We start from the raw sequence: 288,358 nt of genomic DNA on the forward strand, positions 1-288,358 counted from the left end.
TATGATCAATTTTGCAAGCTTTTGTTTACCTCTTACACAACATGCTAACCAATAATCGGATTTCTTATCATTCTCCTATGGTGCAACCAATGCAAAGACATGTCCTAGTTGAAGAAGATCTGATGGATGGTTATGCTCAAGTGAACTTTCCATATCATCATTTCTGATAGAGGGTATGATAGATAATGGAGTAAGATAATGTGGAGTCCATGTGTCCACCCACTCACTCGACTCACAGTGATCCCAATCACACTGAAAAAAACTAGGACAAAAGCAAGCTAGTTGTCGTGTCTAAATGGTCCATGTACTAGAATCAGAGCTTCACAATGAATGCATTTTTGATGAGTCTCTCATTGTAGCACAATCTGATTTGTCACCTATGGACCCTTCCTCAACCAACCAAAAGAACCTGTGTACCACTGAATCAAGAGTCCCCCCTATGATAATGCTAAACTACACCAATCAATAATGCTACTAGCATCAAGAAACTTTGCTACTGAAATCTTCAATTGCTCCTTAACTAGAACTCTCTTCACACATGCCCCTACTCCATCATGTTTCCCTTTCCCATGGCCAGACTAAAAAAAACTCCAAATATGAGGCACCCCCCCCTCTACATGCATCCTGCACAACCAATAAAATATGCAAGCATTCTTGAATTGACCTGTACAGTTATATGACCAAATGATATGTCTATCCATAGAAATTACATGCTCTTGTAAGAAATAAAAATAATTCTTGAAACAATGTTGCAAAAACTCATGAGAGTGAGATCTATCATCACTCATATAAAAATGATACTCTCTAATAATCTTCCAATTATCTTCTGCACTATCAGAGGCATGTCTATATGTTATGTGGACGAAAATAGCAATCTGAATGGAGTTGTAATAGTGAGATTGTGTCTCATTTTGAGGTTGCAATGTGGAGTTTTAGAAAAATCAACAACTAATATAATAGTGCCAATGGGAAAAGTCTCCTTACACATTCTAAATTTTTGATCCAACCATTGAGACCTGTGACTATGTCTTGCATACTTGTAGAAAAGATTTTCCTTGAAATTTGAAATAAAACTAGCCACACTAATTTATTTTGCAACCAATTCACATCTAGAGCCCTCAACCCCACTCTTCAATGTGTATTTCACCGTTTCATATACTTTTTTTTACTATTGTCTTTCTAAGATCTTGTTTGCACCCCTCATGGAAACATGTGTCAAAATTGGATAAGCCACCACATTCTGAACACTTCTCATTTAAGCAAGCATTTCTATAAAAGAAACAACCATCAACTCTATGACATAAAAATTGATCTAGCAAGTCTCTTGATGATTTTGAAAGCCCACTAGCATCATAATTCTCTAACATTTCTTTACTATGCAAAGTAGAATGGATGGAGTGTAATAGTTCATGGTGCATAGAAAACTCAACATCATATTTGCAACAACATGTATTTTGAATTTTAAGTGGCACACAATAAAATGGCTTCAAAGATTCAAAAGCCCTTTGTGATATATGAAGACTTGAATGACTCTCTCTAAATTGTTTGAACAACATAGTTTGACTTACCTCCAAATAGCGTTTAGGATGTGGCATGAGATCTCTGATGCCAATTCTCAACTTTAACATGTCTTTAGCATTGGGTGATACTCATGAGCTAGAGTGCCAAAATTGTGTAATTTCTTCCTTCACATCATCAGATAGTTTCTTATCAAAACGTGGAAGTCTCCCACCAAAAGCCCATGTTTCATTTTGAAGAGGATCATCAATTCTCTCTTGTCTACTATGTGCTCTTCTCAAAGTAGTACGATTTAGGTTCAAGTCAATACAAGTTTGTCTCATATATCTACCCTTTCTCAAATGATGACTTACCAAAGAAGTTGTAATAACCCTTCGAGTAGTTCTCTTATCCTTCTCCCTGCTATTTTTTCAAATGCTACTGAGAGCACTGAAAAGATTCTTCACAATAATGGCATTTCTTTCCAATTTTTTATTGACATGAATCTTCAATTTAGAAAGCATAGGTCTCATTTTTTGCATCTTTAATAAGTGCATAAAAAAAGCTAACATTGCTCCACCACTATCTTGTTGCTGAAAAACATCTTATATAGTCTTGAAGACCATAATTGAATGATTCTTTCTGATTTTTTCCCTTCCAAATTGGTAATAATCATTTCATCAATTTCAATTATCCATTTTGGCGTTCTAGAACCTTCGTGTCGATTATAATTAGGATATATGTAAGGTTCCTGTGCATTGTCATGTTCGGCATGATCAATCATGCAATTTACATTATGACTTGGTAGCATTTCATCCTCCAAATTTTTATTCTCTAAATTTTCAATCCCAACATTATCATTTTCAATTGGTACATTTTCATTCCCCAATTGCACATATTCATTATCTGACTCTATTATTTCACCTTCGACTAATTCATTGTCAACTTGACTCACATTTAACATACCTTGTCTTTCCTTTGGTGATTTATTTTGTCCCTTTCCCTATATGCTGTAATGTCATCATTGGATACCTTCTTTTTGCGTTTAGCCTTTCGACGACTGTTGCTCCCCATTCAGATGACAATATCAGACACCTAAGGATATATCATCAAACTTTTTTTGATCGTTTGGGCCCCAAAATGTGACTTTTCCCAAAACCCATATCAAAAAATATATAAATTGGGTATCCGATCTGAGATTGAATACCTGATAATAAATCGGATATCCAGTATCAAAATGGATATGCGATATTGAGGTCAAAATATTAGAGAGAAATAACAATTTTAGATTAAGATTATAATGTATATAATGAGTTAAATGTATAATACGTTATGAGTATATTATATTATGTATAATGAGTTATGAGTTATGTATTAGATTATAATGTATTATTATATTATATTATTATTAAATATAATAATATATGTTATTATTATTATAATCTATATAAATATATTATATATATTAATATATATATATATATATATATATATATATGAAATTATTATATTATATTATTATTATTAAATATAATAATGTAATATATGTTCTTATTATTATTATGATCTAGGTTAACTATTAATATATAATAATATATTATGTTATTATTATTATTATTATAATCTATAAATATAATATATATTAATATATATGACTATTATATTATATTATTATTATTTTTACTATATTATTATTAAATATAATAATGTAATATATTATATATATGTTATTAATATATAATGAGTTATGAGTTATGTATTAAATTATATTGTATTATTATATTATATTATTATTAAATTATTAAATATAATAACATAATATATGTTATTAGTATTATTATTATTATGAACTATGTTAATTATTAATATATAATAATATATTATGTTATTATTATTATAATCTATAAATATAATATATATTAATATATATATCTATGATTATTAAATTAAATTATTATTATTTTTACTATATTATTATTAAATATAATAACGTAATATATTATATATATGTTATTAATATATAATGAGTTATGCATATATTATATTATATTATGTATTTAATGAGTTATGAATTATGTATTAGATTATAATGTATTATTATATTATATTATTATTAAATATAATAATATATGATATTATTAAATATAATAATATATGTTATTATTATTATAATCTATAAATATAATATATATATATATATATGAAATTATTATATTATATTATTATAATCTATAAATATATAATATATATTAATATATATATGAAATTATTCTAGGTTATAGGTTAATATATATTTAAAATGCATTGAAAGGGGTCATAGGTTAACCTATGACCCCTCTTGACACATTTCATGACGACCTATGTCCCTAGGGGCCGCATTTGGTTGGTTCCAATGCATCGAGATGGGTCACAGGTTAACCTATGATCCCTTTCAACGCATTTCATGACAATATATGTCCCTAGGGGCCCTAGGACCCCTAGGGATGCATGTGGTTGGTTCTAATGTGTCGAGAGGCGTCATAGGTTAACCTATGACCCCTCTCGATGCATTTCATGACAACCTATGTCCCTAGGGGCCCTAGGACCCCTAGGGATGCATGTGGTTGTTTCTAATGCATTGAGAGGTATCATAGGTTAACGTATGACCCCTCTCGATGCATTTCATGACAACCTATGTCCCTAGGGGCCCTAGGACCCCTAGGGAGGCATTTGGTTGGCTCCAATGTGTGTAGAGGGGTCATATGTTAACCTATGACCCCTCTCAATGCATTTCATGATAACCTATGTCCCTAGAGGCCCTAGGACCCATAGAGATGCATCTGGTTTGTTCCAATTTAACCTATGACCCCTCTCGATGCATTTCATGACAATGTATGTCCCTAGGGGCCCTAGGACCCCTAGGGATGCATGTGGTTGGTTCTAATGTGTTGAGAGGTGTCATAGGTTGACCTATGACCCCTCTCGATGCACTTCATGAAATCCTATGTCCCTAGGGGCCCGAGGACCCCTAGGAACGCATGTGGTTGGTTCTAATGTTTTGAGAGGTGTCATAGGTTAACCTATGACCCCTCTTGACGCATTTCATGACAACCTATGTCCCTAGGGTCCCTAGGACACCTAAGGAGGCATTTGGTTGGTTCCAATGTATGTAAAGGGGTCATAGGTTAACCTATGATCCCTCTTGACATATTTTATGACAACCTATGTCCCTAGGGGCCCTAGGACCCCTAGGGACGCATGTGGTTGGTTCTAATGTGTCAAGAGGTGTCATAGGTTAATCTATGACCCCTCTCAATGCATTTCATGATAACATATCTCCCTAGGGGCCCTAGGACCCCTATAGACTCATGTGGTTGGTTTCAATGTGTCGAGAGGGGTCATAGGTTAACCTATGACCCCTCTCGATGCATTTCATGACAACATGTGTCCCTAGGGGCCCTAGGACCCCTAGGGATGCATGTGGTTGGTTCTAATGCGTTAAGAGGCATCATAGGTTAACCTATGACCTTTCTTGAGGCATTTCATGTTAACATATGTCCCTAGGAGCCCTAAGACCCCTAGGGACACATGTGGTTGGTTCTAATGTGTCAAGAGGTGTCATAAGTTAACCTATGACCCCTCTCGACACATTTCATGAAAACTTATGTCCCTAGGGGCCCTAGAACCCCTAGGGAGGCATTTGGGTTGTTCTAATGCATGTAGAGGGGTCATAGGTTAACATAGGACCCCTCTTGATGCATTTCATGACAACCTATGTCCCTAGGGGCCCTAGGATCCCTAGGGACTCATGTGGTTGGTTCCAATGTGTCGAGAGGTGTCATAGGTTAACCTATGACCCCTTTCAACGTATTTCATGACAACATATGTCTCTATGAGCCCTAGGACCCCTAGGGATGCATGTGGTTAGTTCTAATGCATTAAGAGGTGTCATAGGTTAACCTATGTCCCTAGGGGCCCTAGGACCCCTAGGGAGGAATTTGGTTGATTCCAATGCATGTAGAGGGGCCATAGGTTAACCTATGACCCCTCTCAATGCATTTCATGACAACTTATGTCCACAAGGGCCTCAAGACCCCTAGGGATGCATGTGATTGGTTCTAATGTATCAAGAGGCATCATAGGTTAACTTATGACCCCTCTCAAGGCATTTCATGTCAATGTATGTCCCTATGGGCCCTAAGATCCCTAGGGATGCATGTGGTTGGTTCTAATAGATTGAGAGGTGTCATAGGTTAACCAATGACCCCTCTCAATGCATTTCATGAAAAAATATGTCCCTAGGGGTCCTAGGACCCCTAGGGATGCATGTGGTTTGTTCCAATGCATTGAGAGGGGTCATAGGTTAAACTATGACCCCTCTCAATGCATTTCATGAAAATCTATGTCCCTAGACATCTTAGGGCCCCTAGGGACATATTTGGTTGGTTCCAATGCATCTAGAGGGGTCATAGGTTTCTTGATGCATTTCATGACAATGTATGTCCCTAGGAGCCCTAGGGACCCATTGGGAATGCATCGAAAGGGGTCACTAGGTGCCCTAGGGACATATGTTGTCATGAAATGCGTTGAAATGACCTATGACCCCTTTTGATGCATTTTATGACAATATTACATTTAATAATAATATAATATTGTATATTTTAATATAATAATAATATATAATTAGATTATATAACGATAATAATCATATATGTTACTAGATTATAGATTTAATAATAATAACCATATATATTATTATAATAATAATTATAATCATATATAATAATAATAGTTAATAATAATAATATCAATGTCCACACTTCCCCCAAATAAATTTTCCTTTAAAACACTCTAAAGTTTTCCTCTCCAATTTATTTCCTCTCAAATTTCCCTCTCTCCAAAATTGCAATTGGAAAATCTTTCCTCTCAAATCTCCCTCCAAAATTTCAATTGAAAAATCATGTACTTGATCAGATACCTGATTTGATTTTGGGTATCTAATTATGCTCGGTATTTACCAAGCCTATTTGGTCAACCCAAAAAACATGTTTGAGAAGGGTTTGACTTACACTTAGACTTCAAGTAGCCATCTGGCAATGTTATTTTCATCGAAATTGAATGGAATGAAAAGGGTTTTTTTATAACAGTCTCGAGATTCTATCAATATAATTGCTGTCAAATTATGAGTTCGATAAGTATTTATTAGTTAATTTTCAATGAAGATGATTGTAAAGTGCTGATTGACATACTAATTAAAAAATAACTATAACTTTCAAATGGTATAACATTTTTTAAATCCAAAAGTTCTGTCACATTCTATGCTTCGCCTAGTATAAGAAAATAAATAAATTAAATTTGAAGTGGTCAGACATAGGAGTTTTTTTTTCCAAAAAGGTTTTAGTAGAAAATTCATATTTAATTATTTATTTCAAATAAAAATACCCAAAAATATGCATCACATTTGGGCATGAGTCTACTTTTAATATCTATAATTATATTAAAAAATATTATCATTTGATTTTGATTAAGGTGGTCAAAAATACACCTACTTTTTATTTTCACCCTAAATTTTTTGTTGTATTGCATTAAAATCCAAACTTTTGACCAATCAATTATTTTTTTCTCCAGATAAGGCCTAGTAGTTTAGAAACTACATTCAATTTCCTATAGCTAATTTTCTTACAAATTTTTGATATAAAGTCTAGAACCACTTTAAAATTATGTGTCAAGTTGACACAACCCTGATTTGCTAATTTTTCACTACCACTTAAGGCCATAGTTTGGTTGACCATGATCCTGCACATACCTAGTATTTGAGTAAGGGTAGAATCTTGCCATACCCTTGTCAAATGTTGTACAGAAAATCTCTCTCCCCACTCTTTTATACTCTCAAAGAAGCTTTAGTCGATGAATTGTACATTCTTATACATAATCAAATGCATGAGCAGTGAGTAGTGATGAAATTTGAAATTTTCCAACCTCCCTTCCTATGCTATAAAATCTCATTATGAATCCTACTGATTATATATGTAACATAGTCATACCCAACATTAGTGTATGGATCTTGAATATTTAGTGCCATGACATAATGTGCACCAGTAGTATTCATGGTTCCATATGATTGTAAGATCTTGTTCAAACTAAGCATCATATTCTGGAGATATCTCTGGAAGTACTCAAGGGGCATAAAATATCCCACTTTCTTTGGTATTTATCCTTTCTCCTTTTGACATTGGGATATGTTTGGTCATAGTTCTACCCATGTAGAATTTCTTGACTACTAAAATTCTCATTGAATTTATCCATGTCAATTGGTAATGACATAGGTCCTCCTAAGTCAAAAGCTTCAATGAATGTTTCTTTGTCCAGTGCATAGAGTATACTTCTGTCCCTTCTGTGGTATGCTTTGTTGACTAGGTTGTATGATATTATCAATTCCTTGACTGGATAAACATCTACAAAAACCTTAGGCATGATCAAATTTCCCAAATTTCTAGTCCAAGGGTTGGATATAGGAACCTTTTCCACCCTATTCTTGTAGAAGTACCAAAATATCTCACTTCCATTCCTATCAGACACCTCCACATCTTTGCAAAAATAGTAAAGGTCTCTGAATGCATGGTCATTATCATATTGGAGATTTGAGGCACCTAGTAAGATTTGTAACCACTCATTTGTGAAAGGACTAGGGATTTTTCCCTTTGCTATAGTTTCCTCAATTTGAGCCTGTGCATTCAAGTATCCTTCCTTTTGTGCTATAACTTCAAGTACAACAATTCTAAAATCTATATGCTGTAATTTTCTCTACAACTTGAACTCTATTCTAAAACTTCAAACATTTTGCAATTGGTAATGAAAGCCCTTATTCTTTTTATTTTTATCCATTTCTAAAAATTGTAGCATAGCATTAATGTCATTAAAATTGGCATGCTCAAAATCCTTTCAATCCTTTAGAAGCTGTACTATTTTCAAATTGTACATTATTCATATCTCTAGCTCATCATCCCTTTTTCCAGCTTGGACATGTGCTTTTAGTTTTTTTTTATGCTTTTAAAATTGTGAGTAGCAAAGTGGCAATAAGCCCCCTATCTTTACTTCTTGGTGGTCTCCTGCTTTTCTTTGTTTCCAACTACGACCATGTGAAATGGGCTATTCTAAATCTTTCACAACATTTCCACTTAATTCTTCAACTACTAGGTTAACCATGCAATATCACACTTCAGTTTATTCTCCATTTCATAACTATATCTTCCTTTTTACCACATGGACTCACAACAATGAAGAATTCATTTAACTCTTTATCACCTCATCACAACTATTTACTATTCCATTTCACTAACCATGGAGATGTAATGATGACCACACCGCTAACCACATTCACATCCCTATAACATTAAAATAAACTATGATTGAGCACCCTGCGAAGTAGCAAATTCATAAAACTTGACCATCTCACATCTTCACAACCTTTTAACTTTTTATTTCTTTAACCACAATAATGTAGAAAAATGGCTACTTGACATCTTATTGCAACAACACTTCTTGAAAATTTAACCATGATTTGATAGTTGTGACGACATGAAACCACTCATCTCCACATCACTACTCACATTCTTAACTGTCACTTTAAGCCTACGAAGTAGCAAAATCCTTTGAATTGACCACCTCACAACTTCTTCATGGTTTATGAATTAACATCTTTATCACATGTGATGCTACAAAAACCACAACTTTTAACCTTTTCACCACTTCACAACTACTAGACATATAATACTTTTAAAGCATGTGATGTTGTGAAAATTGTCATGATTGACTATTACTTTTCTTTGTAGCTTCATGACCAAAGAATTCAATTTGTGATAAAACCTTGTAATGGTGCAATGACTATATATCTCTGCATCACTACCTTAACCTTAGATTATCTTTAACTATAAGTGATGAAGTGATAGCCTTAAACTTGACTACCTAGGTTATTTTTCATACCTTCACAACTCAAAAATTATTAAGTATAGCATAAACTATGATGCCGTGATTGCTATCTCATCTCCACTTTGCAGCTTAAAATTTAAACTCTACCTTGTTGATCATGATGTTACGATGACTTCTTTGGAGTTAACTGTTATTCCTTTTGTCCCTTTGTAACTAAAAATCTTAACTCACTTCTTAACCCAACAAAAATGCAATAAAAGACCATCTCCACTTCTCCACTATAACCCTAGGTTAACTTTAAGTGCCCACGATGCTATGATGACTTGCAATTCTGACTACCATGTTTACCTTTGTATCATCACAACTTAAAATTTCTTAAGCTAAACCTAAGTCACAACCTTGTGATTCTTAGCTAATCTCCTCTTTGTGGACCTAATTTGAAAGTTAGCCATGACACCTATGACATTGTGATGACCCTTATAATGACTACTTCTTTACGACTATCAAAATAGTTAAACATCATAATGGAGAGATGAAGTAATCAAGACAATTTTGTAACATCACAACTTAAAACATGTTAGAGGCTAGACTTATAATATGAAAAATAACCAAATAACTTAGGGATGTGAAAAATTGAACATATAACCAAAGTTTTAATATATCCCCATTTCATACTTGCATACCAACTTATGAATAATTCATCATAACATAGGATATGGTACTGGTTCTAGGGTTTTTTTCTTGAGGATGACAATATTTTTAGAAATGCTAAGCAATTGAAACACAATTTCTTCTTGATTTTCACAAGATATCAATTTTTTTAAAATTGAGTGAAAAATTAGGCCATTAGGGATATTGTTGAAGTAAGTTCCAAATTATTAATTAATAAACAAAACTTTCAAATTCAATAGTTAAATGATATTTTGTTCTAGATAGCACAATAGATAGCACAAGAGAGACAAATGATGATAAAATGAGAATGGATATTAGATGATTGGATATGAGATATGAGATTAATATAGACTAAAATCTTACATAGGTATATCTCATAAAGAGATGTTTTAGACACCATGTGCTCAATTGGAGTACAAACAACTATTTTTTCTACATGACAACTTAGATGAATATGCAAACTCCTATGTTGTCAACAAGATAACTCATATGACTATGCATACTCCTAGGTGTCTACATGAAAACTAATATAATAATGCACTAACCTAACTAAACTTAAGTAAAGTGTAAAAATTATATGCTTATTTACACCAACTTAGGGGAATGCACTTAAGCTTACAAAAACTAGATGAAAGTGCATGATGGGTCCTGGCTACTAGGCAATGTTAGGTACCCATGTAAAAATGCAATGATCTACATACAATGCTATGAAATGCAATCTCTTTGAAAATGGTTAAAGAGGGAAAAAATCACAGGAAAAACCTCCTCCAAAAAGAGAGATGAAGAAATACAAGATGCATGCAAGGGTGGAGTAATCAAGACCCCCCTAGTATGACATACATCATGCATGCACAAGCATATATCCCCCATAAGAAAAAATACATGATGGTATCCACCCATGTTGAATAATCTCCTCCAAGGATGTCATGAAGACAAAAAATATTCAATTCCTACAAATGACATTTCTTCCTTTGGGAAGAAGATACACCAAGTATAGGTGCAAGTGTACTTCTCATTGTGGATAGGGAGATGGATGAGGAATTTATATGTAGTATGCTATGGATTCTGCCTCTAAAGTCTACTCATATGTTGACAAGTCCTTGATGAATGTAGACGCCACAAGCCAATTTGGTGGATGGCCAAAATAAGCTGGAAAACAAGGTAACATTTCCATGTATGAAAGTGAATCAAACTCCAAAGACAAGGAATCATACTTATAGGAAGATATGGGAAGAGAAGCAATGTAGCCTCCCTTCAATGATGAATGCACACCCATGAAAGAAGCTGCTTGATGAATAAAGAAGTTGCACCATGGAAACTAAATGATGTTCCTCCTTGTAGGAAGAAGTGGTGCCATAGGTGTAGTAGAGAATGCTCCCCAAGTAGTAGGAAGAATCCTTAAAAGATATGATGTCTAAGGAAACTGGAATAAAATCTCCAAAGACTAATATGTCTCCTTGAAGTAAAAGAGTCCTCCTCCAACTACTGAAAATAAGTGTCCACTATCATGTTAGTCTCAAAAGAAAGATCAAGTGGTTGAGGGTTAGAGTGTTCCCTCACAACAAGTGCAGAAGAATTCTCCTCAAAAAAGAGAAGATGTATATCATCAATAATGTCTCCCACATCTTCAATGTAAGACTCCACAAACAACATTGCAATGTCTGGAAGGAAGTCATCCCATGAAGCTAAAATAGGAAGAAATGGTGTTTCCTACTGCATTGAATCAGGAGCATCTATGGCTGGAATTGGATTAGTAGAAGCAATAGGAGCATCAAGAGGTATGCTTAATTGGAGTTGTAGGTACCATAACTGGAGTGACTGGAGGTAGAATGTCCTCTGGGAATGAAGAGACTTGTGGATCTCCATATGCTTTCCAAAGGCACATCCAAAGGTCATAAAGATCACTTGACTTTCTAAGGACATCAAAATAATCCAGACTGATATTTATAAAAATAACTTGAAGAATTATGCTAATAGGCAACTGATCAATGTAAGAGGGTAGTTCTTTGGAACATAGATAAGGAAATACTTCCTTATATTCTCTTAGATGATCAATCATCAAAGCACTCCATTTTCTATAGTTCCATTTTGTCAACTTCAATTTTGAACTAAACTGACACTTTTGAAATGAATCCATGAGATCAATAAATATATGCACCCCCAAAATGTAAAAACAATCAAAGAAACCCCCCTCACTATGGCATGGTTTGGCAATTTATATTTAGTGTGATTATAATGGGCCACTTGCCAATTTAGGGCCTAAGTGGATTTTTGATTTTACTGACCTTACAACAAGAAATATGAAGCTATATCAGACTCAACAAGATAAGACACAATACCTCTCAAGGATCTAATTAATGAAAAGTTCCAATAGGCCAAAATGAGACCAAATTTTGAAAGTACCATGCTACTCAAAATTTCTCCAAACTGATACCAGATTTGGAAAGTAGACAAAAAATCATGCACTCTAAAAAAATTAGCACCTAAATATGTGTCTAGATGAGCCCAAACTAAGCCTTTGAAGTTGCAAAAATTGAGATTTGCAATTTGCAAAAAAATTTAGGAATAAAGATCTCAAACATCCTATAACAATGCGTAGATCACAAAATTTTACCCCAAAACACAAAAAAATTGCTCGAAAAAAGGAGTTTGTATGAGGGAGATATTGTGGTTTGAAAATCACTAGGTTGTAATTATTTTTCCTGAATTGCCACCATTGCACCTTCAAAAATCAATTGAATCTAGATTTCACCTTAGATGTTTGATTTTGATGAAACAAAAGTTTGATTTGGGGTTTTTTTGACCTTTTGAATATGATGCCAATATCTGATCTACACTAGCAAGCTCCAATCTTGACCTACAAAAAATGTCTCCAATGGCTATACAATGAAGTTCTCATGGCTTTAGTACCATGTAAGAATTTTCCTAAGGAAATAATTCAACACAAAGACCAAGAGGCTCAATAGATAGTACAAGAGAGATAAATAATGATCAAATGAGAATGGATATCAGATGATTGGATATGAGATATGAAATTAATACACACTAGAAGCTTACATAGGTGTATCTTGTAAAGAGATGTTGTAGACACCATGTGCTTAATTGGAGTACAAACAACTGTGTTGTCTACATGACAACTCAGATGAATATGCAAACTCTTGTGTTGTTAACAAGATAACTGGTATGACTACACATACTCCTAGGTGTCTACATGACAACTAATATAATAATACATTAACCTAAGTAAACTTAAGTAAAGTGTAAATAGTAAATACTTATTTACACCAATAATATAAAGTGTAACATTTTTTTTTTGCACAATGATTTCAATTGTTCATTCTGTCTGTAAGTTCTAATGATCAAATTAGATTTAGGATATTTTAATATTTGAGAGTATAAATAAGATTTGATGTATTTTAATTTTTTGACTAAAATGAATGATTTATTAAGAGATGCGCACACAAGTTTTAAAATTTATGCAAAAATTTGAAAGAATTTTTTTGTGGTGTGGGCAAAATTTCATAGAAAAGCAATGATAAAAAATGAAAATGTCGTCCACATGGTTTTGTATGTGTGTGTTTGGAAGTCACTACACTAACTGTAAGGAGAACTGGAACATCCACTTTCTGTCAAGGTGTTGAGTAATCAAACTCTTTCTTCACAACTTTCAATGCAATGCTATATTTTTGAACAAGTTTGCCAATCTCTTCATCTTGATCTGATTATCTACTACCTTAAAGACACAAATTACTACTTGATCTAAAGCATTGTGCCCTAAAATAGTTTACACATTTTGAAGCTTTTTGTTCAAATCCTTTACTTTTTCTTCAAAATCTTTGTAACTTCCATCTTGAATCTTTGTGATGTAATTTGCGAGAGAGAAATGAAGATCATCATCAAAATTAAAAATGGTAGAAGGCATTGAAAGCTTGAAGCTATGGCCTTTATGATCTTTGAATTTAAACATTGGTACTAGTTAAACATGTTAGACAAAATTTAAAAATATTTTGAATGTTCGCTTTTATCAAATTGGAACTAAAATGAGAATTAGAGAAATTGCACCTATTTGGATGGAATACCAAATCTAGATTTTGGGGGGTAAATGGGCATACTGAATTCTAGTTTTTCCAATTCCAATTTTGATTTGGCAAACCCAAACAACGGATTAGAAAATTTTAAGAATTCCAAATTCCAATTTCATTCTAATTACAACAAGAAAATGAGCCTCATTCTAATTACAACAAGAAAATGAGCCCTAAGGGATACAAATGATACATGTGAGCCAAAAAATACAAGGAAAAAACTAAAATCACAAGTCCAATGTGGCATACACGTGGGCAACATAAAAAGGAATGACATAGAAGATGATAAAGCAATGAAAAAGGGAAGAGATAAAAATATAGAATTCCATTACAAAATTTACTAAATATGAGGGAGTTAAGAGAAAAGTTATATAAGGTGGTGGACATTTTGTTTTTAGAGATAGCAACCACTAATGAGTGGGACATATCAAGAAGAGTATAATAGGGAGAGATAAGTAAATAAGAAATAAAGACAAAGAATGATAGGGAAACCAATAAAGTGAAGGGGTAATAAAATAAGTTATGGGAGTATGGGGATTAATAATGAGGGACACAAGATTTGTTAGAAATAGGAATTACTAGGGGGGGTGTGAATTATTTAAACCATACATAATAAAGTAAACAAGTAATGCTGAACAATAACAGTAACCATGCACAAAGATAACTCATAACACCATATTTTGTTAACTGGGGAAACCATGGCCAAGGGGAAACCCTAGTGGGGATGATACCCACTAGGTTATATATATATATATATATATATATATATGTTCCTTGTTAGAGGATGGACCCTATTAGGAGTCAATTAGAAAATTCAATATAGGGAGTCTCTATTAGGAGACTTTCAATCCCTATTAGGAGATTCCATCCTTGTTAGGAGTTGTAGTACAGTAAATGCAAGATCAACCCACTACCCAAAAATGCACTTCTAATTAAAAGAAGAACTCATTTCCCAAACAAATAATTAGTCTTCAATTATATAGGTGCTTGATTGAACTTTGATCTTTAGCCTGATCTCAGATCACAAAATAGCTTTACAAAACTTCACATATATCACTTTCACAAAAGTTCACATCATAATAATTACAAAAGTCCACACTTATCACAAGATGTTCTTTGCATTAATATTGTGACTTTTCACAAATTGCTACTAGGTTGGCTATGACCACTATACACTTTTCTAACTTAAAGTAAACATCTAGGATGTTGGCCCTAATTGGTCAAGTAATTATTTTGTAAACAAAATAATTTCTTTTTTTAATTCCATTTTTTTGTTTCACTGGTAAAATGCAAATATCTCTTTTTTGTACAATCCATATAGAATTTTGAAGTAATATACATCATCATCAACATGTATACTATCTCCATATAACTTTCACTAATCATAATATGACATCAATAAAAAGTTACATACAAAACAATACACTAGTGTAAACCAAATTTCATACTTAGACAATTTTTTGAATACCAAAAGCTAAGTATCCTTATTTTCAAGGTTTCTTGTAAGCATGTACTTCATGTGTTTCCATAAATGACAACAATTAAATATCTTCATTTGCCAATTATTAACAATCTCCCCCTTTGGCATTGATGGCAACAAAATAGGGAAAATTGGCGAAGTATCAAAAACTTGTCCAAAACATTATAGTAACAATATATTAATTAACTTCAGGGTATTTTTTAGTGTCTAATATTCGCTAATTGGCTAATTTTAGGAAATTGTGGCTAATAATTTAGTTCTTAAAAATATTAAAAATTGCCACATTTTAATTAAATTTAGTTATAAAAAATATTTAAATAGTTAAAGATTCGCCAATTAATAATAGAAATTATTTTTATTTTTCAAAATAATGCAAGATTCGCCAATATTTTTATATCTCTTTTTCGAGGGGGGTTTCTTAAAGTTTAGCATGATTGACTTTTTTAACTAATCCATCTTAGATATGCTCCCCCTTTCGATATGATTTCATACCTTACAATTTTATCTTCTCCCCTTTACCTTATTTACAATTTTCTTATGCATATTCTCCCACTTTGACATCAATAACAAAGATTAGAATGTCAAAAACTATCAAAATCCTATCCATCTGCTATCAAAAACTATAATAATCTACCTTAAGCTAATAATATCTTCATATAGTCATCAAAACTTGCCTTAAGATTGGTTAAACCTTTTATCCATGTATCCTTGGCTGATTTAGAAGAGGTGAGAATTACACATAAGACATATGATGCAATCTCAAAAGCATTAAGATCAAAGTATAAAAAGTTTGAGTAGGTGTCCTTGGCTTTGACATAGTCCTCTAATTGTTTCTCAACAATTGTTATTTTCATAGTAATAGACTCTCTGAAATCCAATAATCTCTTTAAAATTTGTTCTTTCTGAAGTTCTAGTTTCCTGATATCACAATGAATATTGGCCACTTGTCCTTCAAAGTTATCAATTTTACTAGAAGGTCAATGCATCTAGCTCGATAGAGCCTCTAGCTCACTCATCTTACCTTCAATATTACTATCAAGATCCTTGGTCAACTTATGAGATAGGGTACACTTGATCTATAATACCTTTCCATCCTATTGAAATTTTTGAAGTTCCTTGATACAAGTATCAAAACTTAGCAAATCGTTCTTGATCTTTTGACAGATGGTGCTAAATAAATTAGTATCATGTGAAATCTATGCCTTAGACTTTGTAACATTTAGAAAATTTGCAAATTCTTCATCAAAATATTTTAGCACTACCTATGCCCTCTATTTAGGAGCTACCTCTATATGCTAAACTACCAGACTACTGTGTAATTTGTCAGTAACCTCCATCAAGGTTCTTTGTAGGCTCTTCACTGTTCTATTCTTCTCAATAAGTGTTGACATAGATGAGATCAAGTGATTTTGATCATCATCATCAGTTTTTAGGATAGCAAGTGAAAGTGGAGAGATGAACTAGATGGTTTAGATTAATCTTCCCTTTGCTTCTTTTTAGCTACCTGTTTGACTCTTCTTTCTTCTTTCTCTTTCTCTTCTTTTTCTTTTCTTTCTTTTTATCTCTTTTCTTCCTCCTCTATTCTCTTCTTCTTATCTTCCTCTTATTTCCTCTTCTTTTCTTCCTCAACTCTTCTTTTCATCTCTTCTTCAAGCAATTTTTGCTTGGCTTCTTCTATTTTTCTCTTTTCTTCCTCTAATAGCCTCGTCTCCTCTTCAATTTGTTTCAGTTGAACTTCAATAACATTGGCATGCTATTCAAAACTCTCAAAAGGTTTATTATCATCAATGTTAATGGTAACATTGGTCTGATCAATTTACATTGTGTCACCACTTATTGACACTTCTAGGGTTCTAGGTGCTAGTGAAGGTGCTACCTTAGATTCTATCATCACTTGATAGATGACTGTAGTTGTTTCACTCCTTATTTTTTCCTTCTCACCTACCATAAATAGAAATGGTCTTACCTTGTTTCTTAAGTAAGGTGCCAAACTACTAAAAAAATTCCCAACTTCTTCATCATTTTTAGTCTTTTTATATTGTCCTTATCATAGATTTCCAAAGTTCTGTGTCTTCTTCTCAAGCTAGTGCCTTCTTCTCTATGAGTTTGTCATAGACCTTCTGATTTACCATGCATTCAATATCCTTAAGTTTTAGATTGTTGGCTATATTATATCTCATAGTAGAGATATCAATAAGATCTTTCTCTATATCATTATACAAAACATAAAATTTTTTCATCTAAACAAAGTTCCCTTAATTAGCAATGGCTGAATTAATCTTCTCTATCTTCTTATTTAGAAGTAGTTACTTTCTCTACCTATTTAGCTTCTTCTTCTTCTTCACTAGATACAACAATTTTCAACAATGTCTTTTGTCTCTTTCCTAGTCTAGTGGCTTGTTGCTTGACCCTTTTTGTCTTGGCAGTCACAACTTACACTAATCTCTCTAATTTCCTCTTTGGTTCACTTGGCTATACATCTAACACTATTGCATAAGGAATGCTCCTTGAGGATGTCTCTATAATAGACACTGATAAAGGTTGCACATATGTTATACCTTGTTTCATGGTTTGTCTAACTGCCTGTGACTCATTTTCTGTCATACCAGCCTCTGTTAAAGCTTTCTTCATTATTGTATCTATCTTCTTGTGAGATGCATTCTCTAAGGATTCCTGATGAGCTGAGTGGGCAATTTCTTCATAAGTCCCAAATCTATACTCAGCTTGGTCCTTCTAATATTTTAACAATACATCAATGTATCTAATTGCTACATCATCACTTAATTCATAACCTAAGGGATCAAGGAATTTTTCCTGAGGTTCTACTACTTGAATATAAGTAAAATCTATATCAATCATAATACATGTATCTTCTTTAAATATTTCTATAGTTGTAGGTGCAATTCTAAATCTTTGTCTCATCTCATTTTGAAATTTTTTCATTATCAAATTCTTGCTATCCAAGATTTTATTTTTTGGATGTCTTCTTCATACATCTATAATCTTCTCCATTGTACACTTATCACTTCTCATAATCTCCATGAATAACAAATATGGAATTCTCTTAAGTACATGAAAGAATATATGATTGATCAGTGATTGAAATTTGAACATGCCATTCTTAGTCCTCTTGATTTTCTCCAAGTTTTCAAGAAGTTGCATTCTTAAAATTTCATTAAGGTTAACTTGTTCCTTCTCAACAAAAATATTATAGGCTTCATAGATGAATACTACTAACAATTCATCAATCTTAGAACTTGCACATATAGAATAAGCAATGATTCTTCTTAGAAATCTTACACCATCTTGTTCAATGGTGCTAATCACCATGGCTTTTCCATTATACATTGCTTTTGTGTAGCTCTCAACCTTCTTCTTAACAAGTTTCTCACCTATAGGCACACTTCCTTTTTTGCTAAGACCAGTAACCTCATTAATAATGTTAGTTGAAATATCAACTACATTGTCTTCCATCCAAAATTTACCATAATGAATTCTACTTAGTATGATCTGAGTCCACTCATTGGTGTCCAATTATCGATAGAAATGATATTTGAAAAGGTCTAGTTCTTTAAAATGTTCAAATCTGGGCTTTATAGTCATATCATGGTTAAAGACTAATTCCATTTCTTTGTTCATATATTTGCTCCCAATTGATTCAAACTTACTATTAAGATAACTTTCTACATCTTCCAAATATACTACATTGTTCAGAGTAATGTATAATGTTAGGTTAGGGTTTCCTTATTGAAAATTGGCTAATGAGGATATGTAATTTTTGTCATTTATGGCAACACATGATGTAAATTCTTATAGTAAACCTTAGAAATAAAGATAATTAGCTTTTGATACTCAAAAAATTATCTAAGTATGGAATTGGGTATACAACACTATATTGTTTTGTTTATAACTTGTTGTTGAGGTCATATTATGACTAGAAAATTTAGATGGAGATAGTACACATGTTGATGATGATGTGTATAACCTTGAAAGTTACTAGAAAATATACAAAATAGAGATATGCATGTTTTAAGTGAAACATGATAATAAAATTAAAGGAAAGGAATTATTTTATTTACAAAATATTTACTTGTCCAATCAGGGCCAACATCCTAGATGTTTACTCTTAGTTGGAAAAGTGTATTGTGGTCTTAGCTGACCTAGAATTCTTTTTTGTAATGGCATGATATTTATGCAAATGACATCTTGGGAATTCAAGTGTGCTATCATGAAGTAATAGTTATGTTGAGCAATTGTATGTGAAATTTTGTGAAAGCAATACATGCAAAGTTTTGTGAATCTATTTCAAGATCAGAGATCAAACTGAGAAAGATTCAATACTCTAGAAGTTTGATTACTTGTTTGGGAAGTGAGGTCTTCTTGTAAGTGGAAGTACATGTTTGGGCAATGGGATTATCTTACATCTACTGTACCACAACTCCTAACAGGGTTGGAATCTCCTATCATGGATTCAAAGTCTCCTAATAGGGACTCCTTATACTAAATTTTCTCATTGACTCCTAATAGGGTCCATCCTCTAACAAGGAACTTATATATCAGTATATTATCTAGTGGGTATCATCCTCACTAAGGTTTTCCCTTATCTAGGGTTTTCCTAGTTAACAAAATATGGTGTTATGAGTTATCTTTGTGCATGGTTACAATTACTTTTCAACATTACTTTATTACTTTGTTATGTATGGCTTAAAGTAAGAAATAATATCTAGTTGGCAACTAAAGTTTATAGATTACTAATTTACACCCCCCACCCCCAATAATCCCTATTTCTAACAATTGGCATCAAAGTTCAATTACTCAGAAGAGGATTAATAGCTTGAGAAAGATCCCTATGGATATGGAATAGTTGATGAAGAACCTTGAAGAGGTACTTGAACAGATTGATCTCCTTACTAAAGAAAGAGATAAGATGAAGGATATATATGAAGACTCCAAAGTATACATTGGACAATTGAAGGAAAAGATTGAACATCTCAAATCTAAGCCTAAATCTATTGAATCAAAAACTAGTGATGATGATTATTCAAAGCTAAAGATAGAGTATGAGATCTTGAAGCATGAACTAAAGATTAAAAATTTGAAGTTGACTTTGAGAAATGATCCTAGAAAATTTGAACATGAGAATGCAGGTCTTAGAGAAAGTTTGACAAAGAAGACATCAAAGCTCAGAATTGTCATGCACTTGATGATCATCAGAATCCTAGAAGAAAAAAACTAGTATGTCAGTTATGTAACAACTTTAGACATACAAAAAAGTATTGCAGAATGGAGATAAACTTTAGAGATAGAAGAACAATGGAAGAAATTTTAGAAATAGAAGGAATGATGGAAGAAACATCAGAAATGACTGAAGGAACCATGAGAGGAACTCTAGAACTAACAAAGACAATGAGGAACAAAGGAATGTAGTTAGTGAACTTTGAGAAGAACTCAATGAGGAATTTGTAAAAGGATCAGACATCTCAAAAGAAAAGATAGAAGATGATGAGATAGGAAGAATGAAGTTAGTTGTATGGTTTGATTCAATTAAGTTGAATTAATCTTGTTCACAACACCCAAATTTGTAACTCATCTAGAGATCAAGCTAGAGGAAGAAAAGTTTGGAAAAGGTGTATCAAGTTAAGTTTATGCTATATCAAAGCTTGATTTGGATTTAGAGCTTATCTAAACAAGTTATGAAGGAATTAAGAGTTACTAGTATTACAAAGAAAGTCAATTCTATAACAGAAGATGAAAACTATATTTTTGCTAAAAATTTCAAAAAATGAAGTTTAGTAGAGCTTTGTCATGTCAAAAGAAAGTTATACAAAACCTCGAGTAGCATCTAAAGATAAAATAGAAGATCTTGAGCAATTATTTGATTACAGAAGGTAATTGACAACTTTTTTGTATTTGCAAAGTACACAATTAATGAAATTTCAAGTTGATGGAATAAATGGAGTACAAACTTGATTTCTTCTTCATTGTGATTATATCCAAAGTAGAGAGCACTTAGAAGTGACTTGTTAAGGAATTTTGAAGCAAACCCTATTTTTTGAAAGATGCATTTTATCATTTTTCTACAAATTTATTCAATAAAAGTTCATATTTGATAGAATCATGGATATTTCAATAGTTCAAAATGTTGAGAATGAGGATAGACCTAAGTTGAAGATTTTTTTTGTGAAACCATAGAAAAAAACCCTTGTTCAACATTATCCATTACTCCAAACAATGTAGTATATTTGGAAGATGTAGGAAGTTATCTTCGTAATTTTGAATCTATTGGGAGTGAATATATGAACAAGGATATGGAATTAGTTTTCAATCATGATATGACTATGAAGACTAAATTTGAACATTTAAAGAACCTAGACCTATTTAAATATCATTTCCATCATTAATTGGACACAAATGAGTGGACACATACCATATTAAGTAGAATACATGATGGGGAATTATGGATGCAAGCCAATATAATTGATATTTCAGCCGACCTTATTCATGAGGTAACTAGTCTTTGTAAACAAGGCAGTGTAACCATAGGTGAGAAAATGGTTAAGAAGAAAGTTGAGAGTTATACCAAAGCAATGTATAATGGAAAGGCCATGGTAATCAACACCATTAAGCAAGATAATGTAAGATTCTTGACTAGAATCATTTCTTACTCTATATGTGCAAATTCAAAGATTGATGAATTGTCAGCTAGATTCATCTACCTAGCCTACAAAATAAGTGTAGAGAAGGAACAAGTAAACCTTAGTGAAATTATAAGAATGCAACTACTTGAAAACCTAGAAAAGATAAAAAGGAATAAGAATGGTGTGTTTAGATTCCAGTCATTAATTAATCACATATTCTTTCATGTGCTTAAAAGATTTCCATATTTGTCAGTCATAGAGATTATAAGCAGTGATAGATGCACAATGGAAATGATTACTGATGTATGTAGAAGACATCCTATAGATAAGATATTGGATAGTAGAAATTTGATTATGAAGACATTTTAGAATGAAATGAGGCAGAGATTTAGAATTGCACCTACAATTGTAGATAGATTTAAAGATGCCATTTATGTTATGGTTGATACATATTTTACTTATATACAAGCAATAGATGTTGGAAATATAAGAGGAGTGACTGAGAGGGGAGGGGTAAATCAGTTACTACTAAAATAAATCCTAGATCCCTTAGATGTCAAATAAAATTTAGATTGATAAAACTGATTACTGCTAATACTTAGTAAGCATACATAAATTGCTATAACTCGGTAAATGCATAATGTATTTAACTTAGTAGATCTTAAGATATTGTCAATAATTTACTTAAAAGCATGAAAGAAATAAAATGAAAACACATGACACTAGGATTTAACATGAAAACCCAATTTGGGAAAAACCACCAATTGTAACTAGTTACTTTTTTTACTCTTTTGAAGTGAGCCCTATTAGGAGCCGACCCTGTTAAAGGTTAAAAAAACACTGTTAGGTGTGACTCCATTAAAGGATTTGATCACCCTATTAGGAGTGGCCTTGTAAGAGGTCTTCAAACAATTAAATGGAATTTCCACATTGTTAGAGGATTTACAAATGGTTTCTAAAGAAACTTTGTTAAGAGATTTTAGATCACTGCTACAATGGTTAGAGAGTACCAATGAAATGACCTGATTGTGATGCAATTGAATTACTGATTATAGATCTCTATTCTAGCTTATACTTGATCCTTCCTAATTTAATAACACTTTTCTTCTCCACAAGGATACCTATTTATCCTACAAGTTCACTCCTCTCTTCTTATTTCTTCCAATCCATTCAACTTTCATACTTTGAAATAACAAATTGACCTTTTAGTTATAACATCCAAATTATCAAGTCGACTCAAATACAAATTAGAGCAATCAATATTCATTACCTTAGTTGGCTAAAATCAATAGGTAAAATAATTAAGCTTTACATGCCAAAATAAGAAAATCCTTTGGTAGCCAACCTAGCTCAGTAGAAACTAATTCTGAAGTGATTTCCTGTGTTAACCAACAGGAGCTTGTTTAACACTTCAAACTTACAAAATTCCTTTGGTACCTGAGTGATCTTAGTTAATACTAGCTCTATTCAATTTTCCTTTGTTAACTAAGTGAGCTCGATTAACACTCTTTTTTGTATAAATTCCTTCAACGCCCGAGTGAGCTCGGTAGATACTACCTTCTATACATAGTAGACTCAAGAACGCTTGGTAGACATGGAAAACTATCTTCACTGACCAAGTGAGCTCAGTATGCATCGATTGTCAACTGATATAAGATTTGTGTAACATCAAAGACAACACACAATTAATCAATTGCATCCAAAAATCTCCCTCTTTGTCATTGATGGAAACACAATATGTCATAACACAATGAAATTTTGAGAACAAGACTCCCTCTATCAGAAAGTTTCTCCCTCTTTGATTTTACACAAAAAACTTCTCCTATAGTAGTCTCCCTATGTGAATTGGAATTTCTTAACTTCTCCTTCCTGGAATTACAAAATTTTAGAAAGATATGATAGTAAACTTCTCCCTCTTTGACAACACATGCCAAAGAAAATTATGATTAGTGTCAATGTACCTTGAGTATAGATTCATCTATGATATTTCCTTGTCAATGCTACATCAACTAATTGATCTTCAACTTAGTTCTTGTTGATGCATCACTAAACTTTATTTAGTGAGCTTTGGATAGGGGAATGACCCCTAGCTTACCTCTTAGATACAAAAGTGCATCCTTAGGTAATGGCTTGGTGAATATATCTACAATTTGTTCTTTTGTATGCACATATTTCAATTTGATTTCCTTGTCCTCTACTAATTCTCTTACAAAGTTATATTTTATAGAAATGTGCTTTGTTTTGGAATGCATCACTAGATTCTTTGATATGTTAATTGCACTGGTGTTATCACAATACATGACTATTGTCTCTTTGATTTCAACCTTCATTCCTTCCAACAATTGTTTGAACCAAACAATGTTAGAGCAATTTACTACTACAACCATATATTCTACTTCTATTGTGGATTGAGATGTGTAGTTTTTCTTCTTGATTGTCCAAGATACCAACCTTTTACCAAGAGAGAATGCTCCACCGCTAGTGCTTTTTTTGTCATCAAGATTTCCTACCCAATCAACATCAATTAATACTTTTAAGTCAAGATTGCCTCCAAGTTTGTACCATAAGCCATAATCTTAAGTACCTTTTAGATATCCCAAGATTCTTTTTATTGCCATCATGTGATTTTCTCTAGGTTTTATTGATAATCTTGCCATTATCCCGACTGCTAAGGCAATATCAAGCCTTGTATGTACTACATACTATAATTTCGCAATCATTGATCTATATAAGGTCTAATCTACTTCTTTGGAGTCATCATATTTGGTAAGCTTAAGTCCAGTACACATGGGGGTTCCAACTAGTTTTGAATCTTCCATTCCAAATTTCTTGAGTATTTCTTTGATGTACTTAGATTGTGTAATATAGATACCATTTTTGTTCTATTGTATCTACAATCTTTTTTTATTTCACCAAACATGGACATCTCAAATTCTTTATTCATTTGTTCTAAGAATGCTTTGAATAAGTCATCATTTCCTGTACAAAGAGTATCATCCACAAATATTTCTTCCAACACAATCTTCTTATCTGATTCTTCCTTGATATACATGCTACTATTATCATTTGTTCTTTGAAAATCAATCTATATCAAATAGTTATGTAATCTTTCATACCAGGTTCTAGGAGCTTGTTTTAGACCATATAGGGCTTCGTGTAATTTGAAAATCTTGTCTCTTTTGTCAGGATCAACAAAATCTTCTGGCTATTCAATGTAGACTTCCTCATCAAGATTTCTATTCAAGAATGCAAATCTAACATCCATCTGATATACTTTGAATCCTTTGTGAGTTGCATATGCCAGTAAAGTCCTAACACCTTCTAATCTTGCAATAGAGGAAAAAGTCCCACTGTAATCAATACCTTCTTGAGAATAGCTTTTACATACCAACTTTGCTTTGTTTCTTAACACTTTTCCATCTTCATTCAGCTTATTTCTGAATACCCATTTTGTACCAATCACATTTTTATCTTTGGGCCTAGGAACAAGAGTCCAAGTTTTATTATTTTCTATTTGTTTTACTTCTTCATTCATAGCCTCAATCCAAATTTTATTTTCTAGTGCATCTTTAACACTTCTAGGTTAAAATTTAGCAAGTAAACATGTACCTTTTAATTTTCTTCTTGTTATTGTTTTATCTAATTTGTCTCCAATGACCTGATTAGGTGCAAGATACCTTTTGACATATTTAGCTAATAAAGGTTCTTTGACTTTTGAATGAGTTGCACTATCTTCATTTTGAATCTCAACTTTAGGCTTGGGTCCTATTTGTGGCTTGGGTCCTTTAGACTTGGTATGCACTAACTTGGTAGCCTCTGAATGTGACTCGGGTCCCTATGACTCTCAAGTATTGGAGACTTGGAGAGCTTAGGATATGAAGTCTCCTTTTTTTCAAATATGTTTGGCAATGTATTAAGTTCATAGTAAACAAATATTTTCTAATATTCTGGCTCCTTTTTTCTTTCTTCTTCACTCTTTTATGCAAATTCATTAATTCTCACATGTGCACTTTCTATGATTTTGTGAGTGGACAAGTTTTGACATTTGTATGCTTTACTTCTATAGGAATATACCTTCATCACCTTTTATACCGAATTTTCCTTTTTTAGATTCTTTCAAGATATAACATTTGCTAGCAAATACTTTCAAATATCTTACATTGGGTTTGTAGCCATACCATAGTTCATAGGGAGTTTTGTTTGAGTCTTTCTTCAACTATACTCTACTCAAGGTATGCATTGTAGTACTGACTTCTTCCTTCCAATATTTGATAGCAACACTCTTCTCAATCATTAGTGTTCTTGCACAATCCATGATAGATCTATTTCTTCTTTTAGCTATTCCATTTTGCTTAAGAGTACCAGGGGCTGATACTTGTCTTTTGATCCCTCTTTCAATGCAAAAATTATTTAATTCATTTGAGATGAATTCACCACCTCTATCTGATCTTGAGAATTTTAATCTTTTTCTAGTTTCTTTTTCTACTCTTGCTAAATACCATTTGAATTTCTCAAAAGCTTTGATTTTTCTTTCAGATACATAACAATCATCATTCTAGAATAGTCATCAACAATTTTTTTCCTCCACTATAAATTTCCATTCCAGTGGATCCACATAAATCAGTATGCACAATTTCCAAGATATCTTCTAATTGATAGTTTTTTCTCTTAAATTTAGTCTTTCCTATTTTACCAATTTGGCAATTTTTGCATAATCTAACATCAGGTTTCTTCAAACTAGGGATACCGCTTACTCTTCTGAGTTTACTTATCTTGACCATATTATCAAAGTTTACATGACATAGTCTTTTGTGCCATAACCAACTTTCTTCTACTTGAGCAATAAAATATGAGCAATCACCAAGATCAAGATAAAGTAGGCTACCTTTTGTTTGCTTGCCTGATCTAATCAAATTTTCTTTGTTATCCAGTAGTCTTGCCTTGCCATTCATTAACTATACCTTGAATTCAATGTTGTTCAATTGTTCCAAACTTAGTAAATTATGTTTTACTCCTTCAACCCAATAGACATTATCACATACAAGTTCATTGGTTAATGAGATACAACCTTTTCCTTTTATGCAACAAGGTTCATTGTTTCCAAACCTTACACTACCTCCATCATAGAGTTCAAAATGTTCAAACTTAGTTTTATCTCTAGTCATATGGTGAGAACATCCACTATCTATGATCCATGTATCATTTTTACTAATATGAGAGACAAGTGCCATTTTATCTCCATCATCAGATTCATCTTTTATAGAAATATACACTATTTCATCTTCATTGTTATCAAAAATTTCTTTAGTTTCTTCCTCACTTCCTAATTGATTATATTTTATTTTCTTTCTCTTTTCTTTGAGTGAGAGTTTAGCTTCAAATATAGACTCAATATTCTTGGAAGCAAGAACATAGTTGTTAAAGTTGTCTAGTTCAAAAGCTGTCAATCTTCCTACTAGGGCATCCAAGCCTATCTTGTTATTTGGATCACATCTCTTTTGTTGAATACTAGACACTTTCATTGCATAGATGAGAAGCAAATTTCTGAGCATTTTGCTTACAATAGTTTCCTCTTTGATTTCTCCTCTAGATGATCTGATTTCACTGATACAGGCCTTAATTCTTTCCACATATTTTGCAACATTTTCATCTTCTTTCATTCTTATTTTATCAAGTTTTCCTCTAAGGCTTTTTGCTTTGTCTCTTCTTAGATTTTCATCTCCTCCATAGAATTCTTTTAGTTTTTTCCACATATAAAAATTACTTTTACAATCTTTGACCTCATCAAATTTAGCATAATTGAGAGCAGATGCAATATCAATCATCATGATGTTATGGTTCTTTTTCTCAGTAATATCTTCAACTGATAAATTTCTCGTGGGAGTTTTGTATTCTTCATCAAGATATTTGTAGCCTAAATCACTACTAGTAGCCAAATGAAGCCTCATAAGTCCTTGCCATACCACAAAGTTGTCTCTATTCAACTTTGGAATATCTCTTTTGTAAGACATCCTGATCTTTAGCTTAGGTCCTTAAAACCTTCTTTGCAAGCACCAAAAGCTCTGATACCAATTGTTGGAAATATAAGAGGAGTAACTAAGAGGGGAGGGGTGAATCAATTACTACTAAAATAAATCCTAGATCCCTTAGATGTCAAATAAAATTTAGACTAATAAAATTGATTACTATTGATACTCGGTAAGCATACAAAAATTGTTGTAACTCAGTAAATACATAATGTATTTAACTTAGTAGATGTTAAGATATTGTCAATAATTTACTTGCAAGCATGAAAGAAATAAAATGAACACATATGACACTAGGATTTAATGTGGAAACCCAATTTTTGAAAAACCACCAATTGTAACTAGTTACTTTTTTTACTCTTTTGAAGTGAGCCCTATTAGGAGCCAACCCTGTTAAAGGTTACAAAACGCACTATTAGGTGTGACCCTATTATAGGATTTGATCACCCAATTAGGAGTAGCCTTGTAAGGGGTCTTGAAAAAATTGAATGGAATTGCCACCTTATTAGAGGATTTACAAATGGCTCTTAAACCAATTTTGTTAAAAGACTTTAGATCACTGCTACAATGCTTAGAGAGTAACATTGACATGACCTAATTATGATGAAACTAAATTGCTAATTATAGAGATTTGTTCTTGCTTATACTTGATCCTTCCTGATCGAATAACACTTTTTTTCTCCACAAGGATACCTATTTATCCTACAAGTTTTCTTTCTCTCGTCTTATTTCTTCCAATTCATTCAGCTTGCATACTTTGAAATAAAAAATTGATCTTTTACTTATACCATCCAAATTGTCAAGTTGGCTCAAATAAAAAATAGAGCAATAAATATTCATTACCGTAGTTGGCTAGAATTAATAGGTAAAATAATTAATCTTTACATGCCAAAATAAGAAAATCTTTTAGTAGCTGACCCAACTTGGTAGAAACTAATTTGAAAGTGATTTCCCATGTTAACCAATAGGAGCTTGGTTAACACTCTGAACTTACAAAATTCCTTTGGTAGTTGAGTGAACTCAGTTAATACTAGCTCTGTTCAATTTTCCTTCATTAACTGAGTGAGCTTGGCTAACACTCTTTTTTGTATAAATTCCTTTGACACCTAAGTGAGCTTGCTAGATACTGCCTTCTATATAGAGTAGACTCAGGAATGCTCAATAGACAAGGAAAACTATCCTCATTGACCAAGTGAGCTTAGCATGTATTGACTATCAACTGATATGAGATTTGTGTAACATCAAAGGCAACACACAATTAATCAATTGCATCCAATAGTAGAACCTTGAGAAATATTTCTTGATCCCTTAGGTTATGAATTGAGTGATGATATTGTAGTTGGGTATATTGATTTATTGTTGAAATCAAAGAAGGATAAAGAAGAATAAAAATTTGGAACCTATGATGAGATTACCTAGTTAGGTCATCAGGCATCCTTGGAGAAGGCTTCTCACAATAAAATAGAAACTATAACAAAGAAAGCTTTATCAAAGGCCAGTATGACTAAGAGAGAGTCTCAAGCAGTCAAGAAAACCATGAACCAAGGTATACTAAATGTGCAACCTTTGTTAGTATCTATTGTAAAGACATTTTTGGAACAAAGCATCTCCTATGTAGTAGTGTCAGATGTGCAACCTGTATATACTAATATGTTAGCAAGAAACACTAATCTATTTAAAGAAACAAAGCATTAACTAAACAGATTAATATAACATATAAGATAGACAAAAGAGGAACCCCTAATTAAGAATGTGAGCCAAATGAATGGACTCTCTCAATAGGAATTAGCTCTTTGTTGGTTTGCTATGTCTAATTAAAGCTTGTGTTTTAGGGATGTATGCTCAAGATGGGTACTCAAACTTGCTTCAATGGAGATTCTTGGATTTTGGATGTGGGTAATGGATGGAGATGTAAAACTTTTTCTCAAACTAGCATTATAACTTTAGCTTAAAGGATTGTGTTGTAATGGCTTGGGAGGGGATCCAATTTATAGGCTAAGGGCTTGAGGGTTTGAGGGCTAAGATGCAAGGATGGAAAAATGGTTAAGGAGGGCTAGGATTGCATGAGAGGAGAGCACATAGATTGTGCTTTCTTACAGTCAATCAAGGAGTGACACATGTCACAGGGTGAGTGGATGGAGGAAAGGGCAAGGATGAGTCAACAAAGGAGGATCAAGGCCTTAAAGACCCTCATAAATGACTTGTAAGAGCAATGAATGGGCTTGTAAGAGTCTTTATGGCCTTTTAAGAGCATTCATGGTTGGGTGGTTAGGATATTTTGGAGGGAGTTGAGATTGTTGACTTTGCTTGGCTTAAGAAAGTCTTAAGCTTGCTTAAGGAATGTGACAAGGTTAGGGGTGGGATTAGAGGTGATTTAGGATTTAGATTAGGGATGTTAGAGATATGCAAGTGGATGGCATTCAATGAGGGTGGGTGAGTTAGTAGCTAAGCTTGGTTAGTATGGGTGGATGGGGTGGATTAAGCTAAAAAGGGGGTTTAGAGATAGGCTTAGGAAGAGGATAAAGTCCTTCTAGAAGAGTCTAGAACTTCATAAGGTTTTGAGGATAAATAAAGTTTATTTATCTCAAGGGTTTGGGTTGAGGAAATATTTATTAAATTTTTTTTAATAAACATGAGGATTGATATTTAACCTTAGTTAAATATTTTGAGTTGGGATTAAGGGTAGAAAATGATGGGATTAGCCTTTAATCAAAATTAAAGAAGGATTAGAAGATTTTGGAAGAGGTTAGTGGTCTTAAAGAAATTGGCCAAGTTTTGCGTAAAAATAAATTAAATATTTATTTTGGGATTTTTGGTCAATTTATTAATTAAATAATTAATAAATAAGGAAAATAATGTTTAAATAAGATTTAAACATTTTTGGGAGGGATTTCTTAATTAAATATTTTTAATTAAGACAAGGGGATTTAATGGCATAAAAATAAATAAATAAAATAATTAATTAATTAATTAATAAATGATGATGTCATCAGGGACTTTTTTCAGAAAATAAAGATACTTTATTTTCTAAATGATTTTTAGGTGTCTACATTTTGCCCCTCTTTGATGTGATGCCGCAAGTGGCATGGCATCAAAGATAAGAAAATAAGATGCCCAAGGCTAAAGCAGAAGAGGAGAGAATGGACTGGGAGATGCCCCCTCAAGAAGGCGATAGGGAGAGAAAGAAAGGCTCAACGACTTTTTGAAAAGCACAAGAATCTTGGCGGGATGAGCAAGGAGACTCAGATTGGCAAAGAGAAGGGGCTGAATTAGCTCAAACTCTCACTATGGGAGAATGATAAAGGAGAATCAGAGGCACAAGAGGAAGCAACCTTAAGACTTTAGGGAAGGTGGAGGGAGGATGAAGGAGCAGAGCACTGTAAAAAGGAAGCCAGGATAGGGAGATGGATGATGGGATTATAAAAGCTGATGCAATAGGATTTCAAAAAGTCAGATTGGTGGAAGATGGGTTTCAGAGATCCCTAGGACTAGGATTGTGGATCTCGAAAGATGAGGCTTGGTGGATTGATTGGATTGGTGGATCCCTAAGACTAGGATTGTGGATCCCTAAAGATAAGAATGATGATTGATTCAAAGAGATACTGATGCATAAGCTGGGTTAGGAGAGACAGATGCTGGATATGGCTGGGGGATAATAGAGATGAAGGGAATCCATTGAAGCTTCTTGAGCAAGGGGATACTTCAAAGAGAAGTATCACCATGTAGTTGAGTACTAGATTTTCTATAGGACTATTGGTTAATTGCCAAGGTTACCAAGAACATCAAGGCCTTTTCATCAACTGTCCAAAGGACTAATGAACTGACCCAAAACAAGCACGCAAGGATTATTCCAGCATCACACATAATTTCCAAAGGAAGTAGCGTGGAACTGACACTGGGTAACCCACAAGCAAAAAATAAAAATAAACAAAAGACCTAATCAAGACCTTATGCTCAGATTGCCCCATTTGCAGTATACCATGATATGGAAGATCGTGGCAACCTTGAGGAGGGAACAAAAAGATTGCTTGGAAAAGATATTTCAAGACCCAAAAGGGAAGATTTCAAATCAAAAGAAAGTGAAAATTCAAAAGAGAACCATTTGCCAACAAGATGGGTAGGACAAGGTACTAACGGACCAAGATCAGACATTAGGAAAGCTATATCCTACAAGGATCTATCAGAGAGCACCTAAGCTGATAGATTTGGATGAATGATGCGTCTAGCAAGTTGAACTAAGAAGGATAACACTTTGGTGATAGGATATCTAGCTAAAGGATGCATTGGAATAGCTAACCAAGGGTTGTGCGATGTGTGCAAGATGATGATCAAGGAGGAACTGACACAAAAGCTAGATAGATACAATGGTACTAAGCTAAAGAGGATGTACAAACTGACAGACTCAGATATGTTACAAATGTACAAGGTTGTTCATGTTTTGGTTTTTGTGAGATGGAAATGTTCGTGAAGGGTGGGATGTCTACAATAATTGATAGGTAGATAGATAGATGGTTTATGAAACACATAAGTGAAAATGGGGTTCTTTGTGTGCATGTGATAGGATACAAGCTAGGATACAAGATTATTTACAGCTGGAATATGGTACAAGCTTTGGACAAGATTCAAATATACAAGCTATGCTACAAGGGGGGATACAAGATTTACAAGCTTTGGTACAAAATTTACAAGCTGAGGTACAAGATTTATAAGTTGAGGTACAAGATTTACAAGTTGCACAGGAGGTATTTACAAGCTTCATCAGATTTTGGATATTTGGTTGGAACACTAAAGAAACAAGCAAGTGTGTTATGGGATGGTGGGTGAATGGATGAGGGATAGGATAGTGATAGATAATGGATTAGTCTTAGTACACAAGGTGCCTGAATTACCAAGTTTTCACCAAGGTACCTATCCAAGGCGCTTGAATTTCCAAGTTTTCACCATTGGACGCTTATTTCTCTTTACTATTTTTTTGTATTTTTCAAAAGCTAGGTATACCAAAGATCTTCAAGCATAGAACTTCTTGAGATGAATTATGTTAGTAGGATCATTCAAGAGTTCTCCTTCTAGTGTAAATAGCTGATAGGCTTTGGAGCCAAAGGAGGTAATGACAACATAAGGACCAAGCCAGGTAGGTTCAAACTTGCCTTTCTTTTCTTGATCGGCTTGGACTTTCATATTTTCCTTGAGGACCATATCGCCTGGCTGAAAGTGTCGTAGGAGTACTTTCTTGTTGAAATTCCTTTTGAGACAAGTTTGATAGACTATGAGATGATCATATGCTTGTTGTTGCTTCTCGTCTAAGAGATCTAGCTGGGTGAGCCGAGCTACTCTGTATTCTTCATCTGATATTTGCCCTTGCAAAGAAATGCGCAAGGAGGGAAGTTCAACCTCTATGGGTAGTACTACTTCAACACCATAGACTAAGGAGTATGGAGTTGTTCCTATGGATGTATAGAAGGAAGTTCGATAGGCCCATAGGGCTAGATTTATTTGTAGGTGCCAATCGCGGCTGAAATCATTGACAACTTTCTTTAGGATTTTGAGGAGGGTTTTGTTAGTTGCCTCTGCTTGGCCATTACCTTGTGGGAAATATGGGCTAGAAAAGTGGTGATGGATGTGGAGGGAAGTGCATAATTCTTCCATGTTGAGATTTTCAAAGTTACCTCTGTGGTCGATGAAGATGGTGGATGGGATACCAAAGCAGTAAACAATGTGGTACAAGATGAACTTGGAGACTTGAACTCCTATAGTTGAGACTAGGGGGACTGCTTCCACCCACTTAGTGAAATAGTCTGTAGCTATTATTATCCATTTATGTCCATCAGATGAGAGGGGTGTGATAGTTCCAACTAGATCAAGGCCCCAACAAGTGAAAGGCCAAGGTGGTGCAATAGGTTGTAGATCCTATGCTGGAGCATGCACAAGATTTGCATGCTGCTGACATGGGAGACATTTTCTGACAAAGTCACAGGAGTCTTCTTCGATGGTAGGCTAATAGTAGCCTGCTCTAAGGATTTTTTGTATTAGGACAATACCACTCGTGTGGGCACTGCAAAGTTCAGAGTGTACTTCTTTTAACACCATTGTGACCTTGTTTTGGTCTAAACATCAAGAGAGAGTATCATGATAACCCTGACGATATAGGGTATTGGCTATGATAACATAGCGGGATGATTTTTGGACGAGGTTTTGGCATTGGGTATATGCGAGGTGAGGGGATATGATACCATCATTAATGTAAGCATGAATCTCATGGTACCAAGGGGATTGGAGACCAACCAAGATACAGACACAGTTTGAATCCTCATTTGCATAGGCGGGTGTGAGGAGCTGCTCGACTAAAAACTCATATTGTGTAGCTACTTGGGGAATTTCCAAGAGCGAGCTGATAGTAGCCATAGCATCTGCTACTCTGTTCTGCATTCAAGGCACTTGTGTAAATTGAAGCTTTGTAAAATGCTGGGTTAGCTGATCAACTAGCTCTTTGTAGGGTAATAGCTTTTCATCTTTGGTTTGATATTCATTGAGGACTTGCTTGATGATGAGCTGAGAATTGCCAAATTTTTTTAACTCAGTAATGTTCCATTCTGCAGCTATCTTTAATCCTGCTATGAGAGCCTCATATTCAACTATATTTTTGGTGCTAGAGAATTGTAGCTTAAAAGCTTTTGGAATGTAATCTCCTTGAGGTGTGACCAGCAATATTCCTGCCCCTGATCCATGAGATGTGTATGAGCTATCAAAATAAAGTTTCCATGGGGGCTATTCTTCGATTAGACAGATATATTCATCTAGAAATTCTATGATCAAAGGATATACATCTATTAGAGGTGCATTAGCTAGGTGATCTGCTATAGCTTGCCCTTTGATTGCCTTTTTGTCCACATACTGGATGTCAATTTCACTAAGGAGCATAACCCATTTTGCCAAATGGCCCGTAAGTGCTGTTCTGGAGAGCATATACTTGAGAGGGTGACATCTTGGAGACTAGTTGGATGGTATGACTTACCATGTAGTGGTGAAGCTTTTGAGTTGAGAAAACAACTGCCAAACAAGCTTTTTCCATAGGAGTATAACTGAGTTCATAACCAACTAGGGTTCTACTGATGTAGTAGATGGCTCTTTCTCTGTCGTAGTCATCAAGCTGTGCTAGAAGTGCCCCTAGAGCAATAGGCATTGCTGATATGTTAAAAATTAGGGGACGACCAAGAACTGGTGGAACCAAGATAGTGGGATTGGTGAGATACTGCTTGAGCTGATTGAAGCTACACTGACATAAAGGATCCCACTTGAAGTTCTCATCCTTCTTTAGTAAATGTACAAATGCTGTACACTTATCTACAAGCTGGGAGATGAAGCGCTAGATGGATTGAAGCTTTCCCTGAAGAGAGCGAAGTTGTCATAGTGTTTGAGGAGGAGACATGTCTAAGATAGCCTTGACCTTCTTAGGGTTGATCTCTATACCTCGTTCAGAAACTATAAAGCCTAGAAGCTTGCTAGATGTGACCCCAAAGACACACTTCTTGGGATTCAGCATGAGATGATATTTGGCTAACCTATCAAAGACTTTCTCCAGGTTAGCAAGATGATCCATGAAGGTGTAAGATTTAACCAAGATGTCATCCACATAATCCTCCAAAATGCTATGGATGAGATCATGAAAAATGGCTGTCATGGCTCTTTGATAGGTAGCCCCAACATTCTTTAGGCCAAAAGGCATCATGTTGTAACAAAAGGTTCCCAAGGGGTAGTGAATGCTATCTTATGATGATCCTCTTCTACAATCTTGATTTGATTGTATCCAAAAAATCCATCCATGAGGGACAAAATTTCATGTCCAGCTGTAAGATCTACAATCATATCAATGTTGGGCAAGGGAAAATCATCTTTTGGACAAGCTTTATTAAGATCTCTAAAAATAGTGAAGATTCTGACATCACTAGAAGGTTTAGTGATGGGGACCATGTTGGAGATCCACTATGAGTAGTTGATAGGTTAGATAACCTTAGCAACTAACATTCTTTCTAATTCAACTTTTACCAGTAATGCCACCTTGGGGAGCATTTTTCTAAGCTTTTGTCTAACGGGCTTGATCTTTGGATCGACTACAAGATAATGAACTACAAGCTTTGGATCAAGTCTTGGCATGTCCTAATAGGACCATGCAAATCGGCCAATGTTCTCTATTAAGACCTCAAAGAGGAGGTCAACTTGTTCTTGTGATAGGGATGCAGCAATGTGAACAAGTCTGAGGATCTCTAAAGAACTAATGTTGACTTCTCTAGTATCCTCAATTAGAATAGAAGACACCTATGGTCAATTATCTTGAGGAGGCAATGCTAAATCCTCATGTTCTTCTTGTGGCTCTGGATCTTCTTGCTGAGGGGTTCTCTTCATTTCCTTAGCTAGTCTTAGATTCACCTTAGTTCCAGTTTTGGGTGTATCGGAACTAGGTTGGGGATTTTCTCCAAAATACCCCTTGGGATCTAGCTTGTAGATATAGGCAGAATCTGGCTTTGTTTTCTTGTGAGGTGTTTCAGCTCCCATGAATCTCAGAAGCACTTTCTCTGATGTGAACTCATCAATGTGTATGATGCTTGCTTGGTCCCAATCTATGAGTTGTAGATGGGCAAGTGGTAGGTCAATGAAATGGATGGATAGTTCTTGGAGAACAGAGTCTCCAAGGAAGATTTGGTTTGGGATATCATCGTAGGCTCTCTTTTCAACTTCCTCAGGAATGTCTTCAATTTTGACAAGGTCACGATGAATGTTCAAAAAAGTGTGACCATTCGTATTGGTGCCCCCAGTTGTGGGTATGCGAAAGCCAAGACTTGACTTTGATTCCCACTTGTGTGCATCGATGGGGCACTGCATGCCTCTTTCTTTTGGTCCTAGACCACCACCTTGATAGTTCCATTTGTCAGTGATAAGCTTATGTTCTTAGGGATACTTCTAGCTAAAGTGATCAAGGTGTGCTTTATTTCTTGGAGGTGCATCCTTATGTAACCAATTGTTGATATTTGGAGTGAGCTCCTCATGAAGAGGGATTTTCGAGGATACAAAGGTTGTTGGGCCAAACTATTTGTATCAAGGAGGTGGAATCTCCTTAGCTTTGTGATATGTCAGTCATCCATGGGCGTGTGGATCAAGTGGGAGTGACCCACCAACAAATGCATCTAACAGACTATACTCTCCATAGCCTTTTTTATTGATCTTCATGGTAGATAGGGTGGAGGCAACGATGGTTTTTGGGTCATTACAAATGTGGGATGAGCTGGCAATGGCTATGCCGATATCAATTCTAGGGCAATGGTTTGTATATGGGGCTTCAACCACATTGCAATAAGCAAAGGGTTCTGGATTGGCATGGATGGTTACCTTAGTGCCTTGATGCAAAAATCTGATGCACTGATGGTAAGTGGATGGAACAGCTTTCATGGCATGAATCCATGGGCGATTGAGGAGGATGCTGAATGGTAGGTTTAGTTTAATAACATGGTAGAGTGTTTCTTGGATGACTAGCCCAACCTTGATTGGCAGCAAAATAGTTCCTTCTATGGTTCTTTCCAAGTTGTCATAAGATTTGATGGTGATAACTTCACTGATGATATCTGCCTTGGTATCCCTGGCTTGTTTTATGAATTTTAGGGTGCAAATATTCAAGGCTGATCCATTATCTATCATTACTCTTTTTATGGAAAAATTGGATAACATGATGGCTATGCAAATCAGAAGGGTGTAATTTGGCTCGACCATGGGTATGTCGGTGGGTTTGAAAGAGAGGGCACATGAGGATGAAAGGTGTCCAACAAGATTACAAAAATTAGTAGTGTTGATATCTGAAGGGACACAAGATTATATGAGAGCATTGTCAAGGATGCTTTTATACACAGGATTGGTGCGGAGAAGGTCTAAAATGGAGATTTTGGCTGGCATATTCCCAAGGTGTTCCAAGATATTGTACTAGCTTTTTGATGGAGCTAATGGTGCTAGTGACACTGGTGGACCTGCGATGTTAAATCACACTCTTCTAGTGGTGACTGCACACTCATTGTTTGGGCCTTGGATATTGATAACATTGATAGAAGGCTCTTTTTTAGATATACAACTAATGAGGCTACCATAGTCTATGTAGGATGAAGTGTGGTCATTGTTCTTCCCATGTTGTTGGTTTGGCTGACAGTTGTTGGTGTTGTTGTTGTTGGTTTGGATAGGTGCTTTTTCAGGATTTTGGTTGTTGTGAGGAGGAAAAGAATTTTGATAGATCTGTAAGCTTGCATTGGGAGAGGTTTGGGCACCAATGGTGATTTATTTCCTATCAATGAGGTCCTGCACATAATCTTTTAGTTTCATGCATCTAAGGGTAGTGTGACCTTTTACCCTCTGAAATTTGCAGTACTCATTATCTTTGTACCATGCAGCTTTGGATTGGCCTGAGTCAATTAGCTGGGTAGAAGGAAATTTGATGAGGTTTTCCTTAGTCAATTTCTCAAAAATGACATCCAATGGCTCACCAAGGGGTGTATAATTTCTAGGTGTAGGTTGGAATTTGGGATTTTTCCCTGTAGCTACATTGATGGCATTAGCTTGATTACTAGACCCTTGGAAGTTGGGTCTTGGATTGTGGTTTTGATAGCTTTGGTTATTTTGCTGTTGGTAGTTGATAGCTTGTTGATTGTTTGGTTGATATGGTGGGTTGGACTGGTTTTGAGAAGGATCAACAATATTCACATGTCTGGTGTTAGTGACGCCATTTGTTGCAATGTGTTTGTTTTTGTTCCAATACCTAGACTTGTCATTTGAATGTGTTTGATTTTGGTTGACTTCCTTGTAAATCTTGACCACACCATCTTTAATGAGTCCTTGCTCAAGGATCATTCCTTTCTCTTTGATATCTTTGTAGGTCTACAAACAATTCATGGTCATGTGGTGAGCCAAGCTAGGATGAGCATTATCAATAAACATTTTCACCAGATGGTGCTCTGGCAAGGTGCAAGATATGCGGGTGGTAAGGGTTTGCCATCTTTGTAGATATTTGGGAAGGCTTTCTCCACCTTTTTACTTAGTGTGGACAAGATCAACTACTGATAGCTCTATTTCAACAAGATGGGCATATTGGGCTACAAATGCCTCAGATAATTCAACAAAATTTTTAATTGTGCCATAAGGGATTCTATAAAACCATTCAAGAGCTAGTCTGGCAAAGCTTTTGGGAAAGAGATGCAAGAGAAAGACGTCATCATATGCCACTTCTTGGCAGTGCATGTAAAATTATTTGATATGTGTGACATGGTCTCTTTTTCCTCTAAATTTGTCAAATTTGGGTGACTCAAAATGCTTGGGAAATGGTGTCATGGTAATGGCTCTGTCAAATGGGTAAGGAAACACATTCTCAAACTTGAAGGTTTTTGGATCATTTCCCTCTTGGATGTTTTTCAAAATTGTCTTCATGGCTTCCCATTCTAAATTAATGGGTGATGGCTGAGGTGCTCCGAATGTAGGAGTTCCCTGAGGTAGGTATGTGCTAGATGGGGCAATGGAATATGGATGGCTTTGAGGTATGGGCTGGTAGGGATTGTACATGGCTTTGGAAACTAAATGGTGGATGATGGGTTGCTAAGGTGGAGGTGGCACATATTAATGCATGTGTTGTGAGGCTTGCTATTGATATTGGATTTGAGGTTGGGATTGAGGAACATAAGCTGGTTGTGGGATAAATGGATTGCTTTGTGGAGGTAAGGTATAAGATGGTTGTGAAGCTTGGGGAAAGGATTGGGGATCTTGTGGAACTTGACTTTGGATTTGAGGAGTTTGACCAATATATGTGGGTTGTGGCCCCATTTGGGAAGGTATCTGCATGGAAAAAGAGGCCAAGTAATTGGTGGTTGGTGGTGGTGGATTTCCTCATAGAAGTGGCATAGAAAAGTAGTTGGTAATAGGAGGTAATGGATTAGTTGGTGGTGGAGGTGGTGGGAATTGAAAGCTTAGAAATGGAATTGATGGGGTCTGATAGCTTGGTGGCTAGATTTGAAAGCTTAGTAGAGTGGTGGCAGGAGCTTGGATCACTTGAGAGCTTGGCAGAACATTGGTAGTAGTTGGTGGGGTTTGATAGCTTTGTGGAGTGAGGGTAGTAGCTTGTGGATTTGTGGCTTATGGCACTGAGCTCTAAGGACCTACTGGAAATGATAGAATTTCATTCTGAGCTGAGGTAAACAAGTTGGGGGTGATGAAAGGTTGATTACTTGACCCCATGGGTGGCATCTTGGTTGTATATTGCTAAGGTTGGCCAAAGATACTAGCACTGATTTGGGAGATGGGTGGATTTGGAAGGCTAGGTTGGAGAGCAGTAGCAACAATAGTGAAGGGACTTAATGGTGAGGTGTTTTGGGCAAAGAGGGTTTGGAATGGAGTGGTATGGACCAATGGTGGAGTGGTGGTGGCTGGATTGGCTTGCGAAAGGGAGATTTCAACTTGAGTGGAGGTTGGTATTGTTGGGTCTGTTGGATCATAAGGACTGGTTTGAGGCTCTTCTTTTGGCTCATATTGAGGATAATTTGAATCATAAGAGCCTATCGAGAGTGGTAATTGCCCCAAAAATGGGTGAGATGGTTCTGATAAGGGAGGAGGTCTTCCAAAGTCGAAGACTCTGATGTTGTCCCTTCAAAAGTTAGCCATGATTGTTTCTTTGTTCTTGTCTATAATGACATTCACTAATACTGCATTTCCTAGTTAGTTCATGAAAGCTTCAATGTCAGTAGGTGATGGTATAGTGTTCTCTGGGCTGAAGGATAGTTGACTGCTCAAGGGGAGCGAAGCTATTTGATCCAAATTATAGGGCTCCATTGTTTCCTTCTTCTTCTTGCCTAAGTGAGTGACAGGTGGCATGAAAATGTAGAATGTTCCCTAGGGATGAGATGCAACAATGCTGATGGATGCAAAAGGGGAAGGCTTTTCTATACAAATGATTTCCTAGGTTTGAGGCAAAGATATATGACAAAACCTAAGGAGAATTAGGTTGGGGATTCTAACTTTAAAGATATGTTGCCAAACCATGAAAGGTCTGCTTTCCTATGTGCAATCTTGGTGGTGATTGTGTCAATTTAAGGATAGACTAATGATCCTTTAGGAAGAACATGAGATTGACCACTTGTGGATCCCAACCTTTAGCTCAAGGTGATGAGGGATAACAAGTGACAAAGCTAGATTACCCTAGACAAAGCTCTGTCAAAGGGATAACCTTGGTGAGTTTGGTGGATTTGGAAGATGTTAGGAATGGAAAACTTTTGGCAAGGTGACAACAATTTTGAAGGCTTGGATGTGAAGTTTTTGGATTGCTGGCTAGATGGTTTGGTTTTAAATGAGATGGATGAGCTAAAATTCTTAAGAGGAGGACTAAATATGGCTGGCTTACCTACAAGGATGACTCTAAAGTGGAGCTTCTGCAAGAAGATGTGGAGAAGCAAGGGGGTCTAATCATAGAAATCATGCCTAGTTGGTAATGTATAAGCACGGTTAACTCCTGGATGTTGGTTAAGTTGGATGGTGTGATCTAACTAGGCATCTTGAAGGGCTTCATTGGCATCTTTGTCCTCTACTTTGTAGTGTTTGGCAATTCGAGGGCTTGGTGTTATTTCCTTTCTCTTGGCTAAAATTTCTTGGTATGGTTGAGATGGCTTGAGTTTGGCTTTGTGAAACTTTTATTTGGGTTTGGGTTGTTCTGACATGAATTCCTGAATCTACTTGGCTTTGAGAGATCTCGGTTGTTTTGCTTCAACTCGTTCGACTTCTAGAATAGGTAGTGACTATGGTAAGTATGCCCTAAGCTAGGATTGACCAAATTTGGCAAACATTCATTCAACAAGTAAAAAAAATCAAGCAATAGATAGGAACAACTAGATAGAAGTTTTTGATTCTCAAAATGTGATACGTGTGCCGAGGAGTGTGTATGTTTTACAAATATTTCGATCAATCACTTCAAACACATTAACACCCTAGATGGTTTTCTACAAGGTTGATAGTTGGTTTAGCTAGGGAGTCCTCAATATACCCAAGGTTGATCCATAATAATCTAGTAATTTATTGAGTGTTGCAGAAACAAAGGCACAAATTTCACATGATGCTAACTTGTTTAGCACCATTTGTCAAAATATTAAGAATAATTTGATAAGTCTTGATACTTATATCAAGGAAATTTAGAAGTGTCAACAAGATGGTAAGATACTGTACATTAAGTATACCCTATCTTATAAGTTCACTAAGGACATTGACAGTTAGATTGGAGGAAAGATGAGTGAGTTAGAAGCTTTATCTAGCCAGATACAACATCCATCTTGTAAAATTGATGTTTTTGAAGGATAAGTGGACAATATTCACAGTGATATCAAAAAACTAGAACTTTAGAAGGAACAAATTTTGAAAAGAGTATCAATTTTTAGAGAGTCTATTGCTCGGAAGGTATCTAGTGTTGAGAAACAGTTGGAGGAATGTATCAAGGCCAAAACACTTATTCTAACTTTTTGTATTTAGACCTTAATGCAGTTGAGATTTCATCATATGCCTTATGTGCAATCCTCACCTCTATTGAATCTACCAAAAAGACATGGATTAGAGGTATGGATAATCTTAAGGAAAATTTTGATGATTGCATAAAGATACTAGATCAATGTAAGGTAGAAGTACAAAATTTTTTGACAATAGTTTTTGGACATTTTTACCTTTATCATTGATGTCAAAGGGGGAGAGATACTATAGAAAATTATAAATCAGGTAAAAGGGATTGTAAAGCATATTGTAAGGAGGAGCATATATAAAGATGGACAATTTGTAATAAATGTAATGTGAATGTATTATTTTTGTTAAGCTTTTGTTACTTAGCCAATTTTTCCTATTTTTTTTCCATCAATGCCAACGGGGGAGATTGTTAACAATTGGCTAATGAGGATATGTAATTATTGTCATTTATAGCAACACATGATATACATGCTTAAAAGAAAGCTAAAAAATAAAGATACTTAGCTTTTGGTACTCAAAAAATTGTCTAAGTATGGAATTGGGTATACAACAATGTATTGTTTTGTTTATAACTTTTTGTTGACATTATATTATGGCTAACAAAGTTAGATGGAGATAGTATAAATGTTGATGATGATGAGCATAACCTCAAAAGTTAGTACAAACTATACAAAATAGAAATATTTGTGTTTTAAGTGAAACAAGACAACAAAATTAAAGGAAAGGAATTATTTTGTTTACAAGATAATTACTTTTCCAATTAGGGCCGACATCCTAGATGTTTACTCTAAGTTGGAAAAGTGTATTGTGGTCTTAGCTAACCTAGTAGAAATTTGTGTCAAGGCATGGCATTTATGCAAAGGACATCTTGTGAATTCAAGTGTGCTATCATGAAGTAATAGTTGTGGACGAATTGTATGCAAACTTTTGTGAAAGCAATATATGCAATGTTTTGTGAAGTTATTTCAAGATCAAAGATCAAACTAAGAAATATTTAGTACTCAAGAATTCTGATTACTTATATTGGGCAGTGAGCTCTTCTTGTAGTTGGAAGTGTATGTTTGGGTAATGGGCTCATCTTGCATCCACCATACCACAACTCCTAATATGGGTGGAATCTCCCGACAGGGATTTAAAGTCTCCTAATAGGGACTTCTTATACTAAATTTTCTCTTTGAATCCTAATAGGGTCCATCCTTTAACAAGGAACTTATATATCAATATATCAATATATTATCTAGTGGGTATCGTCCTCACCAGGGTTTTCCCTTGGCTAGTGTTTCCCTAGTTAACAAAATATAGTGTTATGATTTATCTTTGTGCATGGTTATGGTTATTGCTCAACATTAATTTATTACTTTGTTATGTATGATTTAAAGTAAGAAATAATATCTAGTTGGTAACTAAAATTTGTAGATTACTGATTCACCCCCCATCTTAGTAATCTCTATTTCTAACATTCCTTCTATGGGTTTCATAGAAACAACCTTCAATTTTAGTCTCTTCTCATTCTCAACATTATGAACTACTAAAATATCTATTATTCTATCAAATATAAACTTTATCGAATAAATATTGTGGATAAATGATAAAATACCTTTTTCTAAAAATAGGGTTATCTTCAAAATCACCTTGTCAAGTCACTTCTAAGTGCTCTATGCTTCTCATGTAATTGAAATGAAGTGGTAATTAAGTTTGTACTCCATTTTATTCCTCCAATTTGAACTTGCATTAATTGTGTACTTTGCAAACACAAAAAATTGTTAATTACATTCTGAAATCAAATATTTGCTCAAGATCTTCTATCTGATCTTCAGATCCTATCCAAGATTTACCATAGCTTCTTTCCATCATGAAAATATTCCAAGAATCTTTTCTCCATGAAATTATCTCTAAAAACATATTTTTTCATTTTCTATTACAGAATTCACTTTCTCTGTAATAACAGTAACTCTTAATTCCTTCATAACAAGTTCTGATAAGCTCTGAATTTCAAGCGAGCTTAGGTACTATCTAAACTTATCTCAATACACCTTTTTCCAACTTTTCTACCTATAGTTCAATCTCTAGATGAAGTTTCAAATTTTGGTGCTATGAACAAGCTTAATTTAACTTAATTAAGTCAAACTCTATTACTGACTTTGATCTTCCTATCTCACCATCTTTTAACTTTTCTTCTCAGATTTGCAATCCTTTTACGCCCAACATCACCGATTTCTTCTCGAAGTTCATTGACTACATTTATTTGTTCCTCATTGTCTTTCTTAGTTCTAGAGTTCCTCTCATGGTTCCTTTTATCATTTCTAACATTTCTTCCATTGTTTCTTGTATTTTTTCTATTTCTTCTATTGTTCCTTTTATCTCTGAATTTTTTGTCCATTCTACAATATTTTGCTATATGTTTGAAGTTGTTGCATAACAAACATACTAGAGTCTTGCTTCTAGGATTTTACTAATCATTAGGTGGATGAAAATTCCAAGCTATGTGTCCAAAGTTGTTACACTTATAACACACAATTTTCCTTCTTTCTTCATAAGGTCTTCCTTCTCTCAATGTCCTTTCACTAGATCTTCTATCTATAGGGTCTGTATTTCTAGACATTCTACTATTCCTTCTATCATTATCATATTTAGGTTTCCTACAATCAATTGCTTTATGACCATACCATGAAAATTATGACAATAAAAATATGTAACATGTTTAAATGACTTATTTGTGCAATTTATTTTCATATGACCTATTTCATTACATGAAAAACACTTACCTATAAATTCATACCTAGTTTCCTTAGGAGATTCCACTTGCTTTGGTTCATCCAATATCTCAACTTTCTTGTCTTGTCCAACTTCTTTAGGTTTATTAGAAGATTGACTGGATTCAATCTTATCATCAAATTTATCTTTTTCTTTTGAATTTGATTTAATTTTAGGCTTCTTTATAAACATGTTAAATAGATAACCAAGACCAGTTTGATCATAAGTAGGTCTCATTATTGACATTGAATCATCAAGCTTTCATCTACTAGAATAAAGCTTCTCAAGTTGTTAATTGCATTGAGTTAGTTCACCTTCCACAATAGTGTTGTACTTATGAAGCTTTTCATGATCTTCTTTCATTGTTTCAAACTCAGATGTCTTCTTTGCTAGACATTCTCTAAGATCTACATTCTTAGTCTTCAAATTAGTTTCAACTTTGCTAGGATCACTCTTCAGAGTCAACTTTAGATTGGTAACCTTCAATTCATGCTTCAGGATCTTGTACTCTAGCTTTGAATAACCATCATCACTAATTTTAGATTTAGTAGATCTAGGCTTGGATTTGAGATGTTCAATCTTTTCCTTCAATTGTCCAATATATACTTTGGAGTCTTCATAACTATCCTTTAGCTTATTTCTTTCTTCAGTAAGGAGATCAATTTTTTCAAGTGCCTCTTCAAGGTTCTGCATCAACTATTCCATATCTATAGGAATCACACCTTAAGCTTATTTCTTTCTTCAGTAAGGAGATCAATTTGTTCAAGTGCCTCTTCAAGGTTCTTCATCAACTATTCCATATCCATAGGAATCATACTCAATCTATTAAGCCTCTTTTGAGTAACTATGCTCTAATACCAATTGTTAGAAATAGGAATTACTAGGGGGGTGAATTAGTAATTTACAAACTTTAACAACCATTTGGATATTGTTTATTACTTTAAACTATACATAAAAATGTAAACAAGTAATGCTGAATAGTAACAATAACCATGCACAAAGATAACTCATAACACCATATTTTGTTAACTAGGGAAACCCTATCCAAGGGAAAACCCTAGTGGGGATGATAGCCATTACATAATATACTGATATATATGTTCCTTGTTAGAGGATGGACACTATTGGGAGTCTGTTGGAGTTCATTCTAGTAAGGAACATATCAGGTGGGTTTAAACCTAATACTAGGAAGCATAAGATAGGGACAAGCCTAAGGATGAGGTAAATCCTATATTTAGCAAGGCTAAATCTTAGTCCTAGACCAACATTAACAGAGTCATCAGGACTCACTTCGCTTTAGGCTCTGCAAGGTCAAGGTGGGAAAACCTTAGGGATTGATCTTATTAACTTGATACTTTTTTCTTCAAAGATTGTTCCCTACAACAAAAATGGTCAATATTCTTCTATGATTTGTTGAATAAAATTTCTAGACATAGTAGCTAACTATAACCAAAAGATAGATGCAAATAAGTAGTGACCAACACTTTTAGCTCTTAGTACATGAAATGGTAAATTGGTTTGTTGTTATGAATTTCTTTCAATTAAATGAATTATCAACTTTTTCTTGAACTTTTAAATAGACTAGTGTCTTATCCAATGGGATATAGAGTCAAAGATTAGTAGATTTGGACCTTTTTAATCAACTTGTGATTAAAATTTTCAACATTAAACTCTATGTTTCATTCTTATCATATCCTTTTCAAAAACCCTAAAACTTATCAATTACAAAAAGAAATTACCCAATTCTTTAAATTAGAAGCAACCAACAAAAGACATATAATTTGTGTAAATTGCATTAAACTAAATGGAACTTGTTCATATCAGTCCCAAGATTATGAATATATGAGAAAGGGGACAAAAATCAAAGACAATGATAATTTAGTGAAATTCCTTCTTATTAAGATATTTATAATGCTATCAAAGACTCATAATATGACTCATAGACAAGCCATTGGTACCAAATGTTCCCTTTATATTCAAGTATGCAATAACTAAATTCATTCAAATAATCACAAAACAAATGGATGGACTTCATTAATAATACATGATAATGAGAAATTCTATAGTTAACTGACCTCTACTCTTCATCTTGGAAATCCATATATAGGATTACAACAAGCTACATATGAGAGGAGGACACATGTCAAAACAAGAATGGATACAAAAACTTGGAAGATGGGAACAAAAAGGTATGTAGAAAATTCTTCCAAAAGATTGATCAGAAAAAGAAAAGTAGTTGAGATAGTAAGTGAACATTTATATCATGCCTTTTTTTTTTCTATTCTTTGTCCTTCACTGTCCTTCATATGAAATATCTTAACTAATTCCTACTAGTAGAGCCTTAATCTCTCCTACTACCTCCCAAACATAAATTTCCCTTTTTGTGGGCCACTCTATAGTCTTGATCTCTTATAAATCCTAAGTAGCTTTGGTCCACCTAGCATCCATAATTTCTTTTGATTCAATAATAAATTTATTCAAATCTATTTCTACCTTAAAAAGGGAATGAATTAATTTATTGTATGGGACATTAGAATTATCTTCAAAAATTGATACCGTGGCCTCCTAAGTTAAAATGACACCAAAGGAATTGGACCATTCCTGCTAATCTATCATTGTCTCAACAACATCCAAAATTGATGGTATATAAGGTTGTACTCCCTGATGAGTCTAAAAAATGCCTTTATTTTATTATGTTTAAGATACTTTATGATACTCTGTTCATCCTTGTTTTAACACTTATAAGCTTATGTTTGATAAACCTTTGATGATTTATGGGGTAGAAAAACTATGTCATCCTTTGCCTAAATTATATCTAATATGCAGTATTTCATATAAATATCCAAATGTGCATTCTTATGCTTGAATTTAGTTTGATGGATTTTTATTTGCAAACATGTTTTATATCATAACTAACCTGACGATAAGGATTAAAGGATGAGTGGAAGAATCCAGAAGTTGGTTGTCGACAACATTCAAGGAGAAATGAGCATCAAGGAACAAACATGAAAAGGAAGTTATAACCATTCCAAGAAACATGGCAGAAAATAAGGAGGAGTTTTTATGAGCCATTACCTTCTCTGCATTTATGTTGTAACAAGTGGATGCCACGACTTCATTGCTCCCTCCTCAATTTCATTATCCTTCCTTTTCGCTTTCAGTTGTTCTCCTATATTCTCTCCTGCAGACTTAACTTAGGATAGTTACTTTTCTGTTAAGTAATAAAGAGTAGATTCCCTATATATGTCGGGATCGACTCCTGTGTGAAGAGTTCTTAGTTCTTAGTTTTTAGTTTTTTGATAAGTTTTATTGAGAGAACACTCATTCACAGTTTGTTGCAGTTGTGTTTTACAATTTTGAATTATGTAATAACAGATTAATAAAATGAATTAGTTCTCTTTATTTTCTATCCTGTATTGGTAGATTAGAGAAGCCAACCAAGGGGGCCCACTTGGAAGGTGGATTAGATTAGAATAGAATAGATTCATTTTACTAGCATTAGCAGTATTTTAAATAAGACATAGCTAGTTAATTCATTCCTGTAGCATCACACTTCATGAATGTTCCTGCAACATCTGCGAGAACAGTCTAATGGATGAGTCAAGATGGAATCTATGTTATCTTGTCATTGTGTTTTCAACATTCATAGATTCAGTAGTTTCCTTTCTACAAAAATAGTGTAGTTTCCTTCCTTTGCATTTTTACTTTCCTACAGCACAAGCATAATGACTCATCAAGGTACCTAGTGCACATACTGTGCCGACCATTTCAAGTATACATCCCTGGGTTGACAATCTAAATGCACCTCATGGTAGGGGAAAAGTAGTCCTTAGCTTGAATAGATTATTCCTAAGCTAGGACTAGCGCATGACTATGGAACACCTATTGTGAGGCAGTTCATTTTTGGAGCTGTTGCTGGGGATGGTGTCAAGCTAGGAGCATTTTTGAGTTATAGTTTTTAGATTAAGTTCTTTTTACCAGTGCGAAAATTTTAGTTGCATGCATCGAAGAGGAAGATGACGAGATGAATATGGAAAATTTCTTCCACAGGGATCTGTTAATTTGAATGAAGAAGTTGAAGAAGAAGTTGAGTTGCCCTTTGAAGACGCAAGTCCTATTTTCCCCACAGTATCATCATCAAGAGCTGAATCCCTAGATATATCTAGTCTCTAGCCCTTCACTGAAATATTGACCAGTTTTCTTGATAACACTACCTCGAATCCACCAATTTTTAATCACCCAGTGCCTAACCTTCCTTTTCAGTAGCAAACTCATAATCCAGTTCCACCAGTCATGGCACAACCCAGTTTTCCATTTCCACTTCCAAGTCTCATAACCAATGCCAATCTCAAGAATATACCTCCCACTGCTCTTTCAAAGTTCTATGGCCTTGTAACTGAAGACCTTGATACCTTCTTGTTTGAGTTCAACATCCTTTGTTGTAGTTTTGACTACAACACTGATGCCCATAAGCTTAAATTATTTCCAACCACATTGAAAGAATCAACTTTACAATGGTTCATGGGCTTACGAGCCAATGCAACTGTAAATTGGGATGAAATGCAAGCCTTGTTTTTGGAAAAATATAAAGAATATTGCAAAGCATCTGGCACAAGAGGAGATGATATCTTTAGGATATCACAGAGGGAGGGAGAGATATTAGAAGACTATGTTTCTCAATTTTTATATACACTACAAAAGAATCCTTAGCACACATTGTCTGAAGATTCCCAAAAACTAGTCTTTCTAAGAGGAGTGAATGAAGACTGTTTGGAAGCATTGGACCTGATGGCCGGTGGAGATGTATATCAATCTCAATGGGATGACCTCAAAAAGATATGTCAGAACTACTCAAGGTCAACCATGAAGAAAGGTCAAGGACCCCGTTCTATGGTTACAAAAGGAATTAGTCAAGGCATTTCAAAACTTGAATTATCCAATTTGTTGTCAGATTTCAAACAAGACATTAGTAATGATGTCACTACATAGTTGGATAAAATGAATGCAAAGAAGAAGCAAGCAGAGGCTGAGTTACAACTAGCTGAGTACTGTTCTCATTGTCAAAAGCAAAAGAAAGATTGCCACTGTAAATTGGTTGCAAGCACGGAGAACCAACATCTTCCAACTGAATATGTAAAGATAGATGGGGATGATGAGCAAGTATTCTTTGTTGCTCAATGCCGACCATGGGCTCAACATCAAGGTATGGCTCAAGACCCCTTGTAAAATTCAAATTTATATGGTAATCAATGGCAAAACCATAATACCCAAGGTCCTCCACAAGACCAACCCAATTGGAATAATGCTGGGCAAAATAACCCACAACAGTCTTAATGGTCTCAAAATTTCCAAAAACCTTGGCCTAACCAGTAGAATAACCAATGGCCCTAGAACCAGCAAAACCAATGGCAACCACCCCAAGGGAATTGGAAATCTCTAAACCAAGGGAATTGGCAATCTCCAAATCAATGGAAGGGATTTCAACAATGGCCTAACCAAAATACTGGTGTTCCACAATAACCCCCTCCAACTCAACAACCTTCTTTAATGCCACCACCTACAAATATTGGACCTCAAAAGCAAACATAGCTACCTGCACAACCTCAGCCAAATCCAAATAGCAAACCACAACAACTCATGCATAGTACTGATACCCAGCAGTACCCTGCTTATGCTCTAGATGTCGCAGATATACATTTGAGATCTGGAATGACCTTACCAACACCAAGGCCACCTCTTATAACTGAAGTATCAGACTCTCCTGCAACATCAAAACCTTTGGTTGATGAACCTCTTGACCCAACTAATGTTACCATACCAATATGAGACCAACCAGTAGTAGAGCCTCCTTTTCTAGACCAACTAATACAAAAGGAACAAAGCAAGGAACAATCCTTTGACATTGTTAACCAGTTGAATAATATGCATGTCCGAATATCTTTGTTTCAAGATATTAAGGACATTCCTACTTATGGAAAAGCTATAAGAGAAGCTTGTCTAAAGAAACCTGGAAGGAAGAACAAGGATCCTACCACAATTCATGTTGTTGGACATTTAGCTGATATCATGTTAGGCAGACTGATTACACCAAAATATTCTGACCTAGGGAGTCCAGTAGTAAGTGTCAGCATCAATGGTCAATCTGTTAAAAATGCCTTAATAGATTTGGGAGCTGCTATAAATGTGATGACTAAAGAAACCATGAAGAAGTTACAAATAGAAGGATTAAGGCCCACACCAACTATTTTGCAGCTTGCAGATAGTTCCACTGTCACTCCTAATGGAATGATAGAAAATATTGTTGTGACCTTAGATTCCCCAGAATATCCTACAAATTTCATGATTTTGTCCCCTAAAGTAAACCTATCTAGCTATCCTGTCATTCTAGGTAGACCATGGTTGGCCACAGCTGTTGCAAACATAAATTGCAGATTAGGGAATATGACCATATCAAATTGCCAAGCAACCAAGCAATTTGATCTATATCCTCCTACACAACCATTACCAGATTTGAGTATATCTTTTTGGCTAGATTTAGGAGATGAAGAAGAAGAGATAAATTCCATAGTACAACTTATGATGTTACATAGGCAATCTTTTCTAAAGTTGCAAGAAGAAGATTCAGTAATCCAGAGCATCCTTACCAACACTTGTGTGGTAGGAAAAGATGTGTCTGAAAGCTCTATATTAGAATTGATTACATATGAGGAGTGTGATACAAGTTGTACTTTACTTAAGGAACCTAAAAATCTTTGTTCATTACTTCCCTGTGAAGTAGAAGGAAGCCCAATCTCTGAAACTGCTATGGTAGAATTCACTATTCCTGTTGAACTAAGTAAAGGCCAGAAACTACATGCTAACCCCAAATTGACATCCGTACATATGGAACAATTAAAAGAATTGCTTCAAAAGAATGAGAAGAATTTTTCTTGGGATTATGATGATATGAAAGGATTAAGCCCTACACTGTGTACCCATAGGATATACATTAATGAAGGTTATCTACCACTTCGTCAACCTCAAAGGAGGATAAATTCAAGCCTCAGAGAAATAGTCAAAACAGAATTGTAGAAACTGATTGATGCTAGCTTTATCTATCCTATATCTGATAGTAAATGGGTATCACCACTGGTTATAGTACCTAAGAAAGGAGAAAAATGGAGAATTTTTGTAGATTATAGGGAGTTGAATAAGGCTACTAAAAAGGATCATTTTCCTTTACCCTTCATAGATCAAGTTTTGGATACACTAGCTGGAAAAAAGTACTTCTCCTTTTTAGATGGATACAATGGTTATAATCAAATTAGTATTGCTCCTGAAGACGAAGACAAAACTACATTTACCTATCCATGGGGTACTTTTGCATACTCTATTTTACCATTTGGTCTTTGTAATGCTCTTGCAACATTTCAATGGGCTGTAATTAGTATTTTTGCTGATATATCACATGATTGTATGGAAATCTATATGGATGACTTTACAACATTTGGAGTTACTTTTGAAGAAGCAATGATAAATCTTGAAAAAGTTTTGGTAAGATGTCAAGAACATAATTTGGCACTAAATAGTGAAAAGTGTTTCATGCTCATGCAAGAGGGTGTGGTACTCGGCCATTTCATATCTACTGCAGGTATACAAGTAGACCCAGCTAAAATTGAGGTAGTTCAAACATTACTCATACCCACTAAATTAAAAGATGTCGGATCTTTTCTGGGACATGCTGGATATTACAAGCATTTTATAAAAGATTTCAGTAAAATAGCCAGTCCCTTGTATAAGTTTCTTACAAAAGAAGTTGAATTCAAATGGACACCTTAGTGTGATAAAGCCTTCCTGTAGCTTAAGCAACTTTTGACCACAACCCCAATTTTACAAGGCCTTGATTGGAACCTACCTTTTCACATATATACAGATGCTTTTGATTATGCCATAGGAGCAGTTTTAGCACAGAAACACTTAAATCTTGAGAATGCCATTTATTATATTAGTAAGAGTCTTCATGGTCTAGAACTAAATTACATAGTGACTGAAAAAGAATGGTTAGTAGTAGTCTATGCTCTAAATAAATTTTGGCATTACATCACATGTTATCCTATCTATGTTCATACTGATCATGTAGCAATCAAGTATCTCATGAAAACACCTGCTATAACTGGTAGGTTAGCAAGATGGTTACTCTTGTTACAAGAATTTGACATAGCCATAGTAGATAAGGTTGGAAAAACAAATGTCATAGCTAATTATTTGTCAAGAATCAATCATCATGATATTGACACTACTCTGGTAGATGATGCATTTCCAGATGAACATTTGTTTCATATTGCTGTTAAAGTTCCATGGTATGTTGATATTGCTAACTACATTGTAACTAATAAGACACCAATGCATTTTTCTTATAAGGAAAGAAAGCTGCTCATACAGAAAAGCTTCCATTTCTCATGGATAGACAATTTTCTATTTTATATTGGACCTGATCAAGTTATGCGCAGATGTGTAAGAGAAGATGAGACATATGATATTTTGCATGCATGTCATAATGATCCCTACGAAGGACATTTTGCAGCCAAAAGAATAGCTTTCAAAATTTTAGCCACTGGTTACTATTGGCCTACCCTTCATAAAGATGCAATCAATTATACAAGGAAGTGTGACCAATGCCAAAGAATGGGTCGCCCAACCAAAATAGATGAAATGCCTTTGAACCCTCAAATGGTGTTAACACCATTTGTCAAATGGGGACTGGACTTCATCGGTCCTATTGATCCTCCATCCAATGGGAAGTCTTATATTCTAGTTTGTACTGACTACCTAAACAAATGGGTTGAGGTTAAGGCTATGAAACATGCCCGTGATGAAAAAGTTGCCGAATTCCTGTATGAAGAGATTTTTACACGTTATGGAGTTCCTAAAGAATTGGTTACTGATCAAGGCACACAATTTACTTCTAACCTAATTTTAGAATTGATGAAATAGTATAACATCAGGCATCGCAGATCTAGTCCTTATCATCCACAAGCCAATGGACAAGCAGAAGTTACCAACCATGAGCTAGAAAATATTCAAACTAAAATAGTCCATTTGCATCATCGGGATTGGACCAGCCAGTTACAAGAAGCTGTTTGGGCCTATAGAATAACTTTGAAAACCACTACTGGATTCACACCATTTGAGCTTTTGTATGGGAAAATGGCAATGCTTCCAATTGAATTTGAACACAAGACTTTAAGAACAACCTTGACCTTAGATATTGATCTTCCTACAGCACAAAGAGAACATCTCCTACATCTTAATTCTTTGGATGAAATGCACAAGACCACTTTAGAACATACTGAACTGGTGCAAAAATAGAGAAAACATTGGCATGATTCTCATATCCTCAACAAACAGTTCAAAGCTGGTGACTAGGCATTATTGTATGATTCCTGCTTCAAGGATATGCCAGGGAAGCTGCAGACGTGATGGTTAGGACAATATAAAATCATCCATGTCTTTGACAATGGAACAGTTCAACTAACCACAATTGATGATATGCCTTTCAAAATGCTGATCAATGGTCATCGACTTAAACTTTACAAATAGCCTCAAACAAAAGCCGAGTTCATGCAATAGTTTGAACAACCGGATCTAACAACAACTCAAGTATCTCTTCCTGTAACCGAAGGTGAAAACCTTCCACCTACTCTTCTTCAACATTAATTCTAATTTGCATGTCCATAATAATAAATTTATGTTCACATAAAGTCCCTTTTCTTTTCATGATATTTCTTGCCATTCATATCTTAATCTTCCATCCACTCACTTTCTACATACTTACGTTTTTGTGTTTTCAATCAAATCTGCACATGCTAATGGATGCTGCCATTTACATTATTTTTGCTACCTTTCTTTGGAGCATATGACAATCCACCTAGTAGGTATAAACATTTTCAAACTATTATTCATTTATAAGTTTGCAGATTTTGTTAATTATATCTAATATTGCATAGTCTTTATAATTACGGCATATTCCAGTCCCTAACCCATACTAGTCTGACACGTGAGGACACTTGTTGTAAAATTAGCAGGGGCAGGGGAGTGTTATACTATCCAATGACATGCCTGATTAACTATGATGATTTAAAAAAATCTTGGCATTACCCTTTATTAATGAGAACTTTTTTCCATAAGTATGCCATGTCAAGTGTTGTACTCCCACTTTCTGAATGAATTTTTCTTTGTTCATGCCAAATTTTTCTTTGTTCGTGCTAAGCTAAGCCATAATGTGACCTATTTAAAAAAGAATTTGGCATTTGAACCATGTTTTCGGATGATTTCCATGCAAATTCATGATTTAATTTTACCTAAAGTTTAATTATGGCACATAACAATTGGTTATGGCAATTAATGTTCCCAAAAAGAAGCGGTGAAGCGTCTGAGAAATAACGTAGAGTTGTGAAGTTTGCATTTAGAAAGGGAGAGGGAAATAGAGTAGCAGAAGTATCAAGAAATGGGAGGAGGTTTACAGAGAAAAGAGTTGGTCGAGCACATTTTGTTGCTCTCTAATGTAGAAGTAGTAAGAAGATTTAATGCATGCGGGTGGTTAGGTTATTGTTTGAATTTAACAGCATATGATGAAGAAGCAACTATAGAATTCACCAGGACATTTGATGAAGGTGAAGCTTCTGTGTGGGGTTTGATAGTAATTGCAACAGAAGAATGAATTGCAGAAGTAATAGGGTTACCTCCTGTTGGAGAGCATTATCCGAGCTCACATGATGCCAGGTCAGCAAGGGCCCAGTTTACTACCCCACATGACCCTCCATTGGATGTTACGAAGCAGGGGTGCAAGAGATTGTCTTTGCCGCCTCCATACCCTGACCTAGCAATGCACGTCATCAGGTATTTTACTTGTGAAGTCAGATTTTCTCACTTACATGCACACCATTTTAAGTTGCTTAGTTGTATAAGGCACAATATTTCCGTGAATCTTCCAAATTTTTTGTATAATATGCTTTGTATTAGTGTGAAAGAGACTCAAAAAGGGAAAGATAATTCTGTCACTCACCATGCTTTGATCAAGTTGTTAATAGAAAGGTCTCTTAGATATGTATCCCCTTTGACATGGGACGAATTTGTGAAATTTAAAACCCTACAACCCCAAGTTGACCCTAGTGAATAGCAGGGTGAGGAAAACGTAGTTCCCAACAGTGAGCCTGCAGAACAAAATATTGAGGGAGCTGAAACAGAAAATGCACTAGGGATTGAACCAAAAATTTCTTCCACTCAAGCGAATGTGCCTTCACTTGAACAGGACATCCCTAAACCCACTACTAGTCAAGCTAAAAGGAAACAGAAGTCACCAAAAGAAACCGTTGCTAAACAAAAACCTAGTCCTGCAATTCAGCAACAGAAGAAAACAAAGAAGGTTCTTGCAGCAAGTAATCCTGCAACAGTGATACCGAAACAAAAAAGTAGACAATAGAAAATAGTGCAAGAAGAGACTCCTTTGTGGAGAAGCCCTAGAATGAGAGGGCAGATTTTTAAAAATCCTATATTGTCTAAAGCATCTGCTCCAGAGTCTCCTATGCAAATAATTTTTGACCATTCTCCCCTTCACACTGGGATGACAGAAGCTTCTGGTAGTCCTCCTGTAGCATGTGAGCAAGAAATTAATGAAACCTTAATGGATTTACCAGGTGTTTCAAGCCATGAGAATGAAGTAGTTCCTGAAATTCATGATTCAAATATTGCCTTAGTCCCCTATAAGTCAACATGGATCAATAGTTTGGCAGAACATCTATGGAGGGAACAGAAAAAGAAAAAGGATTATGAAAAGGATAATAGTGCCGTCACCTTGCAAAAACTCCTTTTCCAATTATATGGACAACATTTATTTGCTGAGGCACTATGAAAAGAGGAGAAGAAAAGAATGAGCAAGATCATAACATCACAAAATGAGGAGATTGAAGAATTGAAAGAATAGCTAGAAAGACAGAAACAACGCATGGAACATGCACTTAAATTAGCTGATCAAGCTCTTGCTTGTAGACCACCTCCTTGAGTATATGTTTTTTGTTTGGAAGAACAATATATATTTTTTCAGTTGATGTTAACCCTCAAAAATGTAAATGCAGAATTCAAAACCGCACAAGAGTTTTATGGGCTATATCAAACCTTACCACCATGGCAGCAAAATCTATTATGTGATATGTATATTCATAATTTTGTCATTCCTGTAGAAACTGAGTGGAATCCTTTGCTCTATATAGGAGATGTGCATCTGAAAGCTTTAATGTCATGGATGCCTAATGAGGAAAATTATGATAGACAACTGGTTAATTACAGAGATGAGGAGAGAACAAAACCTTTACCCTTGAGGGCCGAAAGTAAACAGCTAGAAGAAATGCTTCGAGACTGGTTCACATTAACCTATGGGAAGAGTAATCTAGACATTAGAAAGAAGGTATTTGCTACTAGAGCCAAAGTATATGCCGAATATGAAAACTTGCCCTACTTTGCGTTCCAAAGAGCTATGAATGGAGTAAGAGGTAGATGGGCATGGTTACTTGATTCTCTCAAGAAATCAGAGCCACACAGTCCTATTAATTTGGAAGTAGCATTATATAGAGTTCCAAAATATTTAGAACTGGGAAAGCAACTAAGGCCAGAGCTATGGTGTCCTTTAACCATACAACCTCTAATGCTTTTATGGCCCCTGTATGATATTGATGTTGACAAACTTGATAAGTTGCAGGAAGACCAAAAATGAGAAGTATGGGAAAGGACCAGAGGATTCTATTACACCTTCAAGAGTAGCAGAAAGGGAAAGATAGAAGTTGGGGAGCTCAGATCTTTGACAAAGAAGTGTAATGCTTGAGGACAAGCATTAGTTTAGTAGGGGGTAGATGATGAGTCTAAAAATGCCATTATTTTATTATGTTTAAGATACTTTATGATACTCTGTTCATCCTTGTTTTAACACTTATAAGCTTATGTTTGATAAACCTTTGATGATTTATGGGGTAGAAAAACTATGTCATCCTTTGCCTAAATTATATCTAATATGCAGTATTTCATATAAATATCCAAATGTGCATTCTTATGCTTGAATTTAGTTTGATGGATGTTTATTTGCAAACATGTTTTATATCATAAATAACCTGATGATAAGGATTAAAGGATGAGCAGAAGAATCTAGAAGTTGGTTGCCGACAGCATTCAAGGAGAAATGAGCATCAAGGAACAACCACGAAAAGGAAGCTATAACCACTCTAGGAAACATGACAGTGAATAAGGAGGATTTTTTACAAGCCATTACCTTCTCTGCATTTATGTTATAACAAGTGGATGCCGCAACTTCATTGCTCCCTCCTCAATTCTGTTATCCTTCCTTTTTGCTTTCACTTGTTCTCCTATATTCTCTCTTGTGGACTTAACTTAGGATAGTTACTTTTTTGTTATGTAATAAAGAGTAGATTCCCTATATATGTTGGGATCAAATCCTGTGTGAAGAGTTATTAGTTCTTAGTTTTTAGTTTTCAATTTTTTGGTTTTTGATAAGTTTTATCGAGAGAACACTCATTCACAGTTTGTTGCAGTTGTGTTTCACAATTCTAAATTATGTAATGACAGATTAATAAAATGAATTAGTTCTCTTTAGTTTCTATCCTATGTTGGTAGATTAGAGAAGCCAACCAAGGGGGCCCACTTGGAAGGTGGATTAGATTAGAATAGAATATATTCGTTTTACTAGCATTAGCAGTATTTTAAATAAGACATAGCTAGTTTATTCCTTCCTGTAGCATCACACTTCATGAACGTTCCTGCAACATCTACAAGAACAGTCTAATGGATGAGTCAAGATGGAATCTATGTTATCTTGTCATTGTGTTTTCAACATTCATAGATTCAGTAGTTTCCTTTCTACAGCAGTAGTGTAGTTTCCTTCCTTTGCATTTTTACTTTCCTGTAGCACAAGCATAATGACTCATCAAGGTACCTAGTGCACATACTGTGCTGACCATTTCAAGTATATGTCCTTGGGTTGACAATCTAAATGCGCCTCATGGTAGGGGAAAAGTAGTCCTTATCTTGAAAAGATTATTCTTAAGCCAGGCCTAGCGCATGACTATGGAACACCTATTGTGAGGCAGTTCACTCCCTAAGATAAAACCTTTAATCTTCCTTGTATAATTTGTAACTTCCCAATGAAGAGATCAAACAATTACTTGACTATCTCCAAGCCTTCCTTCACTTTGATTATTTTATGAGGAAAATCTATCTTTTTAGCCATTAGCCTCTCCAAGAACTAGGTTTATGGCCCCCAAAGATTAAATTTGGTTGATAAACATGATGGTACTTCATTGCAAAATTGCTCAACACTTTGTAAAGCAATGTAAAAACTATAAGCTTGTTATGACATATTTTTGAAAATCTCAATCCTATGTCTCATCAAAATCTTAAGGGTAATTATCCTTATCTCATCTCCCTACTGAGTAGATTGAGCATCAATTCTCATCCTCCTAGGTTCTACTGCTTCTTCTTCCTCCAAATGTCCTATTTGTGTTGGGGCCTCAATTGTGTTCCTAGCTAGCTACTATTGATCTTCATGTTCTTGTCTCTATTATGTAGCGACTACTTTCTCTACATATACAAGTTGCTCCCTAAGTTATGCAACTTCATTTTCAAGTGCTTAGACCTTGGCCTCAAGCTCTACAACTCTTTCCTTGTACACATGGCTCTTTCTAAGCTCATCTTTATAGAGCTTTCTAACATCAATGTAATAATGTATGGATTTAGAAAGTCTAGTCTTCATCTCCTTTACCTTGGCTTCATTGATAAATGAAAAATGTTTTATGGCTTTAGAAATCTTTGTGCCAAAGGTGCCTTGTAGAGTCCATACAGTCATATTACCTTGTTTAGTGCTCTGTACATCCGTTAGTATTAGAGTTTTTGATGAAGGATCCATACTCCAAACCGCTAGAGATTTGGTATCAATGTTAAAACCAGTTCCCCTCTGCAATCCATCAACACAAAATGCCTCATATGAAATGGCATTTTCTTGCCTTCTTATTGGATCAAGCATAAGAGCTTGTTCCAAGTCCCATCTAGGCACCAATAACATACCACTCGTTTGTACAAGATCCCTTGCCTCCTCTAGATTCATGACTTCACTCTCAAGATCATAGATCTATAGCTTCTCCACAAATTATAGTTTTTCCTTATCTGATTCTCTTAGCTTCATTTTTAATACTAGCTCACTTTATTTTATCTTATATAGAAAGCTCTTGAATTCAATAGATTTTATGAATTCATCATCTTCCAAGAACTGTTGGGCTTGAATGATTCTATCATCAAGCCTTGTTGCTGCTAATTCCATGTCAACGAGTGTACTCATAGCCACATTTATCCTATCTTGGAGATAATTCTACTTGAAGTCAACAAACTACTGACTATTTTTGATAAGATTTGCAATATCCTCTATTTCACCTTTGTAGGGATATGGACAATCTTCTATCTCTTATTTCCCTTTGTGACCCATGATGCTTCAGGGACATCATCTTCTTCTATCTCTATGGTTACATCAAGTTTAGGGATGTTAGGGCATACCCTATCTTGCTTTCCCATTGGTCCTTCAGGCATATTAGCCATAATCTCAGCATGGTCAGTGACCATCTTCCTGATCCTCTGCGTATAGGGAATATCCATGTAAAATCCCATAAATTGGGGATCTTCTCTCTTTAGTTCTCAGTCCACTCTTAAGACATCATCTAGCTTTGCTAGCCTATCAACTGCCTCACTCTCTCCAACTATGTTTGGAATAACATCCTCATGGGGTAATTCCTTGGTGCTAGGCAATACATAATTTCTCATCTCCTTAAGGGTAATCTTCATCCAGTTGTCAGGGTCATATAGTCTATAGGGACTAGTTGAAAAATTGTAATGATGGAGGAAATAATGGATCTGATCTAGGGCCTCTTTTCCAATTGCAAAATCCTCAACCCTAAAACACCTACACAAGAAAATACCCTTATGCACTTTGGGTGCTAGATACTCGCTATTGACCATAAATAATTTCCATATGAATTTAATTATACCCAATCTAGGAGGGATAAACTTTGGTAATATATGGGATGGTTGTGGAAAACCATAGACTCTCATTAAGGAAAAAGTTGGAAACAATAAAATGTCCCCCCAGTTATGATCTAATATTTTTCCTTTAGGAAGCAAGGCTAGTCTCAAAAGGCCTTTTAAAATCTTAGGTTCCCTAAAGTAACCTGGGTTGAACATTCTCATTATTATAGCACTTAAATGATTAAAGAATGAAATAGAATAAAAAAAATGATAATTTCTATCCCATACCTGCGTCCACAATTGAACTAGCAGGTCTCCATTTGTATTAGAAGTATGGTCAATAAAATTAAAACTTACATACCCTACATTCTTTTAGAGGATCAGGTGCATCAGCAATGAGTAACGATGGAACTTGAAATCCTTTAGTTCTTCACTTTGAGCCCTAGTAATATTTTCTTTCATCACCTCCATAATATAATTAGCATAATCATACTCCCCTCCATGGTAAGATTTAGTTCCATATTTTCCAACCACCTTATGGATACCATATACTTTCTTTAAAAAATAATTTTAAAACATGTCCAGAGGCACCATTTTTTCTACTATTTTAGGGTTATCACCCACATTCTTTAAATCCATGGGAATATGTTACAACATAGATTTCCCAATGTAGGCCATGGTATTCACCTCAAAATTCTTCTATGAATCCTTTAAATCCATAAGCTGGTCGATAGCTCCATCTAGTCCAAAAGCCTCAATGAATGATTCATGGTCAAGTATACACAAATAAGTTCCATATTTCTTATGAAAGGATTTGGTGGTTAGATTGTAGCAATGAAATAGGGCCTTCATCAAGTTCACATCTACAAAAACTTCTAGAAAAATCAATGTGGCTAAGTTCTTCTTCCATTGATTACACACAGGAATCTTCTTCTCCCTATTATAGTAGAAATACTTAAAAAGTTTAGACCTAGTAACACCAAGGAATGTATAATCTCTACAAAGAGAATATGGGTTGATAAAGGCATGGTCATCTACAACATTGGCATTATAAGAACAAGGGAAAATTTTTATCGATTCTTCAACAAACCTATTTGGTTTCTTCTATCTTGTTTTCCCTCCTTTAGAAGTTGAAGTCTCTGCAACTCCTATATTTGATGCTTAAATCTATTCTACCTCTTTATCAAACATCTTTATAGTATGTTAGAAAATAGGGTATGGAATCTGCTCTCAAGGCTTTGAAACAACTATCTATATATAATGAAAGCTCTGCAACTACTCAAATTCACTTTCTTTACAAATGGTGAACTATAATTATCAAATAGGGAAGCCCTTATAGCTCAATGTATACAAATCAATGTTCATCTTTGCATTGAATTTCAGCATGCTTGAAAGATAATATCAACTTATTTTGTCAACTCAAGGGAGTGTTGTCATTACTATCCAACAATGCACTTTTTGTATCACATTCAAATCTCATTGGTCGAGAAGCTCATTGTCATTTCCAGCTCAAAAAAGTGACTAGCATGTTTCATGTCAAAGTAGGGTCTATGATCTTATGATCATTACTGATGAAAAGACTCCTTGTATTATCTTATAGCTAAAGAAATAGTTCCACAATGTTATGAAACCCTTTAAAAAACCCTTATCAAACAGTTGGAAACCATGGAAAAACCCTTTATGATCTTACGATTCCTTAGTTGTCATGGCATTGGTGCTGACTTTTTCTTCCTCTATAATCTTACAAAAAACAACTTATGTTGTAATGGTATAAAATCTTACTTTAACCCATTTTACCCTACGATCTTACGATCAAAATCATTTTTATTACTTCATAACATCTACGGTTACCTTTAAAAATTTATGATACTACAAGAAACTATTAATCTTCTCTATCGTAGCATCTTAGGCCTTGCCTTTTTCATTTGCAATCTTACAATCTCAACTTATTCATAACATTGGAACACATTATTCATTACCTTGAGATCTAACTATGAACTATATATCATAATATTAGAGATTGCCAAATGCTATTCAAAACTTAATATAAAAATATTTTCTAGTCCCATTGATCTAGCTAAGCATACATCTAGTATTCATTTCACAATCTAGTAAATTAGAATTAGACACCTATCACTTGTTTGACAACATACTATTAATTTTTCTTGTCTCCTATCACCTTACAATCCTATGATCATAGGTATCCTATAACATCACAACAACCAAATATTTCCTTTACAATCTTAAAATGCCCACAACTTTATAACATTGTAACACCTTCTTTCTTTGTCCTTGGTATCATGATTACCTTGTCATAATTTCATAGAAGATAAAATGAAAATCACTCAAAATTAAGATCAGGACATTAAGAACACTTCATCACAATCCTCCACTAACCCTTTTGCCATAACATCATAGGAAATGATTTTAAAAATAAATGAAATCTTGCTCAGCTATAAAACCTATGGTTAGGACCTAGAATATGATTTTATAAATACTTTTTGCAATGTAGGATGGAATCAAAACCCTAGGGCATCAAATTTCACTCTTGGGGAAAAAAATGATAAATAATTAGATTAGGGAAAAAACATGTTAAGGTTTTCTCTACATATGAAAACAAATAATATAAAACCCTAACAATAACAACACCTTTTTTAGTATTTTCACCATAAAGTTTGAAAATTAACCTTAATGAAAATAGGGGCTATTAGAGTCAATGAGAAAATTTAGTATAGAGAGTCCCTATTAGGAGACTTTGAATCCCTGTTAGGAGTTGTAGTATAGTAGATGCAAGATGAGCCCACTGCCCAAATATGCACTTCCAATTACAAGAAGAGCTCACTACCAAAACAAGTAATTAGTCTTCAGGTATATAGGTGCTTGACTAATCTCTGATCTTCAGCTCAATCTTGGATCACAAAATAGCTTTACAAAACTTCAAATATATCACTTTCAAAAAAGTTCACATCACAATATTTAGACAATCCACACTTCTTATTGCAAGATGTTCTTTGCATAAATACCATGCATTTTCAAAAAATGTTGCTGGGTCGGCTAAGACCAAAATACACTTTTCCAACTTAGAGTAAACATCTAGGATGTTGGCCCTAATTTGTCAAGTAATTATTTTGTAAACAAAATAATTCCTTCCTTTAGTTTCGCTATTTTGTTTCATTGGTAAAACATGAATATCTCTTTTCTGTATAGTCCGTACTGAGTTCTAAAGTCCTATACATCATTATCAACATGTATAATTTCTCCATCTAACCTCTCTAATCATAATATGAAATCAGTAACAAGTTACATACAAAATAATACACTGAGTTGTAAACCAAATTTCATACTTACACAATTTTCTGAGTACCAAAAGCTAAATATCTTTATTTTTGAGGTTTCCTATAAGCATGTACATCATGTGTTTCCATAAATGACAACAATTGCATATCTTCATTATCCAATTGTCAACAAGATTAATAAGATAAATGACATCAAAATGAAGATATTTTAAAAGATATAATGTGAGTAAAGTAAAATAAGAAAATTAATCCAAAAAATATTATCAAGGAAATAAAGAGATACACATATAATTATGAAGTATGATCATGGGAGAAGACTTTATTTTCACATATGATATAATCATCTTTATACATATTAATTGTTTAAGAAAAAATGTACATTCATGTCAATACATCTTATAAATTGTCAATAGGAAGAAGAACTAAATACATTTATAAGACTCCCATGATATTCTGAAGACTTCTTAGGGATTAGAATGGATCACCAGGGAAACTTTAATAAGTGCACACTACAAGTTAAGAAATAATCCTAATGTGAAAATAAAACCTTAGTCATAAAAAGGAGATATGCCAATTTATATGAGTATAATCTATTAAAGGGAAGAGAATAAACAAAGTAGATTGAATTAAGAAGAAACTAAGAGTTGTAGACTAGATAAAATATTTTATCAAGAAATTAAAGTTAAACTTATCATTTGGTGGTACTTTACCTTAAGTTTGACTTGTAATTTTCTCTATAAGAATTCCTTTGTGTTCATGATTGATAGGGAGTTTGTATAGGGAAAAGATTAATTTGATCATGCCAAGGCAATATAGTCCCAGTATGGGTGAGAACCATGAGGTAGCCTTGGGTAAATTGTTTGTTTTCTCAAGTAACAGTAGTTCTAACTATCCATTACAAGTTAATAAAGTATTTGGGATTATTTTAAGCATCTATATTTTCCCCATCTTTAATGTAGCACTGGAAGGTCATTGTGTCAAATAAAACTAAAATATAGGTTGCCACAAAGAGGAGAGAAGTCCTAGGAGTCATATCATAGCGACAATAAGGGAGGAGGGTGCTCCCTCAAGAAAATACTAAGGAAAAAAAGAACCATTTTGCACAATTTCTTGGAAAAAAGCATTGAGAGGAAAAATAAGAGAAAATGAGATTTGGAGCTTTTTGCATGGGTTTTTGGTTAGATAGGATCAAATAAGATGAAACTAATGACCAAGATAAAAGAACAAAGGGATGGGATAGACATGGCCTCAGGGGGCCTATATATGACCTTAAAGAGCCCATTGAAGGTTCTTTTGAACACATAAAGAGCAGAGAGCTAGAGTAGAGCATGGGTCCTATAGAGTGATTATAGCTAGGATAGAACATCTAGACACATCAGAGACCTACTAACATGGGACCATCAGTGAGTTCCACATCCAAATAAAATTATGTATGTGCTTTCAAATTTTGCCTATTTTTTGGAGTAGAATATGACTAAAAAGGGTTAGGGAAAAAATGATAATCGAGAGGTTGTCATTTGCATAGACAACAATATCTAGATTGTCATCTTCACATATGACAATCCTAGGATTATTTTTTGTGGGGGAGGAAAACTAAGGGCATAAAAAATTTCATCTACATGGATGCCAAAATAGTTGGAGATGATAGACTATCATCTTTGTCAGTTGGTGTCTCTAAGGATCGATATCTTTTTTGATCTACCAAAGATGAGAACCGATGACTAGCAAATAGATTGCTAATAGAGGGGCTATGATGCTCTCGACTAGGAGACGAGCGGCTATAATGACCAATACCAAGAGTTAAAACTAGAAGAAGGGATTGACACTTGTGTTGTTAATGTTTGTAGCAGGTGACTATGATTTTTAGATTGTGGGAACACTATTTGATAAATATGGTGCTAGAGGATAATTTGAAAAATAAGGAGTGGGGGTATGTTCAACATTGTAGGATTAGGCATATCCATGAGTAGCCACATATGTTGGTATATACAACACATCTAACAACATTAGTAGAGAGCTCACATAATCTTACCTTGTACTTCCACTTAATGACATGGGGGGCCACCATTACATTGTATGATGTCTGACACATTTTGCAATTGTTCATTAAAGGTTTATTTCTTGAGTAAATTTTAGAGGACATTGACCCATACTTGGAGGAGTAATTCTATATGTAGATTCATAGGATTCATATATAGTAATAGTGGCTTCCATGGTGCACTCTAATGGAGGAGAGGGAAATACTACCTTGATTAACACTATACTTGGCATGAATGATCTAGTAAATGGTGTTAGATCATGTAAGGAATGGGTTTTTGAACATCTAGACACAAGTATAAAGAACTCTACTGGAGGATGGTGAAGATATTTTATGCTAGGGCTACACCATTTTGGCCAATTTGTAAAATTATTTACATATGTGTACTTATCAAAGATAATATATTTTGTGGCCAAGGAGGACATTACTATTGGTTTGTTCTTGGGAGCATAAATCTATGATGAGGTCTATCATGCGATAGGAGACACGATGGCCTAACCAGTCTTTCGCATGTAGATATAGGCCACCCATTTAGTTTTCCTCAAATAAGTTGGTAGGGTTTTGGAAAAGGTGCTTGGATGAGATCATTACATTTGATTGGACTCCATATGTGGAATCTAAGTGCTAGGGTTTTATGAACCCAGTTGGAAAAAATTAGGGTAATAAGATCAAAGATGATACTTATTGTGATAATGTGATAGACTAGTGACTCCCAGACTAGAGGTATTTGACAAATGTGAGAGTGAATAGATGCTTCATAGAGTAGAGATCTTTTATTGGATGCATATAAAAACATGAATAAGATAGGAATTTTACATAGACATGGGATAAGTGGAGGAATCTGTGGAAGTGGGTTGAATCTAATAGATAATGGATCCATTTACTATGCATGGTGCCTCAAACAAGTTTTAACCATGGTACTTAGCTATAGCGCTTTAATTTCCAAGCTTTTCACTAATGGGTGAATTATTTATCTTTCTCCTTTTGTCATTATCATTCTTTTTTTTAATATTATTTTTGATATCACTAAGGTGCTAGTTTTCTAGGTTTTCACCATAGTAATAATTTTTTCAAGAACTTTTTCTTCTTATTAGTCTTTTCTTCAAGATCTATTTTCTTTTTTTTGGATTTTTGATCTTTTATTTTTGATTTTTTGATTTTTTAGGTTTTTTGTAGAATTGATTTACATTGCATAGGAATTGTCAAACTCAAGCATAGAACCACTAGAGATGTTGAATATTTATAGGATCAAGGAGTGCATCTCCCTCTAAAGTTACAATATGGTATGCCCCAACCCAAAAATTTGATGTGATGATAAATGTCCCAAGCCAATTTGATTTGAACTCCCCTTTACTTTTGTGATTCTTGAGGTTTCTTATGTTATGCTATAACACTAGGTCACTAACATCAAACTTACAAGGTTTGACCTTCTTGCGAAACTTAAGCTAAAGGTGATTTTTACACATGTGAAGATGGTTTAGGACAATGATGTGTCTCTCATCAAGGAGTTGTTGCAACTCTTGAAATTAATAAATTTGGTATTATTCCTTAGACATCATATTCTTGACTAGTTGCATCAACTATCTTTTTGAGGATTTTCAAATTTTTTTATTTATACCTTCAACTTGATTATTTCCCAAGGGAAGTAATTGGTGGAGAAATATTGGGAAATTTTGAATTTCCTACATAGTTTGGAGACTTCCTAGTTCTAGAAAGGAGTCTCATTGTTAGTCATTATGTCCCAGTGAATGTCTAAGTGAAATATAAGGTAGTTCAAGATGAATTATGAAACTTTATTTCTTGTATTCTAGGTTAATATAATAGCCTAGACCCACTTCATAAAGTGTACTCAATAGAAACAATGATGTATTTATGGCTATTTGAGTAATTGAGATATATTTGGCCAACAACATCAAAACCATAGTGGGAGAAGGGCCATGGTGTGATGGTGGGTTAAAAGTATTGGGTAGGAGTGTGTATCAAATATCCATGTTACTTACAATGAACACACCATTTCAAAAAATGATATACATTAACCTCCATAGTAGGCCAATAATAACACATTCTAAGAAGCTTCTTTTTCAACATGAGTCTAGTAGAATGATCTCCACAAATTCCTTGTTGTGTGTCTTACAACATCATTTAGGCTTCATATAAATTGAGACATAAAAGGAGGGATCCATCAAATTATTTTGCTTTGGTTTGGAGAAATGACTATGGGGATTGTTTTGTGATGGAGGTAGGATAAAATGCTAGAGAACCATTGAGATTTAGAACCAATATGTGAGGCCTCACCTTGACGTATCATAACATGGATACTCTTACTTGCATTTTGATATTTAGGACTTTGATATTTTGACATTTATTCAAGACTTAGACAAATAGTGGCTTGTTTTAGCTATTGATTTTGACATTACAATAGTATTTTGCATCTATATTATGTACTAAGAACCTGATATTATGAAATGGAATGATTGAACAAATACGGATGCAAATTTATGATAAGGTGGAAATTAGATTATGATGATTTATGATTTAATGTGATATGTAGACAAATGATAATGATGATTTATGATTTAGTATGATATGTAGATAAATGTTAATTTGATTATAATAATTTATGATATGCAGAGTTTGATAGTTTAACATTTTGAATGATTTATTTGAAATGATTAAGAAAATAAATTTAGTTGGATTATGTTAATATGGATTTCATAACATTTGAAATTATATGCATTTATGCTATATATTTTATATGACCTCCTTGGACGACTAATGCTTAAGTTTAATTTGCAAGAAGTGGAACCATGGAAAATTTTGGGGGGAAAAAAGTTCCAAACTTATGTGAACACAATTTAACCAAGGAAAATCTTTGGAAGATTCTAAGGCCTTGTCGTGAAAGTATTTTTCTTTGTAATGTAAGTTTTCTTGTATGAGGAAATGTTTAATCATAAAGATGCATTAGGGACATGACATGGTGATGTGGAATGTGCTTTTATGTGTCACTTGACACTTGTGGATTTTGTGTGCAATGACATATCATCTAGGGTTTTGGGTCATGGTGGCATTTTACCCTAAAACTAATTACCTTACTAATGAGTAAGTAAACCTAGTTGGACAAGGGGTAGGATGGGTCACAATCAAAGGAAAATCGAAATTGGACTTGGCTAGGGTTTTGAGGGGTCATTAGGTGGTCCAAAAGTGTCTTTTATATGAAAATGAGCCACTCATATGATAATATGACATGTTAGGGACCTAATTTTGACCATGTGAGTGCCTAGATAGCCTAGGGGGCCCCTTTACCTATGCATTCTTCCATCAATTCGAAATTGGAGTAGTCACATCTGTTCTCTCCCATGTTTCCACTAAGTCAAATATAGAAAGCTTAGAGGGAGGAAAGTTTGTAAGAGAAAGTGGCTTGGTATTTTTGCTAAAATAGTTAGTGGGAAGGCCTTATTAGATATTCTTGGAAAAATTAGTGGGTTGTTCCCCACTCTATAAGATTAGAGATAGTTAGGGTTTTGGAGGAAGACTATGGGAGCTCTACAAAAATATCATTGCCTTAGGTTGGACCAAGGTTTGTGTTCATACCATGACCATGTTCTTTCTTTTAGCATTGCATAATGAATCTACAAACATGGAGGATTTGTTATCGGGTCATGTATTGCATTGTGAATCTTGGTATTGTAAATTTTGATATTGTGTTGTGATGGTGTGAATGTGTATTATGTTCATGTAATTTTCTTGGCTTTCTTTCTTTCTCTTCTTGTTTTGATTTGAATTTCAAGTGTTAATGGGTGTGAAGGCTTCACTCAGCCTTGGAAGGGAAGAGAAGTCTTGGGTGAAGGGGTTAGTTGGGCTCACACAATACTATAGAGAGCCTCTTCTCTTGGAGAGAAAGGGGGAAAATTTCATGCAGTATGAGCTCCATTGAAGGCATTGTCTTGATATTATGATTTAGGGGTGATAAGTGGAAATATGAACTTGGGGGTGATAAGTGGGATATTATGAAGAGAAGCATGTATGATGAAATCCTTGTAGAGGCATGGTGAAATTCAATGTTTGTGAGTTGTATTGACAAGGAAAATGTCCTCTTTGAAGAGCCCATGTTCACCGAATGTTCTTATGATTCCAATGGTGAATCAATGTGCAAGCCATGGTAGGGACTAATTTGTGTTATATTATGTGTTTCATGCATTGGAAAGTGATGTGTGTGTGTATCCTATTTGGACTTTGTTTCCCCTACTTAGTGGGTGGCTTCATAAAAGCCTAGGATGGGAGGTGAGCCTCCATGGTTCCAAGTTTTGTGTTGTGTTGCAAGTTTTGAAAAGATGATTCCTATGAAGAGATTAGAGTCCATTCTTGGAAATGTTGGAAACCAAATGTGTGGAGATAAAAATCTTCCATGTCATCATAAATGTGTTAAGATGTCAAGTTTCCATGGTTATTTTCATTGTGATGTGAAGAGGGATTTGTTTTATTTAAAAGATAAACTTGTCAGTCCTGATACCTAGACACCCACCTCTTAGACCTAGGTGATTGGAAAGGAGAGTACCCTTATTCATCATAATCTAATAAAATAAATAGAAAAAAAAAGGGGTAATCATGCCTTAGACTAAACCTTTCCCCCATATAACTAGGCGGCCACTTTCCAAAGGAGGAATAAAGTGAAAAGTCTAAATTTCATTGGAGGGTAGTGGATCCCCACTCCATGTGGCACCCAAGCTCTTTTACCTCCTTGTTGGCACATGAGGGGATGCACAATCCTTGTCTTTTTCTGACCAAAGTTAGAATTCCCACCCTAGGCACCAAAACCTTGAATTTTTTTTTTCAAACGCATGGAACTTGGTGCATACAGTAACATGGATCTGGGTCCTTTTCTAAGTCATTTCCATCCTTGGGTAAAGGGAAAAAAGGCACCCAACATTGATCCTAGCACCATGTTATTATGGTGTTTCCTAGGGGTATGTACTAGGGGATAAAGGGGAAGTAGGGTGACTTTGAAATGAGATGTTGGATGCCTAATTTTAAGGTAGGGGATGTCATGTTTTTAAGTGGTAATGTTAGAGTTAGATTAATATAAAAGTCATATGGTAGTATTAGGAAATATAACTTAAGACATGTGTTAGTGATAGGTGGGGCTAGTAGGGAACCATTGTAAGAATAATGGGTTGTTTATTTACTGTTGTTTCATTAATTCTTTTTAGTTGGTGTTTTATTCTTTCATGGAGAGGAATAAAAGTGTTGACCATTATATTAGCATTGTGTAAGTAGATGGGTGGTTAAATTAGTGCCGTGGTTCCACAAAGCACGCCTCATTTCTAGTTAGAAATGGGGACCCCCTATTTTATTTTTAGTTTTTTTGGGGCCTTAGTCCTGGATTTAAGACATTTTGTGATCTTATTTGCTCCTTAAGTTCACATTCTAGGCACTGGAGGAGAAAACCTGTCAAGGAAAATCAAACAATCAAAGGATATAAGTTTAAACTCACAAAATTTAAAAGGTGCACCAGTGCACCTAATTTGGTGCACTCATATGTTGAATAAAGTTTTTGAAAATGGACATCACACTTGGTGATGTGCAGATGTGCAAAAGTGTACCTATGCACCTGTGTAGAACCAAGGTTGCCTCAAGGCTCTATAAAGCTCCCCCCCCATCTTCATTCTTACCTTACCTCCATATCTCCAATGCCATGCATACTCCTCGAAAAAATCGCAACTGCCATCCACACATAGCTCCCACACTTATTCTAAGTTTGTATCATTGCACTAACTAAGGTGTGGTCTTATTTTTCTCCCACTCCACTTTTGGTTTACCCTACAAAAAGAATTAATGTGTGTAGTAGTGCACCTAGTAAGGTGCACTCCTGCGCACCTTTCCCTTTGAAAACCAAGCACATAAAACCCTTAAATAAATAGGGTGCACAGTAGCACACCTCATCTAGTGTGCTACTCTGCACCCCCAATACACTACATAAGAAAAAAAAATGTAAAATTAGATGCACAATAGCACACCTAACTTGGTGTGCTAGTGTGCACTCAAGTATAATTAAACAATTCAAAAATTAAAAAGACCCAGGTGTGCACCAGGTGCACCTAAATCCTAAAACTTCACAAAATAAAACCTAGTTAAGAGCACATTGGTGCACCTAAGTTGGTGTGCCTAGTGCATTTAATTTTTATTTAAGAGGTTAAAATGGTTGTTCTTGTGTTTTCAAATAAATATTTCTTTTAGGGACAAATGGATGTTCTCCCCTTTTTATGCACATATAATGGCATCTTCATCAGGTGAGAAAATGACACCAAAACCCATTGTGTTCAGATTCCAAGGCATGCCATTAAAATCAAGGTTCCAAGATGATTACATAGAGATTAAGGATATAGATTTGGGACACATTGATTTGGGGGAGTTCCTAAGGATATGTAACAAACCCACAAAAAGATCGGCTGTGGTTTCTACATTGATCTGATCAAGGTTGGTAAATGCAGTTTCATACCCAACATTAGGGCAATCCTCTAAGCTTGTAATGATACTTGCACAACACTTTGTTCCAGAGGAAAGGGTGGTGAAGAGTGTTATAGGAGAGATTTTCCTTGACCTTTGACCTAACAGCATTGAGAGGGTATTCCATCTCCCAAGGGTGAATCAGTTTATTAGGTTGACCTATGAAGCAACAAAAAGTTGGTACAGAGAGCACTTGAAAGAGGCTTCTAAGAGCACATAGTTCTCTTATCTTATAGAGAAGACATCTTTCAGGAAGGTAACCAATAAGGTGGATATGACAAGGGGATACATGAAAGAAGATATTGGATATTCAACCATACTTTTGAGTAGAGTGGTGGGTCTACCTATAGCTGGACACCTAAATGTCTTCATGATACATTTCATCAAGACTATTAACACAGTGAAGATACCACTTGATTGGGCCACCACATTGAGTGAAAAAATCTATGAGCAATTGGGAGCATTAAAGGATAAAAGGAAGTTCTATATGACTTCATATTTGGTCTATCTATTGGATGATAGAGTGACATACTATACCAATTTGTATAAAAGAGGTAGCATGTAGGATCCAAATTCTTGGCCATATATTGTCTACCCCCAATTGGTCAGGAAGAAGCTCTCAGGGTAAAGCAAGGAATATAGAATCATGAATGATGCATTCATATTTGCTATCATCTGATTCATAGAGGGAGATTATGCAAAAAGATAATCTGATGATGTAGTGGCACAAATAATAGCAGTTGGGGCTTATTACATTTAGTTTAAAACATTTACATATCTAATGGTAGCTAATGCCATTGTCAACCCAAAGAAGCTCCCAAGATATCCTAGTGATAGACTTGTTCTTTTGGAGATTGCTTGACACGTTGTGTCAGCATATGATAGAGTTAGGAAATAGCGTAGACCATGTTGGACATGGCCTTTGATCATAGGACCATATCAATTAATGTGGAAGTAGGATATTCCTTTTTTTGAATGGGAATGGGATCAATATCTTCTAGAAGAGGATAATTCCTTGAGGCCATTCTTTGACAATATCAGGAGAGTCCAAAGTCTGGCAGGCAAGGAATTCAAACATGAAGAAGCCATCGAAGACAACTAGATGAATGTGACAAATGACGACAATGTCCCTATCAGGGATTATTGTAGGATGAATTTTTATTTGGCTAAAAGGGCTCTAAAGGTTTAGCTTCCATTGCAAATACTACAACAAGTTTAGGGGAGTTGCTCAATGCTTTGTTCAGCACAAATAAAATTGGAGAAAGGTCCATAATGAATGCTAAGGTTGATAGGGAGGAGAATGATGATATTAATCATCGGGTGAAGCACGTTATCAAGATGATGTAGGATTGGATCAGGAAACTATTTAAACTTGATCCAATACCTGAGATAGTAATCTTTTATGCACAAGCCTACCCAACCAAAGGTAGAGGGAAGAAACAATATACCATTCCTACCTTTGTAGCTCAGTCACCATTAAGGTTGGAAACAATATACCAACTTGATTGACTAGTTGGATATTATCACCCTTTAGAGAAGAAAGGAAAGGAAAAAAGAAAGGGTTCACCTCAAAGAGTCAAACAAGAGGAGGGTGAAATTCTAACACCTCCACAGCAACAAGAAGAAAACGTGTAAGGGTTAGAATATACTAGAGCTTCCCAAGTCTAGGTAGACCCTCAATTTCCACCAGCTACACCCAACCAAGTAGAAATAGAGGGTGAAAACCAATAAGTTTCTCCTCCTTCACAATAAAAATAAGCATTCCCTTCAACCCCTAAGAAATGAAGAAAAATCAAGACCCATATTAAGAAAAGGCAGAGGGTGATCAAAAGGATGGTTCCTTTTCCATCTGTCCTGGACCCCTTTCTTGAAGAGGAAGAAGAAGAAGAGGAAGATTGGAGGAGGATGTGACATTACAAAGAATAACATAGCTAGCAAAGCCATAGAGTAGGAAGGGAGGATAAGTTCCACTGTGACATTGCCATCAGTCCCAAAAGAACCTCTAGAAAAAACTACTTCAAAGGATGAAGTGCAAAAATGGGTTGATGAGAAAGATGTAGGGGGTGATGATGTATTCAAAATGTTAGATCTCGACTACATGCCTATAGGAATTGAGTTGATTGGGGACAAGATTAGGGATACCTTGATGAATGAGCCTCAACAAGAGGACTGGACATAGATGTCACCAGAATCATAGGGTCCCAATCTTGCTCCAGCATCCCCTTTACAAGTCATAGTGGTGGACAGAGGCTCAGTTACTCCCTTACCTCTAAGTACTAAAGAAAAACATGTTTAAAAGGAGCTTTCATAGGAGGAAGAGCCATAACAAACAATAATTGATGAAGTGTCTTAAGATAGGTGTATGGTTGAATATCCTTAGCAAACCTCCCAAGACACTGAGGTACAAACTGTGGGCTCCACTAAGATGGAAACCATAGAAGGAGAGCCTTCACAGAGGGAAATAACCCTAAAGAGGAGTGATAAGGGTAAAGTAGTGGTAGAAAAAACTCCTTCATCCTCAAGAGGTGGGCCATTGGTGGAATGAGTCCCGAGGTGGTTGTGAAAGGAAACGATAAGAAGTAAAAAGCCACAGTTCACTGCTAATGAAGAGGACATGTTTGAGTTGATGGAAGTTCTAATGAAACCTGAGTCCCCTTCAAGAGAAGCAAGATCATTGGCTTTTATCAACACTGATCAAAATCAATATTTATTTGCACAAGTGGCTATCCTTCCTCTTGATGTAGATTTAGAAGATCTAGGCCCATAGGACTATTAGATCATAGAGGTTATGCTAAGAAAGCCCACATTGGATACCACCAGGTTGATGGTCACAATGGGGATAAAAGAGGTTTTCAAAACCTTAGAGCAATAAGGGGTAGAACTTAGAACACTTTATAGGAAAAATGAAATCCTAAAAGGATATCTAGCCAAAGTTGTTGGTCCCTTGGATCTAGAATACCCCAAGGAGACTTTTAACAATGCACTCAACAAAAGAGATGGGGAAGAGTATAGCTGGATTCATTTTTGAATGCTTGTCAGAAGTGGCAAGAAATTTTTGAGGAAAAGAGCATCCTAATCATCAGAGGAAATCTTAAGCTACTACATACTACATAGGAAAATCTAGATAAGATGGTATCAATTTTGAAGCAACATTTTAGTATTATGGATGAAGTACATGGATGGTGTAAATATTTATAGGTATTACAAGCTATAAAAGGGAAGAGGTATAGGATTATGGTAGATGTATATACAATGGAGGAGTTAGATTTAATTGATAATTGGATTGAGAAAATAGTAGATAGTAATAAAGTAATGAAAACATTACATGTGGAGATCCATCAGCTCAAGGAACAAGCTTGAGAGAAAATTTTGGAGGCAAGGAAACATTATAGCGATGCATGTCTAGATATTTTTGAGGATGAAGAGTGGGAGAAATTAATGCCTAAAGAGGTAGTGGTAGAGAAGTTCTAGAATATTTTTGAAGAAGCTTCTAGTGATGATGACATTTGGTAGGCCTTTTAAATAGAAGAGGCCTTGCTAGAGTTGGATACAAAACTTGGGGATTTTGGCGATACCCATATTGTAGTAGACAACTATAGACAAAAGATCAAAGATAAATATGATGCTTTAGATCTACCAGATATGGCTAAGATTTCTAAGATTATTGAGAAATTCAAGGGAAAATATCAAGAAATAACTCTGATATTAAGGGCAACAAAACCTAGAAGCCATAATTTAAATTTTGAGACTCAGTAGAATTTTGTAATTTTGGACATTTGAGGTGAGCTGATGCACTTTTTAGAAGCTACACCGATATTTAACTGCTAGTTCCAAAAATAGAGCTTTCCATGCATTGAAAATGCATTCTGATAGTAGTTTAACTCTAATAAATGCCCAATGAAGGATTAGCTACTATTTTTGACACTTCTAGACACTTTACTTCAACTAAAGGCTTTCTTATTCTTTTTCTCTCATAATTTTTTTGTTCTATGACATGTAAAGGCTCATGCATCCAATTAATGAATATATAAAATGGATGGAGTCCTACTAAGCACCAGTTACATTGTTAGTTTGTACATAATTAGTTTGTTTTATTAAATTAAAAGCATATTATTGCATGAAGATATCTCTCACTCTCAACACAAACTAAGGAGATGATTTCTTATAAATACTCCATTGTAATATATAATTGGGGCTGCCATTATTTTGCAATAAAATTATGCTTTTGGTGCTTGCATTTGGAGTGTAGTGGTTCTTTCCTGAATGTATCATTGTTTTGTGAATTTTTGTTCATTGAATTGTGATTGAGCCAAAAATTTATTGTGTTATTTATAGTTGTGCGATCTTGTTTAATTATGGTGTTTGCTACAGTTTTAACAAATTTCACTAACGTATCTAGCTCGAGAAGAAATCATCAAATTGTGCCTGCATAACTTCTTGTCTCGCATGAACATGCTTTCCATGGCCTTGTGATTTGATGAAGAGTGAAATATCATACAATTATTAAAGTTTCCCATCGACGATTGCTTTAGTGGAATCTAGGAAGTGCTGCTCCTATTTTCATTGGTTACCCACCAATTTCTTTAAAAGCATAACTCGTACACATGTTTTCTATAGCTTATGTCCATGAGGATTTTATTTTTACATTATTTGCTTCAAAGTTCTTTTTATTTTCTTTACTAACCCCTTGTTAGATTAGGAATTCATATTAGTTGCAATGCTAGATTGCATTCATATAGAAAACATAAAAAATACAAAACATAGTTCTTTGGCATGTTTATTTTGAAGAAGTGTGGAGATGCTACATCTCATCTAAAATCAAAATGAACCAGCAAAGGCCTCCTCATGAACAAACAAATTTATCTTCAACTAAATAGATTCTAGTAGGTCACAAGATCACTTGAAACCTTGGAGTTGATTTCCAAAAGTAACTTTTCAAGAGAGGAGTTCAAAAGAATTCTTGCCGTTTAGCATCATGCATAATGACAACTCAATAGAAGTGGCACTAGAAGGAGGGCCAATATTTTGATTTTTGGAATAAGAGGAAAATCTTTCAAAGTTTGAAAATTTTGAACTTTTTGCAAGTTTAGAAAATGTTCTGAGTTTTTTAGAAATTTAGGTGCGTTGCTGCATAGGTGCATAGGTGTGCTAGTACACAGGTGTGAAGGTGCACTAAATTCTATAGTGCACCTCATTTTGTGAGAAAGTGTACTTTTGCAGAGGTGTACTTTTTCTAGAGTTGATACAAACTAGAAGGTTTTGATGCAGAATCCCCATTTCAGTGAGCATTAAGATCTTCACCCAATGCACAAAAGTTTCTTGAGCTTATCCACTTCTGTAAACCATGTAGTGATAAAGGAATACCTCAAATTCAACCACGTCCATTCAAATTTTCATCATCTTCTTCAATTCCACCTCCACTCCAACCACCTGGTGGACCACCACATATTCCAATAGTTTCACCTCCACAAGCACCTTTAGGTCTACTAAATCCTCTAATGGACTTCTTCACAAATTCTATAGATCCACCAATCAATTTGAGAGGTTGACTCCATGACCTTCCTAAAAATTTTGAGAAGTTTTTCCCAAGGTTCATTTATGGAGAAACACAAACTACTGAAAACCACATTAAAGTATTCAAATAAATTTGCAACTAAAAATAGATTGCTAACGAGGATGTGGTCCTTCATTTATTCCCCTACTCTTTGGGGGAAGTTGCCTAAAATTGGTCTCTCAATTTGCCACCTTGATATACATGTGGTTGATATCCTAGAGACATATGGATTACTCCTTAGTAGAGAATGGACAAAGTGTCTAAGGGGATGGTTTTCTATGGATTTCACTTAGCTTTGGTGACCATGAAAAGGTTTTGAACAATCAAATCAAAATAGATGTAGAGCCAAAGTTAAAAAAGATGATTACAAAATATAATGCTCCTAATGAGGTAGCCTTCTTACAAATAGATTTGGGCTCTTACAAGGTAATGGTTTTTGATACAACTTCAACCAAAATATCATATGATCAATATATGGGTTCCATAATTTCAACCCTAAAAGGTGAGGTCGTAACACAATTCATAGACCATATGATGGCTAATTTACAATGTCTAGGAGAAGAAGTTGACCCTAATATCCTCCTCCTTCTAGGATTTTGTTGATTACATAAAGTTAGCCATTCAGAGATTAGTTGTTCATCATGTCAAGAAGTAGATGCTAAGGTGTTAAAACAAATGGTGGGAGTAAAGAAAGTCAATGGTCCACAAAATGAACCTACAGAGGACTAAAGTCTTACAAACACATCTGATGCTATTGAAGAGATTGAAGAGGAAACTAAAGATCTAAATGCATCATATATCAACACCTCTTTAGATGGTGAAGGTTTATCTTCTCCTCCACCTGGAATGGTCAAATTACAAAGAAGAAGATGATACATAAAAGGCCAGGGATGGACTTTGGTAGTCATCCATCCTAAACCCAAAGTGAACAAAATAAAATAATTGATAAGTAAAATTCAAGAAAAACAAGAAAAACCATATGCTCCTAGTTTTGAAGAACAACAGTGGAAAATTAGTAAGCCTACCTCGCGAAAGATTACAATGGGTACCAAAGAGACAATCCTTCCAAGCTTAGGTAAAAGAAAAAAATGAGGACAAATAAGCATAAGGTTAGAAAACCCAAGGAAAGCCCAATTTGGACACTTTTCTTTGATGATTCCAAATGCAAATCAGGAGCTAGTGCAAGTATTGAGTTAATTAGTTCAAAAGGTAAGTATTTCTATGCTGCATATTGATTGCAATTTAGATATACTAACAATGTCACAGAATATGAAGCATTGATTCAAGGACTTCTTTTTGCACTCAAGATTGGTGTCGAAGGTCTCATAGTCAAAGGAGATTCTCAGTTGGTTATTCAAGAAGTGAAATCACTATATTCTTGTAATGATAAGAGGTTGCTTGCTTATATGAAAAGAGTATGGGATCTACTAGATGATGTTGAATTTTTGAACATAAAGTCTATTCCAAGAAGGAAAAAAATGGTAACAGATGCCCTTGCTATTTTAGCAAGTGTATTATAACCAGTCAAAGGAAAAAATTTAAAATGATTCTCAGTTGAATTGGTTGTTGCTCCATCTATTCCCGACAATATCAAAAACTTCCAAGTCTTTCAAGATGATCAACATATTCTCAAATTTATTATGTCTAGTGGTCACTTTATGGGACAAGAAATAGATGCCACTTTATTATGTTGCACTTGAGAACAATACAACTAAAGTTGAAGATTGAGTCTTGAATTTGAAAACTAATACTATTCCCAAGGGGATGATCAAGTTGGAGCACATTTTTGGTCGTGATGTAGGAACAGAAGATGATCCCAAGATGGTAAGAATTGGGAAAGCATGTAGTTTAAAAGAAAGTGAAGACACACTCAAATTTCTTATAGATTATAAGGATGTTATCACCTAGAGCTATGAAGAACATAAGATGTGTGATCCTGATGCAGAGTATGCAGCAAAAGCACCAACTACCCTTCCAACTCCGATTAGCACTTTAACTTGCTTCCAACCTCCAAACAACAACTAGGTTTCTTCCAAGGTTAATGACTGACCCAATGGGCTTCTAACAAAGGTAGACTCTACCTCAAAGTGGATTCCACTTCACAAGCCCAACCCTCAAACCTAGGGTTCACAAAAAACTTGGGACAATCACACCCATTAGGGACTCCCTAACACCAAATAGGCCTAAAATGGAAAATAATTCTTAAGTTGGGTTAGAACTCCATACCCATGATAGAAATGGTTCTTACTGACTCAAAACAATAAGAAAACCCCCACTTTGAAGTTTCTCAACACCCAACACTAAAAATTACAAATTGTTACCAACACTTTTATTAGGACAATTCCTAGTTTCAATGGTCAAACTCCCAAACAATACAAAGAACCATCAAATATTTTCACATCACCAAACACCCTTCAACTACTCCTACGAGATTTCAAAACATCAATTACCAACTCTACTCCAGCATCAAGTTATACCCGCATTGTGTCACAGTCCTAAATGGCCAGTTTAGGCTGGGTTACATGGAAAGCATAAATAAATGGGTTCAAAGACTTGGTTCAACCCCTTGGATCTCTTCTAAACATTTTATTTTTCCTTATACACCCTTCACTTTGGTCAAATCAATCAACTTGGGAGCATGATCCTTCATTTTTCTTCAAAGCTAGACTAGACATAAGACTATGTTCAGCCTAGGGCTTGCTGGTAAAAATAGGTACCCAACTCTTACAGCCCTAAAACTCTGCCATCTTCAAGTAACCTCTCCTAAATTTCATTCCACAAAGTGTCATTGAAATCCCACGGTGGATTTGCAAGTTAGGAGGCCATCTTGTTGAAACCCTCAATGTGCAGCAATTTCAGACCTACCTCTGCTAAAATAGGTATAACTTTTAACCCAGAATAGATAAAAAATTCAAACCAATTGCATTAGAATTATAACTCAGTCCTATTTCCAAAAATATAAGATTTTTACCACTAAAAGTCTGTACATTCCATACAAAATTGAAAAAATTGAGAAAATTACAGAATTTCTGAGTTTTATTCACTAAATGCTGTCCACCCGTCCGTACCATGGCCTTCCTCACGTGTGGAGACCTCAAATAAGTGTCTTCCAACAGTTATAACTTCCATTTGGATGGTTGGAAGACCATACAACTTCCTTTTTTTAAGTTTGACAACAAATTTGCAAAAATTGCTCTTTAGCAACTTTTTGCATTTTGCAATTTTCTTGCACCTTTGCACTTTTTTTTCACACCTTCAATTCAAACGTGTCCTAATGACTCAAATCCACCTAAAACATCCTAAAATTAGTAAAATACTCAAGAATGCATAAATAATGACTCCTTGGTTACAAATGGTCACTTGGCTTATAACCACACCAATGTGCCATTGTACCTTACAATTGAGTCTTCATTACAAATAAGGACCAACTTAATTCCTAACAAATCTAACATACTAAACACATTGAATTCATGCCTAAGAGCCTTAGGTGCCCTGCACCAGATCCTTAGATTATTACACATGATATCCCACTCAAACCTAATGCCAAACCTTTCTAACAAAGGCAAAGACCCATCAATCCCATCCTCGAGCCTCTAATAATGAAGGAAGTCAAGAAGTTATTAGACATGAAGATTATTTTCCCTATGTTATATTCTACATGGGTGGCTAATTTAGCCCCTATGTGGAAGAAGACTAGAGAGATTTGGCTTTGCGTAGATTTTCACAATTTGAACTTGGCATCTCAAAAGGACAATTACCCATTTCCTTCACTGGATAAGGTATTACAAATTGTGAATTGTTTGAAAATCATGTCTTTCTTGGATGGATATTCAAGATATAATTAGTAATAGTAGAAGAAGAAGATAGACTAAAGACTACCTTTATGACCAAATGCAAAACCTTTTCCTACAAGAGAATGCCATTTGGATTGATTAATGCAAGGGCTACATTTTACTGAGCCATGGATGAAACTTTTAAGGTATTGATTAATAAATGTATAGTTATCTATATGGATGACTTGACTGTCATTTCAAAGGATTGAACTACACACATTTCCAATTTGAGATAGGTATTCAATAGATGTGGTAAATATGGCATGTCTCTCAATGCCAAGAAATGTTCATTTGGAGTCACTATAGGAAAACTCCTAGGTCATGTCATTTCAAAGCTAGCATCTCTATTGATCCTGATAGAGTTGAAGCCACTTTAAAGTTATCACCCCCCAACAGTCAAAAGGAACTCAAGAATTTTTTTGGGAAGACAAATTTTGTGTGCAAATTCATAAGTGGATTTGTAGAGATAGTGCATCCCCTTAATGATTTACTTAAAAAGGGGGCTAAAATAGAATGGGTTCTTGAGGTCAAGAAATCATTCGAGGACATCAAGATAGCCATTTCCATGACTCTAGTATTGGTAAGTCCTAATTAAAACCTTCCCTTTAAGGATATATTCCTTAGCTTTAGAACATTTATGTGCAAGGATCCTAACTCAGAAGAAGGAGAAGGAAGATGAAAGACCTATTGCTTTTATGAGCTTCCCTTTGAGAAATGTTGAGTTGAATTATTCTAACCTCAATAAATAGTCTTTTACCTTGGTTAAAGTGATAAAGAAGTTCCACAATTACATACTAAGGAGTAAGGTGTATGCTATCATACCTGATCTAATAGTAAAGACATTTTTGATGCAAAATGAACTTGGTGAAAGATGAGGTAAATGGATGGTAATATTGCAAGAATTTGATCTAGAGATCCAACCCATGAGATTAGTCAAGGGTCAAGGATTATCAAGAATGATAGTTGATAACTAGGTTGGTGATGAAAATAAATTTAAGTTTGAGAAAGAAATAGATAGAAAAGATTAGAAGAAAATGATAGTATCTCAAGTTGGCATTGGTCAAGGTGTAGTAATGGATGTCTGGTACTAGGATATTGTTTACTATCTTCTATAGAACTGGTGCCCCAGTTGGATGAATAGTTCAGAACATAGGGGATTTAAAATGATGTGTGAGTCCTATATGTTGCAAGACAACAATTTGTACAAAAGGAACTATGAAGGGACCTACCTAAAATTCTTAGGACATGAAGAAGCAAAGGAAGTCCTAGAAAAATTTCATGACAAGTATAATACAGGGCATAGTTTAGCAGAAGAGACTACTCATATAATTTTAAGATCAAGTTATTTTTGGCCCACAATATTCAAGGACACTTTTGAGCATCTGCATTCTTGTCATGTTTGCCAAACTAGTGCTAACAGAGAAAGACACTTGGCAATGCCACTACAACCCTTATATGAGGTACACCCCTCTACAAAGTGGGGGCTAGATTTCATTGTTCTATTCAATACACCATCATATATTGGACACACTTACATTCTTACGACTATTGATTATTGTAAAGGATGGATAAAAGTAGAAACTTTTAGAAATTGCACTATTAAGATAGTAACAAACTTCTTGGAGGAACACATTGTTACTAGATTTGGGATGCCATTCACTTTAGTGTGTGATAATGGATCAGCTTTTGCATTAGTATTCTTAACTTAGTGGGCATTCAAAAATTAGGTTATTATCAAGTTCTCTTCAAATTATTATCCACAAGGGAATGGCATTGCAGAATCTATGAATAAGAACTTGATCGCAGTAATAGGATGTTTGTTAAAGGAGAATCCTAAAGATTGGCATACACAACAAAAATATGCTTTATGGATAGATCGAGTGAGGTTTAGGAATACTTTGGGGACTTCTCCATATTTTCTTGTTTATAGAAAAGAACCAGTATTCTTGCTCAATCTCAGGATTCCTATTTTGAAATTCATTAGTGGATATGCTGACAAAGTACAAATCATATTAATGAATCTTTTAGAGATGGACAAGAAATAGACAATTGCCTTGGAGTACATGGCTAAACATCAAGTTGTCGTGAAGAGATGGTTTGACAAGAGGGCCATGAAAAAGTCCTTTAGGATTTTTGACCTTGTTTTGCTATGGGATAAGGCAAAAGAAAAGCCTAGTAGCCACACCAAGTTTCAACGCTTGTGGATTGGTCCTTACCAAATAGCAGAAATCCTTGGAGAAAATACTTTTAGGTTCAGTTAATTATAGGGGGAATTAGTTCTATTGCCAGTTAATGGACAATTTTTGAAACATTATTTTGAAGTCTAAAAGACTCAAAGAATATTTAAAAATAAAATAAAAAATTAGTTAGCTTTTATTTCTGCAAGTTTGTTTATTTTCTGCAAGTATGTTTTCTTTCAATTGTGTTTTTGCTTTTGGTCATTTGTTTTCTTTCAAAGTTGTGTTAGCCCAAGGGGGTAAGGTGCACTCAGGATTTTATCTTGACTTATCTTACTAACTACTCATTTGGTTCTGATTTCAGGAAGAGGTATTTCTTTGTCAGAGCATTTGGATGATTGTGTTCTTATACCAACTGAGGAATGCATGTTACTTGCAAAAATAGGGGAACTTTTAGTCTTCAATTCAAGATTTTAGACCAACAAGTTCTCAACACTTTGTAAATTTAAAGATCAATTGTCTCAGGTGTTATCAAACCAAGGTTGAAAGTAGCAAGGGATGATCCAAACTCCTATTAGTTGAAATAAAGGGGTCTTCTCAAAGGATTGCTAAGATCATTGTTTGGTGTGAGAGTTTCTAAAAGTTCTAAAAGAGGAATGCAAGGGATGTTCACAAAAGATCAAATCTAAGAAATGACACTAATGTCCTAGCTACATAGTCTAAGCGTAGTTAGGATACATAAGAAAAGAAAAAAGAAAAAGAAAAGAAAAAGAAAGAAAGTATAAGGAAAGATGGTGCTAAGATTGAAGGATTCTAAAAGATCTAAAATGGGAAAAAAATACACTTTCAAAATCAAGTAATATGGTACCAAAACATTGCTTCATCAAATAGTGACATTATGAACTACATGGAGAGATTATTCAAAATTTTCCAAAAAATTAAAAAAGAAAAGTGACATCCCACTAAGAGCCCTCAAACTGATTCTCTCATCTGGTCAAGAAAATGATCAACAAATGACCTTCATAGAGATTAATAATGTCTTGAGATGTTGACAGAAATGAATACACTAAACACACATTAGGCTTGAAGGTTTTGGATCCTAAAGTTTTGACTGTGAAGTCATTCAATTTTTTTTTGGAACATTTAGGATTTAGTTGGCATTTGACATACGTTGAAAGAATATTGGCTGATGAAGAAATGCCTTTGTCATTTCTTCCTTTTGTTGGGGACCCCCTATTTTATCTTGGGTTTTTTTGGGGCCCTAGTCCTATGTCCAAGACATTTTGTGATCTTATCTGCTCCTTAAGTTCACATTCTAGACCCTGGAGGAGAAACCAACCCTGTTGACAAAAATCAAACAATCAGAGGAGATAAGTTTAAACTCACAAAATTTAAAAGGTGTAATAGTGCACTTTATTTTCTGCACTAGTATGATGAATAAAGTGTTTGAAAATGGACATTGCACTTGGTGATGTGCAAATGCACAACTATGCACCTGTGCAACGCCAAGGTTGTCTCGGGGGTCTATAAAGCTCCCTCCCCCCCATCTTCATTCTTACCTTGCCTCTATATCTCTAGTGCCATGCATACTCCTTGAAACAATCATAGCTCCCATCGATGCACAACTCCTGCACTTTTTTGAGTTTGCAACACCACACTAAGGTGTGGTCTTATTTTTCTCTCGCTCCACTTTTGCTTCATCTTGCATAAAGAATTAAGGTGTGCAATAGTGCACCTAGCTAGGTGTACTCCTACACACCTTTCCCTTTAAAAAGCAAGCACATAAAGCCCTTAAATAAATGGGGTGTGTAGTAGTGTAGCTCATTTGGTGCTCTACTCTGCACCTCCAATGCATAACATAAGAAAAAGAAACATGAAATTAGGTGCGCACTAGTGCACTTGACTTGGTGCACTACTACAAATCCAAGTATAATTAAACAATTCAAATATTAAAAAGAAATGGGTGTGCACTAGGCACACCTAACTTGGTGTGCTAGTGCACACCCTAAAATCCTAAAAATTCACAAAATAAAACCTAGTTAAGTGCGCACTAGTGAACCTAGTGCATTTAATTTTTCTTTAAGAGGTTAAAATGGGTGTTCTTGCGTTCTATATAAATGTCACTTTGTAAAATTATGGTTTGATAGGGGCTAATGGATGTTCTTCCTTTTTTTTGCAGATATAATGGCATCTTCATTAGGCAAGAAAATGGCACCAAAACCCATTGTGTTCAAATTCCAAGGCATGCCATCAAAATCAAGGCTCCAAGATGATTATGTAGAGAATAAGGATACAAATTTGGTACACACTGATTTGGGGGAGTTTCTAAAGATATGTAACAAACCCACTAAGAGATTGGCTATGGTTTCTACATTGATCTAATCAAGGTTGGTAAATGCTGCTTCACACCCAACATTAGGGAAATCCTCTGAGCTCCTAATGATACTTGCACAACACTTTGCTCTAGAGGAAAGGGTAGTGAAAAGTGTTATAGAAGAGATTGTCCTTGACCTCTGAGCTAACAACATTGAGAGGGTATTCCATCTCTCGAGGGCGGATTAGTTTATTATGTTGACCTATGAAGCAACAAAAAGGTGGTACAAAGAGCACTTGAAAGAGGCTTCTGAGATCATCCAATCCTCTTATCTTATAGAGAAGACTCCTTTGGGGTAGGTAACCAGTACGATGGATATGACAAGGGGATACATGAAAGAAGATATTGGATACTCAATCATACTTTTGAGTAGAGTGATGGGTCTGCCTGCAGCCAAACACCTAAATGTCTTCATGATACATTTCATCAAGACTATTAAGACAATGAAGCTACCACTTCACTGGGTCATCACATTGAGTGAAAATCTACAGGAGCAATTGGGAGTAGTAAAGGATAAAAGGAAGTTCTATATGACTTCATATTTAGTCTATCGGCTGGCTACAAGGCTGATGAACTATCCTAGTTTGTATAAAAGAGGTAGCATGTAGGATCCAAATGCTTGGCCATATATTGTCTACCCCCAATTGGTAAGGAAGAAGCTCTTGGGGCAAAGCAAGTAATATAGAATCATGAATGATGCATTTATATTTACTATCATATGATTCATAGAGGGAGATTATGAAAAAAGATTATCTGATGATGCAATGGCACATATAACAACACTTGGGGCTTATTAAATTTAGTTTAAAACATTTACATGTCTAAGGGTAGCTAGTGCCACTGTCAACCTAAAGAAGCTCCCATGATATCCTAGTGATAGACTTGTTCTTTTGCATATTTCTTGGCAAGTTGAGTCAGTATATGATAGAGTTAGGAAACAACATAGACCATGTTGGACATGGCCTTTAATCATAGGACCATATCAAGTAAAGTGAAAACATGATATTAATTCTTTTGAATGGGAATGGAATCAATATCCCTTAGAAGAGTATAATTCCTTGAGGCCATGCTTTGACAATATCGAGAGAGTCCAAAGTTTGGCAGGAAAGGAATTCTAGCATGAAGAAGCCATTGAAGACCACTGGATGAATGCAAAAAATGACTATGATGACTATATCAGGGATTATAGTAGGATGACTTTGTATTTGGTAGAAAAGGCCCTAAAGGTCTAGATTCCATTGTAGATATTGCAACAAGACTCAGGGGAGCTACTCAACCCTTTGTTCAGTGTAGATAAAATTGGAGAAAGCCCCATAATGAATGCTAAGGTTGATAGGGAGGAGAATGATGATATTAATCATTAGGCAAGGCACATTATCAAGATTATTGAAGATTGGATTAGGAAACCATTTAAACTTGATCCAATACTTGAGACAGTAATCTTTCATGTGCAAGCCCACCCAACCAAAAGTAGAGGGAAGAAAGTCAACATTCCTACGTTTGTAGCCCAGTCACCAATAAGGCCAAAAATAGTATACGAACTATCACCTTCAAGAGAAGAAAGGAAAGGGAAAAAGAAAGAAGAGTTCTACTCAAAGAGTTGAATCAAAGGAGGGTGAAATCCCAACACCTCCACAACAGCAAGAAGAAGACGTGCAAGGGCCAAAAGATACTGGAGCTTCCCAAGTCTAGGTAGACCCTTTATTACCACTAGCTACACCCAACCAAGTAGAAATAGAGGGTGAAACCCAAGAAGTCTCTCTTCCTTAATAGACTAAACAAGCATCCCCTTTGGCCCCTAAGAAATGGAGAAAAATCAAGACCCTTATTAAGAAAAGGTATAGGTTGATCAAAAGGATGTATCCTTTTCCATCTATCCTGGACCCCATTCCCAAAGAGGAAGAAGAAGAAGAGGAAAATGAGGAGGAGGATGTGCCATTGCAAAGAAGACCCTGGCTAGCAAGAGCCATAGAGTAGGAAAGGAGGAGAAGTTCCACTATGACACCACTATCAGTCCTAGTAGAACCTCTGGAAATAACTGTTTCAGAGGATGAAGTGCAACATTGGGTTGACGAGAAGGATGTAGGGGGTGATGATGTACCCAAAATGTCAGATCTCAACTTCATGCCAATAGGAATGGAGTTGATTGGGGAAAAGATTAGGGATACCTTGATGAATGAGCCTCAACAAGAGGAATGGACATAGATGCCACTAGAATCATTGGGTCCTAACCTTGCTCCATCATCCCCTTTACAAATCATAGTAGACAAAGGCTGGGCTACTCTTACCTCCAAGTACTGAAGAAGAACATGTTCAAAAGGACCCTTCATAGGAGGAAGAGCCACAACAAAAAATAACCTATAAAGTGTCTAAAGAGAGATGTACGGTTGAATATACTTAACAAACCTCTTGAGACACTAAGGTACAAATTGTGGGCTCCACTAAGATAAAAACTGTAGAATGAGAGCCTTCACAAAGGGAAAGAACCCTAGAGAGGAGTGATAAGGGGAAAGTAGTGGTAGAACAAACTCCTTCATCCTCAAGAGGTGGGCCCTTGGTGGAACATGTCCTGAGGTGGTTGTGAAAGGAAATGATAAGAAATAAAAAGTCATAATTCACCACCAATAAAGAGGACATGTTTGTATTGATGAAAGTTTTTACCAAACTCGAGTCCCCTTCAAGAGAAGTAGTACTATTGGCTTTTATCAATATTGACTAGAATTAAGATTTATTTGTACAAGTGGCTATCCATCATCCTAATGAAAATTTAGAAGAGCTAGGCCTATAGGGCTATCAGATCAGAGACATTATGCTCAAGAAGCCTACATTGGATACTGCCAGGTTGATGGTCACAATGGGGATAAAAGAAGTTTTCAAAACCTTAGAGAAAGAAGAGGCATAAATCAGATGACTTTGTAGGAAAAATGAAATCTTAAAAGGATATCTACCAAATTTGTTCGTCCCTTGGATCCGAAACACCTCGAGGAGACTCTTAACGATGCACTTGACAAAAGTGATGAGGGCAGAGTACAATTGGATTCATTTTTGAACACCTATTAGTAGTGATAGGAAAGTTTTGAGGAAAAGTGCATCCTAATCATCCAAGGAAATCTAAAGCTACTACATGCTACACAATAAAATGTAGACAAAATGGTAGCAATTTTGAAGAAAGATTTTAGTATTATGGATCAAGTAAATGCATGGAGTAAAGATTTACATGTATTATAGGCTATAAAAGGGTAGAGTTATAGGACTTTGGTAGATGTATATATAGCAGAGGAGTTATATTTAATTGATGATTGGATTGAGTAAATAGAAGATAGTAATAAAGTAATAGAAGCATTACATGCAGAGATCCATTGGCTTAAGGACGAAGCCTAAGAGAAAATTTTGGAGGTAGAAAAATGTTACAACGATGCGTTTTTGGATATTTTTGAGGATGAAGAGCGAGAGAAATTAATGCTTGTAGAGGTAGTGGTAGAGAATTTTTGAAATATTTTTGAAGAAGCTTCTAGTGATCATGTCATTGTCACACCTTCAAAATAGAAGAAGCCTTACTAGAGTTGGATTCAAAACTTGGGGATTTTGGTGATACCTGTATTGAAGTAGACAACTATAGGAAAAAGGTCAAAGATAAATATGATGCTTTAGATCTACTAGATGTGGCTAAGATTACTGAGATTATTAAGAAATTCAAGGGAAAATATCCAAAAATAGCTCTGGTATAAAGGGCAACAAAACCCAGAATCCAAATTTTTTATTTTGACACTTAGTAGAATTTTGTAATTTTGGACCTTTGAGGTGAGTAGGTGTGCTATTGCATAGGTGAGAAGGTGAGCTAGTGCACTTTTCTAGAGGTGCAGTGACAGTTAACTACTAGTTCCAAAAATAGTGCTTTTCATGCATTAGAAACACATTCTGATAGTAGTTTAACTCTGATAGATGCCTAGTGAAGGATCAGCTTCTATTTTTGACACTTCCAAACACTTCTACTTTGATTGAAGGCTTTCTCATTCTTTTCCTCTCATAAATTCTTTGTTCTATGCATGTAAAGGCTCATGCATCCAATTAATGAATATATAAAATGGATGGAGTCCTACTAAGCACCAGTTAGATTGTTAGTTGTAAATAATTAGTTTGTTTTATTAAATTAAAAGCATATTATGGCATGAAGATATCTCTCACTCTCAACACAAATTGATGAGATGATTTCTTATAAATACTCCATTGTAATATGTAATTGGGGCCGTCATTATTTTGCAATAAAATTATGCTTTTTTTGGTGCTCACATTTGGAGTGTAGTGATTCTTGCCTAAATGTGTCATTGTTTTGTGAATTTTTGTTCATGGAATTGTGGTTTAGCCAAAAGTTTATTGCATTATTTCTGGTTGTGTGATCTCTTTTAATTCCAGTGTTTGCTATGGTTTTAACGAATTTTTTTGACATATCTAGGTCGAGAAGAAATTATTAAATTGTTCCTACATAACTCCTTGTCTCACATAAGCACACTTTCCATGGCCTTGTGATTTGATGAAGAGTTAAATATCATATGATTATTAAAGTTTCCCATCGATGATTGCATCAGTGGAATGTAGGAAGTGTTGCTCTTATTTTCATTGGTTACCCAACGATTTCTTTGAAAGCTTAACTCGCAGATGTATTATTTTCTGTAGCTTATGTCCATTAGGATTTTATTTTTATGTTATTTGCTTCAAAGTTCTTGTTATTTTCTTTACTAACCCCTTGTTAAATTATGAATTCATACTAGTTGCATTGTTAGATTGCATTCATATAAAAAATGTAAAAAATACAAAAACATAGTTCTATTGTGTGTTTATTTTTTAGTAGTGTGTAGATTCTATGTCTCATCCAAAATCAAAATGAACCAACAAAGGCCCCCTCATGAACAAACACATTTATCTTCATTTGAACAGATTCTAGTAGGTCACAAGATCACCCAAAACCTTGGAATTAATTTATAAATTGACTTTTCAAGAGAGGAGTTCAAAGTAATTCATGCCATTTAGCATCGTGCATAACGACAACTCAATAGCTAGTAGGATGTAAGAAGTTAGGATTAGTATTAGGGATGGAAGATTTAGGAATATATGATAGTTTTATCTTAAAATTAATTATACAAGATTAGTAAATATAACAATTTTAAAATATTAATAATGATAAATAAATTAAAATAAAATAAGTAAAGAGTGGTATGTATAATAATTAGATTTGGAATAAATATCCTAATAAAACACCTATATAATGTCAATGTTACGTACACATACCTAAAAGGATGTAAATTAAAAAGGAGACTCAATAAATGGTATCCATGAATTGACATCAACAATACTGTAATGATGTGTTTCCTATTTTAATAATGTGGGGCACAATAAGTATTTATTTAATTTATGTGGAATGGTAGTTAGAGTACATGATTATACATTATAGTTTTAAGAAAATCTAGTTAGTAGCACCTCATTGTAAGACATCAAAAGTCAAAGTTAATAAAGGATAAATTGTAAGAAATTCATTAAAGTAGTTATACCTTTATAATTATAAATGAGTAATGAATAGGGCATAGGATGTAACATGTTTAGGTTATGGAAAAATATGGTAAGACAATTTGAATTGGAACATCTAGGAAAATTAGATAACATCTTCATATTCATATACAAAATATCTTAATTTTGAAGATAGGGTGTGAAAACTCAAAATTATACATCATCTACCTCTTTGGCTTTTCAACGATTGTTAGAAACTAATTGGTCTCCCTTGAAAACTCGAAATACAATAATAGGACTAAACAAGATTCTTGCACAACAAAAAATAGATTAATTCTCTCCAATTCAATGAATGATTAAAGTAACCTTCTAATATTCTCAAGTGATTCGAGACATTTATTCCATGCACTTGTAGTTCGATAGAACATTCATAGCTAAATGTAGGTCTACAAATACTATCTTTAGTTCAACTTTCAAAAAAGAAAAAAATTGGTTGTGTTTTGCCCTGTTAAATTTAGGGTATGACAACCATTTTAGAAACCACCTCTAATTCAAGTTTCTCATAAGAAGGAAGAAAAAGGTTCATGACAAGGAACTTTCACTTAGGACTATTGATTCAAGATACCACTTGATGAGGGCACCACCCAAGACAAAAATGAACACAACAAGAAAAAGGGAATATTATTATTAGAAGTGATATGCTATTACATCTAGTACAACAAAAATAGACTCCACAACATGCCCTATGGGCTTACAATGTTATCAGATTCTAGAGAAAAACCTCCCCACAGTACCTTCTCCCAAACTCCATCAAAAATTTCCTTTACAATGCCCAAAATGTCCTTAAGTAACCCGAATTAGGTTTTGGGTTAGGAATACATTTTAAAATATGCCATTTGGCATCCACCGCCAAAACATAAGGTTCTAGAAAAGTCGTTAGAAGTTAGTGTAAAATTAGAAGAATCAAGAAATGGTAGTCTTCTAGGAGGCATAACTTTTGATCTAGGACTCTGATTAACGAACCATTTACATTTCTAGAAATATCTCCAAATGCTCTATAGCCCTATGGATGAGATTTGATAGTCCCCCATTTTTTAAGCCTATACAATGCCATTTAGTGCCTTAAATTTGATTTTGAAGTGCTCTTAGGAGGTCTCTAGGCAACTTAAAACTATAATAACTTTCAAACCATAAGACCTTTTGACCTGATTCTTTTTCTGGAGTTATTATAATTACAAGTATAATCATCCCTCCAACTTACACCATATAACTCATCATAATTATATCTCAATTAAGAAAAACCTATCTTCTACATTGGCACATATCTCGAGGTGCTAAAAAACTCTAACCCATAAAACCAATAGTGGAACTATGAGAGTTAGAATCTCTATTTGACCCAAATGGGTATCCAGAAATGAAAACACATTAAATAGAAACTAACAATAAGCATATTTTTGGGTGATACAGAATTGTCCCTACACCTCTAGATGCTCTTACATCAGATATTTTCAAAGTAATAGGTGGCATAAATAGAAAAATAAGAAAATGGTTGTCATTCCATTTATCGAAGTGTGTAAGTGGCATCTTAGAAGTTTTTGAAAAGTTTCTTAAATCATGCATTTAATATTTTTTGTGATCTATAAAGGAAATGTAATTTTTTTTAGGCCACTGCCTAGTTGTATTTGGGTGGGAATTTAATATTTATTTTAAGGTAGTTGTATTTACCTTTTATCCCACATTGGCTATGTTTGTAATATCTTAAGTTAGAAGTGCCTATTTAAGCAAGGCTTATGATCATTTGTAATCAAGCTCTTCAAGTATAAGCTCTTCAAGTGTAAGCTCTTTTGTTGTAAGCTCTTCTTGTAGAAGCTCTTGGTGTGCAAGCTAGTTGGAAGCTCTTAGTGTGGAAGCTCTCTTATATTGTAAGAGTTTTTGAGTTCTTTCATTTGAAGAATTTTTTTACAGATTTTCAAGTATAATAAAATCATGCTTTGCAAATAATTTTATCTTCTCTTTGTCTCCATATTATTTTTTTCTTGGTTGTGAATCTATAAGGGTGGTGTGGCCCTTCATCAATGGTATCAGAGTAGGAGTTTCTAAGCATGTAGACAAATTGCCAAATATGAGGTAATTCTCACTAGGACCTTGAGTTGGGAAAAGTTTTACAAGAAGAAGTTCTTGATTGTGTAGAAAGATAGCAGATTGTGAAGTAGTTTGCACAAGGTTCTTGTGTTGCATGAAGTTTGTATTATGAAGACTTGAGTATGGAGAAGAGAAAGAAGAAGATGAATGGAATCTGAGGATTCCTAGACTTGAGAAAATTAAAGCAAGAAATCAAGAGGCATTACAAGTTGATTTGTAGAAGCAAGTGAATGAATTAGAAGTAGAATTGTAGAAGAGAAGAGTGCATTACTAGAAAAGAGATGTTGATAATTCTTTGGATGCATAAAAGAAAGATCCAATGGACTATCACACATGCGATACAAAAGAAGAGCAAGATGATGAAGAGGAAAATATTTGAGAACTTGAAGTTGAAGAAGATGAAAGAGAAGAGGAAGATCATGAGGATGAGAATATTTATGAACCTAAAGTAGATCAAGATGATTTGAATATTGTAGCAATTGAGGAAGAGTATAGTGCTTTAGTTGGAAATCAAGAAAGTGATTCAATTACATTCATTGTTGATGACATGAAAGAGGCAAATGATGATGAATATGTCAAAGAGGTAAATTTCTATTAATCATGGGATGTTGAATATGAAATGAGTTTGAAAGATATTGATGATGGGTTGCATGAGGATCTTGTTAGTGATGGGTGGTATGAAAAGGAAGATTGTTATAGCGTTGTTGAGTTTATTTCAGATTTATTAAATCCTATAAGAATGGAGGAGGATGAAAGTTATACTTGGACAAAGTTCATTACAGAGGAGAATTTTCAGTAATAGACACTTGTTCCAGCTAGGTGTTGGAAGAGACAAAAAAATAAAAATGAAAAAAGTCAGCAGTGGCTACACCATGGGTGTTTGATGTAGGAGCATCTTGCATCACAAAAAGGGGGTGTGATCAAAATTATATATTTAAAAAAAAAATTATGGAGGAGAGAGAAAGTGATGAGAGTTAGAGGAAAAATAATAAAAAAAATAAAAAAAGGAAAAAGAGGAGAGAAATTTTGTTTTTCTATTTTCAAAGTACATAGGTGGTGTAAATAGAAAAATAAGAAAATGGTTGTCATTCCATTAATTGAAGTGTGTAGGTGGCATCTTAGAAGTTTGTGGAAAGTTCCTTAAATCATGCATTTAATATTTGTTGTGATCCACAAATGAAATGTAAATTTTTTTGGGCCACATGGTGGTGCTTAGTTGTATTTGGGTGGGAATTTAATATTTATTTTAAGGTGGTAGTATTTGCCTTTTATCCCACATTGGTTGTGTTTGTAATATCTTGAATTAGAAGTGCCTATTTTAGCAAGGATTATGATAATTTTTAATCAAGCTCTTCAAGTGTAAGCTATTTTTTTGTAAGCTCTTCTTGTAGAAGCTCTTGGTGTACAAGCTAGTTGAAAGCTCTTAGTGTAGAAGCTCTCTTATATTGTAAGAGTTTGGAGTTGTCTCATTTGGAGAATTTTGCAAGGACTTTCAAGTATAATAAATCCATTCTTTGGAAGCATTTTATCTTCTCTTTATCTCCATATTGTTGTGTTCTTGGTTGTGAATCTATAAGGGTGGTGTGGCCCTTCATCAATGGTATCAGAGCATACCTTCATCAACTATACTCTGGCATTGCGATCATGGAGACAATGGTTGCCATGACATCTTATACTTTGTTGTTTTCCCTTGATATTTGTTGGAAAATTATCTCAATGAAATGTGTCTTAAGATCTTGTACAATCTTGTGCTAAGATAGAAAATTTTCATCCTTCATTTGATACTCATCTATGACCTATCTAATGAGTAGTTGGGAGTCACCAAAGACAAGTAAGCTCTTGATATTCTACCAAGTTGTTTGGCAAGGTTCTACTACTAGTCCTTTACACTCAAATATATTATTTTTGCAAGGTAATGCAATTTTTTAAGACTTCAAAATGAGTTCTCCTTACAGTGTGACAAACAAGAATCTTATACCCAATCCTTTTTACATGAAAGAGCCATCAAACTAAAGCTTCCACTATGTACTAGGGGTGACAGTCATAATCACTTCATCTAGAAAAATAGTTATGATAGGATGGTCTCTTTGAAGAGGATCTTCTAAAAGTTAGTCAAAAATTACTTTTCCCTTGAAAGCCTTGCGGTCTACACAGAGAATGTCAAATTCACAAAGAATGAAGACCAATTTTGTAGTGCAACTAGTGAGTGCAAATTTTGACAATAAATATTTGAGAGAATCCACCTTGTTATAAGCTATGTAGCATGATTAAGCTTTTAAAGACACAACTTATTCATGCATAAAAATATGAAAAAGAAATATTTCTCAATAGTAGTGTAGTTCAACTCATAACCAACCAATGTTCTACTGAGATAATAAATGACCTACTCATGTCCATTGTCATCTAGCTATGCTAAAAGAGAACCTAGTGCAATTATAGTATCTAGGATGTAGATAATTAAAGGTCAACTAGTGATAGGGGGACTAGAACTAGTGGATTAGCTAGGTATACCATTACTTTTTTGAATGCTTTCTAACAAAGGAAATCCTATCTAAACTTTATATCTTTTCTAAGAAAATGTGTGAGAAGATATAATTTCTTTACTAACTGGGACACACAATTTTTGATAAACTATAGCCAGACTTGAAAATTATATAATAGTTTCAATTTTGGAGGCAAATGTATTTTAATGATAGCTTTCACTTTCATGGGATCTACCATGATTCCTCTTCTTTACACAATGTAACCCAAAAAATGTCTTGATTGTACACCAAAGTTACGCATCTTAGGATCAATCCATACTTTGTAATTCTCCAATCATTTAAAGATTGTGGTAAGAATATCAATGTGTAAAGTGTGTGTCTTAAATTTACATATGATATTATCATCAACATAGTATTACATAATCACATGTATAAGATCATGGAAACTTGAAGTCATCACATGTTGACAAGCATCATGAACATCCTTTAGGCCAAATGACATGACCTAATAACAAAATATTCTCCATGAGGTAGTAAATTCCATTTTGTGTTGATCTTCTTCTATAATTTGATTTGATTATATTCTAAAAATCTATCCTTTAGCGATAAAATTTCATGTTTTGCAGTCAAATCCACTATGATGTCTATATTTGGTAGTGAAAAATCATCCTTGGAACATGTGACATTAGGATCTCAAAAATATGAACATATGTGTATTCCCCTAGAGGCTTTTTCCTATGGGTAGAACATTGGAAGTCCATTTATAATAATCAATTGGTTGGATGATATTTCATTATAACATCTTCTACAACTCTATTTGTAGCAAATGTTCCACCTTGGAGTGCATCTTGCATAACTTTTTTCTAACACATTTAGTGTTTGGGTCAGCTACTAGGTAATGTAGAATCAAGTCTATGTGTAAGATAGGAAAGTCCTTGTAAGTCCTTGAAAAATTGTTTGTTTCCTTTCTATATGAACTTAGTCTCACTTCTTGTTCTTCTTCATTTAGGGTAGCAACAATGTAGGTGATTTGAGTATTTTTAGTAGTACTCAAGTTAACCAGTATTGTGTCTTCAATGAATATGGATGAATTTTATGGTGGTAGAGCTCTAAATGGCAAGTCAACTTATCCCTCTTCTAGTTCCTTCAGGAGGTTTTCACCATAATATGTGTCCTTTATTTAATCTTTTTCTTTATCTACAAGAATCCTAGAAGGGTTTTCACTAGAGGATGTTTTATCCATTTTTTAATTTTATTTTCTCTATCAATTTTGCAACTAAGAGAGTTGATTTTTTTACTAAAGTAGATTTCATTTTTGTATTTTATCTCATGCTAATAGTCTTAGATATTCCTTAGGCCAAAGAGACCCATTATTTCTTCATCTAAGTTATAAATACCAAGAGATGATGGTGAGTCTTGAAGGTTCCAATCTATCATGTCAGGGTTAGTTAGAGAGGGTTGAAGGATGAAAGGTCATCTATGTTGATGCATGTAAATAATTAGCTAGGTCATCTTTAATGTATTGGAAAACTACTTTAGATAATTCCTCCTCTTCGCTCTTAGAATCAAGTTCGATTGTACAATAGTTGTCAACAAAGGATACCTTGGGTTCAATGGATCCCAATCCCCTTCCTTTAGTATAGATAGTGCCTCAAAGGGGTTGTGTGATACCATCTTCATCAATTTCAAGACATGTGTTGTGATAGCCCATGGTTTCAAAAATGGGTGGAGCTTTTACATACTAATGTTTGGGGAATCCCATAGGATAATCTCTACCATCATAATAGAGCCAATCTAGGACATTGAAATCCATGTGTTAATCATAGAGGCAACCCCAATGTTCAAAGGTTATTTTATTTACATGCATGGTGTCTTTGTTTGTAGGTGGAAGGATTTGGGAACGTTTACCAAAGGATCAAGGAGAGATAAACAATTGTACAATGTACAAGGCATTCTCAAACTTATACTCTCTCATTCCCTTACTAGAAAAAGTGACCTTCTTCTCTGTGGTTCTGACTTTTATTTCTTTGACCTTCTCTTTTCCTGTATTGGAACTAGAATTAGTGCTAGGTGCCTCTTTAGTGGAAGGTATATCTTTTATTTGGATAGGTTTAGGCACTACCTTCACAAATTCATTGATTGGGAAAAAAATTGTTTATGCACTTTCTAATCTCTTACAAAAAGACAAAGGTAAAGGATTCCTTAGAATTGTGGCCTTCCTTCAATGGTGGGAAAAAATCAAGTGTTGAAAATAGATAGATGAAATAACTTTGAGTGTATGTATACATTGCCTACTAAGAAACATATTATATGGTAAGTCCAAGTCAAGAATATGCCATTCAATGTTGATTACTATTTGTCCCACCTAAAGTGGAAGCATGATGACCCCCTTTGATTCTCACTCTCAAATCATCATATTCCATTATGGTTATTCTTTTTATATACTAAGGAGATCATCTAGAAGCCCCAAGAAATAGATCATCTTCAATGTACACATGTTTAAAATAGATCCATTATCTATAAGGACTCATTTTATTTTATGTCACTATATAAAAAATTCAATGTGGAGCAACATCTTGTGGTGTGGATTAGGACCTCAAAGTCTGTCATCTGTAAAGAAAAGGTGCTATTGTATAATATATTTTTTGATAATAGTGGTGAATTGTGAAACATTGATGTTTTTAGACACAAAATACTCTAAGAGAGTAGTCTCAAGAATCGCTTTATATATGGGTGATGTGGTCAAGAGCTCAAGAATGGATATTTCTACAATAGTCTTCCCCAACTATGACAAGACATCATAGTGGAAGATAGTCTTTGTGAAGTGGATGATGCAACATCCATATTTGTTATTGATAGATTAGTGGGATTGAGAGTGGAAGCTTGCAAAGTGACTCTTTTCCCATCTTTTTGTTGCACTAAAATTAACTATTTTCAATATGGTCATGCTTACATATTTATCAACTTCTTTAATGTGGCCACACATGGAGTTAAAATTGCATACATAATTTGTATCTATTTTTCCATGTAGGGAGTCACCTAATATATAGTTAGTAGAATAGTCATAGTTTAGAGCATTGGATATGGAATCTTGATTGACTTTATTTGTGTTATATCTTGAATTCTTTCCATAATTATGATCAAGGAAACATTTATGAAAGATCTTTGTTTTAGAATTACTGGAGGACGGTCCTCCCTTGAGCTCATTTTCTTTGTAGTTTACAAGATTTTGAATGTAGTGTTTGAGATTGATACATTTTTTAGTGATGTTACCCTTGATGTGATGATAATCACAATACTCATTATCTTTATACCATGAGGGTTTAGGTTGATCTTCATCAAAATGTATTGTATTTGGGAACACCTATAAGTTTTGATCCACTAACTTCTTAAACATAATGTCTAATCTTGGAAGTTAGTGATTTTCTTATTCAAATCATTATTGTGATTGTAGTTGTTGTTGCAAGGAAATAATTGTGTTTGATTGTGGGATTATTTATTTATTTATTTTTATTATTTTTTCTTTTTTCTATTATGATTGTTACGATTCTCATTATTGTTGTTTTGATTGTGATAGCTATTGTTGTTACTAGCTTGGAGATTTTGCACACTCTTAACATTAGTGTTATTGTCGTGTATAACACCCTTTTTTTGGACCAAAACTTGGGTTTTCCATTATTACATTGGTGTTATAATTTGATGTTGAAGAAGTGTAATTTGTAATGGAACCTTGTTCTATGAGTCCATTTTCAATGTTTTTTCCTTTCTTAACCAAGGTTACAAAGTCTTTAGGATCAACCATTTTCATTTGAAAGGACATCTTAGGAATCATGTTTTTGAAGAATATATCTACCAGATGTTGTTTATATCTAAGCCTTGTCGCCTATTAGTGTCCAACACTTAGTCATTTTCTAGGAAAGATTGGTCAGTCATCACTATGATCAAATCACCTAATGAAGGTCAAGCTACATGGAATTTTTGAATATTTTTATTACATGTCAAAAAATTCAAAGGAATTTGAGCACCCCAACATAGACTAAGTCACAATATATGCTGAGTGAAATATATGAAAGCTACGTAATGTGAAGATAATTTATGCCAAGTGAGTGATCAATATCTTCCAAGCATATAGAAGCTAAGGGAAAACATAACTAATAGTTATGACTGAGTGTTATTAAATTCAATTGCCGAGTAAAATAATTTTTTCATATGTGTTTATACTGGAACATACACTTATGTAAATAATTTTTTCCAACTTCTATGTGATATTTATGGATTATAGAGACAATTAAGGAGCTAATTACACATTTTATCAGATGACATCAATCCCTAGGAAGAGTAACCAATCAAAATATTAGAAGGACTAAGTGACAAAAAGAGTGAATTCTAGATCATTGATAATGATCTATAACCTTCCACATTTTTCTATTTTAAGAAGGGTTCAATTCTTGAATTAGTGTGTGTGAAGGAAGATCATGAATCCATGAAAGGGCTAAGGATAGAGCAAGGAAGGCTAAGTTTGATTAAGAGATCAAACATCAAAACCTAGTAGTGAAGGGTAGAACATAACAAATCAAATAAGGAGATCAAATTTAGACAAGGAAAAGAGAAGATATGTAATAAGATTCATATGAGAAAATTGAAGGATTTGATACCAAGACATTATAACTAGTGTATCAAGGAAAATCTCTTAACATAGTGGTTACAATAGACCTGTCAAATCTCCTAATAAAGTGATTACTTCATTGTAATTTTAAATCTTTTAATCAAGGTAGACTTAACAGTCTTGTAATGCTTTTAACCAAGAAGACCCCTTATAGTGTAGATCATTAGAAGTGATCAATATTTGTAGCCCTAACAGGAAAACTTTATTATTGCAATAGTGGATATTTGTGGGTGTCATCCCCACCCTAGTTTTACCTTCACCTTGGAGAGGTTTTGGACAACCAAAATCTTTGTGTTATGTGTTTACATTTATTTTCATGTTGACGGATATGATGCATAGTTGCATCTATTTTAGTTTTACAATTTACATTTACATAGTGTATAAGATATGATATGGATTAGGATTAAATTTAGTTAATCTATTATGCAAGGAGTTAAAAGTTTTCATAGATCCTAATCAACCCCCACCCCCCTTAGTATATTACTTCCTAATAAGAATTCCAATAATTGGAATTAGACATAAGTTCTCCTTGAAGAAGTCTAACAACTTGAGAGTTTAGATCTTGGAGACGGAGGCTTACAAATTGGGAAAGAATATTGAGAATTATATGATTCACATCCAAATCATATTGCATCAACTTGAAGCAACACAAGAGGAGTTAAGGAAATCATTAAAGAAAAGGAAAGATATGGCCATTCAAAAAAATTATACACTTTACCAAGAAGTAGACATGAAGGGTTGTTTCGGAGTAGGAATTTTAGTGAAAGGGATGCAACAATAGTAGACCTATTGTATAAGAGCAACATTTTGAATGAAAAAATTAGAGGATTGAAGAGAGAACATGAAATCCAATTAGTAAGACTATGTGAAGTGACTAAATAGAAAAATAAATTTGAAGAAGAAAAATCCATGACAAAAGATGACAAGATGCTAATGACTACCAAACTTGATGAAATGTCATTTGATACATAGAAGCTTACAAATAATTAGCTATACATGATGAATTAATTACTACTTGCAAACTAGGAGTTGAACAAGAAATATATAGAGATTGAAAACATGAGATCAAAAAGTGACCAAATGAGGAATGAGTTAAGACCTAAGAAGGAACTACTAGAAAGGATGAATAAAAAAAGTGAAGCTATAAGATACTTTGAAGAATTGATGAGATCACCAAGGTCATCTAGTGATACCTCTAGATTAGGACATATCAAGAACTACTCATCTACTAAAGAAGGAGAATCATCCAAGAGTGGAGAGAAATGAATTTCAAAACCTAAAGGAAAACATACATGTCATTAGTGTGACAAGGTGCGATATACTCAAACATTTGCAATTATAAGAATGTTAAGAAAAATCCAAAACCCAAGTTTATTGGTAACTATTTTAACTATAAGAAACAAGGACACCAAGCACATGAATATCATTCAAAGGAAAGTGATACACCTATTACACCTAGATTTGAAGGTTACTACTACAATTGTCAAAAATATAGACATAGAGCTCAAGAATGTAGATCAAAGACAAAATTCAATAGGACATATACAAAGCAAGCACATGAACATAAGCAAGATAACTCTAGCAATTAGGATTATAGCACATGGTATAATTGTCATAATTATGGAGAGTATGGTCACATTCTAGAAAATTGCATTAGGACACATTTTAGAGGAGATTAAGTGGAAATATAGTTTTCTTTAGTTTTCACAAGGTTGGACATGTCAGTAAGAACTACAAGACTCAAGATCTATCACCAAGCAATAAACACATCAAAGGAAAAGGAAAAATTGGCATAGAAAAAGCAAAGAAAGAGATGAGTCAAACTTCGAAAAAGAAAGTACAAGCCAAAAGTAGTGGATCAAGTGAAGCTGAGATCACCCAACCCATTGGATCACCTATCACACCACATCCAACTAAGCAAAGAAGGTATGAGAGGAACTATACACTTGAATGACAAATTACATACCAACTCCTAACAAGAGATTTTTGGAATTAATTATTCAATTATATATTATCATTGATGTTTACACAAATGTCAGTATTAACCAAGAAATATAGAGTTTTAAATTTTTATTGATATTAAGGTCAAACATTTTTTATTAGTGCCTCACACTTAGTCAATTGGTTAAGATGCTACCAAGCTTATCTTTGAGTTTTTAGTGTTAACCAAGTGTTTGAGTTACTACCGAGTAATATAGTTGTTACTGACTTCTAAAATTACTAAAAATTTCAAAAATCCTTATATAGTTCATGAAGAGACGCATCTACCAAGCTGTTAAGTGATAGTGCAAACTAAGCTTCATAGTATTAACTGAGTTGCATAGTGTCAACCATGCTATCCAGTATGTACCAAGCTTGTAGTATTAGTTATGAGAATCTAGTGTTGACTAAGCCAAGGAGTGTCAACCAAGTGATTCAGTTTATACCAAGCTCATAATATTAATGTTGACTAAGCCATGGAGTGTCAATTAAGTGATTCAGTTTATATCTTGAGTTTCATAGTGTTCATTGAGTCACACAAGTGTTGACTAAGTTCAAGCTACTTGGAAGTGATTAGTATGAACTAAGATTCTATGTCTACTAAGTGCATGACAATGTCAAGTGTTGACAATGGTTGTTGAGCATTAGAACATTGCTAAGTTTGTCTTGTAAGCCTAAGTGTCAATAGTTGGGTAGACTTTGTGATCTTGATGGAAACCTATGTTGTAGCTAACTTTGATGAATTCTGATTTGGATTGGTATACATGTAATGAATTTTATCATGTCCAAATAAGGATATACGAAGAAAAATATGAAGAGCATAAGTGTGAATTGAGAAGGCTACACATAGTATACAAGACAACAAAGATTTATCTATCATAGAAAGGTGATCTTTACATTTCAAAAGAATCTCAACAAAAAAATTAGAGTTGTAGATCAAAGATCAGCCACTGGTTCATCCTAACAGGTGTATCAATTATATCCTTTAACAAGATAGAATTAATAGTCTTTGACAAATCTCTTTACCGAGTGCATACATCATTGTATGTTTTGTAAATCCTTTCACAAGGTGGACCTAGTAGTCCTTATTGATCCTAATAAGGTAGATCATTAGAAGTAATCAATTGTAAGCCTTAACAGGCCAAATTTATATTGTAGTACTAAAGCTTGTGGGTATCATCCCCACCTCAATTTTACTTTCTGTTTGGAAGGTTTCTGGGTCACCATATCTTGTGTCAAATTTCTATGAATTTTTATTTTCTTTCGTTCTTTCATGTATGAAATTAGATCAAAATTTTATATGGAGGATTAACTAGTGAAATAAGTTAAAGTTTAATTGGTTCCAGATTCACCCCCCTTCTCAGTGACCTTGCCTATCTTATATTTCCAATAATTGGTATCAAAGTATTGTGGTTCTCATAGAAGAAGTTTAACAACTTAAGAAAAGATTAGAGGCAACGGAGGTATATAATTAGATAAGGCTATTAACAATTAAAATTTGGATCTATAACTAGCCATTTATCAAATAAAGAAAGAGAAGGAGAAACTCTCTTGATCACTGAAAAGAAGGAAAGATCTTGAAGTACAAATGAATGAAAATCTCTACACTGAAGAAAGAATTAAAGATATCTATCCAAAAAGAAATTTAGATGAAGCTAATGAAGCAATTAAAGACCTATTAGAAAATAATTCCAATCTTCAAGAAGAAGTTAGAAAGCATAAAAGAGAATAATAAATCTAGTTAGTAAGATTATGTGAAGTCATGGAAGAAAAAGCCAAAGCCAAAGAAGAGATAGAATAAAAGAAAAATGAAATTAATCATCTATCCCTTTAGAAAGAAGGCTTCATTGATCATCTCACTAATGAAAATGAAGAACTCATAAATCTAAGATCAAAAAACGAAAGACTAGGGAATGATATAAACACCAAAAAGAAAACCAATGAAAGAATGTTGAAATCTCAAGAAAGCATAAATTAGTTGAATGAGAAAAGTCAGTACATACACAAAGGCAAAGCTAGAATATGATACATTTAAGAAAATGAATCATCCAAGCAAGAAGCTCAAAAGAATCAAAGGGCTACTTGCAATCATTATGGTAAGTTATGTCATACATCAAACAAATTTTGGAGTAATGGTAAAGAAAAATTCAATGGAAAGTGTTACAGTTGCAATAAGTATGGTCACAGAGCAAGTGAATGCAAGGGAAAACCTAAGTTTGAAGGTAAATGTCACAATTGCTAGAAAAAGAGGACACAAATATTCTAAATGCAAAAAAAAGATATTTAATCTAGCAGAACAAATTGTGAAAGCTATATTTGGATGGGACTGCAACACATAGTCTAGATGCCACTATTATGGAGAATTTAGGCACATTGGAGAAAATTGTGTAAAACATCACATGAGGAAATGAGACACCTCTAGAAGATGTTTCATTTGTACAAAACTTGGACACCTTGCTAACAACTGTATGAACATTGGAGGAGTTGAAGATGAAAAGAAAGCAATAGCTAACAATATAAGAAAACAAATGAAGTAGCAATGGGTGCCAAAGTCTCCAGAGAATAAAAGTTTGAGTCATGAAGTAAATGTCACTCAAGAGTTGGGTGACACAAGCATGTCAACTTGAATTGCTATGAGAATAACTATAATTGAGACTATGAAGTAGACATCTCACATCAGTTGTAGCAAGCTAAAAGAAAAGATCCATATCAACATTCAAGATACACAAGGATCACCAAGTGGTTGTGAAAATTCAAGACCTTTACTAAGCTAGGTCAAGTTGCAAGACCCTACTGAGCAAGGTTGAGTTACGCTGAAGTATTGTGTGTGGACATCGAGTTGTTAAAGACTCTACCAAGTAATGTTGAGGCTACCAAGCTATGAATGTTTGCTAAGTATTAAAAGATAGAACTAAGTGTAAGATAATCTATCATCGAGCGAGTGGTTGTACCAAATAATTTATGGCAATTGAAAAGTGAAAATTTGTTAAAAAGGAAGAAAATTGAATTCATCTTTCATTGTAAATTTTTTAGAGCTATTTGCATAGAGCAATTTCTGTACTTCCAAGAAATATGTGTGTTTGTTGTTGCAAGAATTCTTGAAGTTTTTCAAAACCCTAAAAGACCAAAATGAGAATGGCTTCTTCTAGTAAAAAATAAAAGAAATGATCATAAATGTTTATTAAAGGAATGCAATGTGAGCTTCCAACATTTAAAATTAGTCCAACAATTACTGAATCACTTGACCTAGCAGGTGCATAATCATAAATTCTTTCCCAGGCATTACTCATGCATGATATATGCTTGTATTATCACTACTCTATTCAAGAGCTAGGTACAAATGAAATACATGATGCATTGAATGAGTTAGTATGAATGATACTCTAAAACTTGAGCAACGACATTTGGAAGAAAAGGGGTTGTGCATATTTTGCATATGCCAAGGGACTTTAAGGAAAAATGGATAAGATTCATACTGAGCCAAGTTCACAATGGGACCATTTTAATCACAAAGAAGATGATTCACTAAATCACTAGCCTTCCAATGTTAAACAAAGCCAAGGTGACCAATTCCCTAGGTCAGGCTGAACTGGCGAAGAAAATTCTTGCCAAGTGGGTTGACAGAGGAATGAAGACAAGTGGAATCATAGACATGGAATTAAAGTTTGAAATTCATGTGATTTCCCACAAAATATATATCTCTAGTCATCTCAATAGTGTGTCATGTGAGGCAATAGATTTGGCCCTCAAGGTGGTGAAAAATAATATGTCATTCGACCTTGCCAAGTTGTTATTGAATCAATTCAATAAGAACATGGAAAACATCAGAGGTTCCAAGAACAATCTGTGTAAGTTTGGTTCACTCATAACTTGTTTACTTTCCTTCTTGAAAAAATGATTTCCTTCTAACGGCACAAATGTACGGAGAAATGATGTACCTATTCTATATTAGATTAATAAATACATAGTAGAGATGGGTGAAAATGCAAATAGTATAATGGATAAGTAATTTAATACATTCAAAGAAAACATGAATAATAGATATAGGATACCGAAGAAAATTGTAGAGGGCTACAAAGATGATTAATGTTTCATGGTAGATTTTCATAGAGTGTCCATTTAAGTAGTCAGACCAAGGGTGGCAAGTGTTAAGCCTCTTGACTATGAAGTTAACATTGATGATACAAAACATATGATTAAGGCTCTAATAAATGAGCTTGTGGATCCTAAGGCACCATATTTTGGAACTTATGAAGAAGCCGAGGGGTGAACCCACAATAGTGGGTTACCATTTTTTTCCTAAACTGACAATGAACTATGAATTTTCAAGAAAACTTTCACTTTCAGATGCAAATTGTCATTTAACGGTTAGGAATTTGAAGATGAACTAAATTAGAGTCTCTTAGGATTTTCTCTGTAGAATCTAAATATATATTTAAAAAAAAAATTTGACTTGATTTGATCAAATTATTTTTTCTCCCATGAAAGCTGGCATGTTATCAAAAACCTAGTTTTTAAAAAAGTGACATTGTTTTTGACACACATAACTTTTTTTCTATAATAGATATCAATGTGATTCTTTCAAATTTAGTTTGTTAACATCCATACCAAAACCATAGAGGTGATCAGATGTTTTTATCCTTAGTATTTCATATTTTATTAGCATTTAAAGTTGACCTAACATGAATTTGGACATACATGGCTTTTGACACATGTAACTTATTATATATTTACCTGATTTCAAAATTTCTTTTTTTGATTGATAGAGGACTTGAATACAAAGATCGTAGTTATGTTTCAAATTTTTTTTTCTCTTAGTTACTATTTTTCCATGAGCATTCAATATAGAGATTTATTTTTTAGAACAAACCTCTATTCAATTCACATGCAAAAACATATACCTAACAAATTCAAAATGTATCAAATTCATAGTCATTAGAAAGCTTGTTCAGAGTACTTCTATCATGAACAATGACATGATTTCAATGCTCCATCTGGACCTAGTAATTGAGCCTAGAAGCTATGAAAACAATTGAAACTATTATAGAATTTGCAAAAGACATCTAGTTTTCTAGTTTCAATAGAAACTAACTTTCTATCGAAAGTTTTTACATAGTTTCGACAGAAACTATTAATATTTAGTTTTTATATTTAGTTTCTATCGAAACTATTTAGGTTGATTTTTTGTCCTAAACAGTTTTGACCGAAAGTATTTAGTTTCTATCAAAACTATTAAGGACCCTTTTCTTCCATTTACTTAGTTTCGATCGAAACTAGGGTGCGAATTAGTTTCAATAGAAACTATATGGGTACTTTCTATCAAAAGTTTTTAAGCAAAAAAATTGTCCTTCGTGATTTTGGAGGAATTTCTTCCTCCAAAAAAGTGTAACCCACTATTGTGGGTTCACCCTGAGGCAAGGATAGAACTTCAAATTAAGCTTCCTCAAGTAATTAGCAAAGGAAAAAAGAGGATAGTAAAAATGAAAAAAGCAAGTTCTACTCTCCTACTGACAGAGGGAAAAGAAGATGATGTGGAAGAAGATGAATCAGAGGATGAAGTAGGAGAAACCAAATCTAGGGAAGAAGAACCTATAAGGAAGAAAGGTAAGGTTATCATAACCAAATGCACTAAGTCATCCACTATAGTATTCATAAGAAGGACAAAAAAATCTAGGAAGAAATTGAAGTCAGGCGAGGAGGATGCTAAGAAAATTATTTTCAGAAAGCCTCCACTTACAGTTTAAGAAAAAATAAAGGAATTGGAAGGAGGAGTTGGAATGGAAAATTTCAAATCTCTTAGATATGAAACCAAGAATGTAGATGAGACAAAGAAAATAGAGGACACGATGATGACAAATTTGGGAAAATGGAAGTACTCACCTAATCAACTTGTACAATAAATTCCTAATCAACTCATGCAAGCAATCAAGCATAGATGGGATCATGCAAATGTGACAAAAAAATATATATTTGAACAAACTCTAAGGCAACTCATGTTGAGTCTTAGTGAAAAAGAGGTGAAAGAATATTTGAATAAAAATGAAGAAAATTTAACTCTTAAATTCAACACATGCATGATATCGATAAAAGAAGTTGAATATGTAGTAAAGGAAACCACAACTACATGGAAAAACATTTACAAACTTCATCAACTTAGTAATTTTTTTATTCATGTTAATTATAAAGATGGTGATGTTGAGGAAGAGAATGTGGAAGTAAAAGATGATGAATTAGAAGATGTAAATTTTGATGATAAGGAGGATGAATAGGAAGCTACAGAGGTGTTCGGACTCAAAATTGAAGCCTTGATTTTGAGTACAATTGAAAAAATTAAGCCCTATAAGTTCTTTTTAACACGTGTACTCGGTTGTCCTTGTGTGGCCTAAGAGGTTTTTAATGTTTCTAACACCTTCCATTCAATATATCCAATTGTCTCATGAAGATAAATTTCCATTCTGAGCCACTTCATGAAGTCCCATTTTGAGCAATGCCCGAATCTGCATTTTTGCTTGTTCAAACAACGATAGGAGGATATGTTTGCAATTGAATATCTCACACCCAATAATTTTTCATGACACCACTTTGGGAGTGTTTAGTATCCATAATAGAGAACCTATCTTTTAGATTTTGAGTTGTTTTTAATCCGTTTGACTAGATTTTGAATCCCTCAAAGTTGGTCATTTATTATTTTCATGCTAATGTGAATTGTTCATAATTGTAGGAGGCCCTATTTGACTTGTTATAACTTTGACTTAGTTGAGAAAAATGAGAAAATTCCTTTTCATTAAATTTTAGAGGTTAGAGACTTATTATGTTTCAATTTTTAGCTTATGATGAATCAATTTGACTAGTTTTCAAATGTGATTCCAAATGCAATTTGTGATGTTTTACTGGTGTCAAGAAGTGTAGATTAGTTGGTACCCCTATTTGTGATGTCATAACTAAAAATATAAGATAGGTGAGATTGAATGGATTATACCACTATGTTCTCCTCAGAAGATACTTTAAGTGTGCCAATTTTCAAACCTTCACAAATCTGTCTACACACTTTCCCAGGTCCATTTGATTTGCAAAAAGTGCTTTTCTTTCATTATTTCTAGTCTAAAAAATTTGAATAGCCTACTTTTACCACTTTCCATTTGCACCTAGTTATTAATCATGAGCCCTAATGCTAGATTTATACTCTCTTCATGATAGTGAACCAATGCCATAGTTTTCATTTTCCCAATTGTCAATTTACCCAGTTTTTGAAGCCAAATTCGAACGCGTTTTATTATTTTTTGACATGTTTTCTTGCAGGTAGTTTTAAAAGGGCAACTTTGACAGTCAATATCTTTTGACTAAGAATTTTTCATGAGACAAAATTTGACTGGGTAAGAGTGTGTGGAATAGAGAATCAGTGTGTCAGATTTTAGAGCCCAGTCACGTGTTTGTGTCAGTTTTTAAGGCTAGTCAAAGCACCTCTTGGCACGAAGTTGATAGTTTGCAGGAAAAGGTTGAAAATTAGTCTTAAGTGATGCAACAATGATTGAATTTTGATCAAACCAATATCAAATGACTAATGGATCAATTTGACAATTTAGGTGTTCAAAAATGAAAATGTTTTAGCCGAACCCACTCTAGGGCCTGACTAATCCCATTAGACTACTTTGATGTTTGGAGATGACGGTATTTTGATATGACCATCATTGCAAGTCAAATTTGTGAGTAGGGTCTATTCATGATAAATTATGCATAGCAAAGCATCTATCAGGTCATAGATCATTTAAGGGCAGAATCTAAGTTTTTTAGTTAAGGGCACATCAAGAATTCCATTATTGAGAAAGACAATGATTGGGATTTTGGCAATTTGATTAAGGAGAATGAATCTAACAACTCCAAATTGCCTCCAGGTTTCAAAGGATGTCCTATAATAGGTCACATTCTTAGCTGGTATTTAAGTGTGTCAAGCTCACACCCTCCATCATTTGTTGAAAGTTTTGTGAAAAATTATGGAAAGACCTTCTCATGTAGGCTTTTGGAAAGATCCATTATCATGTCTGTAGATCCAAGCTGCAATAGATATATCTTATAGAATGAAGGTTGGTTGTTCAGGGCAGGTTATCCAAAGTCTTTTAGAGATGTGGTAGGAAAGAAAGGATTGATTTCTATACATGAAGATCTTTACAAAAAACTTCATAGCATTGCCATAAATCTCATGACTTCAGAAAAGGTAAAAAACAATTTCATGACAGATATTCACATCATTCTACAAAGAACAATGAATACATGGAAGGATACAAACATGTTTTTTTTGAGGATGAGTGTAAAAAGCTAGCAATTAGTTTGATGGAAAATCAACTTTTGGGTATTTGAAAAGAAGAGGAGATAAATGAAATGGCTCCTATACTTTGTGATTTTGCTGAAGAAATCATATCATTTCCAATAAAAATGCTAGGATTTGCATTTTTCAAAGAAATGAATGAAATAAGAGCTTTGATAAGCAAGATATGTGAAATAATTGATAAAAGAAAATACAACCCTGATGGAATAAAGCATAATGGTTTGCTGGCATGACTTCTTGATGAAGACAGTCTCTCACAAGAAATTGTGGTAGATTTCATTATTTCACTACTTTTCATTGGTCATGAAACCACAACCAAGACCATGTCTTTTTCCATATACTTTCTTACTCAATGTCCCAAAGCTTTGCAACATTTTGTTGGAGATGAAAAAGAAGCAATAATAGAAGTTGATTATAAGGAAGTAAAAGATGATATTATGTTTCCTACTTTAGATATTGAAGAAACCATGCCCCAACAAGAACTTAATGAGAATTCAACTATGAAATCAGTAATGGGGTATTTTAAATGAGACATATGGGATCACTGTACACCATAGCCAACTCCCTTGTCTTCAAGTTGGAAACCCACAATGACCAAACTATTTGCCAATGGAGATTTGCAAAATAGCACACAGCCAGTGTTATTCAAAAAAGTTGAATGATAGACAAATCTAATGCCATAGTTTCAAAAAAAGGGTAGAAGCAAAGATATATATTGTGAGGTAGTTGGGTTTTTGTCCAAACCAACCCAAGGTAATAAAAGAAAAGGTTGCAACCATAATGGGAGGCCCATGAAAAAGACTAGGGGAGGAATCTTTAGAGCAAGATGGAAATAAAGGAAAAAGGTGCACTTGTGAAGCATCCCCAACACAAGGACAGAGAGGGCATGAGTAGCAAGGGAGTTTGGAAGAAGTCGTAGGAGTATTGGGAGGGAGACCATGCTTGGAAAGATGGGTAAAGTGGATATAAAAGAAGCTACTTACATGGAAAGACAATGATTTTGTATAATGTGGCTCTTTCTAATAGGTAGTTTGGCCAAACCTTCAAAGGGAACTAATTCTAAAAAATTTAATATGTTTTTCCTTTGTAACTAGTGTTTTGTATTTTTGCTGCTTGAGCTTCAGTTGGGAATTGTGTAGTGGCTTTGGCGTGGCACCCTCTCCCCTTCAATGTTGAAGGAGGAAGATGACATGTGAAGGAAAGTTAATTCAGGAAGAAAGAAATAGCAGGGAGCTTGAGGAATTTGAAAGAAGACCACATAAGACAAGGGCAATTCACGCAAAGAAATTGTAGGAAGCAAACAAAACTATGAGATACATTATCCCACATGCAATAGCTAAGGTTTAAATATAACAACACATGATATGATTTTTTCTTTAAGGCAAGGCACTTTTGAGAGCCATAGGTTGTTTCGTGGGGCTTGTGGTTGGTCAGAGGAGCACAAAATTAGAGCCTTGAAGTAAATTTTGATGGAAGATGCTAACACAATGATGTGGAATACCAAACACCCAGATGACATCACATGACTAAATCAAATGGTTGGTGTTTCCTTGCTCCACAAAGAAGAAAGGAAGATAAAAAATGTGGGAATGCACCTAGGTGCCACATGTTAGTGGGCCTAGGCTAGAGATGACATGGCAAGTGATAGATCAATAGGTGACATGTGGCACGAGGTGACATGTGTTGCAAGAGAACTTTCCCACATGCACAATCAATAACCACTGACTATAAATGTTGGGAAGCACCTAATTGACATGTAGCAATGAGCCTCTTTCAGTGATGACATGGTGGTCCAAGTGGTGAGATGATGTGGCACAATAACATGTCGGGTGATAGAGCAGTCTGAGAGCAAATGAGAGGTTGCCACATGGAAATTTCTAGTGGACCAATCAGAGGGTGCAATGTACCACCTAGGTAGGTGGTGACTATGTGGAGATCAATGAATAGGAGGCTACCACCTAGCAGCTCGATCAAAGGAAAGTTGACCCAAATGGCATAATAAAGGCAAAAAATCATGATGATTTAGAAAATGATTTTTAATTATTTTATTAAAAGGGTCACATACAAATTTTTTTTTAAATTCAAAAAGGCATATTTCCTAAATTTTGAACTTTAGAAATTTTAAATGTTCAAAAAATAAAGTGCAGACAAAGAGCCATAGTAGAGGTACAATTTTCAAAATGACATTCTGGGAGTTCCTGGTAGGCTAACATGGGCATATTATATATCATCAAAACTAGGAGAAGATGAAATTTCTGATTTTAGAACTTTTTTTCACATAGGAATTCATGGTTCAAGTTACAAGATGTTTTGTCCCAAATTCCTAACATGCAACTGCATTCATGTATCGAAGTTTAGTTGTGATTTCTAGTAGGGTAATGACCCGAATATGTGTAAAAAATAGTAAAAATATAGTTGTGGTCAATTTTGGTCACCTTCAAATCAGTTTAAACCTAGATTTTTACTAGCATTTCATGATGTAGCTCAGATATTTTGGTGACACAAGGGCTTTCATCACTTACCAGAGATATTTCCAAGTTTATTATAGGACAATAATGAAAAATAAATCAGATCAAATGGGTAGAAAGATGAAAGAGATTTTACAACTACAAGGGATGGAATTTTAAGTGGACATGTGTCATCTTCATATCAGATCTGAGAATTTATCTCCTACTATATCTTTCTTTCTTTCATCCATTGTAGGGGTTGGTTCTAGTCTTGGAGAAAAAATTATTCACTTCTGTGATACCATGTGTGTTCCAATCTTGAGTTTTCTTAGATTTATGAAACTAGGGTTCTAGTCTTGATGTGTTCTCATCACCATGATACCACTTTCTTCAGCATATTTTTTCTTGCATGACAGTAGTAGTGAAGATAATAGAGAAAGTTCATATCTATTAGGTGTTTTTATGTTTTGATTTCATACATTTGAATGTATATTTTTAAAGAAATGAATACAAATGAGCAAGAATTTCTTTAGTTTCATTCTAATTCTCATCTCCTATCTTAGTAATCTATAGTCTTATGTGGTCTAGGAACAAAGAACTAAAACTCATTTGCATCCCATTAAGGTTGTATGTAAGATATGTTTTGCTATTGGAACAAAGGGCCAAGTAAATGCTTGATGTGTTTGATGGGATTGCTGGTTATTTTGAGAAGGATACTTCATAAGAATGAGGTCTTTATGGACAATGATCTCTGATTCAAAAATTGATTAGACAAATCTAATATTTTGGTGTATGAAAAATATCAATGATATCTCTTTCAAGTGCCAAATTCTGGGTGGGTGGGGTTTGCAAATTTTTTCGCGAGGGCATAAAAATCTCTCAAGTGCCAAATGATGTGTTTGATTCATGGAATCGCCCAATAGATAAGGCAATGATCAATTACAGGATATTTTTTTCTTATTGCTACATATTTGGGGTTCATGTTGATATTCAACATCATTAATCAAATGTATTTCCCTTTCATGTTGAAGAGCTAAAAAGGATGCCCTCACTCAGCTTGTGAATTCATAGAGTTGCAATTTGCTACTCATCTTTGTGATTGCATAAGTGTAGGATATTAAGGGTTTTAATCTACTTTGTTAGATTTAGGAATATGTTTCAACACTAGTACAATATAATTGAATCTGAGGTCCACCCACCTAGGTTTTGTAGAGCTTGAAGTAGAAGAAGGGTCTAGCCTTATAGTTGGACTAGTGTCTAAAATAGTATGTTGAAGATGGGAGTTAGCTGCCCTTAGATATGCCTTATTCTCATCAGGGTAATTTGAAATGTCCTAGTTTCAAAACACCAACAAGAGGAAAGTCTCCTTGAGATTTAGAGTATTGAGGAAATTGACCCATAAAATATTGTAGTAGCAGTGATGGCCTCACTTCCTAACTCTCCAAACAAAGCTTTAATGCCACCATGCTCTGAGAAAGCCTTTGTCGAGTTGGTTGTGGAAAATATTGCAACAACAAGAACCCTATCAATCTCTATACTTGTTCCACTAAGTACTACACTGATTGAAGTGATCAACACTTCATCTACCGAGAAACTCCATCATCAAATTTGACAATGTAGTAATAAGGTATTTCTACTGGTAGTTCCATATCTACTTTTGTTGCTAGCCCCTCAATTTATACAATTGTTACAATTATAAATGTGTTAATAGAAAGTACAATGATAGTTGATAACTAGTCTCAACCAAGTACTAAAGTATATAACAAGGGTAAGAAAATTCTTTCTCCTACTCTGAAAGCAAAGGATGAAGAAGAGAAAATAGATTTAGATGAGGATATTGTTATTCCAAACTAGGATATCACTACCCTGACTACTAATAATATGAACATCCTAGGGAAATTACTATAAAAAATAGTTAAGCAAGAAAATCTTAGAGAACAAAAAAGGAAGGAATCCCTAGTGCTAGAAGATATAAAAGACTTATTTGTGAATGCATTAAGTATAGAGGTTGATAGTACACAACCTATTCAGAATCAATTAGTAGAAGTTTCCTAGAAATTCAATGAAGATCTAAATGGACAAGATAAGTTGCTACAAAGAGTAGAAAGAAAATTTGAAAACAAGGTATTGGAACAAATGGCACAAAAAATTGCAATAAACCAAGTAGAATTGTCCACTATTCTTAGTTCATTGGAAACATCTACATATAATGTAACTTTATTATTTAGTAATTTGTGTGATACATCTATCTTCAACCAAGAAATCAAGGAAACATTATCTAAGATAGATGAAGACATGAAGGAAAGTGCACACCAATTATCACTTGACCCAAGCTATAGTTCTTCTCACTATTCAAAGATAATATATCTAACAAATTCGCAAGTATAATTATTAAAGAAAGAAGCTAGGATTAGGGCCACACTTGTAGACATCCAAGGCATGATTATTCCAAACATGGATACATTGCAAAAACACATTGCACATGTTAAGACACTCCTCCATGATAATAAATTATCCATAGCTAATCACATGATGGAGTTATCAGTAGAAGTGTAGATTACATTACATGCAAGAAATGTGTTACATGAAAATTGGAACAAGGCAATGACATTGATTTTGAAGGTACATTTTGACTTCTTGTCACATTTTGGTATTAACATGTAGTATAAACCTTTGGCATTTATGTCAAAAAAGGGGAGAATTATAATATAAGATGAATGTATATATGAAGAGTATTAGGGAAAAGTATAATATGAGATATATGTATAGGGGAGATATACTCTAGATATATGTGTATAGATGAGATATATGGGGGAGAAACATAGTATTATACAAATTCATGTATAGATAATTAGAAAACATCTTTTACAAAAGCAATTTTGAAAAATCTCAAAAATAGATGTTATCAAGTTGTAGACATAGAAAGGAGATAAAAGAATGTTTTGGACTTGAGATTCTAAGCATTCAGTTTTGGATTGATAAGTGATTTTGTCACTAATTCCAAAAGGGGGAGATTGTTGACATTAAGGTCAAAGTTTGTTTATTAGTGACTCACACTTAGTCAATTGGTTAAGCTACTACCAAGCTTATCTTTCAATTTGTAGTGTTAACCAAGTGCTCTAGTTGCTATTGAGTAATATAGTTGTTACCAAGTTCTACAATTTCTACCAAGTTCTAGAATCTTTATACAATTCATGACATGCAGTATCTACCAAGCAGTTAAATGATAGTACTAACCAAGCTTGACAGTGTTAAACAAGTTGCATAATGTCAACTATGTTCTCAAATATCTACAAGGCTTGCAATATTAGTGATGAGAATCTAGTGTTGACCAAGTTAAGGAGTGTCAACTGAGTGATTTAGTTTATAATAAGCTTGTAGTGTTAGTGTTAACTAAACCATGGAGTGTCAACCAAGTGATTTAGTTTATATACCAAGTTTTGTAGTGTTCACCGAGTCACAAAAGTGTTGACTAAGTTCAAGCTACTTGGAAGTGATTAGTATGAACCTAGATTCTATGTATATTGAGTGCACGATGATGCTAAGTGTTGATAATGGTTGCTAAGTATCAAAACATCACTGAGTTTGTTTTCTAGATCCAACGGTTAGTAGTTGGGCTGACTTTGTAATCTTGATGGAAACTTATGTTGTTTCTGACTTTGATGAATTGTGATTTGGATTGGTATATATGTAATGAAATGTATCATATCTAAATAAGGATGTATGAAGAAAATATGAAGAGCATAAGTGTGAATTGAGAAGGCTATAAGCAATATACAAGAAAACATATCTATCAAAGCAAAGTGATCTTTATATTTTAAATGAATCTCAACAAGAAAATTAGAGTTGTAGATTAGAGATCAGCTATTGTTTCATCCTAATAGGTGTACTAGTGAAATATTTTAACAGGGTAAACTTAATAGTCTTTGATAAATCTCTTTACTGAGTGCTTACTTCATTGTATGTTTTGTAGATCCTTTCACAAGGTGGACCTAGTAGTCCTTATTTCTCCTAACAAGGTAGATCGTCAAAAGTGATCAATTGTAAGCCTTAATAGGCCAAATTTATACTATAGTACTAAAGCTTGTGGGTATCATCCCCACCCCAATTTTACTTTCTATTTGGAAGGTTTCTGTGTCACCATATCTCATGTCAAATTACGATGAATGTTTATTTGATTTCATTCTTTCATTTATGCAATTAGATTAGAATATTTTATGAAGGATTAATTGGTGAAATAAGTTAAAGTTTTATTTTTCTTGATTCATTCCCCCCTTTCAGTAACCTTTCCTACCTCATATTTCCAACAGTATTAGCCTTTTATATCTTATTATTGACCAAGTAGTTGGGTAATGAAGACTTTAGTATAAACCAAGAAATTGGTTAATGAAAGGACTGCTGCTTGTAGCATTGACTGAGTGGTTGGGCATTGAAAGATTTTAGTATTGATCGAGTGGTCAGGAAATGAATAAGTCTCAGTATCAACTGAGTGGTTAGTGCCAATGTTGATCGAGTGACAACAAATTGAAATTACAAAATGTTTTATTAATTAAGGTTGACTATTTGGATGTTTATTAATGTTTTGAAAGTGTTTCAAGCTGATTTTTTCTAGCTTATGATATATAAGAAAGGTCAAGTTGTGAGGAAAAGATGTGTATCAAGATGAATATGAAAGAGATGGATATGTGAGTGAAGGAAAGGCAAAGCAAACAAGTGTGAAAGTTAAGTTGAAAAGAAACATTTGATCAAGAAGGATCCAGAGGTCAACCCAAAATAAAAAATTGAACCTATAAAGAATGTTTCTTCTTAAATTAGGTCAAATTTTTGTTTCTTTCTAACCATGGTAGTAGTAAAGAAATATTTTAACAAAGTTGACTTAACAGTCATTTTGTAGATCCTCTAACAAGGTGACATTTTTAGATTGAAGTGGTTGAAGACCTCTAACCAAGAAACTCCTAATAGGGTGAACTAAATCCTCTAACAAGGTCATAATTAACAACATATTTTGTTACCTTTAACATGTTTGGCTCCTAACATAGCCCACTTTAGAACAGTGAAAATTATTATGACTAGTTGCATGGTAGTTTTTCCCAAATTGGGTTTACACATTAAATCTTGATTTTTTCTTGTGTTCATGTTATTTAATTATTATTTATATTTATATAACTAAGTCACTAATGAATAAAACATATTAATATATCTTTGTTAACTGAGCATCAGTTATATTCTAGTGTTAACCAAGCTATTCAGTATTGTATGATAAGTGGAAGATTATATTACCATCTAAGGGACAAGGATTTATTTTTGTGGTAACTAATTCACCCATCCCCTCTTAGATATTCCTCTTAAATTTCCAAAAATTGGTATTAGATCTATTTGTTCTTGTAGGAAAAGATTTTAAGGACCTAAGCTAAAGATTAGGATGTCTTACAAAAGGGAGATTCCTAAACTTAATAGATAAAACTTTTCAGCATGGAAGGAGTTAATGAAGCTTCATATATCAAACATCAGTGATGTTGGCATATTCTACCTGGAAAACCAATATATGCAACCACCCAAGCCTATGACTATGTATAAATAAAAGAAACAAAGGAACACAATATTATGATGATTGATATTGCATCCTCTTTGAAATATTTTGAATTTGATGAAGTCAAGGATTCCCTTAGTGCATTTGACAAGTGGGAAAACTTGAAGAAATTCTTTGGAGGTGACAAAAGTGTACAAAAATCTAAGGTAGAAATTTTGAGAGGAAACTTTGATTGATGATGAAATAAGGTGAGAATATCATCCAATACAGTAAAAGGGTCAAAAAAATTGTTAGTGCAATCAAAACTACAGGAGGAATACCTATAGATGAAATAATAGCCAATAAGGTACCAAGAAATCTTCTTCTTATTTATGCAATTAGAGTTTTATCTATTCAAGAGATGAGATGAAACCTAGCACATAATCTAACCCTAGATACTCTTGTGGGAAGATTGACTTCTTTTGAGTTGGATAACTTTGATAATTATGTGTTAGGATTAACGTAATATAGAAATAATAGTTACATGTAAATATAATCAATATTAGAAAATAATAGATTGCACATAAGAGAACACAAGACACCAAGATCTAATGTGGTTCACCTAATCCCTAGGCTATGTCCACCAATAAGTCCAATATTATTATGATCCAATGATTACAACCTAATTACAATCTATAATCCCACATATTTCAATACCACCACAAGAAGAATTTTTCACATCACACATTATGAAAATCCCTAACCCTATGCCTTTTTATATAAGCTTTTTGTCACTTACAAATTTAGGGCTAGAATAATAGAAAAATAGTAGTTGAATACTTTTATAATATAAGGGAATTTTTGGCTTTGGGGGTGTTTCCCTTGAAAACCCCTGCGGGGTTATTTTCCTTTGACTCCACCCTATATTGTGACAAGGAGTACACCTAGGGTATTTCCCTAGGACCATATTAGGGTGCTACCCCTTGAACCTATTTTGGGGGATGCTTCCTCCAAACCCACATAGAAATAATCTAGAAGGAAACCACACTGAATAAACCTTTGAGTCTAATTAGGCTCCACTTCACAAAAATCTCCCACTTGGAGACTAATTAGGCTCCACAACAATAACCTCCCACTTGGAGATTGATCATAGCATTACTAAATTTTTCGGTCCCACTGGAATATCAAACCACCTTGGACTCTAGTGTTCATTTATTTTGTTCAGTCGAGAAGACCAACTGAAGCTGAAGAGGAGTTCAACTTCTCCCTTGTCACGACCTTTGTAAACACATGTGATAGAATATCATCTATATGTATCTTCTCCAGCTTTAATTATCCACCATCCAAAACTAATCGAATGAAATGGTACTACAATTATATGTGTTTTTTCTTTGAATGAAAAGTTGAATTCTTTGCAAGATGAGTGACACTCTGTCTATCTATAAACAAATAATTATCTGTCTGAGGTGTCCCAATTCTTCCAGGAAGAACTAGAGACATATCATCTCCTTGGTTTCCTTTGTAGCAACAACATACTCTTCTTCTCTAGTGGATAAATCATTAACCTTCTATAACCTAGAAACCTAGCTCACAGCTACCCCACCAATAGTAAATACATAACCTGTAGTACTCTGCTTAGTATCAATATCTCTTATCAAATCTGAGTCAACATATCCCTATAAATTAGTAGTAGAGCCCCCAAAATATAAAAAATTACTATATGTTCCTCTCAAATATATGAGAATCCATTTAATTGCAGTCCAATGCTCAATTCTTGGATGACTCATATACCTGCTAACGACTCCCACTTCATGTGAAATATTTGGCCTTGTATATACCATAGCATACATCAAGCTTTCTATAACTGAAGCATAAGGTATGTTGTACATATTATCATCCTCTTCTTGTGTCTTTGGACACATCTCCTTAGTCAACTTCAAATGACTAGGTAAAGGTGTGCTGACAGCTTTAGCCTTCTCCATAGAGAAATGTTGCAACACCTTCTCAATATAATCAACTTGAGATAATGTAAATTTTTTATTCTTCCTATCTATACAAATCTTCATACCAAGGATTCTTTTTTTTGCCCCCAAATCTTTCATAGAAAATAGATGTGCTAACTGGTGTTTTAGTCCCTTAATGTGATCCATGTTAGACCTAACTACAAGCTTATCATCAACATATAAAAATAAAATAGTGTAGCTATCACCATCCAACCTCTTAAAATAAACACAATAATCTGAATGAAACCTACTATATCCATGATCATGCATAGACTTGTCAAATTTTAGATACCATTGTCAAGGTTCTTGCTTCAAGCCATATAAACTTTTCTTCAATCTACACACTACATTATCCTTACCTTTGACCTCAAATCCCTGTGGATGTGCCATATATATCTCTGCATCCAAATCACCATGAAGGAAGACTATTTTAACATTAAGCTACTCTAAATGAAAATATTTAGTAGCCACAATACTTAAAATAGTGCAAATAGAAGTCATTTTAGCAATAGGAGAAAATATCTCATCAAAATCAATGCCCTTTTTTGTCCAAATCCTTTTACAACTAACCTGGATTTAAATCATTTCTTACCTCCATCCACTTCTTTCAAATTATAAACCCATTTATTTTGTAAAGCCTTTTTACTTGTAGGCAACTTGCATAAATCCCATGTATTATTTTTTAGCAAAGAGTCCATTTCATCTTTCATTGCAGATTCCCATTGTATCTTTGTATCCACCTACACAACTTCCATTCAGGTTCACTAGAATCAATATGTAAAATAGAATACAAAGAAAGAGAAAATATTTTGGGAGGTTTACTTATCCTTGTAGACGATCTAATATTCACTGGGGTGTGTGCTATTTGTTGTTGTGGTTATTGCAGATCATGAGGAATTGCTGGAACATCTTTTGGAGCATCATCGAACACTACATAATCATTTGATCTTTGTACAATACTTTCTCATTGAATATGACATCCCTACTTCTTATAATTTTATGATTTTCAAAATCCCAAAGCCTATAACCAAATTCATTAATGCCATATCCAAAAAATACACATTTCTTTGACTTAGCTTCTAGCTTGGTTCTATTTTTATTATCTATATGAGCGATTTCTTTCGAATTGAAGGTTTTGAGAAAATAATAACTCATCTTCTTACCAATCCATGCTTCCTCTGAAATACTACAACCCAAAGGAGTAGAGGGACCTCTATTAATCAAATAAATAGTAGTATTGATAGCCTCTGCCCACATGTTTAAGGGTGACCCTACACGCAACTTCATACTTCTTGCACACTCCATTATTGTCTTATTCATGTGTTCAACCACTCCATTTTCCTGTGAACTCCTTGGAATAGTTTTCTATCAATGAATACCATTAGTGGAGCAATAATATTTCAATCCATGACTACAATACTCACCACCATTATCATATCTAAGACATTTTAATTTCTTACCAGTCTCATTTTCAACCAAGCATTTCCATTTCACAAGAGTTTGAAATAAATAAAAAAAGTTTCTAAGAAAATAAACCCATGCTTTTCTAGTTGCATCATTATTAAATGTAACATAATAATGAGATCCACCAAGGGAAGATACTTGAGTTGGTCCCCATACATCTGTATGCACAAGCTTCAATTTCTCACTTTTATTTTCCTTCCCAGTCTTCACAAAATTCACTCTCTTTTGTTTTCCATACACACAACTTTCATAGAAATTCATATTAACATATTTTAGACCTGGTAAAACTTTCTTTGAATGAAGTACTTTCATACCTTTCTCACTCATGTGCCCAAGTCTATTGTGCCATAGCGCTGTATCAAAATCTATAGCAACTAGTTGATCTCCCTTTTCAACTGTAGCAACTATTCTTAAACATTTATTTTTCTTTGAAACAATCAAAGTAGAAGGAACAATATGACCTATACAAAGATATAAGGTGCCTACTTTCACACCTTTTTTAACTACAAGGGAACCTTTTGAAACTTTCCAATTTTTATGATTAAAATTAACTATACAACCCTTATCACCAAGTTGCCTTGCTGAAACTAAATTTTTACTCAGCCTTGGAACATGTCTTAACTTAGGTAGTAGCCAATTATTCCCATTTTGCAACTTAATCTTAACTTTTTCTTTTCTAACAATCTGATAGGGTTCATTATCCCCTGAATAAATAAGCCCAAAATCCCCTTGGACATAATTAGTAAAATAACCTCTATGAAGTGTAGCATGAAATGAAGCACCAAAATCTAAAACCAATGAATCATCAACACTTTCTAAAGAAAGAAGCAAAACATTCTCTTCAGATTTATTACTTACCACATTTTCCTCCTTGTTCTCTTTTGGTTTATTTCCTTCATTGTTCTTTTGAGTCCAAAAATCTTTCTTCTTATGTCCTATTTTACTATAGTACCAGCAATCTCTCAGTCCTCTAGATTGAGACATCTTTCCCTTTGACTTTCCTCTTGATCTCCAATGATTTCCAAAATTATTTCCTCTCATAGTTGTTCCACCTCTTCTTTGTGTGTTTAAAGTAATTCTTGATGCAGATCAACCTAAGGTTTTCCTATGAGTTTCCTCACTCAAAATAACACTGATCACATCATCATATTTTAGAGTATTAGATTTAGAAATGGAATTACTTACAACCATTACCAAGCCATTCTAACTTTCAGGAAAAGAACACAATATTGAGAGAGCTCCAATTTCTTCATCAAAATTGATAGTTCCATAGAAGATAACTAACTAGTAATAGTACTAAACTCATTTAAATGATCCGTAATAGATCCACCTTCTGTCATTTTCATATTAAATAAATGCTTCATGAGAAATACCTTATTTGAAGTGGAGGGCTTTTCATACAATTTTGTCAGGGTTTGCATAAACTCTTCTTTCATCTTCACTTTTGTAATATTAAATGACATAGATGGTGCTAGGCATAATCAAATGCTTCTAAGTGCCTTTCTTTCAAAAACATCCTAGTCATCATTTGTCATAGATCCCTGATTCTTGGTTTTTCCTTCCAATAGCTTCCATAAATCCTTTTGATAAAGATAATTCTCCATTTTCATTTTCCATAATTGAAATTTCTTCCCATTAAACTTTTTAACCCTCAACTTACCCTTATCTACCATTGCTCCCACTCAATTGTGAGACTCCCACTCAACTGTGAGACCTTCCTATAGAGGATCGCCAAAAAAAATGATGATGATCTAGCTAAAAAAAATGATGATAGTCTGGCTAAAAAAATGATAACTTTTTAGCTTTCATACCACTTGTTAGGATTAACCTTAGATAGAAACAATATTTACATGCAAATATAACCAATATCAGAAAATAATAGATTGCACATAAGAGAACACAAGACACCAAAATTTAACATGGTTTACCCAATCCCTAGGCTATGTGCACCAACAAAAAGTCCAATATTATTATGATCTAGTGATTACAATCTGATTACAATCTGTAATCCCTTACAGATCAATGTCACCACAAGAAGAAATTTTTGCATCACACATTATGAAAATCCCTAACCATAATCTTTTTTATACAAGCTTTTTTCCACTTACAAAATTAGAACTAGAATAATAGAAAAATAGTATTTGATGCCTTTTATAATTTAAGGGCATTTTTGGGTTTGGGGGCACTGCCCCTTGATCCCATCCTGGGGGCACTACCATTGACCTCATCTTGGGGTCACTAACCCCAAACCCCTATAGAAATAATCTTGAGGGAAATTTCTCTGAATGAACCTCTAAGTTTGATTAGGCTGAATATCATTATATTATGCTCCTTCTTCTAACAATCTTGAGTCTACATTCAAATATAAACTAACCCTTCATAGAAAATGAGGATACTCACAATGAATATGAAGATGATTTAGAAGTGGATCTTGAAGTCATTGAATCTCTCCTAGCAAAAAGGGCAACAAGAGGAAAAGGAAAATTTAGAGGAAAGATCCCATTGATTTGTTTCTCATGTGAAGAAGTTGATCATGTTACTACAAGATATCAAAAAAAGAAGACAAAGATGAAAATAATTTCAACAAATTCAAAGGAAAGAAAGAATTCAAAAATTACAAAGACTTCAAAGGTAAAGACAAGAAATCATTTTATATTGCAAAAGATTCTGATAGTGATGAGGATGGCAATGAAGTAGTTTATAATTGTTGTTAAAGATAAATCTGATGATGAGGAAAATGAAAATATGGAACTAATTTCTCATGTTAGAAAAAATGATACATGGATCATAGATAGTAGTTTTTCTCATCACATGACTTGTGATAAAACAAAATTTGAACATTTAGAACACTATGATTGTGAAAGTGTTATATTTGGAAACAATGAACCATGTTATGTAAAAGGAAAAGGAATCATAAAATTAATAGAAGGAATCAAGTGTGAGAATTCCTATTGGGTTGAAGGATTAAGACATAATCTACTTAGTGTAGCTCAACTAAAAAATATAGGATACAAAGTTGAATTTGTGAATGGTAAAGAAAAAATACTGGATGGAAAAGGAAAACTAGTTATAACTGGTAATTAGACAAAAGGTAATTTGTTTTACCTAGATCTCAATGAAATCTCTTGTTTATTAGCTCAAGTTGAAGATAGTTGGCTATGGCATAAAAATATGTGTCATGTTAACTTTGATAACCTAGTCAACATAAGCAAGAACAACAAAGTAAGAGACATAACTTATCTAAAGAAACCTAAACTAGGAATGTGTAAACAATGTCAAATTGGTAAAATGAGTAAGAGAAGTTTTTAAAGTAAGTCCTATAAATCTGAAGAAGTTTTGGAACTGGTTCACACAGATCCTTGTGGGTGAATTGGTGTAGAAAGATATAGTGGAGATATATATTTCATTCTATTTGTTGATGATTATTTTATAATGATGACTATAATGTTTTTAAAAGACAAGTCTAATGCTTTTCAAAAGTTTAAATAGTATTTGGCTAGAGTTGAGAAAGAAACAGGGAAAAATCTAAAATGCCTAAGATTAGATAGAGAAGGATAATTCATCTTAAATGAATTCAATGAGTTCTATAATAAAAGAGGAATCAAAAGACAAGTATTAGTACCCAAAAACCCATAGTTTAATAGAATAGAAGAGAGAAAGAATAGATCCATCATGGAATGTGCAAGAACATTATTATCAGAGAAGAATGTTACACCAAAATACTAGAAAGAAGCAATCAACACAACGGTTCAGACACTGAACTAAGTTCAATTGAAGAAAGGTAGAAATAAAAGAACTTATGAATTATGGTATGGATATAAGCCTAATTTTTTCTATCTTAGAGTGTTTGGAAGAAAATTTTATATCTTAAAAGATGTAAGAAAAGGAAAGCTTGATGCAAAAATTGATGGAGGAATACTCTTATGGTACTCAAATAAAATAAAGGCATACAAATGTCTAAATATTTCTACTCACAAAGTAGTAGAGAATGCACATGTGAAAATTGATGAGTTTACAAAAAGAAGTGAAGAATAGAGAAACAAAGAGCCTAGGATTACAAAAGGTTTGTACATTATGAAGAACCTGAAACCTTACCTCAGAAGGTTGAGACCAATAAGAAACTAATTACACCTAGAAATTCACTGGTAGTTCAATGCAAGTCACAAACAAAGGTACTTGAGTTACAGTTAGCTCAACTCAAGTTGCAACCCAAGATAGTGCAACTTGAGTTACATGAAGTACTACCCGAGTTACATTAAGTTCAACTAGAGGAACCCAATCATCAAGATGAAGATCTTGAAGAACCAAATGATCCAAGCTCTAAGCAATAAAAGAAAGATCTAAGACTTGCCAAATATGTCAGAAGGCATCATGTGTTAGATCAAATAATTGGAGGAGAGACAAAGGGAAACAAGGAAAAAATTAGAAGGTACATGTTTACTTAGTGAAGTTAAGCTTAGATCTATAAAAGAGCTTTAGAAGATGAAAGTTGGATAGAAGCAATGAATGAAGAGATTGAGAAGATAAAAAAGAATATAAATTGGTCTATTGTTCCTAAAACCAAGGATAAAAGTGTGATTGGTACAAAATGGATATTCAAAAATAAAATGAATGAGAAAGTTGGAGTAACAAGAAACAAGGAAAGACTTGTCTACAAAGGTTATGCTCAAGAAGATGGTATTGACTATGGGAAAAAATTTCCCCTATTGCAAGACTTGAAGGTTTTAGAATATTTCTAGCATATGCAATACAAAATGGGTTCGAAATACATTAGATGGATGTCAAATCAACTTTCTTGAATGGAGTCTTAGAAGAGGAAGTCTACATTGATTAGCCTGAAGGTTTCATAGATCCAAGAAAAATAGAAATGGTATGTAAACTTCATTAAGCCCTATATGGATTAAAGCTAGCCCCAAGAGCATGGTATGAAAGACTTCATGGATATCTAGGAAAAATTAGTTTTGAGAAGACAAATGATAATGACAAATTGTATATCAAGGAAGGACCTCAGGATGAAAAATTTCTTGAAAAAATATTTGTAGATGATATCTTATATATAGGACATGATAACTTACGTAAATCATTCTTTGAACAAATGAGGAAATAATTTGAAATGTTTGTGTTTGGAGAAATTAAATTTGTTGGTGTAAATATGTACTTTACTATTTAAACTTACTTAAGTTTACTTAGGTTAATGCATTATTTAATTATATTGCATTATTTTATTATTTTTTATTTATGAGACACTTAGAAGTTTGAACACCTTGTGAGTTGTCATGTTGAAAACATAGGAGTATGCAACTCTATTTCAGCACATGGTGTCTACAAAACTATTTTGCGTGTCCCACCCTTGTAGGCTTATCCTCTCATCGCCGCACTTACTTCTGTGCTTAATGGAGGATAATCCATATCTAGTGGACATGTGCTTGGTTGTATGACACATCATGATGCTAACTTATATGCATTCTAGAAGCTCTCCTATAGCCTTTATATTCAAGCACTCCTAGTGTACTCTACTATCAAGTTATTGAATACATTGTTATTCTGATCATACTCTCCATTTTTGGTTTACAATTGTGCTTGTGTTTGAGTTCTTAGTTCTTGGATGAATTTTGCCCTTAGGAAAATTCTTACATGGTATCAGAGCTTGGAGACTTTCTCATCACAAGCTGTTTGAGACCTCTTGCATGCTTCAACACCTTGATTTCAGAGGATCCATAGAAATTGAGAGCGTCTAGACCCAGATTTGACCTCTCCATTGTGTTCGAATTGTTGAATCGATGAAGATTGACTATAAGCACACCTACTTTGGCTCAAAGTCGATCATGAGGCAAAAATTTTTTGCAATCGCAACCCAAAGGCCTTGATTTGCGATATGGGTATGGTCATTTTCGCAGATTTATGAATTTATTTTCAAATCTACAATTTTATTTTCTTTGTCATATATTTTTTGTCAAATTTTTTGTATTTAATTTTTGACAGAGAAATTTTTTTTTAGTAGACCTGGGTAGTGACACCCCGGATCTACCAATTTGGAGGATTTTTATTATGTTGCACAGGGTTTCTCTTAAGCAAGCCATACTGCACAAATTTTGGCAGTTTCAACCAGTGGCATACTACATATTTCTGAGCACAACATTCTTCCACAATGGTGGCCACATAACACAATCCCCAACAAACTCTTTTGTTTAAAACCCATGGCCCTTTGTTTATAAAGGCCATAGAGACCCATAGTGGCATAGATGTGGGATATTTCATATGGGTTTTGGCAAAACCCTCCCACCCCAGCAACCTACAGCATCGTTGTCAAAAATATGACTTGATCTGCAGTGAATGCTCTGGCTACAACTGCAGATCTTTGATGCCGGCAAATAGGCCCTACATTCCCAGTGTGATTTTTTGTATCTCTGACATGTTGTCACATAGTTCGGCGAGGGTTTGAAAAATTGGCATGTTCTTTTTCTCTGGTTCTGTGCTCCGGTCCGGCATGTTCAAACCTCCCACATAGGATTCGCAGATCTGACAACTTCAAGGTTTTTGGGCATGCCTTTGTCATTACTGACAACTGTGTCCTTGGTCGATTGCAAACAACTCCGCAGTCAGTGTCAATATTTCCAATGACTAGGAGTTTTTAATTTGCAACCTCTAGTTTAAACTCTTGCCCTTTTTTGCCACGTCACCTACTATGACTACATGCCACGCCATATCTGCGATTTAATATTCGACACACATGATCTACCACAACCAATTTGATCGTGCCATGTCATCTCGTGGAAACCATTTTGCATATTTTCCATGTAGGCGTAAGGATTTCACACGTGATATTTTGTACAGTATGGACTATTGACTCAGCTTGCCACATTAGCACTAGGTGTATTTTTTGCTGATGTCATCTTTTGCCTAGTTAAATTTGACACCCATTTGAACGTCATTCCTAAGAATTTTTAAAATGCATTGATGACCATTTGACCATCAAATTTAAATTCATAGTTTCTCCTCCAAACCCCTCTCTAGATTGCTTTTTAGTTTAGCAGCCTGACTTTTTGAGCTCCTAACTTGGACATCCGTACTCCGATTCAGGTGCTTTTTTTTTTGAAATTAGGTAAAAAATTTTGAATTTTCTAGTGGTGGTGTTTTTTCTGATTTTGGTGCATAGATTTTACAAAATTTGTGTTTTTTGGTGACTATCCCTACATAATCCTATGTTTTGCAACTTCAGAAGCTCCGTACAGGCACATTTGGTCACTTTTTCAAGTTCTATTTTTTTTGAAAGTGCATGTTTTTTTGTCTACTTTCCAGATCTAAAGTTAGATTCTAGGGTTGTGTGGAACAATTTTTCACTTTCGAAATTAGGCCTTCTTTGGCATTATAAAGCTTTGTTCTTTTTTAGAATTGTTGTAAAACTAAGCTATAGTGCTTAAGTGATAGATTTTAGCCTAATAAGGCAGTTGCAAAAGAAAAATTAGAAAGTCCACTTTGTTCATTGTTGACAAGTGGCTCATTGTAAATGCACTACTTATAAAGTGCCAAGCATCTCTTTTGGGGGGGTCTTTTGATTGAGTGAAAAGGGGGGGTGTCTACAGTGTTCTTGTGTCTCTAATTTGTGCTCTTTCATTTCTGCATCATGGGTTTTGAATGTCCTCCTTTAATTTCATGCAACTATGCTACTTGGAAAGATATTGCATGGAGTAGATTAATGGAAAAAGGTTATAGTCTTTATGTTGATGGTACTATTACCAAACCTACTGATGCTAAAGAACTCATTGATTGGACAAGTGAAGACCGACAAGCTTTAGGTGTAATTAGGAGTTGTGTACATGGGGATCTTCTCTTTCACATTAAAATTTCTTCAGAATCTAAGGAAGCTTGGGATAAACTTGAATAGTTGTATGGTAAAGTGGATGAAGAAAAGGGATTTTAGATTGAGGATGATCTACTTCTCCTAGATCCTAAGAATTATGACACAATTTAGGATTATATCATTAAAGTCAATGAGTATAGGGCGCTTCTTAAAGATTGTGAAAATCCCATGAAGGATGATAGGTTGATACATCACATCCTGAAGAAGCTACCTTTTGAGTATGCTAACTTTGTTTTGAGTTTTAATACTCACAAGTTGACCATGGGATCTGCTTAACAGAAGCCTTCCTTTGATGGATTTGTAGACATGTTGATTGTTGAACAATCTCACTTGGTGGATTTTGGCCTTCTCAAGTCATCTAAGACCAAAGAGTTAGTAGCTCGTGATGATCACACATCTAGTCAAGGGGGAAAAAGCAACAAAAAGAAGAAGTAGTGGAAGCAAAAAACACAATCTGAGACACAACATGACTCTTCTAACCAAGGTGGTTCTTCTTCAAACAAGAAAGGAAGTAATGACAAGAAGGAAAAACTCTTTTGTGCATATTACAAAAAGCCAAATCATGACGAGCATCATTGCAAGACAAAAAGAATCGATGAGTTAGAAAATCTACTCAAGAAGAATAAGATTCAAGTGCCAGGTACTTCCAAGGATTTAACTCCTACCTCTTCAAAAGGTAAAGGTCAAGCACTTATGGCAAACAAAAATTCTTCTTCGGAATGGATACTTGACTTAGGTGCCTCCTACCACATGGGTTCTTCAAAGCAAGATTTTTCTTCATTGAAGCAATTGAAGGTACCACACATATTCATGGGAGATGATGCTAAGATGGAAGTTGAAGGGAAAGGAAATGTAGAAATGGAAGATGGGGAATTCAAAGATTTTTTCTATGTTCCCAATCTAAGCTCTAATATCCTATCAGTTTACCAAATCACTCACCTTGGAGATGGTCATAAGGTTGAGTTCCTTCCTGATTTAATGATGGTGCGAAGTCTCAAATATGATTCATTGATAGCGGTTGGGAAAGTCAATGATGACAGGAGACTTTATTCCTTCTCCCATTTTGTGCCTAAGAGTTCTTCTCAAGCCTTGTTAACTCACTCTAATTCAAACAACAACTATGGCATGAGCAGTTTGGTCACTTTAACTTCTGCTCTCTTCAGCAACTTTACTCAAAACACATGGTCAAAGGTCTACCCAACATCAGCTTTTCTAAGGGGGAGTGTTCATCTTGTTTAGTGGATATTCATCTCAAGGAGAAGTATGATAAAGAGAAATCTTCTCGAGCATCAGTTGTTCTTCAGCTTGTTCATGTGGTATTAGTAGGACCATTTGCAGTGACTTCATTCAGCCAAGGCTGCTACATACTCGCATTTGTTGATGACTTCTCATGATTCACTTGGGTCTTCTTCCTTCATCACAAGAATGAAGTAGTTCAAAAGCTTCAAGAATTCAAGGCTCATGCTGAACACAAGTCAAGGAAAGCCATCAAAGTACTTAGAGTGGACAATGAGAATAGATATGTTGACAAAAGACTTAAGAACTTTTGCAAAATTGAGAGGATTGATCTTCAGAACTCACAAGCATTCAATCTGCACAAGATAGATGTTGCAGCAATGAGGATTAGGACTCTCAAGACCATGGCAAGTTGCATGGTAAAGGCCAAGTCTCTTGATCCTACATTAGAAGTTGAAGCCATTAGCAGTGCTACTCACATACTTAATAGGTCTCCTCATCCAGCCTTAGATGGTAAGACTCCTTTTGACGCATGGTGTGGTAGAAAACTAGTTGTGAGTCACCTTAGGGTCTTTAGTTGTCCAACATGGGCTAACCTATCTTCCAGGAGTTGCAAGGCACTGTCACCTAGGCCTTGTAACTTTATTGGTTATGAAGAGAATATGAAGGCTTATAGACTTATGGATCCAAAGACACACAAGATTTTTGTGGAGAAGGATGTTCACTTTGAAGAAATTTCTCCTAGCTTATCCTCTACTCCTCTCCACACTTCATACATAGTGGAAATTGATAGTGACACCAGCGATAGTGCTTCAACAGGTTCAGGCAAGTGGGGTTCTATCGACAGTTACAGTGAGAGGTCACATCAGTTCAGTCCATGTGCTTATATTGCCATAGTGAAAGGTCCAACACAGCTTGGTGTAAATACATACTTTACTATTTACACTTACTTAAGTTTACTTAGGTTAATGCATTATATAATTATATTGCATTATTTTATTATTTTTATTTATGAGACACTTAGGAGTTTGCACACCTTGTGAGTTGTCATGTTGACAACATAGGAGTATGCAACTTTATTTGAGCACATGGTGTCTACAACACTGATTTGCATGTCCCACCCTTGTAAACTTATCCTCTCATCACCGTACTTACTTCTGTGCTTAATGGAGGATAATCCATATCTGGTGGACATGTGCTTGGTTGTATGACACATCATGATGCTAACTTCTATGCATTCTAGAAGCTCTCCTAAGGCCTTTATATTTAGGCACTCCTAGTGTACTCTTATGAGACAATTATTGAATACATTGTTATTCTAATGATACTCTCTCCAGTTTTGGTCTATAGTTGTGCTTGTGTTTGAGTTCTTAGTTCTTGGGTGAATTTTGCCCTTAGGCAAATTCTTACATACGTACTTTACTATTTACACTTACTTAAGTTTACTTAGGTTAATGCATTATTTAATTATATTGCATTATTTAATTATTTTTTAATTTATGAGACACTAAGGAGTTTTCACACCTTGTGAGTTGTCATGTTGACAACACAAGAGTATGCAACTCTATTTCAGCACATGGTGTCTACAACACTATTTTTCATGTCCCACCCTTGTAGGCTTATCCTCTCATCACCGCACTTACTTCTGTGCTTAATGGAGGATAATCCATATCTGGTGGACATGTGCTTGGTTGTATGACACATCATGATGCTAACTTCTATGCATTCTAGAAGCTCTCCGGTAGCCTTTATATTTAGGCACTCCTCGTGTACTCTAGTATCAAGTTATTGAATACATTGTTATTCTGATCATACTCTCTCCATTTTTGGTCTACATTTGTGCTTGTGTTTGAGTTCTTAGTTCTTGGGTGAATTTTTCCCTTAGGAAAATTCTTAAAAAATTCTTTTTAGGTTTACAAGTTAATTAGATTAAGTATGAGATATTTATCACTCAATCAAAATACATTAGTGAAACATTGAAAGTAACAATTGGTACTCCTATTTTTACTGGACATAAGCTCTCAAAGAATGATAATTCAAAGGAGGTAAATCAAAATACTAATAGATCAATGAACAAGAAAATTTAGTATGTGGCTCACACAAGACCTGATATTGCATTAGGAGTTGGAATAGTTGTAATATTTTATGCTAATCCTAAAGAAGATCACATGATGGTAGTCAAAAGGATCTTAAGATATCTAAATGGAACTGAAAACTATGGATTATGGTACAAGAAAGGAGGAAGGCTTGAATTAATAACCTTCACTAATATAGATTTGGAAGGAAGCATTGATGATAGAAAAAGGACTAGTGGGGGAGCATTCTTTCTTGGGAAAAGGCTAGTGTCTTGGACAAGTAAGAAGAAAAATTGTATTTCTTGATCCCTAGCTGAAGAAAAGTATGTTTTTGCAACAATAAATTGGTCTAACATAATGTGGATTAAGTAGTTAATGTCAAGAATGAAGGAAGAAATCAAAGCACTAGTGGTTACCTATTTTGATAATACAAGTGCAATCAATATATCCAAAAATATAGTGATGCACTCAAAGAAAAAATTGCATTGCAATCAGATATGATTTCCTAAGGGAATTGGTTCAAAGACAAAGAGGTGAGATTAGAACATGTAAACACCAAGGAGTAGATACTAGATATATTCACCAAATCTATACTTAAGGGTTAATTCATGTATCTAAGAGATAAACTAGGGGTTCTTCCACTCTCTAATGCCCACTAAAGAAAAATATAGTGAGGCATCAACCAAGCCCTATTGAAGATCAATCAAGTTGATGCAGTAAAATAAAAAGCATATTGCATATGAATTAGTACATAAGATACATTGTAATTTTAGATGTTTGTATCCTTTGGGAATTGATGTTAAAGAGGGAGATTTTAGTGTCAACATGGAAGAGTGATATAAAAAGCTTAGTAATAATGAGAATGACATAAATTATTTATTATGGAGTCTATAACTAAGATGGAGAAAATGATAGAAGAGCAATAACAAAATGCAAAAGAGATAAATCCATGCATAATCTCAAAGGGAGCTAGTATGGATGAGAATTTGAATGAAACTATGGATATTACATAATTGCTCACACTTTTATCAATTTATGTTGACATTTTGTATTTCCATCAATACCAAAGAGGGAGTTTGTTGGAATCAATTATTCAATTTTATATTGCCATGGATGTTTACACAAATGTCATTATTAATCAAGAAATATAGAGTTTCTAGTATAACTTTGTATATCTTAGTATTGACTGAGCAACCATGTAATGAAGACTTTCTAGTATCAAGTGAGCAGTTGGTTAATAAAAGGATTCATGCTTGCAATATTGACCAAGTAGTCAAGCATTTTAAGAGTTGAGTATTGACCGAGTGGTCAAGAAGTGAAGAAGTCATAGTGTCAACCTAGTATTCAATTCCAATATTGATTGAGTGATAGAAAATTGGAATTAAAAGATGTTTTATTAATTGAGGGAAACTATTTGGATGTTTATTGATGTTTTGAAAGGGTTTTCAAGCCAACTTTTCCTAGCTTATGATATATAAGAGAGATCAAGTTATAGGGAAAATATGTGTATCAAGATGAATATGAAAGAGATGGATATGTGAGTGAATGCAAGACAAAGAAGGATAGTGTGAAAGTTAAGATTCAAAGAAACATCTGATTAGGAGGGATCTAGAGGTCAAGCTAGAACAAAGATCTAAATCAACAAAGAAAGTTGCTTCTTAAATGAAGTCAAATTTTTGTTTCTTTCTAACCATTATAGTAGTAAATAAATCTCTTAATATATTTGACTTAACAGTCATTTTGTAAATCCTCTAACAAGGTCATACTTAAAAGTATGTTTTGTAACCTTTGACAAGATTGGCTGCTAATAGGGCTTAGTTTAGAAGATGAAAAATATTGTGACTAGTTGTAAGGTGGCTTTTCCCAAATTGGTTTTCCATGTTAAATATTGGTGTCATCTATGTTCATGTTGTTCAATTATGTTTTATATTTCTGCAACTAACTCACTAAAGGATAAAATACATTAATACATCTTAAGATAGCTTTGTTAACCAAGCATTAGTTATAGTTTAGTGTTAACTAAGCTATTTAGTATTGTATGATAAGTGGAAGATTGTATTGACATCTAAGGGACAAGGATTTCTTTTGTGTGGTAATTGATTAATCCCTCCCCTCTTAGTTACTCCTCTTACATGTCCAGCAGAGATGTGATTAAAAGTCCATATATGCATGAATCAAGATGCACTAGGACAAAATTGAGAAAAATATTAAACAAAATAATTCATATGCATAATATATGTTAAGTATGAGTGCTATGGTCTATAGAGGCTGAGTAATGTCATGCGAGCCAAATTTTCATACAAAACTAATGTAATATTGACCAAGCTAATCAATGAAGACCAAGTGATTGAAGGAAAATAGTGTGAAAATAATGTTATATGAAGGCCAAGACAACTATAATGTACCTAATTTAGTACAACACATTTATTGTTGATCTAATTCAACATATTGAAGGTATATATCAAATTTTTGAAATTTATTTTCATTTATCAAGAAATTTCATAGCACACATGTGATTAAAAGGTGATTTCAATGAAAGTGTGAGCGAGTCACATTGTGCCATCAATAAAACATATAGAACTAAGTAAGGTTTGAAGTGCTGAGTTAATTTTTTTTGAAATTGTTAAAGCTAAGCTTAAAAACCCTATTTTTTAATGGAATATTTTGTGTCTACATATACAAAAGAGATGTTGAAGGAAAAAAACACACAAATTGTGATGAATGATCAATGTCTTCCACCCAAATTCAAGTCTTACCCTAACATTGTGATGACATGAGACACATCTAGTGCCATGTCATAGTGCCATGTCATCAATTCCAAATATAGTCTTTGTCACAACCACTTCTTCACATACCGATAAACTCGTTATTAGACTGCCACGTGGATCAAAACAAATGAATCATTCCTTAATTAAAATCAAATCATTATATTAATTATGGGTGCATTTTCAGATCGAAGTTATATAAAGAAAACTGTTATAATCTACACAGATATACACAACAATAGATAATGGGGGAGAGGGGGGTAGTTACACACGATAATGGTGGTAAGTGCATGGTCACCTAGAACTGAACAATGGTAGTGACTACAACTTAAGCGACAGTTTGAGATGCATCCTGGACATATGGTAGAAAAGATTCACGAGGACTAAAATTTTAGTCTCATAATAATGGACTACGCCTTCTATCTACCAAAAAAAATTGTGAGGGCATCTCTTAAATGTTATATATATATCCTACCTATGGTTTGGTATTGACAAGCTTTGTGATTTCATGGTCTGAGAAAGAAAAGGAGAAAATCTCATAAAGATTCAGTGATGGCAAATCATTGTGGTTCTAGAAGGCAGTATGTGAGAAGTGCCTTAGATTATCACCAACTTCAAGAATGGTTCCACTGAGGGTGTTTCCCTTGGCTTTCTCTTGGAATGGGTTGTTGGAGACCTGTTTAATCTTGTTGGATGGTTACTTGAGCCAACAACTACTTGCAGCAGAAGTCAGAGAAGATTGCAGGAAGTGAGTTAACAGTATATACTCTAATCTTTCTCCAATTACCTTGGTCGACATAGTTGAATGGCGAAGAAACTCAAAATAGTATGAGTCTTTTCCTGTTGTATCTCTTGAAATGGATTTCTGTGAAGGACGAGAAGGATTTTTAGCTTCAGAATGCTAGGGTCTTGATGCTCATGGAATAGGTAGGTGCTCTGTATGCCTTATCCAGTGATTTTGGATGTTCTATACAATGCTATGTTGTGGAAGCATTTTAGTTTGGTAGCAAATTCTTATTCCAATAGTAAATGTTTTTTTGGTTTCCTTGAAGTATTGTCTAGCAATATCTCTACTTTATGAAATTTACTTTAATTGGTCATTGGATGTGTGCATGGGTTGAAAAGAAACTCTAAAATATTTAACCAAAAAAAATAAAAATGGATTTGATGTATTTAGTTGAACAAAACTACCACCTAGGCTCTTTTAGTGAAAGATCGTTTTGCATTACCACTGAACCATTAGTCCCTAGCTAACTAATTCTTTTGCGGGTTTTGTTTTATTTTATTTTGCCTCTACTATGAATAAATTCTCTATCCCAATACTCATAACAAGATGGCCTATGCTAATAACCTTGATTTTAGAATTCAAATGAAAATATAGATTTCTGTCTGGGCTTATTGTACTTCGATAGGAGGGATGCTCCATTTTTGGATGGAAGATTTATGCAATTATGCTCATTTTGTTTTCATAGTAAAAGTAGTAACAAATAAGGGGCTATCTTATAATATAAACTAGAAATGAATGTCCAACAATAATGTTAATCTAATTGAAGGTGAGCAGAGTCCTTTACTCATTTAGCATGCTTATTTTAATTTAGGCAGAGCTGCATGTTAAGGTTTTGAATGTTATCATCTTATTTAGATAGGTTGATGCTTGGATTTCTATATGATCTTACCTTTGTGAGCACTTAATTTCATCTCTACCCTAAATTGCTACTTAAAAGAGATACTATACTTGGCATTAGAAAACACATATAGAAGTTATTTGTTTAGGACGATGCAAGAGATATTTATTAATTGTAATCGACAGTTGTGGAATTAACCAAAACTATGTGCAAGAAAGCTCTATTTATAGATTACTAACCCATTGAGTCAAATAGTTATGAGAATTACATTGTTCTTTGTTATATGAGAGAGAAGCTTGTATGATTGACAATAGGAAGTAATGTCCTTAAAATGTTACTTGAAGTTGAAGTATCTATTCATCTTGAACATTGAATACTTGTAATTGAATCATGTACATTAGATGTAGTATGATGTGTAATTAAAAGTCATTAGATAAATGTCATGGTCTCACATTTATTTATAGATTACTACTACTAACCTTTGATATGGTGTTAAATTCCATGATGGTTGATAAAGTCATATAATGATTTTATGATGACTTTACATGGCTTGTTGAGATGCCATATTCGGATGGATTATGATTCTTATTTTACATGTCTCACATGTATAAATGATGATTATGATGTGAGTTGGAAATAAGGATAAGTTCTTTTAATTATGATAAGATGTATACTAACCTAATTATGTGGTTATTGGGAATTTATGTTTAGTATATTAATTTTAGAATATGACTCTTCGATACTACACAATTCCATTACTCCTCTAAGTTTTACTTGTTTAGACTATCTCGTTGCTAGGCTAGGTGTCTTTCATGTCAGGAAAGATTTCAAGGAAGCTTAATAGCTTCATGGTAGGGTGGAAAAGAACTCCTACAATATTCTCACCTTGTGTTTATAGATAGGTTCTGGAGTGTTGGAATAATGATACATTTGTCATTATTTGATTCTGAATGCTTACTGAGTTCATCACTTAGTTTACAGTTCATACCGAGCATTCGTTGGTTACCAAGTATGTTCAACAGTGTTTACTGAGTCAGGAAGGTAAATGAAAGTTTTAGTGTTTACTGAGTCAGGAATGTAAATGAAGGATTTAGTGTTTACTGAGTCAGGAAGGTAAACAAAGGATTTAGTATTTACCGAGTCAGAAAGGTAAATGAAGGATTTAGTGTTTACTGAGTCAGAAAGGTAAATGAAGGTTTTAGTGATTACCAAGACAGAAAGGAAAAAGAAGTATTCAATGCTTACCAAGTGAATTGAAAGAGTTAGTTTCTACCGAGTGACACAATGTTTACCGAGTCACCAGTGGTTACCAAGTTCCAAGCTACTTAGAGTGATTAGTACAGACCGAGCCCCTACCTCTATCGAGTGCATGACGATGCCGTGTAATGTAGTGGATACCGAGTGTCAGAAGATCACCGAGTAAGTTTGAGGAACCTGAGTTTTCTACTATCTGGCCAAATTAGTAATATTTTGTCCACTTGTGTTTGGCCGACCTTGTTGTTGTAAATATTGGAATGGTATATATGTAATGTATTGTACCATTTACAAAAGATATAATGAAGAAGAGTAACAGTCAAGCAAGAGCGAAGTAAGAATGTAATTGAGCGAATTGAAAAAGAATCAGCAGTGAAGTATTCAGCAAGGTTATCAAGGAGTAGCAAAGATATATCCATCACATCAAGTGATCATTACATAAGATCTAATCAACAAATCAGTTGCAAGCAGATCCACTGCTTCATCCTAATAGGTGAATCAGTTTTGTAAATCCTTTAACAGGGTAGACTTAACAGTCTTATGTAAATCTCCTAACAGAGTGCATACTTCATTGTATGTTTGTAAATCCTCTAACAAGGTGGATCTAGCAGTCCTACTTGCTCCTAACAGGGAAGATCACTAGAAGTGATCACTATAAGCCTTAACCGGCCAACTTTATACTACAGTATTGAAGTTTCGTGGGCATCATCCCCATCCCAATTTTACTTTCAATTTGAAAGGTTTCTGGATCACCAAATCAGTGTGTTAATCTTTTCATGCATTCAGTAAAGTAGATGAATAAATGGTGAATTTGTTATTATGCTGAATTGGTTTAAATTTTAAAGCTTACTGATTCACCCCTCCCCTCTCAGTAACATTGTTAGACCTGAATATTTCCAAAAATTGGTATCAGAGCTTTGTGGTTCTCAGGACAGAGCTTGACAGCTTGAGCAAAGATCAAGGACAATGGAGATATTCAGACTTGACAAAACTATTGAGAATGAGAAGCTAGATTTGGAGATGGCCATGGTTCAACTCAAAGAAGCAAAGGAACATCTTTCTCAATCCCTAAAAAGAAGAAAGGAACTTGCAAGAGAAATAAATGACCATTTTTATGTTGAAGAAAGGATTGAAGATTTTTTACCATCAAGTAATTCAGAAGAAGCTGACAAAGCAATCAAAGAACTTTTAGAAAAGAATGGATCTCTGTAAAAAGAGGTAAGAAAGCTTAAAAGAGAGCAAGAAATACAGTCAATCAGGCTATGTGAAGTTTTGGAACAAAGAAACAAAGCACAAGAAGAATTGGAAGATAGAAGTCATGAAACTCAAAATCAATCCCTTGAACATGAAGATCTAGCAGATCAACTATCCAATGCAAATGAAGAAATCAGGATTCTCAGAGCACAAAATGAAAGTCTACAGAATGACTTAAGAACTAAGAGAAAAACCAATGAAAGCTTGGAAAATGATCTAAAAATTGAAAAACAAGTCAATGAAAGGATGATGAAATCTCAAGCAGACATGAATCAATTGAATCAGCAAAATGAGTAGAATTTCTATAAGCAAAAAGGTAAAGCTGGTCTTGGATATAAGGAAGAAGGTGAATCTTCTTAACAAGGTACTCAAAGGAATCAAAGAACCACTTGTAATCATTATGGCAAGATAGGTCATACATCTAAAAAATGTTGGAGTAATGGTAAAGGTAAATTCAATGGAAAATGTTTCAATTGCAATCAGCATGGTCACAAAGCCAATGAATGCAAGGAGAAACCAAAGTTTGAAGGCAAGTGTCACAAATGCAAGAAACAAGGACATAAGGCATCTAATGTAGATCAAAATCACTCAATCCAATAGAACAAATTGTCAAAGCAATATTTGGTTGGGATTACAATACTTGGTGTAGATGTCACTATTGTGGAGAATATGGACACATAGGAACAAACTGTAGAAGGCATCACCTAAGGAAGAAAGATACAACCATAAGATGCTATACTTGTACTGAACTTGGTCATATAGCCAAGAGTTGCATGAATATAGGAAAGGTTGAAGGTGAAAAGAAAACTAGAGCTGATAATATTCGAAAGAAAATGAAACAATAGTGGATTCCTAAGTCTACCGAGCAAGAAAATTCAAATGATGGAAATGTCACTCTAGAAATGGGTGAGTCCACCATATCTAATTAAGACTTATCAAGAAGGATATAGGACTGCATCTTCAAGCCATATCCTAGGCAGTTCTAGAAAGAAGAAGTGGAAATGAAAAATTAGTATTGCAGATACAAGTCATAATTCACAGTGTTGCATCTACCGAGTAAGGTTGGTTTTCAGACTTTACCAAGCTTGGTCGGGAAGATAAGAAAGGTTTTGTGTGTTTACCGAGCTGCAAGGTTTACCGAGTAAGTCGGTGACTATTTATAAAACCCTAATTCTCATCTACTTATGTACTCGAGCATTAATGACAGGATTTCAATCAAAAAGACAGAATTTGATCTCATTTTTCACAGTGAATTTAGAATTCACAGAGCAAATATATTTTCAAGTGCATCCAAGCGAGTTCAAATGATTTGAAGTGATTTTCCAGCAAAGAAATTGTGTTATGAAATCATTCTCTCACCGAGTAGCAATGGCATCCTCAAGCACCAGTGGTAGCAAGTCGAAGAGAGGTTCTAAAATTCTTGTGAAGGGAGTCGAATGGAAGGTGCCCAATTTCAAAATTGTTCCTACCATCGCTGAATCACTCGAACCGCATGGAGCTCAATTGCAGATCCCTCCAAAGGTACTTCTAATCAATGATATTCGTACTCATTTCAAGTGTACTGTGCAAGAAATAGGGACACTAGATATGGATAGTATCCTGGCCGAGTTATGTGTGGATGGAACCCTAAAACCTGAGTTCAAACATTTGGAAACCAAAGGCTTAACCCATATTCCGCATCTGCCAAGGAGTTTCCAAGTGAAATGGGTGAGGTATATCTTAAGACGTGTGCATAATGGACAATTGTGGTTAGAACAACCCATCCTCATAACAAAGAAGATGATCCACAAGATCACGGGCTTAGCAATGTTGACCAAAGCCAAAACCACCAAAACCCTAGGTTGAGATGACCTCCAGAAATTAACCCAAGCTGAATGGGATGGTAGAGGTTTAAAGCTCAACAATGTTTCAGATATAGAACTAAAATTTGGTATTTGTGTTATTGCATACAAACTGTATAGTTCCAGCAGGCTGAATAGTGTACCCTGTGAGGCTGTAGATTTGGCATATAAAATTGTAAAGAAAAATATGGAGTTTGACCTAGTTGATGTGCTATTAAAACAATTCAATAAAAACATGGATAGCATAAGGACTGCAAAGACAAACCCTTGTAAATTTGGTTCTTTGCTAGTTTGTTTATTTTTCTATGTACAGAAATTCTTTCCATCTAAGGGTGCAGTTGTATGGAGGAAAGATACTCTAATTTTGTATCAAATAAACGAATTCATAGCAGAAATGGGTATGAATTTTGACAAAGTAATGGATAATTATTTTGAAGATTTCAAGGAAAGGACGAAAAATAGATTTAGAATACCTCCAAAACTTGTTGAAGAGTATAAGGATGATGTCTGTTTCATGGTTGACTGTGACAGAGTCTACATCCAGGCAGTCAAACCCTGAGTGGCATGGGTAAAACCATTGCCCTATGAACTAATTATTGATGATGCCAGAGAAATCATTGAGGCATTGGTAAATGAACCAGTGGATCCCAAGTTGCCTGCATTTGGAACCTATGAAGAGGCTAAGGTTAGAATAGAGCTTGAAATCAAGCTTCCTCAAGCAATCTCTAAAGGCAAGAGAAAGATAGAAAAGCTAAAAGCTGATACTAGACCTCTTATGCTCATCGAGGGCAACGATGAGGATGAAGAAAAAGAAGAAGAAGAAGAGGACCCAGAAAAGGAAGCAGAACCAACAAAGAAAAAGGGTAGGGTAATCATTACCAAACCTCGGGTGGTGTTCACAAGGAGAACCAGGAGAGGCAAGAAAGAAGTTGTGTTCAGCAAACCTCCTCTAACATTTGAAGAAAGGATGAAACAACTAAGGATTGGTGCAGGAATCAGCAATTTCAAGGCATTGAAATATGAAACCAGAACTCCTGCTAAACAAAAAGAAATTGAAGATCTGGTAATGGAGAAGTTGGGAACTTGGAAATTCTCCCTAGACCAATTTGTTTCCCAAATTCCTGCTGAACTATTTGATAAAATAAAGGTGAGATGGAAGAACACCGAGCAAACAGTTAAAGATATTTTTGAGCAAAGATTAAGAGAACTGGTCCCCAGCCTAACAGATGCAAAAATCAAAAGGGCATTCAAGGATCATGAAGGCAGAATGAATATGAGATTTAATACATGTCTCATATTGCTAAAAAGCATTGAGCCAGTTGTTAAAAATGCAACTGATGTCTGGAGTGATGCATATAAACTGCATAAGACAACTGAAGAACCCATAGAGATCAAGGATGATGATGACAATGGTGATGATGAAGAGGATATGGATGGTGGCAACACCATTTCCATGGAAGTAACTGATGAAGACCTTAAACAGGTAATGAAAAAGAAGGAAGAAGAAGAAAAGGAAGAAGAAAATGTTGAGGAAGAGGATGATGCAGTCAAAATTGTAGCAGCTGTCATTGCCTCCCTTCCTCACTCTCCACCAAAGAATGTTAAATCTACTATGGAGATAGGATCTTCAAGCAAGATTGTGAGCACAATAGAGACATCCATTGCTCAATTTCCTCCAGTCTCCTCTCAGCTCCAAGTTTCTACAATACAAGTGCCAAGCACTTCATCTACCGAGCTGGCGGTCACTTCTTCAGTTACCGAGCTTCCAAGCACATCATCAGCCATTGAGTCATCCACTTTAGTAGCTACTTCACCGAGTATATCTCTCCCACCTACAACTTGTATAGTAAGTCTTCCTAGTTTCTTACCAATTTTGTCTTCCTCAGCCACATTGGCCCCAATTTTTTCTCCAGTCAGTTCTCCAACTATAAATATACCAGTATGTACATCATTTTTGGGAAGTATATCAAGTTTTGATACATCCAACACTTCTCTTAGTTTACCTTTAGTTGGTCCCATTCTAGTTTTGATAGCCAATCCAGCATCATCAACTATTGTTTCAATTTCAAAGGGCAAAGGTGCAGTCACTGCAGAAAAACCAAAGAGATACATGTTTTCCAGTAAGGCAGTAGATGAAGAAATAGATCTGGATAAGGAAATTGTCATTCCTAAGATAGATCTAGATACTGCATCAGTTGATGAAATGAGAATGATCAGTAAGCTATTAGAGAAAAAGGCATAGCAAATGCAGCTAAGGAATGAAAGGGACAAAGAATTCAATATAATTGAGAGTGCTAAAAACATAATAACTGAGGTTATAGGTGTTGATGTGGATTCATCTCAACACATTTTGTTACAACTAGAAGAAGCGGTGAATAAATTCAATGAGGATATCTCAAGACAAGAAAAATTAATAGAGAAAGTAGAAAAGAAATTTGAATATATGGTGCTTGAGCACATTGCTCAACACTTAGCAATAAAATAGGTTGAATTAACCTCAATTTTGTCTGACATTGAAAATTCTTTTAATAATGTAACCTCACTTTTTGCAAAACTTTGTGATGTTACCGAGTATACAAAGGAAGTAAAAGAAAAGTTGAATAAAATTGATGCGGATATGAAGGTCAGTGCCCAAATGCTGCAATCTAACCACAGTGCAAGTTCATCCCATCATCTGAGAATCAAATTTTTGTTAGAGAAATAGGCAGAATTGCTGAGAGAGGAAGCAAGGATCAGGTCTACACTGATTGACATCCAAAATATGATCCTTCCTGTCATGAACACAATGCAGAAGCACATTACATATTCAAAAACATTGATCTATAACAATAATTTCTCTGTTGCAGACCATGTGATTGAACTTTCTACAGAAGTTCAAGTAGCTCTCTCCACATGTAAAATCCTGCAAGACAATTGGGATAAAACTCTGCAACTAATTCTTTAGGTACATTCTGAGTTTATCACACATTTTGGTGTCTCCATGTAAATACATTCTTTATTCTTTGGCATTATTGTCAAAAAGGGGGAGAAAGCAATATATAGAGGAAAATCAGAAAATCAAACACAAAAGGGGAGAAGCTAATAAAGTAATAAAGAACAAAGTCATATAACTCATGTAAAAACCTTTTGTATATTGTATGGGGGAGTTATATGTAAGGTAGCCCATGTATATTCAGCACACATCACAGCAGAATCAAATCAATTTTGTCAGATCTTGTATATAAATTTTGGCTCATAAGTGTTTTTGTCACTAATGCCAAAGGGGGAGATTGTTGGAATAATGATACATTTGTCATTAGTTACAACACTTATGTGATTCTGAATGCTTATCAAGTTCATCACTCAGTTTACAGTTCATACCGAGCATTCGTTGGTTACCAAGTATGTTCAGCAGTGTTTACCGAGTCAGGAAGGTAAATGAAAGTTTTAGTGTTTACCGAGTCAGGAAGGTAAACAAAGGATTTAGTTTTTACCAAGTTAGGAAGGTAAACGAAGGATTTAGTATTTACCAAGTCAGAAAGGTAAATGAAGGATTTAGTTTTTACCGAGTCAGAAAGGTAAATGAAGGTTTCAGTGATTACCAAGATAGAAAGGAAAAAGAAGTATTCAATGCTTACCAAGTGAATTGAAAGAGTTAGTTTCTACCGAGTGACACAATGTTTACTGAGTCACCACTGGTTACCAAGTTCCAAGCTACTCAGAGTGATTAGTACGGATCGAGCCCCTACCTCTACCGAGTGCATGAAGATGCCGTGTAATGTAGTGGATACCGAGTGTCAGAAGCTCACCGAGTAAGTTTGAGGAACCTGAGTTTTCTACTATCTAGCCGACTCAGTAATATTTTGTCCACTTGTGTTTGGCCGACCTTGTTGTTGTAAATATTGGAATGGTATATATGTAATGTATTGTACCATTTACAAAAGATATAATGAAGAAGAGTAACAGTCAAGCAAGAGCGAAGTAAGAATGTAATTGAGCGAATTGAAAAAGAATCAGCAGCGAAGTATTCAGAAAGGTTATCAAGGAGCAGCAAAGATATATCCATCACATCAAGTGATCAGTACATAAGATCTAATCAACAAATTAGTTGCAAGCAGATCCACTGCTTCATCCTAACAGGTGAATCAGTTTTGTAAATCCTTTAACAGGGTAGACTTAACAGTCTTATGTAAATCTCCTAACAGAGTGCATACTTCATTGTATGTTTGTAAATCCTCTAACAAGGTGGATCTAGCAGTCCTACTTGCTCCTAACAGGGCAGACCACCAGAAGTGATCACTGTAAGCCTTAACCGGCCAACTTTATACTACAGTATTGAAGTTTTGTGGGCATCATCCCCACCCCAGTTTTACTTTAAATTTGAAAAGTTTTTGGGTCACCAAATCAGTGTGTTAATCTTTTCATGCATTCAGTAAAGTAGATGAATAAATGGTGAATTTGTTATTATGCTGAATTGGTTTAAATTTTAAAGCTTACTGATTCACCCCTCCCCTCTCAGTAACATTGTTAGACCTGAATATTTCCAACATGGAGCTCTTTTCAACTTGGTTGTCATGATTTACCACCTGGTATATGGTATCTGGTATTAGTAATCTGGTAACAAATTTACAATTTCTTTTAAATTTGAGCATATATGTATATGTATCATTTTGTTTAAAGTTAATGATAGTTAATCGACTAATGTTGACTAGTCAATATTCAAAAGACTTTGACTCTCGTTGATTTTTCCACATATTATGGGGATTGTTGATGTGGCATTTGTTTTGCAGGGGCATGTTGTTACAGTCTTGATGGCTCTTTATTTTTCATCATGTTACATGTGCAAGGTTGTGGAAATTGGATATTATGAATTATTAGTTACTTATGACAAGCTATGTGAAAATGAAATTTTGAAGGATGAAAACTAGATTGTTGTTGAGAAAGGGCATGCTCATGCCCAAGAATTTCGTAAAGCATTCAAAGTAGCTTGGATAAAGATTATAATTAGTGGAGTACATGATATGAAATTATGTTTAGAAGATGGAGCAGTCAAGATTAACAAAGAAATCATTCACTGAGTGATTAGTTATCCAATGCAGGACAAACTAAAGATGATGAGACGTGAAATGAGAATGTTGATAAGAATTAGATGAAGGCAAAATAGTAATGTAGTGGAATTCCTATTGATGGAATTGAGGATCTTTTTATTGAATTTACAGTGCATGTAATTTCACACAAACTATTAGTCAAGCCAACTGAATAGTGTTCTGTGTATCACAATTGACCTAGATTACAAAATTGTAAAGAAAGACCACAATTATGACCTAGCCAAGCTGCAACTACAAAAGCTATAAAAAAAACTTTGAGCAATTTGTAAGGCCAAGAATACTTCATGATATTTTTCTATGTACAAAATTATTTTCCTACTATTGGCACAATAGTATGGGATAGAACAAGACCCATCACTAAGGAAATCAATGTTTTCATTAAAAAATTGGGTAAAATTTTTGAGATTACAATGGATAATTACTTTGATGAGTTAAAATGAAAAATGAAGAAAAAAATGAGGATCATAGAATCTATGGTGGATCATTACTATGAAGATATTTGTTTCATGGTAAATATATATTTCACATATGCACAACCAGTGTTAGCAAGGGTTGCATGGTTAAGGCTAATGCAATATGAAGTAAATGTTGATAAAATCACTGTAGCAACACTGCATTGTTATCTTAAAAAATAGACAAGAATATTGAGCCCTTTGGAAACTATGAGTCAGTTAAGATTAAAATGGTAATGCAAACCAAAGTTGTAGCGCCTACCCCTAGCTTACATTTCATGTTGTATTGTTGAATTCTTTTAGGCCATCTTTTATGGATATGTGTTATGATTTAGTTGTACTTGCTTACCCAATTCAATTGATGTTATTTCATGCTTTGATTATGTATATTTGATGAGCTACTTGATACTCGGTTATTTCATGTGTTCATGGTTATTCTTTCGATGATGATGCTTTATATATCTCATATAGTGATTTAGTTGCTTTCGTAATTATAGTTATATGGATGATTTATATGTGATATTATGGTTGCTTACCCCATAATTACATGTGTATGGTGTACATGTATGTTTTACTTTATGTTTGACATTTTTGATGTGGTTGAGGGAGGGAGTCATAGTCACTAGCTAGTCAGAATCTACACAAAGTACCACTCCTTGCCATTGTTTGTTTAGTTCACACACACACACACACACACACACACACACACGTGTGTGTGTGTGTGTGTTTGTACATGTTTGAATTTCACATAGATTGTAAATATAAGGCATCAACTTTTCTAAATTACCAAGATGAGGTTGCCCTATAGTAGTATCTCAATAGTAAAGAGCGCAGATAGTTCTCTAGTCCAAATCCTAAATCTGAGCCAATTTTCCTAAAATATAGTACAAACATCTGAGTTATTTACCTTTCCAAATTCATCAAGTGATGTGAATTCAAGATTTTGGACCTTTAAGTTTGATTTTGTACCTTGTATTTTAGATGAGTCTTCTTATTAAGTTTGTTGATCAAATTTTATTTTTAATTATAATTAAATCAAACAAAGATATGTTAAATGACTTAATCAAATGAAAAGTTTATAAAGAAAAATCAAATTTCAATTATATTTAATTAATTAGGAAATCAATTTAATAAAAAGAAATAAATTTAAAGATTTAATTAAAAGACTAATTTTAGCATAATTATATTTATTTAATTTAATAATAAAAAATTTAGAATTTTCTTTTAAATAATGAACTTTAAATATTATTACTATTTAAATTTAGAAATATATTTTCTAAAGACTATTGAAATGAGAATGTTGAGGTGAAGAAGATTGATGAAACCTATCATGGAACAATCATTTTTGATGGAAGTATAGATGAAGTAACTAAGAGGGGAGGGGTGAATCAGTTACTACAAAAAAAATTCCAAAAATCTCTTAGATGTCTATAATGCTTACTGTTGATACTCGGTAAATAGTGCAGGAATATTGTAACTTGGTAGGTTAACTAGTTACTGATCATCTAGCATTCATAGTTATTAATATGCATGCAAAGGTTAAATAAATGAACACAAGAGACACCAAATTTAACGTGGAAACCCAATATGGGAAAAACCACCAAGTAACTAGTCACCAATTTTCACTCTTCATAAGTGAGCCCTATTAGAAGCCAACCCTATTAAAGGTTACAATACACACTATTAGGTGTGACCTTGTTAGAGGATTTAATCACCCTGTTAGGAGTGGCCTAGTTAGAGGTCTTTAGAACAATTCAATTGAACTGTCACCTTATTAGAGGATTTACAAAATAGTTGTTAAACCAACTCTATAAAGAGATTATAGATTCACTGTTACAATGATTAGAAAGCAAAAATGAAGTGACCTAAATGATATGCAACTTATCTTTTTCTGATTACAGATCTCTATTCTGCTTTACTGGATCCTTACTGATTGAATGCAACTTTGCAGCTCCTCCAGGATATCTAATCCTTCATCAAAATTTGCTCAATATTCACTTATTCCATCCTCATCCATATATTCACTCACACTCTTAAATTCACAACTTGAACATCTATATATATACCTTTCAGATTATCAAGTCAACTCAAATATAAGTTACAATAACTGAAAAAATCATTACATCAGTCGGCTACATTTATTGCACAAAATAATTGAACTTAATATCAAAACAATAAAATCCTTCGCTGGCTGACCGAGCTTGGTAACCATTTCTCCAGAATGGTTTTCTAGTGTTAACCAAGTGAAGCTTGGTAAACACTAGAAACCCTACAAAAATTCTTTGGAGACCAAGTGAACTCGGTTAGCACTGACCTTCCTTGGCTGACCTTGTGAGCTCGATAGAAGCTAACTTTTTGCCACATTTCCTTTGATGACCAAGTGAGCTCGGTAGACATTAACTTTTCTTTGTTAACCTTGGGAGCTCGATTAACACTAACTTTCTGCTACAAAATCCTTTGATGCTCGAGTGAGCTCAGTAGACATTAACTTTTCTTCGTTAACCTTGGGAGCTTAGTTAATACTAACTTTCTTCTACAAAATCCTTTGATGCCCGAGTGAGCTCGGTAGACATTAAATTTTCTATGTAATGTTCAGGAACATTCAGTAGACACTATAAATTGCTTTGCTAATCATCTGAGCTCGGTAGACTCTATCTAATGATTGATATGACATTTGTGTAACATCAAAGACAATACATAATTAACAATTGTATCCAACAATCTCCCTCTTTGGCATTGATGACAACACAACATGTCATAGTAGAATGAAATTTGAACACAATTCTAACAAGTCTTTTTCTATCAATTTTTTTTTTATTATTAGATAGCAAACTCTCCCTCTGTGAAGGAATTACATAGAAAACTCTTCCTCTCAAATAACTCTTCCTCTCAAACAAATTTCAGAAAGATATGACAGTAAAACTCTCCCTCTTTGACAACACATGCCAAAGACAACACAACTCAAATAAATTTTAATGCACCTTTAGTACTGATTCATATGCAATATTTCCTGATTATGCTACATCAACTGATAGATCTTCAACTTGGTATGCATTGACGCATCACTAAAACTTCATTTTAGAGAACTTTAGATAGGGGAGTGACCCCTAACTTACCTCTTAGATACAAGAATGTATCCTTAGGTAATGGCTTTGTGAATATGTTAGGAATTTGTTCCTTTGTATGGAAATATTCCAATCTGATCTCCTTATCTTGCACCAATTCTCTAAAAAAATGATATTTTATTACAATGTGCTTGGTTTTGGAATGCATCACTAGATTCTTAGATATGTTGATTGCACTTGTATTATCACAGAACATAATAACTAGTTCTTTGATTTCCACCTTCATGCCTTTCGACAACTGTTTAAACCAAACAATATTAGAGCAGTTTACTGTTGCAGCAACATACTTTGCCTGTGCTGTAGATTGGGATGTACAATTCTTCTTTTTACTTGTCCAAGAAACCAACCTCTTTCCAAGAAAGAAAGCTCCTCCACTTGTGCTTTTTCTATCATCAAGGTTTCCTACCCAATCAACATTAGTAAACACTTTCAAATCTAGATTACCTCCAAATTTGTACCATAAACCATAATCTTTAGTTCCTTTCAAATATTTCATTATTCTTTTGATTGCCATCATGTGATTTTCTCTTGGTTTTGCTGAAAATCTTGCTACAATACCAGTTGCAATGGCAATATCTGGCCTAGTATGAACTACATACTGCAACTTTCCAATCATAGATCTATACAATGTTTGATCCACTTCTTTTGATTCATCTTCCTTGGTAAGTTTTAATCTAGTACACATAGGAGTCCCAACTAGTTTACAGTCTTCCATACCAAACTTTTTCAATATCTCCTTGATGTATTTTGATTGAGTGATGTAGATATCATTTTTATTCTGCTAAATTTGAAGACCAACAAAGAATTTGATCTCACCAAACATAGATATTTCAAATTCCTTGTTCATTTTCTCTAAAAATTCTTTGCAAAGATCATCATTCCTTGTGAAAATAGTATCATCTACAAATATTTCTGCCAAGACAATCTTATTATCTGGTCCTTCCTTTATATACAAGCTACTGTTATCATTAGTTCTTTGAAAACCAATCTAAATAAGATAGTTATGCAATCTTTCATACCATGCTCTAGGGGCTTGTTTCAGACCATGCAATGCCTTGTGTAATTTACAGACCATGTTCCTTTTATCTGGATCAACAAACCCTTCAGGTTGTTCAATGTAAACCTCTTCATCCAGTATACCATTAAGGAATGCTGACTTGGCATCCATCTGATAAACTTTGAATCCTTTATGAATAGCATATGTTAGTAAGGTTATGACTCCTTCCAATCTTGTAACAAGAGCAAAAGTTTCCCCATAGTCTATTCCTTCTTCTTGAGCATATCCTTTGCATACTAGTCTAGCTTTGTTTCTTGATACCTTACCATCTTCAGTCAACTTGTTTCTGAATATCCACTTTGTTCCAATCACATTTTTATCTTTAGGCCTCGGTACATGAGTCCATGTCTTATTTTTGTCTATCAGCCCTATCTCTTCATTCATAGCCTCAACCCAACTATCATTTCCTAATGCATCTTTAATATTTCTAGGTTCAAAATCAGCAAGTAAACAAGTACCATTCAAGTTACTTCTTGTCATGGTTCCTTCAGATTTGTCTCCAATGATCTAATCTACTGAATGATGTCTCCTGACATATTTTTCTAATACAAGTTCCTTGCCTTTTGAATGAATTTCATTGTTATCCTCTTGCACTTCAACTTCAAGTTCTCGCTGTTCTAGCTCAGTAGATATTGGCTTAGGTCCTTCAGACTCGATAGACACTTGCTCGATAGCATCTAAATGTAACTCGTGTTGTTGTACCTCAGTTTGAACTTCCTGTAACTTGGTTACTGATGACTCGGGAGTAGAAGATTCCTGATTGATTGGTACTATATCAGGTTCAATGAAAACAAACCTTCTATAATCTTCTAGTTCCCTTTTGCTTTCTTCTTCACTCTTTTTTGCAATCTCATCAACTTTCACATGTGCACTCTCTATGACTTTGTAAGTTGACAAGTTCAAACATCTATATGCTTTACTTTTGCAAGAGTATCCCAAAAATATTCCTTCATCACTTTTCACATCAAATTTTTCTTTTCTAGATTCTTTCAAAATGTAACATTTACTTTCAAATACTTTTAGATAACTTACATTAGGTTTATAGAAATACCATAGCTCATAGGGAGTTTTGAATGAGTCTTTTTTTAGCTGTACTTAGTTCAAGATATGAACTATAGTGTTGATAGCTTCCAATATTTGATGACAATGCCCTTTTCAATCATTAAGGTTCTTGCACAATCCATGATAGATCTGTTCCTCCTTTTAGCTATTCCATTTTGCTCAAGAGTTCCAAAGGCTAATACCTATCTTTTGATTCCTCTTTCAATGAAAAAGTTAGTGAACTCATGTGAAATGAATTCTCCACCTTTTTCTGACCTCAAGCATTTCAATCTTTTCCTTGTTTCCTTTTCTACTCTGGCCAAATACCATTTGAATTTCTCAAATGTTTCTAATTTGTTCCTTAGATACATGACAGTCATCATTCTTGAGTAATCATCAAAAAAAAGAATGAACTTTTCTCCAATATAGCTTTCAATTCCAATGGGTCCACATAAATCAGTATGCATGATTTCTAATATATCTTCAGATTGATAGTTTTTACTTTTAAAACTAGTCTTTCCCATTTTACCAATCTGACAATTCTTACATAGACCAACCTCAGGTTTCTTTATGTTCGAAATGCCTCTTACTTTCTTGAATTTGCTTATCTTTACCAAATTATCAAAATTGACATGACACAACCTTTTATGCTGTAACCAACTTTCTTCAACTTGAGCAATAAAATATGAACATTCACCAAGTTCAAGATAAAATAAGTCACCTTTTGTTTGAGTGCCCAATCCAATCAATTTTCCTTTGCCATCCAGCAGTCTTGCTTTTCCATGCATGAATTCTACTTTGAATCCATTATTGAGTAGCTATGCCACACTCAACAAATTATGCTTTAGTCCTTCTACCTAATAGGCATTATCACATATAAGTTCTTTAGTTAGAGAGATTCTTCCTCTTCCTTTTATATAACAAGGTTCATTGTTACCAAATCTTACACTGCCACCATCATAGTCTTCAAAGTATTCAAACTTAGTTTTATCACCAGTCATGTGATGAGAACAACCACTATCTATGATCCATGTATCATTTTTTCTCATATGAGAAATGAGTGCCATTTCTTCATCATTATTAGATTCATCTTTCATAGCAATGTAGACAATTTTATCTTCTTCTTCATCATTAGAATCATTAGAATCTTTAGCCATAAAACATGTTTTCATACCTTTATCCTTGAATGATTTGAAGTCTTTCTTACCATTGTACTTGTAATCTTTCTTCTCATCTTTGTTCTACTTGTTTAGGCACCTAGCAATAATATGACCAATTTCTTCACATGAAAAATAGATTAGAGGAACTTTACCTTTATATTTTCCTCTGCCTCTAGAATATTTCCTTGCTAGTAGAGCTTCAATCACCTCAAGATCACTGTCTAAACTTTGGTCTGATTCATCTTCACTTTCTGACTGAGATTCTTTTTTCTTTTTTCTTTTCTCCTTGAGTGAAAGCTTGGCTTCAAATGCTGATTCAATATTCTTGGAAGCTGGAACATAGTTGTCAAAGTTGTCTAGTTCAAATGTAGTTAATCTTCCAACTATGGCCTCTAGATTTATCTTATGATTTGCTTCACATATTCTTTCTTGAATTGCATAAATGGGTAGTAATGTTCTGAGAACTTTACTTATAACTATTTCCTCCTTGATATCTCCTCCAGATGCTTTGATTTCACTAACACATGCTTTGACTCTTTCAACATATTTGGCAATGTTTTCATCCTCTCTCATTTTTATTTGATCAAACTATCTTCTCTGACTTTCTCCTTTGGCTCTTCTTACATTATCATCTCCTCCATAGATTTCTTTTAGCTTTTCCCACATTTCAAAGGTAGATTTGTAGTCATTGATATCATCAAATTCTTCATAACTCAAAGCATATGCTATATCTATCATCATAATGTTGTGGGTCTTCTTTTCAGCAATATCATTGATAGATAGTGTACCAGCTGGTTTTGGATATTTTTTATCAAGGTATTTTAGTCCTGTATCTCCAATAGAAGCTAAATGAAGTCTTATCAACCCTTGCCATGCTGAGGAGTTGTCCCTATTAAGTCTTGGAATTTCTCTCTTATAATACATCCTGATCTTTGGCTTAGGTCCTTGAAATATTATCCTGTAAGCACCAAAAGCTTTGATACCAATAGTTGGAAGTATAGATGAAGTAACTGAGAAGGGAGGGGTGAATCAGTTACTACAAAAATCATTCCAAAAATCTCTTAGATGTCTATAATGCTTACTTACTACTGATACTTGGTAAATAGTGCAGGAATACTATAACTCAGTAGGCTAACTTGTTACTGATCATCTAGCATTCATAGTTATTAATATGCATGCAAAAGTTAAATAAATGAACACAAGAGACACCAGATTTAATGTGGAAACTCAATATGGGAAAAACCACCAAGTAACTAGTCACCAATTTTCACTATTCTGAAGTGAGCCCTGTTAGGAGCCAACCCTGTTAAAGGTTACAATACACACTGTTAGGTGTCACCTTGTTAGAGGATTTAATCACCCTATTAGAAGTGGCCTGGTTAGAGGTCTTTAGAACAATTAAATGAACTATCACCTTGTTAGAAGATTTACAAAATGGCTGTTAAACTAACTCTGTAAAGAGATTCTAGATTCACTATTACAATGATTAGAAAGCAAAAATGAAGTGACCTGAATGATATGCAACTTATTTTTTCTGATTACAAATCTCTATTTTGCTTTACTAGATCCTTACTGATTGAATGCAACTTTGTAGCTCCTCTAGGATATCTAATCCTTCATCAAAATTCACTCAATATTCACTTATTACATCCTCATCCATATATTCACTCACACTCTTAAATTCACAACTTGAACATCTATATATATACCTTTCAGATTATCAAGTCGGCTCAAATATAAGTTACAACAACTAAAAAAATCATTACATCAGTTGGCTACATTTATTGCATGAAATAATTGAACTTAATATCAAAACAATAAAATACTTCACTGGTCGGCCCAACTCAGTAACCACTGCTCCAGAATGGTTTTCTAGTGTTAACCAAGTGAAGCTTGGTAAACACTACAAACCCTGCAAAAATATTTTGGAGATTGAGTGAACTCAGTTAGCACTAACCTTCCTTTGCTGACCTTGTGAGCTTGGTAGAAGCTAACTTTCTGCCAGATTTCCTTTGATGACCAAGTGAGCTCGGTAGACATTAACTTTTCTTTGTTAACCTTGGGAGCTCGGTTAACACTAACTTTTTGCTAAAAAATCCTTGGATGCATGAGTGAGCTCGGTAGACATTAAATTTTCTTTGTTAACCTTGGGAGCTCGATTAATACTAACTTTCTACTACAAAATCCTTTGATGCCTGAGTGAGCTTGGTAGACATTAACTTTTCTATGTAATGTTCAAGAACATTTGGTAGACACTATAAATTAATTTGCTGATCATCTAAGCTTGGTAGACGCTATCCGATGACTAATATGACATTTGTGTAACATCAAAGACAATACACAATTAAAAATTGTATCCAACAATTATTTTTCACTGATGTGAAACCTACTACTTTTTGGTGGGACAATTGCTTACTTTTCTTGGAATGCTATCATTTGTTTGATTGATCAAGAGGATTTGAAAAGAAAGGATAACAAGAGAACCTTGAGAAAAGGTTGAGTTATTTGGTGTATAAAAGGAGCACTAAGACCAAGCAAGACATTAATGATATAGTTTATTATTTATCTAGTTAAGACTATCATGAAAGGATACTTGAGAAAAGACTAGGAAGATAAGTAAAGAAAAGTGTCTAGGAAGCCTGACTGAGAAAAATAGTGCAAGCCAAGAAAAGTCAGTGCAGACCAAGTAGAAAATAGTTGAAGATGATCACCAAGTTCAATATGTGCTGAGTGAAGAAAGTTAGTATGAGTCAAACAAGAGAAATATAGTTGGTGTAGAGTGAAGAAAGTTAGTATTTGTTGAGAACCATTAAAGACTAAGTGGATGTCGAGCAATCTAGTGTTGGTCGAGCATCATAACACAATATTTTTTGAGTGCTAGGAAAATGTGTTAGATCCAATATTTAATGAATCCAAGAAAAAAAAGTTGATTTCTTGAGTTGTATGAAGCATATAGAAGATTTCTATGATGAGCTAGTGGTACAAAGTTCAAGATAAACTATTTTAAGGTGAATTAAAAGAAGATTTTATAGGAAGTTTCTAAAAGGGCTAAAATGGAAAGTGAGTAGATTTATTGAATGTTACCTAACCCTAGAATGGATGATTGTGGTTAAGTAGAAAAAGACCTAAATTCTCTCTATATAGAAATCGAATGCTAGAAAAAAAAGTTTTCATGTGCAAGAATCTAAGGAAGATAAGTATTCTAAGGTGTTGCTTCATATGGTGGCTGAATAGAAGAGTCTACAATTGGCATACAAAGAAAAAAGGCTTAAGAGGATGAATGCTTGAAGGGTGAAAAAATTATTAGAGAAAAAGAGGATGAATGGCAAGAAGAATGGAGGACTAACTATGAGATTTGTAATCTACAAGTGAGTCGTAGTTGTTATTAGATCAAGTAATGTTGTTACTATCTAACAATTGTACTAGTTTGGATAAATCTTTTGGATTAAGGTTGACCTAATAGTCATTAGTAAATCCTTTAATAGGTTGATATTCTAGTGGAATGTTCTAAATTCCTCTAATAAGGCTCACTCCTAATAGGGTGATCAAAATTCTTTAACAAAGTCACATTTAACACTGTGCATTGTAACCTTTAATAGGGTTGGCTCCTCATAGAGTTCACTTTAGAAGAGTGAAAATTGGTAGTATATTACTCCAAGTTTTTTCCAAATTGGATTCCCATGTAAAATCCTTCTCTTAAAATGTGTGATTGATTTTGTGGTTTTGCATGTTTACATTTCTGTAAACTTATTTTGACATAAGACAACAATATGCATATGTTTAAGATATTGAATGGCCAATCCATGCATAAGAATAAGTTGCAATAATGAAAATTTTTATTCATACATTTGGACCTTGAATAACTAATTCACCCCCTCTCTCAATTATTTTAATTATTTCAATAATTGGTATCGGATCACCAAGTGTTTGTGAAGAGAAAGTTTGAAGGCACTTAAAGCTAAAGATCAAGATGTATGGAAAGGAGGTGCCCAAGTTAAACAAGGAAAGCTTTCCTACATGGAAAATTTTGATGAAGCTACATCTAGGAGGTGTTGGAGATTATGCAGTTTCAACTATCACCACCAAGCATGTTGATCCAGCTATAGCCCCAGCTATTGAACAATTGAAACAGAAGAAAGAACATAATCAGGCAATGTTGGAGATTGTATTTGCCCTTAAGCTCCTTAGAGTTTGATGACATCAAAGGATGTGATTCTGCAAAGAAGATATGGGATTCCCTATAGAAGATCTATAGAGGAGATAAAAATGTGCTGAGAACCAAAGCTGAAAACCTAAGAGGAAAATTTGATGAAATGAGAATACAAGATGGTGAGACTATAGCCTAGTATTATGCAATGATCAAAGATATTTTTAATGCAATTTGAGGATCTAATGGACATATTGAAGATGATACTATGATAAGAAAAGTATTAAGAACCATGCTTCCTATCTATGCTATTAGAGTCACTTCTATACAAGAACTAAGGTGTCCCCCTGTTAGAAATCTGACTCTTGAAGGACTGGTTGGTAGACAAACTACTTTTGAACTTTCAAATTTAATAATTCCAAATCTAAGAATGTTGAATCTACTTTTAAAGATAAGCTAACTCAAAAAGAGCCTATAGATAAGAAAAATAAAAAGGTCAAACTTGCTACTAGTGATAGTGATACAAATGATGAAGAGATAGAAGAACTAGAAGCATTGCTGGCTAGGAAATTTCATAGATGAAAAGTCAAATACAATGTTAAGTTACCCATCATATGTTTTAATTGTCATTAGATTGGTCATATTGTAGCAAGATTCCTTGATAAGCCAAACAACAAGAATGAAGAAAAATTCAAAGGTAGAAAATATGATAGTAACAAACGCTGCAAGGAGAAGTGAAACAAGGCTTGTTACATTACTAAAGAAGATTCTAATGATGAATTTGAAGATCATGATGATGAAGATGTCTATGTTGCTATGAAGGATGATTCTAGTGAGGATGAGGTAACTATATTGATATCTTATGTGAACAAAAGTGATATTTGGATCATTGATAGTGGATGTTCACATCACATGACTAGAGACAAAAATAAGTTCATTACTCTTGAGTATTACAATAGAAATAGTACTAGATTTTCTAATGATGCACCCTCTTTGATTAAACCAAAAAGATTAATAAGATTGAGAGATAAGATCATGTGTGACAATATTTAATATGTAGAAGGACTTAACTATAATCTGTTGAGTGTGTCACAATTGAATAGTTTAGATTGTAAAGTTGAATTTGATAACAAAAAAGATAAGATCTATGACACTGATGGAAAACAAATTAGAAGTGAATATTATAATAGAGGTTATCTATTTTATCTTGATATGAATGATGCTACTTGTTTTGTACAATTTAATGATGTGTGGCTATGGGACAAGAGGTTATATCATGTAAATTTTTATAATTCCATCAATGTTAGTAAGATGAAAAGAGTTAAAGGTTTGCAAAAACTGAAGAAACCTGATAATGTGATTTGCAAACAATGTCAATTAGGCAAGATGAAAAAGTCTAGTTTTAAAAGTAAGACTCATAATTCAAAATAAATTCTTGAATTAGTTTATACTGATTTATGTGGACCAATTGATGTGCAAAGCTACAAAGGTGAAAAGTACATTATCTTATTTGTTGATAATTACTCAAGAATGATGACAATAATGCTTTTAAAAGAAAATTTTGATGCTTGAAATGTCTAAGATCTGACATAGGTGAAGAGTTTACATCAAATGAGTTTAAAAACTTCTGTAATGATAGAGAAATCAAGAGACAAACTTCCACACCTAGGACCTCTCAACCAAATGGGATTTCTAAGAGGAGGAAAATATTTTTAATAGATTGTTCTAGAACACTGATAATGGAGAAGAATGCTACTTTGATATACTGGAGAAAAGTTGTTAGTACATCTGTCTATACCTTGAACCAAGTACAAGTCAAGAAAGGCACAAATTTCACACCTTTTGAATTATGGTATGGATACTCACCCAATGTCAAATATTTTAAGGTATTTGGAAGAATGTGTTATATTCTTAAAGATAACAAAAATGGTAAACATGATCCTTGAAGTGAAGAAGGTATATTCTTAGTTTATTCCATAAGAAGTAAAGCTTATAAGCATTTAAATATTAGCACTAAAAAAGTTGTGGAAAGTGAAAATGTAAAGTTTGATGAATATACAAAAGGGCATGAAGATGAAAAAAATAAAGAACTTGAGAATTATAGAACCTTTATGTACTGCTATGATGAAATGTATATTGATGATGATAGTTATGCAAACTAAGTTGTTAATCAACAATAATCAATGAATATTGAGTCACATACAGTGGATGTTGAGTTGCAATCAGAACAAGAGCTACATTCTGATACTAAGACTAGTTTACATGAAAAGAATGTTGAATTACCTAATAGAGAAGTGCATAGTGAATCTGAAATTGAATGGACCATTGTAGAAAGAAGAGAAGAACCAAGATTATCAAAGTACGTCAGAAGACATCACCCTGCTAGTTAAATTATTTGAGATAAAGAAGACATACCAATGAAAAAGAATAGTTTTAGAAATGACATTTTTGGTTAAGTATAAATGAGCCGAAGTCAATAAAGGATGCATTAGATAATAAAGACAAGAATAAAGCCATGATAGAAGAGATTGATTAGATTGAGAAGAACAAAATATGGACTCTAGTACCTAGATCAAAAAATAAGAATGTGATTGGAACCAAGTGGGTGTATAGAAACAAACTAGATGAGAATCATGAAGTCACAAGGAATAAGGAAAGATTAGTTTGCAAAGGATATGCACAAGAAGAAGGAATTGACCATGGAGGGACATTTGACCTAGTTGCTAGATTGGAAGGAGTGAGGACTCTACTTTCTTACTTTGCATACACCACATTTAAAGTTTATCAAATGGATGTTAAGTCAACATCTAAATGGGATGCCAGAGGAGGAGGTTTACATAGAACAACCAGAAGGATTTTTTGATCCAAACAATAAGAACATGGTGTGTAGATTAAGATTTATATGGTTTGAAGCAAGTTCCCAGAGCATGGTATGAAAGGCTTCACAAATATCTTGTGTAGATTGGTTTTGAGAAGACTAATGACAACAAAAATCTATACTTGAAGATAGAAAGAGGTAAAGGAATTTTACCAGCTGAAATATTTGTTGATGCTATCATATTTGGAGGACTAAATACATTGTGTAAGGAATTTGAAAATGAAATAAAGGAAGATTTTGAGATGTCTATGTTTGGAGAGATAAAATTATTTGTTGGATTACAAGTATATAAGATGCAATATGGTATTTACATCACTCAGTCCAAGTATGTGATGAAAATATTAAAAAAAATTGTAATGGAAGATTCAAAACCTGTTAGTATTCCTATGGTGAGAGGACACAAACTATATAAAATTGATGATTCAAATGAAGTAAATAAAATATTATACATGTCTATGATTGAAAAATTGCAATGTTTAGTTCATAGTAGACCTAACATCACATTAGCTATTGGGATTATTGCAAGGTTTTTTGTAAATCCTAAGGAAAATTATTTAATGGTTGTTATAAGCATCATGAAATACTTGAAAGGAACATAAGAATATGGTCTATACTACAATAAAAATGAAAAGTTTGAATTCAAAGCCTATATAGATGTTTATTAAGCTAGAAACATTGATGACATAGAGAGTACAAGTGGTTCCAGAGAATTTTCCTTAGGAAAGAGATTGCTCACATGAAGTAGTAAGAAACAAGATTGTATATCACAATCTACTATTGAAGCTAAATATGTGGCTATTGTAGTGAATTACATAAATTTCATATGGATCAAAAAGTTACTAAAAGGAATGAAGGAGAAAATTACTAGACCTGTGGTACTCTATTATGACAATACAAGTGCTATAAACATATCAAAGAACCTTGTGATGCATAGAAAGACAAAGCACATTGCAATCAAGTATCATTACTTGAGAGAGTTGGTTCAAGGCAAAGAAGTGAGAATGTAATATGTGAATATAAAGAATAGATAATTGATATATTAACAAAGGCTTTACCTAAGGATGCACATGAATATCTTCAAGGTAAACTAGGGGTGATACCCCTATCCAAAGCTCCTTAAGAAGAAAGAGTAGTGCCCTGCATTAACTGAGTTTGATCACATATTTTACAAATTGATGCAGTGGATCTTACTTTAGGACCTAGCTGAAGTAAAGAAGGAGCTGAAAATAGAAGATTTACAGTCACATGCAAGGTGATAGAGGGAGAACCTGAAATGATTATATTTGCACATATAGATGAAAAATCTTTGGCACTTTTGTTAAAGAGGGAGTTACAAGAAAGAGGGAGATATAAGAGAAAGAGGGAACATATAATAGAGAGTTGTACCCAAATCTTGAAGAATGTATTGAGAGAGATATCAGAGATATCAGATCAGCGAAGCATGGAGAAATATTGTCAAAGAGGGAAAAGAATAGATGAAGGTACACATATTGTTAGAGGGAGAGATTTCAATAAAAGGTATAATGTTTCTTTTTTGGTATTTTTGTTCATATTGGTTTTCCATCAATGCCAATGAGGGAGATTATTGAAATGAAATTGTTCAAGTAAAGAAAATTGATGAAACATATCATGGAACAATCATTATTTTGTCATTGATGTTAAACCTACTACTTGTTGGTGAGACAATTGCTTACTTTGGTCTGAATGTTATCATTCGTTTGATTGATTAAGATGATTTGAAAAGAAAGGATAACAAGAGAACCTAGAGAAAGGTTGAGGGATTTAGTGTATAAAAGGAGCACTATGACCAAGCAAGGCATTGATGATATAGTGTATTATTTATTTACTAAAGGCTACAATGATAGGATACTTGAGAAAAGACTAAAAGAAGGATAAGTAAAGGAATATGTCTGCCAAGTGTGAGTGAAAAAATCGTGTAAGCCAAGCAAAGTAAGTGTAGCTTGAGCAAAAAATAGTTCAAGCCAAGCATAAAAGTTTAGTATATATAGAGTGAAGAAAGTTAGTATTATCCAAGCAAGAGAAATCTAGTTGGTACCAAGTGAAGACATTTAGTATAGGCCAAGCATCAATAAAGGCCTAATGGATATTGAGCAACCCAGTGTTGGCTAAGCATTAGAACATAATATTTTCTAAGCAAATAGAGTGTTATTTTTGAGTGCCAGGAAAATGTATTTGTTTCAATATTTAATGATGAGCTATCAAAGTTGATTTCTTGAATTGTGTGAAGCATGTCGAAGATTACTACAATGAGCTAGTGGCATAGAATTCAACATAAACCATTTTGAGGAAAATTCAAAGAGGATTATAGAGGAAGTTTCTAGAAGGGTTTGGAAAAGTGGGTAGATCCATTGAATCTTACCCAACCATAGAATGAAGAATTATGTTTAATCAGAAAAAGACCTAAGTTCTCTATTTATAGAGATAGCAAGCCAAAATAAATAGTTGTCATGTGTGAGAACCTAAGGAAGACAAGAAGTCTAGGGTGTTGCTTCATATGGTGGCCGAATAGAAGAGTCTACAATTGGTATACAATGAAAGAAGGCTTAAGAGGATGAATAATTGAAGAGTGAACAAGAATTTAGAGATGAAGAGGATGAATGCCAAGAAAAATGAAAGACTTAATGTGAGATTTGTAATCTACAAGTGAGTTGTAATTGTTATCAGATCAAATCCTATTGTTACTCTCTAACAATTGTATTAGTTTGGATAAATCCTTTAGATTAAGGTTAGCCTAATAGTCATTAGTAAATCTTTTAATAGCGTGACATTCTAATGTAATGTTCTAAAGTCCTCTAACAAGGCTCACTCCTAACAAGGTGATTGAAATCCTTTAACTAGGTCACATTTAACAATGAGAATTATAAGCTTTAACAGGGTTAGTTCCTCACAAAGCTCACTTTAGAAGAGTGAAAATTTTTAGCATGTTACTAGTGATTTTTCCAAAATTGGGTTTTCACGTAAAATCCTTGTGTCAAAATGTGTGATTTTGTGGTTTTTCATGTTTATATTTTTGCAAGGTTATTTTTTCATAGAATAAAAATATGCATATTTTTAAGATATTAAATGGTCAATGCATCCATAAGGATAAATGCATCCATAAGGATAAGTTGGAGTACTAAAAAGTTTTATTTGTACATTTGGACCTTGGATAATTGATTCACCCCCCTCTTAGTTATTCTAAAGTATTCCAGAAAATACATTTTATTATTTAGTAAAAATAAAGTGGTAATAATTTAAATAAACTTTATTTTAATTAAAAGAAAAAAGTGTGCACAAAGAATTAAAATATATAAAAATAATTAAAGAAAAGATTTTTGCATGTTTGTAAAACTGAAACCCTAGGATGAGAAAATTCTTTATAATGAGATTAGAGCTCATTTCTCCACACACGGGTTTGGAGGAGAAATTTTCACAAGGATTGTAGAAGATAAGAATTTTTGCATTCTTTGAGCATTTGTCAAATTTTAGCATTAGATCAAGGTAGGAATTTTGTAGTTTTTATTAGAGTAAATATTTCAATTTACCTTTGTCTTCTTTTTGCCTTTTACATCTTTGTTTATGGAAATTATATTTTAAAATCAAAACCCTTTCTCTTGAAACAAACATTCCTTGTAGTTGAATCATCTAAGAGAAAATAAAATAAAAACCTCATTAGAAGTTTGACTTTAGAAAACCAAAAGATAAAGCTAGGGTTCAAGAATAAGAACCAGAATTGTATTGAATAGATTCGATTGTTTGTAATTAGTCTTCTTGATAGATTATTTTATATGAATCTATTATATATATATATATATATAATTTAAAAATGAATGCTACCAGAATAAATATCTTTTACTATTATTGTTATTCAGAGTTTTGGTAATTGGTATCGACTAGGGACTGGAAGATTTTTTTGTTTAAAACATATAATAAAAAATAATTAATGTTGGAGACAGAGGCCATGACCTCCCTTGTCCCCCGCAACCTTCATCGCAACTTAGCTACAAAGACTATCATGAGCGATTGAAGCTGCTACGATAGATGAGGCTGCCTAAGCAACCAAGGCATGCTGTAATGACTTCTAAAAGGCTAAATGTCAGCATCTGAGCCCTTAGCACATTTGAGTTTTTTTTTTAAAAAAAAGAAAAAATTAATATATTAAATAAATAATATTTGAATATTATATTATTATATTAATAATTGTAAATAAATTTTAATATTATTTTTTGAAATTTTTTATTATATAGTTGAAAATTATTATATTTAAAATTAGAAATTAGATTTAAAATTTATTAATTTTAATTTAATGAAATTTTAATTACTATATAATGGTATTAAATTTTATTTAATATATTCTTTAAATGGAATTTATTATGTATTAAGGTAATTAATAGTGGATTTTTACAATTGGATCCTTTGAAATATTAGTAAATTGGTTTTATTGGTGGAGTTTAAATGTAAGAAATTTTCCATATAGATTATCATTGTATTGATATAAACATATATTTATTTAGTAAACATAGAAGATTAAGATATAGACATGAAGCTTTTATTTTGATTGATCCAACTTGGAAACCTTTCATTTGGAATAATTTTAAAAGCACAAACTTGAAACCTTGTCTCAAATCAAAACATTAGAGAATTATTATGAAAAATAGAAATTGTCAAATGACTACACTTGCCTTAATTGCATGATATGATAAGTTTTATTTCATGACAGGGTTTGGGAAAACCTAGTATTTTGGCTAGTTAGGTATGTTTACCATAGGCTTGTGAAGTGATTGATTTGTGGTGTTGTTATTTAATGTTGTGATTTTCATGATTTAACCTTTGAAGATTTGATTAGTTATTTATTGTGATTTCTAGTTTTTGTATAGGATTGATGTGGACATTGTGATTTTATGAGATTCTATGTTATGAGCTTGGTGTGCGTTATCTTCGTGTATGCTAGGAAGTGACTTGCAATGGAGGTTAGAGCCCTAAAGAGGCTTCCTAGGTAACCCATTGTAAGTTGTAATGATAAGTGATAATATTTCATTAATGGGGCTAAAATGAATTAAAAGGAGTTAGTTTATTACCTCACCCATGCCTTGAGTGCTAGTACAAGATAGGATGAGAATAGGGAGGATGCTCAATTGTGACCTTGCCTTGTTAGTATGCCTTATCTGTAAGAAAGGATATTGATGTCACATAGAGTCACTAAGTGGATGAAGTCCAAAGAGGCTTTTAGGGTAACTATTGTCACTAAGGTTTGCACCCTTGTCCAAGGCCTATGCGCGAGGACAACCTAGCAAAACATGGAAACAACCTCCAAGCTATGGGACTTGACCTACGAGGTTGAGTCTCCGAAGAAGGCCGGCTTCCTCTTACTATCAGGGTGCACCTAACTACTCTTGGAGAGGAAAAGGGAGAAAGGGAGCATGAAAGAAAATCTACCTAGTTCTAGTCTAAGGAGGTGATGCACCAAAATAGAGTGTTCGGACCAATCTCTTCCCATACGTGCACTACTGAACCAAAATGAAACCAAGGATATACACATCTAGACTTGCTTTAATCAAATAACCACATACAAATTAGAAAACCAAGATGAATGACACAAGGAAGAAGTTCACTTATATATCATTCAGAGGCCAACAAAGATACAGTCATGCAGATTACAGATTTCCACAAAATAATGGCACAGGCAAAGAATTCTTGCACTTTAATACTAATGGCTGAAGGAGATAAGTAGAGAACCAGACAGTTCAGAGGCATAGGGGAATTCACACTAGAATTATAGAGGAAAAGCAGAGGAAAATCAAAGAGAAGGTCCTTTTTTACAAAAACTATAAAATCTGCCTTTATAGTTTAGGCATAATTGAGATCTTTTCCAGCTGAAATGACTTCGCAGCTACCTGCCATTAAGTCTTGTGGAGGACAATCATGGGGATCTGAAGAAAATTTGATCTTGCTTCCAAAAATTCCCTAAGAAGATAGAAATGGTGCCATAACTGCGCTCTAACTAGGTAGATGGATCGACTGAGATGGTGGAGTGTCTCCCTAAATTTTGCATTCATTCTGGGTAGGTCGGGATTGATCATGAAGATCGGATCGCACAAAAAAATCAATTACCTTCATTTCTTGGTTCATGAATCAACAGGATTAGCGAGGTCAAACGGTTCCAACTTCTCGACCCGTGAAACTGACCGCTCTCCGTGAACATTTTTTGGTGTGACATAACCTGCCTGCTGTAAGACATTTTTGTCGGGCGCTATGTCTCTATGAAGATTTTTTGGCCAACACATAATAGCGACATAGCACCCACGATGTCGTGGAACTTTTTCAACCTACCAAAACCTTGGATGGCCTGCCTCACGGACCCACCATGGTAACGTGTCACCAGGGTGCGATGTCGCTATGCTATCCACCGTGCAACTTCTAAAAAGTGACATAGTGCCAACCGTCGATCTGCCTTAGATTTGACGATGGAGAACCTGTGGGCCGTAGAAACCATGTTATAAGGCTTAGGCATTAAAATAATATTAACTTTGGGAATTAGCTATTGGACAGGCTGGACATTTGAAATTTAAATCTTGGCAGGGTGAACAAATGATAACATTTCTGGCGACTCATAGGGGACACAAGCCTGCTATGTGTATGACCACTGGCCTCATGTATCCATTGGGCTATAGAGTCAAAAAATGGGTCTGTGCATACTGTGAAACCCTAACCTTACCTGTGAGAGATAAAAAACATGAAATCTTGAAAAAAATGCAACTACAACTGGAAACAAAAAACAAAACTTCCTCTGCAACCTAAGACACCTCAAAATCCGCTACCTCACAGGGAGACGACTGTGCTTGCACACTTCTTGAAAAGTAGGAAACAACAAAAAAGAAACTAAACTACTTATGTACATAGATTACCAAATTTTTAGAAATAGGGCTTCAAATAGATCCCATTGACTGGAATGGGCAAAATCTCTCCATTGGGCCCGCTTAGCTGGAATGCATTAGCCTGTTTGCAACTGGCAATCAGTTAGGGGCCACTCCATAGCGCATCGAATTTGGAATGCCTTCTTGGTTTTTCCCTATCTGCATCCCACTTTAGAACTAAATCTCCTTCTTTGAAGGTTCTGACCCTAGTTTTCTTATTAAAAATCCTTTTCATCTACTACTGATGCATCTCTAGGGTCTGCATAGCTTTATTTCTTTTCTCTTCTAACTCAATTAGCTCTTCCATTCTTACTGACATGGCACTATCTTCAATCAATTCAAGCTGATGAGCCAACTCCAAGGATGGGAATTCCAATGAGATTGGGAGTCTGGCTTCCCTACCATATACCAGCACAAAAGGTGAATTCCCAATAGTTCTCTTGGGTGTTATCCTATCAACCCATAGAGCAGTTCTTAACTTCTTATGCCAGACCCTCTGATTGTCTTCTATTGTCCTCTTCATGATTCTAATAAGATTCTTGTTGGAAGACTCAGCCAAACCATTACCCTGGGGATAGTAATTTGATGATGTGCTCAGGTAGATATTGTGATTCATTGCCCATGCACAAATTTGGGTTCCAACAAAAGACTTAGCATTGTCCAAGATGATAGTAGAAGGAGCACCAAACCTAGATACAATTCCATCAAGGAATTCAATAACTGATGGTTCTATGGAATCCTTCAAGGTAACTGCCTTTGTCCATCTAGTGAAATAATCAATAGCAGCCAAAATCCATTTATGACTTACACTAGATGGAGGACTAATGGGGCCTATAAAATCCAACCCCCATTGGGTAAAGGGCTGATCCACCTGAATAGGACGAAGGGGGAGAGCTGCAAACCTCTTTTTTCCTGAGAAGAAAGCACATTTCTCACATTTTCTCACATATCCATAACGATGATGGAATAGAGATGGCCAATAATAACCAGCCCTCATGATCTTCATGGCAGTTGTTCTTGCAGAGAAATGGCCACCATCAGGGCCATCATGAAGTTCCTTAATCATCCTCTCAGCCTGATCCCCTTCAATGCATCTCAATAGGGTCCCATTAAAATCCCTCCTGAATAGGATACCATCAATTACAACATAGGGAATGGACTGCAGTCTATATTGTCTTCTTCTAGCTCTGTCCAATCCTTGAGGGTATCCATTCCCTGATAAGAAGCTCTTCATATCATTTATCCAGCTCCTTGAACCATTAACATTTCCTTCCTCTTGCTATTTTGTTATTACCATAACAGTCTCTTCATCAGAATCCTGGCCTGATAACATTTCTTTGCACAATCCTCTCCCTCTTACCAGCTTGGTAATTTGAATATCAACATCGTACTCCATTACCTTAGTGATCCATCAAGCTCTCTTTTCACTGATATCCTTGCTTAACAAGAAATCCTTTACACTAGCATGGGGCACCAACAAATGGATTTTATTGTGGGATAAGAGGTGCTTGAATTTCTTCAAGGCTCTGATGACCGCAAGGGCCTACTTCTCAACAAAGTTGTACTTATCTTCATATTCCTTAAGCCCTTCACTAAAGAAGGCTATGGGCTGCTCCTCATCCTTGTCATTTTTTTGAGTCGAGACAACTGAGATACTTGACCCACCACCTAAAGTATAGAGGATGAAATCTTTCTCAAAATTTGGGTTCATGAGAGTAGGGGTTGAGGCTATGGTTGTCTTGATCTCTTCAAAACTCTCCTTCCCTTCCTTGGTCCATGAGAAGACCATAACTTTCTTAAGAATAGCTATAAGAGGTTTGACCATGGTAGCAAGATTAGGAATAAACCTTCTTACAAAATTTATTCTACCAAGGAAACTTTGCAGCCCCTTCTTGTGTTTAGGAAGAGGAAGGGCAAGTATCGCCTTTGTTTTTTATAGATCAATGGTCAGCCCATCCTTGGATACAATGTGTCCCAATAATTTTCCTTGGCTTGTAGCAAAGACACACTTGGCTGGGTTAAGGGAAACCCCAAACTCTCTACATCTTAGAAATACCTGTCTTAGATGATCAAAATGATCTTCTATATTTTTTGAATATATAGTTATATCATCAAGGTAAACTAAGACAAACTTGTCAATTAATTTTTTGAAGGCCATCTCCATTGCCTTCTAAAATGTGGCACCTACATTTGTTAGTCCAAATGGCATCTTGCAATAAGCATAGGTGCCCCATTTAGTAGTAAATGTTGTTTTATGTCTGTCAGATTCTTTAACCAACACTTGGTTATAACCAGAGAATCCATCAAGAAAAGAGAATCTTCTTGTCCCACTGACTCTGGACGAGATTCGCTCCATGGAAGGGAGAGGATGGTGATCTTTAAGAGAAGCCTGATTAAGATCCCTAAAGTCCACACACAGTTTGATTTCTCCATTCTTCTTCCTTACAGGGACAAGGTTAGCTGCCCATGATGAGTGTTTGATAGGAAATATTATATTAGCCTCTATCAACTTGGATAGTTCTTTTCTCATTAGGGGCTCAATCTTAGGATTCACTAGCCTCTGTTTTTGCCTTACTGGTTTGGCCTTATCAACTAAATCTATGGTATGTTGAAAAAAACTAGGGTCAAACCCTTTTAAGTCATCATATGTCCAAGAAAATACATCATTAAATTCTTGACATAGATGAATGAAGTTTTCTTGTTCAATTTTGGAACATACCTTCCCCATATTCAAAAATTTTCCATCAGCAATTGTAATTGGGGCATAATCATCCTTTTCTGTAGCTAGATTCATTCCTTTGCCTCTTGTTTGATCATCAGGATTAAAGACACTCTCCAAGGTAATGAGACCCTTGGGAAACTTGTTAGAACTAAGATGAATGATCTGATCACCATACTGATCTTGCAGTCTTGACTGGTTTCTATCTGAGAATTCTACCTCATTCTGTATGAAACGCACAATTTGCTCATCAGAATTAAACACCTGCCAATGAGTGTTGTTTTCAGGGATGGTAGGCCTCACTACCACCCTTATTTGTTGCTTCTTCTTCTCCTCAAGATTCCTCGGTACATCATAAGATATGCCTATTGCTGCAAGTCTATCAGCATGTTTATTTTCTTTTTTAGGAATACTTTGAATATTAAATGCATTGAAGCCCTCAAGAAAATCCCAGACTCTATGTTTGTAAGACTTGAGAAAGCCATTTTTGGTGATGTTCTGGCTTCTCACTTGGTTAACTACCAACTCACTATCCCCATATACTCTCAAGGCTTGAATTCCTCTCTTTTGGGCAAGTAGGAGGCCTTGAATCAAGGATTCATACTCGACCACATTATTGGTGCAACTAAATTGGAGCCTAAAGGAGAAGTAGTACCTTATTTTTGCAGGAGAGATCAACATAATACTCGCCCCTAATCCATTTCTATTCCTTGAGCCATCAAAGTACATACTCCATGTTCCACTTATATCATCATTAGTCCCGATTAGATCAAGAACTTGAGCATCTTTCTCTATTATGCAATATGTACTAAGGCCTGTCTCAAGAGTTTCTGACATAGGTTCAAACTGATATGTACTAGCCCATTCATCCAAGAAGAAATTAGGAATCTCTGCTATGGAAGTAGCAAGCTCATTTACTATGTCATTTTCATCCATCTCTAGAATAGGGCAATTCATGTTGATGGGATTGGGGGTGTAAGATTCAGTGTGATGAAGGGCTTAAGGTTCTGCTCTAATTGAGGCATTGGCTCCATATCTAGTCTTAAATGACATATATGACCAATCAGTAGATATGAATCCAAAAATTTGAGTAGTGAAGTCTCTTGAAAGACAAATAGAAAAATGGGGCTTGACTTTAGCAACAGATATGTCTTGAATCATAGTGCAACCAGGGCATGCATGTAGGGCCATCTCCACATTCCTAAGGATACCTACAGTTTTGATAGTACTACCATCCAACTGTAACACATCCCTAACAATAGGCTCAATCTTCATTCCTAAAGTGTCAGCAACACACCTAGGCATCACTAAGCTACTAGCCCCTGAATCTATAATGCAATTGTGGACTAACTTGCCCCTATAATCAGAGAAACATAGAATAGAGGAGGTCTAACCTTTTTATTTATCTCCACATCCCCTGCTGGTTGTACTAGACTTGTGGCACTCTCCATGGTAGATGGCTGATCCTTGGGTTAAATCTTCTCTAATTCTTGTTGTAGCATCTTCTTCTACATTGGTATGGTATCAACAGCATCCCACAGAGAAATGTTCACATTTGTCTTCTTCATTTGCTATACCATACTGAATGGTGTATTAGGAACTTTGGTAGAAACTTTGGGAGCTGCATTTATAAGAGGTTGAGATGGGGCAACATAAGGATCACTTGCATCTTTCTTTCTAGAATCTTGCTTTTGCTATTGTGAAGTATTTGTTTGTTCATTTGCTACATGTGCGTGAGGTGCAACACTTGAAGTTGAGGCCTGCTTAGGAGAAGGAGGGGCAACATGTTCCATAGCTCTCCTCTTACTTCTTGTGTTATGAGCAATGGAATCCTGGTTTACATTACAATGCTCCCCAATCTGATGATTCATGAAAGAGCAATCATCATGTCCTTGAATATATGAGGCCTCCTTGGAATGATCCTCCTTGTATGATTGCTTTGTTGTAGGTTCTTGGTTAGTTAGGGCCAAATAAGATTCTACTTTCTGGCACATGCAATAGGCATAAGAATAGTTGCAGGAAGGATAGAAATCTTGATCTTGGGCCAAGTTATTTTGAGGGACTATAGCTCTATTCTGATTTGAGCTTGAAGCAGAAACATGACTATTTTGTCTACCTTGATCAAAAGAGCTATTCCACTGATTAGGAGGCCTACCACCATTTGGAGCTTGATATTGCAATTGGGGAGGCTTGCCACCTTGAGCTTGGTGTCTCTCCAAGGCCACCACCTTGTTACTCATTTTCTATATCATAGAAAAACTATCCTCTAATCTCTTTCCTTGGTCTTTCAACTCCCTCCCTTGCGCTTGCAATTTTTTATCTAGGGTCTTCTCTCTCTTATCTATATTCAGCACTAGACCTTGGAGCATCTCTTTAAGTTCATCTATCCCATTTGAGGGTGTGGAAACTTGGGGATTTGGAGTAAGGGCTTGTGATGTAGAAGCTGTAGGAAGAGGGGCCATTGCCGGTCGATGGTTGGGAACATCAAGAAAGAAAGGTGTAGGGGGCCTTGGAGCCAACTTTCTTCCTTGTATCAGGATGTTCTCAGCTTTTATGGCTATCTCATAGGCATTAGGCAAGGTATCTCCTCCCATAGTTTGGATTACAGTGGTAATATCACTGTTAAAAGCTCCAAGGTAATGCAAGAAGGCATTACTAGGGGTAGGTTTCACTGAAGTAGGTATTCTATCCCATGTCTTTTGAAATCTATAATTAAAATCAGTCATACATTCATGGGGGGCACTTTTTATAGTAGTCAGCTGCTCTAAAAGTGACAAATGGTCACTTCTATCCTCAAAATGCTTGCATAACCCTGCTCCTAGTCCATCCCAATTAGTTATAGAACCATGAGCTAAGCCTCTATACCACTGTAATGCTTTTCCTTTTAAAGATGAGGCTAGAAGTCTGACAATGATATCATCCTCTATAATACCATGAATATTACAGACATTTGTGACTCCTTGGATATGCTTTAAAGGGGAGATGGAAGTTTCACCAGTAAAATTAGGTATACTTTTGAGTGTAGATACTGGTATGTCATGTCTTTGGGCTAACAATAGAGGAATTCCACCATTAAAGGTGGCAAAAGCATGAACTTCTGGTTGTGCCATGTAAACAAGTGTTCTATTGATGAGTGTTGATGGCAATCTAGACTGAGTTTGAACAACAGGAGGAGTAGAGATAGATCTTACAGGTATATTGACTATTATTACACCCCTAACTAGTGATAATGAAGTTCTAGTCCTCCTTCTAAGATTTGAAAGAGAAAGCTCTTGATATTGTAATTTACCTCTAGAAGATGCCCTTGTTTTAGCTCTAGGCATGAATAACTGCAGCTTTGGCCTGGAACCAGATTTGTTGATGTTTAGAGTCACCAAGTACTTTGAAGGATCAACCTCTTGAAGGCTTGAATACTGAAGCCAACACTACCTCTTCAGGATTAATCTCTGAAACTCTTTCTTCTTGACACTAGTAGACTTTAAATTTTGTTTGAAAAAGTGTCCGACCGGGCATGCCAAAAACTGTTGTCACTAAGGTTTGCACCCTTGTCCAAGGCCTATGTGCGAGGACAACCTAGCAAAACATGGAAACAACCTCCAAGCTATGGGACTTGAACTACGAGGTTGAGTCTCCGAAGAAGGCCGACTTCCTCTTACTATCAGGGCGCACCTAACTACTCTTGGAGAGGAAAAGGGAGAAAGAGAGCATGAAAGAAAATCTACCTAGTTCTAATCTAAGGAGGTGATGCGCCAAAATAGAGTGTTCAGACCAATCTCTGCCCATATGTGTGCTACTGAACCGGAATGAAACCAAGGATATACACATCCAGACTTGCTTTAATCAAATAACCACATACAAATCAGAAAACCAAGATGAATGACACAAGGAAGAAGTTCACTTATATATCATTCATAGGCCAACAAAGATACAGTCATGCAAATTATAGATTTCCACAAAACAATGGCACAGGCAAAGAAATCTTGCACTTTAATACCAATGGCTGAAGGAGTTAAGTAGAGAACTAGACAGTTCAGAGGCACAGGGGAATTCACACTAGAATTGTAGAGCAAAAGCAGAGGAAAATTAAAGAGAAGGTCCTTTTTTACAAAAACTACAAAATCTACCTTTATAGTTCAGGCATAACTAAGATCTTTTCCAGCTGAAATGACTTCGCAGCTACCTGCCATTAAGTCCTGCGGAGGACAATCATGGGGATCTGAAGAAAATCTAACCTTGCTTCCAAAAATGCCTTGAGAAGACAGAAACGGTGCCATAACTGCGCTTTGACTAGGTAGATGGATCAATTGAGATGGTGGAGTGTCTCCCTATATTTTGCATTCATTTTGGGTAGGTCAGGATTGATCATGAAGATCAGATCGTACAACAAAATCAATTACCTTCATTTCTTGGTTCATGAATCAATAGGATTAGCGAGGTCAAACGGTTCCACATGCTGACTAGGCCACGCGGGCCAATCACATTCCTTCCTTTTGCTATTCTTGGACACCTTTTCCACATTTGACCACCCTTAATATTGACTAGGCACCATGTCACTATTGAAAAAGTCTTCAAAAATCCTGATGGCGCCATAGCGCCTAGTGGTCTCAACCTAACTATGCCACCTTTCCACCATCAAGCCGTAACATCAAAACTAACTGCCACATTGACTGTGACAATTACTAACTGCTAGCCATTAACTGTCAACCTTAGCTAAGCCAACAAGACACATGTCAACAAGGCGCTATGTCGCCATGGTATCCATCGTACAGCTTTTGATGGTGAGATAGTACAACCCGTCAATCTACCTTAAATCTGACGATCGTGGAGACTCATCATACCACTATACTGTTCTTACCCTGGGCCCATCATATCTGGCACCACCTCAAAAATTGCACCACACTCAAATAACACCTAGCAGTACTTGACAGACGTACCCTTGCGAGACTTGGCCCCACTGATCCACGTGGTGAAAGGGCGCTATGTCGCTATGGTAAAGATCGCGCAACTTCACCATAGCGACATGGCGCCTTTCATCGATTTTCCTTGATCTGATGGCAAGCAAGATAGATACTGCCCCTCAGTGTATCAATCAATGGGAACCAACCATGTGCCAACTATCTGTATTTCCTGTGCCTCCAAACTTGGACCCAAGAGGACACGTGTCCTCCAGGCACCAACTTGCTATCATAAATCTCATGCAGGTTTCCCATAGCATGATGGTGCCTGCCCCTGATCTCTGTAGATCTGATGGTGGAGAACTTAACCCTTTACTGCACTAGCTGCATTGAAGATCTGGTCCCATGATCTATCTGTATTCTAATTTGACATACGTGGCAGTCCCCCACCGGACCTAATGAAGCACCACCTTGGCAGGAAACCATTAGTTTGATAAAGAATCAACCTAGAGGGTCCGTACTATTTTGACCTTACTAAGGGGACATGTGGTGCCCAGGTGCTATGTCTCTATGGGAAAATCAAGGCCATGGCGCTCAAACGATGACATGTCTTCTGATTTGCACATGTCTTCAAATGATTCGCCACCATGGCACCAGACTCCACCAACTGGGCAGATGAGGTACAAAATGGGACCCATATGTCTTTGATTCACCGTGGTAGACTTTTTCATTTGGGCACTATGTCGCCATCGAAAAACTCATGAGTTTTTCGATGGTGCCATGGTGCCCCATCAACTTTTCTAACTTCCCGGCCCATGAAACTGACTGCTTGCCATGAAAATTTTTCGGTGTGACACAACCTGCCCACCGTAAGACATTTCCATCGGGTGCTATGTCTCTATGAAGATTTTCTAGCCAACACATGATAGCAACATAGCACCCATGGTGCCGTGGAACTTTTTTGAGCCGCCAAAGAACCTTGGATGACCTGCCTCACTGACCCACCATGGTAATGTGTCACCAGGGCACGATGTTGCTATGCTATCCACCGTGCAACTTCTGAAAAGTGACATAGCGCCAACTGCCGATCTGCCTTAGATATGACGATGGAGAACCTGTGGGCCATAGAAACCATGTTATAAGGCTTAGGCATTAAAATAATATTAACTTTGGGAATTAGCCATTGGATGGGCTGGATGTTTCAAATTTGAATCTTGGCGGGGCGAACAAATGATAATAGTAACCTTAGAGTTGGCTCATGTGATGACACTTTCCCACATGCATATTAGGTTTATTACATGTCCTTTTTGCCTCTAGGATTATATATTATTTGCGCACTTGGTACCTTTAATATAGACTACTATCAGGATTCCTTGACCTAGATTTTTGTTATGATTTTTGGATTGTTATAAATTTGGGACATGACATTATCTCCTTAGTATAGTGGGAGTGGGCCATTTAGGTTTCACAAGGTCAGGTGGTAGTTTTTCTTATACCGTTGAGATTTGATAGCTTGATGTTGATGTTGGATGTATTTGTATAGTATTATATTCTTCCAATCTTATGATCGTTGAATTTTTTTTTTTTGAAGTGAAGAAGATTTATAAAACCTATCATGGAACAATCATTATTTTTTCATTGATATCAAACCTACTACTTTTTGTTAAGACAATGGCTTAATTTGGTCTAAATTCTATCATTTATATGATTGATGAAGAGGATTTGAAAAGAAAGGATAACAAGAAAACCTAGATAAAAGTTGAATATTCAGTGTATAAAAGGAGCACTAAGACCAAGCAAGACATTGATGATATAGTCTATTATTTAGCTATTTAAGGATATATTAAAAAGATACATGAGAAAAGACTAAAAGAAGGCTATGCAAAGAAATGTCTCTACCAAGCAAGACCAAGCAAATAATGTAAGTCAAGCAAAGTCAATGTAGCCTAAAGAAAAAATAGTTGAAGCTGAGTAAAAAAGTTTAGTATGTGCTAAGTGAAGAAAGTTAGTATGAGCTAAGAAAGAGAAATCTATTTGGTGCTGAGTGAAGACAATTAGTATGTTCTGAGCACCAATAAAGACCTAGTGGATGTTGAGCAACTGAGTGTTGGCCAAGCATTAGAGCATGGTATTTGTTGAGCAAACACAGTGTTATTTTTGAGTGCCAAGAAAATGTGTTAGATTGAATATTTAACAAATCTGAGCTATCAAAGCTGATTTATTGAATTTTGTGAAGCATGTAGAAGATTACTATGATGAGATAATGGCATAAAATTCAAGATAAACTATTTTGAGAAAAATTCAAAGAGGATTATAGAGGAAGTTTCTAGAAAGGCTTGGAAAAGTGGGTAGATTCATTGAAAATTAGCTAAACCTAGAATGGAAAATTATGGTTAACTAGAAAAAGACCTAAATTCTCTATTTATAGAGATTGCAGGTCAGAAGGAATAGTTGCCATGAGTGAGAACCTAAGGAAGACAAGAAGTCTAGGGTTTTTCTTCATATGGTGGCCAAATAGATGATTCTAAAATTGGCATACAAAGAAAGAATGCTTAAGAGGATGAATGCTTGAAGGGTGAACAGACTATCAAAGATGAAGACGATGAATGGCAAGTGGAATGGAGGATTGAATGTGGTATCTATAATTTTGAAGTGAGTTTTTATTGATATCAAATCAAGTCCCACTATTATTCTCTAACAATTTTATTAGTCTAGAACAATCCTTTGGATTGAGGTTGACCTAACAATCATTAGGAAATCCTTTAATAGGGTGAAATTCAAATAAAATGTTCTAAGGTCCTCTAACAAAGCTCACTCCTAATAGGGTGATTGAAATCCTTTAACCAGGTCACATTTAATAGTGTTCATGTAACCTTTAACAAGGTTGGCTCCTCATAGAGCTCACTTTAGAAGAGTCAAAATTGGTAGCATTTTATTGGTGGTTTTTCCCAAATTGGATTCCCACATAAAATCCTTGTGTCAAAATGTATGATTAATTTTTTGGTTTTCCATGTTTACATTTTTGTAAAGTTATTTTTGACATAGGATAACAATATGCAAGTTTTTAAGATATTGAATGGTTGATGCATGCATAAGGATAAGTTGCAACTTAATAAAAAGTTTTATTTGTACATTTGGACCTTGGATAACTGACTCACCCATTCTCAATTATTCTAAAGTATTCCAAAAATTAGTATCAAAGCATCAAGTTCTTGTGTAAAGAAAGTTTGAAGGTACTTAAAGATAAAGATCAAGATGTAGAGAAAGGAGGTTCCCAAGTTAAACAAGGAAAAGTTTCCTACATGGAAAATTTTGAAGAAGTTACATCTAGGAGGTCTTGGAGATCATGCATAGTCAACTATCACCACTAAGCATGTTGATCCATCTGGAGCCCCAACTACTGATCAATTGAAATCAAAGAAAGAACACAATCAAGCAATATTCAAGATTGCATTGTTGAAATGTTCAAAATGGGAAGAGTACTTCTTGGGGGGGGGGGGGGGGGGGTGTCAATCAGAAGTACCACATCTTTATATGTATTTGAATCCTTTAAACATATAACTAAAAAACAATTTGTATGCATGTAAACATTAAAAAAAACATAAAATGAAAGCATGCATCAAAACATAACACAAAGATTTGGTAACCCAAAAACCCTCTAGGAATAAGAAGGTAAAACTGGGGTGGGGATGATACCCACAAAAATCACTGCAGCAATCAATGTTCAACCACTTCTGATGGTTTACCCTATGAAAGGCCTGCCCTATTAAAGGCTTTACACTGTGTCAATAGTGACCTAGTTAGAGGATTTACAAACACTTACATGAAGTGCCACCTTGTTAAAGGATTTACAATAGGTTGTTAAACCCACCTAATACATAGGATTTTCAATCACCTTCTCCAAAGGTTCTCCTACCTAGCTGTTAAGCTAACCAATCAATGTAGGATTTCAACATCTAATACAATTGTGAGAAAGTATTAGAACATTTAACCTTATTGAATGCAATCTCAAATTGCTAGGTTTAGGCACTAGATTTTCTCTTCTCATTCTAATCCTTGCTTGATCTTATCTCTGTATGTGTTCCTCATCCCTTGTGCTATTCTAATCAACTAGATATGAAATTGTTGCTTTGTTCCTCTAAGTCTTTTCCTCTTCACACTGAAACTTCACTATAATCTCCCCATACACTATTCTCTTCCACACATGCAATGGGTTTTTGACCACCTTTTAAAGATTGCAAAGACTGAGGGTTAGGTATGGATCTATGATCCACATTGAATTTCAAATTCTCGCTCAAATTATTTGCTTTCACCTATTGGTTGCATGTTGTCTCCAATTTTTTGATTGGTTACATGTTGATTTCATAGCTAATTGAAAGGATCCGATCTTATCTTCTTATCCCTTTGTGAGTCATGCAAAAAACTATTTTATATCTTAGTTTGTGATGGCACAAACTCTTATGCTGATCCTGAGTTACTCGACACTCATTACATTACTAATGCTTGGCATCTATTACTTTCCTAGTTTGCTCAACACCTATTAAACATTGTATTGCTTTGCAAATTTATGTTTTGTATTGCTCAAAATCTAAACATTTCTTGGATCACATGGCACATGAACATTTTTTGGATCACTCGACACATACTACGTTCTGACTTGCTTGACACCAACTATGGCTTAGCACCTATTGAAATTCTAGCTTGGCATACATCGTGTACTTGGAATATATAGTGAAAATGGTTAAGTGTGTTAACACTCAATCGTCAAGACTATTCTTTTGACCAACAATCTCCCCCTTTGACATGAGTGTCAAAAACACTTAACTAGGCATTTTATGAACTTAACCTTATTGAGTACATTCTTTATTTGCTTGGCATTCATGAAAAATTTCAAAAATATTGTGAGTAATAATATACCTTATGACACCTCTTGAGTTGATTATGCCTTGTCCATTCTTGAGACTGAAATTCTATGCTAATGTACCTGATTCTCTCTTATCCTATTTCAGCATTTTGAGCCCGTGTGCTATATCTGATCTATGTGAAGTTCAAAATTTTACATCTCCCCCTTTTTTCTTTATTACTTGGCTCCCCCTGTTTGGCTATTTACAAACTTTCCACTCAATTTTCAAAAAATAAAATGAAAGAATGTAATAAAAAATGATTCAAAATTTGTTATTCTCCCATAGTATTTGCATATATACATATCTCCCCTTATACAAATATCTACCACTTACTTTATCTCCCCCTTTTTGACACTAATATCAAAGTGTCTTATGGAGTAATACCATGCTTAGCAAAAAATGTGCTATTTACCTCTAGGAGTATTTTCAGAGCTACATGCCAATTTGCTAGTGCAATATCCAATGACTTATGCTAGATGGCAAGCTCTTCTACTAGATGTACAAGTCCATCTAAAGTAGAAATATTTGAATCTTTCTTAAGGATTGTTTTTGTATACATTTTCTCTTTATGGAGTACCTCCAAGTCAGGGGATATAGAGGACTAGATTTGCATCAACTTAGCTTTTGTATTTGTCTCCTTTGCTATTAATACAGCTAATTATCTTTGAGTGTGAAGCATTTGAGAAAAATGCTTCTCACTTTGAGCTGGATTGGTGGGGAATTGCATACTAGAAATCTTTAGATTTATCCCTAAACTCAGTATCTTCTGGCTAGTCTCCTTTGTGAAGTTGGAAAAATAACACAACTTATTGTACAGGGAAAATACATTCCCAAGTACAATCTTTACTCTATCCAATTTCTTAGCCAGCTCAACTTGAGATAGTGCTATATCACTAGATATTTTCTCATTTACCTTTCCTTGGAACTTCCTTTCTGACCATTCCATTAATTTTGTATTTGTATCTTGGTTTTCATTAGTCACCTGGTCAACTATGTCAGATAGTTTCTCTACTATTGGCCTTGACTCATTAGGTGTCAGCAAGCTAAAGGCATACATAAAGATGTCTTTTATCTCATTCAGTGCTTGCCTATATTTATATTCTTTTTTCAATACCTCTTGTCTTCTTCTTCTATCTAGTGCACTCTATATTTCATTCATCTTCTCCTTAGTAAGAGTGTTGGATTCATAGTAAGGTATTGTGATTTCCTCATCAAGCTCAAGAATTCCATACTAAAGTTTCCTAACTACTTTTTTTGAGCTTGAGCCTATTGTTCTAAATCACAATGCTAGCATTTCAGTGCTCGGCTTCTGAAGAGTTTGAGTGGGAGTACCTATTTTTGGTAATTTAACCAAAGTTTGTATTGTAGATTCCTCTTCATCTCTTGTCTCTTCCTTCTCTTCAGCTTGTTTCTCCTTTTCACTATCAATGGCTAGGGGTGTGTTCGCTGGCTATTTTATTTTTCCTATTTCTACCTCTGCTATTGCACTTAGCACTTGAAGTGCATCAGTTATTGTTTTTGGTGGAGATGGAGGTGGAAGAAATAAGAGTCTATTAGTTTGAGTGGTTGAAAGTGGTTCTTGTGTTTGCACCTTGACTTTTTTAGATTTTACTACTGTCTTCTACAACTCATCAACACTGACCAGTATTGGGCTTGAACATAATCTAGCTGCTTGTAATGGTTGGTCAAGAATCTTTGTGAGATCCTTTGTAGTCAATGGATTGATGTTTTGACAAGAGGTGTCAATAACATCCTTTATTTTGATAATCTCTACAGGTCTGATGGTGGCATGAGGAGGGCTAGGAGGTGATAGTTGTGTGTCTTACACACTTTATTCTTGCTATTAATCTGTACCCTTTTCTTCCTATTTCTCCTCTTCATTTTTCTTTTCCTCTTCATCTTTCTTCTCTTCCTTAGCCTTCTTCTCCTCTTCCTTCTTATCTTCCTCCTTCTTCCCTATTTCTTTCATTTCCTTTTTTTTGGCACTTGCTTCTACCTTGTATTCCTCATCAAACACATCTTCAATTTTATTTTGCAAAATACAAAATTCTCTATACTTAGGAGTAAATCTACTATTGTGCCTCTTGACTACATTAGTTATTTGACCCTTAGTCAAATCAAGAAACAATCTAGCTAAAGTAGATTCCCTTATTTCCTTTTCCATTTTTAGACTAAAATGCCATTTATCTTCAATGATTTTGTACAGCTCCTTGGGCATTGAGCCATCTAGCCCTAGAGGTGTGTGTTTGTACTTGACCATCATAGCATACAAAAATTCCTCTATTTTATTTTTCTCTTCCTTAGTGAGCTTATTAAAATTTATATTCTGTAAATCTTTCAAGTCATCATTTCTAATCTTTTTACACAATTTATCTATGGCAGACTTGGGTGGACGACTTACCACTTTGAACTGACTATTATCTTCTGACTCTATCTTTTCTTTGTTTGAGTCAAGATGAGATACATATTTTCTTCTCTTCCTTGGCTCCTTATCAGTCTTCTTGGTGGCTTTCTTCTTCTTTTATACCTCTTCTTTGGCCTTTTGTGTTGTAGCTCTAGTGGTGGTTTCTTTGGTGTAGGTTTTACCACTTTCTTTGCTTTGGGTGGTGGAGCAGGTGGAGTTTTAGTCTTCCTCTTGGTGACTTTAGTTCTAATAGGTGCTTCCTCAACTTATTTTTCCTTGACACCTTCCTCTTTATCCTCACATAGACCTTGTGTCAGTTGTAGAGGCTCATCTTCTTTATTTTCATTGTCATCCTCTTCTTCATCTGCTTCCTCTTCCTCTACTGTGCCTACTTCTTCAACTCCAAATATTTTCTTGATCTTCTTGATTAATTTGTCCTTCTTTTTCATTTTTGTGGCTATCTTAAGGTCTATCACCACCCTTGATTTGACAATGTCATAAGTTCCAAAAAATTTTGCATCCTTGTTAATTTCTTTTGCAAGTACAACTATTATTGCTACTGAGGCTTGATCAACATCAAGTTCATAGCCCAATGGCCTAAGCCATCTCACTCTAGGTATGACTTCTTGTATATAAGTGTAATCAATATGAATTAGAAAGAAAATATCCTTTACATGTTGCTCAACTAGTGAGACTGGTATCCTCATCCTCTATTTCATGGACTTCTTGAAGTCCTCAAAATAGCTAGTCATTTGGGCATCAAAATTCTCACCCATCTACTCAATGAATTTATTTATTTGCTCAATAATGGTCTTATTCTGATCCCATTTCACATTTCCTACTAAAGGGAATTCTTTCATAATATAGAAAAACATACAAACCAAAATTGAGCCAAATTTGCATTGAGCTCCCTTAGACTTCCTTATAACTCCTAGATTCTCATTGATCTGTTGTAACATGAGTTCTATAAGATCATATGTATGATCTTTCTTTACCAATTTATAGGCAACATCCACTACTATACATAGTACACTATTTAGTCTGCTTGACTAGTAGAATTTGTGGGATATGACTCACAACAAAATCTAGTAGGGGTTCTATGATGGTGTCTATTTTCATTCCCCTATTATTCCATTTTGCACTTGTATTCTTCTTTATGGCTTCATTTTTATCGCTTCTTAGGGTCTTTGGCTGATCTAGGGTTGGAATACCAGTAACCCTATGTACAATTTTCTTTGTAAACTTCATTGGCCCTGTCTCTAACCAAAAATTTCCATTGTGGATTCTTCTCAACACTATGCATATCCATTCTATTTTGAAAACAATAGGAAAAACTAGGGTTTTGGTTAGACCCTTCTTCTCAACTATGGAGAATTCATCTTTAAGTTTTCCATTATCACACAGTTTATCAAATGCATTAAAAATCTGCAAATCTCCTATGGCTCCACCTTTATAGTAATAACACTTTCAAACATCTTGAACCATAACAACTTTATTAGGTATTATAGATAGAGCACCAATGGGATCATTCTTATAGGTGACTTTAGGAATGGGTCTAAACTTGGGTTGTTTGACTTCATTATTGACTAGTTGAATTTCAAGATCTTCATTTTCTTTGGTAGATTTTGACCCAGATGCCATCATTTTCTAAACTAGGGTTTGAAAATAAATAAGATTTCAAACTCTGCATAGCTCAACACTTAAATGAAATACCTATGAATCGATGAAATCAAGTTGAAACACTATTGGAATCACTGCAAATCATTGTTTGATCACTATAGAATTGCCTCTTCACTCTACTCAACTTTTCTTTCTTTTCGAATGATTCAAAAATGATCAATTTTCAACTTTATTAAGTTCAAAAACCTAGCATTTGTTTCATTTTTTATTATAGCTATACACTTAGATTCCAAAGATTTTATCAACTTGGCTTCCATTGAAGTTCATCTACTCAGCAACCACTAACATCTCTAACTCAGTATCCACTAGTTTGTTCAACTCGACATATACTGGAGTTTCGCTTGACAACCAAAGGTAGCTTGGCATTATCTTCTAACTTTTAACTTGACATCTTTTCTCATTCATATTTCTTCTTTGTAGTACTTCTATGTTTTCTTGGGCTGATGTATGATACATCTTTATATGTATCAACCCCATGTATCTATCTTGTGCTTAATTGGATGAGGTGTGATCACTTGACCTCTCGAGTGAAGTGATCTCTCCATTTGATGTGCTACATTCACCTTTCTTCTTCCATGTCTTGTTCATTTGTCCTGTTATTTGTTCAACATCGATCTTCTCTTTTTCTTTGTTGACTTTAGTCTTTGGTGCTTTTGACTTTGTAGGATAGTTTCTGCTGATATGACCAGTCTTCAAGCAACTAAAACATGTAGTTTGGTTTAGCCACCTACTGTAACTTCCCTTGAAATGTGTCCTTATGCAATTTTTAGGAATGTATCCATATTCTTGACAATAGCGATAGCTATACCTAGTATTGTAATACCAATTGTAGTGATGTGCATGATTGATTCCTCTTGCATGTTGATTGGGTGTCCACATAGGCTTTGATCAAAATTCAAATGCTCTATGTCCATACTTTTTGTAGTGACTCTCAAATCTTGGTGTCTTCATGGTCTTGGTTCTATAATCTTGTGTTGAATGTCCTTGCTATTTGCACATGTGACAAAAATTTGCATTTGTAGGCTTATCATACTGATGACTGTTCTTTCTTTTTTACACATTAGAGGTATGTCCCTTTTTACCATAGTAATGACAAGTAGGTTTAGTTTTCTTAGTTTTTTTGCTTCTTTCTTCTATAGCCTTGGATGATTCTCCTTGTTCAGTGTTGATGTAGCCAAGTTCTGAAGTATCATTACTGAGCCTTGGTGATTTTAGCAATTGCTCAAAGTATGGCCTCATTGGGTTTTTTCTAACATTTTGCTATTTCCTTTTCTCTCCTCAATTCATTTTTCAATTGTTCATTCTGCATCTTCAAGGTGGAGATCTCAATGACCTTCATGTTTAGCTCATGATGAACATTCATCATCTGGCTTAAGGTGTCCAACTACATGTTTGAAATATTTTTAAATTCAATTGTCTTCTCTTCTAACCTATTGGTGAGATTTCTCTTGTCATCTTCTATTAGAGCCTTGTCTTCAATAGCTCTTTACTTTTGTTCAGTCATTTCACAAAGCATTATGGCTTGTGATTCTTGTTCAAGCTTGAGTAATCTAATTTCTTCAGCTTGTGCTATGTTTTTCTCCATTAATTCTACTATTGCTGCATCAAATTCTTTGGAATCTCCATTAGAAAAAACTTGTGTGTTGTCAATCTCCTTGTAGTGTATTTCATTTTCAGTTATGTCTATCTCCTTCCTTCTTTTCAAGGATTCTCTCAGTTCCTTCCTGGCTTCCTTTACTTTGTGTAGAGCTAGCTGCACATCAATCACCTAATTGTCAATGATCTTCCCAAGTTTGAAGAATTCCATCTTCTAACCTTTTTCTCCAAGTTGTTAGGCTTCTCCTTGTGAGAACCAATGCTCTGATACCAATTTTTGAAATGTTATAAATGGGAAGAGTACTTCTAAGAGTGGGGGTGGTGGGGGGGGGGGGGGGGGTGTGGTGAATCAAAAGTACCACATCTTTATATGTATTTCAATCCTTTAAACATAATACTAAAAAACAATTTGTATGCATGTAAACATAAAAACAAACATGAAATGAAAGCATGCATCAACACATAACATAAAGATTTGGTAACCCAGAAACCCTCCATGAATAAGAAGGTAAAATTGATGTGGGGATGATACCCACAAAAATTACTACAGCAATCAATGTTCAACCACTTCTTATGGTATGCCCTATGAAAGGCTTGCCCTGTTAAAGGCTTTACACTATATCAATAGTGACCTAGTTAGAGATTTACAAACACTTACATGAAGTGCCACCCTATTAAAGGATTTACAATAGGTTGTTAAACCCACCTAATACATAGGATTTTCAATCACCTTCTCCAAAGGTTCTCCTACCTAGCTGTTAAGCTAACCTATCAATGTAGGATTTCAACATCTAATATAATTGTGATAAAGTATTAGAACATTTAACCTAATTGAATGCAATCTCAAATTTTTGGGTTTAGGTACTAGATCTTCTCTTCTTGTTCTAATCCTTGCTTGATTTTATCTCTATATGTGTTCCTTATCCCTTGTGCTATTCTGATCAACTGGATATGAAATTGCTACTATGTTCCTCTAAGTCTTTTCCTCTTCACACTAGAATTTTGCTATAATCTCCCCATACACTATTCTCTTCCACACATGCAATGGGTTTTTGACCACCTTTTAAATATTGCAAAGACTTTGGGTTAGGTATGGATCTATTTTCCACATTGAATTTCAAATTCCCACTCAAATCTTTTATTTTCACCTATTAATTACATGTTATCTCCAATTTTCTGATTGGCTGCATGTTGATTTCATAGGTAATTGAAAGGATTCAATCTTATATTCTTATCCCTTTGTGAGTCATGCAAAATTTTTTTTTACATCTTAGTTTGTGATGGCACAAATTCTTAGGCTAATCCTAAGTTACTCGACACTCATTACATTATTGATGCTCAACATTAATTGATTCATGGATTGCTTGACATCTATTAATTTCCTAGTTTTCTTGGCACCTATTAAACATTGTATTGCTTGACACATGTTTGTTCTGTATTTCTTGGCATCTAAACATTTCCTATATCACTCAACACATGAACATTTCTTGGATCACTTGGCACATACTATGTTCTGACTTGCTCAACACCAACTATGGCTCGACACCTATTGAAATTTTGGCTCAACATACATTGTGTACTTGGCATATATAGTGAAAATGGTTAAGTGTGTTGTCAAGACTATTCTTTTTACCAACATGCATCTACCCTAAGCTACTCAGAGTTTCATGATATCAAAGAATGAGATTTTTCTAAGAAGATGTGGGATTCGCTACATAAGATCTATGGAGGAGACAAGAATGTGTTGAGATCCAAAGTTGAAATTCTAAGAGGAAAATTTGATGAAATAAGATTGCAAGATGTTGATACGATAGTCTAGTATTGTGCTAGGATCAAAGATATTGTTAATGCAATTTGAGGATATGATGGATAGATTGAAGATGAGACTGTGATCAAAAAGTTATTGACAACCCTGCTGGCTACCTATGATATTAGAGTCTCTACTATACAAGAACTAAGGTGTAACCCTTGTAGCAATCTGAACCTTGAAGGATTGGTTGGTATACTCATTGCTTTTGGACTTTCAAATTTTGATAATTTAAATTCTGAAAATGGTGAATCTTCTTTCAAAGCTAAGTTCAAGCTAAAAGAGCCTAAGGATAAGAAAATGAAAAAGGTGAAACTTACCACTAGTGATTGTGATATACATGATTAAGAGCTAGAATAATTGGAAGTATTGATGGCTAGGAAGTTTCACAAAGGCAAAGGAAAATACAAAGATAAGTTACCCATCATATGCTTTAATTGTCATGAGGTTGGTCATATTGCAACAAGATGTCTTGATAAGTCAAAAAAAAAGAATGAAGACAAATTCGTAGGTAGAAAAGATGATAGTAACAAAGGCTACAAGGACAAGGGAAAGAAGGCTTGTTACATTGTTGAAGAAAAATTCAATGATGAATCTAAAGATCAAGATGATGAAGTTGTTTATGTTTCTATGAAGGATGAATCTAATGAAGATGATGCAACTGCATTAATATCTTATGTGAAAAAAAGTGATAGATGGATCATTGATAGTGGATGTTCACATCATGTGACTAGAGACAAAAGTAAGGTCATTTCCCTTGAGTATTACAATGGAAATAGTGTTAGATTTAGTGATAATACACCCTGTCAGATTAAAGGAAAAGGATCAATAAGATTGATAGATAATATCATGTGTGACAATGCTTACAATGTAGAAGGATTTAACTATAATGTGTTGAGTGTGTCATAATTGAAAAGTTTAGGTTGTAAAGTTGAATTTGATAATAGAAAGGCTAAAATCTATGACACTAGTGGAAAACTAATTGGAAGCAGATTTTAGACCAGAGGTAATCTATTTTATCTTGATATGAATCATGCTACTTGTCTTGTTGTACAATTTTATGATGAATGGCTATACACAAGATGTTATGTGATGTAAATTTTGATAATTTGGTCAGTATCAGTAAGATGAAAAGAATCAGAGGTTTGCCAAAATTGAAGAAACATGATAATACAATTTGTAAGCAATGTTAGTTAGGAAAGATGCAAAGTCAAGTTTTAAATGAAAGACTCATACTTGAAAAGAAATTATTCAATTAGTTCATACTGATTTATGTGGCCCAATTGATACACAATGCTACAAAGGTGACAAGTACATTATCCTATTTGTTGATGATTACTCAAGATTGATGATACTAATATTTAAAAAAAAAAAAAATGATTCTTTTCAATGTTTAAGTGGTATCTGGCAAGATTTGAAAAGGAAACTAGAAAGAGCTTGAAATGTTTGAGATCTAGTAGAGGTGGAGAGTTTACATCAAATTGTAAGGAAACTTGCAACAAATAATATAATTGTTTCCACATAACCCATAATAGATCTGAAATAAACATGTACTTAAAATCCACATGCAAGAGAATAGACAACATACCCATAAAAAATGTGACACAAGATGTACCTTGGGGAACCCTCATTGAGCAAAAAATCCAGCCTCTAAAAGCATCCATCTTCATATATTATTCAGCAAAAACACCATCGCAATACAACCATTGAAGCCTTCAAATTCATAGCCACAATTGAGAAATCCATTTGAAAAAAACATGAATCCACACATCTCATTCCATGCTTCCAATCTTCACAAATTCTCCCTTGGCTAACCTATCAAGCCTTGTCCTACTTGACTCTTGCCTTTTTCCCTTTTTCTTCTCCCACCAACAACTACCCTTGTGGCTACATATATAGTAGCAAGTCCCACAAAACCACCAAGTGGGATTACATAAACCATGTGCTAAAATCTTGTGTTACCTAACCCATTGACCACACATTTAATATTTGAAATTGAATTCTTTTCCTCAATATTAAATAATTACATAAAATATTATCACAATATTACAATACAACTCATCAAGTATATCCCATGGAAATCTTTCCATGCTGCATGTCCATCTAGTTGCAACATTATATAATAAAATAAAATAATACAATGTAACAATTTATTGCAATGTGTGCAACACCCATTATCTCAACAATCTTCCACTTGTTGTATACATTGCATGGGGTCAATCTATAGCCATTGTCATGCCCACAATTTATCTTTAAAAAAAACACAACAATTTTTTTTCTGAGAGGTAACTTAGGAATGGTATAAGGGACTATACATTGCCAATTTGATTATCAAGTGATAAGAGTTTTGTGATATGTATAATAGTTATGTTTGTAGGGTTGCACAAGTTCCAATTCCCTATGCAAAGTTATCCATACTATGATGTTTAGGGTGTATCTCTAATTAGCATAAGATGTTAGGATAATTTTTTTTTTTAATTTTTTAATTTTCATACAACTTATATTCTTTTTTTAATAAATTATTCTTACACATAAGTATAATATTATAATTATTATATATAATTATTTTATTATTCAATTGGCATAAAACAATGCACCAAATATAGATAACCATTATACAAGTGTATATGTTTAATAATATTAGACCATGATTGATATTAACTCCACACTAACTCTTGTATTTTTATTCTACCCAATACCCCTATGAATCCATGATATTATCCCATATAATGGCACATTTATTTCTAGTATAAAACTTAAAATAAATATCTTAACTCTAACTCCCCACCTAACTACTATTATCTAATACTCTATACTATAACATGATATCCAACCCACTAAATAAATAACCCCACACCCAAAACTGCACTTCCATGCATGCAAAATTTCCTAGTGGGCCTAGGGTCACATGCTCCCTCAAATTTCTTGCAAGGGGATGTGACACTTCCCAGCTTGCCACCTAAGACTGACCCTTTCTCCAATACAAATCTTCATGACATGATACTTTAATGGTGCTAATTTTTATGTTTTCATCCTAGGGCACTTTTTTTCCAAGGCACCTAGGGATCTTAAGAAGGCGCACCCCTCCACATTTCAAGGTGGAAGAACCTAAGGAAGGACCCTGACATTATGTCAGTAGATGTCCTCTCTCAACCCTCCCTATGCTCATGTACTCAAAGGTTTTTTAAAAAAAAGGTATGCGCTTGAAATGGTTGCCAACTTTTATTTTGTTATGCATTTAAAATTTTATTTTTTATTGGATGGAATCCTTATAGGATTAGGTCTATGCTAAATAGGTGGTTATATATATCATTTTCTTTTCTTTCCTAGATTCGACATAAGTCCTAGTTTATTGTAACATAGTGACTTGATTGATGGGAGTCTTCCTTCTCAATATTCTGACTAGGTGGTTATTATAGGATATTTTACAATTTTACAATTTTTTTTAATTGTTGTTATGTAAAATCAGGATATTGTTCCAATATTTTTTTATGCACAAAGCCCTAAGAATATTCCTTCTGAATTAAATATTAGACTATAATAGGGGTGGATTTTTTTTTTGCCAAACCTCATACAAATTCCAGAGCATTAAAAGCCACTTACAGGCTTGCTCACTTAGGCATTTGGACTATGTTATTCTTATCTCAAGCCAATTTCTTTCATCCCTACCATGGGATTTTCGTGATTAAGTTTGATAATGTGATGGTGTTTCTAACTTAGTAATTTATTAGAACTAGGAATCCAAAATAACTAATCTCCATTCAAATGAAACAAACTATCAACATGATAATCCCCTTCCATTATATTGAATACTTAACATATAAACTTACAATGCAATCCTCTATATATTGAATTGATCAACTCTATCTGTAATATTTATTCACTCAATGTTTATGAGATATTTCTATCAAATGATCTACATATATCACAAGAAGGAGGAACTTAACTCATAAATTCATCATAATATATCAACTCTTATAAAGAATAATTTCTTACAAATAAAACATATACCATCTCTCAATATTTTCTTTCACAATTTCAAACAATGAACAATGATAAACAACTCTCCTTTACATCACAATGGGTAACAATGTAGACTTGATATCAAAACACATTAGAGAAGAGATGAACCGTTGCTCTCTATTTACATGCTTGATTTATCCTTCAAGAAATATTTACAATATGGTCTTTTCAAGCTTTTCCTTTTGCTCCCTTGAGCACAAAATCTGCAATACATCACAACAAACAACAAGGACCATGGGTGCACTCTACCCGACCATAGGTCTCCAAAGAGACCACCCCCATGTTAGGGGAACAAGGTTCAAACTAGGATTCACATACAACTTTTACATGCATAAACATTAAATTTTAGGATTTAAGCAATTCTCTCCCAAGGATATTTCACAATGGTTCTCAAATGGAACCATAAACATAGGGTGAATGTGTGTTCTAAAATGGAGACTTGCCATACCAAACCATATCTACAATAAACAATTTCATACCCTCTCAGGGCTATCATAAATCAGAAAATTTCATGCCCTCTCAGGGCTATCATAAATCAACATTTTAATGCCCTCTCGGGGCCTCCATAATTCATCCTCCAAACCCACTACCATTAGTTGTAGCTTCCTTGAAACCCATACTCCACAAACTTCCTCTCTACACCATACTTTCCTTACCACCCCAGCAAGATATGAATGGTTATGGCATACAATGGAGCCCATACTCCAAGGTTCTCAATACATTTTTTGAACCCAACTTAAGCCCTTCACCCTAGACTTCTCTTCCCTTCCCAAAGGGTGAGTGAAGTCCCATGCCCATAACAACACTCATGCACAAACATGGAAGATCCAAAAACAACAAAAAAAGGGAAAATCCAAACTTCATGCTCAACACCACACAACACAACACAACACAACTAGTTTACAGGATGGTCACACACATTTCCTTCACAATGTCATACTCACTACTTACAATCTCATGAATGAAATCTCAAGATTCAACTTCATAATGAAAAAAAAATAACTACATGGAAGAACACCATTCAAACATTCATGTGAACACTACATCACAATGGATTGCCATGAATTCTACTCACAATATGAACTTACACCCCTACATGCTCATGAATGCAATACCATTATGTAAATTTGAGGAATGAAATATTACATGAACAAGAAGAAACTAACCTTCAATCTCTTGCAAAATGGTAATGACTATTGTAACAGAGCTCCTCCTCCTAAGCTTACAAACCCTAATAGTCTCTAAAATTAGAGAGTGGGTAGACAACCGCCACTAGTTTGTCCAAGACCCTCTAATAAGGCCTTCCCACTAAATTATTTTAGCAAAAACACTAAGCCACCCTCCCTTACAAACTTGTCTCCTCTAATTTTTCTATATTTGGTTTAGTGGAAACATGAAAGAGAACACATGTGACAAGTCCATTTTCGAATTGGTGGAAAATGCATGGATAAAGGGGCGCTCTAGGCTATCTAGTCACTATCATGGTAAAAATTAGGTCCCTAAAATGCTATACTATCTCATGAAAAGCTTATTTTCACATAAAGGACACTTTGGGACCGGCTAATAACCCCTTAAAACCCTAGCCAAGTCCAAATTCAAATTTCCTTTGATTGAGACTCCTCAGGGCATTTTTCTATGTGAGGTTAACTTGGGTTTTACATTGGGGTTAGGTTTAGGTTAGGTTACTTGTTGTCAAACCCAGAATGACATGGCATCTCCACATGGACAACACAAGTGTCAAGTGACACACACAAAACAACACATTACATTAAAAATGACTTGTCTACCATAATACATGAACTAGGCCACTACACACACCTACAATTCATATATACAAAATAAAACACATTATAATGAGGTTTGAATCTGTTCCACTAATTGAACCTTGGCTATGTCATGTTTGTAGTAGTTTGAGCCTTAATTCCCCATTAAACCCATGGTCAAATTCCTGCACACTAAACTCAAGCATTAGTAGTCCAAGAAAATCATGTAAGTAATAAGTACATCTATGGAATAAATTATTATCTTATTCAACATTAGGCTTTCATATATTTCATCATCTCAAATCATTTCAGATATACTATTAAAATATCAAAACTTGCATATCACATTCCACATTTGGGTTCCATACTTCATTCTTTCCAATTTTCACGTAAAATGCTAAAAATGCTATAATATCAAACTTTTCTTATCAACATAGTATGGTCAATTTAATATTCTAAATAACTTCATAATCTATATTTATCATTGTGACAAGATGTTCAATCTACTGCTATCAGATCCCTAGGTATGCAGGTTAGGTCTCAATGCATGACACACTCTATCCTTTAACTCTAATTTCAACTTAAACATTACATTCTTAAATTAGAAGCATTTCTACCATTCAATTTCTATTAAATTAATTTCTATAATTTAAAACATGAAAGTGAATCCTTAAATACATCAATTAGATCAAAATATGCAAAGGTAAGTGCAAATCATAAAAAATGCAGATATTAAAATGACATAACCCTATAGTCTAAAAGTGTATCAAAATATAGAATTAGAATCATTGTAATGCGATTATCTCATCTATACTATGATGGTTTGATCAGGGCCTCATAGCCACATAGATGAACAAGGGAACAATCCCTCCTAGCACATCCACCATCATGGATCAAAGTACACCATGTACTCCATCTTGGTACCTACAAAAAAATTAGAGTATCTAGCTTCTCAAACATGAATTATCTCACCTCCTATTATGTCACTACCATCAAGCATACATAAAATCCATCTAGAGAAAAAGCCACCCAACCTATCACATTAGAAGATCATAAAATCTTGTACAAACTAAAATTCCGAGCACAAAAAACCTGATCCAAAGGTAATCACATATATACATAGTTGTCAAAATATCCATAGCTGAAATAACACCCACAGAAAGTGTCAAACCCATACACTTATCTATACCTGCAAAGGTATACCAAGTAAATCTAACATCATCAACATATCTATTTTTTAACTTGCAATCACATGCCTCAAGATCAATACTTGGCACATATATACCAAGAAGATCGCACTCCAAAAGACAATGCCAAATCTATAACCAATCTACTCACAACATCTCAAATAAGTGAATTCATATCATCTCAAGGACATACACAACACATAAACCAATCTCCAATGCTCTCCCAAATTCTCCACAACCAATTGAGGAAAGAGATAAAGGAATAATCATGTTGTCTCTCACATAACATACATGATCACAAAATAGTGATCACAATCTCCAATCAATATGAAATCCAATGTAAGAAAAATTGAACATTAAGAAAGATATCCAAGACCAAGAGAAATCATGCAAATCATAATTTGTATCATGTCCTTCTACACACACCTCTAGATGTAAATTGTGCAAGTATGATCTCCTCCATAAAATCCTAACCAAGAAGCCACAACAACACCCAAACCATAGCATAGAACTAATCATGGATGTAATCCTCTCATAAGAAGATCATACTCATAAATCTTTCCTAATCTAAGGAATCTGCCCAATATAAAATCGTCTCCCAAACTCAACCAGCATAACAACATATGCAAATGAGGATAACCAATGCTAAATCATCTCTCAAATGAACCCTCTAAAAGTAACTCATATACAATAGCTCAAGATCCATATCCTTGAAAGATAAGCATAAATAAAATGCACTTGAGAGAAATAATGGGCTATACCTCTCAAGTAGCAAACCACCGAGTAGACCAAGAGTGGGGAATGAGAATGCTCATCAAGATATCCAAGTCTCCAACCAAGACTCAACTAAGAATAATCTGCTCTCAAGTTCATATTAGGTGAATTCTCCCCAGAGTCTCCTACTAAAACCATCAACTATCCCAACAAACACTTCTCTAATCCAAGAGAAAACAACATCACCACTGTCTCTAAGTATCCATGAGCACCTATAACTAATCAATCCATGCCAACTCCAAATGCAACATAGAAATATCATGAAGTATCCAACTTATGATCAATGTAATCAATACCAAGAAACTAAACCAAGATCAATGTCAAAGTTCCAACCATGGCCTAAGGAACATAAGCATGACAACATGATCTAACCATCTCAACCAAAGAGATAACATGCTCCATATGAACACACCATAATATGCCAAAACTTTAAATATGTATCAAGAGTGTATCATGACATAATAATGAAACCATTCTAACTCCAAGGATAACAAGCCAAATGAAAACATAAACCACACATTTACCAAGAACTAGATTAGTCCTCAAGATGAAACCATCTCCACACACCATGAAGAAAACCAAGTACACCATGCAAATTTCAAAGACGCTTCTGTAGTAACAAGATCTAAGACAAACTTCTAACATCTATAAACACTCAATAAATATATTAATGTCAAAAAAATCTAACTCAACTATGGTACCAAGTCACCTATGGCATCATAAAGCCCATCTCCTACATGAAGATTCTCTAGGTCTATATGCACAACCAAAGTATCAGTACCAAGTGAAACCAAGGTCTCCAAACCCAAGAAGATACAAGCCAAACTAACAACTAATCCTGTATTGTCACAAGCTCCCACTAAATTGTGTATCCAAGCTACCCATGATAGCAAGATGAAATACCATCCTCTAACCATGAGAATCAACCAAGGCATCAAGCCATCAAAGAAATCAAATTGCGCATCATGAGCTCCACAAAAGAAAACAAAATAACTATGATCCTCAACCAAGAAGATATACCACCATAACCAAATCAAGAATCCAAACCAATGAACATCAAGGATGTGCTTGTATATCCAATCATGTCATGCCAAAATTCATGGCACCATCATCACATTCATGAACTAAATTGAGAATATGACTCTCAATATGCCCAACCTATCAGCATAAAATAGTCAACCACAATCATGCACCATGATTGTACCTAGTAACAACATATCATCCCTTCTACTAGTGGCATAAGGGAAATCCTATATCACCAAAAAATATGCTTAGTATTAGTTTCTCTATGCTTAGTATTAGTTTCTATTTAAAGTGTTTTAATTTCTAGATACCCATTTGGGTCAAATAAAGATTCCAACTCTCATAGTTCCACTATTGGTTTTTTGGGTTAGAGTTTTTGAGCACCTTGGGATATGTGCTAATGTAGAAAATGGGTTATTTTTTAATTGAGACTTAATTATAATAAGTTAGAGGGTTTAAGTTGGAGGGATTATTATATTTTTAATTTAAAACACTCTAGAAAAAGAATCAGGTCAAAAGGTTTTATGGTTTGGAAGTTATTATAGTTTTAAGTTGCCTAGAGACCTCTTAAGAGCACTTCAAAGTCAAATTTGACACACTAAAGGGCCTCATACAGGCATAAAGATGGGGGAAAAGAAATTATTTTCCATAGGGCTATAAACCACTTGGAAATCTTTCCAAAAATGTAAATGATTCATCAATCAGAGTCCTAGATCAAAAGTTATGCCTCCCAAAAGTTGGACTACCATTTCTAGATTCTTCAAATTTTACACAGACTTCTAACATTATTTCTTGAACCTTCTATTTTGGTAGTGGATGAAAAATGGAATATTATAGAATGTATTCCTAATCCTAAACCTAATTGGGGTTTATTTAAGAACATTTCTGGCATTGTAAAGGCAGTTCTTGGTGGAGTTTGGGAGAAGGTACTGGATGAAGATTTTCTCTAGATTTAGACAAATTTGTCAGTCCATAGGGCATGTCTTAGAGTCTATTTTTAGTGTACTGAATGTAATAGAAGATCACTTTTGATAATAATATTTCCCTTTCCTTATTTTGTTCATTTTAGTCTTGGGTTGTGCCCCCATCAAGTGGTATTAGAGTACGTTCTCTTAAGTGTGTAGACAGAGCATCGACTATGAGGTAGTTTGTAGTAGGATTATGTGGTTGTGGATTTTGATATAGTGAGAAGATTCCTCCATGAAGGGAGCATGTTGGAAGGGATATACTTTTTACTACTAAGGTTAGAGCCCTCCAAAGATAAGTTCAAGCATTGCAGGAGGAGATCTGCAGAGGGATGAATGTTGTCATAGGTGACAAAAGTGAGGAAGAAAATGAACAAGAAGGAAATATTGGGCAAGAAGGGGAAGGAGATGGAGAAGTCCTAAACTAGGTAGAGGAGATGATTTTTAGGGCCATTACTAAGCTTGAAAAAAGACCTAAAATTAATGTCGGCATCTTTTTGAGAAATCTAAATCTGGATGAGTTGATCGACTGGATCAATGAACTAGAGGAATATCTTGAGTATGAGGATATTTGGGACCCTAATAGGGTTAAGCTTATGAAGGCCAAAATGAAAATACATGCCAAAATATGGTGGCAAGAGATTCAACTAGAAAGAAATAGAAGAGGAAAGGAGAAAATCACAAGATGGGATCGCATGGTGGACAAACTAAAGAACTCATTCCTATTGATTATGATCTTGATTTGTTTAAGAAAATGCAAGGGTTAAAGCAAGTAGGAAATTTTTTCTAAGAATATATAGAGAAATTTTACCAAGTCCTTATTAAGGTAGGGCATGTAGAAGTAAACAAGGAGAAGGTTTCCCATTACCTTAGTGGGTTAAGACCTAGCATTCAGGAGGAGTTAAGTCTAGTTAGAATGACTACAATTGAAGAAGCATACTAGTTTTCCTTGTGAGTTGAGGAGAAGCTAAATAAAATGTCTTATGGAAGGAAAAGAGGGCACGATCGAGGAAGAGGTGATGGCAGGTCATTTGGAGGTCAAAATGAGAACTAGAAGAAAAATGAAGATGTGGGTACTAGCTAAAACTTGAGGAACAAGGGTTTCAACCACTCCCATGATAAAAAATTTGGAGATTAGAGAGGAAGAGGTATAGGAAATGGATAGGGTTTAGGAAGAGGACGCTTTCATGGTACCTATTTTCATTACAACAAAGAAGGTCATCATGCCTTCGAATACCCTCAATGCCAAGGAAGGATAGATAGGAGAGTTGATGGTCAAGCAAGGATTGCTCATGTGGATGAGGATGCACAATCATCACATTCAGAGGATGCAGAGAGATGAGAGGTTCTAGATAATGAAAGGGTCTTACTAAGTGGTGAGACAAAACCTAGATAAAGGAGAATTTTATTTCATACCAAGTACAAGTAGAGGGTAAATGTTGTGATGCGATTGTTGATGGTGGAAACACTAACAACTTGGTGTCAGAGGAGATGGTCTCAAAGCTAAAGCTCAAGAGGGAGAAACACCCCCAACACTATTGGATTGCTTGGGTGAAGGATGATCATAAGGTCTTGGTTAGTGAACATTTTTTAGTAAAGTTCAAGATTAGGAGTTACCATGATGAGGTTCTTTGTGACATCATTCCAATGGATGTCTACCATTTATTATTGGGAAGGCCATGGTAGTTTAATAGGCATGTTGTACACGATGGTCATGCAAATACATACCCTTTGACAAAGGATGGAGTTCAGCACAAACTGAAGCCCTTGATAAAGGAAGGTGAAAAGGTATACATTAGTGCTAGGGTATGTCTTGTTGATGCAAGAAATTTTTTGGATAGCATGAAACATCAGCATATGTGTTATGCTTTGATTCCTAAAAAGGATAAGGAAGGTAGTAGTGAAATTCCACTTGAAGTTTTAGGTCTATTAAATGAGTATGGAGATGTCATCTTCAATAATGTTCCAAAAGGTTGCCACCAATAAGGCAAATCAGTCATCAAATAGATTTAATTCTTGGAGCTAGTTTTCCTAACAAGGCTCCTCATAGGATGACTCCTACTAAAATTGAGGAGCTATTGAGGAAAGGTTTGATTCAAGAGAGCCTGAGTCCATGTGTGGTACCTAAAATGCTGCTAAAAAAGAAGAATAGAGAGTGGAGAATGCCTACAAAATCTCATGATATAAATAGAATAACCATCAAGTGTCAGTTCCCTTTGCCAAGATTGGATGATCTTATGGACTATTTGAGTGTAGTTTGGTACTTCATAAAGATAGATCTCAAGACTAGCTATAACCAGATATGGATACAAGAGGAATATGAGTGGAAGACTACATTGAAGACCAAGGAGGGCCTATATGATCGGTTAGTCACGCCCTTTGGACTGACCAATGTGCCAAGCACCTTCATGCGCCTTATGAATGAGGTACTAAAGAAATTCTTGGGAAATTTTTTTATCGTCTATCTAGATGATATTTTAATTTTTAGTAAATCTTTGGATAAACATTTGTTTCAAATTTGTAGTGTCCTTGAAAGGTTGAGGGAAGAGAAATTTTTGATTAATTTCAAGAAGTATAGCTTTGTCAAAAATAAGTTAGTCTAGTTGGGGTTTGTTGTGTCAGCTGAGGGTTTCAAAATGGACCCAAAGAAGGTAAAGGTAATCTTGGAATGGCCTATTCCAAGATCTCCTACTAAGGTGAGGTCATTCCATGGTTTTTCTAATTTTTACAAGAAGTTCATTAGGAATTTCAACAGCATATGTGCACCCCTAACTGAGACAATGAGGGGGGATAGAAAAGAGTTCAAGTGGAATACATGAGCTGCAAGAAGTTTTGAAATGTTGAAAAAGAAGGTGCCAAATAAACCTATGTTGGCACTTCTTGATTTCAATAAAGTGTTCTAGGTGGATTGTGATGCTAGTGGTAGTGCTATTGGGGCTATATTGAGTCAAGAAGGTAAGCCTATTGCCTACTTTAGTGAAAAACTGAATGATGCAAAGAAGAAGTATTCAATTTATGATTAAGAGTTCTGTGCAATAGTTTAGGCCTTAAATAAATGGAGGAATTATTTGTTGCCAAAATAATTTTTCTTGCATACTGATCACCACATATTGCAGTACCTAAATAGCCAAGGTAAATTGAATTAGAGACATCTGAAATGGGTAGAGTTCATGCAAAGCTATACATTTGTGTTGAAACATAGAAGTGGAAGGTCTAATAGGGTTGTAGATGCATTAAGTAGGAGACAATTATTTTTGATAGTAATTTAGGTTGAAGTGGTTGGGTTTGATGAACTCAAGAATTTATACCCTAAGGATCTTGATTTTTCAAAAGCATGGAAGGCTTGTAAAGAACTCGGTACTCTAGATAGGACTAGGTGGCTAAATTACTTGATTCAGGATGGTATGTTGTTCAAGGGAAGTCAATTGTGTATTCTAAGGAGTTCTATGAGGGAGAACTTGATCAAGGAGAAATAGAATGGAGGGATGGCAAGACACTTTGGTCGAGATAAGACCATTTCCATTACTAGAGAACATTATTTTTGGCCTCAATTTTCATAGGACGTGAAGAATTTTATCCAGAGTCAAATAGCCAAATGATTTAGTAAAAATACTAGACTCTATCAGCCATTTCCTATTCCATCAAAGCCTTGGGAGAACATAAGTATGGATTTTTTTCTTGGGTTTCCAAGACACAATGGGGTAATGACTTAGTATTTGTGGTGGTTGATAGGTTCTCCAAGATGGCTCATTTCATTCCATGCAACAAGAAAAATGATGTAGTGCATATTGCAGATTTGTTTTTCAGAAAGGTGGTGAGGCTACATGGCCTCCTAAAGAGTATTGTTTCTGACAGAGATACTAAATTTGTGGGGTATTTTTGGAGGACATTATAGAAAAATTTGAGGAAAGAATTGAATATCAGTTCTAAACATCATCTATAGACTAATGGACAAATAGAAGCAGTAAATAGAAGTCTAGGCAATTTGTTGAGGTGTTTAGTAGGAGATAAGCTAAAGGGATGGGATTTGATTCTACCACAAGTAGAATTTTCTTACAATAATTTTGTAAATAGGAGTACTGGTAGATCACCATTCCAAAAATTTTATGGATGTAGTCAAAGGACTGCACCATAGCTAATGAAGATGGAGCAAGGGGAGAGGATAAGTGCTAAGGTTGAAGAATTCACTAAACATGTCAAGAACCTACATGAGAAGGTATAGGCACATATTACCAAGATGAACTAATAGTATAAGGCTAGGGTAGATCAAAAGAGGACACATAAGGTGTTCCAAGTAGGGGATCTAGTTATGGTATACTTAAGGAAGGAATGATTTCTAGTGGGTACCTACAACAAGCTGAAGATGAAGAAATTTGGCCCTTGCAAAATTTTGAAGAAACATGACTTAGGAAATGCATATGAGGTGGAGCTGCCAGATGGGATTCACATTTCTCCTATTTTCAATATTGTATACTTAATAGAATATTATGATGATGGTGTAGATGAGGGGTTGATGCTATAGTCATGTCCAATTCTTACTTCTATGAAGGAAGAGATTGAAGAAATTTTGGATAGTTGTGTGGGCCAAAGTACTAGAAATAGGTTGTATAAAGAATACCTAGTGAAGTGGAAAGGACAACCAATAGAAGACTCAACTTGGATATACACAATGGAGGTTTCCCATTTACATTTTCCTCTACCACCTATAAAGTGACAGGGTCACTTTTCAATTTACCCTAGGAGTCTGATGCAGGAGCATCCAATAGCATAAGGGCAATCCTGTATCACCCAAAAATATGCTTAGTATTAGTTTCTATATGCTTAGTATTAGTTTTTGTTTAAATTTTTCATTTCTAGATACCCATTTGGGTCAACTAAAGATTTGAACTCTCATAGTTCCACTTTTGGTTTTCTGGGTTAGAGTTTTTAAGCACCTTGGGGTACATGCCAATGTAGAAAATGGGTTATTTTGTAATTGAGCCATAATTATGATGAGTTAGAGGGTGAAAGTTGGATATATGATTATATTTATAATTTGAAACACTCTAGAAAAAGAATCAAGTCAAAAGGCTTTACGGTTTGAAAGTTATAGTAGTTTTAAGTTGCCTAAAGACCTCCTAAGATTGCTTCAAAGTTAGATTTGAGGCACTAAACAGTCTCATATGGGCCTAAAAAATGGTGAAGAGAAAATATAATCCATAGGGATGTAGAGCTCTTGGAGAGCCTTTCATAAATGTAAATGGTTCATCAACCAGAGCCCAGAACAAAAGTTATGCCTCCTAGAAGTTGGACTACCATTTCTAAATTCTTCTAATTTTACACCAATTTCTAACATGATTTCTAGAACTTTCTATTTTGGTGATGGATGCAAAATGGAATATTCTAGAATGTATTCCTAACCCTAAACCTAATTGAGGTTAATTTAAGAACATTTCTAGCATTGCAAAGGTAGTTCTTGGTGTAGTTTGGGAGAAGGTACTCAAGGAAGATTTTCTCCAAATTCAAAAAAATTTGTAATCCCATAGGGCATGTCTTAGAGTCTATTTTTAGTGTACTAAATGTAATAATAGATCACTTCCAATAATAATATTTCATTTTACTTGTTGTGTTTATTTTGGTCCTGGGTTGTGCCCCCATCATTGATGAAGAAAAAATTAGAAAGTCATGTGACTTAGTTCATAAACAACCCAAATTTTAGTTACCAATTTGAATATGCATCAATAATGAAAGATAAATGGGCAAAGCCAACCCATAACCAAGCCATATATGCAACCTGTAACTATAAACCACTTACAACACTACACAACTTGTAGACCCAACAAGTCTAAATCTTCAAATCTAAAATTTTCAAACATGCAATGTCATAAACTCACAATGCTACCACAGTTAACATATATCATAAATTGTTTAGATTAACATATCACCAAATAAATTATTCCAAAAATACACCAAATTTAAACCAATATGTAGAGCTATCCAAGAGCTTTTTCTTGACTACTCGAAGTCCAAAATCTAACTTTGTATGCCCAAGTTATGTACTAATCTATGCTCAAAATAAATAAAAATTAACTTTTAGGCTCTTAAAACCTAACAAAATGTCAAAATCACAAAACCAAACCACACTAATTTATAGTACTCTGAATTAGCTTTCCAACGCCTATAAGAAGTTTAAAATTTAATATCTTGAGAGAAAGTTATGGTCGTTTTACTAAGACAATCCTTTTTACCATTTTCACTGTGATTTTTTATTTTTATGACAAAAATTCTGACATGATTAAATTTTAAGGCCATCATAGGCTCAAACTAAAAAACTTTATGGTTTCTTCTAAATATGGCCAAACTAGGGCATATTATATATCAAAATTTATGGAAACATCGACCTAGATCCATTGGTGATTTTTTTTTTACCCAAGAGGTCATTTCTACAAGCTCCCCCTTAAAACCCTCATTTAAATAAAACATCTAAAAGACTCTTTTGTCCAATAGTTTCATGTACTCACAATATTTCAACATCCCATGATAATGTAACAAACCCAAAACCTTAGATCTACAATAAATAACTCATATATCTTGCCCTTTCTTTTACCCTCTGATGCATTAGTGGATTCAATCTAGGGTTATAATAATAAAACTAGGCTCTGATACCACTTGTAAGAAAACTTACAATAAAGAATATAATTATTTCCACATAACCCATAATATATCTAAAATAAACATGTACTTAAAACTCACATGCGAGAGAATAGACAACATACCCACAAAAAATGTGACACGAGATATACTGTAGGAAACCCTCATTAAGGGAAAAACCCAGCCTCCAAAAGCATCCATCTTCATGTATTATTTAGTAAAAACACCATTTCAATATAACCATAGAAGCCTTCAAATCCATAGTCACAACTGAGTAATCCATGTGAACAAGTATGAATTCACATGTCCCATGCCATGCTTCTAACCCTCACAAATGCTCCCTTGGCTAACCTATTAAGACTTATTTCGCCTGACCCTAGTCTTTTTCCCTTTTTTTTATCCCACCAACAACTACCCTTTTGGTTACTTATATAGTAAAAAGTCCCACAAAACCACCAAGTGGTATTACATAAACCATGTGCTACCTAACGCATGGATCCCACATTTAATATTGAAAATTAAATTATTTTCTTAATATTAAATAATTACATGAAATATTATCACAATGTTACAATAGAACTCATCAAGTATATCCCATACGAATATTTCCCTGTTGCATGCCCATCTAGGTGTAACATTACATAATAAAACAAAATAATATAATGTTACAATATTATGCAATGTGTGCAAGACCCATTATCTCAACGCAAATGAATTTGAAATTTTTTATAATGATAGTGGAATCAAGAGACAAACTTATGCACCTCGAAGCCCTCCACAAAATGGGATTGCTGAAAGGAGGAACTTATTAATAATGGATTATGCTAGAGCACTAATGATGGAGAATAATGTTTCTTTGAAATACTACAAAGAATCTTTTAGTACAACTATCTATACCTCAAACTAAGTACAAATCAAGAAAGGTACAAATTCCACACCTTTTGACTTATGGTATGAATACTCACCCAATGTCAAATATTTTAAGGTATTTGGAAGCAAATTTTATAGTCTTAAGGACAATAGAAATGGTAAACTTGATGCTAAAAGTGAAGAAGGTATATTGCTAGGTCATTCCACAAGAAGTAAAGCTTATAGGTGTTTAAATACTAAAACTAACTATATCATCTTAAAATAGAAACACTTTCATGTTAAGAATGTTTAGCCATCCAAGTAAGTGATCTAGGGTCATGTCAAGCACTTTGAATAGGTCTTTGCATGGATCTAGCTATTTTCACCTCTCTCTCTCTCTCTCTCTCTCTCTATATATATATATATATATATATATATATATATATATATAGCCTCTTTTTGATAATTTTCTCTATTTAATTGAGGATTTTGACTTTATGGTTCAAGGTCAACCTTGAACCTAACCTAGGTCAAGGATGACCTCTACCCTAACCTAGGGAAAGGTTGAGGTCCAATTTTTAAGTTGCTAAAGCTTCAAGATATTGGGCTTTAGAAAGTTTCATTTTCCTGCTTTTGGGTCAGTTGTTTTGGGTTTTAGAATGGTAGACTCTTAAATTGTATTTAATCTAGGTTCATTTCTAAGGGTTAAGGTTAATTGGGATTTAATGCTCCCATGTTGGCCTTCTCTAGAACTTTGTACCCTAGATCTCTATATAAGGAAGTCTCCTCCTCTCATTTTCTCTAACCATAATAATGTATAAGAAGACAATATATTAGACAATCCATTATTTCAAGAAAGATCAAGCAAGCATTTTCAAGGAAGCATCCAAACCATTGTATTCATTCAAGTTTTCTATTGAAGATCAAGGAATGAAACATTCAAGCTTTTGAAGGGGTTTGGTTCAAGAATTCAAAATTTATCATTCAAACCCTAGATCTCTATTAATTCTTATCTCAAGGTGGATTCCAAGCATACAATCTTGGAGGTTTTGATTTACATTGTTAAGTCCAAGCTTTCATATCAATATACTTGTTTACATTTCAAATACAATTGCATATATATTGAATATCATAGCTTCATTTTTAGATTTACTTCTACTACTTGCTAGCATTCTCTATTTCAATTCCACTATTAAGGTTGATTCCAAACTGGGGTTTGACCAAGGCAAACCTATCATCCAAACAAACAAACCATTTTTCTTGTAGGTATAGGTGTGGAAAAATGTATTGAAGTGCATGTTTTGATACCTTTTTCACCAATCTTGTGGGATCCACAAATAAAACTTTTGTCGGAGCAATGTAGGTCAAGGTCAAATTTTTGGGATACAATTGTGCCCTAGAACAAGATTGTGCCCCACTATCTAGGTCAAGGTTGACCTACCTTCAAAAGGACAAAAGATTTTTGGGTTCTTTCCATCTCAACATCTCTGATCTAGAATAGGTTGCAATATTCCTCGAAATTGTGCACGGCCATCAAAAATCAACATTTTCCATATTTTCCCTACTTTGAGGTTTGTATTTGTCTTCTATTCATTCCATATTTCAAGCACATAGTTTTTATAGTAGATTATAGGATTTCCTCCTTTCTTCATATTCTTCATCGATTGATTCATTTGTGTATTGATCACTTCTTTGTGATTGATTAATTTGGATCTTTCCTTTTGGGAATTTAGGTTAAGGATAGGTCCTATATCCCCCCTTACATCATCCTTTTAATCCATTCCATGATTCCTTTTTCTTTATATTCACTAACAAAGTTGTGGAAAGTACAAATGTAAAGTTTTATGAATATACAAAAGTGCATAAAGATGAACCAAAGAAGGAACCTAAAAATTATAGAACCTTTATGTACTACTATGAAGACATGTCTACTAATGATGATAATTCTACAAATCAAATTGTTAATCAACAAGATTTAGTGACTATTGAGTGACATACAATGGATTCCAAGTTGCATTCAGGAGCTAATTTGCAGTTAGGAGTTGAGTTGCAATTAGAAGCCAAGGTACATTCTGATATTGATATTAGTTTAGAAGAAAGGAATGCTAAGTTACCTGGTAGAGAAGTGCATAGTGAATCTAGAATTGAAACACTCATTTTAGAAATGAGAGTTGAACCAAGGTTGTCAATGTATGTTAGAAGACAATACCCTAATAGAAAAGTTATTAGAGATAAATAAGATAGACCAATGACAAGGAATAGGTTGAGAAATGATACATGCTTTTTAAGTGTGCATAAGCCTAACTCAGTGAAGGATGCATCAGGGAATGAAGACTGGAGTAAAACCATGAAAGAATAAATTGATTGGATTGAGAAAAAAAAAAAAAGGAGTCTAGTACCTAGAGAAAAGAACAAGAATGTAATTGGAACCATGTGGGTGTATGCAAATAAACTAGATGGAAATGGTGAAGTCACAACAAATAAAAAAAGATTAGTTTTCAAAGGGTATACACAAGAAGAAGCAATTGACTTTGGAGAGACATTTTCCCCAACTGCAAGATTGGAAGGAGTAAGAACTCTGGTTGCTTACTCTACATATAAAGGTTTCATTGAAGTTTATCAAATGGATGCGAAGTCAACATTTTTAAATGGTATACTAGAAGATAAGGTTTACATAGAAAAACTAGAAGGATTTATTGATCCAAATAACAAGAACATGGTGTGTAGATTACACAAATCTTTAAATGGTTTGAAGCAAGCTCCTAGAGCATGGCATGAAAGGCTTCACAACTATCTTGTGAAGATTGATTTTGAGAAGACTGATGATAACAACAATCTATACTTGAATACAAAAGGAGGTAAATGAATTTTACTAGCTGAAATATTTATTGATGATATCATATTTAGAGGACAAAATGCATTGTGTAAGACATTACAAATGAAATGAAGAAAGAGTTTGAGATATCTATGTTTGGAGAAATAGAGTTCTTTGTTGGATTGCAAGTACATTAGATGAAATATGGTATTTACATCACTTAGTCCAAGTATGTGAAGGAAATCTTAGAAGCATTTTGTAGAGAGGAATCAAAACCTGTTAGTACTCCTATGGTGACAGGACACAAACTATCCAAAACTGATGATTCTACTAGAGTAAATCAAACATTGTACAAGTCTATGATAGACTAATTGAAATATGTAGTTCATAGTAGATCTACCATTGCATTAGTTATTGGGATCATTGCAAGGTTTTCTACAAATGCTAAGGAGAATCATTTAATAGTTGTTAAATGGATCATGAGATAATTGAAAGGAATAGAAGACTATGGTATATACTACAATAAAAATGATCATGAGATACTTGTATATCACAATCTACTACTGAAGCTAAATATGTGGTTGTTGTAGTAAACTACACAAATGCAATATGGATTAAATAGTTACTCAAAGGAATGAAGGAGGAAACTACTAAACCTCTGGTACTCTATTGTAAAAATACAAGTGATATAAACATATCAAAGAACCCTTTTACGCATACAAAGACAAAGCACATTATAATAAAGTATCATTACTTGAGAGAGTTGGTTCAAGATATAGAAGTGATAAATAGAATGGGTAAGCACACCGAGATGGTGGAAAAAAAAGTGGACACCCTCTCTCCCCCCACCCCCAAAAAAAGAAATTTTCAATAACCCAATCAGGTTATTCGAAAAGAAAAATGCCGGCCAGGCTTGGTATCCAAGCTTGGCCATTATAGTTTACAAAACCTGATCGAGTTTTGTAAACTATATATTTTTATTGTTGTCAATGTTTGAGGGGATTTTTTTACACTCAAACAATAGAGCAACGTGAATTGAGAAGGAGACCAGAAAAACCCAATTGGGTCTACCATAAAAAACAAATTTTGATTGCATCTCCATCCATGGTGCCCCAAAAACAAGGTCAGTCTTCATTCTATTCATCATTTATGTATTTTTTTAATCAAATTTTATAATTTAGTTTTGTAATTTATAAGTTTTGTAATTAAAATTTTTTTTTTTTAATATAGATGCATTAAAGAATCCAAGAAAGTAAGGGAGAGAAGGAAGACCACCTCCTACACAACCAAACTATCTACCCATAGTGACACAACCACAAAATGCTCCACTCAATTTTCCTGTTCAACAACCACTACATCCTATAAACCCTTCGCACATACAATTACATAATTTAACTAAAACACAAGAGGACCTCATAAATTTCCTCTCACAAAATAGATCTAACATTACCCAAATGGTCAATAGGTTACGGTCATCTATAATTGATTACCACTCAAACCTAGCAAATATACTTGAACAAATGACCCAAAATGCAAATGATGTGTCTAGGGAGGTTATAAAATGGGGTACATGGAGGGATAGGTGTCATGTATTTTATGAAAATGGTTTATCATATTAGCAAGTGCAAGATAAAGACATAAATAATGGTACCATATGTTCTCTTTTCATCGATCCTATATCTGGCAACTCCCTATTACACAAAACCAAAGCTTTTCCTATTCATTGGAGCACTCGTGCTAGAATGAGATCATGTTTTTGAGATAGGTGGTATATGATGGATGAACTACCACCATGTAATAATTATGAAGTGCCTCTATTTTTTCAGAAAGCTATATTGTGAGTTCATCTTTGGTGAGAAGCCAAATTACTTTGACATCTGTCAATTCCAGGGTACAGGGAGAGGCTCTTTGCAAGACAGACATTGAGCTCATAGGGTGGTACCACAACATGAGAGGAGATGCACAACATGAAAAATCATGACTCATGTTGTGCTCCCATCAATTGTAAAGGAGTCTATTGATTTATAGACTCTTCATGCAGCTACATCATTGATGGATGTTATCATTTACCATGGCTCATAGTTAGGTGGTTTTCCTTCACCTATGGCACCCTTGCCATCATCAGATGCACCTTCAGGGTTATCACAACATACAATAGCTCTATCATCATCACCTATGACACCAAGTTCATCACAACATGCAACAACTCCATCATCATCACCTATGGCACCTTGGTCATCACAACCTATGAAAGCTCCATCAGCATCACCTGCACCACCAATGTCATATCTGCTTGTGCCACCTGAATCACTAGTTTCATCTATGCTTGTGTCACTTGCACCACTAGTGTCATCCTCAATTATGCCACCAACATAATTATCATGTGCATCATTATGGTCTTTAAGGCCTAATCAACATTTTTGGTTAGCTATCAGCACATGTGTGATGGGATAGATATAGATTTGTCTTAGGATGGAGTGTCATCTCATCCATGTGTACATTGTGGGTATACTTGTTATTAATATGGAGGTGGGGATTTCACACTCATAGATGATTTGATGGTGATGGTCTTTGGTGGATAGGGGACACATGTTTGTTTTTTTGTTTGAGTTTTGACATGATATTATTTAATCACCTAAATACCATAAAAGTTAAAAAAATATTTTATATATCACTCTAGATTGATATGTGAACAATATGCAATGTAGGGTGCAAAAAATAGTATGAGAACCCCAAAAAATATTCATTCTACTAGAGGTGTGAGGCTAGGAGCAAGAACACCCAAGGTAAAGTTTTTAAATTATTCTTAAAAGTACAATAATACATTGTCTTTAAAATTTTGTTTTTTAATTGGTATGACACTAACAACCCGCTTATAGATCTTCTTCCATCTCCTAGAATCCTCGAAACCATCCCATTCATCAAATCCATCAAATTTCCATCCACATCTCTTTCTCCTAGCATTACCCAAACTCCATCTAATGAACCTCATTAGTTTTGACATGATATTATTTAATCACTTAGAAAAATCGTAAGAGCAATTAATTTTTTATTTTTATAGATAACTTTAGATTGATATGTTCAAACAATATGCAATGCAGGGTGTAGCAAGTGGTACAAGAACACCTCATAGTACTCATTTGACTAGATGCGAGTCTAGGAGCAAGAACACCTGATGTAAAGTTTTTAAAATATTTTTAAAAGTAAAATAATAAATTAGATTTGAAATATTATTTCTTAATTGGTATGACACTAACAACCTGCTTATAGATTATCTTCCATCTCCTACCATCATTGATACCCTCTCATTCATCAAATCTATCCAGTTCCCATCCACATCTCTTGCTCCTAGCATTACCCAAACCCCATCTAATGAACCTCATTATTTTTTAAATGATATTATTTAATCACCTTGAAATATTGTAAAAGTAATTTTTTAATTTTTTTTATAGAGAACTTTAGATTAATATGTTCAAACAATATTCAATGTAGGGTGCAACAAGTAGTATGAGAACACTACATAGTATTCATTCTGCTAGAGGTGTGAGGTTAGGAGAAAGAAAACTTGAGGTAAAGTTTTTTAAATATTCTTAAAAGTATAATAATACATTGGATTTGAAATATTGTTTCTTAATTGGTATTCTCAAAAGTACAATAGTACCTTTCCATCTCCTATCATCATTGAAACCCTCCCAAATTTATCAAATCCATCCAATTCCCATCCACATATCTTACACCTAGCATACCTAAACTCCACCTAATAAACCTCATTTGAGTTCATCCTTCATACCCATCCACATCGAAGAACCTCCATATCAAATAAGGTGTCTTACAGGAGTGTGGAGATCATGAATCTCCACTTTTATTTCTTGACAAGGTGCCAAAAGTTCATTAGCATCTATCTTTTCCTTCTTAGTCTCTTTGTTTTCAATTTCTAGGCCTTTTACTATCCTTCTAATATTTTCCTTCAAGTCCTTTCATCTTCTTTCCCTCCTATGATCTTCTTATTGTAATTGTGTCTTCTTTCCATTTACAACATTATCTCATATTTATAACAATACTCTTCACTATTTTATAGGACTTGTCGGGGGCTGAAATTTATCAAATTGATGATGCCATGCTTTTTGAATTTGACTTTGGTCTTGAGAGCTATGTGGTATCATAGTTTGCACACCTATCAAGTTTATAGTTTGAGCTGATCTCATGATATGTCTTATTTATTCCTCTTATGTTATATTTGTTTCTTCTTTACGGTACTCCACACATCTCAAGGTCTGGAGGAAATGGAAAGAAATAAACCAGAACATGAAAACAAAAAAAGGTATTAAATACAAGCCAAGTTTATATTTTGAAATTTAATAAGAATGAATGTATATACATGTACTCAATATTGATGAATACATGTTGACTTTTTTTTTGAATATATGTAGAAACAATTTAGTTTTATAGAGTTGATGAATTCTCTCAAGACTGTTGATGTTGAGGCAATGGAAGAGGTAAAATTTCATATTTTTCTTCTCATAAATTTTAGGTTATAGTATGCATTTGCTCTATATACATATTAAACATTGTATTTACAAATGAATACATTTTGTTTTCTAGCTTTATAATAATTATCAATAAATTTTCTTACTAACATGTGTTATATATCTTTTACCTATTAAAATAGTCTTTGAAACTTCATGTAATTCCTTTCCTGTTTCATTTTGTTAGGAGTCCCGAGCATCAAAGATAGGGTCAAACACAATAGAGGCTAGAGGCATGTATGTAGAGACTTAGTTGAAGCACTTTTATGATCTCAATTTGGATTTCTTGTGTGTGTGATAGAAATCCATAATTCCCACTCTACAATTCTAACATTTTAACACTAACCATATAGGTTGTGCCTCATAGTAGCATTGATTCATCAGTGCTTGTAACTCCTGCTAACACTAGAGATCTAGCTCAAGCTATAGTGCATTTTTTGTATTTTAACTCTATTTTTAATCCCTAATGCCATTTTATAATTTTAACATTTTATCGCTTATCATATAGGTTGTGCCTCATAGTAGAATTGATTCACTAGTTCTTGTACCTCCTGCTAGCAGTAGAGATCTAGCTCAGGTTGCAATATGTTATTTTGTTTTTTAACTCTATTTTTAATTCCTAATGCCACTCTATAATGCTAATATTTTATCACTTATCATATAGGTTGTGCCTCCCATGAGCATTGATTCATCAGTAGTTGTGTCTCCCATTGTCACTCTACCTCATCATTTTGTGAGGAGTCCCACCAATTGACAAAGGATCCCATTACCACTATCATTTAGTCCAACTGTGGGACAAAGGGATGAGGTAATGAACAACTCAATTATTCACAATTTAGAACCTAATTTCTAGCTATTTTCATATTACTTATACATAAGATATTTGATACTATATTGTAATTTTTCTTCTACAGACACTTAGCAAGCTAGAAACTACAGAAAAGAGGCTCAATTTTGATGATTTTGCATAGTCATAGATATTTATAGTGATATACATATGTTTTTGTGGTCATCACATGAATTTTCAATATATTCTACTCTTGTATTATATATATTCAAGATTTGTATTATGCACATTCTACATCTATTAGATATTCAACTTCTATATTGTATATATTCGATATTTGTATTGTGCACATTTGACATTTCTATTGTACACATCCAATATTTTTTGGGTATTCTACTTTTGTATTATACCAATGAGACATAACATCTTTTTGTAACTATATTATTGATATGACATAATATATAGTTCATTTTGATTTACATTAAACTTGTATTTCCATCCAACTTGTTCAATGTGTACATACAAACTTTTATTTCACCTTACTTTCTTGCAATTAATCAAACACATGAACATTCATTACTTTATATAGAAAATGTAACATGTTTATCAAATTTATTATAACGTGTAATCATATGTCACTTATTTTGATGTCACACCAATTTTTTTCTATTAATGTTCTTAGTGCATCAATAATTACTTTATATTTACGTGAGAGTTTACCTTGGAATGACCAAAAAGAAGTCTCATTAGAATTCTCAATTTTCTCTCACCTCACTAAGTCTTTGACTAATGTTGTTACACTTATCTTTAATGATTTACTTGTTTTGTTTACCTTATAAATTTTTTCCATTTCCTTTCCCATTATGGTTGATGCGAGGACCTATCGAGTTTTATTAGCATCTTTACTACATGCTTTTGAACCAATGGATTTGTATACATCAAAGAGATTTCTAACAATGGTTCTTTCACTAATATTTTTAGATGTTTTTAACCCCAAAATTCTCACTGTTAACTATTTCAACAACGAGTTGGCATCTTCCACTTTGATTTAAATTTTCAAAATAGTTATTCCAAATATTTTGAACAATTCTCCTACAATTTATTTTTGAAATTATATCATGCATTGGTTTCAAAATATTTTCATCAATGTCAATTAGAAACTTTTGTTTTCTATGAATTATTCTACGAGATGTTGATGTACATGCATGCTCTATATTTTCATTACTTACATCATTTCATCATTTCAACTTGAGATGTCACATTAGGGGCATCGAGTGACATAAGTGTATTTGTCATAATCATTTAAATTGGGGTATGTGGAACATTTTTGTTTGTCAAATTAGGTGTATTTTTGACATCAATATCAATAGGTAGATTTTCATCACTTACATCGGAGGCATTTGATTAAGTACCTTCATGTAATCTCCTCATATACTTTCTTATTTTTGTCTTTGTAGCCTCCCATTTTTAATTGTTCCTCTATTGTTCTTTCCCATGATTGTAGGTGCAAATTACCCTACAAATAATAATATGAATCAAACAAATAATAAGATACTAATATGATTAGTTTATGCTCAATCATAAGATACTAACATAAAATAAAAATGTTGGCACATGAAAAATATCAAATTTAGCATTTTGAAGCACACAAAAATTAAACTTGCATACCTAGCATACAAGTACATGTAAACAATAGTAGAATCTAGTCCAAACTACATTGAAATAGCATAATAACCATTGACATGTTGTTTTATTTATAGTTTTCAATAACTTGATTGGGTTTTGTATAAATTGATCAGGTTTTCTATAACCTAGTTTGTTATTGTATAACTTGATCAGGTTATTGAGTTCTAATTGTATTGGAAAAATAACCTAATCAGGTTTTGTATAACTAATTAGGTTATAAAAAACCTGAATGGGTGTTGGTTTACAACTCCACAAAGGTAGATAATGAGATAGAAAGGGATATGAAGAGGGAGACTGAATAAGATAGATGAAGAGTGAATGGGTGAGAGAGAGAGAGGGGGGATATGAGAGACATAGAGAGATTATGGGATAGGAGGGATGGAGAGAGAGAGAGATAGAGAGATTATAGGATAGGAGGGATGGAGAGAGATAGAGAGATTAGTAGGATAGGAGAGAGAGGGGGGGTTGGGGATTGGGGAAAGAGAGAGGGTATAGAGAGAGAGAGAGAGAGAGAGAGAGAGAGAGAGTAGGGGATAGGAGAAAGAAAGAGAGGGGATATGAGAGAGAGAGATTAGGGGGATATGTTAGAAAGAGTGAGAGAGATGGAGAGAATGAGAAAGAGAGAGAGAAGGGGATAACAAAAAGAAATGGGGGATGGGGGAGAGAGAGAGAGAGAGAGAGAGAGAGAGAGAGAGAGAGAGTAGGGGATAGGAGAAAGAAAGAGAGGGGATATGAGAGAGAGAGAGAGATTATGGGATATGTTAGAAAGAGTGAGAGAGATGGAGAGAATGAGAATGAGAGAGAGAAGGGGATAAAAAAAAGAGATGGGGGATGGGGGGGGGAGAGAGCGAGAGAGAGAGAGAGAGAGAGAGGGGGGGGGATAGGAAAAAGAGATAATGAGATGGAGAGGGTGGGTGGAGAGAGAGAGAGAGAGGATGGGATGGATAGAAGAATTACAGGATATGATAGAAAGAGTGAGAGAGAGAAGGGGATGAGAGAGAGGGGATATGAGAGAGATAGAGAGAGAGAGGGAGAGGTTAGGGGATAGGAGAAAGAGAAAGAGGGGATATAAGAGAGAGAGTGAGAGAGAGAGATAGAGAGTATAAGAGGGAGGGGGAGAAGGGGATAGCAAAAAGAGAGGGGGAATAAGACAAAGAGAATGTGTGTGTGTGTGTGTGTGTGTGTGTGTGTGAGAGAGAGAGAGAGAGAGAGAGAGAGAGAGAGAGAGAGAGGATGGAATGGATGGAAGAATTAGGGGACATGATAGAAAGAGCAAGAGAGAGAAGGGGATGTGTGAGAGAGAGGGGGGATACAAATGTGTGTGTATGAGAGAGAGAGAGAGAGAGAGAGAGGATGGGGTGGATAGAAGAATTATAGGATATGATAGAAAGAGTAAGAGAGAGAAAGGGATGAGAGAGAGAGGGAGAGAGGATGTGATTGATAGAAGAATTAGGGTATATGATAGAAAGAGTGAGAGAGAAGAAGATGTGAGAGAGAGAGGATGGGATGGGTATAAAAATTAGAGGATATTATAGAAAAAGTGAGAGAGAGGAGATGAGAGAGGGGGAGGGAGAGAGGGAGAGAGAGATATGAAGAGGGAGGGGAAGGATGAGGTTTGGGGAAAGATAGAAAGAGTGAGTGAGTGAGAGAAGGGGATAGGAGAAAGAGGGAGGGAGGATAATAGAGAGAGAGAGAGGATGGAGAGAGAGACTAGGAGATAAAATATAAAGAGTGAGAGAGAGAAGGGGATAGCAGAAAGAGAGACAAGGATAGGATAAAGAGAAAAAATGAGAGAGCAAGTGATGTAGAGAGAGGATGGGATGGAGACAAGGATATGATAGAAACTTTGTTTATTAGAACACATAACATGATCTCTCTCTCTTCCCCCAACTCCCTCCCTCAATCTAACCTTGTGAAGTAGTAATGCAAAACTCAATCGAGTTTTGTAGAACTTGATTGGGTTTTGAATGCATTTTTTTATTTTTATCACCTGATCAAGTTTTTTGAATTTAGAAAACCCGACCAGGTTACAATGTGGTGATAGCCTAGGAAAATGACCCAAGGGCTTGGGAGATCATTTTCCCTCTATTTTTTTTCCTCTAGACATTTTTCATCTTCTAAGATGAATTATTGTCTTTTCCTTCATCAGGTTTTCTAATGGTGAAGTGGGTATCTCTAAAATCACCACCATAATATTACACATCTTCTTAGCTTTCTAACCATATAAATTTTTCTTTTTTTGGAAACATTAACATTTTAAAGTTTAATTACTTTTACCAATGCCTTGACATTCCTCATAGACATATGTCTACCATTTTTTTAATAAATTTTTATATACTTAACCAAATTAAAAATAAATTATATATTACTGTTATATACTTTTAAAAAAAAGTGTTCATTTTTTATTATTTGGGTGCAAGTTATGCTCAACACATGAATAGGTATTGAAATTTCAGAATTTAGTTAGTTCAATAATTCATAATTAAAAAAATACTCATCATAAAATTTAAAAAAAAATACACAAATTCTAGATATGATTCTTAACTATCATCCTACCAAAGGGATATGCAAGATACTAAATATAACTTGGTCTTTTGTGCTACACAAAAAAAACTATGTTATTTAAAAAAAAAAAATAGGAACTATTTTTCGTATATGCAGGATTTGACCCTCCTAATCTTATCAATTTTGTAAAAAATCTAGTAGTTTAGAAAGTAGATTTAGAGTACTAAAATTTATATGTTTTGCACATCTTGTTATTTTTAGTGGATGACCCTCAATGTCTTGTCCAAGTTCAAGTTTACCTAATTTTAGAAAAAAGGTGTCCACTTATACCCCTCCTTTTTGTACACCATCTTGGTGCACTCACCCAAATATGTGAATACAAAAGAACAGATAGTTGACATATTCACAAAGGCTTTACCTAAGGATGCACATGAATATCTTAGAGGTGAACTAGGGGTGACACCCCTATCCAAAGCTACTTAAGAAGAAAGGGTAGTGCCCTACATTAACTAAGTTGTATGACATATTTTACAAATTGGTATAGTGCATCTTACTTTAGGACCTACATGAAGTAAGGAAGGAGCTAAAATAAAAGATTTACAATCACATGAGAAGTGAAAGTGGGAAAACCTAAATTGATTATATCTACAAGTATAGATGACAAGTCTTTGGCATTACTATCAAAGAGGGAGATATCAGATAAAGAGGGAGATATAAGAGAAAAGATAGAGAGCCTACTAAGAATATATTGAAGGAGATATTAGAGAGATATCAGATGAGATCAGAAATTAGAGGAAGGCACTCATATTGATAGAGGGAGAGATTTCAATATAAGGTATTAATTTTCTTTTTGGTATTGTTGTTGGTATTGGTTTGCCATCAATGCCAAAGATGGAGATTATTGAAAAGAGATTGTTGAAGTGAAGAAGATTGATGAAACCTATAATGGAATAATCATTATTTTTAAATTGATGTCAAACCTACTACTTTTTGGTAATACAATTCCTTACATTGGTCTGAATGATATCATTTGTTTGATTGATGAAGAAGATTTGAAAAGAAAGGATAATAAGAGAACCTAGAGAAAGGTTGTTTTATGGTGTATAAAAGAAACACTAAGACTAAGGAATAAATTGATGATATAGTGTATTATTTATCTACTTAAGGCTATAATGAAAGGATACTTGAGCAAAGAATAAAAGAAGGCTAAGTAAAGAAATGTGTCTGCCAAGCCTGACCAAGAAAATAATATAAGTCGAGAAAAGTCAATGTAGCTTAAGTAGAAAATAGTTGAAGCTGAGCATCAAAGTTCAGTATGTGTCAAGTAAAGAATGTTAGTATGAGTAAAGAAAGAGATATCTAGTTGGTGATGAGTGAAGATAGTTAGTATATTCTAAGCACTAGTAAAGACCTAGTGGATGGTAAGAAACCTAATGTTGGTCGAGCATTAGAATATGGTGTTTGCCAAGAAAACAAAGTGTTATTGCCTAAGGAAGACATTGATGATATAGTGTATTATTTATCTACTTAAGCCTATAATGAAAGGATACTTGAGAAAAGAATAAAAGAAGGTTAAGTAAAGAAATGTGTCTACCAAGCCTGACCAAGAAAATAATGTAAGTCGAGAAAAGTCAATGTAGCCCAAGTAGAAAATAGTTGAAGCTGAGCATCAAAGTTTAGTATGTGTCAAGTAAAGAATGCTAGTATGAGTAAAGAAAAAGAAATCTAGTTGGTGATGAGTGAAGATAGTTAGTATATTCTGAGCACTAGTAAAGACCTAGTGGATGCTAAGAAACCTAATGTTGGTCGAGCATTAGAATATGGTGTTTGCCAAGAAAACAAAGTGTTATTGCTGAGTGCCACAAAAATGTGTTAGATCAAAGATTTAAAAATGAGTCAAAAAAGTTGATTTCTTGAATTGTGTGAATCATGAGGAAGATTACAATGATGATTTGGTGGCAAGGAATTCAAGATAAACTATTTTGAGGAAAATTCAAAGAGGATTGTAGAGGAAGTCTCTAGAAGGGCTAAAATGGAAAAGTGGATAGATTCATTAAATCTTACCTAACCCTAGAATGGATGATTGTGGTTAAGTTACAAAATTTGTAAATTCTCTATTTATAGAGATAGTAGGCTAGAAGAAATAGTTGTCCTATGTGAGAACCTAAGGAAGACAAGAAGTCTATGTTGTTGCTTCATATGGGGGCTAAATAGAAGAGTTTGCAATTTGGAATACAAAGAAGGAAGGCTTAAGAGGATGAATGCTTGAAGGGTGAACAAGCTATCAAAGACAAAGAGGATGAATGCCAAGAAAAATGGAAGACTAAATATGAGGTATGTAATCTGCAAGTGAGTTGTTATTGCTATCAGATCAAGTCCTACTATTATTCTCTAATAATTGTATTAGTCTGGATAAATCCTTTGGATTAAAATTGACCTAACAATCATTACTAAATCCTTTAATAGGGTGATATTATAATGGAATATTCTAAATTCCTCTAACAAGGTTCACTCTTAATAGGGTGAATGAAATCCTTTAACCAATTTACATTTAATTGTTAGATTGTGGTGACTGATCAAGGAAGTACTATACATACTCCATAACTTTTTGGGGCCCATTTTTATCAGGATTTTGGGCCAACATGTAATTATTGATTATAACCATAAAGTAGTAAAAATACTTGTATAAAAGGGCTTAAGGTTAGGGATTATTTTAGTGTTGTGATGTAAAAATTGGTCCCTACGATAATATTGAGATGTAAGGGATTATGGATTGTAATCACTAGATTGTAATAATATCAAACATATTTGGTGGATGTAGCCCAGGGATTGGGTGAACTATGTTAAATCTTTGTCTTGTGTTCTTTTCTGTGTGATCTATTATCTTTTGATATTGTTTTTATTTGAATGTAATTTTTATTTCTATCTATGGTTTAATCCTAACAAGTGGTATTAGAGAAAAGCTTTTTTTTATAGTTCTCCTCTACAAGAAAGTCTCATAGTTGAGTGGGAACCTCACGGTTGAGTGGGAGTGATGGTAGATGATGGTAAGTTGAGGGTTGACAAGTTTAATGGGCAAAACTTTTAGTTATGGAAGATTCAAATAGAAGACTATCTTTATCAGAAGGATTTATGGAAGTCATTGGAAAGCAAAACCATTGGAAGGCAAAACCAAGAATCAGGAATCTATGTCAAATGACAACCAGGATCTTTTGGATAGAAAGGAACTTGGAAACATTCAATTGTGGGTATCAATTTTGATGAAGAAATTAAGGCTCTCTTGATTTTTTGTTCTTTTCTTAAAAGTTGGAATGGCTTGGTAATGGCTATGAGTAATTCTATTCATGGATCTAGTATCCTAAAATATGATGATGTGATCGATGTTATTTTGGGTGAGGAAACTCCTAGGAAAACCTCAGGTGGATCTACATCAAGAAGTTCTTTGAATGCACAAAGTTGAGGTAGAACAATTGAGAGAGGAAGTAATTCCAAAAATCATGGAAAATCAAGAGGAAAGTCAAAAGGGAGGATGTCTCAGTCAAGAGGACTGAATGACTACTGGTACTATGGGAAACTAGGGCATAAAAAGAAATATTATTGGACTTGAAAGAAAAATGAAGGAGATAAACTAGATGGAGATGAAGCAAATTTGGTAAGTAAAAAATTCTAAAAGGATGCTTTGCTTGTATCTTTAGAAAGTGTTGATGACTCATGAGTTTTAGATTTTGGTGCTTCATTTCATACTACACCTCATAGAGGTTATTTCATTGATTATGTCCAAGGGGATTTTGGACTTGTTTATTTGGGGGATAATGAAACCTTTCAGATTGTTGGAAAGGGAAAAGTTAAGATTAAGTTGCAGAATGAGAATCATTGGCTACTACATGAGGTAAGATATGTTCCAAGGTTGAGTAGGAATTTAATTTTAGTAGGGCAACTTAGTGATGAGGGTTGTGTAGTTACTTTTAGTAATAAAAGTTGGAAGGTTTCAAAAGGTTCCCTTGTAGTAGAAAAAGGTGTGAAAGTAGGCACCTTGTATCTATGTAGAGGTCATATTGTTCCTTCTACATTAATTATTTTAGAGAAAAATGAATGTTTAGGAATAGTTACTGGAGTTGAGCAGGGAGAACAAATAGCTGCTATAAATTCTGATACAGTGTTGTGAAAAAATAGACTTAAGCACATGAGTGAGAAATGTATGAAAGTACTTCATTAAAAGAAAATTTTACCAGCTCTAAAATGTGTTAATATGGACTTCTATGAAAGTTTTTTGTATAGAAAACAAAAGAGAGTGAGTTTTGTGAAGACTAGGAAGGGAAATAAAAAGGAGAAATTAGAGCTTGTGCATACTGATGTATCGGGACTAGCTCAAGTATCTTTCCTTGGTGACTCTCATTATTATGTTACATTTATTGATGATGCAACTAGAAAAATATGGATTTATTTCCTTAGACAAAAATATGATGTATTTCAAACTTTCAAAAAATGGAAATGCTTGATTGAAAATGGCACTAGTAAGAAATTAAAATGTCTCAGATCTGATAATGGTGGTGAGAATTGTAGTCAAGAATTTGAAGATTATTGCTCCACTAATGGTATTTGTAGATAGAAAACTATTCCAAGGACTCCATAGGAAAATGGAGTGGTTGAAAACATGAATAGGACTATAATGGAGCATGTCAGGAACATGAGGTTGCATGTTGGGTTACCCTTACACATGTGGGCAAAGGCTATCAATACTATTATATATTTAATTAATAGAGATCCCTTTACTCCTTTGAGTTGTGTTATTCAAGAGGAAGCATGGACTATTAAGAGGATGAGTTATTCTTTTCTCAAAACCTTTGGTTGTGAAACATTTTCTCATATAGATTCTAAAAAAAAAACCAAGCTGGAAGCTAAGTCAAAGAAATGCATATTTTTTGGATATGGAATTAATGAATTTGGTTATAGGCTTTGGAATTTTCAAAATTGTACAATTGTAAGATGTAAGGATGTATATTCACTGAGAAAGTGTTGTACAAAGATCTATTGCAGCAACATGAGAAGAAAGAAGATAATTATGTAGTGCTGGATGATGCTCCAAAAGATGATGTTCTAGCCATTCCTCATGATATGCAACAATTGCAATAACAAATACCACACACACTAGTGAATGTTAGATGGTCAACAAGGATGAGTAGATCTCTAGAAAGATTTTCTGCCTCTTTGTATTCTATTTTACTTACTGATGTTTGTGAACCTAAATGTTATGATGAAGTTGTGTAGGTGGATACTAAGATTCAGTGGGAGTCTACAATGAAAGAAGAAATGGACTCTTTGCTAAAAAATAAGACATGAGATTTATGCAAGTTACCTGCAAGTATAAGGGTTTTATAGAATAAGTGGGTTTACAGGTTAAAAGAACAGGATGGAGGTAAGAAAATATTTAAAGCCAGCTTAGTTGTAAAAAGATTTGCATAAAAAAAAAATTGATTTTGATGAGATATTTTCTCCTATTGTTAAGATGACTTATATCTGTACTATTTTAAGTATTGTGGCTATTGAATATTTGTATTTGGAGTAACTTTATGTTAAAACAACCTTCCTTCATGATGATTTAGATGAAGAGATATAAATGGCTTGAAGTCAATGGTAAGGAGAACTTAGTGTGCAAATTGAAGAAAAGTTTATATGGCTTCAAGAAAGCACCTTGGCAATAGAATCTAAAATTTGATAGTTTTATGCATAAGAATGGATATAGTAGGTGTCATTCAAATCATTTTGTTTACTGTAAGAGGTTGGATGATGATAGCTACATTATTTTATGTTTATATATTAATGATATCCTTGTAGTTGGGTCTAACATGGATTAGATTAAGGGGCTAAAACACCAGTCAGCATATACATTTGCTATGAAGGTTTTGGGGGTAGCAAAAAAAATCCTTGGTATGAAGATTTGTAGAGATAGGAAGAATAAAAAATTGACACTATCTTAGGCTAATTATGTTAAGAAGGTGTTGTAATGTTTCTCTGTGGAGAATGCTAAAGTTGTTAGCACACATTTACCTGGACATTTGAAGTTGACTAAGGAGATGTGTCCCAAGACACACAAAGAGGAGGATAAGATGCCAAAGGTACCCTATGCTTTAGCTATAGGAAGCTTGATGTATACTATGGTATGTACAAGGCTAGATATTGCACATGTAGTGGGAGTCGTTAGCAAGTATATGAGTCATCCAAGAATTAATCATTAGAATGATATTAGATGGATTCTCAGATATTTGAGAGGAACATCCAGTAAGTTTTTACACTTTAGAGGCTCTATTATTGGCTTATAGGGCTATGTTGACTCAAATTTGGTAAGGGATATTGATACTAGGTGAAGTACTACAAGTTATGTATTTACTATTAGTGGGGTAGTTGTGAGCTAGGTTTCTCGATTACAGAAGGTTAATGCTTTATCCACTACAAAGGTAGCTAAGGAGATGATATGTCTTTAGTTCTTCTTAAAAGAATTGGGACACCGTCAGAAGGATGATTGTTTATTTAAATATAGTCACAATGCTATTCATCTTGTGAAGAATTCTACTCTACATTCAAATACCAAACCCATACAATTGTGGTACCATTTCATTAAGTCAATTTTAGATGATGGATAGTTGAAGCTAGAAAAGATACATATAGATGAAAATCTAGTAGATATGTTTACAAAGTTCATAACAAGGGAGAATCTAAACTCCTCTTCATCTTGTGTTCGTCTTCTAGAATGAACATAAATAAAAGAACAATGGATTCTAAGGTGGTTTGTTCCAACGGTAGCCTCATGGAGTAGAAAGATAGCTATAGGATCAATTTCCAAGTGGGAGATTATTGTTTAGTGTGGTGCTTGATCAGTCCCCAAGTGGAATATTGTTAGATTGTGGTGACTGATTATGGAAGTATTGTACATACTCCATAATTCCTCGGCAGGGTTCAGGGCTAGGCCAGGCCCCGAGTGGGGGTTTGGGGGTGACATTTTATGAGGATTTTGGGCTAACATGTAATTATTAATTATAACCCTAAAGTAGTAAAAATACATATATAAAAGGGCTTAGGGTTAGGGATTGTTTCAATGTTGTGATGCAAAAATTGGTTCTTATGGTGATATTGAGTTATATGGGATTATGGATGGATTGTAATCAAATTACAATCACTAGATCATAATAATATCAGACTTATTATTTGGTGGATGTAGCCTAGGGATTGGGTGAACCATGTTAAATCTTGGTGTCTTGTGTTCTTTTCTAGTTATCTATTATTTTCTTATTTTTTTAATATTTGCATGTAATTGTTATTTTTTTTGTGGTTTAGTCCTAACATTAGTAGTGTGCGTTATAATTTTTAACAAGGTTCACTCCTCATAGAGCTCACTACAGAAGAGTGAAAATTGGTAGAATGTTATTGGTGGTTTTTACCAAATTAGATTTCCATATAAAATCCTTCTGTCAAAATGTGTGTTTGATTTTGCGATTTTTCATTTATACATTTTTGCAAAGTTATTTTGAAATAGGACAACAATATGCACATGTTTAAGATATTGATTGATCAATGCATGCATAAGGATATGTTGTATTAATGAAAGTTTTAATTGTACATTTGGATGTTGGATAACAGATTCACCCCCTCCCTCATAGTTATTTTAAAGTATTCCAATAATGATTATGTTCTATAGTCATATTCTGATATATTGTACTTTGATTATTTGAGATTCTATGAGATGTTGTATCTCATCATGATGTATATTCATTTGGCATTTTATACCATGTGACTTATACAAATGATGCTATGAATTTTGGTTATGCCATGTGGCATCTTATGTACTTATATATTATTTCATATAATTTTGTACTTATGGTTATTCTATGATGTGGACTTTGTTTACTTATCAAATTTAATTGTACTAAACTTATGTGTGTGATTCAATGTCACAAAAACCTTGACAGATGTAACTATTATTGTATATCTAATGTATGTATGTGAGTTATTGCTTCCAATATGTTATCTATTTTTTATTTTAATATATTTTTAAAAAATGTTTAGAAAACTTAGTGACATAATAGGTTCATTTATTTTAAAGGTTCCCTGGCCAGGGGTTACAAAAGTGCTTAAGAAGGATAGGAAATAGAAGAAGATGATAGAAGATCTTGAAGGAAAACTTGGTAAAGGACCACTTTAGATAAAAGAGGGAAAAGATGAAGATAGAGAATATGATGATGAAGAAGAAGATGATGAAAAGTGAAAAGGAAAAGAGCTAGTTTTTGATGATCCAAGGCAAGAAAATAGAATAAAATTGTGATTGTTGATCCTAAGGTCAAGAGGGGTCTAAAGAAGAATGAGAAGAAGTTAGTTACACCTCCTACACCTAAATCTAAGAGGAGGATAATTGAAAAATCCAAGGAATCTCAACCTCTAGCTGCTAAAATAAAGAAATGCCCAACAAAGAGAATGAAAGGAAAAGGAATAGAACATAGTTCACCAAAGAGGCCAAGAAGGAAATTGATTGTCACACCTAATGAAGAGGAGGATGAAGGAGAGGAAACTAAGTTTGATGATTTGAGTAAGCTTCAAAATTTTACCTAGATGACATCCTATGAAAATAGATCATGTATGTGAAAACATTAGGAACTTAGTAGGCATACTAGGTTTCAAACAAATTAAATATGATTCTTTAAATAAGGAATATCAAGAGAAGATTGAGAAGGTCATGATCGATATGATGGAAAAGTTCAAATATGCATATATATAACTAGGAAAACTAATTCTTGAGGATTTGTATAATAAATTAGATGTAAAATGGAAGTGTGTATTATTCATTCAAAGGCAAATAAGGGAGACCACATTGGCCCAAACAATCCCTAATGTAGGGAGGACACATATTTCTATTGACCTAAGAAATTTGGCTAATAAATTCATTCCAAAAGTAAGGGAATATAAAATTTCATAGAATAAAGTTGACAAGGTTAAAAAAGAGAGTATTTTGATATGAAAGAAATCATTTGAATCACTATTTCCATCGATAGAAGAGGAGAAAGAAGATGAAGCAAAGATGCCCTTGAACTCGACAATCAAGAAGACTATGATAAGACTGAGAGATTGGAAGAACAAGTGAGGAAGTTACTAGAGGGAAGTGAATGACAAGATGTTGTCACTATAGAATATGTTCTTGATTCATCACCATAGAATCAAAATATCTTAACTAAGGAAGATTTAAAAAATGCAAACAAAAATACCTCAAGAACCTCTCACTACTACATTTGGAACCATTTTGTGATGGCAAGCCATCACAATTGTTATGTCTACCCATTGCCCTAGAGAAAAAACCATGAATTGTCTCTTGTTGGACTTTTCCTATTGAAAATTGTGATGGCAAGGGCATTTGTCATAATTGTGATGGTAGACACAATCGTAGCTTGGAAGAAGGCAAGGACAAGAGTTCATGTTCATGACATCGCAATTGTGATAGTAGTTCATCATAATTATAATGGTTAAAATTTGACTCTATCATTGTTATTGTGATGGTAGTTGAATTATTTAAAAAAATGGTGATTTTGCTGGCTACCAAAAATGACCCATGTGAAATAGTGAAAATGGATAACACAAAATGTTAACCACAACTTTAGTGTGTTAACCCACTGCATAAGCTATCTTGGAGCTACTAAAAATTTCTAAAACTTAAAGTGGCGAAATCACATTCTAAATTGCATGAAAAAATTGTTATCCTAATTAATTACAATCAAAATTGTTGCATAATCACATGTTATGAAGGAAATTTTAAGGATTCTAAAATTATTATATTTAACTACATAAACCTAGCAAAAATTATGCACTAATGTGATATCAAAAAAATGCATGATATCCTTTATTCCAAACTTCTTGTAAACTAGTGGATCTAATAATTGGAAGAATGGTTGATTTGGTGTTTGCAATTCCAAATAGAGTGGTGGAATTGAAGTTAAAACTTCATGTTGAATCCTTCCTTCTTGACATCAATTCTTCATTTCTAAAACAAAGGAAATATTGTGTAATAGTTAAACAATATGAATTTCATCACATTGTAAATATAAACCTTTGTTAAGAGCATTGTTATGTTTTTGGTAGTTGCGATGTTCCTTATGATGATGACTCTAGAACCTTCAAAAGTACAATCTAGTTATGATTTCCTCTAATATTTAGCCTAGGGCTAATTTCCTACAAGAAATATACATTTGGGGAAAGACTTCATTCAATCATAAGTACTAAAAAGATAATATGAATTCAATTAAAAAATTAATTACGTATTATAAAAAGGTACAAATTATGCGTAGTTCAAGTCAAATTAATATAAAGAATCATTTTTATTGTAACTAGAGCCTCTATTTGTTGTAATGATCGGGGATATGTTGAGAGAAATCATGGTGGAGGTTGATTCTCAAAGATATTTAATGTTATATAACTACTCATAACAAAGTATACAAAATGTTCATATTCATGTGACAAATTGTATTCATATATTTTGAGGGCATATAGAAGCAATGGTTTTGCCCTCAAAATATGCAAACTATATTCTCAGAAATGAAAAGAATGAGAGATAATTACATTTAAGATCAATCCTTAAGAAGGCGATCAAAAACATAAAAGGGAAACCTTGAGAGGTAAATGGCATCTAATAATTACTAACTAACTATTAAATGGAAATGCAAAGTGCATAAAGAGTAATCTTAGGAAAAGAGTAAAGGAGATTTAAAAAATTAAATTAAATTAAACTTTACTCTAATAATAATTCTAGTTTCTATGGCTAAAAGAATGTCCTCGACAAGCCAACACATAAAAAGTATTTATTTTCTTGCATGTTGAGGACATCACCCTCGCCTATAAGAGTCAAAATTACAATGTTCATGATGGTCTATAACTTAAAATACCTAATTAAAAATCTCTAACAAAAATGCAAATTGTTGCATTTTTCAAGTCCACTTGATGTCCTATGCATATGAATTGAGATTACTTATTGAACTATGGACTCCTTTTGCATTGCCTAAAACCAAGAGATTGACATGGTTAGTTATTAGGTAATCATAGGTTAATGTTAATCTTCACTTGGTTTCATAAATAGTTTAATATTCTTTACTAATTAGGGCTAACCATGTGAAGGTGGAAGCTCATTTGTGCACCCCACCACACCACCCACCACCCCCGCTTTCCCCACCCATCTAAAATTCATTCATTCATTCATGAATTATCACATGATAATATTTATTAACATATAGGATTCATTAGAAAATTCCCATGAAAAATCAATAGCACATAATTAAAACATTGATACATAAACATCAATCATTATTAAATAAGTTGCATAAATGTGTTATTCAAAATGCCACTAGGAATGGCTACAATTAAGAGCTCATTCTCATTCCCCCCTCCACTATCTATTTTGTGCAATAGAGTTAATGTCATTTTAAAATTGATCCCACTTCCTTAGGTTCTTGTGCATTGCTAGAGGGTAATCCCAACAGATCGAATCCTTACACTGGCCCTTTTGATGATAGGATGGCCATTGTTGTCACTATTTCTAGCCTTTTTAGTCTCCAAAACTTGATTCCATATATATGATGGTCAATGTTGTCACCTTTTCCTAGAACATATAAAGCCATCACCTTTCTAAACTTCTTATTTTTCTCACAAAGATGATCACAAGGAAACAATATCCAAAAAGAGATATATGCAAAATGTCCCCATTCCAAAACAACATAATTTCCCAAAAAAAGGACCAGTGAGAGAGTACAATAAAATATACCACTTCATCCATTTCTTCCATGTTTGAATTGCACTTGATAGTATCAAGGGAATGTTGTCTTGACACATCCCATAAGTGAATTTTAGAAATTGGAACTGATATGGATGGATTAGTGGATAAATTCAAAATTCATAGCACACAAAAAATATGTCCCAGTATAAAAACTTTATGGACTCAGGAGATACATAATCCATCATCTCTAGAAATGGCCCTGCCATGCTCAACTACACTACATGTCAGAGGTGGTTCACTATCATAATAAATTGCAACACCTTGTCCTTTCCCACCATGAACAAGATAGTGACCACCCTATGAGACTAGTAGGGAACATGAATTATCAAGAAAAAATGCATGCTAACTTTGAGTGAAAGATACATGGAGAAATATATTCAATTTATGGACACAAACCTATGTAGTAGAATGACAACATACCTCCTTTGGCAAATCTCTCACCTCCTAAAGAGAAATCTTTACTTGCTTTGTATCCCACCTTCTTTGTAGCTTAGAAGACTATCTTGAACTATTCTTTCCTCCTACTCATAGTAGAGGAGGTTTTGTTGGTGAAAATTCTATTGCATCCTCTTGAGGCCTTTTATGTACTTTAAGTGGGTTTCCCTATGACATCCACATTTTAAATTGAACATCAGATACATAGGAATTGGATGATTAAATTGAAATTAGAAAATTTTACAAAAACTGACTCTGTATGCAAGAATATTGGCACAACATGGTATTGCAATGTAGTTAAATAGGAAGAAACATACATGTTTTGCAGTGACATTGCAATATACCTAGTATTCTGCTATTCTTCTATCTTTCAGACTAATTTTTTTCCTCCTTTCCAAAAACCTCTTTGTCCTATCATAAGACTACATTGGATATTTCTCCTCTGGACTTTTGTTCAAATTAGGACCCTTGTCTACAAACTCAACTGATCCCTCCAAGATCCCACCATGAACCATGTCAAAAACATCCTACCAAAATAGTAGTGTGCAATCTCATTGTTAAACAAATCATGGAAAGGATTATTCAACCTTATAACCCCAAATAGTGACCTCAATTTCCTCTACAATTATACACATCATCAGTCACCAAAAAAATGTGCATTACCTTTACCATTGATGAAGCTTTATCATGCATGTTGACTTTGTTCCTCCTTTCAATATCCCTCCTCTGATCACTCTTGAAAGACTACATCTACCCTTATGACTTCCCATAGTAAAACCCTATCATTAAATAATTTGTCACTTTAGAGCACTTTATCATGCATGTAAATACCATGTTGCACTTGCAAACAAAAAAAATACTATACATGACAATTGCTAACTAATTTTATGTGCATTTTCTTAAATTCAAACAAATGTAAAATCCTATTCCTTCTCTCCTCCTTCATTGGATAATTTTTGTAAATAATCATTTCATTAACAATCTCTTTCTTGCCTTCCCTGAGGAGATCATTGTAACATTGTACACCATATTCTATGCATACTGATTCATGCATACATTTTTCTTGCATACTATGTCTCACTCTCATTTGGTAGTCAATGCCCATCTCCCCCCTCTTGTGGTATTTCTTTAACCTCTCAGTGAAACCTCATCTTTGTGAGTTTTGTTTTCCCCTAGAATGCCCATATGTTTATGCTAGAATGAAATTTAATTGTGCTTTACCAATCTGTGCATTTTCAGTCTTCTCAAATCCTAGAATCTATAACCTCCTAAACTTCCACATGCTATGTATGTATAGAAATAGAATAGTTTGCCTCCAAAATGTTTTTTTCAATGATACATGCAACCCCACATAGAATATTTTGGTTCGAATAGTGAAGCACCATACTGACCTAAAGAAACTTCATTTTCAATATTGTCCAAATTATGTGCATTTTTTTCCTTTCTAACATTAATCAATGACACTTCATTTATAGTATTGTACGAAATACACGTATGACAACTTTTCTAGTTTCAGAGAAGATGAGAATAAAACTACAAGAAATAATTACTCCTTTAACTATTGCACCTATAGTAGCATCCCCAACATTCAAATCCCCTGCTCCTTCCTGCATACAATAGTTGGACATCTCATTAAAAAAATTCTTTGGGTTGGAAGTCCAGTTAAAGTAAATATACATTTTCATACTCCAATCTTACATTACTAGAACACCTTTCCCATACCCTATTTTTGGCTGATTGAGCACAATGTAGTCAAATACATCAAGTTGGGAGCCCTCTTGACTAAACATCATCCATTTTTTGGACTACTCATTCAACCAACCGACCATACCTGTTGACATATAAATAAGGAATTAATTACCCATATTGGTTTTGCAACCAATTGTAGTTCATAAAAGAAGAAACCCGCTATTAAATATGCATTATTGAAATCAGAAACAAGAAATAATATTAAAAACAAGGGTGCATAGCATGCTTGTTACAAACTGGCAATGGATGAGAAGCAGTGTTGTACTATCAATTGACTTACATAGTCAACTTTTCAATACCACCAAAACCAATATTTCAAAATATTAGTAGGTATACTAATGATAACATATGAACAAAAATATTTGTCAATTTTACATGATGCTACAACTATGCATAAGAGAATGTTCATTCCAATCTAATGATCTATACAACTCATATTTATGTGTAAAAAAAATATGCTAGTTTGACTTCCAAATCTATCTATCATATGAAATGTGTTTTCTCTATAGTGCACACAGACATACACACATATTTATATATCTTTGTATATGTATGTTTATGCCCATGCCTTCTTGTCCATGATTTAATGTAAATACTTTAAAGGGTGATTCCATTATTATTTTTCACCCCCTTTCTTTAGACTCTAGGATTTCTCTTTTGTGTTTGGTGACTCACTTGTCTAACTTTTCCACTAGTCCTATTGGTTTTTAAAACACTATGCACCTTTCTCCCCCAAAGTATAATACAACTTATTGGATAGTTATTTATAGAAAAAATATCAATATTTTTCAACCTAGTAATCAAAATTTCTCTGTTGGGCCTAATTCTCAGTCCTAAATATGATCCTTGTTGGATGCTCCAAGTTTGACTAACCCTGGCCTTAAATATAGGCCTTATTAAAAAAATAGAAAAAGAGTATTTCTATAACATATTTGATGCTTGAAACTAAACACTCTTTATTGAAACCTTAACACACCAAAATTGCTTCCTTGAATTGACTAATCAAGACCTTCAACCCCTACACCATTGAGACTACAACATTAGGTGGTTGTCATTTCATATAGTTAGCTCATTTTTTTTCTCTACCATGGACTATAAAATATTCACAATTCCTCACATAGTGATATGCGCTAAAGTTGAGGAATTTTTCATCAAGAAACTTCATGAAGTTCTAAGGATAATTTTATGACTAAACTTGAATCACAGATGTAAAACAAAAAGATATGAGTAGAATCATGACGATTTGGACTTTTATTTCTTTGAGAATAGGAATGACAAAGAGTGACATGTTAGAAAAAATGTGTATAGCAAAAACTTGATTATCTTTGGGAAGGAGGAGAGACATGAGCTTTGGTTTGACCTCATAGAAGGATTTCACTAGTACACCATCCTCTAGAGAGACATGCTTATTATGTATGTATAGTTACATTTACCCCTAATTAGATCCATTTTCCATCTATCAATAACATTTAATTCTTTTATGAAATTTTTCAAAAGGTAAAGAGAGGCTTTTTGATACAAGTTAATCTAAATGACCTATGAGACCTATATTTGGATTTGGCTCATATATTGATGACTTAAAAATTGGTAGAGATGTTGTTGCTTACTATGGAACTAGATTAGCTCCCTAATGTAGCTCACATGTAAAGATGGAAGAATAGATTCTATTGATATATTGCCTTCTAAATAGTAGGGCGGAACCACTAGCAATAACAAAGGTTACAAAAACTTGTTAATGAGAATTGACAATGTGATATGAGATAAACAACCCTTCCTATCCTACCAATAATATTATTTTGTATCAATAATTTTGGTTGACATGTGTACAAAATGTTATTATATATAAGGTACGTAAATGGTTGTGACCTTCCTATATGTGCTAGGGTTTTTTAAGGAAAAGAATAATTTAATCCTTGATTAGCTAGCCAAACAAAAAAAATACAAAATCTCTGTAAATATTTTTCCCAACAATTAGGGAATATCTTTAGAAAAATCAAAACTCTTAGCTCATAGGATAGCCCTATTTCCACTTTGTTGCCATGATTTCCAAGGTGTTAGTTAACTATACATATATGTTCCTCTTTGTTGCCCTTGTTTGCAAGGTGATAATTGATTGTAAATGTAGGATTGAGAATTATTTTCTTTAAGATTTAAAAATAACAGTCTCTATTTATATAGATATGTTGTATATTAAATTATGTAGGAGATCTCTTATCTTTATATTCATGATATTAATTGATGGAAAAAAATTAGTAGTAAATGGTAAGAATGTAGGAGATGTGTGAAATGTAAAGACTAGAGTGAAAGGAATAAAAAGAGGACAAAAAAATCCTAGAAATCACATGTTCACCCATTGATAAAAGTAGAAGGAATCTATTTGAAACCACAAAAAATTGCAAGTTTGAGTAGCACAATTCGTGGCACCAATCTTTCTCACACCAATATCCTAGTTGCAACCTCCTAGCTATAGGTATTCACAACTCTTTAATTTCTAGTTTCTTCATGAATGAGAGAAGTGGAATTCATACAAAACAAGCAACAATCTACACAAAGATCAAAGATCCATAAACCATGCCATAAAAAGTAATCTGCCAAGATCTAGCATAGAGATTAGTTTACTATATCTAACAAAGAAGCAAAATATCAAAAAGTACTCCACGAAGATCTAACATAGAGATTAGTTCACTAGATTTGATAGAGAAGTATAATCATCAAATTGAGAAGTGTATAATAATTTCCAATTTCATGCTTACATAGAAGCACAATATGAATTACAAAATTAAGAAAATAAATTACAAGAGTACTTTAGTAATAGGAAAAAAAAAATCATAGCAAATCTAGAAGGAAGTGCTTTAGGGAATTATTTTCTCAAGGTGCCTCCAATTAGGAAAATAGTGGAGGAGGAGAGCTTCAAGAAGATATAAATGAATCCAAAAAGTGAATTTCTTTATATAGACTACTATATGAGAATCAATTGAGAAAAATGAATAGATATGTCAATAAATTACAAGTGGATCTTCTCTGAAAAAAGAATTAAAGATTAAGATAAATGACTAAAATTCTATAAATATTGGAACCAAATACAAAAATGTAAGCAACCAAATTAGCAAATTATTATTATAACAACATAGAAAAATACACCACCATATTAATGTTTCAGTTCAAAAATAATAATGTAAACATTTGATCAAATATCATAGAAAACCATCAAGTACATCATCATCATTATGCTTCTACAAATTAGAAGCACAAAAACTAATGTTATAGGCCCAATTAAGGCCAAGGTTGTGATTTTTACTGTATTGAAAGCTTTACAGATTAACTATCATATGTGATGATTCAGAGAAAGTGGCTTTGGAGGAAGGGAAGCTACTTCAACAAGCTAGTAAATGGATTTGTTCAATTTTATTTTTTTAAATACTTGTAAATAGTGGAGTAGGTTTTTAGCTTTCCAAGATGAGCATAGCTATTCTTAAGGCTTTCTAGAGCTTCTCAAAGTTTTTTTGTTAGTTACAAAATTTTGTGAAGTTACAGGTGGGATAATGCATCATTCTCTACTAGTGACTCCATGCCCAATGGATTTATTAAGGCCAGTGATCTATGCTTAAGTATGGTGTTTGATTAAACTCATAAGTGGTTGGAAAACTTAAAAAAAAATTGGGAAAATGTATTTTAGATAAAATTAAAAGTAAAGATAGGGAGACTAATATTAGTTAAAAGTGGGCCAAAATTATATCTTTAGATGTAGTTAACATTTTCAATGAAAAAATATATGCGAATAATAGATCTAATTTTGATTTATCTTTTATTACATGGTTTATCTTAGGGTGAAAAGTGTGAGTGTATGTCCTTGTCTTGATAGGACACTAATAGTTTGAATGAGAGAAGAAAAAGTGAAGGGAGTCATTTATTTTCTTCCTTAAATTCTGGGTCCAAATGAGGGTGGTATAGAAGTTGGATATTTTTTTAATAGTAAACAAAATTGATCAAGACTCTATTCATTTAAGGCCATTGATTAATACCAGCTAGACTATAGCCAAATTATGGTGCAGTGATGCTTCCAGTCCAGTACAACATGAGATGGGGATGATAAATAGAGGGGTCATGACTAAAGATTATGTTATCTAGAATAGTAGGCTCTATACAGACCTTTATGGATCATTCATGCAATCAACATTTTTACATAGATAATAGATGATAGATGGTGGCATGTCCATCTATGATCATATTATGTAACATTCATGCAAGTCAAGTTGATAATAATGATCCTCTAAACTAGTAATGATAAAACTAACAACTATGGAATTACATAATACTAATGCAAGTCATCATTATAAATATATGTAGGTAACACATACAAAACTAGTTCAAAATAAAAAGCATGCGTTGTTAAGATTCCAAATAATCTATATATACATCTTTTACTAACTATCACATTAAATTATTTTCAATAAATGGAAAATATTCCTAATTGACAATAATTTTTGCTAAATATTAAACATCCTTGACCACCCAAATTATTTCAAGTTGTCTATTTTTACCATTCTAACTAGATACCCACACACAAGCTATCTTGCTAATAGTTTGGCATTCTCCAATGCCAAAGATCTCTTGTCCATAATCTAATGTGAATGCTTTAAAGGGTGTTTTGAAATGTAATTATTAAATGGACTCAATTAAACTAAATTTTATTTATTTAATGGTATACAAATATCCTTAATCCAAATTTATAAGTGTTTTAAAGGTACAATACATTGGGCATCATTCATTTTTTTTTTTTTCATTTTATTTACTCATATTTCATTTTATAAATTATCATTATTTTGAGAAAACGGAGAGCACCAACTAAAACTTATAACATTAAAATTTATCTTTTAATCATCAAAATAAATAAATTTTAGGAATTTATAAAAGTAACACCAAAAAGATATCTCATCCAAATAGAAAACCAATAAAAAGAAAGGATATTAACCATTAAGGAAATGAATCTAGGTAGAGATTAATTTCTAATTCAATGGTTTGATTTGCTATGATCGGGTAATCTTACACAACCTTTCTAGTCAATAGTAGTACACAATGGATGAAGTATGTAGTGCTTCAAGATTATTCTGATCTTTTACTCTTGTGTTCAAACTATGCAATGAATAATATTGATATTATTCTTTGTTTAGTGTAGATATCTCATATGCAGATTGCTAGTAATAATATGTGTATATTGATATGTTTCTAGAAATCCAAAAACTCAACATATATAAATGTTGAAGAGGCAGTCTCATTTAGAGACATGACTCTACATGTCCCTTGGACATGTAGGGTTGTGTCTCTAACTATTTCTCCTACGTCTATGGTTCATATCATCTTAGGTCTAGTTGATACTTTAGTGACCCTTGTCTCTTTAATAGACATTGATGTTTCTATGGTGGTCCTTTCTTTTCATGATTTTTTATTTTTTGTAATCCTTCTAGTACTCTATTTAGTGTTGACTTGATCCCATTATTATTTTTCATTCCCTTACTTTGGATTCTAGAATTTCTCTTTTGTGTTTGGTGACTCATTTGTCTAACTTGTCAACCAATCCTATTGGGTTTGAAAACATTATGCACCTTTATCCCCCAAAGTCTAATGCAACTCCTTGGATAGTTCTTTATAGAAAAAAATGTCAATCTATTTAAACATAGTAATCACAAATTGTTCTATTGGGCCTAATTCTTAGTATTAAATCTTATCCTTGTTGAATGCTCCCAGATTTTCTTTTTAAAATTGTTTGTCTAAAATAAATGTGTTTCATTCTATTTGCTCTAATTTTCCTTCATTTCTATTACTTTTGGGTTATTTTATTTTAATTTTAATTTTTGGATGTTGTTTATTTCTAGTTTGAATTCAAATCTAGATGGTTTGATTAGATTTATAATAGATTGGGGCTCTACCACACTTAATTTAATCAAAAACAAGAAAGGACTACATCAATAGACTAACATGATTTGGTTAGGTTTTCTAAATATAAATAAGCTAATTTAGAAGAGAAATCCTCTAACTAAGTAGGAGTGATATTCATGATCTCAATTTAAGAAAAGGTTTAGCCAATTAAAAAGGTAGATTGAGCAATAAAAGTTTCTAACCAATTAGAAAGATAGATTGAGAAATTAAAAAAATAGAACTTGCACAATAATAAAATATGCATAGTCAACCTAGCATTATATTTCCAAGATTTGATTTTGTGCCACATTTTTGCATCGACATTTCAAATCACACTCTATGATCCATCATTTTTCTCCTCTAGATCTTCACATCCTAATGAGGATTACAGAGTCTGATTTGAAACATCGGTACAAAAATATGGAACACAATCAAATCTAGAATATTACTATGAATGATTGTGGAAATTTGTTCATGTTAATCATATTTCCTATTTATCAGCTAGTTAATAGAGGAAAGTCTATAGAAGTTAATGTAAATTGAAAGTTTCATTCATGCAATTTGCTTCCATTCTTTTCTCCATGAAACTTTTGCATTGCACAGTCTACAATAGACAAAAACCTTAAAAAATTCCCAATGTTCTCCTTTTAAAATTAACTTTAGGATCAGCCATTGTGTGCCAATATGATAAGAAGAAACCTTTGGACTAAACAAAACATGGAAAAAATGAATAGATACATGACATTTACAAAAAATTCATCTCAAAATATGTGTTTAAGAAAATAAGCTCAAAATCATCATATTCCATACATTTACCTTGAAATATAATTTTGGAATAAATCATGGAACAAAATTTATGCCAATAAGACAAGGAGAAACCTTAGGGTTGAGGAAACTCATAGAAATTACAAATAGAATTTAGGGTTTTACATATTTGTGACCTCAAAATATGTGTAAATTTTTCATAGAAGAAAAGAAATCATTTATGTTTAGCTAAGATGTCAAGAAATATTCTCAATGATGATAAACATTGCAGCCATGAGCTAATAGAAATTGATACATGGGTGCAAGCACTTGGTAAAAATGGTATGAGAAGAGATTTCATGTGAATTGACACTAGCTATAAAGGAGTGGGTTGTCACTTGTTGAATACAATTGATTAATTGTGTATTGTCTTTGATGTTACACAAAATGTCATATCATTGCTAGTCATGTATGCCAAGCTCACTTGGGAATCGAAGACATTTTTCTATGTCCATTGAGCATTCTAGAGTTTGTAAGAAAATGTCTACCGAGTTCACTTAGGCGTCAAAGAAAAGTTTGCAAAAGTTAAGTGTTAACTGGGCTAACTCAGTTAATGAAGTGCTGGATGGATATAGTGTTAATCAAGCTTACTTAGTTACCAAAGCAACATCTTTGAATATGAAGTATTAATTGAGTTCACCTTGTTAACACATGAAAATTGTTTCTGAGTTAGTGTCTACTGAGAAAAATCAACTAACAAAGGATTTTTTTTTTGGCATATTGAATTCAATTGATTTTTTTGTTGGTTCTAGCTGTTGGTGTAAATAAGTATTTACTATTTGCACTTACTTAAGTTTACTTAGGTTAATGCATTATTTTATTATTTTGCATCATTTTATTATTTATTTAGGTGAGTCACTTAGGAGTTTGTGTACTCTCATGAGTTCTCATGTTCACAACATAGAAGTATGCAACTCTAATTATGCACATGGTGTCTACAACACTAGAGTTTGCATCATTCACTGAGTTGTCATGTAGACAACACAGTTATTTGCACTCCTAATTTAGCACATGTTGTCTACACCACTGATTTGTGTAATACAACATTGTAGGCTTCTCCTCACATCATTGCATTTACTTCTGTGCTAATTGGAGGATAACTCATATCTGGTGGACATGTGCCTGGTTATATGAAATACCATGATGTTGACTTCTATGCATTTTAGAAGCTCTCTCGAGGCCTTTATATATAGGCACTCCTAGTGTACTCTTGATATGGCCGCTATGGCATATTGAATAAATATATCGTCATTCTGATCATACTCTCTCTTTGGTCTACTATTGTGCTTGTGTTTAAGTTCCTTGGTCTTGGGTGAATTCTGGCCTAAGCCAAATTCTTATATGGTATTAGAGTTGAGGGAGATTCTCAACACATAGTCATTCGAGACCATTCAAGCTTCAGCACCTCAATCCAAATCTGGAGAAATTGGGAGCATCTAGAGCCAGAGCTGACATCGCCATTATGTCCAAAGCATTGATTCAATGAAGATCAACTATAAATTTTCCTATGTTGGGCTAAAGTTTATCCTGAGGGAAATTTTTTTGCAATTCAGAACTTAGAGGCCCTAATTTATAGTTTGAAACTGAGCTGTCAAATCCTAGCTTTGTAATTTTGAAGGTTTATTTATTATTATCACAGGGTATTTTAATCGACAGATTCATTCAATGTTTGGCCTCTACAAATTTAGGTAGTACAACATTTCTATGCATCTAATTACTAGTGGGGTCACAAAATTCACATAATTTGGCATTCATTTCAACAAGTCGAACTGACAGTCACAAATCCTAACCACGGCTTTGTTATCAAATGTCTCCATTGCATTGTATTTAAACAAAATTGGAGCCCATACTCCCACGCATGCGGGACTAACTTGCAAATATCCACAAGCCCACAGAGTTCTTTCTAGCGACCACTGTTGCATTCTGGCATCACAGGTTTTCTTTGGCAAACCTTCAAATTTTCTCAACGAAAAATAGTGATCTCTGATGAATGCAATAAATATTTCTAATGCTCGTAAAACCTTTCAATTTGACATTGCAAGTTAAAATTTTCACTCGCTAAATCGACGATGGCTATATTGAAAACCCCTTGCCATGGGACACTTGTTGGTTAATTGCCATAGCCACAAAATACTTCAATCCACACATGCCATGCAGCATTTCATTATTTGCCCATGTAGATGGTGGACCCAACATTACGTGGCAATCCAACTCATCCATCATATAGTTCTACTCAACCCACATCATCATTGACTCATCCTACACTTTCAGTCATTCATACAGTTTCATACAATCCATACAATTTTGTATGGCTAAGATCATCGCTGATGTCATTACTAGCCTTGGAGTCATTGATGTCATCAGGTTCAGGAGCCTAAATTTGATGGATGTCTAACCATTATTCCTAGCCAAATTAGAATTTTTGTGATGACTGTATGACTATGAAATTTAATCTTGTCTTTTTTTGATGCAACCCCTCTCCATATTGATTTTTGATTTTGTAGTTCGAGTTTGGGAGGCCATATCTTAGTCATCTGTACTCCAAATTAGGTGTAATTTTTTTTGAAATTAGGTAGAATTTCTTAAACATTTCAGTGGTGCAGATTTTTTCTAGTTTTGGTGAACAAATTTGTCAGAATTTTCATTTCTTGGTGACTACACCTGCATAATCCTGCATTTTGCAACTTCAAACACTCCGTACGGGCACATCTAGAGTCAAAAATAGGTTTCATTTTTTTTTGAAGTGCATTATTTTTCATCTACTTTCCAGATCTATAGTCAATTTATAAGGTTGTGTGGACAAAATTGTCACTTTTAGCAATAGGGCCTTTCTTTGCTTTATATTGCTTCAAAATTGTAGCACATTGTAAAGTTCTAGATTTGTAGTTCTTATAGAAGTTGTAACAAGAAAAATTAAAAGTCTACAAAGGCTAAAATTGGCAAGTGGCCCATTGTAATTGTACTATTGATAAAGTGCCCAAAGCATCTATTTTGGGGGGGTTTCTTGATTTAGTGAAAAGGGTGGGTGTTCTTGGTGTTGTGTTCTCTTCTTTCTACAATTTTCTTTCATTTCATGCATTATGAGAAATTTTAAGTTTCCAAAATTAACTCCACATAACTATGCTACATGGTCCATAAAAATGTGGTATCACTTAATGCATAATGGAGTTTCAGAATATGTAGATGGTACTCTTCCTAAGCCAGTAGGTGATAATGTATTAGCAAGTGATATTTTAGCTTGGGTAGCAATTGATAGGAAATCCCTAGGTGATATATGTTTGGGGGTTGATGATAAGATCATGTATTAAATTAAGAAATGTTCTACATCCAAGGAAGCTTGGGATACCCTCAAAAACCTATATGGTAAAGTGTCTGAAGAGGATGTTTTCAAAATTGAAGATGAGCTTGTCTCCTTATATCCTAAGTCATATGACACAATATAGGATTTCATCATCAAGGTGAATAAACTAAGGCCAAAGCTTACTGATTGTGGGGGTTCTATCAAAGATGACAGATTGATCTATCTCATACATAACAAGTTTCCATCCGAGTATTCCACATTTGTATCTTCTTTTAACACCTGAAAGACTACCTTAGGGTTTACCTACAAGAAAGTAACTTTTGATGAATATGTTGATCTATTGGATACCGAAGAAAAGAAGTTGAAATCAATGGAGATTCTCAAACCACCTAAGTCTAAAGCATTGGTGGCCAACAATGAGGGTTCTCAAAATTTGGCTAGATAGTCTTCAAATAAAGGAAAGGGTAAGAAAAAGAAGTGGAAGAACAAATTAGAGGATGTAGAAAAGACAACACCACAATCCAATCAACAAGGCAAGTCTTCCTCAAATTCAAACAAGAAGGGGGACAACAACAATAAGGAGAAGAAAAAATGTGCCTATTGCAAGAAAATGGATCATGAAGAATATAAGTGTTATCTTAAAAAGATTGATGAGTTGACCAACATCATGAAGAAACATAATGTTCCATTGCATAATGCTTATAAAGATAAAGGGCCTTCTTCCAATTCAAAGGGCAAAGTGCAAGCACTCATGGCTAATTCAAACTCTTCAAAATAATGGATATTTGACTCAAGTGCCTCATATCATATGGGTTCTTCAAAGGAGGATTTTTATTCAATGAAGTAATCAAAGGTACCACACATCTTTGTGAGAGATGATATAAAAATGGAAGTTGAAGGAAAAGGAAATGTGGAGATGAAAAATGGAGAACTTTAAAATGTTCTCTATATTCCAAACTTAAGTTCTAATCTCCTGTCAATCTACCAAATCTCTCACCTCAAAGATGGATAGAGAGTTGAGTTCCTTCTAGACTCAATAAAGGTGTATAGTCTTAAAGGTGACTCCTTGGTTGTAGTGGGGAAAGTGAATCATAACAAAAGATTGTACTCTTTCTCCCATTTTGTGCCAAAGTCTCCTTCAAAAGCCTTTTTATCACAATCAAATTCAATAATGCAATTATGGCATTAGTGGTTTGGTCATCTTGACTTCCGCTATCTTCAACAACTTTTCACAAATAGAATGGTCAAAGGTCTACCTCAAATCAACTTTTCCCATGGTGAATGTTCAATATATTTAGTGGATATGCATCTAGAGGGGAAGTTATAGAAAGGAAAGTCTTCAAAAGCACTAGGCGTTCTATAGATGGTTCAAATGGTATAAAAGGTCCTTTTGCAGTCAACCAGGGTTGCTACATACTGACCTTCATTGATGACTTTTCAAGATACACTTGGGTCTATTTTCTTCATAATAAGAATGAAGTATTGGACAAGTTTCTACCCTTCAAGACTCATGTTGAAAAAAAATCAAGAAAAGCAATCAAAGTTCTAAGAATGGATAATGGAAGCATGTATGTGAATAGAATAATTAAAGACTTTTGTAGACTTGAGGGCACTAACTTCAACAACAGTTAGTCCACATAAGATATATGTCATAGCTTTGAGGATCCAAACTCTTAAGTCTATGGCAAGTTGAATGATACAAGCCAAGTCTCTAGATCCATCATTAGAAGTTGAAGCAGTCAAAAGTGCCACTCACATTCTTAATTGTTCTCCTCATCCAGCCTTAGACAGAAAAACTCCTTTTGAGGCATAGTGTGGTAGAAAACCTATTGTGACACACTTCAAAGTCTTTAGTTATCTTGCATGGGCAAACACATCTTCTAGGGGATGCAAGGCACAATCACCTTGGCCTGATACTTTCATTGGTTATGAAAATAGTGTGAAGGCATATAGCCTGTTGGATCCTGAGACAAATCAGATTTTTGTGGAGAAGGATGTACACTTTGAGGAAAGTTCACCAAGCTTGTCCTCTAATCCTCTCTATACATCATATTATGTGGAAACTGATAGTGACACTAGTGATAGTGCTTCAACAGATTTAGACATGTGGGGTTCTATTGATAGTTGTAGCAAGAGGTCACTACATCAATTCACTTCACATGCATACATAGCCACAATGATAGGTCCAGCACTGCAAGATACATCCAATCTTCCAAGTCCAGATTTAGTGATAGATTTGGGGGACAATATTGATGATCTATCTCTTCTTCTTAATGTAGTGGCTCCTTCTTTAGTTTTCATGAGGGCTACATCTGACTCTCTTGTTCATTCTCTACATGATCGATCATCATAGGTTGAACTGATTATGGATACTTATGATCAGCAGTTGCAAAAGGCTTCTTCATCTATTGAAGAGATAGATAGTTCTTTGAGAGAAGTTCTTCAGCTAGTTGAGCAGGGTTCATAAACATCACTTATCTATGGGATTCTTTCCACACATAGTGGTAGCATCTCATTTGTACCATTGGCATTGTTTCTTCCTAAGGGGAGAAACACCATTCTGTAGTCTTGGATTAGCTTCTTCATTAGAGCAGTCACTTGTAGGCATTCTTCTTTGGGGAGAGAGCCTATTCTATCTATCTTCCTTTTCTCATCATTCTCTTTTGTATATAATAGATATATGTCGTAATGGGGAGGTCTTGATTACTCCATCCATCCATCCATCCCTATTTATCTCTCTTTTTAGTGGAGGGATTTTCCCATGAGGTTTTCCCTCTTTCTCCACTTTATGAGAGATTACATATCATTATGTACATGGGTACCTATCATGGCCTAGTAGTCGAAACCCATCATGCACTTCATCCTAGATTTCATAAGCTTAAGGGCATTCCCCTAAGTTGCACTTAAGGGGGGTGTTGGTGTAAATAAGCATTTACTATTTACACTTACTTAAGTTTACTTAGGTTAATGCATTATTTTATCATTTATTTAGGTGAGTCACTTAGGAGTTTGTGTACTCTTATGAGTTGTCATGTTGACAACATAGAAGTACGCAACTCTAATTATACATGGTGTCTACAACACTAGATTTTGCATCATTCACTGAGTTGTCATGTAGACAACATAGTTATTTGCACTCCTAATTGAGCACATGTTGTCTACACCATTGATTTGCATGATCCACCATTTTAGGCTTATCCTCACATTATCGCACTTACTTTCGTGCTTAATGGAGGATAGCCCATATCTAGTGGACATATGACTGGTTGTATGACATACCATGATGTTGACTTCTATGCACTCTAAAAGCTCTCTTGAGGCCTTTATATACAAGCAATCCTAGTGTACTCTTGATATGGCTGATATGGCATATTGAATGAATATATCATCATTCTGATCATACTCTCTCTTTTGTCTACTATTGTGCTTGTATTTGAGTTCCATAGTCTTGGGTGAATTTCGGCCTAAGACAAATTCTTACACTAGCCAACTAAGTTGATGAATATTAACTATTATAAGTTGTATTAGAGCCAACTTGAGAATATGAAAGATATAATTATAAGGTCAAGTTGAGGATTAAAAAAACATAGTGGAATATAATTGAAGATTTGATGATTCCAAGAGAAAGTGAATTAGAAGGATAAGAAGAATATCCTTTTTGAGATGAAAAGATACATTTGATCAAGAAGGATAAAGTATTCAAGCCATAATTAAGATCTATAATCAACAATTTAGTTACATCAAGAATCAAGTCATCTCATTGTTACTCTCTAACCATTGTAGCAGTGATCTAAATCTCTTAACAAAGTTGGCTTAATAGCTATTTGTAAATCCTCTAACAAAGTGGCATTTCTATTGAATTGTCTAAAGACCTCTAACAAGGTTACTCTTAATAGGGTGATTAAATCCTCTAATAGGGTCACACCTAATAGCATGTATTGTAACCTTTAATAGGGTTCGATCTTAATAGGGCTCACTTCAAAAGAGTGAAAATTAGTAACTAGTTGCAATTTGTAGTGTTTTCCAAATTGGGTTTCCGCATTAAATATGTTGGAGTAGATGAAATCCAACTCCGAAGATGCCTAAGATCACCTGCATGCGAAAACCTATCAAAGAGAAGCCAAAGAAGAAAGAGTGTGGAGCTAGGGAAAAGCTCTAAATGGACATGAGAGAGAAAATATTCAAACACAAGAAAAAATGTATTTACAATAGAAAAGATGTTGTTATGAAAATACAATGAGGGAGCTCAAATATAAAGAGCTCAAGAAATCTCCTAGAACAAGCTAGAAGATGCTAGGAGATAAGTGTGGCAACTAAGAATATATCCACATAAGGTAGAAAGTCCTCAAACAATGTGAGAGGATAAGTATGACTTAGCAGAGAACAAACTCCCATATTGTCAACAACTTATAATTAACTCTTAGACTACAACTAGTAAATGAAATGCATTTACCTAAGTAAGCTTAAGTAAATAGAATAAATAATTAGTAAATTAATTATTTACTCTAACAAAATATTGGTGTCAAGTGTGTTCATGCTATTTCTCTTATGTATATGCAACTAAGTTAAAGTAATATTAATCATAGATAATATCTTAATATTTTCATATTAGGCATTTACCAAGCTATTTCAATATTTAGCAAGTTACAACACTTTGTCTGTGTGTTTGTCAAGCTTCAACAGAGTTGAGTTTTCATAGAGTTTGTTTTGTACTAACATCTAAGGGTTTGGGGATTTATTTTAGTGATAAATAATTCACCCCTCCCCTCTTTGTTACTCCTCTTATATTTCCAACAATTGGTATTAGAGATTTTTGTACTTGCAAAGAAGGTTTTAAGGACCAAAGCTAAAGATCAGGATGTCTTACACAAGAGAGATTCCCAAGTTAAACTAAGACAATTTTATAGCATGGAAAGGACTCCTACTAGAACATTATTAGTTGAAGATATTGCTAAAAAGGAAAATCATAACATCAAATTGATTGAAATTTCTTCTACTCTTAATAATGATGAATTTGATGAAGTCAAAAATTGTAATACAACTTATGATATGTGGATCAAACTAAAAGATATCTATGGAGGAGATGATAATGTAAGAAGAGCTAAAGCTGAAAGTCTCGAAGGAAAATTTGATTAGATGAATATGAGAGAAGATAAGAATATTGCAAAATATGTTAAGAGAATTAAAGCTAGTATGAGTAAAATCAAAGTATCTAGAGGAGACATTAATGAAAAAACAACTGTAAGAAAGGTACTCATAACCCTTCTTCCTATCTATGCAATTAGAGTATAATTAAAGAAATAAGATGTGATCAAAATAGGAAAATTACTTTAGATACTCTAGTTGGAAGACTAAAAGCTTTTGAGTTAGATAACTATGATAACTATGTCCCTAGTTCCAAAGGCATTGAGTTTGCATTTGAAGCCAAGCTTTCATTCAGAAAAAGGGGTAAGAAATTAAAGGCCATTCAATCTGAAAGTGATGAAGAAGAAGAAAGTTTAGACAGTAATCTTGTAGTAATTGAAGCCCTACTTGCAAGGAAATATTCCAAAGGTAGAGTGAATTAAAAAGGTAAGATTACTCTAATCTATTTTTCTTGTGAAGAAGTTTTTCACATTGCTGGAAGATAATTAAACAAAGAAGAAAAGGATGAAAAGAAAATAAATAAGTACAAAAGAAAGAACGAATTCAAAAAATATAAGGACTACAAGGAAAAAGGTAAAAAATATTGTTTAATGGCTAAAGATTATGATAACAGTGAAGATGAAATGGTATATATAGCTATAAAAGATGATTTTGATGATGAAGGAGATAAAATGACACTTATCTCTCATGTTAGAAAAAATGACACATGGATTATTGATAGTGGTTGCTCACATCATATGAATAGATACAAAATAGAGTTTGAGCACATGGAATATTATGATGGTGGTAGTATGAGATTTAGAAACAATTAATCTTGTTTCATAAAGGAAAAAGAATGTATCTCATTAACCAAAGCACTTAGATGTGATAATGCTTATTGGGTTGAAGGACTAAAACATAATCTACTGAATGTGGCACAGTTGAATAACATTGGATTCAAGGTAGAATTTATGAATGGGAAGGCCAAACTACTAGATGGAAAAGGAAATCTAGTTGGATCTAGAAAACAAATAAAAGGTAATCTATTCTATCTAGATCTCAATGAAATTTCATGTTTTATTGCTTAAGTAGAAGAAATTTGATTATGGCACAAAAGATTACGTCATGTGAACATTGATAACTTGGTTAAGATAAGAAAATACAAAATAGTAAGAGGTATTCCTAGCTTGAGAAAATCTAATATGGGTCAATGCAAAAATTGTCAAATTGGTAAGATGGGAAAAAATTGTTTCAAAAGAAAGAACTATCATTCTAAAGAAGACTTAGAGCTTGTATATACAGACTTATGTGGACCTATTGCAATAGAAAGTTACAATAGATATAATTTTTTCATTCTTTCTATTGATGACTATTCTAGAATGATGACTATAATGTATCTAAAAGAAAAATATGAAGCTTTTCAAAAATTCAAGTGGTATCTAGCAAGAGTAGAAAAAGAAATTGTAAAGAAGCTGAAATATTTGAGATCAGACAGAGGTGGTGAATTCATTTCCAATGAATTAAATGAATTCTATACTTAAAAAGGAATTAAGAGATAGGTATCTACCCCTAGTACACCTCAGCGGAATGGTATAGCTAAAAGAAGGAATGGATCCATCATGGATTGTGCAAGAACATTGATGATAGAAAAGAATGTTGCAATCAAATACTAGAAGGAAGCAATCAGTATTGCAATGCATACCTTGAATAGAGTACAATTGAAGAAAGACTCAAATCAAACTCCTTATGAACTATGGTATGGCTACAAACCTAATGTAAATTACTTGAAAGTATTTGGCAGCAAATGTTATATCTTGAAAGAATCTAGGAAAGGTAAATTTGATGTCAAAGGTGATGAAGACATATTCCTGAGATACTCCCGTAGATGTAAAGAATATTTTTTTTTCAATTTATCTACTTATAAAATCATAGAAAGTACACATGGGAGAATTGATTAGTTTGTAGAAAAGAGTGAAGAAGAAAGAAACAAAGAGCCTAAGGATTAAAGAAGATTTGTTCACTATGAACCTAATACTCTACCAAATCTATCTGGAAGAAAGGAGGCCTCACCTCTTGAGTCCACAAAATCTCCAAAAGCTACCAAGATTCAACCACTACAACCCAAGTCACAGTCTAAAGGACCTGAGTCATAGTCAAAAGCTACTAAGCTATTACTAAACCAAACCAAGTTTAATGGAGCTGAGTCATAGATAGTGGGACCCAAGCTTGTCACAGAAGATCATGAAGAAACCATCAAAACAAACTCCAAATCTAAAGTACCGATGCTAGCAAGATATGTTCGAAGGCATCATGCACCTGACCAGATCATTGGAGACAAATCAGATGGAACAATGAGAAGAAACATATTGAAAGCTACATGTTTACTTGCTGAATTTGAACCTAGAAATATTAAAGATGCTTTGGATAATGAAAGTTGGATTGAAGAAATTAATGAAGAAATAGAAAAAATTGAGAAGAACAAAACTTGGACTCTTATTTCTAGAACCAAGGATAAAAATGTAATTGGCACAAAGTGGGTATTTTGAAATAAGTTAAATGAAGATGGAGAAGTTTCTAGAGACAAATCAAGGTTAGTATGTAAAGGTTATCATCAAGAAGAAGGTATTATTTATCATGAAAATTTTTCTCCTATTGTAAGATTATAAGGTATTAGAACTTTAATAGCATATGCAACATACAAAAGATTTAAAGTTTATCGAATGTATGTAAAATCTACATTATTGAATGGAATTCTTAATGAGGAAGTCTACATAGAACAACTTGAAGGTTTTGTAGATTCTAGCAAAAGAGATATGGTCTAAAAATTAGATAAATCATTATATGGTCTCAAGTAAGCTCCCAGAGCTTGGTATGAAAGGCTTCATAACTACTTGATATAGATTGATTTTCAAAGAATAAATGATAATAGTAGTTTGTATATAAAAGAAGGACTAGATAAGAAGATTGTGTTGGCAGAAATATTCATGGATGACACTTAATTCATAGGAGATGATGACTTGTGGAAATAATTTTTAGAAGAAATGAGAAAAGAATTTGAGATGTCTATGTTTAGAGAAATAAAATTCTTTGTTGGATTGAAAATTCAAAAAAAGTAAGATGGTATCTATATTACTCAATCTAAATATATCAAGGAGATGCTAAAGAAATTTGGACTGGAAGACTCAAGACCAATTGGAACCCCTATGTCTAATAGACATAATCTTTCCAAAAATAATGATTCCAAAGAGGTAGATCAAACCACATATCGATCAATGATTGGAAAATTGTAGTATGTAGTGCATACAAGGCTTGATATTGCATTAGTAGTTAGTATGGTGGGTTAGCAAATCCAAAAGAATCATGAAATATATAAAAGGTACTAAAGGCTATGGTTTATGGTACAAAATAGGAGGCAATTTGGATTTAAAAGTATTCACAGATGCTAATTAGGTAGGAATTATTGATGACAGAAAGAACACCAGTGGTGGAGCATTCTTTCTTGATAAGATAATAGTGTCTTGGACATGCAAGAAACAAAATTGTATTTCTCATTCCATAGCAGAGGCAAAATATGTGGTAGTAGCAGTTAATTGTTCTAATATTGTTTAGTTCAAACAACTATTGGTAGGTATGAAGATAGAGGTCAAGGATCCAATGGTTATATACTGTGATAACATTAGTGCAATTAATATATCGAAGAATCTAGTGATGCATACCAAAACAAAACACATTGCTATAAAATATCATTTTTTGAGAGAGTTGGTGCAAGATAAAGAAGTAAAATTTGAATATGTGAATACTAAAGAATAATTTGCAAACATATTCACCAAGTTATTACTTAAGGATGTATTTTTGTATCTAAGAGGTAAGCTAGGGGTCATTCCCCTATCTAAATCTCACTAAATAGAGTTTAGTGATGCATCAACCAAAGCATGTTGAAGATTAATCACTTGGTGTAGTATTTACAAAGGGCATATTGTAAATGAATCGGTACATAAGGTACATTGATATTCACTAAATATTGTCTTTGGCATGAGATGTCAAAGAGGGAGAAGTTTTTTATCCTATCTCATAGAAATTTTATAAAGAAAAAGAGAAAGAGATGTCAATAAGGGAGAATAAACTTGGTCTGATATTAAAGACAAAGTTTGCTATCAGAAGATGATGTTGAAGAAAGAAGTTTTCTAGCAGAGGGAGAAACTGAAGGCAAAAGGATTTCACAGTGATAGATGAAGCTCTTATGGATAAGAATCATAATGAAACTAAGGATATGTTTCTTACTTTTTTCTTGCTCTAAAATTTCATTGCAGTATGACATGTTGTGTTGCCATCAATGCTAAAGAGGGAGATTGTTGAATGCAATTGATTAATTGTGTATTGTCTTTGATGTTACACAAAATATCATATCATTTCCAACTAGTGTATGTGGAGCTCATTCAGGCATTGAAGATAGTTTCCTATGTCCGTTGAGCATTCTATAGTTTGCAAGATAATGTCTACTAATTTTACTCATGTGTCAAAGGAAAGTTTGTGAAAGTTGAGTGTTAACTAAGCTCACTCAATTACCAAAGAAACTCTGTGAATATGCAGTATTAATCAAGTTTACTTGGTTAACATAGGAAAATCATTTCTGAGTTAGTGTCTACCAAGTAGGATCAACTAATGAAGAATTTTTTTATTTTGGCATATTGAGCTCAATTGATTTGTCTGTTGGTTATGGCCAAACGAGAAGATGAATATTAATTATTCTAAGTTGTATTCAAGCCAACTTAGCAATATGAAATATATAAATATGAGGTCAACTTGAGGATCAAAAAAAACATAGTGGAACATAATTGAAGATTTGATGATTCCAAGAGGAAGTGAATTTGAAGGATAAGTAGAATATTTTTGTTGAGATGCAAAGATGCATTCAATCAAGAAGGATCAAGTATACAAGCCATAACTGAGATCTATAATCAACAATTTAGTTGCATCAATAATTAGGTCATGTCATTGTTACTCTCTAACCATTGTAGAAGTGATCTAAATCTTTTAACAGAGTTGGCTTAACAACTATATGTAAATCCTCTAACAAAGTGGCATTTCTATTGAATTTTCTAAAGACCTCTAACAAGGCCACTCATAATAGGGTGATTAAATACTCTAATAGGGTCACACTTAACAATTTTTTTTGTAACCGTTAATAGGGTTTCCTCTTAATAGGGCTTACTTTAGAAGAGTGAAAACCAATAACTAGTTGCAATTGGTGGTTTTTTCCAAATTGGGTTTCAACGTTAAATCTTGGTGTCAAGTGTGTTCATGCTATTTCTCTTACATGTGTATGCAACTAAGTTAAAGTAATATTAATCACAAATAATATCTTAATATTTTCATGTTAATAATTTACCAAGCTATTTTAGAATCTACCGAGTTACATCATTTTGTTTGTGTGTTTATCGACCTTCAACAGAGTTGAGTTTTCACAAAGTTTGTTTTGTACTAACATCTAAGGGTTTTGGGATTTATTTTAGTGATAACTAATTCACCCCTCCCCTCTTAATTACTCCTCTTATATTTCCAATAGCCACTAACAAATGAAGTTCCTTCTAAGCTTCAATCCACCAATTGACACTAGGGTGAAGTTGAGCTTACTAGGTTACAATTTGTTAAAATGTTGCCTTGCTTCATCTGCACTGTAACCTAAATGGTCGATCTCTTCCCCTACCATGTTCAAGAATTATGGCACTAGTAAAATATTTCTTGGGTGCACACAAGGTAAATTGTCAATTTATTTGATAGATTTTACCTATTTTCTTTGTGCATAAAAATACATTGAACCAAGATTTCAAACTATTCTTTGAAAAGTAGAAGAAAATGAAAAGAAAAAATATGCCAGATGTGGTGAGAAATGAGGTTGAACCTTATTTTTTGATGAGAAGGGCCATCTCTAATGAGTCAAATGATAAAACTTCTAAGCTAGATGATAACAATGTAGATTACATTCATTTATATCTAAGGCCTAGAAGGAGTTACCTAGATTAAAGGAGTTACCCAAATGACAACTTCACCCTAGCTCCTCTTTGCACACTCAACCACATTTAGGGAAAATAGAAAATGAATCATTGTCTTTTTTTTTTATAATCACTCAAACATCACAATAATTAAACCAACATTGGTATTACAACAACATCGAGAACACTCTAAAAAAAAATCACACCCAAATTGCGATGTTGTTGCAATTTGACCCCAAATATTTCACACACAAATTGCAATGTTGTCACAATTTGACCTTAAATATTGTAGTGCCTCTCTAAAGAACCAAACTATTTTTATTACAAATACAATATTATGCATGGATTAATAATGCATCAACTAATGGTGTACAAGTTACATAAGTCATAATTTTTCTAAACATGAGTCATGAGTAGCAAGGCAAGGCCATCATTGTCCTACCCAAATCCACTCCTAAAAGTGATGGGAAAGAATAAGAAAAAGGTGAAGAAGATCAATATGCTCAAGATTCTTCAGAGGGAGATAAAGAGGTAGAACCATGTACGCCATTAGAGGCTGAGAAGCCTAAGGAGCAAGAGGCTATTCAAGCCCACACTCAACTATTGGGTATTTTTCATACTGATGCATTAAATGTTACACCTATTCAACATGTCACATTTACTCAATAAGAGAATACCTCCACTAAACAACAAACACCTAGACTGAGTGTTAAAGGAAAAAAATTGCAAATATCACTATTGAGTGACAACACCCCATGGTCATGGATAATGGAACAAAATTTTGAAACACTAGAGAATCAAGTGAGTGTAGATGAGTTCATTACATTACGAAAGTATGACCCTAATACTATGACATTGGAACAAATACATAATTTACAAGCTTTGTTAAGTTGAAAGACTAAGTAAGAACAAATAAAGAGGGAGTTCAAGCATAAGTGAGTACTCCATGAAATTAAAGATATTTATGTAGATGCATTTGTTATTCATGACGTAAATTAGCAAAAACCAATTTTGGACCAATTAGTTCATATTGTTGATAAAGTAAAGAATGAGGATATAGAGGCCAATGAGAAAATGATGAGATGGTCTGAGAAAAATTTTGAGCACAAAGTTTTGGAGAAAGTCTCAACAAAACTTGCAATAAGACAGGTTAAGCTTTCTAACCTTGCAACTAGTTTGGAAGGAATTTTGTAGATGATTCATTCATTGTATGTAAAAAAAATTGATGTTGATTTCTTCACCATGCAGAATCAATTCTCCATTGATCAATTATAAGTAATTTTGAAGGCTTGTTCTAATTCTTTGAGCAAGAACAAAAGTTCAAGATTTCATTCATTCAATAAGTTGACCTTTTTTCAAGGGAGATTAGCTGATTCATGGCTAAATACAACAACATCAAAACTAGATTGATTTTAATTCAAAGAATGTTGCTATGTCATACGGAGGTGATATAGAAGGAACTATCAGTTGCAAAAGACTTAGTTAAGAGATATTCACACCTCTCCATTGCAAATAGTTTAGTTGATCTAGCTACCCAACTAGAAATCTAGATTCAGGTACTGGAATTAGTTAAGTATAGATGGAATCATGGATTAGAGGTTATTTTATTAAACTACAAAATATTTTTGGATAAGTACTAGTTGACTCCTACAAACCCCAAGCCATAAGTGTCAAAAATAAGGAGGAAATAAAAAAGAAGGAACAAAGGGGAACGACACAACAAAAAGGGGAAATCCAAATCTAAAATCACAAATGGGAAATATGATTAATCAACATAAGAGATAATAAATCATAGGTATATAGGGACATGTACAGATATTTTTTATAATAAAGTCAATTTTTTGGAGTTGCAGTCTAAGGGGGAGAAATATTTTTGAAATTTTGAATGGATTGCCAAGTCATGACAAAGTGTTTTTGCCACTAATGTCAAAGGGGGAGTTTATTGATCTCTAAGCCTTGTTTCCTATTAATTTCAAACACTTAGTCATTTTCTAATCATGTTGGTTAGTCATCACTATCAGCAAGTCACCTAATAAAGGTTGAGCTACATGGACTCGTTTATATGTTCACTACATGTCGAGAAAGTCAAAGGTTGCCAAGCACCCTAGTATAGACTGAGTCACAATATTTGACGAGTGAAACATAAGGAAGCTAAGTAATGTAGAGATAATTTATTTTGAGTGAGTTAGTATTCTCCAAGCATATAGAAGCTGAGGGACAACACAAATGATAGTTATGATTGAGCGTCAAGATAGTCAATTGTTGAGTAAACCAATTTTGTCATATGTGTTTGTAATGGCACAAACACTTACGTAAATCATTTTGGCTGACTTATATTATGGATTATAGAGATGGATAATGAGTTAATTATGTATTTTTTAGAGGACATCAATCCCTAAGAAGGCAGAGTAATTGTTGACCATTCCCCCCATTTGTTGTCATGTCCAAAAGTTTAGGGAAAAAAATACAACTATAGATTTTTTTATTTTGAAAGGTGAATCTAGGTTACTTACACATTGACATAACATGATATAATTAGTTTATCAGCTAGTTCTATGATTAAGGCACAACATTTCAAGATCCCTAAGGCACTATTATGTTTATTAACTTTCTAAATGTCGAAATCCTAATCGAGGGTTGTAATACCCCAAAATTGGCTCATTGCCATCTCAACCGATTCTGGTCTATTTCTGATCAATCCTGAAGTCCTATTCCATTAGGAAAATTCTTATTTGGCTACTCGCTACTTGAGTTAATTGTCAGATGCAAAAAACCCTAATCTGCATTCATCATGCTTATTATTTAATTCCTATAGTATTTACTCATATTAGTCACATTAAACCTATTGATTAATATTTAATTTAATTATTAAGTATTGATACTTAAATTAAATTAAATTAAATGATATCTTAGGGCTAATGTACTATGGAATTAAATTTATTTAATTTAATAAATCTGCCTATTTTAATTAGTTAAACAAAGTTATTTAATTAAATGGGAAGCCATTCCTAATTAATTAAAAGATTATTTAATTAAATAGAAAAGGTAATTATGAGAGTATATCTCATTTTATTAAATTAAATATCTCACCAAAATCTCTCTTCAGTTCAAAAAGGGAAATTTTCAGCTCACTGTTGATCAAAAAGGAATTGAATCAGTTAACTCCTTATTCTACTTAAATTGAATCAGTTAACTCCTTATTTTACTCAAATTAAATCAGTTAACTCTGTTTAATTTTAGAATCTTCTTTTATGACTGAACTTCACCTTTGATCTAGATCGTTGATTGGAATTGATCTCAACCGTTGATGGATTCTAGGAAAGTCTATTTAAGAGACGCTCATCTCTTCATTTTGGAAGAGGATGAATTTGGAATTTGCATCAAATTGCTGCTGGAATTTATACTCACATTTGCTCACATTTGCTCATTTTTGCATACATCGTGCATTGTTAGTTTAAATTAATTTATCTTAATATGCATAGGTTAATCTAGTTTTGTTTCAATTGTTCCTAGATTAGAATGTATTTCTCATTCTAGATTAATCTGCACAATCATATAGATTAATTTCATTTCTTAAATCCTTCATTCTTAGAGGGTCTAGTTGCTTAAACACTTCAAATCTGAGGATATCTAAAAAGCAATTCCCTTTAGATAGAAGGCAACAGGTCACCTTGCTAGCTAATTTTTAGATGAACAATCCAATTTTCATTCCGGGATGAATCCGTGAATAAGGACCGTATTGAAGTGTGTGTGTTAACATAGGCCACATATTCACGCATACATTTTTGGCACCCATCGTGGGGCCAAGAAAATCAAATTTTCTGACCTCTTTTTGCATTTTTTAAATCATTTTTTTGTTCTTTATTCGTATTATTGCGTATAGATTCAGGAATCTTTGCACGAGACTATTCATCTTTGTGCGAAGATTCTTTTCATATCGTGTGAGAAATCGCCTGAGTGTGCGAAACTTTGCACAACACTTGTATCTTCATGCAGGTTGTAATATAATTTTGTGCAGGTCATAAAACTTCTTCGCATAGTCTATCAGGAATTTCACATGAGACTCTATTAACAGATGCTATTTTTTGCATTGATTTTCGTATTTTCTAGTTTTTCTGTTAACTTCTCACTGTTTTTGGTTTTTTTGTGTTTTCTAATTTTTTGGAATAGCATAATAGTAGTTTGCAGGACAATTGGAAAAGCGTGATAAAGTTGCTAAAAATAGGTAAAATATCTATTAAGCACATTGCAAGGATTACCAGGTAATTCTCTTTGACTGATAACACTTCATTTGGGCCTAAAATGAACATCTCTCGTGTCAAGCTTGTGTGTGTTTCCTTCCATGTTCTCATTTTAAAACACATGCATAATTTGATACTAGGTTGTGATCTCTATTAGTTTCATCTAGCAGGCTTAGTTACTAGTGATAGATCTAATTAGCTATCTCGGGTAATTGGACTCGCTAATCCTTCGGCCCCTCATTTCATCCTGTGGTTGCAAGATCAGCACCACATTAAAGGGGAGGGGTCTACAGAAAAGAAGCATTAAATGCTCCACTAGGCAACTCTTTTGTGCTTTTTAGAACTCACTAGTTTATGAGTTGTGGACTCATTTTAGCTTGTGTGAGGGGTTAAATGTTTCACATCTTTGGACTCACCTCGCATTAGTTAAAGCATTAAGTGTACCACCTTGTGCTCTTTGACTACTATTGGATAGATTTTCTTTTGGGAATTAACATCTATACACACATAGTAATTAGATCCCCATGAACACTATTTGTGAATCTTGAGAGAGTGGGTTCCTAGTGAAACTCCTCTCTACAACGGATTCCTTGTAGGTGGGGAGGATACTTTGAGCATCTGACAGATAGATGAATCTTCAACTTGTTGATTGAGACATCCTTTCACCAGAGAGGTTGATAGATCACTGGAAGTTGATATCATAGATCTTTAAGAGATACTCTTAGTTTAGTGTGTCAAATTAATTTGTCTGCTTTGATTGGGCTAAAAGTGAAAAGGTGTCAAAACCTTGAATTTGGAAGCTAAGTCCCCTTGTGGTACACTATTGTGAGTCACTCACCTTTAGAGAGGGTTAACCATAGTAGATAATCCCTCTACAAGGCAAACTGTGTTGACAGAACCTCGAGCGATAATAGCCATTTTTGACGTGGTAGTGACAACCGCTATATAAATGTCCTTGTGGAAGAAATCTCCATCAGTTTGGTTCATTGTGGCTTGTCAGATCTCCCCAGCAGCTCTTGAAGATTAAGTTCTCGAACTGTGTTAAAATCTTGGTGTGCTAGAATTGGAGGTCACCCCTATGAGTCATAAAAGTTGCAGAGTCAAAATATTACTAAAAACCTTAGAGAGGCAAAACTTTTCATTTTCTAGGAATGTGTGCAATGATTGCAAAACTCTTTGAAAACATACACAAATAGCTCTCCTACGGATTAGCACAAACTAAGTCACTTGATTGTTCATGTGCAAGGTTGCTTTTGCCCTTTCTCATTGTTTTCAGATGTGCCTGAAATCACCTACTTGTTATTCTATGTGTCTGTTTATCTACCTATTTATTGAAACAATCAAAATTTGTCAGAATTAGTTGCTATTGTAAAACTAGTCTGCCTTCTTGTGCGAAATCATTTTGGTCTCACGTGAAATCATTGGTCCTCGTGCAAAATCATTTTGTTCTCACGCAAAATTAAATTGTTGTTATGAGTCTTCACGCGGCCCTATGAACTTCTTTGCGCAAAATTAAACTACTATCACTGTCCTTCGTGCGAGATGAAAAACTTCTTTGTGCAACCCATAAAGGTCTTTTGCACAAGATCTTGTGTTAGCATTGCCAATTTGGGTCTATTTTAGCTATCTGCGGCCTTCACACTACCTTTGTCTGTGTCCGTTTATCGCTCTTTGTCTGCAAACAGTCTTAAAATAGTGACACTTCTCTTACCTAAAGACTTGTGTCTTACACCTTGACTAGTGTCATCTCATAAGTAATTTTTTTGGTCTTTGTCTTAAATGCTTGTCATACTTTGTGTCACATTGGTCATAATCTTTTTTTGTTCTAGCCTTTAAATAAGACCATTTGTGCCTTAGTGAACAACATTCTTACTATTATCTTGTCCTTTTTAAGACTCAGTCTTAGTGTAGTCCTTGTCCAGGTTCCAGCTTCTTGTCCTTGTCTATGACTATCACAACTAGAAGTGGCAACGTGTTTTATCTCGATAACCTTAGACGTGGTCATGCTAGGGATAATAATCGTGGCAAAGGTCACTTACCTTTCATTACACAATCTGTATCCAATTTGGCTAGTGAGGCATCTTCACGATCTCCCTCACCTACCAAGTCATCTTGAGTTCAACGAACATTTTCCAATTTGCAACAAATTAGGAATCCTTTTTACCAAGAGGATACTGAGACAAGTAGAGGTCCTGCATTCCCAAACACAATGTATGGTCCTTTCTCCAGAGACCCTTTTGAAACACAACATACAAAAATTGAACACGTTCCTATAATGACTAATTGTGAACCTGAACATGGTAGTCATAGTTGACATCAAGAACCACCTAGGGATGACAAAGAGAAAGAGAAATAATATGATATTGATGAGGAACAAGAAGAGGTGGAAATCCTCCTTGAACACATAGCAAAATATCAAAGAGACAAAAACTTTCAGAAGGTCATGGGAATCCTAATCAATGAAGAGAAAGAAAAATACTTTCTCAAACTTGCCCAAGAGGGAGCAAAATTACCTTCTCATTTCAATGTAGAAACCATTGTCAAAACTAAAGAAGAAACTAAGACCTCCAAACTCCAAAAAAAATTGAAAATTATGCAAGACCAATTGGCTAAAATGATGCATGAGAAAGAGAAACCCACAAAGACATACACATTGGATGCTCTTTGTTCATGCATAAATATGCTGCCTTTCCCACGAGGCATAAAACTACCCAAATATGACAAGTACTTTGGTACTACTAATCCCCAAGATTACTTGTGGGAATTTGGTGCTTTGTCTATGGAGTTTATACACAATCAAACATAACTCATGCATTTATTCCCTAGAAGCCTAGGTGGTCAAGCTTTGGAGTTGTTCTCACATTTACCTCCTAGTATCAAGATGTTTGACAAAATTGCCAATTCATTTGTTCAGCAATATTCTCATAACATTCAACATCCTGTAAATATTCAAGATTTATGCAACCTTAAACAGAAGGTTGGTGAGCCTTTTCTCACTTTCCTCCAATGGTGGAGACAACTATACACTAAGTATTCTCGTAAAATCCCAAAAATGAAGAAGCTTGACATTTTCACTGATAACCTCTTACCTAATTTCGGGTATAGAGTCCAACTACAAGGTCCATGTACCTTTAAAGACATGATTACATAGGCTATCTGTATCGAATAATTTATGGTCAAGAAAGGTGAGCTCACTCTTCAGAGAGACACAAAAAAAGGTTCCACTTCCAACAGGGATAAAACCAAACATGTCAACAAGAATCGAGAAATTGTACATGATGGGGTTGTTGACAATGTCACACCCAAACCTGCTAAAATGACATTTAATCTCATAGACTGCCTCAAAGTGGCCAAAAATGTTGAGAAGCCTCCCCTTGACAATAAGACATTTGGGTACAAATCGAGAAACTCATGGAAAACACGACCCAAGTGAGAGTATATGCCTTTGGGAGAACCTTTGGATGTGGTTTACAAAACATTGCTACAACACAAGCTTATCTCACCAATGGATAACCCTCGTCCCTATGATCCACAACCACGTCCACCATGGTGGAATGAGACCTCATTTTATGAGTATCACCAAAACAAGGGACACAAAACTAACAACTATACAAACTTGCATCATAAAGTCCATCACATGATTGATGCTAGTGATCTTGTGGTAGATGGACATGTGAAGAACCTCCTTATAGCAATATCGTGAGAATGCCCGAAATAACAGAATAAAAAGTGATAGCAGAACTCAGAATGAATCTACTGATCGCAGGCCACTTCGAGGGGGTAACCTCCTTTGAGCAAGCTCAATACAATAAATTCGTCCCTGCTCATCAAGGGCCTCAACCTATTCTTATATACTGGGTACGATCTAGAAAATTAATACTACCTATGCATGTGGGATAATAAAATATACTCACGGGACGACTTACAAAGCATACACACATTTAGATAGTTTTGCATAGAGTTGATGATCAGAGAGAAGTTGCAAGACAAGCTCCAGATGATGGAGATGCTCAGCCCAAGTTTTGCTATATATGAGGATATCATCAAAGAAGACCAGAATGAATTTCCGGAGGTATGGTCAAAATATGTGATTCATCACTGCCTGAAATGTTGAAGGAGCATTCGTGAGGCCAAAGGGCATGACTAAAAATTCATAGTGACCATCATGTGTGCAGAAGGCAGTTTTAGGTATATCCTCCTCATTAACCCGAATTTGATGATACCCAGAACGAAGATCTAACTTGGAGAAAAAATGAGCCCCATGAAGTTCATCAAGAAGTTCATCAACAACTGGAATGGGAAACTTGTCCTTTATAGTGAGATGATTAAGTGCTCGGAAATCAATGCAGAGTCGCCATGACCCATCTTTTTTGCGAACAAGCAGAACTGGAGAAGAAAAGGAACTGGTACTAGGGCGAATAATACCTTGCTTCAGTAAGTCACGGACAAGTATCTCGATTTCGGTCTTCTGATGAAATGGGTAGCGGTAGGGCCTGATGTTCGGCAGAACACTGCCAGGAAGGAGCTGAATACGGTGGTCCTCTGGACGAGAAGGAGGTAATCCCACAGGTTCAACAAATATACCAGAATACTTGTCCAAAATGTGTTGGAGATCGGCAGGAGTGCTAGAGACTGCTGATGGCTGCATCTGAATGGAATGGAGCTGAGCGATGACACCATGTGAATTCTTCTTAAGAATTTTTTCCATACGGTGTGAACTGATGATGCTGAGAGACCCTGGGTGTAAGCCTTTCAAAGTGTGTTGGTGCCCCTCGGCTGAAAACTGCATCCAAAGTTCAGCAAAATCCTAGAGAATGGGGCCAAGAGTGCGTAACCATTGGGCACCCAAAACCACATCACAGCCACCTAAGGGTAAGGCAAACATGTCAGAGCGCATGTTATAATCTCCAATAGAGAGACGCACATTGCGACATTTCCCTTTACAAGGTAAAGTGCCCCCATTGGCAATCATAACTTCAAAGCTAGAGCAGGGATGGATAAAGCAATCAGCCTGTTTGGCTATTCGTGGATCAATGAAGTTATGAGTGCTACCAGAATCAATGAGTATAGTAAGAGGGATCTTCTTGAAGAAACCCTGGACCCACATGGTTTGTGGAGTAGTGACTCCTGCCAAAGCATGGACAAATATCTCTGGTGGAGCTTCTGGTGAAGGAGGTTCAGGCTGGTGAGGCTCAACCTCATCATCCACTGTTTCCTGAGCATCTACATATTCTTCCAGTTCCGGTGGAGAATCCACATCCAAGAGATAGAGCTTTTGTTGAACACATCTATGGCCCCGAGACCATTTCTCATCACAATTATAACAAAGCCCTTTGTCTCGCCTGACTCGCATCTCTGTTTCAGACAAGTGCTTGATCGGAGTAGTTCTGGGAGCTGGTATGATTGGAGGGTTGTGAGAACCTATATTTCTGAATGGAACAAAATTAGATCTGGAGCGTTGTAGAGCACTAATCTTGTCTTCCGCTAACTTAGCCAACCCAAGGGCTTCCATCATTGTAGTAGGTCAAAACATTTTGACTTCTGAGCGAAGTGCATCCTTCAGACCACTGACAAAACAACTATGGAAGAATTCATCAGACAAGCCCTCTGTGTAATTAGCTAATTTTTCAAACTCTGTCTGGTATTCTCTTACAGTGCCTGTTTGACGCAGTTTAGTTAGTGCTCCTGTGAAATCATCAAAGGAACTAGGGCCAAAGCGCTCCAAAATGAGGGTACACAATTCTCTCCACGTTGGGCCTACATTAGCCTTGATGTACCAACGGAACCATTGAAGAGCTTCATGTTCCAAATGAAAAGATGCAAGGGAGACTTTGTGGTTATCCAAAGTATTATGCAAGCTGAAATACTGCTCTGCCCTATAGATCCATCCAGTCGGATCAGAACCATCGAAGCGTGGAAAATCAAGCTTTGGTCCACGGAAATTGCCAGAAGAGGACCCAGTATCTCTTGAATGGTTTTGGCTCATGGCTGACTGCTGAAAGTTAAGACCCAAAATTTTGTCATCCAGATCTTGAAGTTTGGTTTTGAGGGATGCAAGTTCCTCTTCCATGATTTTTGCTCCTGTACGCGTAACAACCATAAAACAAGGGTTTTTTTTTTTTTTTTTTTTTTTTTTTTTTTTTTTTTTTTGGAATGGGTAGAAGATGAGAAACAAAAACTTTTTTAGTTACGGCAAACTTGGATTTGGGTAAAACTCATATAGGAAATGGGTGTTCGACGGGTGGTGGGAGACTATCTGGGGACAAGGGAAAAAGAAAAATGAGGGTTTCAAGGGTAGGGAGGCGAAATGAGGCGAACAGTCCAAGAGGGATAAGGGAGCAAAATGAGGAATTGAATCTTGTGGCTCAGTTTGGTGGCGATTGGATGAGAGGTGAAAAAGATAGGGCAAACCCTAAAATTAGATAAATGAGGGATTTAGGGCTTTGATATGTAAAATTTGGGGTTGGGTCGCCAAGGAAGGAAGTATGCGAAATGATATTGCAGACGTTCTGCAGAAGTATGAGCAGAAACAGAAAGCAAATAAGGAAGCTACGACTAAAAATTTACTCACAGATAGAACGACTGAAAAGAGTTATTGCAATAACAAGAGATATTAGAAGTGAGAGGAACCTGAAGGCCACGACAGAAAAAAATTTGATGTAATTTCCACCCAGCGAGCCCAAGAGAGTGCTCTGATACCAGATGTGAAGAACCTCCTTATAGCAATATCGTGAGAATGCCCGAAATAACAGAATACAAAGTGATAGCAGAACTCAAAATGAATCTACTGATCGCAGGCCACTTCGAGGGGGTAACCTCCTTTGAGCAAGCTCAATACAATAAATGCGTCCCTGCTCATCAAGGGCCTCAACCTATTCTTATATACTGGGTACGATCTAGAAAAGTAATACTACCTATGCATGTGGGATAATAAAATATACTCACGGGACGACTTACAAAGCATATGCGTCCAACAACACTACTCTAACAAAATAAACAGAAGGAACACACAGGTTCCTAACAGGACATAACAAAAACTTGGACCACAAGGTGTTCAAAGAGCTTTTCCCAACTTATGAAAAAGGAGAGACTTCAAAACCATAACCCTACAATAAGGTCAACTATACATATTCCAATGATGACAATGTCATTCACATGGTTGAACCTTTAGATTTTGAATACTGTGATGTTATTACCATAAAGGGCAAGCAAGATAATGACAAACCCAAGACACCATTTGTCTTGAGAGGCCCTACTTCCAATAAGATGGATAATGCATCTTCGCAACACTGTGCTAACATTGTTACTCACTCTCATGCAAAGTTGGTGCTCAAAGGCCCTGCACCTCCTACTTCAAATCTTGAAGAACACAAAGACAAAGCCCTTGCTGGTTCATTTGGTAAAGGTATAAACACATAATGAACTTGACTGCAACTAGTTATAGGTTTCTCGATTAGTTTAAACAAACTAATGCTCAGATTTCCATCTTTGAGCTGCTTAAAATCTTGCCTGCTCACAGGAAAATTCTAGACAAAGCCTTCATTGAGGCAAACATTCCTCAAGATCTTGATTTTGAGTAGTTTCAATCCATGGTAGGTCACCTGACCTCACCTTATCTTATGACCTTCTCTAAGGAGGATGATAACTCGCTGAATCACCCACACAATTAGCCTCTACACATTGAGGTTATGATCCACTAGACACGTGTTCGTATGGCACTCGTTGATAATGGCGCTGGCCTAAATATTGTCTCTGTTGCTCTACTTAGACAATTGGATTATTTTGAGGACTTTGTTGATCCTCGACGAAAGATCACTATTAAAGCATACGATGAAGTGGAACAAAAGTCACTAGGTCTTGTGGTTTTACCAATTCATGTCGGACCTATCGAAAGGGATGTCACCTGTCAGGTGCTTGATATTCCCTTAGCCTACAACATTCTATTGGGATGGCCATGGATACATGAGATGCACATTGTGCCATCCACATACCACCAATGCATCAAATTCCCATTTCATGGTTGCGAAGTCACTATTCCTACCACTACTAGCTACACCTGCAATATGCTCAAAGCTGCTGAAACTTTCATCCCTGCTAATAATGAGTCTACTGATTGTCACGATAATAAGCTGAAACAAATTGAGTAGTCATTAAATTGAAAGAAACTAGTATGGGAGAGTACCACATTGAACCAGTGCTATAATTAACGTCTCTCCTAGAGTCCCCTTGACATTTTGGGAGACCCTCAGAGGCAAAGAAGTCATTCATGCTGAAACCTTAGACCGACTATAATGGAACTTTCATTAAGGCTACAATTCCCTTAGAAGATGAAAGTGAAAATAGAGCCATTTTTGTATGGCTTTACAAAGAAGAGGCTCCAGTGGACCTAACAGAACAAGCTCGAGAAATCACTCCTAAGAAATATAGACCTGGTCTTAGGCTTATGAAGCATTTTGGTTACAAGGGAACTGGCCCTATTGGGTGCAATAACAATGGCCTAATTGATCCTATCAAAGCAAAAGCTCGAAGCATCAGTGATACAACTGGCCTAGGCTTTAAGAAGGTCCCTTTCCATTTGGGATCAAATCAATTCATCCCCAAACCTAAGAGTTCATCTGAAAATGAGTCACAAGCTAAGTTAGATACTCAAGAGGAAGAATTTGATGATGAGGATTCCTACCCTCATCCTATTCCTTATGATCTTGCTAAATTCTTTGTTGAGCCAAATGACTTTGTGCCATGTGTTAGCACTATGGATGATACTAGTGATTCTTCTGAGGACAATACTAAGCAACTCATATATCATTCAAAAAAGGGAGAATCTAGTCAGTCATGTCGTATTGAGTATTTGTGTAATCCAGAGGCTGAAAGAGAGTATGTCCCTATCACTATTGGGGAGTTCTATAGTCTCTCACCATGTAGCACTGACTCTCATGAATATGAGTTTGGCAATATTTTAGAAGCTATTACTGATAAAGACATTGACCAAGTGCATGTCTATGAAAATTGAATTGAAGTGGGTGAAACATCTAGGGTTAGGTCACAAGGGTCTGATCGAACTAGTGTCCTAGAGTCGTCAATTCTTGACATTAGTATTTCGAGGTGTTTGAACAAACCTATGGATGAGGTCTCCGTAGGTCTCAAATTTCTAGTCCACACACTTAATTACTATACTATGAATGCAATTAAACCAACCACTTCTCTCTCACTCACACATCCTGAGCTTATAGACTAGAACCCCAATGCATCTAATGAAGTCCCCATGTTCCAGAATGACTATGCTCTCGCTTGTTACCTAAATGCAATTGAACCTGTAATGTCTTCCACCAATGAGTAGAATATCAACATGACTAAGGCCAACATCAAATATCTCAATCACATAATTAAAAAGAAAAAATGCAAGAGGTCCAATGGTGAAAACCACATTGTGGTAGTGTCAGATCCCAAAAAAGTAAAAACAAAAGATGTATCCAAGGGTGAAAACCTCTCTGAAGTGCCCACGGATGAGATATTTGATGTCCTTCCCAGTCACTTTCAGGAGAGATCATCAGTGTATATAGAGATAATGCAGCCAATTAACTTGGGCATAGAACAACATCTTCATGTGATACATCTAGCATAGTCATTGTCACCTGAAGAGAAGGAACAATTCATTTCCTTTTTTAAGGAAAAGAAAATAAGTTTTGCCTGCACATATTCTAACATGCTAGGATTGGATCCTGATCTTATCATGCATCACTTGTCCATAGCACCAAGCATCAAACCGGTTAAATAGAAGCTTCAAAAAATGCACCCTCATGTTGCATTGCTCATCAAAGTTGAATTGGAGAAACTTCTAAAGGCTGGTTTCATCCGTGCAATTGATTATGTTGAATGGATATCCAATATTGTTCCTGTTTCCAAGCATGATAAATCTATTAGAGCTTGTACAAAATTTTGTGATCTTAACTTGGCATGTCCTAAAGATGACTTTCTGCTCCCTAATATTGATATGATCGTAGACATGACAGCTGGCTATGAGATGTACTCACTTATGGATGGTTTTTCTAGATACAAGCAGATAAAAATTGCACCAGAAGACCAGGAGAAAATGGCTTTCACATGTGCATGGGGAACCTTTTGTTGGAATTTGATGTCATTTGGTTTAAAGAATGCTTGTGCTACATATCAATGGGTTGTTACTACAATTTTCCATGACATGATGCATAGAACCATGGAGGACTATGTTGATGATACCTTGGTCAAAAGTGCTAAATGAAATATTCATCTACAAGATTTGGGTCCCATCCTAGATTGTATGGAAAAATTTAGTCATTGGCTCAATCCTAAGAAATGCGCATTTGGTGTCACATCGGGGAAATTGTTGGGATATATTGTTTCTGCAAAGGGAATTGAAGTAGATCTAGAAAAAGTACAAGCAACAATGGACATGCCACCACCTTGAAACATCAGTTAGATGAGAGGACCTTAGGGAAGGCTTCAATCTATTCACAGGTTTATTTCATAATTGGTGGATAGATCACAATCCTTCACAAAGACCTTACATAAGGGTGTGAAATTCAATTAGAGCCAGGATTGTGAGAAAATCTTAACACAAATCAAACAATATATTGTCAATCCACCAATCTTGATGCCTCCTATGCATGGGAAGCATTTTCTTTTATACATTTCAGCCACTAAAACATCTTTGGGAATCCTATTGGCTTAGGAAGACAATGACAAAAAAGAAAGAGCTATTTATTACTTGAGCCAAACATTGGTCTCTTATGAGAAAAACTATAGCATTATTGAGGAAGCTTGCTTGGCAGTTGTCTTTGCTTCCCAGAAGTCAAGACACTACATGCTTGCCCACACTACATGGCTTGTGGCTAAAATAGATCCATTAAAGTACTTTCTCAATAAGGCATCTCTCACAGGAAGATTGGCTAAATGGGTCATGATACTAAGTGAGTCTGACATCCAATATGTTGAACGCAAAGCTATAAAGGGATAGGCAATTGTAGATCAGCTGGTCGAGGCACCCATACAAAGTCTTCTACCAATGAACATTGATTTCCAAGATGAGTCAATTCTGACACTCACACACCATACATGGGTTATGTTCTTCGATGGGTCCTTCACACAACAAGGATTAGGTGCTGGATTACTCTTCATTACACCACTGAGATACTCATTGCCCAAAGCATACAAGATTATGTTTCCTTGTACAAATAACATTGCTAAATATGAAGCTTTGATCAATGGTATGAAAATTGTAGCTGAATGGAGAGTAGATCAGTTGGATATCTTCGATGACTCTCAGCTTGTTATCAAGCAAGTAAATGATGTGTATCAAAAAAAGGATGAGAAACTAATTCCTTACAAACACATGGTTGATGAATTGACGAAGTATTTTGCACACATCACCTTCCAACAAGCTCCATGCATAGATAATAAAGTGACTGATGCCATGGCCACTTTGGCCTCCCTGCTACAAATGCTAGAAAATGATCTCTGACATGAGTTTTTGGTGGAAGCGTTACACTACCCAGCCTATGACACACCTGATTCCAAGATGATCTATTCTATTACAGGACAAGAATCATCTCACTACCATCACATCTATTCCTATCTTCGTAATCAAACCATTTTGAAAGGTCTGACCTGGTATGAGAAACGTAACCTAATCCATAATGCTTTACATTATGTCATTATTAGTGAAAATTTGTATAGGAGAGGTCTCAATGTAACACTTCTTAGGTGTTTAGAACCTGATGAGTCCAAACGTACACTAATTGACGTTCACGAAGGCATTTGCGGATCTCATTCCAATGGCCTGACACTAGCTCACAAACTCCTTCGTGCTGGTTACTACTGGCCTAAAATGGGGCAAGAAGCTATTAAGTATGGTAGGTCCTGCAAGCAGTGTCAGCTACATGGGAATCTCATTCACACTCTAGCTAGAGAGTTGATTCCCTCTACTACAACATGGCCATTTCAACAATGCCCCTTCGACTTGGTGGGGCAAATTTACCCAACCTCTTCCAATGGACATAAGTTCATTATCACGGCTATAGATTATTTCACGAAATGGGTAGAGGCAGTCCCTCTCACAGTTGCTGATGGAAAAATTGTAGCACTTTTCATCACAAACTACATTATCTGTATATATGGTGTACCCTCCTCAATCATTACTTACAATGGAGGATAGTTCAAAAATAAAGACCTCAAGGGACTTTGCAAGAAATTCAAGATCACACAATATTGGTCTTCCATTTATTACCCCCAAGGTAATGGCCAAGTTGAGGCATCCAATAAGGTGATCCTCAAAATTCTTCATTGCATAGTCAGTAAGTCAAGGAGAGACTGGCATCTCCAGATCAACCCAACCCTGTGGGCATATAGGACAAGCATTATAACTCTAACAGGCACAACTCCTTTTGTGCTGGTGTATGGGGCAGATGTTGTGATTCCAATAGAGGTCAAGATTCCTACCTTGAGAATCTCTATGAAAGGCCTTATCACTGATGATGACTATAGGATAGCTCGGCTTCGAGATCTTGTGTTACTAGATGAATGGCGACAAGTGGCATGTGATCATCTATGAGCATATCAACAAAGAATGGCATGAAGCTACAATCAAAGGATTAGGCCACGTGACTTCTAGCTAGGTGACCTCATCCTAAGAGAGAACCCTAAGAATCAACATTAATGAATGCAAAAGGGAAAGTTTGAACTAAACTGGCTAGGTCTATACATCATCACTGTAGTATATGGATCTGGCGCTTATTAGCTTTCCACAATTGAAGGAGAAGTGTTTAAAGAGCCTATCAACACTCTTCACCTGAAGTGATTTTATAGTTGATTTAATCTCAGCAAGCTTGAAAACTTGAAAACTTAAACTTGAAAACTTGAAAAATCCTAAAAATCAAAAAAAGTCCCAAAAAATAAAATAAAAAATAAAATAAAAATTGCAACACAAAAAAAATGCCATTGGTGAAAACCTAGAAATAGGCATCATGGTAGCAAAAAAAGGAAAATCTTGCCAAGAAGGTGAAAACTTGGTAAATAGGCACCTCTTGTTCCCAATGCTTCATCTTGCAGTGCATCTTTTGGCTATTTTGTACAGTCACTTTCATGCTTTTTCTTTCTTTCTTTTCCTACTAATGTATCCATGGATTGAGTCTTGTCACAGCTCGGGGGCATTCTCCCTTTGTGTTGCTATTTTCAAGATTCTCCTCATAGAATCTCCTTTGTGATAGTCACTAGTGGTCCTCACTGTGTCTGCCTACTGTCGCTAGTGTCACTATTTTCAAGATTCTCCTCATACAATCTCCTTCGCGATAGTCACCAGTGGTCTTCATTGCATTTGGCTACTATCACTAGTGTCACTATTTTTGAGATTCTCCTCATAGAATCTCCTTTGTGACAGTTACCAGTGGTCCTCACTATGTTTGCCTACTATCACAAGTGTCACTTTTTTGAGATTCTACTCATGGAATCTCTTTCGCAATTATCACCAATTGTTTCAGGTGTGTTTGCCTATCGTTGCTTGAGTTATGTCTCTAGATTCCTTTATGGGAGATCTCTCTTGTGTCAGTCACCAGTCATCCTAATTGTGTTTGCCTACTATCGCTCAGTCCTTCTTAGGTTCTTCATTGCGAAGATTCCTCTTTGACCTCAATCATCAATCATTCTAACTGCGTCTGCCTACTATTGTCACCCTACTGAAGAGATTTCTTTCAAATGTATTTTGGACATTGACACTTGACATCAATCCCAAAACATTGAACTCAAAAATGATATACTTATTTGGATATGCTGAGCTTTTTCTTTGTTTTCTTTGTTTTTTCTTTATCATATCTCCTCGAGCAACTTGATGATGTCATCTTTGAATAGAGAAGTAATGACTAGGGGCATGATCTTTTCTTGACTTTCTGTCTATGGTTTAGTTCCAACAAGTTGATACGTTCCTATAAAAGGGGTGTCCACTATAAAAGCCTCCATCTCATAATGGATGGCCATGTGTAGCTCGACTCCTTTTATACAGATACATCAATGATGTTGGTTCTTCTCCTTGTTTGTTGGAGTAAACTCTTCATGCTATAGTACATACTGATACTCATCTTATTAAGTGAACGTACGGGTCACTACAAGTATATCTAGCACACTTTTGTCTCAGGTTATGAATGCCAAGGTTGTTGCAGATAGAATGAATATGAAATACTTAGCATAAGAGGGATCTCCTGTGTGTTTGATGTGCCTGTCAAGCAAGCAACATTTAGGTCATCCTAGCATTTATGCTTTGATGCTTATGCTAACTTGCTACATTAAAAAGGGAAAATGTTCTGGTCATTTTGGCTTCTTGTGCCTTGAATGCTTACATTATAATCCCGACAAACCAATAAAAAATTTTATATTCATATTTCCATGATTGCAATGTCAGTGGGAATTGTATAACATACGAGCTTTATTTTATATTTGGTGATGATTAAATATCGAGGCTTGATAACTAGACCTAGGGTTGCATTTAATAGTCTTGCATTACATACTTCATTTGCATAAGCACACAATTTGATGGTCATTCTGTTCATACTCTACATGCATTAGATTCCTCTATGGTTGTACAAGAATTTGGTTAGTTGATTCATGCTCCTCAATGGAATACTTGTGACTGTCAAGCAAAAACACGCAACACTACATGAGATGTCAGTTCATACATATGCATTCTATCTAAGTACAACATACATCTCATGTACATCAATGTAAAAAAAAATAGAAAATGACATGTACATAGAAATACTCAGCTTAGGATCTCATATATATATATATATATATATATATATCAAAAGAAAGGGTTAGTACAAAAATGGGTGCTACTCAAGCGTAATCGATCAAAAATGATACATATGGTGCTGGCACACCAATTGATACATAGCTAGGGATCAAAATCAAAGATCAGGCATAGAGTGTCTAACTCTATCTTAAACCCTTGCCTCCAAGAGGAGTAGGGTTAGTAGGTGGTGGAGGTAATGGTGGCATATCTAGCCTGACAAGAGGTCATGCGCCCCTAGACTCTCGTGCATACTAAAAAAATTGCTGCACCTGAAGTGTCTCATCAGGTACTGCACTTGTATATGCCGCATAATAGTACACTGCCCAAGCTAACTAGAAGTGAATCTCATCCTGCGCCAGCTCTAATCTCCACTCTGCAATCTCGACATGCTCTCTCCAAAGATTAGTGTCCCACTGTCACTCCACCAGCTGCGCATCCCAGACCGACACCGCAATTTGTAACTCTCCCAACTATTGGGAGGCCTAACTAACCCACTCATGATACCACCGTACCATGTCCTACACCCTGGCTGCTGGCTAATCTGGCATATCCTCATCAAGCATCTCTGGTGCCTACCGCTATGGTGGTGCCTTTGGCTATGGTGGTACTTGCTGCTGTGGTATCTCCTGCTTAGAGGCCTACTCCTCTATCCTCTACCTTCCTTCACTGACTATGTCCTATCCAACTACTCCTAGCACCTAGGTCTAATCCCATCTAACATGGAGGAATAGGCATCTACTGTACCTAGTGTTGGACTTGTGGCAGAATTTGTGGCTAACCTAGCAGCTATGGCTGTGCCTGCTGCTGCTGAGGCACCTATCTTTGTACCTGCCTTGCCATCCCTAGTGGATCGATGAAGCATGGGAATGGATGGCATATCAAAAATGCTTGATATGTAGGTGTCATCCTTGCATCTACTACCTCTAGCAGGTAGTCCCACTAAACAGTAGCTAGACTATGGATATCTATCATGGATCGCCCTGGATCCATCTGTGGGGGCCATCCCTGCTCAACATCCTTCTGCACCCTGGCATAGGCATAGTACTCATGTGAAATGTCTTGGAGATGGCCATACTACCGCCACACTCTTGAAATATCAAATCTCTCAATAACTGATGTCGTCCTGCCCGCTAGAGGTCGAGAACTAAACATCCATGGCAGCTCTCTAGGGGCATCATCCCAGTCCTTTGTCTCTCTCCAGGGTCGCCATACAATGGACATGAGGTCATCAAGATGCATCTGCCAGTGCTCAGTCTTACCTAGGTGGGCTTGGGTAATATGCCCTCAATATCTACATATGTATGGCTCCATGGGCTCTCTAGCATCCTCAAAAATTGGCTTACATACAGGAAGATGCTCCTAGGCCCAGATCTGTAATACATATACTCTGGCTGCCATGGTCTTCTTCTCATGGAAGATGACCTCATGGATCTCATGAAAAAGGTGAGCCAACATACACTGACACCACCCAAAAATCTCAGGTGCCTTTAGCATCCTACAAAGCATGACTCCCCACCTGCACTCCAAACCATGCTATCCTCTGTCAGGACATAGGAAGCAGCTCAAAAATATAGCAAGCACTGATGCTAGCCTGTGCGTGGGTCCATAAGTGTGCATCAGCTCATCCCAGCTGATAGCCCTACCTCTTGGTAGCTCCCTCCCAAATACAATGGATAGTGTCTCTATCCCTGCTTGGGGCACTGTATCGTAGATAACTCGAGCATCGTGGAAAGGAATCCACAAAATCCTCCATATGTTCTCTCGAGTGATAGTCATCTCACCCATCGAAAAGTGGAAGGTGTTTGTCTCTAAGTGGAAATGCTCAACCAATGTAGTGAGAAGGCCATGATTCACCATCACAGTTGGAATCCAGCACAAAGAAGACAAACCCAATCGGGCAATGTGTGCCCAATCAGCATTGTCAAAACTTTGCAATAACTCTCCATATGGTAGATAGTGTGATCTGAATGAAACATCACCAAAGACCTCTTGCACACATAACAAGAAACAACAAAAGAAACAATCAGTATCAAGTTGAAATGATGCATCAAAACAAACTAAATGTAATTTTTGAGCACAAAATTGAAACTTTTCAGCATAACTGTCACGGGATTTCGCACAAAATTTCTTGAAATCTTGCACAAAGATCTAGAAATCTCACATGAAATTCTCCTAGTCTCACATGAAGATCTATAGCCTTGCATGAAAAATCTCATCCTCACGTGAGATAAGACCTCCACATGCAAAAAATGAATCGATTCGTGTGAAGAATCTCATTCTTCGCATGAGATCTAATGCCTCCCGCATGAAGATTCTCCAGCCGTGCACAAAGAAATAGCACACCCTATTTCTTTGCACGAAGAAAGAAGATCTTCGCATAAAAAGAGATAGGTCTCGTGCAAAGACCAATTAAACAACCCTAAACACATACTAAAAATGCAATAAATGACCCTGTAAAGCATGAAAGTGAAAGTACGAAGGAAGGGAATCAATGACTCACTGATGGTCCGTAGTCTACTAGGTAGCTATGATGTCTAGAGTGCTCAAATCGATGATGTCTCATGCTAACTGCCATGTCTCTCTTAGAGCTGAAATCAATATAAGACAAAAAGCACAAATGAATTGAAAATGACCCCTCGAGACCTTATATAGCTGTTGACCCAAATTTTTCAAAGTGCTCAGATTTGTGCAAAAATCACACCCTTGGCAAATTAGACCATTTTGGATCCATATTCGGGATCAAATTCAAAATCTGACATACTTAAGTGCCTCAAAAATGCATTTTAAAATTTTGGGGACCAACGCGATCGAACGCTTGTGCAACCCAAATTTTTATGGTACTTTGTGATTCTTGGAATCCTTTCATCCCTACATCTTCCATATTTTCAAAAATTGTTTTTAAAATAGTCAACTCAAGTCAATCGTGACTAACTCTGATCAACTTTTGGTCAAACTTGATCTTTGCGACTTTGCAATCATTTCAAATCAACCCTAAATCTTCTTTTGATCATTTTGACCTCTTCTATATTCTATTGAATCTCAAATTTCTTCTATATATCATGATATACTGCTTCAAATCATATTTTTGATGTGTCATCTTTCGATTTCGCTCCCAAGGGGGTAGGATGATTAACATCATTAAATACCTATTGCTTAGGGCATCTGGTTCCCATCTCATGTCCTTATCACTTGGGGCATCTCATCACTCAGGGCATCTTGTTCCCTTCTATCTGGCATCTTTGCCATCTATCTTATCTTTTCATCAATTGATCAACCTTATAACAACTCTTCTCAGAGTTTGATGGACAAATATTGGGACAGTCTAAACCCCTTCTCCTAAGGATCAAGCCTCATTCTGGAGATGATTCTATGACTCATGATTGGACCTTGTTATCTTTTATCAATCTTGAGTATCTAGGTGTTCTACCTCGATCCTTGAAGGTTAAGCTCCATTCTAGGGATAATCTTCTAAATGCTTTCAATCTTAGGTATCTAGGTGTTCTATCTAGATCCTTGAACATTACGTTCTATTCTAGAGATAATCTTCCAAATGCTATTATTTTCAAGTATCTAGGTGTTTTATCTAGATCCTTAAAGGTTAAACTTCATTCTGAAGAAACCTTTTAAATGCTTATCAATTTAAGGTATCTAGACATTTTGTTTGGATCCTTAAAGATTACACTCTATTCTGGAGATAGTCTTTTAAATCCTACCAATCTTAGGTATCTAGGTGCTCTACTTGGATTCCTTGGGATTAAGCTTTGTTCTAGAGATAGTCCTTGAAATCTTATCAATTGGTCTTCGTGTCATCAACTTTGGAACCAATCTCATCTTTGCATCATGCTTTCTCTTTTTTTTCTTTGAATTGAACATGCTGCTTACACATTCATTCAAAGAGGGGAAAAATTTAATACCCCAAAATTGGCTCGTTGCCATGTCAACCAATTCTAGTCTATTTTTTATCGATCCTAAAGTCCTATTCCATTAGGAAAATTCTTATTCAGCTACTCACTACTTGACTTAATTGTCAGATGTAGAAAACCCTAATCTGCATTAATTATGCTTATTATTTAATTCCTATAATATTTACTCATATTAGTCACATTAAACCTATTGATTAATATTTAATTTAATTACTAAGTATTTATACTTTAATTAAATTAAATTATATCTTAAGGCTAATGTACTATGGAATTAAATGAAGTTATTTAATTAAATAAGAAAAGTGTCTCTAATTAATTAAAATATTATTTAATTAAATAGAAAAGGTAATTATGAGAGTATATCTCATTTTATTAAATTAAATATCTCACCAAAATCTCTGTTCAGTTCAAAAAGGGAAATTTCCAGTTCACTGTTGATCAAAAAAGAATTGTATCAGTTAACTCCTTATTCTACTCAAATTGAATTAGTTAACTCCTTATTTTACTCAAATTAAATCAATTAACTCCCTTTAATTTGGGAATCTTCTTTTATGATTGAACTTCACCTTTAATCCAGACCGTTGATTGGAATCGATCTCAACTGTTGATGGATTCCAGGAAAGTCTATCTAAGAGACCCTTATCTCTTCATTTTGGAAGAGGATGAATTTGGAATTTGCATCAAATTGCTACTGAAATTCATACTCACATTTGCTCACGTTTGCTCACATTTTCTCATTTTTGCATACATCTTGCATTCTTAGTTTAAATTCATTTAGCTTAATATGCATAGGTTAATCTAGTTTTGTTTCAATTGTTCCTAGATTAGAATGCATTTCTCATTCTAGATTAATCTACACAATCATATAGATTAATTTCATTTCTTAAATCCTTCATTCTTAGAGGGTCTGGTTGCTGAAACACCTCAAATCTGAGGATATCTAACAAGCAATTTCCTTTAGATAGAAGGCAACAGGTCACCTTCCCAGCTGATTTTTAGATGAACAATCCAATGTTCTTTTCAGGATGAATCCACAAATAAGGACTGTGTTGAAGTGTGTGTGTTAGCATAGACCACATATTCACGCATACAAGGGTAACTTCCTAGTAGTTGGATTAGAATGAGAAAATTACTCCTCGATACATCATGTAGTAAATGTCCAATATAATAATTAGAGTGTTGGTACTAACATGTGCAATTACATAGCTCAAACACAATCATATTCTGATACTAACTCTTACTACAAGGGTACTTATATCCTAGTTATGAGTACCATCACAATTACTAAGGCTCATGATGTTAATATTTTCATCAATGTATTTAACTAGCCTTATGTTCTAACTAGAAAATGTCAAAGACATATTGGAAGGTATTTTGTGATAACCACTACCCTTTCTTGCATCCATTAATATCCATGCTTATTTATTCACTAGTTATTGAATGATAGGAAGTGTTAGATACAATTGATTAATTGTGTATTGTCTTTGATGTTAAACAAATGACATATCATTATTAGTTAGTGCATGCCAAGCTCACTCAGATAGTGAAGACAGTTTTTTGTGTGTACCAACCATTCCTATCTTTTCCAAATTCATAAGGTAGTGTCTACTGAGTTCACTTAGGCATCAAATGAAAGTTTATAGAAGATGAGTGTTAACTAAGCTCACTTGGTTAATGAAGGATATGTTGGATGGAACCAATGTTAACCGAGCTCACTCGGTTACCAAAGGATATTTTTGAATATGCAGTGTTAACCTATCACTTCATTGACATAGAAAATTATTTTTGAGTTAGTATCTACCCAGTAGGGTTAGCTAAGAAAGGATTTTCTTATTTTGGCATATTGAGTTTAATTGATCTATCTATTGGTTCTAGCTGACTAAGGTAATGAATATTAGTTATTCTAAGTTGTATATGAGGTGACTTGACAATATGAATGAAATAAGTATAAGGTCAAGTTGAGCATTTGAAAGTTTGAGAAAGTGTGTTAATACATGAAAGATTTTGAAGATCTAATGATGTAGTAAGGAAGTGAATTAGAAGGATAAGAAGAAAATCGTTATGAAGCTAAAAAGATATATTCAATTAGGAAGGATCAAGTACAAGCTAGAAAAGAGATTTCTAATCAGCAACTCAGTTGCATTAGAAATCAGGTCATCTCATGTTACTCTCTAACCATTGTAGTAGTGATCTAATTCTTTTAACAGAGTTGGCTTAACAACTATTTATAAAACCTCTAACAAGGTGGTAGTTCTATTAAATTGTTAAAAGACCTCTAGCAAGGTCACTCCCAAGAGGGTAATTAAATCCTTTAACAGGGTCACACCTAAAAGTGTGTTTTATAATCTTTAACAAGGTTGGCTCCTAACAAGGCTCACTTTAAAAGAGTAAAAATAGTAATTAGTTGCAATTGGTGGTTTTCCCAAATTGGTTTCCACGGTAAATCCTTGTTTCAAATGTGTTCATGCTATTTTTTTTATGTGCTAGTAATGATAATCATTGATAACATCTAAGATTTTCATTTTAAGTACTTATTAGGCATATTCAATATTTATCGAGTTACAACATTTTATGCGTGTTTGTCGAGCATTAATAGTATTTAGTTTTCGGAGTTTATTTTGTACTAACATCTAAAGGGGTCTAGGATTTATTTTATTGGTAATTATTTCACCCCTCCCCTCTCAATTACTCCTCTTATATTTCCAACAATTGGTATCTAAGCTTTTTGGTGCTTGCAGAGAAGGTTTCAAGGACCTAAACTAAAGATTAGGATGTCTTATAGAAGAGAAATTACCAAGTTAAATAGAGAAATTTTTTTAGCATGGAAAGGAATTATGAGGTTACATATGGCTACCATCAATGATTTAGGTTGTAAATATCTTAATGCTAAATACAAGACTCCCACTAGAACATTATCAGTTGAAGAAATTGCTGAGAAGAAAAATCATATCATTATGATTGATATTGCATCTGCTCTCAGTTATGCTGAATTTGATGAAGTAAAAGATTGTAAAATAGCTCATGAAACGTGGACTAAACTAAAAGATATTTATGGAGGAGATGACAATGTAAGAAGAGCTAAGGCTGAAAGTTTTAGAGGTCATTTTGATAAAATGAAAATAAGAGAAGATGAGAACATTACAAAATATGTGGAAAGAATTAAAGCACCTGTGAGCACAACCAAAGCATCTAGAGGAGACATTAAAGAAAAAATAGTTGTAAGCAAGGTACTTATAACTCTTCTACCTATTTATGTAATTAGAGTATCCTCTATTCATGAGATGAGATGTGATCCGAATAATAAAATATCTTCAAACACTCTAGTTGGAAGATTGACAACTTTTGAGTTAGATAACTTTGACAACTATGTCCCTAGTTCAAAATTTATTGAGTTTGGATTCGAAGCCAAACAATCACTCAAGAAAAAGAGTAATAAATCAAAGTCTAGTCAATTAAGAAGTGAAGAAAAAATAGAAGAAAGCTCAAAAAGTGATCTTGAAGTTGTTGAAGCCCTACTTGCAAAAAGGTATTCCAATGGTAGAGGAAAGTACAAAGGTAAAGTTCCTTTGATCTTCTTTTCTTGTGAATAAGTTGGTCACATTGTTGTAAGGTGTCCAAATAGAGAAAACAAAGATGAAAAGAAGAGCGATAAGCACAAAGGCAAGAAGGATTCCAAGAACTAAAATAACTACAAGGACAAAGGTAAGAAATTGTAATGTCCCCTTTTTAATTTTATATGATATTTAAAGCCTCTAATCAGATTTTAAAATCAAAAAACCAATATTTCAAAAGATCAACCAATTTCTCAATAAAACCCAAATCAGGTATGCCCAAAATAGTGCCAAAAACTTCACAGCTTCACATATTATTAATAAATTTAAAAGTAGACATTTTTACAGAAATTTTTCTAGAATAATGGTCCAAAAAATGATATTTCTAGATCTATATAGATTTTACACAATAGCTCCCAAAAGGAGGTCAAAAACAATGCTCATCAAGCTCCCAAAAACAACACAAAATAGCTCGAAAACACCACAAAAATCTAATAATCTATCATAGAAGTATAAGCACGAACCAATACCTATATTTATCTCTATTTTAACATCTAAATGTCTACAATATAGAAACAAACTAAACTCATATGAAATACTCAGCAGGAAACACCAAACTTTTACAGCACACTTGAAAACTCACAAACTTGCATTGTTCAACACAAGGGAAAACTTTGCATGAGCTTGCATATGGAATGACCTTAAACTCCCATCCTTAGCCTCCTTTAAAATCTAAAAACTCCCATCCTTGGGTCTCCTTCTCCATAGGTTTGGCAGCCTTTGAAGAACAACAAAGCAATGAGAAAAAATCAAGTTCTAGAATGAGCCCAAAATGCCTCCAAATCCCTTTAAAAGAGGGCATAACCCTAACTCACGACCAAGAGGGGTCAATAATACATATTTTAATAAAATTTTCAATTTATTAATCCATTGGTTTCCAAAAACTAGTCCCTTATTCTGAAACTTCACTTTTTGAGCCTGCTTGCCTTAGCAAAAGTTATTATTTTAAATTATTTGAAAAAGGGGACATGAAAAATCCTTCCCTCCAAAATATTTCTTTTCCTCAAGAAATGAAGGTTGGGATTCTCAATAATATGTTCTCCTTCCCAAATTGAATCCTCCAATGGTAATCCTTTCCATTTTACCAAATGCTCTATGATGCTCCTATTTCTCAATCTCTTCTCTCTCTTGTATCCAAAACCTCTTCTGGTATCAAAACTAATTTCCCTTCATCATCAAGACATGGTAATTATATAGATACTATGGTTTTCTCACCTAGAACCTTCTTTAGGAAAGAGACATGGAAAACATTATGTATTTTTATGCTTGGTGGGAGCTCCAATTCATAAGCTACCTCTCCTACCTTCCTGATGATCTTATAAGGCCCATAGAACCTTGGCTTGAGCTTCTCTGCCCTACTCCTCTTCAAGGTGCTTTGCTTATATGGATAAAACCTAAAAAATACCAAATATTCCACCTCAAAAGATCTTTCAATCCTTTTCCTATCAACATACAACTTCTATTGGTTTTTTGCACGTTATAGATTATCCTTGAGGGACCTTATTATATCTTGGGTTTGCTTGACAAAATCACTTGCTACAGGTACTTTGTTATCTAAAAGTACTAGATCAATAAAAGAAAGGGCATCATAACCATAATGAGCACAAAAAAGAGGCATACAATTAGACATGTGATGATATGTATTGTAACAATACTCCCCTAGGTGCAACCATTTCACCCAAGCATGTTGTTGATTTGAAACATAGTTTCTCAAATATCTCTCTATCCATTTATTAACTATCTCTATTTGTCCATCTGTTTGAGGGTGATAGCTAGTACTGGGAGTGAGTTTAGTTCCTACCAAATGAAAGAGCTCCTTCCAAAAGGAGTTGTGGAATCTACTGTCCCAGTCACTGACATTGTTTCTAGACAAGCCATGTAATCTAAAAATTTCCTTGAAGAACGATTTGGCCACTTATGATGCCTTGAAATCAGATGTGATGAGAAAGAAATGTGTACACTTTGTTAGTCTATCTACCACCACATTAATTCAATTCTTACCTTGAACCTTGGGCAACCCAGTGATGAAGTCCATGGAAATACTTTTCCATTTTTGTTCAAGAATAAGAAGTAGCTGCAACAACCCTACAGGAAAAATTTGCTCACTCTTATTTTGTTGGAATAACATACATTCCTTAAAGATTTTAAAGACATCCTCCTTCATACCCTTCCATGCAAACCACTCTCAAAGTTTCCTATATATCTTGAAGTATCCTTGATGACTAGCCAAAGGTGTGTCATGAAAGGCCCTCAATATCCTCTCCTTAATTTTTGATCCTAGCACTAAGAAGATCCCATTCTTGTAATAAATCAATTCATCAACAACCTTGTACCTATTATCATCCACTAACTTATCCCAAACCTTGGTGGAAAAGGAATCTTTAGCATACTCTAAAATTATGGAGACTTTCTAATAAGACGAGATAGATGTTAAAGAACACAAAGTGAGATTTCTTGAGAGAGCATCATCAACCACATTATTCTTTCCTTTCATCTATTCAATATAAAAATCATAAGCTTGCAATTTTCTTATCCATTTTTGTTGAAGATCATTCAAATCCTTTTGGTTCAAGAAGAACCTGAGGCTATTATGGTCTATCTTTACAAAGAATCTCCCACATACCAAATATTGTCTAAACTTATGAAGTGCATGCATGATTGCCAACATTTCCTTATCATAGATGGAGCAATATTTCTTTGATTGATTTAATTTTCCACTCTAAAATTCTATTGGATGTCCCCTTTGAGTTATGACAGCCCCTATACCTTCTTCAAAAGCATCACATTCAACAACAGAAGGTAAAAAAAAATCTAGAATTGCAAGCACAGGGCATGAACTCATTACCTCCTTAAGCTTATCAAATATTTTTGGTGCCTCTTTTGTCCAAACAAAAGCTCCTTTCTTTTTCAAATCATTCAAGGGGGAATCAAGCTAAGAAAATCTCTTGGAAAATCTCCTATAGTAGCTACACAACCTGAAGACACCTCTTAACTGTGCAAGATTAGTGGGTGGAGGCCAATCCAAAATTGCCTAGATGTTTTTGTTGATTGACCTTTACTCCTTTAGAACTTATAATGTGTCCCAATTATAGGATATTTGTCAAACCAAATTCACATTTAGATATCTTAGCATAGAAGGATTTCTGCTCCAAGATTCTTGAAATAGTGTCTATGTGCTTTAGATGCTCTTCCCATGTTTTATTGTAAATCAAGATATCATCAAAAACTACCAAAAATTTTTTTTGAAGATGCTTGCTAAATACCTTATTCATACAAGATTGGAATTTTTTTGGTGCATTAGTGAGGCCAAATGGAATAACAAAAAATTAAAAGTGCCTATAGAGACATCTAAAAGCAGTATTTTTCAAATCTTCCCTCGTCATTCTGACTTGATAGTACCCTAATCTTAAGTCAATTTTTGAGAAGTATACAGCACCATGTAACTCATCAATGAGTTCATCAATGTGTGGTATGGGATACCTATTTTTTATGGTCTTCTTTTTTAGATCCTTGTAGTCTATACAAATTATCATTGTACCATTCTTTTTCTTGACAAGTACCACAAATGATGCAAATGGACTAGAGCTAGGCCTTATGAATCCCATGTCTAGGAGTTCCTTAATAGTTTTTTCTAAATCTTTCTTATAACCTCTTGGATGGTGGTGTGGATTTGTTATAACTAGTTTGACATCCTATTCTAACTCTATATCATGCTCAAAACCTCTATCTAGTAGTAATCTTGGAGGAAAATTATTTAAAAAATGTACTATGCTTATTGAGAATATTTTGAATTTCAAAATGGAAATTACCTTGATTCTTTGGAGAGCTTTTTGGATGGATTATGACTCCTACTACTTATGCTACTTGTCCTCTTCAAAAATTCCTCTCCATCCTCTTTGTAGTGACCACCTTAGGTGCTCCATTCAATAAGCCTCTCAATAAGACTTCTTTCCCATTGGAATGAAATTTAAACTCCATAGTTTGGTGGTTCATGCAATAACCTCCAATAGAGTGCAACCATTGAACATCTAATATAATATCTATCTCCCCAATGCCAACAACATAGAAGTCATCACATAACTCATAATCTCCTGAGGTCATCTTGAGTTGTTTCACCACCTGTGTGCAGGACATAGTGAATCCATCAGCTACAGTAATATTGAATCCCTCAAAATATTTTTCTTTAAGCCCTCTTTTCATGACAAATTAGTCATCAATAAAATTGTGAGTTGTCCCACTATCAAGAAGAATTGTCAACCTTTTCCCTACTAGTACCCCTTGAATTCAAAAGGGATGGTATCTTGGGACTCTTGATAATGTAGCTAAAGTGTCATCCTTGCTTATTTCTTTTTCCTTCTCTTATTCTTCCTCCTCCTTGTTCTCATGAGATTTCTCATACTCATCTGAATTAAATTCTAAAGAAACTTCAATATAGTGCACTTGACCTTTCCCCAAACATCTGTGTCTTGGAACCCATGGTTCTCTACAAGTGAAACAAAGCTTTTTCCTTCGTAATTCACTCCTAGTCTCTTCATCTAGCTTCTTTTTTGCTACATTTATCACATTCTTTGGTGGTAGTGCTACAAAAGTCTTTTTCTAAAAATTTTCCTTATGTTTTCAAAGATTTGGGGGTTTTTCATTAGTGATTGGTTTCATAAGCACACAAGTTTCAAGTTGCAGGCTTCTTTTGATAGCTTCCTGTAAGGTTGAGGGTGAGAAAGCCTTAACTAGACCCTTAACAAAATCTTTCAAATCATCGAGAAAAAGATAAAAAATCCTCTTTTCACTCATATTAGGTACCATAACAGCCACTTTTTGAAAATCTTCTATATAATCATTAACTGGTTTGGTTTGCTTCAACTTTGATAATTCTTTAAAATACTCGTCATCATCCTTGAGGTCAAATCTATCTATCACTCTTTGAATGAAATCATCAAAAGTAGTTACCTAATCATGACCTTGAGTACTAATTCCATGATACCACCAATAATAGGCTACATCTTCCAAGTGTAGACTTGCAAATTGAATGGCATCACTCTCCTTCAAGGGGTTAAGTGTGAAGAAGGTCTATAATTTTTGTAGCCATGCTCTCCCTAAAATTTTATTTGTTCCATCAAAAGCAGATGTTGTAAACTTTTTTATTTTATTTTTGAGCTCTCTTTCACTTATGTCATGATCCCTCATGTACTCTTTCTTGGGAATCAAATTTTTCATCATATTCACATATTCTCTAAAAGAAACTAAACTACGAAAGTCATCATCTAAGCCATTGTAAGTAGCTCTTAATACAATTGAGTTACCTATAACCTCTTCCACAGGACTGAGGGCTAGATTCAGTACTAGTGACTCATGTATAGGTAGGAAAATATTTTTTATTGATTTAGAGGGTGTGGGTTTTAGATTTCTTAGCTCCTATAAAGTGCTCCTTTCTCATTAGTAGATGCAACTCCTTGCAGTTTTTCTGTCAATATCCGCAAGGCCACTCTAGTTTCTGCCAAACTATCCACTATTTGTTTCTGAGTATTCTAGATGTCCTAGAAGAATTTATTTTCCATTTCATTTGGGTCAGCTATACTTTTTCCTTTCTTGGATATTGTACTTTTACTTTTAACTGGAGGTTTGATCAAAATTTCTTTATTCTTTTCTCACTACAAATATCTCTTTTCTCTTTCACTTAGTTGCATACAAACTTCTACAAACCCTCAGGCTAGAAAGATCATAGCTTTGATACCACTGTAATGTCCCATTTCTAATTTTATATTATATTTAAAGCCTCTAATCAGATTTTAAAATCAAGCAACCAATATTTCAAAAGATCAACCAATTTGTCAATAAAATCCAAATCAGGTATACCCGAAATAGTGCCAAAAACTTCACAGCTTCACATATTATTAATAAATGTGAAAGTAAAAATTTTTACAAAATTTTTTCTAGCATAATGACCCAAAAAATGATATTTCTAGATATGTATAGATTTTACACAGTAGTTCCCAAATGAAGGACCAAAACAATGCTCATCGGGCTCCCAAAAATAACACAAAATAGCCTAAAAACATGACAAAACACTAATAATCTATCATAGAAGTATAACCATGACACAATACCTATATTTAGCTCTATTTTAACATCTAAATATCTACAATAAAAAATAAAACTAAACTAATATGAAATACTCAACTGGAAACACCAAACTTTTACAAGAAACACACTTGAAAATTCACAAATTTGCACTATTTAGCACAAGGGAAAACTCTGCATGAGCTTGCACATGGAATGGCCTCAAAATCCAATATTTAGGCTCCCTAAAAACCTAAAAACTCCCATCCTTGGGTCTCCTTCTCCACAGGTTTGGCAGCTTCTAAAGAGAAACAAAGCAATGAGCAAAAATCAAGTTCTAAAATGAGCCCAAAATGCCTCCAAATCCTTTTAAATGAGGGCATAACTCTAACTCACAACCAAGAGGGGTCAATAATACATATTTTAATAATAATTTATATTTATTAATCCATTGGTTTCTAAATATTAGCCCCTTTTTCTGAAACTTCACTTTTTGAGCCTGCCTACCTTAGCAAAAGTTATTATTTTTAATTATTTGAAAAAGGGGACATTATAGAAATCTTATTTTATGGCTAAAGATTCTGATAAAAGTGATGAAATGGTATATATTGCACTAAAAGATGAATTTGATGATGAAGGAGATACAATGGAACTTATCTATCATGTTAGCAAAAATGATACATAAATTATTGACACTGGCTGTTCACATCATATGACTGGAGACAGAACAAAATTTGAGCACATGGAATATTATGATGGAGGTAGTGTGAGATTTGGAAACAATGAACCCTATAATGTAAAAGGAAAAGGATGCATTTCTTTGACAAAGGAACTTATATGTGATAATGCTTATAGGATTGAAGGACTAAAGCATAATCTACTAAGTCTAGCATAGTTGAATAATATTGGATTCAATGTAGAATTCATGGATGGATAGGCCAAACTACTAGATGGAAAAGGAAATCTAGTTGGATCTGAAAGCAAACAAAAGGTAATCTATCTTATCTTGATCTCAGTGAAAGTTCACGTTTTATTGTTCAAGTAGAAGAAAGTTAGTTATGGGAAAAAAGATTATGTCATGTAAACTTTGATGATCTAGTTAACATAAGCAAATATAAAAGAGTAAGAGGTATTCCTAGTTTGAAGAAGCCTTATGTGGGTCTATGCAAAAATTGCAAAATTGTAAGATGGGAAAGACTAGTTTTAAAAGCAAGAACTATTAGTAAGGAGAAGTCTTAGAACTTGTGCATACAAACTTATGTGGACCTATTGGAATAGAATGTTATAGTGGAGAAATTTTTTTCATTCTTTTTGTTGATGATTATTCTAGAATGATGATTGTAATGTATCTAAAACA

The sequence above is a fragment of the Cupressus sempervirens genome, chromosome 8, assembly GCF_028749045.1.
Source record: "Cupressus sempervirens isolate cs-2001-9-10 chromosome 8, ASM2874904v1, whole genome shotgun sequence".
NCBI classification, from domain to species: Eukaryota; Viridiplantae; Streptophyta; class Pinopsida; order Cupressales; family Cupressaceae; genus Cupressus; species Cupressus sempervirens.